Source organism: Diabrotica virgifera, chromosome 3 (genome assembly GCF_917563875.1).
Source record: "Diabrotica virgifera virgifera chromosome 3, PGI_DIABVI_V3a".
NCBI classification, from domain to species: domain Eukaryota; kingdom Metazoa; phylum Arthropoda; class Insecta; order Coleoptera; family Chrysomelidae; genus Diabrotica; species Diabrotica virgifera.
Genome location: NC_065445.1, coordinates 272,122,911 through 272,390,514, shown reverse-complemented (window position 1 = coordinate 272,390,514; position 267,604 = coordinate 272,122,911). Strand labels below are relative to the sequence as shown.

At 32.5% G+C, this 267,604-nt stretch overlaps 4 protein-coding genes, 2 long non-coding RNA genes and 1 other non-coding gene across 11 annotated transcripts; 4 read left to right on the top strand and 3 right to left on the bottom strand.

Annotated features, from left to right (window-relative positions):
* The first annotated feature begins 34,167 nt into the window (after positions 1-34,167).
* Positions 34,168-68,875, top strand: LOC114325558 (facilitated trehalose transporter Tret1). The gene is made up of 4 exons (XM_050647407.1): positions 34,168-34,509; positions 58,469-58,630; positions 60,678-60,887; positions 66,227-68,875. Exons 1-4 carry the CDS (start codon positions 34,446-34,448, stop codon positions 67,201-67,203), a joined length of 1,413 nt encoding a protein of 470 aa, XP_050503364.1. The 5' UTR covers positions 34,168-34,445; the 3' UTR covers positions 67,204-68,875.
* A 3,659-nt stretch (positions 68,876-72,534) lies between these two features.
* LOC114325560 (uncharacterized) lies at positions 72,535-73,437 on the bottom strand. Its single transcript, XR_007697351.1, has 2 exons — positions 73,054-73,437; positions 72,535-72,992 (listed from the first exon to the last, which is right to left on the bottom strand). It is a non-coding gene; the product is annotated as an uncharacterized LOC114325560 (transcript).
* A 9,593-nt stretch (positions 73,438-83,030) lies between these two features.
* On the bottom strand, positions 83,031-145,883 carry LOC114325561 (importin subunit beta-1). Of its 3 annotated transcripts, none has more exons than XM_028273641.2 (10): positions 145,495-145,883; positions 112,177-112,418; positions 107,700-108,343; positions 102,137-102,434; positions 99,074-99,332; positions 97,026-97,222; positions 95,279-95,468; positions 91,083-91,682; positions 87,009-87,186; positions 83,031-83,495 (listed from the first exon to the last, which is right to left on the bottom strand). In XM_028273641.2, coding segments are annotated over exons 1-10 (2,664 nt in total). In that variant the 5' UTR covers positions 145,550-145,883; the 3' UTR covers positions 83,031-83,494. The 3 variants fall into 3 exon arrangements, with proteins under 3 accessions (XP_028129442.1, XP_028129443.1, XP_028129441.1); XM_028273642.2 differs by having other exon boundaries at positions 95,279-95,459; XM_028273640.2 differs by lacking the exon at positions 83,031-83,495 and having other exon boundaries at positions 87,005-87,186.
* A 490-nt stretch (positions 145,884-146,373) lies between these two features.
* LOC126882447 (uncharacterized) lies at positions 146,374-148,920 on the top strand. Its single transcript, XR_007697352.1, has 3 exons — positions 146,374-146,700; positions 146,759-146,953; positions 148,740-148,920. It is a non-coding gene; the product is annotated as an uncharacterized LOC126882447 (long non-coding RNA).
* A 2,240-nt stretch (positions 148,921-151,160) lies between these two features.
* Positions 151,161-207,787, top strand: LOC114325562 (heparan sulfate glucosamine 3-O-sulfotransferase 3B1). 3 transcript variants are annotated; one of them, XM_050647408.1, is made up of 5 exons: positions 151,163-151,343; positions 151,401-151,561; positions 154,034-154,205; positions 162,552-163,172; positions 206,384-207,787. In XM_050647408.1, the coding sequence occupies exons 2-5, from the start codon at positions 151,439-151,441 to the stop codon at positions 206,422-206,424; spliced, it is 957 nt and encodes a 318-aa protein (XP_050503365.1). In that variant the 5' UTR covers positions 151,163-151,343; positions 151,401-151,438; the 3' UTR covers positions 206,425-207,787. The 3 variants fall into 3 exon arrangements, with proteins under 3 accessions (XP_028129448.1, XP_050503365.1, XP_028129446.1); XM_028273647.2 differs by lacking the exon at positions 206,384-207,787 and having other exon boundaries at positions 151,161-151,343; positions 162,552-182,892; XM_028273645.2 differs by lacking the exons at positions 151,163-151,343; positions 151,401-151,561; positions 162,552-163,172 and having other exon boundaries at positions 154,068-154,205.
* Positions 185,856-189,217, top strand: LOC126882446 (uncharacterized). Its single transcript, XR_007697350.1, has 3 exons — positions 185,856-186,322; positions 186,885-187,038; positions 188,644-189,217. It is a non-coding gene; the product is annotated as an uncharacterized LOC126882446 (long non-coding RNA).
* A 26,235-nt stretch (positions 207,788-234,022) lies between the features above and the next one.
* On the bottom strand, positions 234,023-244,679 carry LOC114325563 (uncharacterized). The gene is made up of 5 exons (XM_028273649.2): positions 244,419-244,679; positions 244,205-244,366; positions 240,985-241,132; positions 237,383-237,840; positions 234,023-234,380 (listed from the first exon to the last, which is right to left on the bottom strand). Exons 1-5 carry the CDS (start codon positions 244,442-244,444, stop codon positions 234,260-234,262), a joined length of 915 nt encoding a protein of 304 aa, XP_028129450.1. The 5' UTR covers positions 244,445-244,679; the 3' UTR covers positions 234,023-234,259.
* Between the last annotated feature and the right edge of the window lie 22,925 nt (positions 244,680-267,604).

The following is a 267,604-nucleotide window of genomic DNA, read 5'->3' as shown; positions in this document are numbered from 1 at the left end:
ATTATTGTGTAAATAAAACCACATACATGATGCTGACACATTTATTAAATATTTGAAATAAACATTTCTTATATATTTGACTTTTATGTGAGAGAAAGAGACAAAATTATTAATAGCTACTTTATATTACAATACATAAACATACCCTTGAAGTAATCTTCATTCGTAAACTGCACACTTTCATTTAAGGACTAGGCTGCTTTCCCCATTTTTAGAAGATATTTCCATACATTTCGTTTTTCAACTAAACTGTCATTTAATAGAATTCTATTTTGTTTGTCCTATTTAGGGAAAGAATGAAACGATAAATTACTATTAGGTACGCTTTATCCAAGAATCACATTGAGGCACACAACAATAATAATTCGATTTTTTTGACATAACTCCATACCACATCCATACTCCATAAAAACAAACACGATTTTAATCACGGAAATGTAAGGTTAGGTAATAATGAAAGGTTCGAAATAAATACCCGATGGCGCTGCAATCTCAAACGAGATCTTATACGTGTCTACACCTACCAAAAAGCCACGTGTTAGAGACGAATAAATTCATACGCATTAAAACCTACCAAAGAGCCACGTTTCAGAAACGAATAAATTCATAGGTATCATATACGTATTAAAATTTCGTATCAGTAACGTCATTTTTTGATAGATGTTACGTAAGAATACAAAAAAACCTAAATTTAACGTTAATGTAACGTTATCTTGCTAGCTGGGTACATATTTGGTTTTTGATTTAATTCCATTTTATTGTTTGTTTTTGTGCTTTTTTAATTTAATTTATTTTTCTATTATATTTCTTTTTAACTTCTGGAATATTTACTGCTTCTATATTATATCGTCCTTTGCTTTCTTTTCTATTGTATGTTCTTGATCTTGTGATATTCTTCATTGTGGCTATCACCATGTAGTTGTACGTTTCTGCATTACTTTCATGACCATCGTGGTCTTATTATTATCTACTTAGTTTTCCTTATTTTCAAACTGAAGAATAATTCCGCTTCAGTCTGCCCTTTTCTCCTTTTTCTCCTTTTCTCCTAGTTTTTAGAATACTGTTTCCATTTTTATAAGATGATCATCTTTTGTTTTTCTTGAGGTGTTTTTAATAAGTTTTCAACTTTCTGTAATCTTTCTTTTGTTTTATATATTTGTTTGTTTATTTCTTGCTTTTCTGTAAACTTGAATTCTGTGCATAAATCATGATCTCTGTGCAAAACCATTCTTGATCGTAATGACCTAAGGGAGCAAATGTTGGAAAGCGTGGTGAGACTTATTAATTTTAACTTAGGCATATGAAAAACAAGAAGCACGGAAAGACCTCAAAAGAGATAGGTAGATTTCATAAGAGCAGTGGCAGGCAAGCAGTTGATTAGATTGGCGCAATATAGAGAAAAATGGAAGTTATTGGGAGAGCTGTTGTTTTAGTGTGGTTTCTATAATAAATAGTTTTATATTTCAGAAAAGACATAAGGTAGGTACAATGCCAAAACTAACGAATTAATTTTGGTTGATTCCAAATCTTTTTTAATAAAAACCTGTCATAACAACTAGAAACTTAAATACTTTTCTCCGTAGTATACAGATTGGTCATTTTTTTCCTTTGTTAAATATAATGTGTATTTTACAAAACTGTTAATCATTCGCTAAATATCGAAGATTTTAATTTTTAACTAGGTATAATGAGACCATAATTATATTAGCATGTCGCTGAATTCTTATCATTTGCATTATTTAAAATGGTAGATATGGAAAACATTGTAACTTTTTATATACGTACATTGTAAATAACAAGTGAAATGCACATAAAAATCTTTGAATTTGAGCGGTAACGATTTCTCTTGATGTGATGATGATGATGATTTTTAGATAACCAATTTGCAAAAAGTTAGATATAAATTTGGTCACATAAAACAACCAAAAGATCAAAAGATAAACATAGGCCTCATAACAAACAGTCCCCTGTTTCCCTTAATCTTTCCTTTTACTATTAGTTGAGCATATTAGTTGGGCATATTGGTACTTATTATTTCTGAATATGTGGCCTATTAGGTATGATGTACTTTCACGGTGTTGAAAAGTTTTCGTTCTTTGTCTATTCTATGCAGCGCTTTTAAGGAAAAGTGCTGCATAGAATAACATTAGCAAAAGTAAGAAAAATAACATTTCAAAAATCTCCAATGTATTTACGAGTGATGTTTTAATGGTTCACGTTTCAACTGCATAGAGAAGAGTCTACCAGACATTGCCTCTTTATATCTCTTAAGCTACAATATCCATTTCATAAGGGAGGTATGAGACTTACCCGTTATTTGTTTACTATTTTTTGCTAATTTATTAGGCAAATTAAAAATGTATTGCTTCCACACCTTTACAAAAAACAATAGTTACTGCGGCTTAATACTTAAGCTACAGTAGCCAACACTCATATCTCAGGAACGAAAGTAGATAGAGGGTCGCTTCCGGCGGCATATTTTATTGCTAATTATTTGCTGAAATATTTACAAACTCACCCCCTCCAACCCCTACCGGTATTTTCATTCCCTGGATTTCACAAAAATACAAATGAAAGAAAACAACGGTAGTGGTTGGAGGGGGTGAGTTTGTAAATTCTTGTATACCCCATCTTTCAGCAACTAATTAGCAATAAAATATGCCGCCAAAAGGGACCCTCCTCTATCTACTTTCGTTCCTGAAATATGATTGTTGGCTACTGTAGCTTAAGTATTGCTGCAGTAACTAATGTTACCGCAGTAATATTTTAATTGGAACGTACACAAACATTTGGGGGGTTTAAAAGAACAAAACCCCCATAAAAATTTAATGTAAACATATTGAAAAATAAGCATCAACTCGATAAAAACTGCCTTATCGAAAAAATATTAAGAGGCAAAAAAGTTTTAATAATATTGAATTTAACTAATGGTACCACAATAATAATTTAATTGAGACGTACACAAAAGTTTGGGGGAGGGGGGGGGTTAAGGGAACAAAATCCCCATAAAATTTTTATGGGATGCACAAATTTCACTATAATTTTTCTTTAAGATGTTCCTGCCATAAGAATGCCAAATGTCCATTTTCAATAAAAAATAGTTTTCGATATATTCGAAAAAATCGATTCTCATTTTGTAACTTCAAAGGGCTGTAACTTTTTTATGTGCATATTTGTACTAAGGTAAGTTAAGTTCATTCGAACTATTTTTGGTCCCAGAATATGTGATTTAATTTATGACCTGTATTTTTGTTACACCCTGTAGAAGTAATCGTCCATTCAATCAACAGCAGATATAATAAATAAGAAAAAAAGCAATAAAGCAGTAACAAAACACTCTTCACATCAGATCGAACCTAAAAGTTTATGGAAAATATTTAGCGTATTCTCCTTTTTTAATACATATTATGTAGTATTAATAACAAACATTACAATTTCGATGCAAGGTCACTCAACATTTCTTCTCTTTCCGATAAAAATTCTTCCTGTCTATATTGCAAAGGTCAATCAAAGATTGTTCTTCAGTTAACGGTAATTTGCCAATTCAATCAAGTATAACTAAGGTCAAGAATAAAGGACGAATAGTAAATTCAAATGAACGAGGTCAGTCACATTTGCTTTGCTTATCCTTATTCAAATGTTTATATTATTTACCAATTCAATCATAAAAGTGTAAAGGTTGGTAAATATATGGTAAATCTGACAATAGGACTAAACAGGAAGAATAATAAACACAATAAAAGTGCACAGTTTTTTTAAGTATGTATATAAATCCATAAAGCTAATTGTGGGTTGTAGATGATACACATGGAGGCCACCATCTGACAATAATAACAAGATAGTCAGAAAGCAAATAAATTACATACATATTATATTATCGTTGAACTGAAAATATAGAAAGTCTATAACATTATTCAAATCTTATCCAGAAGTGGACATATCCGTCTATCATTACCCAAATATTTTGTCGGTGGGAGTGAAATTAAAGATTGTAAGAGCAGCTATTAAAACAACTAAAGATGGTAAAGCTGTAGTGCCTGACCAGTTTTATGTAGAATTCCTAAAACTTATGGATGAACAAGGGATAAAATTAGTCCTGTCGCCAGGGGGGGTACAACGGCCTCCTTTATTCAGATGGACTTACCCAAGTTTTTTTCATGTATTTTGACCCGTAGAATACGAATTTTTTGGGTAGTAACAGTTGATCCGGATGTCGATAAGATTGTTATTGACCAAGAACTTGAGGAATTACATAACCGCGATCTCTCGCGGTAACATTTTTTGGTATTTTTTGGGTCATTCTAAGCAAAACATGTTTCTACAATTTTTTTCGTAGGATGGCTAGTTTTCGAGATAACCGCGGTTGAACTTTCAAAAAATCGAAAAATTGCAATTTTTCAACCCGAATAACTTTTGATTAAAAAATAAAATAGCCAGTCTGCTTACCGCATTTTAAAGTTTAAGTCAAATTATATCGGTTTTAATTATTTGCATTGCTAAAAATTTATTTTTTTATTGTTTAACAAAGCTATAAACACATAGTGTTTCCCGTGGCTTTACATGCATTTTAACGCATGCTACGTAGAAATAGCCTCGATTGCACTAGTACCTATTCTACCTACTCGTTAGATTTTAAATGAGAAATCATAGAAAACATCACTCACGCACTAGGTGTTTGTAGCTTTGTTTAACAATAACACAATAAATTTTTAGCAATGCAAATAATCAAAACCGATATAATCTGACTTGAACTTTCAAAGGCGCTAAGCAGAATTGCTATTTTATTTTTTAATCAAAAGTTATTCGGGTTTAAAAATTGCAGTTTTTCGATTTTTTGAAAGTTCAACCGCGTTTATCTCGAAAACTGAGGGAAAACTTGTTAGAACATTTTTTACTTAAAATGACCCAAAAAATACAAAAAAATGTTTTGTTTTGTGAGAAACCTCTGTTATGTAATTCCTCAAGTTCTTGGTCAATAACAATCTTATCGACATCCGGATCAACTGTTACCCAAAAAATTCGTATTCTACGGGTCAAAATACATAAAAAAAACTTGGGTAAATCCATCTGAATAAAGGAGGCCGTTGTACCCCCCTGGCGACAGGACTAAATGGATAACAATTGTATTTAACAAAATATACGTAACTGGAAAAATACTCCAAAGCTGGTTAAAGTCAACCTTCGTAACTTTACCGAAAAAAGTAAATGCCAAAACATGTGAAGACTACAGAACAATTAGCCCACTTACTCAAAACGTTTCTGAAAGTGATACACGGCAGAATATATAAAAAATGCGAAGAACAGATGTCATGGACGCAGTTTGGATTCCGCGATGCCTTAGGCACCCGAGAGGCTCTATTCGCTGTCCAAGTGCGTATGCAAAGATGCAGGGATGTTGACTGCGACGTGTATATTTGTTTTATCGACTACAAAAAGGCGTTTGATAGAGTAAAATATGATAAACTCATAAACATCTTGAAAGAAGCGGGAGTAGATGATAGAGACTTGAAAATCATATATAATTTGTATTACAACCAAACTGCCAATATTAAAATGGATGACCAATTGACAGAGGCAGTCTCCATAGATAGAGGAGTGAGGCAAGGATGCATCCTGTCCCCGGTGCTGTTTAATATATACTCTGAATGTATCTTCGAGCAAGCGCTGGGAGAACTACAGGAAGGCGTATTAGTCAATACGAAAAAAACCAAGTACATGGTAGTCAGTAAGCTCGAAATATTAAATACACAGTTTTTGGTTAACCAACAACTAATTGACAGGGTCGACAGCTACACATACCTTGGTACCAACATAAACAGCCAGTGGGACCACTCAAGTGAAATAAAACAACTCATAGGAAAAGCGAGATCAGCGTTCATAATGATGAAGTCTCTTTTCAGAAGCAACGATTTACCGCTTGCTACCAAAATCTCTATTATCAGATGCTATGTATTTTCTACGTTATTATACGGAGTAGAGGCCTGGACACTTTCCGAGCTTCTTTGAGAAAATCTCGAGGCATTCGAGATGTGGTGTTACAGGCGCATTTTGAGAATTTCGTGGATGGATCGTGTGACTAATGTTGAGGTTCTACGTAGAATAGCCAAGGAATGCGAGATTATTAATACAATCAAAGAGCGCAAACTAGAATATCTTGGCCATGTTATGAGGAATGAACAGAGATATGGCTTATTGCAACTCATTCTTCAAGGCAAGGTATTTGGAAAGAGAGGACCAGGGAGAAGAAGAATACCTTGGCTTCAAAACCTGAGAAAGTGGTTTAATACATCGTCAACCGGACTATTCAGAATAGCAGCAAGCAAAGTTAGGATAGCCATGCTGATCGCCAACATCCGGAACGGATAGGCACAGGCACCTTAAGAAGAAGAAGAAAGAGCGCTCCAAAAAAATAATCGATACAACACGGCTCAAAAAAGACAAAACACATACAGAAACGAAATTAAGATAATGAGAAGACTCTAACGATTGACGATAAATGGGGAAAAAATCAACATGCCCTTGGGTCATCTGAAAAAAAAACCCTTAAACCATTTGCAGAAAAAAGAAGACCTTGGATGACAGTAGAAATTCTTGAACTTGGAACCATGGAATGCTACTCTGTAGTTTCGCTGTTATCTTGTATAAAACTAATGAGAATAAATGAGGACTAAGCACCGAGCCTTGGTGCAATCCTACGTTCACCTGAAATTTATCAGTCTCTCCCACACCTGTCCTAACACTAGTCGTTACTCCCTCATACATATCTCTCACAATCTTTACATATTCGCCAGGGACTCTTTTCTTATCAAGTACCCACCACAGAATCTCTCGAGGAACTCTATCATATGCTTTTTCAATATCAATGAATACCATATGAGCGTTGGTCTCTTTATTCCTGTATTTTTCCATCAGTTGCCTTACAACGAAAATTGCATCTGTTGTTGATCTGCCCTGCATAAAGCCAAATTGATTATCGGATCTTTCGGTTTCTTCACGCATCCGTCTATCAATTACTATCTCCCATATTTTCATGGTGTACTAGTTTTATAGCCCTGTAGTTTGTACATTGTTGTATGTCTCCCTTGTTTTTGTAGACAGGTACTAATATACTGCTTCTCCATTCGTCTGGCATTTGTCCAACTTCCATAATTCTATTAAATAGACCTGCTAGCCAACTTATTCCTGTCTCTCCCAATGCTCTCCATACTTCCCCAGGAATATCATCTGGTCCGACTGCTTTTCCTTCCTTTATTTTTTGAAGCGCTTGAGCCACTTCCTCGTTTGTTATTCTGGTAACCATTGGTGTTACTGTCTCCGTTAACTCCACAGGCTGTCTGTCAAATTCTTCATCTAATAAACTGTCAAAATACTTTCTCTATCTCTTTTTGACATCCTTTTCGTGAATTAGTATTTTGTTATTTTCATCTCGGATACATCTAATCTGATTCAAATCTCTTGTTTCTTTGCTTTCTGTTTGGCTATTTTATATATCTTTGCTTCGCCTTCCCTGGTATCAAGTTGATCGTATAGGTTTGAATACGCTTCTGCTTTAGCTTTTGCTACTGCTACTTTCGCTTCCTTTTTGGCGACCATATAGTTTTGAAGATCTATGTCCGATCTGGTTTCTTGCCACTTTTTATATAATTTTCCCTTCTCTTTTATTTTTACTTGTACTTCATTTGACCACCACCAAGGCTCTTTATCCTCAAACTTCTTTCCTGACGTTTTCCCAAGTATTTCAATAGCTGTCTCTCTAATAATATTGGCCATTTTTCTCCAAATTGTGTTAGGGCTTCCTTTCATTTTCCAACATATTTTTTCTACTATTATTTCCCTGAATAGACCTTCTTTCTCATCTTTTAGCATCTCCGATGTTTTTGTTTAGATCCGCTCTTTACTTTGATGTCCAGAACAAGCAGTTTATGTTGTTAGCTTACTGTCTCACTAACTATTACCTTGCAGTTCTTGCATTCACGTATGTCTTCTTTCTTTATCATGAAGTAGTATATTTGGTATTGATGTTGTCCACTTTTGTAGGTAATAAGTTGAGTTTCTCTCTTTTTAAAGAATGTGTTAACAATCGCCATATCCAATGCTGTTGCTAATTCAAGCATGTCATCTCCAGCTTCATTTCTAGTTCCAAAGCCTAATCCCCCATGTATTGTTTCATATCCTGTCTTTGCTTCGCCCACATGTGCATTTAAATTACCTCCTATTATAACTTTCTCCTCTGCTGGAATATCACTCAGTACGTCTCCTAATTGGTCATAAAAAGCTCTTCTTTCATTCTCACCCAGACCTGTTTGAGTAGCATACACACACAACATTCAATACCTCTTTATCAATTACTAATTTCACTGATATCATTCTATCACTCGCTCTTACAACTTCTACTACGTTGTCTTTCATTTCACTATCAGCAATTATACCAACTCCATTTCTAGTGTTACTACTCCCTATACATACCACAATTTATATCCTTCGCCTAGTTCTTTCGCCCTTTGTCCTTTCCACCTAGGTTCTTGAATACAAGCAATTTTAACTGCTCTTTGTTTGAGCGCATCCACTAACTCCAGACTCTTACCTGTAAGACTACCAAGATTCCAAGACTCTATCCTGATTTTTCTAACCTGTAATGGTGTTCCCCCTGAGATAGGCCTCACCCGGAGATCCGAACGGAGGCTCATTTTACTTCCGGAATATTTTACCTCGGGAGATGCCATCATTTCAGTATAAGTGTTTATTGCGATGGAGAAGGTCTTTTCATTATTATGGCCTGAAAAGATTTTGTTTGGATATTTGATGCCTGAATGCCTTTTCTATCAGCACCATACCCTGCCCTGCACGTTTAGCCAATACACCACCAATGCAACCAAAGTGCAGTATTACCCCACACTTGCCTGAATTTTTCTGTATAGGCCAGAATCCCTACTGTAAGGACTGCCCTATAATAAAGACAATGTATTGTTGCCCGCCACTAGGAGGCACGTACTTTATTCGGGATACCACATTACTACCTACATTTACATTACTATCTACATTCTACATTTTCATTATCTACATTTGGTCATCATCATTCTTTTTGCCTTATCCCTATGCGGGGTCGGCTTCCCTAATTGCATTTCTCCACACAATTCTATCTTGGGCCATATCAATGTTAATCCCCTTTACCAACATGTCCTGCCTTATCGTCTCCCCCCAGCTCTTCTTTGGTCTTCCTCTCCTACTCCTTCCAGGAATCTGCACTTCAGCTATTCTTCGTATTGGGTGGTTAACGTCTCGACGTTGAACATGACCAAACCATCTTAACCTATGCTCTCTCATTTTGGCATCAATTGGTGCCACACCTAGACTTCCCCTAATATACTCATTTCTAATTTTATCCTTCTTTGTCACTCCACTCATCCATCTAAGCATTCTCATTTCCGCCACATGCATTCGCTGTTCCTCTTTCTTTTTCACTGCCCAACATTCAGTTCCGTACATCATAGCTGGTCTTATGGCTGTTTTATAGAATTTTCCCTTCAGCTTCATTGGAATTTTTCTGTCACACAACACACCACTCGCTTCTTTCCACTTCATCCATCCAGCCCTAATTCTACTGCATGCATCTCCATCTATTTCTCCATTACTCTGTAATACCGATCCTAGGTACTTAAAACTATTGCTTTTTACAATCATTTCACCATCCAAAGATACCATTTTATTTGTAGTAGCTCCATCTTTAAATGAACATTCCAAATACTCTGTTTTTTTCCTACTAAGTTTTAAACCTTTTTCCTCCAGAGCTTGTCTCCACTGTTCCAGTTTTTGTTCTAAGTCTCTTTCACTATTTCCTACTAACACGACATCATCAGCATACATTAAGCACCATGGAATGTTACCCTGTATTTTCGCTGTTATCTGGTCCAAAACTAATGAGAATAAATACGGACTAAGCACAGACCCTTGATGCAATCCTACTTTCACATGAAATTTATCAGTCTCTCCCACACCTGTCCTAACACTAGTCGTTACTCCCTCATACATATCCCTCACAATCTTTACATATTCACCAGGGACTCCTTTCTTATTGAGTGCCCACCACAGAATCTCTCGAGGAACTCTATCATATGCTTTCTCAAGATCAATGAATACCATATGAGCGTTTGTTTCTTTACTCCTGTATTTTTCCATCAACTGCCTTATAATGAAAATTGCATCTGTTGTTGATCTACCCTGCATAAAGCCAAATTGATTCTCGGATATTTCGGTTTCTTCACGTATCCGTCTATCAATTACTCTTTCCCATATTTTCATGGTGTGGCTAAGCAGTTTTATAGCCCTGTAGTTTGTACATTGTTGTATATCTCCCTTGTTTTTGTAAACAGGTACCAGTATACTGCTTCTCCATTCGTCTGGCATTTGTCCAACTTCCATAATTCTATTAAATAGACCTGCTAGCCACCTTGTTCCTGTCTCTCCCAATGCTCTCCATACTTCCCCAGGAATATCATCTGGTCCTACCGCTTTTCCTTTCTTTATTTTTTGAAGCGCTTGAGCCACTTCCTCGTTGGTTATTTTGGTGACCATTGCTGCTACTGTCTCCGTTGACTCTACAGGCTGTCTGTCAAATTCTTCATTTAATAAGCTGTCAAAGTACTTTCTCCATCTATTTTTGACATCCCTGTCGTGAACTAGTATTTTATTATTTTCATCTCGGATACATCTAATCTGATTAAAATCTTTTGCTTTCTTTGCTCTCTGTTTGGCTATTTTATATATCTTCGTTTCGCCTTCCCTGGTATCAAGTTGATCGTATAGGTTTGAATACGCTTCTGCTTTAGCTTTTGCTACTGCTACTTTCGCTTCCTTTTTGGCGACCATATAGTTTTGAAGATCTATGTCCGATCTGGTTTCTTGCCACTTTTTATATAATTTTCTCTTCTCTTTTATGTTTCCTTGTACTTCATTTGACCACCACCAAGTCTCTTTATCTTCAAACTTCTTTCCTGACGTTTTCCCAAGTATTTCAATAGCCGTCTCTCTAATAATATTGGCCATTTTTCTCCAAATTGTGTTAGGGCTTCCTTTCATGTTCCAATATATTTTTTCTACTATTCTTTCCCTGAATAGACCTTCCTTCTCATCTTTTAGCATCCACCACTTGATTTTTTGTGGTCCTCTCCGATATTTTTGTTTAGTTTCGCTTTTTACTTCGATGTCCAGAACAAGCAGCTTATGTTGTTGGCTTACTGTCTCACTAACTATTACCTTGCAGTCCTTGCATTCACGTATGTCTTCTTTCCTTATCATGAAGTAGTCTATTTGGGATTGATGTTGTCCACTTTTGTAGGTAATAAGTTGAGTTTCTCTCTTTTTAAAGAATGTGTTAACAATCGCCATATCCAATGCTGTTGCTAATTCTAGCATGTCATCTCCAGCTTCATTTCTAGTTCCAAAGCCTAATCCCCCATGTATTGTTTCATATCCTGTCTTGGCTTGGCCCACATGTGCATTGAAATCACCTCCTATTATAACTTTCTCCTCCGCTGGAATATCACTCAGTATGTCTCCCAATTGATCATAGAAAGCTCTTCTTTCATTCTCACCCAGACCTGTTTGAGGAGCATACACACACACAACATTCAATACTTCTTTATCAATTACAAATTTCACTGACATCATTCTATCACTCGTTCTTACAACATCTACTACGTTATCTTTCATTTCACTATCAGCAATTATACCAACTCCATTTCTAGTGTTACTACTCCCTACATACCACAATTTATATCCATCACCTAGTTCTTTCGCCCTTTGTCCTTTCCACCTAGTTTCTTGAATACAAGCAATTTGAACTCTTCTTCGTTTGAGCGCATCCACTAACTCCAGACTCTTACCTGTAAGACTACCAAGATTCCAAGACCCTATCCTGATTTTTCTAACCTGCAATGGTGTTCCCCCTGAGATAGTCCTCACCCGGAGATCCGAATGGAGGCTCATTTTACTTCCGGAACATTTTACCTCAGGAGATGCCATCATTTCAGTATAAGTTTTTATTTCGTTTGGAGAAGGTCTTTTCATTATTATGGCCTGAAAAGATTTTTGGATATTTGATGCCTGAATGCCTTTTCTATCAGCACCATACCCTGCCCTGTCCTGCACGTTTAGCCAATACACCACCAATGCAACCAAAGTGCAGTATTACCCCACACCCGCCTGCATTTTTCTGTATAGGCCAGGATCCCTACTGTAAGGACTGCCCTATAAGCCAATGTATTGTTGCCCGTATCCCGCCACTAGGAGGCACGTACTTCATTCGGGATACAGCTCGTACTTCATTATCTACATTTGGTATTTAAATTAATTTTTCTTGTTTATGCTTTTAATAATTATAACAGCAAATAATTAAACCAAGAATATGGTTTTAAATTGTAAAAAAACCTTAACCTGTATTATTTGTTATACGACTATTATGACAAACTTAAATTTTTGTTACGTTGTTTTTAAAAATATTTTGAAATAAGTCGACCTATTATTATGTTTAACAATCATTAGGAGTATTATTATTGTCTGTGATGCTGTTATTTTTAATTTTAAGTCTACAAATTCTAGTAAATATTTGGTTTGTTTAAAAATTTAAAATTAACAACTGATAGGATCATTCAATGTGAATCCCATTAGTGAGGTTTTTGTTGGTTGAATACACGCCAGTGTAACAAAAATGAGAAAACTTCTGTTGGAGTGAAAGTAAAAAGAAAGATATAGGTACTCCAACAGAAGTAAGGAAAAAAAAGAATAGACTAGGTAACTAAATAGTTGTGGCTGAAAAGAAGGGAATGTGGGGTGTGTAAAGAAAAGGGTGAGGTGACTTCTACGTTGAGAAGCCGAAGTAGGAAAAATAAATAAAATACTACTAAAGTGCAGTAGTACTGAATAAAGGGGAATTAGAAGGGATAGAAGTAGAAGTGGGAAGAGACAGAGGCAAACTGAATAGAGTTGGCTAGCAAGAGATGCAAGAAAACCACTTGACACTCAAGGATGGATACGGCTCGTTTGCATGCCTGTTGAAGAACGGTAGCTCTAAGTAGATAGTAATGATGACTAAAAGGTGAAATAATAAAATAAGAATAATGTACTGAAAATGAATGAAGATGAGTAGTTGCTAAAGACGAACAAAATAAATAAAACTAACAAATCATGGGCGCCATGAAAATGATCTTCGATCATTTTCCCAGGTATCTTATACAATGTTACTGAGGTACACAGTGATATTCACAATCGAAAATTTTGTCTTCATCCCTAGGATTTGGCCTTTGTCGCCTATTCTGGCATCACACTTTGTTTCATCTTTCCACGGAACTTGCTATTTCTCGATTTTCATCCATTTTGTTTTTATGTTGTTTCCATGTTGTTCTATATCCTTTTATTTTCTCATTTGGGCAAATCAGGTTCTTCATTTTCTTGTTTATCAATTAATGTAATGCGTTTCACTCATCTGAAAAATCTCTTTCAAATACGTCAAACAGATAGGTGTGTCAATTGTCTTAAAAAGTTTATCATTGTATTGTTTTTTTATCTTGTTTTTCATTCTTCTGTGAATTGTTCTGTATATTTACTGAAACCTTTCAAAGACTAAGTTTTCAATCTAATACCACATAAAATAATATCAAAAATGTTACTCTACATTAGGGTGGTCCGAAAAAAGTCAAGTTGATAATGCCGTGTCGTTATAGTGCGGAAAAGTTGCGATTGGTAATTACAAGAAAAACAAAAAAATAATTATTCAAATCGGACTTTATCTTCCGATCCCGCAGCGGGCCTAAAGATTACGAAAAACAAATGAAATTTTACTTTTTTTTTAATTTTTATTTATCCTCCATGTACGTTTTATTTATCGCTGTAGTAAAATTTCTTTACAGTTTGTATGGTAGAGTAATAAAAAATAGTTTTAGGCATTTAACGATATTTTCCGATTCCGCAAGGTCAATCAAAATCTATAAAAATTTGAAATTTTTGATGATTTTGATAAATTAAAAAATATTTATTTATCTCATTTTTCTGTTACATTGTGCAGCTCTTCGCTTGTTTAGATATTGTATGACAATATTTAAACAACCCAGAACTCACAACGAGGAGGTGGTTGCACTTCTAGGTCCACTCACAACCTTCTCTCCAACTAACCAATGAGTGTGTGTTTTGTACAGTCTTTACCAAAATGTACATTTCTTTTTTATGTTTGTGTCCAGCTTTTAAACGCCAACTTTGTATCATGATTTGGTGGTAAAATCTGGCAGCATGTACCTTGATCTAAGTGTTGCCCTGATGAATCCATTTCTTGATTGGGACCCACGACTCACATACATACATTAGACGATGCAACCAACGTGACCAACTTTCCGCACCGCTCGACTGCTTGCGGGTGGCATGGATAGTTTTGTACATTCCAGTCTGACATGATGTAATGCAGGAACTTATATCTTCATTTGAAACTCTGCGAAGAACTAATGGATAAGATAGTTTTGCAACATTCCACTCTAATATTTCAATGTAGTTCTGTGCTTCAAAATTTAAAGTAGGAGGAATGAAATTTCTAATACTTTTGCCCTTGGCTTTAGTCTGTCCCGCTTTTAACGCTCTCCTTAGCCCTAGCTCTCTAATGCGTTTCCTTTCTCCCTACTACTTGAAATTTTGAAGCACAGGAAGAAACTAAAATAATAGACTGGAATGTTGCAAAACTATTTTCTCCACCATTTCTTAGAAGAGTTTCAGATGAAGATATAAGTTATTGCATTACATCGGGCAACATGCAAGACTGGAATGTACAAAACGTCTAATGTCTAATGTATGTGGGCCCCAATCAAGAGATGGATTCATCAGGGCAATACTTAAATCAAGATCCATGCTGCCAGATTTTACCACCAAATCACAATACAAAGTTGTCGTTTAAAAGCTGGACACAAACAGATCAAAAAGAAATGTACATATATATAATAGATTTCTACGGCTGTCGCCGCCTCTCCATACCCAGCTTCCAACTTTTTCTATCGTAACACATATCTTCATCTAATTGCCTCGAATCCATTGCCTCCTGAATATTTTCCCTCCAGCTTCTCCGTGGTCGTCCTCTTTTTCTTCTCTCCGTGGGACCTACTCTAATATTTTTCTCGGCCAGCGAGTCTCATTCATTCTTTTAACATGACCGAACCATGTCAGCTGTCTCCTTTCGATATCGTCTATTATAGTTTTTTCCACCTTCATATGTTCTCTAATTGTTTCATTTCTTACATATTCTAATCTTGAGACCTAACAACTTCTCCTCAAAAAGTCCATTTCTGTACTAAGTAGCTTCTTTTTATTTCTTGCACTTATGTCCCAAACTTCTGCACCTTAGATTGTAGCGATCTTCATTATACTTTCATATATTCTTCTCTTTGTTTCCTTCCCGATATCTTTGTCCCATAAAATTGAATTGAGGGATCTAGTGATGATTCTACCTTTATTGATTCTGTGTTGTATTTCATCTTCACTATTTCCTCGTTTGTTAAATATAGCTCCCAAATACTTGCATTGTTTCATACCAACAATATGTCATTGCTCCAATGGTAGGTTTTCAATGTCTTCGTTTCCCACTATGAAGTATTCTGACTTGTCCATATTTATTACTAATCCTGCCTGTTTTTTTTTTATATGGCCTTGGCATAGCCAATTAGCCAGTGTAGTTTGGTATTAACGACGCAATTTCACAAGTTCACAATTACAATATATTACACATTTTCATATATCATAATATAATATACAGACACATACACATATATACATTTTTATTTATTTATTATATAATATATTTTTTTTGTTTATTATTATTTTTTTTATATATTTTTTTTTATTTTTTTTATATCTATAAATATGTTTATACTAAAACTAAAGCAGGAAAATTTTAGGGAAACATGGAAGAAAACTGGGTAACATAACTTCTCGTCCAGGGGCCCGTCAGGACATTTTATAGTAGACATATCAGAATTAGGCCACGGTTAGGGGGGTAAGAAAACATTAGGTAAAAAGCAAAGGTTGTCGGGATAATACTAAAGCCTAATATTTGATGACAGGTTATAATTTAAATTTACATCTCTTGGTGTGTTCATATAAAGATTTTAAAATTTCTATATTTTTATGAAATATTATTAAATTTAGATTTATTGGAAGTAAACATTTATTTTTACATAGATCTACATATAACTGTGATGTACTATTCTCTTTCTGGTTACATTCTAAGATGATGTGATCTAGACTGCCAAGCTCTCCACATATGCAATTTGGCGATTCTATTAAACCCATTCTATGTAGGTAGAATCACGACAATTATTCAATCAAGTTATTCAAAATAGGTGGCCTAATTACCAATACTTCTTCACTGACGGATCTAAGACCAACTCTAATACAGGTTGTGCCTTCTGGGAACTAAACACTAATAAAAATCCTGCCTGTTGGTAATATTCATTTAGCTTCCGTATCATATCTTAGCATAGCTTTACATACATGTAAATAATGCCAAAAACACACCCTCATTGGTTGGTTGGAGAGAAGGGTGTAAGTGGAGCTAGAAGTGCAACCACCTCCTCGTTGTGACCTGGGTTGTTTAAATATTGTCATACAATATCTAAACAAGCGAAGAGCTTCACAATGTAACAGAAAAATGAGATATAGTATTTTTACTACAGAAACGTTATTACGTAGGTCAAAATTTTTGACGTAAGAGAACTGTCAAAACATTAGAATGTGAGTTTTCATTATTGCTATGTTTATTATAAACACGGCAATAATGAAAAGTCACATTCTAATGTTTTGACAGTTCTCTTACGTCAAAAATTTTGACCTACGTAATAACGTTTTTGTAGTAAAAATACTATAACTAAATGTTTTTTAATATATCAAAATCATCAAAAATTTAATTTTTTTATAGATTTTGGTTGACCTTGCGTGATCGGAATATATTCGTTAAATGCGTAAAACGCATTTTTTTTTATTATTCAACCTTGCAAACTGTAAAATTTTACTATAGAGACAAATAAAACGCACATGGAGGTTATATAAACATTTTGGAAAAAAGGTAAAATTTCATAATCTTTATGCGCGTTGCGGGATCGGAAGATTAAGTCCGATTTGAATAATTATTTTTTTGTTTTTCTTGTAATTACCAATCGCAACTTTTCCGCACTATAACGACACGGAATTATCAACTTGACTTTTTTCGGACCACCCTAATGTAGAGTAACATTTTTGATATTATTTTATGTGGTATTAGATTGAAAACTTAGTCTTTGGCTAGCAGTTGGCGCTAGAGCATCCTAAAATGATAATGTTCAAAACTTAACACCAACTTCCTCTAGTGTATGATCGGCAATTAGTATTTTGTTCTTATAGAGCAGTTAGCTTAGAAAAAAGAGGTCCACAAAGAAAAAGAGGCCTCAGGAAGGATAGCTGCGAGGAATAGAGCATTATACTCCCTATCATCAATATTAAGATCTAAATTGCTAAATAGAAAATCTAAATTAAGACTGTACATGTCAATTATTCGCCCAGTTGTTACATATGGAAGGGAAACATGGACTCTACATACATTATACTTCATCATTCTCTTTGCCTTATTAAACCGGGAGATATTAACAGAAGTTCAACCACGATTTTCTAAGTCCTGCCCTTTGCAATACTGGAAGGTTAGAGAAGGTACTTACAATTTGTGAAAAAATCCACGGGTTTCCTGTGACATTTTTCTGTGAAAATTAGATTTTCCATGAATAAAAAAATTGGGAGTTGCGATGAATTTTTAAGTCCTGCCATATCCATAGAATAACAGGATATTATCTATTTTATGAAGAAAATTTTTTGGGCAGGACGGTCGCAAAAGTACTTAGGGAGTATACATATATACAAATATGTAATGAAAATAATGAAATTTTCATGATTTTCTAAGTCCTGCCAACTTAATAAATTAATTATATTTATTTCAAAATGACCAAAAAAAATATTGGCATGACGTCACCTAATGTTTAACTGCACTTGTTTCTTGGAAAATTTTGTATAAAATTTTCACTCTGGTTCCGTGATTTTCTAAGTCATAAAATAAATTTTGTTACAAAATAAATAATTTCAGTATACATTATGCAAAATGGCAGGATGTTTAGTTACACCTTTTTTACTATATATAGTTAAAAAATTTGTAAGAAAATTCGTGGAAAATTACACGATTTTCTAAGTCATGCCATTTTGCACATATCTCAAGAAGGTTAATATAAATCTATTTTCAAAGAGGCAGGATGGTTGTATAGTTATTTCGTATAAAAAAATTAAATTATCTGTCTGTAAAATTATTTCAGGGTGTTATACAAACATATTCATATCACCACATTTTTCTTGAGTCATACCATGTCGAGTATGCTTAAAAAACACTAATCTAAAACCGTTTACAACTTTACAAATGTCATCAGACCATCTGGTTGGCGGACGACCTCTACTTCGATATGCTTCGTCTAGAAGAAGCATATCGATGTCTTGTAATTAGTTTCTTTAAAATAGCTGCAGAACGCTTTTATTTGGAAAAACGAAAACTGGTACACTTATTTATCTTCCAGAGGTCAATTGTCAAATGTCAATTATCAATTGTCAATTTTTAGTACCGGTCATAGGGGTCCGTTTGGGTACGGAAACGGATATATTATCGAATAACTTTTCTGTCTAACTTTTAAGCATCTCTGACACTGGATTATTGAATTCTGGGATAGTTTTGTACTAAAAGGTACTTTTGCTTTAACTCAGAAGAATACGCAGTGTTCTAGAAAAATCGATGTGAAAAATTTTTTGTTTTTTGGTTTTTTCAGTTTAAAAGAATTTAGAAAAATTATATTTAGAAAAACGAAAACTTCTACGTTTATTTCTCTTCCAGAGATGAATCGATTTTTAAATACAGCATCTATCTACTTGCAACTTTTTGCATTGTGTTCAGGATAACATCAGGAAAAGGTGTATAATATAAAAATGGGTGGAAATTGCATTTTAGTGCATAACATGCATCCAAAAGTGCATAAACCTGTCAAAATCGGTGTATGAAGGGCAAAATTTTGTTATTTGGGAGGTTTATGGAGTTACGAATACGCAAGCAGAACCGACCTCTGAATCACCTAGTGCCCAGAGTTGCTGCTAAGGCACGCCATCTGGAGTTTCGTGGGATATCGGCAATAAATTTAAAAAAACAGAATATTCGATGGTTTTTGGGATGGCCGAACACGAATATGACATTACAACTGACCCTCGGAGCACCTGGTGCCCAGGGTGACTGATCTCGAATTTAAGAGAGTTTTTGGAGGTCGATTCTGATGGCGTATTCATGTTCAGCAACCACAAAACTCTTCGAGAAATCTACTTGCATCACTTTAGTGTCTGAAAGCCTCGAAATTTAAGAATACGGCGTGTATATCAGTCACCCCGAGCACTAGGTAAAGATCTGTTCTAATGTGACATTCTTGTTCAGAAACCCCAAAAACCACCTGAGTAATCTGTCTGTATCAATTTACTGCCGAAATTAATATATAAATATGGTATAGAAAATGCTTAGCAAATAAAAAGGTACCATAAAATATCATTTTATTATAATACTAAAATACAGGGTGTCCCATTTAAGAAAACTCAAAAAATACTCATTCCGAGTTTTAAGTTTCAACCAACCCCGTATACTAAAATTAAACATTTTGGTATACTATTAATAACTGACAATAGTAGACTATATTAAAAATCGTTTAAACATAAATTAATAGAAGTTTGGATATCAAATCACTAACAATATGTATAGGGTGTGAATGTTCCTACAAAATTAAAAAAAAACGTAATTATATTTTAAACTACCTCGTATAATATTTCAAAACACTATATTTTATTAAAGAGAACATCGAGTAGAATCCAAAAATGTAAAAATATACAGGGTATTCCATTTAAAAAAACATAAATTTTTGTCACCCTGTGAAAACGGGTAGCCCTCTATATTAGAAAATACTGTTAAATTATAGTCCTATCTGTGGCACATGTTTTACCTAAATAACTTTTTTCGTATATCTTACGACAAACGAGTAATTGGACTAGCCCACACTAATGCCCCACCCTGTATACAAAATAACCATAAAACCATCCTGCCTCTTTGTATATAGACTTATATTAAGATTCTTGAAACATGTGCAAAATGGCATGACTTAGAAAATCGTTGACTTTTTCACGAATTTTCTTACAAATCTAGGACTCCTGCCGTCTTACAAGAACCGTTTAACCTTCCTGCCGAGTACCGAAAAGGTATTGATTGTATTTGAGTATTATAACTTTTTAAAGGCAGGACTTATAAAATCACGGAATCAGGGTGAGAATTTTCCGCAGAATTTTCCAAGGGACAAGTATACTTAAACATTAGGAGACGTCATGCCAATATTTTTTTGATCATTTTGAAATAAATATGTTTAGTTTATTAAGTTGGCAGGACTTAGAAAATCATGAAAATTTCATTATTTTCATTATTTTCATTACATATTTGTATATATGTATACTCCCTAAGTACTTTTGCCACCGTCCTGCCCAAAAAATTTTCTTCATAAAATCTATAGTATCCTCTCTATCTACGGATATGGCAGGACTTAGAAATTCATCGCAAAACCCTATTTTTATTTTTTGGGAAAATCTAATTTTTACAGGAAAATGTCACAGGAAATTTGTGGATGTTTCCACAGATTGTAATTACATCGTCTACCCTTCCAGTATTGCAAAAGGCAGGACTTAGAAAATCGTGGCTGAACTTCTGTATAATATCTCCCAGTCTATATCCCTATGCGGGGTCGGCTTCCCTAATTGCATTTCTCCACACAATTCTATCTTGGGTCATATCAATGTTAATCCCCTTTACCAACATGTCCTGTCTTATCATCTCCCACCAGGTCTTCTTTGGTCTTCCTCTCCTACTTCTTCCACTTCAGCGATTCTTCGTATTGGGTGATTAACGTTTCGACGTTGAACATGACCAAACCATCTTAACCTATGCTCTCTCATTTTGGCAGCAATTGGTGCCACACCTAAACTTCCCCTAATATACTCATTTCTAATTTTATCCTTCTTTGTCACTCCACTCATCCATCTAAGCATTCTCATTTCTGCCACATGCATTCGTCGTTCCTCCTTCTTTTTCACTGCTTAACATTCAGTTCCGTACATCATAGCAGGTCTTATGGCTGTTTTATAGACTTTTCCCTTCAGCATCATTGGAATTTTTCTGTCACACAACACACCAGTCGCTTCTTTCCACTTCATCCATCCAGCCCTAATTCTACTGCATGCATCTTCATCTATTTCTCTATTACTCTGTAATACCGATCCTAAGTACTTAAAACTATTGCTTTTCACAATCATTTCATCATCCAAAGATACTATTTTATTTGTAGTAACCACTGGCGAAGCGTCCGTGTAACCACTGTTACCATTGGTAACAGTTAAAAATCTTGCAATAAATATTTTATGACTGTTATGAAATAATTCCATTTATATTTTTTACCAACAGAAATATTTGTTAATAGTACCTAATTCAGTAAATAGCCAACTAGACGGACGAAAATATTGGCGAAATAAATGAATCCATTGCACTTTATTAAATGCTGTTACCAATACTGGCAGTGGTAACGCAGGAGAAACCTCGCTATCGCTCGGGACTAGCTCGTTTCTAAAAATTTTGAAAAAGCGACGGCTCTGTTCGAGCGACGAAAGACGGCGCGAGGGCACGCTGTGTATATCAGTTGTCACCATTTTGAGGATTGGTAACATTAGTTTAGTAGGTACCTATTACAGATTACAGTGTGCGTGCATTTAAACATGGAAGAGTGTTACTACGTATTTGCGTAATTGATCAACTACTTGAAAAGTTATTCTCCTTGTATATTTTATTTATATATAATTTTGAAGAAAAAAATGATATTATTGAAAATGGAAGAATTAAAATATGAACAATAGTTTTCAAAATCTATTCTTTTTCCTACTTGTTCATTTTTTTATGTTAATTTTATGGTAGAATAATACAGCGTGTGTCAGCCAAATGGAATAAATTCAATAGTTCAAATACTAATTGTTTTTTTGAAAAATGCTCAGATCTGTCGATTAGTATTTTAAATCTTAATTTTTTACATACAATAATAATGTATACAGGGTGTCCCAATTTAGAAATATGACGTCATCGTTAATTTTCTTAAATGGCAACACTGTTATTTTAATGACTATTTAAATAGAGCGTGTACAGAGGCGGCTCTAGCCCATGTAGCGCCCGTGTGCAGTCGATGCCCTGGCGCCCTTTGGTGGACGCGCAGTCAAACAAGAATAGTCGAATAAGTACCTACCTAGTACTAGTACATGGGGTATTAGGTACGCTTATTAGACAAGGCGAAAGCGGCGGGTTCGTTGGAAAAAATATTCCCATGAGATTTTTTGCATAATCACATTCGTGAGACATCCCAGAATAAGGTTCAAGAAGTCGCCCACGTAAAAAGTTGTCCAAATCTTTTTTAACAATTTTTTTTAATCTAATTTCAAAAATCAATATTTTTGGCGCGAACAAATTTTTTTAAGGTTTTTTGTACCATTCTGGACAAAAAAGGTCTCTTATAATTTTTATCTAGAGTTGATCGTTTTCGAGTTATACGCAATTTAAAATTGAAAAAAACGAAAAATGGCGATTTTCAAACCTTAATAACTCGGTTAAAAGTTATTAATATGAAAGTTAGAAAGTGACTAAATCACAGTTTAAAGTCTCCCCTACAAGATCCTGAAGAAATTTTTGTCATTATTTTATTACTAAGCTGTTATTTTTAAGTAATAATAATGAGCGCCATGCACGTATTAGGTGGCCGTCAAAGGTGAGTGCGAGAGAGATGCCATTCCGGCAGTCAATGGTGCCATCTTACTCGCACTCACATTTACAGCCGCGTCAGTACGATGTTACCGCTTATTATTAATAATTAAAAATAACAGCTTAGTAATAAATTAATGACACAAATTTCTCTAGGATCACGTAGGGGTAGCTTTAAACTTTGATTTATTCACTTTCTGACTTTCATAATAATAATTTTTAACTGAATTATTACGTCTTAAAAATGGCAATATTCGCGTTTTTCAAATTTTAAATTGCTTATAACTCGAAAACGATCAACTTTAGAGAAAAATTACAAGAGACCTTTTTGTCCAGAATGGTCCAAAAAACCTAAAAAAATTGACTGGACCAAAAATATTGATTTTTGCAATTTGATTAAAAAAAATTGTTAAAAAAAATTTGGACCACTTTTCACGTGGGCTTCTTGAACCTTATTCTGGGATGTCTCACGAATGTGATTATGCAAAAAATCTCATGGAAATATTTTTTTCAATGAACCCGCCGCTTTCGCCTTGTCTAATCAGCGTACCTAATACCCCATGTACTAGTACTAGGTAGGTACCTATTCGACTACTCCTGTTTGACTGCGCGTCCACCAAAGAGCGCCAGGGCATCGATTGGAATATTTTTTCCAACGAACCCGCCGTTTTCGCCTTGTCTATATAATGTAAACAAAAATCCAGATGCAAATATAGCAATATTAAATGATGCCGGGAGCCAATAGTTATTCACGGCGTCAGAATAACCTACCCAAATGTGTTAAAAATATTTAATTAAAAATGAACTTTTTTATCTACAAGGTAAGGTTAAAAATTGGTTGAGGAAATTTGACAGGTTTGAGTATACGAGTAAATAGTACTTTTAGGAAGGAATTGGTTAGATGAATAAAAAAGAAGAACGTTGTGATTATTTAAAAAAATAATAATTTATTAACAAATTATCACTTTTCGTGCATTGGCATTAGCAAAATCTTGAATAATATCACTTACTTCAATTTTAATTTCATGTTCAATACTTACTAGTAATTTCAATCGACTTTGAGACAATGTGACGTTAGATAATTTTTAATTCTTTTTATGTAATTTAGAAAATGATTTTTCACTGTGCACTAGGTACTGTCACTGACAATGTGAGGTAAATTCTAAGAGCAGTGAACAAATTTGGAAACAATGAAAGTAATTTATTTATATTCAAGTAATTTAAAATATCCAAAGGTGTAGTAGAATTCAATGTACTTTTTCATTAATCGTTTTAAAGCATATTTTTTGTTGAAAAACAAAGTAAATGATCCTCTCTTTGGCGCTCGGCGCCCCCAACATCCCGGCGCCCGTGTGCACCGCACACCCTGCACAATAGGTAAAGCCGCCCCTGAGCGTGTAAAGCTATACATAACTGCAAAATATCAAATTTTTATTTTTTAACATTTACAAGATAATAAAAAATAAAGTTATCTCTGTAATGTGGAATAAATTTAATAGTTCAAATAATAATTGTTTTTTTAATGCTTAGACCTGTCGATTAGTATTTGAAATCTAAATTTTTTACATACAATAATAATGTATACAGGGTGTCCCAATTTAGAGATTTAATGTTATTTTTTTATTATCTTGTAAATGGTAAGGAATAAAAATTTCATATTTTGTAGTTATGTATAACTTTACACACCCTATCAAAATAGCTATCAAAATGACAGTATTGCCATTTAAGAAAATCAATGATGACGCCATATCTCTAAATTGGGACACCCTGTATACATTATTATTGTATGAAAAAAATTTCCATTTGAAATACTAATCGACAGATTTAGTCATGTTTCAAAAAAACAATTAGTATTTGAACTATTGAATTTATTCCATTTGGCTGACACACAGTGTATGTTTAGTTTGTTTATTATTTATTGTTATACCTGTTACGTATACATAATTACATACATATAATTTGGGAATAGTGATTTGTTTAATTTTATCCCACAGGATTGAAAACAAAAACTTATATTTGGGAGGTTCAAAATAATTTTTTTTAAATAAGATTTTTTTACATCTGGTTTGGTAACACTTTAGAAAAAGTCACGCGTCGCCACTGGTAGTAACTCCATATTTAAATGAACATTCCAAATACTCTGTTTTTGTCCTACTAAGTTTTAAACCTTTTTCCTCCAGAGCTTGTCTCCACTGTTCCAGTTTTTGTTCTAAGTCTCTTTCACTATTTCCTATTAACACTACATCATCAGCATACATTAAGCACCATGGAATGCTACACTGTAGTTTCGCTGTTATCTGGTCCAAAACTAATGAGAATAAATAAGGACTAAGCACCGAGCCTTGGTGAAATCCTACTTTCACCTGAAATTTATCAGTCTATCCCACACCTGTCCTAACACTAGTCGTTACTCCCTCATACATACGAGTATCTCTCACAAGCTTTACCAATTCGCCGGCTGAGTGACCGAGCACACACGGTCTGTAGAGCGAGACACCGATTTAGATCGGTGCATTGATGTCCGGAACACATTTTTTTAGGACACAAGTCCAAAATAAAGTAAAAAATTAACTAAGTCATTAATAGGGAGAAAAGCTCTTCTAGCTACCCCTAAAATCAGGTGGCCTAACCACATCAAGTAATACAGAGGATGTCCCATTACCCAGGGCATCCAAAGTAACGTTAAGTTCAACGCCTCCCCATTCGGTATGTTCTTCGATGGGGAGGGGTGGTGGTATAGCTTGGGAGTCAGATAGGTACCACTCCATTACGGGGTGTGACCGGTTTGATCTTCGGACATGTGGGTCCCACTTTTCCATTGGAACACACATGTCCCCCGGGGCTGGGGTTGATACGAGCATGTGTGTGTGTGTGTGTGTGTGTGTGTGTGTGTGTGTGTGTGTGTGTGTGTGTGTGTGTGTGTATCCTTTCTTATTGAGTGCCCACCGCAGAATCTCTTGAGGAACTCTATCATATGCTTTCTCAAGATCAATGAATACCATATGAGCGTTGGTCTCTTTATTCCTGTATTTTTCCTGTGTTGTTTGTGATGTATGTATGGACTCTACATACATCAGCGAGAAATAAATGAACTGCTGGTATTTGAAAGGAAGGTTCTGAGAATGATATTTGACCCTCAAAGAGATGAATTGATAGAAGAACGGAGAAGGCGCCGTAATGCTGAATCGATGACTCTGTCTGTATGGTTCTGAAAACATCATCAGACCTATAAAAGCTAACCGTATAGATGGGTAGGTCATGTGGTACGATCAGAGGAAGACAGAGTGTTAAAGATAGTGAGAGACCAGACGGTAGAAGATACGCCGTCCCAGAAACAGATAGAAGCCGATTTATCTAGTATCGCGGTACAACAATGGGAAATGGAAGTGCAATATCGTAGAAGATGGAGGACTATAGTGGGTTTGGCGAAGACTCACGCCGAGTCGTAAGGCTAGTAAAGAACAAGAAGAAGCACTTAGCTTCAAACGGCACAATATAAATAATTAATCCACTGGCATGTTGAAGTCCTAAAATTTTTCAAGGACTATTGGGGATATCTGATCTTTTATTGACGTTCTAGAAGCTGTCGAAAAGTCGACATCATCTAATCCATGTTTAAATATTGCTTAAAAGTAATATTTGTTCCAAAGTTTTCCATCGATATGTTTGCTAATAACAGTGATTAAGCAGAGCCCATTGCTGGGCCGAAGTTATGTTTATAAAAATCGTTATTTATCTGAAAATAGGTATTGTCCGAAGATAAAAGTTAATAGACCCATTAATTAATGTATCATTATTATCTAATTTGACTTTCATTATTTTTAAAGTTTTATTTAACGGTACTTTTCGAAATGGAATGTTTATCTCAAAAGTTACTAAAATGGTATTTTAGGACTGGATTCCGTGTACCAAAAGAAAGTTGATTAATAGCAAGCTGAAATTTTTTAACAGCTTAACGGCGTCTAGTCGGACAAACTTTGATTTACGGGAACACTGGAACAGGGGAAGTTTTAGTTGTGGAACAGTTTAAAAATTTGGAACGTCAGATTACGAAAACGTCCCATGTATTTTGTCGGACAGAACATCCAATTGATTTGTCACCCTTTCATTAAACTCTCATGCAAAAATCAGACTGCCATTACTAACCAACATGATTCCTGTCATTTGACACGTTCTTCGTGTTCCACTCATTAAAATGCTCAGTTGGTGATAAACACCAGTCTGATTTTTACAAGAGAGTTTAATGAAAGGGCCACAAATCAATTGGAAGTTCAGTCCGACAAAATACATGGGACGTTTTCGTAGTCTGACGTTCGAAACCTGTAACCTGTTCCACAATTAAAACTTCCCCTGTTCCAGTGTTCCCGTACATCAAAGTTTGTCCGACTAGATACCGTTAAGCCAGTGATTCTTAACCGGTGTTCCGCGAATGTGTTGCAAGTGTTCCGCGAAAAATATACGTTAATCTCGCAGACCGACGTGAAATTGTGTCGCTTCAAAGAGATCGGGAAGAATGAAAAATTCTCTTGACAATCTCGTCGGCGTATGCTATGCGTGTATTTATTGTCGCGGTTACCCGGTTACCTGTTTTCTGGTGTACCTGGCAACACTGCTGGTCTCGGTCTTCGGTAGTGGTGCGAACTCCAAGCTTAAGATAGAAAATCTTATTTTCAAAGATTGTTGAACATGCAAGAAAAGCAGGTAAGAAGTTTTGAAAAAATTGTTAAAATTTTTGACAAAGCACAATTAGCTTCTTATAAAATGGCTGAATTAATAGCTATAAGGTTGAAACCGCATACTATTGCTGAATTTTTGGTATTACGAGCATGTGCAGAAATGGTAAAAATTATGTTTGGTGAGGATGCAAAAAAAGAAATTATGAAAATTCCCCATTCCGACGATACAATAAGAAATAGAATTAAAAATATGTCAAACGCTATTGAAAGTACAGTTTTTGGTATTATGACACGAGAAAATTTTACATTGCAAGTTGACGAATCCACTGACTTTAGTGGCAAAGCCTACTTAATAGGATCCATTCGTTTTATTTCTGAAAACAAAATAGTAAATCAGTTTTTATGTTGTAAGGAACTTACTGAACATACAACGGGTCAAAATATTTTTAAGTGCATTACATCATATTTTGAAGAAAATAATATATCATGGAATATGTGCGTGGGTATTTGTACATATTTGGCACCATCAATGTTAGGCTCTATTAAGGGATTTGCTACACTTGCGAAAACGAGAAACCCAAACATAATAATTACGGATTGTTTCTTGCACAGAGAATCACTAGTATGCAAAACGTTGCCACATGCTTTAAAACCTGTGCTAGATCAAGTAGTGGGATTGGTCAATTACATAAAATCAAGGCCATTAAAAACAAGCCTTTTTAAACAGCTTTGTTGTGCAATGGAAGCACAACAAGAAGTTTTGCTTTTGCATACTGAAGTTGGGTGGTTAAGCAGAGGAAAAGTTTTGAATCGAGTTTTAGAGCTTAAATGCGAATTGTTAGCATTTTTTCAAGGAGAAGGTGCAGCAACAGATAAATTTGCAATATATTTAGAAAATAATATTTGGCTTGCCAAATTAGGATATTTGACTAACATTTTTAAATTAATATTAACACGAGTGTCCAAGGAAAATCTGAAAATATTTTGTCTTGTACTGACAAATTATCAGGGTTTCAAAAGAAAATATCTCTTTGGAAAAATCGCATATTAGAAAAAGGTACATTTGATATGTTTCCCAGTATTAGCGGAAATATTGAAGAGATGAAATCCGTTATCATTGAACATTTGACGCTATTAGAAGAATAAATTGATCACTACTTTCCTTCCCTAAATACAGATAGGTAATTACGATTGGATTCGAAATCCTTTTATCTCGATTAATATGTCGAAATACCAGCTATCATTACAAGAGGAAGAAGAGTTAGTAGGCTTGTCAACGGATCGCACTCTGAAAGTAAAGTTTTCTGAAATTTCACTTGAAGAATTTTGGATTTCTGTGCAAGCTGAACACCCACTTCTTTCTACAAAGCATTAAAGGTATTATACTACAGTTTGCAACTTCATACTTGTGTGAATTAGGTTTTTCAACCTTCATAAACATAAAAACAAAGAAACGTGAAAGACTTGGGAATATTGATGAAGAAATGGGGGAAAATTTGTGTAATTTTTATGTTGTTATGTTAGTTATGTCCATACATCTAATTGTAAAATAAAATGTATTTACTAATCTACATATTTTTTGTTAATTTCTATTTTTAGAATATGTTTTTATTCTTATATTTTGTTTTTGCATGTATTTGCAGTTAAAGAACGTGTTTTATTTACATTTGTATTTACATTTGCACCCCTTATTTAGTGTTTCCTATAAAACACAACGGTGTTCCGCGACTTTTTCAAAATTTGTCAAGTGTTCCCCAGCTTTTAAAAGGTTAAGAACCACTGCGTTAAGCTATTAACAAATTTTCAGCCTGCTATTAATAAACTTTTTTTGGTGCGCGGGATCCAGGCCTATTTGTGATAATAGGTATATTTAAGAAATGTTACAGAAGTCAGTATACATAGGAAAAGAACAACATAATGTTCGAAAATTCAGGTCTACTAACGACAATTGACAATGTTTCACGTTCTAGGAATTTATGTATTTAGCCCATCTTTCGAATTCATGTATACCTACTCAAAGAACGAAATAGTTGTCAGGGAATTGTTGTATGCAATGTTACTTTTTGCTTACTAAAATAATACACTGACCTGCACAAAAAACGGCCACCCCACAAAATGGGTCATTTATGATGTCTCGAATTTCCTAAACCTCATGTCCGATTTAAGTGATTTTTTTAAATATTTTAGAGCCTTATCCTTTAGCAATATCGCTGTAATAATATTGTTGCTAGGCAGCTAAATTATCATTGTATACCGGGTGTACCAATCAAACTGTGTTTTTTTCTCAAAGTTCACTACACCCTGTGGAATATTCTGGCATTTATAAAATATTGAAATTAAAACCCAACTATAGCCTCAGATTTTCTTAACATTCTGCTTTTTAATTTATTCGCTTATGCTGGATAATAAAAAAGTTGGGTATTTTAATAACTAACCATGTTCTTCATCAATACAGGGTGTTTCTAAATAAGTGCTACAATCTTTAAGGAGTAATTCTGTATGAAAAAATAATGACTGTTTGCTTTATAAACATATGTCTGCAAATGCTTCGTTTCCGAGATACGGGATGTTGAATTTTTTTCTTACAAACTGACGATTTATTTATTGCTCTAAATCCGGTTGAGATATGCAAATTAAATTTTGTAGGTTTTAAGAGGGTTTTAATATTACCCGCATGCACTCCAATGGTAAATATAAAATTCTTAATTGTATGTCAAAAATGCGCAATAACAACCTCTTAAAACCTACCAAATTTCATTTGCATATCTCAACCGGTTTTTAGAGCAATAATTAAATCGTCAGTTTGTAAGAAAAAATTCAACATCCCGTATCTCGGAAACGAAGCATTTGCGGACATATGTTTATAAAGCAAACGGTCATTATTTTTTATGCAGAATTACCCCTTAAAGTTTGTCGCACTTATTTAAAAACAAGCTGTATTGATGAAGAACATGGCTAGTTGTTAAATATCTAACTTTTTTATTATGCAAAATAAGCGAATGAATAAAAAAACAGAATGTTAAGAAAACCTGAGGCTATAGTTGGGTTTTAATTTCAATATTTTGTAAATGCTAGAATATTCCACAAGGTGATGCGAACTTTGAGAAAAAAACACAGTTTGATTGGTACACCCGGTATACAATGATAATTTAGCTGCCTAGCAACAATATTATTACAGCGATATTGTTAACGAATAAGGCTATACCATTATAAAAAAATCATTTAGATCGGACAACAGGTTTAGGAAATTCGAGACATCAAAAATGATTCATTTTGTGGGGTGGCCAATTTTTGTGCCGGTCAGTGTAGTATAATTATAAAATCATAGAATTATTCTTCTTCTTCTGGTTCCTATTCGTTTCGGATCTCGGAAATAATATTGGAAATCATAACCTTGCTCGCTGCGGCTCGAAGCAGTTTCGGCACCATAAGTCATCACAGGCAACACACATTGGTCAAATGTTTTACGTTTTAAAGAAATTGGTATATCGCTTTTAAAGATGTCTTTGAGTTTTCCATAGGCTGCCCATGCTAGGTTTATTCTTCTTCGTAGTTCGCATGTTTGGTTGTCTCTTGTGATCTTTATTTCGTGTCCAAGGTATATGAATTTTTCCACTAGCTCTACTTCGTTGTCTCCGATATTGATATTTCCGCTAGGTACTAGGTTTGTCATGAATTTTGTTTTGGAGATGTTTATTTTAAGACCTACACTGGCACACACTAACTGAAGTTCATGTAGCATTGTACATATCTCCTTAAGGTTGTCAGAGATTAAAACTATGTCGTCTGCGAATTTCAAATTTGGTAATCTTCTACCGTCAATATTCAGGTCTCGCTCTTCCCAGTTAAGTTTTTTACAAGCATATTCTAGTACTGCGGTAAACAGTTTGGGCGATAAGGTATCGCCCTGTCGGACTCCTCTGCCGATTGGGATATGGTCCAGGGGCGTAACAGAGGCCCCCGCAGCGTGAAGCTTGCAGGGGGGCCCCAATCGATCAAGGGTTCCATCTTGTCGTCTGATATTATGTAAAAATCTGTTATAGGTATATGATTTTACTTTGTGTGTTTGAATTTAAAAACGTAAATGTATAAATAGGCATATTCGTCAAGTTAATCATCTCATATCTAGAAACTTACTCCTTTCCGGTCTCACGAACTTTTATGGTGACGACACTAAACTATAATGCTTTGTACGTGACTATTGAAAGATTTGGGAAATGCAATTTGCCTAATTTTAGAACAATATTTCTAAATCTAGAAATGGGTTTTCTCATTAATCTTTACCTACGTTTAGTATTTCGATACAATTATCCAGATACGTAACAGAGGCCCCCACGCCCTAAGCTTACCAAGCTTATGGGGGCCCCAATATGTCAAGGGCCCCATCTTGTCGTCTAATATAATATGTAAAAATGTGTTGTTATATTATTTGCATACCTACTTTTTTTAAGCAGTGCAGTATTGAAAATGAAATTTCAGTAAATGACAGTTTTGGAGTGAAATTATCAACGTCACGAAGGACGTATTTGCTGGACAATTTGGACTTAGGTTCTAGTACACTCCACTTCAAAGTTGGACCCCCAGGAGGGGGTGACACCCCTCCTTGGGGTGAAAAACGTAGGTACGTTTAGTCCGGAAATGCATAAATTGACTAGTAAAGCAACTTTTGTTCTATAGAGTTTCTTTATATGTTAATACTTTTCAAGTCATTTGCGAATGAAAATGTTAATTTTTTAACAAAAAAAACAACGTTTTCAGACGGGTTTTTCGCAAATAACTCAAAAATAAGTATCTATTGAATTAAATATTAGATATCGAAAAATATTTGTAGCAAAAATGTAGTTATAAGATACAAAAAAATGGTGTACTTATTCATGAAGTCTGTCGACACAGTAAAAGCACAGTTGAAGCTCATGAAAAATTATTCTTATTCGTCCAATTCCAAATCGAACATTTCAACGTGGAATAGCCAAACAATGAAGCACTTTTCGGGAAAAACTAATTAAAACTTTTTTAAATGTTTCAAAAAAAGCTTTGTTTTTATTTTTTATTATACGAGTTACGCTTAAATAAAGTTGACCCCTTTTTTTGGTAAAAATAATCGTGAAAATCTGCCCCTATTTCGCACCCCAAAAAAAAATTATCGTTAGCGCTTTACCATTTACTTTAAATATTTATTGTTTATTATGATCTGTAAGTTTGACCAGTTCGAAGTTCTTATTTTTGAAAAAATTTGTTTCCGTAGTAAAAAAAGTTTTTTTATTTTGGAAAAATGCCTTTTTTAAAAATAACAAAAAGTAAATATTACTGATACGAAAAATCTCAAAGAGTAAAGACATGTAGGTCTTGCTTTTATAAATATTTTGGCTTTATTTTGTTTTTCTGTAAGACAAAAATTGGTTAAGATATGGCTGTTTAAAATTAGCATATACTCGTGATTAGAGACTCGTTCAAACCCTTTCAACTAGAACCCTTTTAAAAATAAGCAATTTAAACCGGTGAAACGTACAGGTCATATAAAAAGTTAAGTAATTTGTAAGACGATAATGATTTTACCAAAAAATGGGACTAATTGTATTTTAAGCGTAACTGGCTTAGTTTTGATGCTAGAAACTTTTGTAAAAAATAAAGCTTATTTTAAACACTTTAAAAAAGTTCTAATGAGTTCCCCGAAAAGTGTTTCATTTTTTGGTTATTTCACGCTGAAATATTCGATTTGGAATTTGACGAATAAGAAAAACTTTTCGTGAGCTACAACTTTACTTTTACTGGGTCGATAGACTTCATTTTTGTTTCATTTTTTTATAAGCTAGATACATTTTTGCTAACAATATTCTGTTCGATCAAATACTTACTCTTTGAACTATTTACGAAAAATCGCATAACAACGTGGTTTTTTGTTGAACAATAAACATTTTTACTCATAAATAACTCAAAGAGTCTTGAGTTGACCACTTCGTTTCTGACATTGAAAATTACACGGTATCGCCATATTTTACGTTTATTTACTGGACTGTAACAAATATAGGTATTTGTTCACATGTTGGATTTAGTAATTTTTTAAAGGGGGCCCCATTTCCAATTCCGCGGGGGGGCCCCGACGGAGTTTGTTACGCCACTGATATGGTCCGTGTTTTATGTAGTTTCACCGACATAGTTGCGTTCTTGTATGTATTGTAAATTAACCTTGTGTATCGGTAGCCAATGCGGCATGCTTGTAGTGCTTCCAGAATTTTGTCAAATTCTATCGTGTCAAAGGCTTTATGGAAATCTCCAAAAGCCAAAACGAGTGGTTGATTGTAGTCGAATACAACAGAGTCATGAGTACACAAAAAGAAGAAGAAATCTAGTAATATACCCTACAATTTGAAAAGGTCATAAGGTATTTTAAATTTAATTGTTAAACCTACTATTATAAAAAAATGTTTGTCGTGTTTTTCGAGGCCTACAAGTTGCGTACAGCAAATAAACATATCATAAAGACCCATAAGTACTCCGAATGTAAATATCTCCTCCATCTCCACACTGATATAAAAGTAAGCTTAGTTGTTAGTTCCGATAGTTCCCCTTCCAGACCCTTCCGTACATTTATCTCTAATTACCTTGTTGTGGTTTGGTTAAGTAGATATTCGACACTTCAAAATTTTTATGAAAATGTTGCGGCACTCGATAGGTACTTTAACTCGCTTTCAATAATTCATAAAAGCAGAACGGATCATTTTTAACATTAGTATCCTTTACGGACTAGTTTTTAAAAGTAGCATTGATAAGAGTTAACTAGTGAAGTCTGAACTGCAGTTACCTTTATCATCCATTCGTTGGTCGGAACTAGTGAAATTGTAACGCGCGTTTTGACTGTTGTGACTATGAAGTTATTTGATTTTTCTAAGTTTAAATCCAGAATTTTTCAATATTTGGCGGCACTGGCAGGTGAGTTCAATTATTCTATTACCATGTACTTATTACTGACCATGAATATGTTATAAATGCCAAGGTAAGTTTGCTAATGATTGTGAATTTGCAAATAATTTGTAAGTAATTTCAAAAAAAAGTCAATTTGAAAATTCTCTATTTAATATTAGCTGTCTTATTATAAAAAGTGTTTAAATATTGCTCTATCTATTCATGGTTATCCTACGCTTCTTCTTCGTTTAGGTTTGTTTAAAGAGTGTTTTGGTTAGTTGGTAAGGAAAAGTCGCCTATGATGGCATAGTGAGTGTATTTTGGAACGCAGTCCACTTATTCTGAAAACTGATGTATTAGTATATATGCTAGATAGTCGTTTTGTAGTTTCATATAAAGTTTATGGTGCTCTGATGCTTTTTGTGAGAATAGCAAAATTATACATTTTTGTCAAGTCCCGTAGTAATATTACACAAAATTAAAATTTAGAATCCAGTAGAGTAACTAGAAGGAAAGCTTAAATAAGGCCTTGAATATATTTGTTAGACATGTTTGTTGTGTGCGTTATTTTGAAGTTATTTTTTGAGTTAAGATTTTTTGTCTTCTTTTAATAAAATGCCGATTTTTGCCTATGATAGCACATTTCAGGGTATCCAATGATGGCATAGGTATGCAATTATAGAAAGTCCAGAAGAAAAGCGTTTATAAGCATCCATTATTCACTCCAAAAATACTAATGACGAAATATATCTTCGAAATCTGAAATTAAAATGCCAAAAGCTAATGTGCGTGGACCTTCATTTGTACAAAAAATAAGGACCAGTATTGTAAAATTGTAAACCTCCTGTAAACCAGAAAATAAAAAAAGCGAAAACGTGGGAAGAACGGTATGCTCAATTCTACTCCAGACCTGATTTGAGCTTAGACAGAAATAAGAAGGAAAAGCAATTTAATAAAGAAAAAAACTGCCAAGAAGGGTCACGCAGAAAGTTTTCGTGGAAAAAATAGCAGTTAAGAAGAAGAACAAGCGAAATTCTGGAATGATCTTAAAGACGACAACCCTGATGTCGATTGTTTGTATTATAATGAACTGTACTACTCCCTATCTAAATCAAAAGAAATATGAATTCGGCGACAGACATGCCATTCATGGTGCCATGCATAATGTGCGGATGTGGAAAAAAAGTAAAACAGTTTATATTATGGGAATTGTGTTTATAAATAATGTTATTTGCTTAATATCCTTTTAATTAAGTTAGTAGAATATTACGAATTTATTTTTAATTGTTGTTTTTATTTTTCGTAATAAAACATAAAAAAATAAGTTCCTTTGTTTTAAAATAAATGGTGTGCCATCATAGGAAACGTGTGTCAATGTGTACAATATTGTATTGTACTTGTAAGTTCGAATCACTTGGCACCACAAAAATGCTTAGAAAATTTTAAATACACTTAAACATTGAGTTAAAATTAGGTATGCCATCATATGCGACTTTCCCCTATATATTTACTTGGTATGTACTATTATAGTGACACTTTCCAATCATCCGGGATATTATCAGTAGTAATTGCACAAGAGCTCTAAAATTCTATATTAATTTTAGAGATCGAGTGCAATTTGTTGAGATTATTTCATGAATAAAACTGTTCAAAACCAAAGTTTTATTGTAATTTATTTATGTAAGTACAAATTAGTACAATCCAACACACAGTTGTTATAAATATTTTACGGTTGAAAGTCATCACTTTTATAATTTTTAAAACATTAATTGGCGTTAATGTCACTGAATGTATTTTTTCGTAGCAACGAAGGGCATCTGACGTAATATACTTGACGACGGGAAATTATCAAAAATTATCGATTTAATTTAGATTTATGTAGCTTTCTATTGGTCAGAATCTCCTATGAATGAAATAATCATTTTATTCATTATTTTAGTAATATTTGTTATTAGTCTGGGCTGATTATCGGAAAATAGGCCATTTTTGGGAAAAGTTATTTACCAGCAATTTTATTGCTGGAATCGAAGTAATAATATAGATATGCAAAGTCCGCAGATAGTGAGCTACTTTTTTATAAACAAAATGGAGCCCGAAAATTGTGTTTTTTTCAATTATTGCTCTATAACTCCGAAGATTTTAACTTTATAACAAAAACACTCAAGTAAAAATTCACCACAATTAAATTCTGCATAGAGATATGAGTTCCCGATCTGCTCCGACGAAAATTTTCCTCGGAAAATGCGGGTTTTCCCAACAAAATCTTTAATTTTCAAATAAAGTTTTAGATAAGTAATTATCTACCAATAATTAAATAATTTGGTGACTTAAAAGCCTTCTTGGTTTAGATTATAGTTCCAGAAGCTGGTGAAAATTGAACTAATATTTTAGCAACAATTCAATTGTTAATTATTAATTTACGGTCGCAACAACAACCAAAATAATTATGATACACTGATCAAACTTTGAAATCTTATTTAACAATGCCTATTTAACATTTTGTCGACCAAATATAAATTTTTTATTTTTTTGCATAATCTTTAAATGTTTAAAAGCAAAAGTTATAAACAAATTAACGTTTCTCAGAAAGTTTTTATTATATTCTAATTTTAAAAAATAGTTAAAATGCATATTTCAAATATCTTGAAAATAAATGCTTTAAAACTTTTTTGCAACTATTTGCAAAAAAGTTATAAAACAGCAAAGTAAACATACGATTACTACGTTGTTTATATATTTTTTAATTCTTTCAAAGCGTAAAAGCGTGAGTTTAAAGTATAAGCTAATTATTTAAAAAAAATATCGATTATTAGTTTAATGGTTACATTTTAATTAAAGATTATAAATCTATTTTTGAAGTTATACTTCTTTACGCGCGATATGAGGGTGAATTTTTATATGTTAAAACCTACGATCCGGGCGCATGCGCATTATAACTTTGTTCTGATTGGATGTTCAAATGACATGTCAAAAATTATTCAATATGTCGGCTGTGGCAAAGCTGTGGTTTGATTATTTATGGTTGTTGCGTTTTGAAATTTGTGTGAAAAGAAACAACAAACAAAAGTTAGTTAATAGTTATACAGCCTTTTTAAATAGTTTTCATATATATTTTTGGACTTTTGGACTATTTTGGACAAGGAAAACTCATTCTAATTTGGTAAGTAGTTTTTATTATAATCATATTATAATTATACATTTGGATTAGGTTGGAATAAACTTATTTTCTCAAGAATGGGGATTTTAGAGAGAAATCCGAAATTAGGTCCGATTTTTATTTCTAAACTATGATTTTTTGGCGTAGATTTATTTATCTAGTAGGTATGTAATGCTTTGATTTACATGCTTAATTTGATTACCAACAAAAGTTCTACCAATCTTCATCTCATATATTGTTTTCTTACTGTTTTGTTATATTTTAATATTCTCTTCCACAAAAATCAATCTACATAATTTGATTTAAATTCAGAATAACTGTCAAACAGTAAAACGTTCAGTTGCCCTATTTTTCCACATGACAAATAATGAGTAATTGGATGAGTGAGTCTAGGCTTCGATTACGAATCAAAGCGTCCCCAAATTCGCGGGTTCGAATCCCGATGCAAGTTTTTATTCTTTTATTTTTTTATGCATTTTATGATTGTAAGTATATTTATTATATAATTTTTTTTTTTTCAGAAAATGCGTATTTAAAATTTTTGCCAACAATTATTATCGTTCAGAAATAATTTTTTCTTTGTGGCATTTTTCAATGTGTTTGTGTGCGTTTTATTCTTTTATTTTTTTAAATTTTTGGTATTGTCTTAATAAATATTTTTGGAAAGTAGTAAGTATTAAAATTAGTTTAATATTTAAATAAAATATAAATAAACTGTTTAAAGTACATTATATCGATTTCGTTAAAATCACATAATATGCAATAGAAGTATAACTTCTTACGTGCGTACAAAGTACACACACATTCTTTTTTTTGTAATTTACACGCGCGAAAGTAGACTAATACAGTACCGTAGCTAAAATTTTCACTCGAAGCGGCGGCCGCCGCGCGACATACACTTAATAAATAAAATTATAATATTATGTATGCTGCGTGTCAGTCGCTTCGAGTGAACATTTTAGCTCCGGCTCTGTATCAAGTCTACTTTCGCCCTAAAAATTGCAAAAAAAAAAGTATTTTTAATCTTTGATTAAAATATAACCATTGAACTAATATTTGATATTCTTTGTGAGTAATTAGAATGTACCACAGACTCACTTTTAAGCTTTGAAACAATTAAAACAAATTATAAACAACGGAGCAATCGTATATTTACTTTGCTGTTTCATAACTTTTTTGCAAATGGTTGGAAATTTTTTTAAAGCATTCATTTTTAAGACCTTTGAAATACGCATTTTAAGTATTTTTTAAAATTAGAATATAATAAACAGTTTCTGAGAAATGTTAATTTGTTTATAACTATTTTTGAAGTTATACTTCTCTACGCGCGATATGAGGGTGAATTTTTATATGTTAAAACCTACGATCCCGGCGCATGCGCATTATAACTTTGTTCTGATTGGATGTTCAAATGACATGTCAAAAATTATCCAATATGGCAGCTGTGGTTTGGACGGTTGACGGTTTGGTTATGTATGGTTGTTGCGTTTTAAAATTTGTGGGAAGAGAAACAACAAAGGTTGGTTAATAGTTATACTGCCTTTTTAAATAGCTTTCATATTATATTTTTGAAGTTATACTTCAAAATGTTTTAATTTATGTATGTATCAGTCCAGAAACGGTGTGGAAAGAATATATTAGTGTTTTTAAATATATTTTTCTACAAACGTGTTAAAAATGCAATTTTTAGGACTCCATAGGAGCGTTAAAAATGCTACTTTAAGGCACTAGTGCTTTAAAAATTTTAAGGCACTGCAGTTAAAAGTGAATTGTCAAATTGTGAAACGTCAAAATATTTATATTTCATTTATTAACATTAATATTAATAATACAACTTGCGCAATTTGAAAAAGGTGGTTTAAAAGGTTTTTTATTATAATTTTGTGTCTTTGGATTTGTCTTCCTTGGCCGTAAAATAATAAAACATCTATTTTTATATTTCACTTGTCACCGTGATGTATAATTATGTATATCTGAAATGTAAGTGCATACGGCTTGATGGCCTTGTTGGTAGAGCATTAGACCAGAGATCAAAAAATCGCGAGATTGCGGGTTGAAATCCCGGACGATTCATATTTTTTCTTTTTTTTTTTTAATATTTGGCATTGTTAAGTTTTGGTTCATTTTTGGTAATTATTGTTAATTTTTTGTATTGTAACTGTTAAGTAGGTATATTTATTTCGTTGAAATTATATTATAATAGAAGTATAACTTCTTACGTGCGTACAAAGTACACACACATTCTTTTTTTTTTAACATTTAAAGATTATGCAAAAAAATGAAAAATTTATATTTTGTCGACAAAATATTAAATAGGCATCACATCTTTATAATCTTTCTAAGTTTGATCAATGTCTCATGATTATTTTGGTTGTTATTGCGACTGTAAATTGTTAATTAACATTTGAATTGTTGAACAATTGAATTCGTTTAATTTTCACCGGCTTTTGCAGTTATAATCTATACCAAGAAAGCTTTTATTTCACCAAGTTATTTAATTATTGATAAATAATTATTTGCCCAAAAAATTTATTTGAAAATTCGAGATTATGTTGGGAAAACCTACATTTTCCGAGGAAAATTTTCGTCGGAGCAAATCAGAAAAAACCTGCCTCTATGTAGAATTAAATTGGGGTGAATTTTTATTTAAGTGTTTTTGGCGTAAAGTTAAAATCTTCGGAGTTATAGACCAATAATTGAAAAAAACACGATTTTGGGGCGCCATTTTGTTAATAAAAAAAGTAGCACACTATCTGCGGACTTTGCATACCTATATTATTAACATATAGGATCATAATATTAGATTCCAGCGATAAAATTGCTGGTAAATAACCTTTCTTTGTACTTTACTAATTAGACCAGCGTATTATTACTATTTTTTTTTTTCAAAATTTAAAGATTATGCAAAAAAACGAAAAATTTATATTTTGTCGATAAAATATTAAATATGCCTCTCATCTTTATAATCTTTATAAGTTTGATCAATGTATCATTATTATTTTGGTTATTATTGCGATAGTAAATTGTTAATTAACAATTGAATTGTTGCTAAAATATTCGTTTAATTTTCACCGGCTTCTGGAATTACAATCTACACCAAGAAAGGTTTGATGTCACTAAGTTATTTAATTATTGATTAATAATTACTTACCTAAAACTTTATTTGAAAATTAGCGTTTTTGTTGGGAAAACCCGCATTTTCCGAGGAAAATGTTCGTCGGAGCAAATCGGGAAAAACATATCTCTATGCAGAATTTAATTGCGGTGAATTTTTATTTGAGTGTTTTTGTTGTAAAGTTAAAATCTTCGGAGTTATAGAGTAATAATTATAAAAAAATACGATTTGTCGGCGCCATTTTGTTTATAAAAAAAGTAGCACACTATCTGCGGACTTTGCATACCTATATTATTAATACATAGGATCTTATAATTCGATTCCAGCAATAAAATTGCTGGTAAATAACTTTTCCATGAATTTTGCTAATTAGCCCAGAGTACCTATATCCATTTTTTTTAATTTCTGTTGTTCTATCCACTCTAGAATCTTTTCTATACTTCAACGTCTTTGTTGCTTGTTATAATCCTTTCCCGTTTACTGGTTTGTATTGTCTTGGTTTATATCAGTTAATACTCCTTCAAAATGTTGTTTTCATCTATTAAATATTTGTGTTGTTTCTGTTATTAATTCTCCATTTTTATCTTTAATGCTGTATATTTTATGTTTTTTGTGTTCTTATCGTCTTCAGGGTTCTGTAGAATAGCTTTTGGTATCTTCTTTCATTTTATCTCCGAATTGTTCCCAATTATCTCTCTTTGCTGCTGTTACCAATATTTTCACCTTTTTCTTTCATTTTTGTAGTTATTGTAATTCTCGTTTCTTTTATCTTTCAGATATTGTTTATTGTTTTCATCCTTTTCCTTCAATTTTATTTATTTTTTTCACTGTTTCTTTATTGAGTCTTTTTAACTTGTCCACATACCTACTTCCTTAGCTACCTCAAGTAGTAAATCCTTAAAGTTGTTCCATAGGTTGTTTATATCATTATTGCCTTCTGTTTCTTTTAATGTTCTCTAAGATTTCCATTTATTTCTTTCTCAAATATTTGGCCATTTCTTTGTTTCTTAACGTATACGTTTACATCGTCTCTTTTTCAGTTGGTTTTTTTCTTTTCTGTACTTGGTTTTTCGTTTCTTTTTTTTTAATTATATCCTTTACGGACTGGTTTTTAAAAGTAGCATTGATAAGAATTAACCAGTGAAGTCTGAACTGCAGCTACCTTTATCATTTGGAACGTATTTATTCATTCGTTGGTCGGAATTGGTGAAACTGTAACGCATCTTTTGATTTGATTGTTGTGACAATGAAGTTGTTAAATTTTTCTAAATTTAAATCCAGGATTTTTCAATATTTGGCGGCGCTAGCCGGTGAGCTTGGTCTTCAATTATTCTATTAGGTACTTATTAATGACCATTAATGTCAAGGAAAGTTTTCTAATGATTGTGAATTTGCAAGTAATTATTATTGTTTATGTAGACTTCACAGGTACCTATAAATTAGTCAGTCTTTTATTAACACTTAGCGATTGAATACAAAAAAGCTATTTTTATATATGAAGGGTACAGGGGGAAATGTTGAATGTCAAGAAAGCTGAATTCTAAAAAAAGTAAATTTAAAAGTTTGAAAATTTGTTATACAGTGTAAATCAAAGGCTTCGTGATTATGCTTTATTATAAAAACTTAAAAATATAGCTATATATATACATATTCATGGGTAATTCAACACTTTTTTACATTAAGTTTGTAATTTAGTATTTCTTTATGCCTTGTCCAGTCTTCCTGACTTTGCCAATCATTCTGGCAATAATTTTTCTTACTAGTCGATATTCAATATACACTGAAGATATAAAAGCGTGAAAAAGAAGACTGCCATAGGTGAACGATATTCGATTATAGTTGGGATACAGGATGCACTGGAGACATAAAAGCATAAAAGAAGTCCATCTTTAATGAGAGCTTAAAGAAAGATATAAATAAAGTATATTTAGCGTACCTATGTACTTTTAAAGAAACATTTTTTTTCTTCTGTTTTTGGTACTTATGCCCACATTATTGTATAAAAGTAGAGAAAAGAGTTAAAAATGTCTTACCGTCCTTTTCGCAGGTATAAATATTGAGAAAAACATTTTTCTTGGTGATGAAATCTTTGACGAATTTAAATCTGACATCTAAACATTCGCAATTGGCAAAAATCAATAACAATGCAGCAACCTTCATTGTAAAACTCTGACTGAACTAATTGCAATTCGACTATTCAGATTTAAATTATACTCCACGTTCAACATGTGCCGAAGGTGTCTATTGTGTTTTTTGTTTAAAATATTCTTTTGTATAGATACAGAAGAAAACGGTCGAAAATTTTAAATTATTTCTACTTTTCAAATATTCATAAGGATGTATAGGGTGGATAATTAAGGTGTGTGCCTACATATGTGAAATTATTAAAATAATTGCAGAGTTTGTGGACTGTAATGTTGAATTTCAAACCATGCCCTCCCCCCTTAAATATGTCATTATTTTTCTGCGGTTTTTCTATTTCGAGAACTTTGCTACTAAGTATACCATTTTTCTTTTGCATCCATTTTCTTTTGGTTTCTTTTGAATCGAACATGATAAGAATTGTTTTAACAGCGTAACCGGTGGGAATGAGAAGACGGGGTAGACCAAAGCTGAAGTGAATAGACGGGGTAACACAGGATACTTTGGAAAATTCAAGCAAGAGACGAAGGGGCAGCACGACGAAGCAACAGCTTGAGGAGAAGGGCGAGTCCTTTTCAGGCCTGTAGCACCGTAATTAATAAATAAGTTTGTCTAATACTTTAGATAATATTAATTTATTGAATCGGGTTTAGGTCTTAGCGTAATAAAAAAATACGTAAAAAACAAAAGAAAAAAAAACAAAAAAAACTTAATAAAAAAAATTAAAAATATAATAAAAAAATTGTTAAAAAATATAAAAAAAATAAAAAAACAAAAAACAGAGTAAAAAAGTTAGTAGTAGTAATAGTTATAAATCTAGATACTGATAGTAGAGGATCCGATATAAGGTCGATTTGCACCGATCTATTTAATGGATAAAAATTATTGGATATGTAATTAAGTATGTTAACAATTACAAAAAATAAGGGTTGCCCGATCTAATCTTGTTTTAACTATAATTAATTAATAATTAAAAAATTACATTTTTTTTATGAATTAAAAAAATCGACCCTGGCAGATATTATTTCAGATTTTTTTGATCATTTTAAACAAAAAGGGTCTTTTGTAATTTTTCTCTAAAGTTGATCGTTTTCGAGTTATAAACAATTTAAAACTGAAAAAAGAACGAAAGATGACAATTTTCAAGGCTCAAAAATGCAAGTAAAAAATATCATTTTTGTAATCATCAAGTACATAAATTCAAGTTTAAACCTTTTTCTATCAGGTTTCGATAAGAATTTTAGGCATGCTTTATTCTAAAACATATTTTTTTAATTGTTAATGAGGAAGGTTTCTTATGGGGAGACGGGCATTAACAACTAAAAAACAATGTTTCAGAATGAAATAAGCCCAAAAGACTTATCAAGAACTAATAGAATAAGGTTTAAACTTGAATTTAGATACTTGTAATTTCAAAAATGATATTTTAGGCTTATGTTTTTAAGCCTTGAAAATCGTCATATTTCGTTCTTTTTTCAGTTTTAAATTGTTTATAACTAGAAAACGATCAACTTTAGACCTTTTTTGTTTAGAATGACCTAAAAAATCTGAAATAAGATCTGCCCAGGTCGAAATTTACGCAATTTATAAAAAAAATGTCATTTTTAAATATTAATTAATTTAAGTTAGAACAAGATTGGATCGGGCAACCCTTGTTTTTTGTAATTGTTAACATGCTAAATTACATATCCAATAATTTTTATGTATTAAACAGATCGGTGCAAATCGACCTTATATCGTATCTTAGACTATAAGCATAGATTTTGTAAAAGAGAGAATTCAAAACACATTGACTGGCCAGTTGGTTGCTTAAACCAGTGCCACTAAAACACAAACACACAGATAATATTAACAATTAAATAAAACATAGAACCATAAACTAGTTATTAGAAAATTAAAAATGCATTTTTAACTAACCGTACCTAAAGTAAATAGATTTTTTAAGCAATTATATAGCTTAGGTAATAATCCTAATTAGCAGGTACCTGACCGTAAAATTACTCATTAGCTGCATGTTAGCTTGACAAAAACGTTTAAAGCATGGAACAATAATAATAACAATTATTTTAGTACGAATTATTATGAGTACTTTTTCTGAAATTAGAAGAGCAACAATGTATGTATCATAAATAATTGATAGATTGTTTGGACATATTTCATATTTGACCTTGACTGTGGAATTGTGTTTATACAATCCTTATAATAAAACATACATTTTTACCCAATTTAATATGTATTTTTGCAACATTCCAACAAATGTATATACATTTTAATAGGTGTAGTCTTGCGTAGCCAGTGTTAAATAAATAGTATATGTACAATAATATCGTATTCGGTATTTACAGAACGTAGTCTGGAGTTTATGTTTCTTCCTGACATTTCGTCTACATCTTCAGCTTCAGCAGACGTTCTCAGCAGCAGCAGCATTCATCATCTTCTTCTTTAAGTGCCGTCTGCCAATCAGAGATTGAATATCATCATCACTATCTTAGACGAAGCAACGAAGCATTAAACCTAGGAATTTTGTGCAGTAAGATGAATCGTCATGCAACTTTTTGCATTCGATTCGTGAGAGTGTCAGGCAATTTTGTGAAATAAATTGATCTCCGGCAAAAAAATTTTATGCATAAGGAAATGCAATTTAAAAGTGCATCTCGAAGAGGTGAAAATGAAAAATTTAGAATTCAAGCAATATTGATGGAAATGAGTTGAATTTTTATAATCGAGGGTTTTGGGGATTGCTGAGCACGAATTTCATATCGGCGATGGTCTCCAAAGTACCTGGTGCCCATGGTAGAACTCGTCGCTTGGAGTTTTATGTTATAATCATTCAAAATCAGACAATAACCATTACTCTGAGGATTTTGGGGGTCGCTGAACAATAATTTCATGTGTTCGATGGTCTCTAAGGTACCTGGTGCCCAAAGTGGAACTCGTCGTCTGGAGATTTATGTTATAATTATTATAAATCATTTAAAACCATTACTCGGGGAGTTTTGGGGGTCGCTGAACATGAATTTCATGACGGTGATGATCTCCAAGGTACCTGGTGCCCAGTGTGGAACTCGTCGCCTGGAGTTTTATGGTATAATCATACAAAATCAGTCAATAACCATTACTATGAAGGTTTTAGGGGTCGCTGAGCACCAATTTCATGTTGGCGATGGTCTTCAAGGTTAGTGCACGTATTCATAATCAATTTATTTGTATAATATAATGAAAAAATTAATAAAAAAGTAAAATAAAATAAAAAACTATATTTACTTACTTGAAGTCACACAAATTTCTCTCTTCCGCAATTTCGAAAACCAAAATTATAAAACAGCGCAGCTATAGACTGTAGATAATGAAAATTCTTTTAATACCAATCTTAAACGGCTTGATATTATAATATTATTATTTATTTTGTAATTAACAAAACTATTAAGTATAAAATATATGACTCTTTCAAAACACCAACATTAAAAACTTACTTTACACATAAAAACAGAACTACATAAAAGTGTACCTTGGAGGTATTCACATATATACTATGCTTTGTTTTTAAACCAGGAGCAGTAAAATAAAAAGACAGATTCACACCCAAGAGTCAATAGAAAAATCACCATACAATATACATCTTCTTTTTTGGATGATCATATCGGCCTTCGACGGTAATCCATCAACATTATATTATACTAATACGTCGCTAAAGATTTCTAAAACCACTGTTTTTTTAAATAAAAGCAGACTAGAAATCTAAAAATTAAAATATTACCGCTGAAAACACAAAAAATCGCTGATATAACTTAATTACCCTTGAAATGCAAATTATGTCAAAATTTCATAAATGTCATTAGTGTCAAAATTTAACAACTGCTTTAAAAGCGACAAAATTTTAAAATAATTTTTAAATAGCTAATTTTTTAGGATATAATATAAAAGTGTTTTAAGAAAAATTATTAATAAAAATATATTTAGCGACCCCCAAAACACCGAAGTAATGGATATTGACTGATTTTGAATGAATATAACATAAAACTGCAGGCGACGAGTTCCACCCTAGACACCAGGTACTTTGGAGACTATCGCCGACATGAAATTCGTACTCAGAGACCCCAAAAACCCCCCGAGTAATGGTTATTGACTGGTTTTGAATGGTTACAACATAAAACTCCAGGCGACGAGTTTCACCCTGGGCACCACGTAACTTAGAGACTATCGCCGACATGAAATTCGTACTAAGCTTCGTACCCCCAAAACCCCCAGATTTATGGTTTTTCACTGATTTTGAATATATATGACATAAAACTCCAGGTGACGAGTTGCACCCTGGGAACCAGGTACCTTGGAGACCCCGCCAACATTAAATTGTGCTTAGCGACTCCAAAAACCCCCCGAGTAATGGTTATTGACTGATTTTGAATGGTTATAACATAAAACGCTAGGCAACCAGTTCCAACCCTTGGCACCAGGTACATTGGGCACCATCGCCGACATGAAATTCGTACTCAGAAACCCTCAAAACCACAAGAATAATAGTTTTTGACTAATTTTGAATCATTATAACTAAAAACTCCTGGCGACGAGTTCCACTTTAGGCATCAGGTATCTTGGAGACCATCGCCGACATTAAATTCGTGGTCAGCGACCCCAAAAACCGCCGTGTAATGGATATTGACTGATTTTTAATTATTATAATATAAAACTCCAGGCGACGAGTTCCACACTGGGCACCAGGTACCTTGGAGACCGACGCCGACATGAAATTCGAACTCAGCGACCCCCAAAACCCCCAGGTTAATAGTTTTTGGCTGATTTTGGATAATTATAACTAAAAACTGTAGGCGACGAGTTCCACCCTGGGCACCAGGTATCTTAAATGCCATCGCCAACATTAAATTTGTGGCCGGCGACCCCAAAAACCCCCCGACTAATGGATATTAACTGATTTTTAGTGATTATATCATAAAACTCTAGGCGACTAGTTCCACCGTGGGCACCAGGTACCTTGGAAACCATCGCCGATATGAAATTGGTGCTCAGCGATCCCCAAAACCCCCCAGGAAAAAAATTCAACTCATTTCCGTCAATATTTCCTAAGTTCTAAATTTTTCATTTTCACCTCTTCGAGATGCACTTTTAAAATGCATTTTCTTATGCACAAAATTTTTGCCCTAGATGAATTTAGTTCACAAAGTTGCCTGACACTCTCTCTAATCGAATGCAAAAAGTTCCATGACGATTCATCTTACTGCACAAAATTCCTAGGTTTTGGGCTTTTTAGTGCTTTGTTGCTTCGTCTAGCTACAGATTTCACCCAATGACTCGTGGAAACATATTCCATATCCCGTGACGTGATATCATTTGTAATGTGAAAGTTTAAATTCAGCATTTTTAGGCATATTCCAAATGCCTCATGGTTGTTGACAAAACTCAAAATCGAAATGTCATATTATAGGTTTCGAATATTAGGCTTTAACAATGGAAATTCTATAGTGACCTGTTAAGTGATCAATTTTATTGATCTCATAAGAATCGTAAAAAATGGCAAAAATCGTGCAACGTTTATTTATTTAACAGCTTTATAGAACCTGACTTTATTTGTAGTGCAGCCGATATGTGAAACAATTGTGCATTTAATGATAGAAGTATAGCGATACGCTTTAATTACTATTTTTGCTAATTGTAATTTTAATATTTTTTCTCAAAAACAAAACAACGTTAGTCATTCAAACTGCATATTCAAATACGAAGGTTATGGCCTTACCCTGTGACATCTGTTGTTCGTCTATGCGGCAACAAACTGCACCCTCATTAATTAAGTATTTTATCAGACAGTTAATGTGTCAACAGCTAGCTATGCATTCGAAATTATTTTTCTTAAAACCGTAAAAGTAGACGCCAGACTTGATAGTGATTTATGTGATCATCTGGTCAGGGGAAAAGGAATACAAACATGATCATCGTTTGTGGTTGCTTTCTTTAGTCACTACGCAGCATGCGAACCATTCACACATACCGACGCGACCCTCTCCGAGAGACCTAAACGAACACATTTTCGTTGCAAAAATAAAATTACCGTTTGTTTTATTATATCCATTTTTAATTAAATTCCGCAACTCACCCATCGGAATAGAAGTATACAATTTGGACCACATATACTGTACATATAAAGGTTCAAATTTAGATACGAGGCCATTTCAGTTTTTGTTTCTTTTACAAAAATGGCGGGCATTCAAAATGGCGACTATACATATGTGACTAATAGCACCATAACTTTTGAACGAGATGTCAGATTTCAACCAAATTTGGTATATAAGTTCTTTTTTTGATGAGTAAGATCGAGGTCTTGAATCGGAAGAATCAATTTACCAGAAGTTGTGTTTTTACTGTTATTTTTATGTAAAAATATGTTGTTTCCTTTTCAAATTTTTTACCCTGTATATATAAATTTTTCAAAAAGATAATACCGCCATTGAAAAGAGTGTAATTTTTTTTTGGAAATATTTTGAATTTTTAGTTATGTTAATTACTATTTAATAAATGCATAACGTATGTTCACGTGTACCTATGGGCGACAGATTCATTTTGAATGCCCGCCATTTTTGTAAAAGACAAAATCTGAGATGGCCTCATATCTAAATTTGAATATGTGTATCTGTAGTATGTGTGGTCCAAATTATATGCTTCTACCATTAAACGCACAATAATTCTTATATTATCATTTGCACGAATCTGCCCCACATAGGTTCCTACATGTGAAGATCCGTTATGCATTTTTATTAAATGGTAATTAATATAAATAAAGAGTTCAAAACATCTCCTAAAAAATATTTTTACGCTCTTTTTAACGCCGGTATTACCTTTTTGAAAAGTTAATATATAGAGGGTGAAAGAATTGAAAAAATAAACAACATATTTTTACAAAAAAATCAGGAAAAACACAACTTCTGGTAAACCGACTCTTCCGGATCAAGAGCTCGATCTTATATATCAAAAAAGGACCTATATCCCAAATTTGGTTGAAATCGGACTTTTCGTTCAAATGTTATCCTGCTATTAGTCACATATGTATAGTGGCCATTTTGAATGCCCGCCTTTTTTTGTAAAAGGCAAAATCTGAGATGACCTCGTATCTAAATTTGAACGTTTATATGTGTAGTATATATGTGGTCCCAATTATATGCTTCTACCATTAAATGCACGATAATTTTTATAATATTTGCCCGAATCTGCCGCACATAGGTACATGTGAAGATAAGTTATGCATTTATTACATGGTAATTAACATAACTAAAAAGTTTAAAATATTTCCTAAAAAATATTTTTACGATCTTTTCAATGCCGGTATTACCTTTTTGAAAAATTTATATATACAGGGTGAAATATTTGAAAGAAACAACATATTTTTACATACAAAATCAGGAAAAACACAATTTTTGGTAAACCGATTCTTCCGGTTCAGGAGCTCGATCTTATACATCAAGAAAAGAACCCATATACCAAATTTGGTTGATGTCGGACCTTTAGTTTAAAAGTTATCGTGCTATTAGTCACATATGTATCGTCGCCATTTTAAATGCCCGCCATTTTTGTAAAATGTAAGATCTGAGATGGCCTCGTATCTAAATTTGAACCTTGATATGTGTAGTATATGTGGTCCAAATTATGTGCTTCTATCATTAAATGCACAATTCTTATAATATTTGCACGAATCTGCCGCACTATTGTGACATTCAAATTTCAGGCATGCACTAAATATCTTGTTTTTCTCCTATTTTATCTTAGACTTTAGACATTTCTTACTTTATAACATCTCGTACATTTAAAAAAATTGTTTATTTTTTCATAATTTAAATAATGTGCTTTATCAGATATCACTTGTTTATAATTATATTGTTTAAAAAAGTAGACTGATCACAATCGATTTTTTAATCTATTATGTTACAATCTGTTCAATCTGTTTTGCTTTGTTAGATAGTTTGCGTTATCACTATGTATGTATTTTGAAATACGAGTAACATAATATAGTATGTCGAAAAAAACAATAATTGGTACTCATCTTTAAATTGAAAACTCTGTTTTAATAAATAATCATCTTGACATAAAATGCATTCTCGAAACAAACCAAGCATATTATTTTTATTATTTTTAAACGGAAATATGCTCTCTATAACTTTGCAATAGATAAATAAAAAAAACGACTCTTGGCACTTGGGGAGTGTCGACAGAAGTGAATACTTCGTATAGCGCATTATTAATGGAATTTTATGTCTGCTTATTACTGAATTGATAACTTTTTTATAATACACATTTAAAATTGAAAAAATCTTAATTTTTTCTTTAAAAAATATTTGTCATTATTAGTACATTATTTCACGGTTTTTGCTGTAAATTTTAAAGAACCACTTGGATTGACATGAAATTTGGCAAACGCATAGCTAACAGGTCAAAGAAAGTGATATTGTGCCGATGTGTGCTTTTGCCCTGGGGGTGAGTTTCACCCCCTCTCGGGGCTGAAAAAATATATGTCCAAAATAATGTCTGGAAATGGATAAACTGACTAATTCTAAGGAACTTTTGTTCTATAAACTTTTTTCACAAAGTCAATACTTTTCGAGTTATTTGCGAGTGAACAGGTTCATTTTTCAACAAGATAACCACGTTTTTAAACGGTTTTTCGCAAATAATTCAAAAAATAAGTATTTTATCGAAAAAATGTTCTGAGGAAAAATATAGCCTGTAAAAAAGTAAAAAAAAATGGTGTATTCACGAGGTTTCTACACCTAGCAGAACCAGAGTTATAGCTAATGGAAAATAGATTCATGTTCACCAAATTCCAAATAGAGTATTTCAACTTGAAATATACAAAAAATGAAGCACTTTTTGGAGAAAACTCATTAAAACTTTTTTAAAGTGTTTAAAAAAGCTCTATTTCTGTTTTTAAAAATTTAGTTTCTAGCATCAAATGTAAGCAAGTTACGCTCAAAAGTTGGTCCCTTTTGTTTTGGCAAAAAAAAATTGTAAAGATCACCCCCTAATTAGCAACATATGAAATTAATCGTTACCGCTTCACAAGTTTCTTTACTTATAGTCCGTCCGCTATAACTTTTCCCATGCGGTACGATTCATTTTCAATCAAATTAAGTCAAAACAGAAAGTGAAACGTACGCCGATGTGTGTAGTATATAGTATACAGTATAAAAAATGTATATACACATCGACGTTCGTTTCAATTTATGTTTTGACTTAATTTGATTGAAAATGAATCGTACCGCATGGGAAAAGTTATAGCGGACGGACTATATGTTGTGTTTATATTATGATCTGACTTTATTAATTCAAAGTGTTTATTTTTGAAAACGTGCGTTGTTTCTTACGTGCGTACAATGTATGTACACACACATTCTTTTTTTTTTGTTTAAATAACATCTCAATTGATTGAGGTACAATATAGTATCATTTTTCTTTTAAATATTTTATGATTATTATAATTTTACATAATTTAATGATTTATGCACGTCTTCATACACAATTTTTTTCTGAAACTAATTATAAACATAATTCATATTTTGTATGCTATAGTTATAAATATAATGTTGAAATTTTTATTATTCTAAAACTTATTCACTTATTCTTAAAAATAAGATCTATAATTGCCCGTTTATACGATGGGTACGTATACGCACCTTTGGCCGAAACCATACTATATTTTTTTCGTTAGACGTCATTACGCTTCATTCACTATTTATAGAATTTCTGTGTGCTGTAAACGTTATATTTGTGGTGCTGTCTTGCTGACAGCATTATCAGTGCTGTCAGCAAGAAGAACAATATCGTCATCGAACCTCAAATGACTAAGTATTTCTCCGTTGACATTAATTTCTTTTTCACTCAGGTTTGCGTTCTTAAACGTATTATGCTCTAATAATGTTGTAAACAGTTTTGGCGAAATTGTGTCTCCCTGTCGCACTCTCCGTTTTATTTTAAATGCGTTGGTATTTTTGTCTGCCAGTTTCACGCTTGCTGTCGTATTCTGATAGATGTATTTTATCATGTATAAACCACTGTCTTTTAAATAACCTATTGTATTTTCAACATTCTTCTTTTCTCCTAAGGCCTCCTTTATATTCGTTGAGATGTTCTTTCTTGTAGCGTCGTATAGTTTACAATGAGTTAATGTATATTTCACGAAAAGTTGTTTTCAATTATTGTATATTGGTGGCACAGTTGAAGTAAAGAGGTGTTTATGTGTTAAGTTACCATGTTCTAGCCGCAAACGCGTTATTCTCTCTTCACTCTCTTGGTGTGTTCTGTTCGATATTGTTTGGGGCCACTGTTCCACTTCTTCTTCTTTAAGTGCCGTCTCCTAATCGGAGGTTGGATATCATCATCACTATCTTTACTCTATCCACTGCTGCTCTAAAGAGTTCTATAGAACTGCATCTAAACCAGTCCCTTAAATTCTTTAACCATGACACTCTCCTTCTTCCTATACTCCTTCCGCCTCTTATCTTTCCCTGTATTATCAGTCTTAGCATTTCATATCGCGGTCCCCTTATTACGTGTCCCGGATATTGTAACTTTCTTATTTTTATTGTATTTATTATTTCGCATTCTTTACCCATTTCTCGCAGTACTTCCGTGTTCGGTTTCCTACTGTTCCACTAATTACTGTTTAATGTCTTTTAGTTTATTTTGTAACTCACTTCATATGTTTTTCCACGCACTAACCACTTTAGATTTGATTTCATATTTCAAATCGTAAAAATAAACTTCATTAATGAGAATAGCATCGTGGCTAAAGGATGCTGAGGATGTTTAGTTTTTCAAAATGGGTATAGAGTCTATTTGAGGCCCCTAGAACGCAAGAGGTGTATGTAAGTGCCAAAAACATATTTTCAATGTTCAGAACTAACACTTCTTGGCAACTGAAATATTCAACACTGTTGGCCAAGTAGTTAAGTGATTTGCCACAAGATCTTAATGCTATTCCCTTTGCACTGTTTTCTATATGTTTGGGGGTCCATTTTTGTATTTAACCAAATTTCCTAAAAATTGTCACTTACGCCTCTTTTGTTCTAGAGACCTCATTTATATTCCATTGAAGTAGAGAAGACAATGTAATTTGGAATACTGATTTTTGCTTTTCTTTAAAAAAATGTTTATTGATTTTAGTGATTTTCTGTGCGCGATTCTGTATGTTCATTGGCGTATTTTTACATTTGTAAAATTTTGATGAATATCTCATAATATAAATATAGCAGTTAATATGCAGTATGGAATTGTGTAATTTGTCTGATTAAAAAGTCTATTAAAACTGGTTGGACGACCATGTCATTAAGAATATAGGTACGTTTAGTATTAGGCTTATCTGGTTAAATTAGTAACAATAAATACTCGAATCGGTAGATTTCGGTTTTTGTAATTCACATTGTTTAAATATATTTCTAAACTCCCAAGATAACTAGAGGACACGGTACTAATTGCTTCCAATGAAAAAGAGTTGCTATAAACAGGGTGTGTGTGTGTTCACAAAGAGGGGATGGCATTAGATAAACTTTTTGCCACAGATATTATGGTAGGGGAGCCCAAGCGGGAATTTTTGCAGTTACTCGAGCGCGTCAGATTATTACATGGGGAGAATCCTTGTACCCTGAAAATGTACCTCTACCATATATTGGCTCTTAATGCAGGGGGGTTCATTAAGGGGGAACCGAAATAAAAAACCTAGCCTTAGAAAAACTCGAAATCGTCAGATTAAGATAAGGTAAGTTAAGTACATGCAAAACAGTGTATATTTCAAAAATTTAACGATTTGAGCGGGGCGTAAGGAAATGGGTGAGTCCCAAAGTTCCACAAGAAAAAAGCGAATATTTCGCGAAATGAATGACAGATCGAAAAACTAAAAAATTCGTGCTCAATATTTTTCAAGAATCTATCGAATGATACGCAACACGACCTACCACGGAGAGGTGTGGAGGGTAAATTTAAAATTTTAAATACAAATCCCGCGATATTTCGCGAAATGAACATCAGATCGAAAAACTGAAAAATACACCTATTTAATATTTTTGAAAAATCTATCGAATGGCCCCAAACACGACCCCCACGGTGATGGGGTGGGGGTTTACTTTAAAATCTTAAATGGGAGCCCCCATTTTTTATTGCAGATTGGATTGTAAAAATTGGTAACTTTTATTCGAGAAATTTTTTCGAATTATGGATAGATGACGCTATAATCTAAAATAACGATTGTTGGAAATGGAAAATTAAATTAAAAATGGAAAGTCCCCACTAAAATGGAAAACTTTACCTAACTTTTTTTGGTTTTAGGATCTACTCTTCACAGCCCAATAGGAGGTCCCCATAACGCTCGAGTGACTGCACATTTAGCATACTTTGCTCCCCTACCATTATAAACAGGGTGGCCGAAACATGTGATGAATATGGGATATAAAACTTAATACTTCTAAGACAAAACTTATGGTTCTTAGCAAAACGCACTTACAACCAGGGAACATCAGAGCGTATGAACTAAAGTCCAACACTATCAGCTATTTGGGCGCCAACGTTAACGACAACTCTATAAACTAAAGAAAATTCTCATGAATAGAGATATTACATTCAACCTTAAAATTAGGCTAATACGCTACTACACATTATCCACGTTACTGTACGGCATTATGAGCTGGACCCTTACACAGACACTAATGAAAAAATTGGAGGCCTTTGAGATAGATGTGGACCTACCGACGAATATTGCGAATAAGTTAGGTTGGGAACAAAAAATAAAATAGTTTTACATCGAATAAAAAAGAGCACAGAAATAACAAATACAATAAAAATTCGAAAGTTACAATATTTCGGTCATGTAGTGAAACATCTAGTAGTAGGGGAGGAAAGTATGCTAAATTTGCAGTCACTCGAGCGCTTTGATGACCTATTGGGTTGTAATTATTAGGTCCTAAAACCAAAAAAAGTTAAGTAAAATTTTCCATTTTAGTGGGGACTTTCCATTTTTTAATTTAATTTTCCATTTCTTACAATCGTTTTTTTCTATTATAGCGCCATCTATCCATAATTCGAAAAAATGTTTCGAATAAAAATTGCTTATTTTTAAAAGTAAAATTTAATAAAAAAATTTCTGTCTTGGTAAAAGGTATATTAGTTTAAAAAGCCCCTATAGGGCTACAAACATGGAAACAAAACGTTTTATAGGAATTATATCCATAATTTGGAGTATGTACAGGGTGTTTGGTAAAGAATGCGCCATAGCTTAGTCTTAGATTCCTGAGCTCAAAATAGGTCGATTAAAGTTAACTTACCTTAGTACGAAAGTTGATAATAACTGAAGTACAGGGTAGGGTGCCAAAGTTAAAATTTTATTTTATTTATTCTTGAATATTTCCGGACAGGAGTGAGCTACCAACGCAAAATTTGGTAAGCTGGGGTTTTTTGGGACAAAAATTCTAAATTCGTCACTAATAATGATGTATTACCCAGAGGGCGCCACATACGTCTTTTAGCGCTCATTTAATACGGTCAATTTTTTTATACCGCACTCTGCAAACTCTTTGAATAAAATTTTTATTCTCTTTATATTTTTACTTAAAAAAAAGATATACTACATTCATCTCGCTAAACTTAACCGTTTTCGAAATAAACGCATTTTAAATCTGCGATGCAACATAATTGTTTGCATAACATCATTTTAGTTACACCCGAAATATAAACTTAAAACCATAATAATTGTGCAAGTTCTCATATTTATCTTATTGCATCTCAAATTCCATTAAAAGAAATTTGCCATACATTTTTGGAAATTATTATGGCTTTAAGTTTATATTTCGGGTGTAACTACAATGATATTATGCAAAAAATTATGTTGCATCGCAGATTTAAAATGCGTTTATTTCGAAAATGGTTAAGTTTAGCGAGATGAATGTAGTATATCTTTTTTAAGTAAAAATATAAAGAGAATAAAAATTTTGATTCAAAAAGTATGCAGCTTACCAAATTTTGCGTTGGTAGCTCATTCCTGTCAGGAAATATTCAAGAATAAATAAAATAAAATAAAAGTTTAACTTTGACACCCTGTATTTCAGTTATTATCAACTTTCGTACTAAGGTAAGTTAGCTTAATCGACCTATTCTAAGCTCAGGAATCTGAGGTTAAGCTATGGCCCATTCTTTATCAAACACCCTGTATATACAATAATATGATTAAAATCATTGACCAATGTGTAAAAATAAACTAATGTTCCTAATTAGTTACACACTTATTTTGAAAGCCCTGATTAAATAATCAATAAAAAATAGAATCTTCTAGTTTCATATGACTAAAATAGTAAGAAATGTTGAAATAAAAATACTCGCGAGATCAGAAGCCACTGTTAGTTACGCGTGACCTGTTTACGATTTAATTAGTTTAAAAACTTTGATTAAATGTAATTAAATTAAATGTCCAAAATATGGTAAACAATAAGTACAGATAAGAAGTTAAAACTCAATAAAAACTACAAACTTTTAAAATAAAAAAAAAACAAACATTAACACTTTTGTAGAAAAACATGCATACCTCATCTTACTTGTATTTTGGCGATGGAAACAGTCTATCCAATTATTATTTATTTTTTATCAAAACATACATTGGGCTTAAATATTTATAGGATATTATTCTACTAATTAAAGAACATCCTGAGAGATATGGTGGAAAATTTTATGAGAGGCCTACGTTCAGCAGTGGACAGGTACAGGCTAATAATTATTGATGATGATGAATATTCTACTTATACAGTGCGCTGGAATAAATGTTACCCCCCATATTGACTCAATTATTTTTAGCACATAAGCAAAACGCTCGGACAGCTCGAATTTTAAAATATTCATAGTATATTATGGCATCAATGTTTCGAACTTTACGCGATCCCTCTTCAGATGACAGTCATAACTTTGATTTTTTTAAATGGGAAAGTAGGTACATCATGTGTAGGCTTACCATAATTACGAAGAGCCAAACCGGGACACAGAAGGGGAAAAGGCTCATTTTCGTTTAGCTTTTCGCCTAATTTGTGTTATTCACATGAGTTGTTTAGTTGCGTGTGAAAGAAATTAGAAATTAAAAATTATAGAAAAGACGAAGTTTTCACTCTAGTGGCATATAAAACAACATAATGTTACTCTACATCCCACCAGATTGAAAACAATGGGAACCTTCTCTGGTTACACCTCCGAGACTTCTACAATTCGCAAGCCATACGGATGCTGAGTCTAAAGAAGATGATGAAATTTAACAATTTATAATTCACGTCGCATCTGCTCAGCGCGGTAAAGTTCCAACGAGAATGGTTCCCTTCGCACTCCAATCAGAGTAAACATGTAAATCAAAAATGAATAAAATGAATGGTTATTCATTTTATTATCGGAATGGTCTTCCAATATTTCGTTGGTTTATTATTTTATGTATGTATTTATTACACAAATAAATATAAAGACTAATAAATTTTTGAAGACATTTGCTTTCGCATTGTAACTGAATAAAAATGGAATTTTTATTTTATTTTTACTAATAAATTTGTTTTTTTTAGCCAATCTGGGAATGTTGTCCATAGGTCTTCATTATGGATGGCCCTCGTCTGCTATTTCAGTACTTAAAAGTGGAGAATACTCATTTAAAATGACTGAGGAAGAAATATCGTGGATGATAGCCGTAACGCCAATGGGTTCTGTGATTGGAGACGTTATAGCAGGTAATATTTAAATGTTGAATATATTTAAGTTAAATACATTTAAATGTCGAATTTTCATTATAAGTTGGACAGAAAGTACAAGTCGATAGAAATATCTGAAATCGCCAAGGTCAGGCCGATCGAAAACACTGGTTACGCGACGTTGTCAGATCAATCGAGTTTCAAAGGATTTTTCGGATTTTTATTTGTTACCTATTTCAAAATAAAATTTCCTACTGCTTCCTCCGGCGTAAATTTTAAAACATCGAGTATAATTTCATGGAATTGTGAATTTAGTGGCCTAGTTTAACGGCTCTTGTAATATTAAGGCCATCGGTACATAATTCGCAAATATTTTACGGCTATCCCTACTTTTTCTGTCTACACGGCAAATTACGTGTAGTAAAATTCACACTGGTATGGATATGTAAACACTACTAGAATGTCATTCTACTTGAAAATGTCATCACTAACTTTAGAGAGATGGCTTTTGAATGTTCTTGGATAACTGTTATTTGTATAATTACAAATTATTAATTCAGTTAATAAATGTGATAATGTTTTCACTAACTATGTATTCTGTGATTGTAATAATTTAAGGGCCGGTTGTTCGAAAGCTAATCAACAATGATCATTATCAAATATTTAATTACTGTCACCAACTGTCAATGTCAACTTTGTTTGGGTTGCTGAAAACATAATATGAAATTACTTAATCAATTATCTTAATAATTGTTATGTTAATTGATTAACTAATCTCATAATTTTAATCAATTATGTTTTCAGCAACCCAATAAAAGTTGACATTGACAGTTTTGGTGACAGTAATTAAATATTTGATAGTGATCATTGTTGATTAGCGTTCGAACAACCGGCCCTTAATGTACAACAAAAAATAATACTCAATCGAGAAAAGAGGAAAAGTGTTAAAGTGATTTTTTTAATAATATATTGTTACTATGGAACTCTTACAATTTTGAACATCTTTAACAACAAAATACTTGGATCAAAATATATCCTGATGTATTCTCTGCTTGGATCTTCCACAAATGATAAACAATAAATAACTTTTTTATTAAGTTCACGTCTTAAATCAATTATTTATCAAATACACTTTATATATCAATATTATTTAATCAAAAACTCAAAATATTCCCGACGCCATGTCAAATATTTAAAATTGTCACTGATTGTCACTGTCTGACTGACAATATGCTGACAATATTCTATTCGACTGAGTGCGTTGTAAGACAAAGACAGATTTGGAAAATATTACCACGGACATTGTGTTCTTTTTTTTTCGAATCCTGAAAAAACCAATAAATATTTTTGAAGAATTTAATCGCAGAATGAAAGACTAAATTATTACCGAGGGTCGAAGGTCCCTTAGAATAAATAAAAAGTTTATTCTAAATGAGATATTTGAAATTAAAAATCATACTAAATTTCCTCTTAGTTTTTCACCCCTGTAACTTATTAAAATCATTCTGCGTTTAAATTTTTCAAAAATACGTATTAGTTTTCTCAGGATTCTAAAAAATGAATCCCCATTTGAATAGCATTGCAGCCGAAAATACGTACCCATCCCCTTAATGTTAATAATAACGTCTTTGCGCCAACGCGTTCAACTGAAGTGCCCTCTCCTTGCTTTGCTACCTGACTGACCTTCGCGATCTCAGATATTTCTATAACATTGTACTTATATTTTACCTACAGAAGTCAATAAAGAGAATTCCATAGAGCACATGATATTTTACAGCACATGATGTGTAAAAAACAGAGATTGACATGGCTATGGCTAAGACATGTTACAGAGAGGTTCGAAGACACAAAAGTGTACTGGAAACTAACAAATAAACGAAAAAACTATAGTTGAACGATCTTGAGGATGGAATCGTATAAGAACGGAAGTAAATAGCTAAAGAGGCTAAGATTCACTTCCCGTTAAAGTCAAAAGAAGAAGTATACCTATGCCACAAAAAATTACTTATTTTTGTATTTTCCTCATCCATACATATTATAATTTAATTTTTTTTATAAAATACTATAAATTTTTTATGTATTTTAGGCTTCAGTATGAATATATTCGGCAGAAAAAAGATGATATGGTTTTCTGCTATACCCTTAACGGTATCATGGATACTTATTGCAGTTGCAAATTCTTCAGGATATTTATTCGCTGGACGCATAATAGCTGGGATTGTAGATGGATTGTTATTTACAGCAATTCCACCATATCTAGCCGAAATATCGGATCCAGAAATAAGAGGATTCTTAGGTAAGTGTAGGTAAATAAGTCGAAATGAATTTTAATAACTAAAAGTAGAGGTTTTACATGTATCGTTATTTGAAAATTTGACGCATGTCAAAATTTTCAATGTGTTTTAAATGTACCTATTCATTTTTTTCGAATCCTGAGAAAACTAATAAGTATGTTTATAAAATTTAAACGCAAAATGAAAGACTACTTTATTACCGAGGGCCGAAAGTCCCTTAGAATAAATAAAAAGTTTTTTTTTGAATGAAATATTTGCAACTAAAAATCACACTAAATTTTCTCTTTTATTTTCACCCCTGTAACTTATTAAAATAAATATTATAGAAGCTTTCAGGTATTTTCGGCCCTCGGTAATAATGTAATCTTTCATTATGCGTTTAAATGTTTCACAAATATTTAATAGTTTTCTCAGGATTCGAAAAAATGAATACATTTAAAACACATTGGAAATTTTGACATGCGTCAAAATTTTGCATTTTGCTCCGTTCCCCTTAAGACAAAGACAGAACACCTATAGCACGTGGGACTGTATCTAAAATTATCCATAAATTTGAGGAATGTGGACATATACGAAAACTCCCAAAAAGTGGTCGCCCTGGTATTCCAGAGGAAACAAAAACTGACATTTTTTTGTTGATGGTTGAAGATTTTCTAAGGCTACTAGAATAATTGCAACCGAAAATCAAATCAGTCAAACAACTGTTGGTAAATTAAAAAAAATGACTTTCCTATAAAGCTTAATAATTAGTAGGTACAGGACACAATGTTAAATGTTTGTCTCGACAAAAGATGAACATGTGGGCAGGAATTAATAATTACCATTATTGGACCTTATTTTTTGGGAATAGAAACAGGTGAAGAATACTGGGAATATTTAGAATTGCAGTTAGTTCCAAAATTAGCCAAACTCTTTTCTGATGATATAAATCCCCATCTCGTGAATAGATCAATTTGGTTTCAGCAAGATGGAGCGCGAGGCGTTCGTGAGTTTCTCAACAATACATTTCCAACTCGTTAGATGGAAGGAAGATGAGCCAGCATGGATCGAATGGCCAGCAAAATCCCCAGATTTCACATCACTAGATTATTTTTATGGGGTTATTTAAAAAGCAAAGTGTATGTAAATAGGCCACAGACTAGCCGAAAACTGAAAGACAGAATTACAGAAGAGATAGCATTTCTGTATCCAAATATAAAGTGGTCATATTGAACACTACTTAAATTTTTTTCTTTAGTTGCTTTTTTTTTAAAGCAATATTAATTATAAAAAAAAATTTCCTAATTTCTGCGTGTTAATGGACAATATTAGCCATTGACAGTTAACATATCCAGTCCAATTTAAAAATACGCATATTATCTGTATATCTCAAAAACTGTAGGTACATTTGGCAAAGTTATAAAATTTTAAATCGCTGATCCTTCTAATATACATAATAATAGTCGAGGAAATGTTCGACATCGATTTGTACAAAAATTTGAGATTAGGCTCATTACACCCTATAGTTCATTTTCTATATTGAGCCGTTGTACGCTTTTGGTTTTTTAAGGGTGAAAACTACCCCTAATTGTAAAAAATTATAAAATAACATTTTAAACTTTAATATTGTCAACATTTGCTTCTTATTAGTTGCATAATGATTGTTTTATGCTTTAAGATATACTATCATAATATTAGAACCACCCTTGTTGGAGCTATATACAAAAAAATTTACTTATCCTAAAAGAATAATTTCGGCTTGCATCGATTTCCATAAAAATTTGGGATTAGGATCATCTCAGCCTGTACTTCATATTCTATATCATGCTCAAGGGCGTTGATTATTTTTAGGGGTGTAAACTACCCCTTATTATCAAAAATTATATAAAAACATTGTAAACTTTAATATGGGTAAAATTTGGTTTTTATTGGTTAAATAATGATTGCTTTATACTTTAGGATATAAATATCATATTTCAACCCTTAAAAACCACCCTTAATAACATTACAGTTTTTATAAGTAGATATTTTAATAGATCTATACAGAAAAAAAAGTAGAATTAAAGAATTACAATAACATTTATTTACACAAAAATACGAATTTACAAATATGTACAAATACAAATACAAATAGTTTTTTAGTCATCTTCCAGTATACGAACCGGTTCTGAGGTATTATACATACATTGAAAATTATCCATAAACGGACTATCCGAATTTTTCGAAAAAAAATTCGTTTTATAAACATAGCTCCTGTATTTTTGGCGATAAAAAGTTTTTTCAAAAATAACTTTGTACAATTTTTGAAGAGTTATAAGACTGTGTTAACTAAATTGCGTAAGATCCCTTAGTTTTTAATTAGGGTGGGTTTAAAGGGCTCGAATAAGGGGGTGTTTGCTCGTAAATAGAGGTTTTAAACAGCTATATCTCGTTAACTGTTCACTGTAATGAAAATCTATGTACAAGGGAATTTTAGTTATTAAAAAAGCTACAATTTAATAGTCTATAATTTTTTTCGTTTCTCCAGTATTTTCGGAGATATTTTAAAGTAAAAGGTGAAAAATGGGAAATTCCAAAAAATTAATTTTTCTTTAAACTTCAATTTTTCTAAAATTAGGCCTTTGAAATAGGTCAAACTTCGTGGGTGTATTGATATTACAAATATAAAAGGAATTACAGAAAGGCGAAGACCAATTTTTAATTAGGAGGATAGTTAGGGGGTTGTTTTCACCGATTTTTTCATAGAGAAAAGCAGGTACCGACTTTTTTTTGATCATAAGTCGCTTAATTTTCAGACTAGAAACTTTTTATTATTATTTTTTGAAAGGCCTAACTGTATACTTCAAAAAGGATTATTTAAGTTTTGCTAGAAAAATGCAAAGTTTTCCGTTCTTTTACTTTGAATATTTCAAATTATGCATTTGACGAAAAAAGCTAACTTTTAACATGCCGTATCTCGGTTGGTATTGGTCTTAAAGATATTACAGAAAAAGAATTTGGCTTGTGTTACTAAAAGATACAATTTTGATATCCGCAGTTTTTTTTTATTAAATGCATATTTTTCGAGTTATTCTCAAAAAAACCTTCTAAAAAAGTCGATTTTTTCATCGAAAAACTGTTACTTTCAACCGCGAATAACTCGAAAAATATTAGTTTTACGAAGAAAATGTAAAGAACATTTTTTTCTTAGAATTACTTTTGACATCGATTTGCATGGTTAAAATTTAATAAAAAAAGGAATGTGTGTGTACTTTGTACGCACGTAAGAAGTTATACTTCTATTATATTATTTAAACGAAATTAATATACTTTTTATTTATATTTTGTTTAAATATTAAACTAATTTATACTTACTACTTCTCAAACATTTTTATTAGAACAGTGCCAAAAATTAAAATAATAAAAGAATAAAACACACACAAACACATTAAACAAGCCACAAATGATGTCTGAACATTAATTGTCGAAAATTTTTTTAACTAAATACGTATTTTCTGAAAATACAATTATATAATAAATATACTTACAATCATAAAATGTATTAAAAAAAACAAAAAAGAAAGTTTCTATTGGGACTCGAACCAGCGCTAATAAGAGCGGTTGGTATTGGAATTCATTCGCCTTCTCCGCTTAGCCACGGACACTATGTGTCATTATTTACGAAGATCGACTAACTAAACGGATTAAACTTGTGATATTTTGATATTTTGAAAATTGATCAAATTATTTTAATTTTGAATTGAAATGATTTAGAATTGAAAAAATACAACAAAACATAGAGTAAAAAAACAATATATTAGGTGAATATTGATAGAAATTTTGATGGTAATCAAATTATATAAATAAAAGTATTACATACTATGTATTTTGGCAGATCAAATAGGTAGGTTTATACTCATGATACATTAACAATTATTACGTACCTGTTGCTTTTAAAAACTATTTAAAAGTCACTACAATATTATAAACTTTTTTGTTTCTGTCCTCACAACAATAAAACTAATATATTATACATTTGTTTACCTTTACCTTTACCTCCAAACCACAGCTGCCATATCGGATAATTTTTGACATGTCATTTGAACATCCAATCAGTACAGTTATAATGCGCATGCGCCGGGCTGATAGGTTTTAACATATAAAAAATCACCCTCTATCGCCGGTAAAGAAGTATAACTTCAAAAATTCCCGCCCCCGAGATGGGGTGGCAACCACCCCCAAGGTTTTAGCGTACAGCGGCATGATATAGACAATGATCCTTGGACTATTCCCTACCTTCTGTGAAAATTTCAAGTAAATCGATGCTGGACGAAAAAATTGCGAGCCAAAATGCTTCATTTCCTCGACTATAACCCAACATTTTGTTACTAAATCGTACGGCCCATACGGGGTGTCACAGATATCTTTATGTTTCGCACTGTATATCTTAAAAATAATATAGCCATTATAGAATAATAGTGATAATTATATAATGGTAGGGGAGCAAAGTATGCTAAATGTGCAGTCACTCGAGCGCTTTGGGGACCTATTGGGTTGTGAAGAGTAGGTCCTAAAACCAAAAAAAGTTAAGTAAAGTTTTCCATTTTAGTGGGCGCTTGCCATTTTTTAATTTAATTTTCCATTTCCAACAATCGTTTTTTCCGATTATAACGCCACCTATCCATAATTCGAAAAAATGTTTTGAATAAAAGTTACTTATTTGTACGTAAGGAATCCAAATCTGCAATAAAAAATGAGGGCTCCTATTTAAGATTTTAAAGTAAGCCCCCACCCCACATCCATGGGGGGTCGTGTTTGGTACCATTCGATAGATTTTTCAAAAATATTGAATAAGTGTATTTTACAGTTTTTCGATCTGATGTTCATTTCGCGAAATATCGCGGGATTCGTATTTAAAATATTACATTTACCCCCCACCCCTCTCCGTGGGAAGTCGTGTTTGGTATCATTCGATAGATTTTTAAAAAATATTTGGCACATATTTTTTAGATTTTCGAACTGTCGTTCATTTCGCGAAATATTCGCTTTTTTCTTGTGAAACTTTGGGACTCACCCATTTCCTTACGCCCGGCACAAATCGTGAGATTTTTGAAATATACACTCTTTTGTACTAACTTACCTTGTCTTAATCTGACAATTTCGAATTTTTTTAAGGATAGATTTTTTTTTTCGGGCCCCCCTTAACGAACTCCCCTGTGTTAAGGGCCAATATATGGTAGAGGTACATCTGCAGGGTACCAGGTTTCTCCCATATGCTAATCTGACGCGCTCGAGTAACTGCAAAAATCCCCGCTTGGGCTCCCCTACCATAACAATTAATTATTAGAATAATAAAGCCATTATATTAACTTGTTTGTTACAGGTACGACATATTTGGTCACACTGGTTTTTGGAATGCTGATGTCCAACGTGATGCTATACTTCATATCGATTCCAGCCCAGGCTTACATTGCAGGTAGCGTTACTTTAGTAATGATGATCATTTTGCCATTCCTTCCAGAAAGTCCATATTTCTATCTATTGAGGAGTGAGGTCGCGTTGGCGAAAGAGAGTTTACAAAAGTTCAGAGGAAAAGGAGAGGTCGACGACGAAATAGGAAGAATATCCAAGGGTATTATGGAAGAGGAGAAGTACGCAAAAGGAGGTCTCAAAGAACTATTCTTAAAACCACAATACCGCAATTGCTTGTTCCTTGCGCTTTCCATGACAAGTTTACAACAACTGAGTGGTATATTAGGTATACAGTCGTACTGTCAGGAAGTATTTCAAGAAACCAGCGACATTATAGATCCAAAAGTGGCAAATTTGATTTACTATCTACTGTACTTTCTAGCAACTTTGGTTGCCTTGGTTCTTATTGATATCTCAGGAAGAAAACCTTTGGTTCTCTTCTCCTCAGTTGTAGTATGTATCACATTATTTACAATAAGTGCTTACTCTTACATTAAAAACTCAACACACATAGATTTGTCTGGATATGAGTATATTCAGATAGTAGCTATACTAGTTTATATATGCGCCTATAGCATAGGATTAAATTGTGTTCCTATATTAGTTAGTAGTGAGATATTCCCCTCTCACATCAAAAGTAAGGCCTTCTGCGTCATCAACTTGTGCTACAGCGTCGTTTCAACCAGCGTTGTTAAATATTTTAGCTGGAGTGCTAGTACTTTCAGCCTAGCGGTACCGTTCTTCACGTTTGCTATCTTCAGTTTTGCTAGTGTAATTATCCTTTCTATATTTCTACCAGAAACCAAGGGCAAAACCTTGGAAGATGTACAACTGCAGATGAGATCGAATAAATTAAAGAAACTTGAGAAAAATAATTATGTTATATAATTGAGAAATTTCAGTAGAAAGTATCTGAAATGAGGACCAAGTTGAGTGTTCAGAAGTACTTTTGATTAATACTCACATCACATCGTTAACGTATCATCATCTACATTCAGTTAGTTGCGTCCCACACACTTTTCTTTGTCTATTTTCATTTCAGTTTGTCACCTTCGCGATGATGCTTTACATCTCAATGTTATTCCATGCATAGAAATTTTTCTTTGTTCTATTTATAACTTTTTTGCATTTTTAGTAAAGTCACTACTAGATATTTTCTTCTGTGTTTTGTTCAGTTTTTGTTTGTTTCAATTTTCTGTGAGTATTTTTCGTTCTATTTTATTTCTGGTAGGTATCTAAATAAATTTTCTCTTGTCTATTTAGTTTAGGACAAGTTTTTACTGTGTACACATGTACAGTAGCACGTATACAAAACAATCCAACTGATATCGAAGTAAAGGAGTTTTTTGAAAATAGAAGTCTACCAATCTCCCATATAGGAACATATACCTGGGATTAGTTGTAATTGGTTAGGTATTAAGGTAATAAAGGACGAGCATTCTTTCTGATATAGGTACGAAGTTATTAACGTGTTTGGCATGTTTCTTGGTTTAAGATTATACCTACTCCATTTTCGTGTCTTCCATTGAGGTTATCTGAATAATATACATATATGTAATCGTCACTGATTTTACATTCACAGAGTTCGTCCATCTCATTTCACTTATTCCCACCATGTCTATTGTTAGTCTATCCATCTCCTTGATTGCAATATGAGTCTTACCTACATCGTACAATGTTTTAACATTCCATGTACAGATCGTGAGATTTTTATTTATACTAGATAGGCAAAGGATTTCGTCTGTTGGCGACAGAAAAGGCCTTGGTGTCTTGTGATTGTCCTTTACTGCCAGATATTGTTATCTGAATCAAATGATTTATGAAATATGCTTGAAGAAATAGCAAAGTGGAAAAAGTAGTTACGGAACAGTAATTCAAAACATAGAAATAGATTCAATGAAAGCAAATTATCGAAACATCAAGAGGAACGATATAAAAGCATAATTCTTGAAAAAAAAAAATCAATAACAACAATCTGTATTTTTTGTTAAATAAATCTACAAAATACAGACAAATCAAAATAAAGTGTGGAATATTGTAGGAAATTATTTATAGCGTAAACAATAAGATAACTAAGTAACGGTCATAGAGAGGAGTGATATACCAAAAAATTTTAGTCAAATTATTAAATATATTATGCAGACACGATATATTAAATAATAATTCTACAAAGATCGTTTTACACCTAAAAGTCTGGGGATATTTTTTAAGTCTGCTCGTATGGAGAAGATTTTAAACACACATGTCTACCTTTGATTTGAATTTGCCTGTAGAAATATGGTTTATATATGTATATATTATGTATAAGGTATATTGTTAATAATTGTTATTTTAGATCATTTTTATTTATCATGTTATGCATTTCAAATTTTTATCAAATGAGATTTTACATAATTTTTTTTATTTTACATTCAAAAGTTTTTCATAATATGTATTTTTTATAATTGTCCATCTTACATTTTTTTTATATTAAATTTACTGTTTAAAATAGTTTTATGGATAAAAGACTGTGAACCTGTGATTATTGAATAATGTTTGTTTAATAAAAATTTTAAACTCACCCAATGGACTTTTGAATCTTTATTTTAGCCTTGAAGTTGGTTCCATATCTATGCGAGCAGATGTAGAAACATTCGTCTATTATACTCTAATTATTTTGATAAAATCCTGGGGCAAAAAGGCGGAAACCATGGAAAACCAGCAGGAATTTTAAGAGTAGAAAAGCTGTAAGAAATGGAGAAGAGCTAAAAATACAGAAAAACCTGCCAAGAAGTAGAGGACGACCACGGAAAAGATGGATTGATGATGTAGCAGTGGCGGATCCAGCAAGATCCAGCACTGTCAAGAGGAGAGGCCGATTGGCTAAATTTCTATGAAAAATAAATGAATAAATGAATCTTTAAAATGGGGTAAACACTTCTGTTATATGTAGGCATATGAATTTATTAAAAATTCTTAAAATTTATCCACAAGGGAGTGGAAGTACAAAACGTTTTCAGTCAAACTGACCATCAGTGTAAACCTGGAAAAAAGTGAACCATTAAGATTAAAAAGCAAAAGGGTGAAATTTTGACAGTTGAAAAAATAAGAAAGTGTGTACAAGTAATTGTAACTAGCCACTTCAATAGGTGTAAAAACCTCTAAATTACATTATTGTTGCATTCTATATTAAAAAGTAGTCGACATACAGTCGATGTCTTAAGATTTTAAAGATCACATGTGAATGTATTTCATCCTTTCTCGAAAATTGCACAAGGTAATTGTGTTCTAGTGAGAGGTTAACGACCAACTGAATATTAGACAGTTTGGTGCCAGAAATGTATGACAATATGTCATCCACCTAACTTCCTTTGACATCTTGTCATACATTTCTGGCACCAAACTGTCTAATATTTAGTTGGTCGTTAACCTCTCACTAGAACACAAGTACCTTGTGCAATTTTCGAGCAAGGATGAAATACATTCACATGTGATCTTTAAAATCTTAAGACATCGACTGTATGTCGACTACTTTTTAATATAGAATGTAACAATAATGTAATTTAGAGGTTTTTACACCTATTACCCTAAAACCCATTTGCTTTTTAATCTTAGTGGTTCACTTATTTCCAGGTTTACACTGATGATGGTCAGTTTGACTGTTTTGTATTTCCACTCCCTTGTGGATAAATTTTAAGAATTTTTAATAAATTCATATGCCTACATAAAACAGAAGTGTTTACTTCATTCCACGTTGGAATAAATGAATGTTTTTATAATCTTTATATACAACTTGGTTTGAAAGGGGGGACCGATTGCCCCCAATGCCCTCCCCTGGATCCGCCACTGTGATGTAGAAGAAGACCTAAATATTCTAGGGGTCAGAAGATGGAGGGAAGTTGACAGGAATCGACAGGAGTGGCGATGAAAACCTGCCATATCCAGGTCAATGTGGCAACAGACCGATCCGGATACTAAGACCATTTTTTTTATAGTCTCTGAAACGTTTTCTCCTTCATACATTCCAGTAATCAACGCCATCAATAACTTTTGTCGATAGACGCATTTTATAGATTATATACTACATTATTTCGCCCTCTTTTAGTTCTCCTTGTTTGGGTTGAGAGGGTGCGTTGTCCAACAGCAGGACTGCCTTTCTCAGTAGATCCGGACAGCAGAACTGTCCGGATATGGCAGGTTGTACTGTACATAGAAAAATAATTGGAAAAAGAAAATTTCTCAGGAAATGAAGGAAGTATCGAAAAAATATGGCAATAAACTGAGGAGAATATAAAAAGAACATCCAGAGATGTTAACCACAGGTGGTGTGCACATACATGTAAAAATATTTTGAAAAACATTATTTTATTCATGAAAACTGAAAAAGATGATTTCTTGTCATTGAATGTACATATTTAAGGTACTAGTACACTTTAGAAGACCAAAAATAATCATTCTTTTTAAGAATTTTTTTCTCAGAACCTTTATTAAAAATTAACACAAAACTTTTTACATATTAATATCTAACTCTTAGAGAGTACAAAAAATATATCTCTTTTCATGTATGCACTTACACTAATATTGTAGAGGGCGCAAAAGTTGAGGCTTCGAAAATGATGGCTGACAGTTAATCTCAGGATTGGGATATCTGAAACAAAAAAATCGTACTGCATTTGAAAAAGGAAGGTTTCTTACGTGACAATTTACCATAATTTGACCAAAAAATAAAAAATTAATATTTTTTAACCATGAAAAACTGAAGAAAAACAGGTGATTTTTTCACAAAATTTTTTCAAATTTCCATAAAATCTTATTTTGGCAGAATTTTTCACTAACAGTGGTAAATTATCACGTAAGAAACCTTCCTTTTTCAAATGCCGTACGATTTTTTTATTTCAGAGATCCCAATCCTGAGATTAACTGTCCGCCATCAGAACTATTTTTTTTTTCGAGGCCTCGACTTTGGCGCGCTCTACAATATTAGTAAACGTGCATAAGTGAAAGAAGATATATTTTTTGTATTCTCTAAGAGTTAGATATTAATATGTAAAAGGTTTTATGTTCATTTTTAATAAAGAATATGAGAAAAAAAAATCTTGAAAAATGCTTATTTTTGGTCTTCTAAAGTGTACTAGTACACTTCGCGTCAAAAAAAAACTGATACAACTCTTATAACCGAAAATCGTGTTTTTCAAGTTGTGTAAGTTGATCTTGTCACAAGTGTTATTCTAATTTCTAGGGCAACTTTGCCAGTTCAACGAAAATATTATATCAAACTAGGTAACAACAGGGCTGTGTGACAGACCGCATTTTTTAATATACTAAAAACTAAAACAATAATAATTGGAATTTTCCGTCATCTCAATTAAGTATCCATACATTGATTTGTGTTTTATTATAATTTATGAAAATATTTCAATTCAAAAATATTGATAGATAATAAATCTTGACATGACTTTAAATTATTATGTTTAATGTCAAATCGAGAGGTGTGATTGGTTTCTAGTAAATTGTAGGACAAAACTGCATTAAGTTGTGTAGAATAAATAAAACACACTGGAAAAATTAAAAATTTAATTTGGAATTAATACAAAATGAATAACTTTTACAGTGAACAAGTGTTGAATTTAAATATATGTATTACAATTCAAAATATACATTTTAAACGTTATTTTTTCGTATTAAGATTTAGTGCTATTCCGTTATCTGTGATGGCAACAAAGACGTGATTCACGAACAATAATTGTCAGTCTGAACACAGGTTTACATTGGGAAAAAAAGTGTACTAGTTTTATATGACGTGAAGTGTACCTTAATTTCCGCTAATGGACTTATGACTAAATCATGCTTCAATTTTAAGCACTGTGGATGACAATTTGGATATATAAGGCTTTTCCTGTTAACATATTGATGTTTGTGAATTTAATGGTATTAAAACATCGAAATTGACAAAAATGGAGTTTCCCAGTATGCCCACGATATGTTTTTTATTGTCTATTCAGAGTATAAGTCTTAGGATCAGACATCCGCACACAATGTGTTAATGAAATCCCACAATAATTATCACCTTTAAAAAAAAATGTTAAAATATAATGTGATAGTATGTATAATAACGTAATAAAAAGACACAGCTCAATGGCATGCTCATTTAGTACGGTTGCTAACAAAAAATTTAAATAGAGAAGTCATTGAGAACAAGAGAAATATAAGGTAAACCAACATAATAAAAAAAACATTAAATTAGGGACTTAAAGCCTGTTATTCTCATTAGAAGATACATACAATACAAAGGTACTTATAATATTCTGTTTAAATTAAAATATATCACTAACACTTCTTACACTTAATTATTTTACCATGGTCTAACTTTGGACTGTGTTGCATGGGTAAGAATCCATGTATTCTTGGGATCTTTGGCCATCGACATCTGTTTGTGTCTCGGATGTGTTTTACAAAGGTTGTACATTCTTTGTTCCCTCATGACCATGAAACAATCTTTGCACCTTCTTTTCACTCTTCCAACTATTTTAAAGCCACACGAAGGAACTACATTTAAAGATACTGGTTTTAAAAATGTACTTTGTATTATACTTGATGCAATTGGTGTACTAAGCTGAGAAAAGGAGGCTTTTGTGAAGGAGGGTATCCTTTTAGAAAGCGTAATAACAGAGTTTACCAAAATCGGAAACATTTTATTTCTGAAATAAATAAAAAAGAAATGATGTAGTTAACTAAAATGTTTAAAGAATTTAAACGTACCTATTTAGTGTTCAAATTGTTATAAAATTAGTTTGAATTCATAACTGATTGTACATAACCACACTTTTCTATTTATTCACATCCAATTTCACATCACTGTGATGTGATGTGTCAAAATGGTTCACTTACAGATATGCAACTTGAATTACAAATTGGATCGAATATACAGGGTATTTACAAATTTTTTTTCATAAAAACTTGTAGAGCGTTTTGTTAAAATATAAGTGATCTAAAGCTTTTCTAAAAACGGTTCTCGGCTGTGAATTATAAATCAGGCTTTTTCTGCATCAGCATTACAATTTAGATGAACATTGATGTTTATTTGGGTTTATATGCCTGCGGACACTGTGTAGATGAACATTGTTAGATATTTATACAAAAGCGCATATAACTCTGATTCTACTTAACCAATCTTTGAAAATTTAGTCTTGTTAAAAAAGGTTCTTTTCCAGCAATTTTGACGAAATCTAATACGTGAAATTTACTCCAGAGGACGTCAGTTTTTGTCAAATTTTCTTTGGAAAATATTAAATGAATGTATTTAGGACCAGAAAGTTATAATAGAACTTTCCTCCATCGCAATAGTCACTACCACTACATAGTAACGGTGGTCCTGCATTTCAGCAGTATTTTCTATAATATATATTATTATAAAATTTATGAGTATTATAAAATGTACAATATTTTTCATCATATCCTTTGTTTTTATTCCCTACGATGGTTCCATCTTGCCTAATTACATTCCTGCTTAACTGTTTATTATCTTCTTCAGCCTGTTTGCATCCACTCCTGGAGTAAGGCCTCCCGATGAATTCTCCACTAGTTTTCCCCTAACTTTTGCTTTAATGTCGTCTAACGTGAAATTCACACTGGGATTGCAGTACGGTTAAGATAGGAATGCGCATTCAGTTTGCCACAGTTCCTGTGCGACGCTCTTGAGAGAGCAATCAACAACTGGTGAAGACCGACAACCCTGTGCGCTTATTCCCCATTAGAAATGTATTGCCCTATCTTAGCCGTACTGCATTCTCGGTGTGAATTTTTCAATAGTCATCGTTTTTGTGGCCTTCCTCTACTATGACTGTGTTTGCGTGGTCTCCAATGTATAATTTTTCTCGGCCACCTGTCGTTGTTTTGCCGTGCCCTACCCAGTTCCATTTCATTTACTGTTCATTATAATTTGGTCTAAATATTATTTAGATTTTTATTTATTTATTTATTTATTAACGGGATACCACCCAATTCAATATATACACAAAATATTATAATTATCTAGTGATACGATAAATATAAAGATATAGTAAATATGTATGACAAAAATTGGCGATGCAGATATATAGAAAAAACAAATATTAAAATAATACAAAGTAAATAACAAATATAAATCACATAAGATTACAAATATTTTTTTAAACACTGTCTACAAACATTTTCCGAAGCGCACAGCAACAAATCAAGGTCTATTCTATTTCTATCTAGAATGATTCTACTCAGCGGAGAATGCCTACCAAAGTTGCAGCGATGAAATTTAATTGCAAAATTTTGGGATGTTCTAGTAACTCTAGAGGGAACATTAAAGTCAATTAGAGACAGTAAATCATTGCAATTAATTTTTGAATTCAGTAGTTTATGAAGAAACAAAACATCAGCATACATCCGTCTGGAAGATAGCCTAGGAAGGTTTAGTTTATTTCTAATTTCTGAGTAGGAATGGTCACTTAAAGGTTTGTGTAATTTAAAACTTAAGTACCTAATGAATTTATTTTGGACTTTTTCAAGCTTGGCTATATGGACTTCATAAGTGGGTGACCAAACAACTGAGCAATACTCAAGAACAGATCTAACTAGGGAAATGTAAATCAGTCTGATGGAATTAATTTTATGCAAACATCTAGAAGTTCTAATTTTAAATGCCTGGTTATTCACATAATCAAAATGAGCGCAAAAATTTAGTTTGGAATCTAATTGAACACCTAGATCTCTTACAGTTGATACAGCCTTCAGTGGTTCTTCAGCTAATTTGTAATTATAAAAAAGGTTGTTAATTCTTCTATCTTCTACAGAAACTAATAAAATGACATTTTCCAACATTAATGCTCATTTGGTTCCAATTGCACCATGCCATAATTTTGTTAATATCATTTTGAAGTTTTTCACAATCTGTGACGGATTCGATAATTCTATAGATTTTTAAATCATCAGCAAATAGCAGAAATTTAGAGTGAATTTGAGATTTAATGTCATTAACAAATATATTAAAAAGGAAAGGCCCTAAGTGGCTTCCTTGTGGAACGCCAGATGTTACGGAAATTTCACTAGATTGAAAGTATTTAATTTTAACAAGTTGTATTCTGCTAGTTAGGTAACTACATAACCAGTTATACAGATTGCCCGTAAATCCAATAGCTTTAAGCTTGCTACACAACAATTTATGATTCACAGTGTCAAAAGCTTTGGAGAAATCTGTATAAATAGCATCCACCTGTAGTCTCCTTTCCAAAGCATCAGATATGTATTGCGTGAAAAGTAAAAGATTTGTAGAAGTTGATCTACCTGAAAGAAAACCATGTTGCTCTTCAATTAGTACATTGCATAAAGGTGTTTTAATAGAGTCCCATATTATACTCTCTAGAATTTTAGGAATAGTAGAAAGAATGCTATTGGTCTGTAGTTAGCTATATTACTGCTGTCACCTGATTTATGAATAGGAACAATAAAACTAGATTTCCACAAACTTGGACAAATACCTGAATCAAGTGAATGAGAAAACAGAAAATATAAGGAACGGGTTAAAGTACATCTACAATTTTTTAATAGTATAGGTGGAATTCCATCTGGTCCAGAGCCTTTAAAAATGTCTAAATTGGCTAATTTTTCAAATATGATTTCAATAGGTACATTACAAGAATTTAGACTCACTGTTTTTTCATATTCTAAGGTGGGCTGTATTAAATCATCATTTACTCTGTAAATATTTTGAAAGCATTGCGCAAAATTATTAACGATATCCGCACCATTATTAAGCAGAGTGTTTCCAAGAAACATAGTGTTTGGTAGACCATTATTTTTGCGTTTGCTGTTAACAAAATTCCAAAAGTGCTTGTATTATAATTGGGTCCACCGTCCGTTATTCATTCTGGATACATGGCCCGCTCAGTTTCACTTCAACAATGCCATGTGCTCCATGATATCTGTGACCCCTGACCTTATTTCCTCGTTCCTAATCCTGTCTCTGAGAATCAGCCCAAGTCACGGGTGTTCCATTCTTCTTTGGGCCACTCGGAGTTTGGCTAATGTGGCCTGGATTAAGAAAGTATTTTCGTCGCCGTAAGTCATGATGGAAGCGCACTTGGCTTGAAAGTCTTCTTTTTGAAAATAACTCGAGATGTTGCTCTTGAAGATGTCGGATAGACCCATATGCGGCCCATGCCAAAGTGATTCTTTCTTTGCAGTTTGGTTGTACCCATGATACTATAAATAACAAGATAATATATTGCGCATCTCGAAGAGAAGGGAGTCGTGACGAAACTGGAGACCCAAGTTCGTAATGTCCGATTAGTTTGAATTGCTCGCGGTTGTATAGTCCAGTGTGTATGGTCGCCCCCGTTAGGTAAATTATTCCGATTCGATTTTTTTGCACAAACTTACTAAAAAAAGAGTTCCTTATAACAAATACGCAGGGTGCCGCGGTCAGAAAATTGTTTAAACAACTTTTTTAAACAAATTCAAAAAATTAATTTTTTCAATTCGTTCAATTTTTTTACATAAACGCGAAAATCGCCATTTTCAAGACTTAATAACTCATTTAATAGTTATTTATGATATAAGTGTTAAAAGTACAATTTTAAGGCACGCATGTCAAGGTTTTCGCTTCGCTTCCGTGCTCCGTGTAATAGGGCTTTTCATCGATTGTCATTTGTTTCGAGCTTCTGTCATTATTAGGGAGCGGATTTTATGCTAAATGCATATTGCATGCATATTTCGCATATTTGAGAACTTTACTAAATTTTGCATATTTTTAAAGAAACATGCATATTTTGTGCCTATTTAAAAACATATAAGCCCAAAAAAAAAATTTTAATATTTTAATTCGACACAAAAAATTTCCCCGTACAAGCTGTCGTATCTATTAATTCGAGAACTATCTGAAGAGAGACGGATCATTCACTGCCTTTTCATTTTTTCTTAGAAAATACCCGATCTTTACACAAAGTACTTATAGTGCTTATGGTATGCCGTTATAAAATGATTGTAAGATGTTAAAATGATGGAGGATGGTTTACCGGGAAATCCGAATTTTATTTACTTTTATTATATTTAGTAGGTACCTATAATTCTGGTGATTCTTTTAAATCCCCTATTGTTAAGAGAATTTACACCTTTAACCATAGTTTTACAATTTTCTGACGGAAATTGAAATATTTATGCTTTAGATCAGATCCCGTAAATCAGTAAAATTATTTACCTTTAGTCGGTCAATGCGAATGTTTAATTTTTGTTTAATACTTCTGTTTGTGAATAGTGCAATATGCCGAAAGAATCTAGCCTGGTTTATTCCTGGATCAGAACCTATCCCGAGCTTCATTACAGCAATGGAAACTTATTCTGCAAAGCATGTAGTAAAATGGTGAGTTTTAAGATTGCTTTCTTCCTCTTTGTTCTTTAATACATGCCTAATATTTGGCTGCTTGCTCATTAAAGTTTACTTACTTACTTAGTCCTAAGCCTTTCTACCTTTAAGGCTGGGGGGAGTTTAATTTGGCATTGTAGCCTCCATGTTAACCGATCTTTTGTTTTTCCCCTGCACTCTCGTTTCGAACATTCGTTTTTTTAGTCTCACGTTCGACATTCTACACACGTGCCCGAACTATCTAAGTTGTCCATATACAATTTTTTCGTTGATTGGTTCTAGTTTTAGGGTTTTGTCTGATTGTTTCGTTTTGTACTTTGTCTGTCCTCTTTCTGTTTGCTATTTTCCTCAGGAATCTCATTTCCATAGCATTGACTCTGGATTTTTGTCTCCCCGTTAATGTCCATGTCTCGCTGCTATATATGATTGTTGGTCTAACTACTGATCTAAGGACTACCGTTTTTACTTTCCCCGGTATCTCTTTTTCCACAAAAATTTGGAAAAACACATTGTAGAGAATTATAATTATAAAAAAAGATATATATACTTATATTGTTGTTTTATTTTAAATAGGTAACTACTGGTATCAGTTTTTGTAAAAGATGTGAATAAATTGCATATATAAAAAAATAATGATTTTATTTGAAAGATAATAAATAAGATTGGCGCCCCTCCCTATAAAAGAACCCCCTAGAATAGAATAGAACAGAAAATTTGTGGTTTCCGAAATGCGCATCTTTTGAATTTTTGTGCATATCTTGCGCATATTTCGTAATTTTTTACTGCATATATATGCGCATATTTCCTCAAAATTGATCGCATATAAATCCGCTCCCTAGTCATTATGTTGTATAATCTGTGTATAATATTAATATACATGGATTATACTACATATGACAGAAGCTCGAAACAAATGACTGTGAATCAAAAGCCCTATTCGCTTCGCTCATTCTGCAATTCACATGAGTGCCTTAAAAATGTACTTTTAACACGTATATCATATGTACAATATTCTTTCTACAAACGTGTTAAAAATGTTTAATTTAAAGTTAAAAAAAGGTTAAATCTAGTTTAAATTAAATTTTAAAAAACCTTTAATTCATTGAAAGGAGATAGTTTTAAATTGCATCGTATATTACGGACCTTAGCAACAATTGCTGACTTAATTGTTAACGGAAGGTTTGAAGCATCTGTCAGACGTCTGTTAGTTTTTTAAAACGCGGTTGTGGATTTTTCGTTAAAATGAATGAAGAAATTGATTTTTCAAATTGCGCAAATTGTACTACGTGTTAATAAATGAAATATAAATATTTTGACGTTTGCTGTCAAAATTTGACATTTCACTTTTAACTACAGTGTCTTAAAAATTTTAAAGCACCCGGTGCTTTAAAGTGATATTTTTAAGGCTCCTATGGAGTGGTAGAAATTGCATTTTTAACACGTTTGTAGAAAACAATTGTTACTATGAAAATTATAAGTGACCAAATCAAAGTTTAAAGTCCACCCTACAAGATCCTGAAGGATTTTTGAAGTTATACTTCTTTACGGGCGTAATGACGGTGAAATTTTATATGGGGAAACCTAGCGACCGGGCGCATGCGCATTATAACTTTGTTCTGATTGGATGTTCAAATGACATGACAAAAATTATCCAATATGGCAGCTGTGGCACAGCTGTGGGACTGCGTTTGGTTATAATGTATGCTTGTTGCGTTTTAAAATTTGTAGGAAGAGAAACAACAAACAAAAAGTTAGTTAATGGTTATACTGCCTTTTTAAATAGTTTTCATATTATATTTTTGGACTTATTTACATAGAAGAGATGATTGTTTCATGCCAATGTGAAAGCTCATCAAACTGTGCCTAGTATGAGTGCCGCAGATCTCGCTTATTCAAAGCTAAAGAATCTTTCACTGGTAAGTGTTTTATAAATAGTTGATCAAATTTTGTTATGATATTTGAACATAGCCACTTTGCACGACGCAAGTGATTGCGAAATTTATTAGTCGTTATACGGGCTCCGATACCTACCTTGAACCTACCAAAATACATAAGTAGTATGTAATACTTTTATTTACATAATTTATATTTATATTTACATAATATATTGTCTTCTTACTCTATGTTTTGTTGTATTTTTTCAATTCTAAATCATTTCAATTCAAAATCAAAATAATTTAATTTACATAAGTTAAAAATGTCAAAAGGTTAATCTGTTTAGTTAGACGATCTTCGCACATAATGACAAGCTGTCTCTGTGGCGCAGTTTTAATACGAGAGAATCCCAATACAACGCAAATACCAGCCGCGTGGTAAGTTGGTTCGAATCCCAATAGAAACTTTTATTTTTTTATTTTTTTTTTATACATTTTATGATTGTAAGTATATTTATTATATAATTTTATTTTCAGAAAATACGTATTTAGTTAAAAAAATTTCCGACAATTAATGTTCAGAAATCATTTGTGGCATTTTTAGTGTGTTTGTGTGTGTTTTATTTTTTTATTATTTTAATTTTTGGCACTGTTTTAATAAAAATGTTTGAGAAGTAGTAAGTATAAATTAATTTAATATTTAAATAAAATATAAATAAAAAGTATATTAATTTCGTTTATAATCATATAATCATATAATAGAAGTATAACTTCTTACGTGCGTACAAAGTACACACACATTCTTTTTTGTCATTATTTTATTACTAAGCTGTTATTTTTAATGATTAACAATGAGGGCTAACTGCGTATAGGCGGCCGTCAATAATGAGTGCGAAAGAGATCCACCATTCCGGCCGTCTAATGGTGCATCTCACCTGTACTCACATTGACGGCGGCCTCACTTAGCGCTCATGGTTAACAATTAAAAATGACAGCTCAGTAATAAAATAATGACAAAATTTCTTCAGAATCCTGTAGTAGGGGCTTTCAACTTTGATTCAGTCACTTCTTTTCTTGACTTTCATAATAATAGTTTTTAACCGAGTTATTAAGCCTTGAAAATGGCCATTTTTGCGTTTTTCAAATTTTAAATCGAGTACATATATCTCAACAACAGTCAATTTTAGAGAAAAATTACAAGAGACCTTTTTGGCTCATAATGACCAAAAGAACCTAAAAAAATTATACAAAGTGAAAAATTGATTTTTTGAACAATTTTCCGACCGCGGCACCTCCCTGCACTTCCTGTATTTGTTATAAGGAACTCATTTTAAGTAAGTTTGTGCAAAAAAATCGAATCGGAATATGTTACCTAACGGAGGCGATGATACAGCCTGAACTATAAGCTAACAACAAGAATTCAAGTTCCGGTCTCCAGTTACGTCATGCGATGCGCGAACTCTGACGTATTTGCGCTACGGGAAGCTACTATCTTATAGTATCATGGTTGTACCTATGGTTTGTTTTTAAACCAGGAGTGATTCAAATTTCCCGCGCTGTATTGCTTGTTTGTAATTGGTCCAAACGCAGGCAAGTTTACTCCACTGTTATAAAATTTTGACATTAATCACGTTTTATCAAATGTTGACACTTTTGGCATTTCAAAGGTTAATTAAGTTATATCGGCGATTTTTTGTGTTTTCTGCGTTATTGCTTTAATTTTTAGTTTTTTAGTCTGCTTTTATATAAAAATTAATTGTTTTTAGAACTCTTTAGCGACGTATTAATATATTATTTATTGATTACCGTTGAGTGCCGACATGATCAACCAAAAAAGATTTGGTGATTTTTCTAGTGACTTTCTTGGGTGTGAATCTGTCTTTTTAGTTTACTCCTCTTGGTTAAAAAATAAACCATAGTAATTTTGATTTCATGATCTAAGTATTTATATTTATGAACTAATGCTATTTCATTCCAGTCGACTTTTGAATTTTCTCTTGGTACCAGACTTGACATGTATGGTCTTCATAAAATTTATGTTCAAACCAACTTCCTTACAGGCGGTATGCAACTCAGTAAGCATAGTTCCAATCTCTTATCTGTTGTCAGAACTACGCAAATCGTAGATGGGAGAGCATTTCGCACCACTCAAAATGTTTGAAATCATGTTCCAGTACTGCAGTAAAGAGTTTGAGAGATAACATGTCTCCTTGTTCGATTCCTCTTTTGATTTTTATAGATTTCGTATCTTTGTGTAATTTTACAATTATTTTACAAAATTAATTTGAGAAATTTTAATTTTTATTTGCATTGTATGTTTTCAAGTAGTTTGGAGTACCGAGAATCTATAAGCCTTTCATTTCCCGCTTCTACTGTCTCATTACGGTGTTAATTTCTATCCGTAACATTATTTCCTAATTTAAAAAATCTTCTGTTAAACCTTTTCATCTACAATGCCTAGTTTTTTCACAATATAGAAAGTAATGAAAAATGCTTTTTTTGCAATGTTATAAAAAACCATGACACAGTAAAAATTCCGATACTCACGACATTGTATTTACTTCCACAGACATTCGTTATACAGTGAGCACGTAAAGGTTGGAATAAATTCATTTTCTCGAGAATAGACGATTTTGGAAAAAATCCTGAAATAGGTCAATTTTCATTTTTAAATTACGACGTTTTGGCATATATCTTATACTAGTGACGTCACACATCTGGGCGTGATGACGTCATCGATGAGTTTTTTAAATGAAAATAGGGATCGTCTGATAGCTCATTTGAAAGGTAATTCAATTCTCTATTCAGTAATATAAACATTAACATAATTATTTATACAGGGTGTCCAAAAATTTTTTTTAATTAAATTTATTGACAAAAAGAAGAATGTGTGTAATTTATTTAATTCAAAATACATTTTACTGCTATCAGAAAAAATAAATATTTTTTTGATTAAATTCAATATTAAAGCAGCCACCCACAAGCCTCGTGGCAGTTTGAACATTTAATTTAAGCGTAAAGCCATGATTATTTTTCAAATAAACATTTTTTACTGTTTTCTAAGAGCAGTAAAATGTATTTTGAATTAAATAAATTACATACATTCTTCTTTTTATGTCAATAAATTTATTCCAAAAAAAATTTTTTTTGGACTCCCTCTATAAATAATTATATTAATGTTATCACACGATTAATGAGCTATCACACGACCCCTATTCTCATTTAAAAAAATCATCAATGACGTCATCACGCCCAGATGGGTGACGTCACTAGTATGATATATATGCCAAAAAGTCGCAGTTTAAAAATAAAAATTAACCTGTTTCAGGATTTTTTTCCAAAATCGTCCATTCTCGAGAACATGAATTTATTCCAACCTTTATGTGCTCACTATATAAATGATATAAATGCTTCGTTTTCTGGGGAAATAGGAAAAAAGGTAGTTCGAAGGGATTGTATGACCAATTCGTAAATAAATATAGAAAAAATTCTTTATTTTTATCATGTTACATTACTTAAAAATGATGAACTGACGCACCAAGTGATACTGAAATGCCATCACTTTTCATCAGTCTTGAGCTGAAAGGTCTGCTGACGCGCACTAGAACAGACACTATTTACAAGCGTTCATTTTGCTATTTTATATCACCAAACGGTTCCGGAGTTCCTTTATTTGCACTGCACAGATAGATGATCACTCAGTATCAGTTAATCTGAAAGTTATTATGACAAATTCTCATGTTGGATGATGATTCTTGACTTGATTTTTTAAAATATACCTGAGACCGGCCACGTATGTATGTAATATATTTTTTAATAATTAATCAAACATAATTTAAAACGAGTTTTTTTTGTAAATTTTGAATAAAAATCAACATGAAAATTTTTTTATGATGATGTAGATCTCTCTTTGGTGTTTCTAAACAGCCAAGAAGAATCTAAAACAAAAAAATTAAATTACAAACAAATTATGATGCATAATAGTCAGATATGAGGAAAGGAAATTTATATTTGCTTCCTCTTTTATTTAAACAAGGATACTGGGTTAATAACTATATTTTTTGACAAATACAAGCCGTTAGATACAACTATTACTCACATTTTTTCTTTTGGAACACCCTGTATTTTATGGAATTAAAACTTAAAAGAAGTTTACCACATCATTTATACAGGGTGAATTTTAGTGCGACGTTAGTCTATAATTCCATTATGGTACAGAATATACAAGGTGTTTAATTGGAAAACGGAAATACTTGAATGGTGAGTAGAGGTCACCGATGCGGTTCTAGATATGCTACATTTATTGTTCACCGATTTTTAAAACTGTTACTAAGAATTTTATCGATTTTGCCCATTTCTATTTGAACCCATAACTTTAAAACCACCTTGTATATTTTTTGATATTTGTTACACATATGTCTCATTTAAAAACCAAAACAACCAACCAGTAATCACAAGAAAAATCCAGGTCCGGACTAAAAAAAATTATAAATTCATTGTGACCTTGAAACAACACCCTGTATATCGAAATTTTCAAAATCCATTTGCATATTTGAAAAGAGCACAAAAAATTAAGTGTAATGGTTTGCTTAAATTTTTTGGCCAGACAATTTAATCACTTTAATTTTGAAATTCTATTGAAATTTTTAAGAATTCTGAGATAAAGCACATATTATTAACTTTTAATAATAAATTATTAAAGTTAATGAAAAAATACTCATTTCAAAAATATTCAATCCTTATTCGATATATTCCCAATATTCGATCCCTCAAAAATCCAGGTCGGGATTAACAAAAAAATATAAAGCAATTGTTACCTTGAAACAACACCCTGTGTATTGATTTTTTCAATATACGATTGCACATGTGAAGAGAGTACAAAAAACTATGTTTAATGACCTGCTTCAAATTTCGACATAATTTCAAAATTAAAGCTATTAATCTGGTAAAAAAATTGAAGCAAACCATTAAACTTAATTTTTTGAACACTTTTCAACTGTACAAACGGATTTTAAAAATTTCAATAGGTATACAGGGCGTTGTTTCAAAGTCACAATTATTGTTTTGTTAATCCGACCCTGGATTTTTGTTGTGATTTGTAATTGGGTCGTTTGAATGTCGTAACAAGTATTGATTATTTTTAAAATGAATATTTATCTAACTTTAATGATTTATTATTAAAAGTGCCTTAAAAATCTTTTATATTTTTAATTTCAGACTTCTTAAAAATGTCAATATAATTTCAAAATTAAAGTGATTATAAATTGTCTGGCCAAAAAACTGAAGTGAACCATTACACTTAATTTTTTGTACTCTTTTAAAATATGCAAACGTAATTTGAAAATTTCAATATACAGGGTGTTGTTTCAAGGTCACAATGAATTTATATTTTTTTTTTAGTCCGGACCTGGATTTTTCTTGTGGTTACTAGTTTGGTGGTTTGGTTTCTAAATGAGACACATGTGTGCCAAATATCAAAAAAATGTACAAGATGGTTCTAAAGTTATGGGGTCCAGATAGAAATGGGTAAAAAAAGATAAAATACTCAGTAACTCGGTTATAAAAATCGGTGAGAAATAAAATGTAGTATATCAAGAACCGCATCAGTGATCTCTATTCACCATTCAAGTATTTCCGTTTCCCAATGAAACGCCCTGTATAAAAAAGTTATTTGGAAAAAATATAGGCGATGATATTCTCCAAGCTTGAATATTATGCAGAATTCTACAGGGTGTTTAATAACTACGTGATAAAGTACACACGAAATTTGAGCAAGCACTTTAAAAGTAAAATTCTGATCATTTTGAAAGAACATGTTTGAGACAAGTTGAAAATATTTAGAACTACAAAAAATAACACACTTTTAAAATGATAATGTTATTTTAGATGGAATTTTTCGATAAAATTTGACAAAAGCATAAGAGAACATTTAAGGGAGACTACGTTCAGAAATAAATCGCCAGTTTTCAAAAAATTTCCTTTTCCTTTTGAAGGCTAAGTACTTATCGGACTGCCCTATTGTGCGTCCCACCTTGACTTTACAGTACAGGTTCTTATGACCAACAGTGATGCCAAATTTTATCAGAAACAGGTTTTAAGCAAACATACTTTTTTCTATAGGACAACTATTAATAACTTAGGAATTAATATTATTGACATTTTGTGGCTGTCAAGGGTTCTAAAACATATTTTTTTTCGACAAATACCTTTATGTGAACAAAATAAAAATAATTTTGTATAAAACATTTATATAATAATGTATTTAAGCGCATAAATATGTTAAACCTTAGTAAATACGTAGGTACCTACAGAAATAATTAAAATACATTTAAACGATTTATATTTTAGCTTCTTTCTATAATCCCGTCTTCCTCACTTTCACTGCCACTGTCGTAGGGTGTAAACACATTAAAATGACATTAATTTCATCTTGGAAATCAGTCATAATAACAATAAACACATTAAAATGACATTAATTTCATCTTCGATTTTAATTACATTTTAATTACATTTTAATGTGTAAACACATTAAAATGACATTAATTTCATCTTGGAAATCAGTCATAATAACAATAAAATTTTAGTAATTTTTAAGAGGTTTTTTTTTCTTTTGACTATTTTGATCTGTTTGCAATAGTAGGTATAGATAGACACTTGTTTATTTAGTATTAAGTAAATTAGAATAATATGTTTTTCTTTTTAATCATTTGTATTAGGTTTAATAGTTTTTTTGTATTAGTATTAATTATTATCAAGTTGTATCTGGCTAAATAGCTAAGTGCTAAAGTCACAAATAAAAAAAAAAAAAAAAAAAAAAAAAAAACAATAAACTGCAATTAGGATCCAAATTTTCCAAATAAGCAATGAGTTACTCAATACAATGTTATCAGTAATAATTTTAAGCTTATTTAATATTCTTTGTTATAATTTAATTTAGGTGAACTGACCATCAACAATTATACTTTATTTATTCTCAACTGTAGGACCTGGTAGGACAATATAAAACTTTATTTAAACTTGACTGACAATCTATTTTATATTTTTCTTGACATTACTTCAGAACTGTCTATACTGTCAATACATAAATTAACAACCATAGAACAACATCCACTTTTAATGTTGAATATTCTAACATTCTTAACCAAAAATAGTTATTACGCATATCGATTATAAAATTGCTGATTACTTTTCGAAAACGACTATCATTCACAAAAAAAAACAATGTAAAATATTGTTTTACTTGACTGTAACGGGTTAGTTTTAATTTACCATTTTTAGGGACCTACATTTTTAGGACTTTGGTAATGTCCGATTGAAAATTCTTTTGAAGAAAATCGGCATCGCCGCGCTAAAAACTCCCATAAGGATTGTATTGCCGTATGTTCGTGTACTGTAAAGTCAAGGTGGGACAGACAATAGTATATTGTATCTATCGTGTAAATAATACTTACCAGCTAGCAGCAGCCGCGGTGTTTACGGCCTTCAGCTTCTTTAATTCTTTAACGGCCCAATTGGCCAAAGTCTTAGTCCTATTTACTCGACTACGTCTACCTTGTGCTAACATTTCATTAATTGGGTCCAGATCTAAGAATTGAACCATTGGAGCTCCGAAAACATTACACATATCACCTAGAAATAACATAAAATAAATAGTATTGGCAATCGTGTATACTACATGTCAAAAACAATTTATTGGAAGTTTATTTCAAATCTGTTTACAGGAGTAAAATAGTGGAAACTTAATTTTATAAGCGAACCAAATTCTAAGTGGATGTAGAACCTCAAGTGTAGTGTGAAAAAAGCTAAAAATGTAGTGAAATATATTTTATTCCATTCAATAGTATATTTTGCCATTATCAATCAACGCTTATCATAAAATTCTGATTGTTCCTAAGGTAAAGGCAATTATTAAGTCATAATTCTCTACCCCTACTGCTAGGTAGCGCTGTTTTTTAAACCCTCATATACACATATAAAATATAAAATTTTAGTTTCGGGTATATGTAGATAACTGAGCGAAAGACGATTTGAATTCTTCTTTTTCTTTTATATAGGCATTTTATACTGCCTGTTTTCTTCAACTGTCTTCTTACCCTGTCCTGTAGTCTTTTTCCACCAATCCTTCTTAAGCTCCTCATTTCGTTGGTTTCCAGATGCCTTTTTTGATGTGCTTTGCTTGTATCTAGTCTTGTTTAGGGCCGTGTAAATCATAACTGGCCTAACAACTGACATATATTCGGGCCTTTGTTTCCACTCTTAGGTGTTTGATTTTCCAAAGTGTGTCGTTTAGGCATCCGGACGTTCTACTGGCTTTAACTATTTGATATTTTACCTCTTCTTCGATATTGTTGTCAGCTGATACATTAATTCCCAGGTATTTGAAAGTCATTACTTGTATAATTTGATTGTCTAACTCCAATTTGCATCTTATTGGTTCTTTGGCAATTACTAAGCTTTTTGTTTTTTGGGCTGATATTTTCATATTCATTTCTTTTGTTTTAATGTTGAATTCGTGCAGTAATCTTTGTAGGTCGTCTTCGCACTGTGCTACTAGGGTTGGCAGGTTTAAACCAAGGTTTAAACCAACTGGCTTTTTCTTAAAAAAGCCAGTTAGTTTAAATCTGGTTTTTTTGTTTTTATTTTTTTTTTACTGAGTCTCCAAACTGGTGTTTTTGTTTGAAGTTTTTACTATAGCTGCCGCAAATGAAGAACATTAAGATAAATAATTTCTATTTTTTTTTACTTTTGAACTTAGTTATTTTGAATATTATAACGTTTGATGATGTTTTTTTTTGTTATATTATTTTTTGGTGTGTGTTAATAAAAATAAAAGTTGTCGTTAATCATTTTTTTCATTGTTTATTAGTTAATTTTATAAAATAATTTATTCATTTTTAAAGTTTTTAGACTTATTATACTTTGTATCAAAAAACCTGGTTTTTTGGTTTTTTCGAAAAAACCTTGGTTTTGCGAACCCTGTATGCTACTAACACGGTGTCATCAGCGGAACAGAGTATTTTTATCTCTCTGTCGCCGATTTTGTACCCCCTTTTTTTCTTTATTTGTTTTATTATTGCATCCAACATTATGTTAAACAGTAGAGGGCTTAGTGAATCCCCTTGCTTAATTTCTGTGTTTGCTTCTATGGGTTCTGTTATTACTCCACTGACTTTCATTTCTATTTTATTTCTTACATATATGTTTTCTATCAGTTTTATGATATCCATTGGTAAATTTTTGTCATATAGTAGGTGTATCACATCTTTTAATTGTATTCTATCAAACGCTTTCTCTAGGTCTATGAAACAGAAAAAGGCTGGCTTGTTATATTCTAATGATTTCTCCGCTATTTGCCTTATCACAAAAACTGCATATCGTTACATGATCTTGCACTTCTAAATCCTTGTTGTTCTTCCACTTATAAATCACCTTTCTTAAATAATGCTACCATTTGAGTGGTTCTCCATTCTTCTGAAATTCTTCCTGTATTTATTAATTTACTTATCAGGATATTCAGATCTTTGTGAAGTCTCTCTCCTCCGTATTTTAAAAGTTCATTAGCTATTCCATCTTTCCCAGGTGCTTTTCGATTTTTCATATTTTTAAGGCTTACGTTATACGACCATTAAGGAAATTACATGAATACCAACCATATGAACAGGCAGGTTTTAGAAAAGGCTATTCAACTTCCGATCACCTGTTAACCACAAAAATATTAATAGAAAAATGTAATGAATACAAGTTTCCAGTTTTTATAGCATTTGTAGACTACGAAAAAGCTTTCGACACTATAGAACACACGGCCGTAATAAACGCAATGCAAAATTGTAGAATAGACAGCAGATATATTAACTTGGATATAATAAAGGAAACTATGAACCAAGCTACAGCTACATACTACCTAAATGAAAATGAATACACCAACCCTGTACCATTAAACAGGGGAGTCAAACAGGGAGACAGGGAGGGTTTTTAAAAACCTAAATTGGAAATATAAGGGAATAAACATCAATGGCCGCTACCTCAGTAATCTACGATTTGCGGATGACATAATCCTGATAGCTACTGATCTACAAGAACTGCAAACCATGCTTTCAGAACTACACACAGAATCTTCTAAAATAGGACTGAAAATGAATTTAAACAAAGCAAAAGTCATGCACTCCGAAGAAACGATGACAATAATAAACAACAAAGTTATAGAAAAAGTTGAAGAATATATATACTTAGGACAAAAAATAATACTAAATAGGGAAATTCAAACGCAAGAAATAAAAAGAAGAAGAAAGTTAGCGTGGGCAGCATTCGGCAAACTGAACTATATACTCAGAAATCAGCAAATTCAACTACATCTTAGATCTAAAGTTTTTGATGCATGCATCATTCCGATATTAACATATGGGGCACAAACATGGACAATCACAAAAAAGAATATGAACATACTATGAGTCATTCAACACGCGATGGAAAGAGTAATGTTTGGCATATCACGTAAGGACAGGAACACAAACACATGGATAAGATAGAAAACCAAAGTCACCGATGTGGTACAAAAACATTAAAATTGAAATGGGAATACGTTGGACATGTAGCTAGGAGCGATCTAAACAAATGACACAGAACAATTCTAACCTGGAGACCATACGAACACAAAAGACCCAGAGGCAGACCTCCTATGAGATGGACAGATGATCTGAAACGAACTGCCGGGAAAAATTGGCTACAAGTAGCGTACAACAAAAAAAGAATGTGTGTGTACTTTGTACGCACGTAAGAAGATATTCTTCTATTATATAGGTAATTTCAACGAAGTAAATATACTTAACAGGTTATTTGTATTTTATTTAAAAATTAAACTAACTTTCTTATCTACCACTTTCAAAAGATTTTTATTAAAACAACCAAAAATAAAAAAATATATGAATTGCCCAGGATTTGAACCCGCGTCATTCCAATCACGGAGCTAACGCCCTACCCATTACACCAGCGAGGTTCTTCTAATTGACATGTAAGTTTCGGATATAATTACACATTACGGCGACAAGTAGTGTAAAAATGTTATGTAGTGTAAAATAATTATTTTACTACAGAGAAACACAAATCCAAAAACACAAGAATTATAATAAATAATACATTTACTAAAAACACTAATATATTCTTTTAATGACTTATTTGCACGGATACAGATACATAAATACCTATCTTGAAAGATTAGCAAGGAACTACATACTGTCTGTGTGCGCAGGCGCGCAGATTTATGTACAATTTTACCCTCAATCGAATCACGCCTAAAGAAGAATATCTTCAAAAAACAATGGAAAGGAAGACTTGAAGAGGCTTATGTTCAGATGTGGACGTGAATGGCTAGACGAAGAAGAAGAAGAAGACGTTATACGAAGGACGATTTGAATTTATTGTAAAAATAATTAGGCACGCTCCCAAAAAATTGTTTTTGAAATTCTAGTGAGGTCATTGACAACTATTTCATACCGAATTTAATAAAATAAAAATGTCAGTGTACTCACCTACAATACCAGCTGCGGCAGCTATAATACTATCAGAATGTTCCGTATCTTGTGCTACGACAGTAATAAATTGAACGATAAATGGAATGTGGGGTTCAAGTATCAAAACGTCAGGATGTGGAGTGGGCCCGTCACCCTTAAGCCCTTGTATGATGCCGGTATAAGCTTCTAAAACTCCCTCTCTTAGGTCGTTAAGATAATCGATCATGTCGAAGTCGTTGCGGTCGACTTGCGCCTGCGAAGCCTGAGCCAAAGTGGACAGAACCACCTCGAGGTACTTCTTGAACTCGGAGCCGATGCTGAGACCGATGTCTCCGAACACGCCCAAGATCTCAGGCTTCACACTACGATGGACTGACTGATCGCGGAGATTTTCTAGTAATAAGGTCATTATTTCATCACAGTATGGTAGCGCTTTCAGTTTGAGAGCTCTGAAGATGTCGCCGGTTAAGCCCACTGCCGTAACGCACACTTGGTATTCTTGGTGGTTCTTCAATCCGAGGTAGAGGAACGGTTTGAAGGCGTCCATGTATTTTATGAAGTTTTCTCCCAGGACTTCGACCAGCGTCGAGACGGCCATAATAGCGTCTTCTTGAACACCTACCAACAGACAAGAGCTCAATTAGAACATAAAATGTACACATGCTATTTGGCGGTTACCCAGATAATCGAAAAATTGAATTAGATGATTGTTTAAGGAGAACGGAGCAAAATGCAAAATTTTGACGCATGTCAAAATTTTCAATGTGTTTTAAATGTATTTATTCATTTCTTTTTCGAATCCAGAGAAAAAATACGTATTTTTGACTATTTAGATGGGAAATAATCCACAATTAAATTGAAAAAATAATTTTATTAACGTTTAGACGCCCAAATCGGGTGCCGTTGTCAAAATACAAAATACTACTAAATTAAACAAAAATGTTGTTGCTAAGTAAAAAAAAATTCATCTAATAATTTACTTAATCTGACTCATTTATATTGGCAATTCAGACATATATTCTACATTTTAAAATAGAAGACTTTAAAATGATATTGCCAATATTTATAATCAAGTATATTCAAATGGGAAATAAGCCACAATTTTACCTAAAAATGATTTTATTAACGTTTCGACGCCCAAGTCGGGTGTCGTTGTCAAAATACAAAATAATACTAAATAAACAAAAATGTTGTTGCTTAGTAAAAAATTCTTCTAATAATTTATTTAATCTGACTCATTTATATCGGCAATTCAGACACGTATTATACATTTTAAAGTAGACGACTTTAAAATGATATTGCCAATATTGATGAGTTGCGTTCCTGGGACGACTTTATTAAAAGATAGTTCATTCGATTACATGAAATCAATCAATGGATATTCTTGAGTTGGGATTGATTTCATGTAATCGAATGAACTATCTTTTAATAAAGTCGTCCCAGGAACGCAACTCATCAATATTGGCAATATCATTTTAAAGTCGTCTACTTTAAAATGTATAATACGTGTCTGAATTGCCGATATAAATGAGTCAGATTAAATAAATTATTAGAAGAATTTTTTACTAAGCAACAACATTTTTGTTTATTTAGTATTATTTTGTATTTTGACAACGACACCCGACTTGGGTGTCGAAACGTTAATAAAATCATTTTTAGGTAAAATTGTGGCTTATTTCCCATTTGAATATACTTGATTATAAAAATGCCACAAGAAAATAGCTTCAGAACAACATCAATATTTATGAGTTGCGTTTCTGGGACGACTTTACTAAAAGATAGTTCATTCGATTACATGAAATCAATCCCAACTCAAGAATATCCGTCGCAAAAAAATCATAGCATGTGATCTGTCTTTAAAAAGACAACCAAATGCAACGATGACAGTAAAATTCTCGCGTTAGAGATTCCATAGTAAATCACGAGGGAAAACCAGGAAAAAACCTCGGTGATACTATCCCGACATCGTAAGTATTTGGTCTTACATTTAATTTGCCTTCAAAAAACTAATACCAAATTCTGACTTTAATATGTTTAAATTATAAATAATATTAATAATACATAGATATACAATAAGTAATACTAAAATATAAAATTTGTACTAACTCGATATGTTATTGACTTACTAATCGTGGTATTTTCTTTCTATTGACTTCCTCTTTCAGTATGGGTAACCACATCCTACTGCATTCTACCGAGGAATTTGCGACACAATTGGTTTCATTTAGCATAATTAGAGCCGCTTCTTTGATTTTTCTCTTTTTACTATCTGATTCTTTCAGGACTATACTTGAATCTCTCCACTGAACTGTATGTTCATTATCCCATGCGTGATGACATATTTGAGATCTATCAAATTCTCTATTTTTAATATAAGACCGATGTTCACTTATTCTAACGTTTAATGGTCTTGATGTTTCACCGAAATAAAATTGTTCGCATTCACAAGGTATTTTATAAATACAATTCTTTGTTCTTTCTTGTTCATTGGTAGGTTTAGTTTTAGATAGAATAGATCTAAATTTGTTTGTTGTTTTGAATGTTGTTGAAATGTTGAATTTATTTCCTATTGTTTTAGGTTTCTCGGATAGTCCTTTTATATATGGTATTGATATTTTCTTCATATTATTTCTTGTGAATGTTGTAGAATCCCGTTCTAAGTTGTTCTGTTCCATTCGATCCAATCTTGACAATTCCTTATTTATAAACGAAAGAGGATAATCATTTTTTAATAAAACAGATGTTAACAATTGTTTTTCTTCTGAAAATTAATTTTCGTTAGAACAAGTAATTTTGGCTCTATCATATAAGGATTTAATGATTCCCTTTTTAACGTTGATGTTGTGATTTGATTGGTAATTGAGATATCTGTTGGTGTGTGTTAGTTTTCTATACACATGAGTCTCATATCAAGTATCCTTCTTTGAGACTAAAACATCGAGGAAAGGCAAAGTGTTATTGTAGTCCTTTTCCATCGTAAATTTTATTCTCTTCTTGATCGTTTATAATATTCAGGAATGTATCCAACATCTGATCTATGAAGCTATATTGAAAACACATCATCTACATATCTCCACCATACAGTGGGTTTTAAATTTTGTGTAGAAATGATATTAGTTTCGAAATCCTCCATAAATATATTAGCCAATAATAGGGATAAAGAAGAGCCCATTGCTAGACCAAAATTTTGTTTATAGAATTCATTATTTAGTTGAAAATAGGTATTATTAGTACATAATGGCAATAACTCCATTATAGCTGATACATTTAGTCTTGTCCTAGTTGTCAATGTATTATCATTATCTAATTTCGTTTTGATTAAACATAATCAAAATTTTATCTAATGGCACATTTGTAAATAAACTGTTTATGTCAAAACTTACTAAAATATTATTTGGATTAAATTCAATAGTTGATAATTTGTTTAAAAAATGTTTTGTCTTTTTTATAAATGTGTCATCATTATTAGCAAATGGTTTTATAATGTTTAATAAAATTTTTGATAGTTCACTACAAGGAGAATTGATAGTACTACAAATGGGTCTAAGTGGTATGTTCCCTTTATGAATTTTCGGCACTCCATAAAAATGTGGTGTCTTACTGTAGTGAGGTGTCATTAATTTTCTTTGATTGTATGTTAGATCAGTTTTAAATTTGAATAAAGTTCTATATATTTTGTTTTCCAGTGTCTTCGTTGGATCCTTCGTTAATTTGGTATAAGGTCCATTTGTAATTATATCTGTAATTTTGTCCTCATATTGTATTTTATTCATTATTACAGTTGCATTGCCTTTATCCGCTGGTAGGATTGTTATGGAGTCATCATTTAAAATTTTTAAAGATTTCATTTCCTCTTTGCTGAAAGTATTTTTGAAAAATTTAAACGCAAAATGAAAGACTACTTTATTACCGAGGGCCGAAAGTCCCTTAGAATAAATAAAAAGTTTCTTTTGAATGAAATATTTGCAATTAAAAATCACACTAAATTTTCTCTTTTGTTTTCATCCCTGTAACTTATTAAAATAAATGTTACAGAAGTTTCCAGGCACTTTCGGCCCTCGGTAATAACGTAATATTTCCTTCTGCGTTTAAATTTTTTTTAAATATTTATTAGTTTTCTCAGGATTCGAAAAAAATGAATACATTTAAAACACGTTGAAAATTTTGACATGCGTCAAAATTTTGCATTTTGTTCCTTCCCTCTTAATACGTACCTCCACTCTTACATGAATTGGAATTGAACATGGTCAACATGGCGGTCATTATGGCGTCTGAGATGTGAGGCGCATCTTCTGGGGTAACTTTTCTGAGTACTGACTGAAGAGTGGCACACAAAAGGCTCTGGAGATCGTTGAATTGCGATCTATCGTTGTGGCTGCTTATGTGAGTTTCCATCTGTAAGACCTGTAGTCGTATATAACATAATATTAAGGTATGTTCGGAAAAATATAAACGACATTTAATGTCAAACAACAGACACATTTTGTTTTTTTAGGGAACTTTTACTTTTTAAGTTATAAAAAAAGTCAATTTTTAAATATTTTTAAAGAAAAAACTGTTACATTTATGGTTATAATTTTTTTACACGTTGAAGGTTTCGAGGCATACGAAAAAAAAATTATTTTGGCACTTTAGCTGTTTTTCACCACTGCAAAGCGCGTCTTCCAAAAGATGCATTTTAATTTGGGAGACACTTTTCTGTCTTCCTGTAACAACTTTTTATTTAATTCCAACAGGATTCAATTAGTGAGACCACCCCACTTTGTGGCTCAGTGGTAAGAGAGCCTAACTTTGGATCTAAGGGTTGTGAGTTCCTAATTCCAGTTGGGTAGAAAATGTTTCTTTATTAAAAATTTAATAAATAAAATAATTTCTGTCCTTACGAGACCGGTACTCACCTGAGGAATCGTAGACGTTCGGGTACAATTAACGTCTCTTTGTAAAGACAATGAAGTCATCTTTTCTAAGTAACAAGACATTTACTCACCACACGCACTATACATTAATGTACCAGGCCAATGGTCTTAGTTGTCACAAAGAAAAATCGTGAGATTTAAAACTAATAGACAAACCTTTCAAAAGATAATTTTTTTATGATTCTATCCTTTATACACTATTTTATATGTAGTTCGAAAAAACGTCTGTTTTGTGGGTGAATTTACCCATGTACTAAAAAGGTAGGGATTTTTTAAATTTTCTAGAGGTTTATTTCGTAGTAGTTTATATAAAAAATCAGAACAATTTTGGTTTACTGAGATTGTTGTAGTAGATTTTGAGAAAAACGTCTCCCAATTTTGAAAAATGTGTTTTCAAAATCTGTCCCGTAAAAGTTGTAAATAGTCAGTAAAAGGATTGTTTTATAATTCGTGGATATTTTACCACCAACTTGTTGGTTTTACCCAATTTTTGTAGACATCATTACTAATTTTTTGCCGAGGAACTGGGAATTCAGAATTATTGTTTTCTGCAGCAAACTAATTACCTTTAAATTGTCTTTTAATATTAGGTATGCTTATTTTGATGTATCCCCTTACTTCGACTGCCTTTTAGATGACCACCAGATCCAGGCATTTATTCCGATTTTCAAAACAATTTTCGATACACTTCATTAGTATAAAACAAGTTCTCGCTTTATAAGTTTTAGAACCCAACTGTCGAGCTGCAGCTACACAGGTCAGACGTCGCGCTCGTTGTATACAAACGAGTTTTAGCTCAGGTAGGTACCATTATAAATACAGCTAGAACTTCGTTTCTATTTAGAATTTCTTAATAAAAATTTGAGGACACTATTTCTATGATCTAAGGAATGTCTTTACGTAAAAAAAATCGATTTTTTTAATTCAGAAAGTAAAAGTCCCAGATAAAAAATATTAATTTTATGAAAAGCGAATTTGAACTGTGAAATATACAGCAACAAACCTTAATATCAAGTATCTTAAATGATGCTTTCTTAGGTATTACCTGATGTAATCTGTCCAAAATGACCATTGTAGTCTTTTGCACGGTGACATAGCAATCTTTGGGTGAGTTTTTCACCATTTCCATGAGGGCTTCGTAGGCTGCAGGTCGTAAATTGTGTTGGGCGCCATCGGGTCGATCCGTTGTTTCAAGCAGTCTTTGTATAATGAACTCGAAGTATTGTGACAAGACGTAAGTATCTGAAACCAACATACGAAAAGTCAGGAAAAAGGGTGGCTTTTTTAACTGAAGAATATTCACATTCTATACATAAACAACATTCTGGAGATATTTCCTCAACAATGTAAGGTCCTACTCAATATAATCAACTATAAATAAATCTTGATTAGACCAACAAGAAGTATCACAGTTTCTCTAGTACCATTATATTAAGTTTATTAATTATTATGTGGCGACACGCTTTAATTACTATTTTTGCTAATTTTAATTTTTAATAACTTTTCTCAAAACGAAATAATATGGATCATATAAAATTCATATTTAATATACAAACCAGATGCTAAGAAGGGCACGGTTTTACGAAACGAAATGTATCCCTATCCATATTAGGTCTGGATCCCGCGTATGAAAAAAAAGTTGATAAGAGCAAGCTAAAAATGTGTTAACAGCTTAAGGGTGTCAGTCGGATAAACTTTGATATACGGGAACACTGTAACAGGGCAGTTTTAATTATGGAACAGGTTAAAAATTTGGAACGGTCAGACCACGAAAACGGCACATTTATTTTGTCCGACAGAACAGACTTAAACTCTCCGAACACAGATTAAACTCTCATGCAAAAATCAGACTGCTATTTATCACCTGTCATAATTCCTGTCATTTGACATATTCTACATGTTCGACGCATTAAAACGCCCATTCGGTGATAAATAGCAGTCTGATTTTTGCATGAGAGTTTAATCTCTGTTCGGAGAGTTTAAGTCTGTTCTGTCGGACAAAATACATGTGCCGTTTTTGTGATCTGACCGTTCCAAATTTTTAACCTGTTCCACAATTAAAACTTCCCCTGTTCCAGTGTTCCCATATATCAAAGTTTGGCCGACTAGACACCCTTAAGCTATTAACAAATTTTCAGTTTGCTATTAATCAACTTTTTTTTCATACGCGGGATCCAGACCTATATGCTCTTAGTGTGTTCAGTTTAACAAACTGAATTCCCCATAAATTAATTACCTTATCAGACCTTATGTCAATAACTCACTCTGGAGATGCATTCGAAGACGTTTCATAAAACTGCAGAAATGTTTCAACTTTTAAACGGCAGATCTAAATAATTTATCGCCTTTCTGGCCAGATGGTAGAAACACAAACATATTAGCGGTTGTGGTTGTTTTCAGCCACGGCAGTCGATTCACAACCTCCCGTCGGGAGTCACACCCCAGCGGGTGTCAGGATAGGTCAACAACACACCCTTACGAGATATAAGAAAAACACGTCTTTTTACCGATTAAAATAAATATATTATTGAAAGTTTGTTGTGTTTACATTTATTTTAATTTTAGTTAATCGTTCCCAAGCCATTCGGAACAATTATATATAATTAAAAACAAAAGATTATGGTGGTGTATCACAAATAATGAAAAAAAATGGACAAAAATGATTTTGAGAAAGCTAGCATCTTATAATACTAAGTAAGAGAGAATGTCCTATGAAAAACATCTGGTAAAGGGCTTCCTAGGGACAAACAAACTTGGTGGTGGAACGATGAAATGCAACAAAAGGTTAGGAAGAAGAAATAGGTTAGAAACAGGTATGACAGGGCTAAAAGAGAAGAAGATAAAGATATATACAAGGTAGCAAGAGGGAAGCAAGGCGCCTTGTAACTATTGCTAAGGAAAGATCGTCTGCAAAGCTGTATGGAGAGTTGGAAACAACCAAGAGTATAAGGTACATATATGTATAAAGGTTATAGAGCATTACTAAAGCAAAAGATAAGTCATCAAAGAACCTGATACACGGTGCGGATGGAATATTGTTAATGGTTCAATACAAATATTTTTTTTAATTACAAAAATGCATGACAGACTTACCTGGAGTACCGGTTTCTTCATTAACGTCGGCATTTTCGTAAGCTGCCTCCACCAATCCAGAGAACGCCCAACAGACATTGGCGGCAACACGAGGTTCGGCCTTGAGGCCTGTGATCAAGCTTTCTAATAGCGGTTTGAGGAAGGTTTCGTTGATGGCCGCCTCCGGAATGATTTCGCAAATTCTGCCGAAGTTCCAGGCGGCTGTGTCTCTTACGATAACGCTATTGTCGTACATCAGATCTATCAAGGTCGGCATCGCCTGAAAAATATTTATATGGCAAATTACTCATTAACTCTTAACTAATAGAATTAGCAATGTAGGTACTTTTATTCCAAAAATGACACCTGCAGTTCATCATTTCGAATATGTTATATATACTACAAATAAATTATTAGACAAAAGAACTAAAATGACTACCTACAAAACATTGATCAGACCCGTAGTAACCTATAGTTGTGAAACCTCGATAATGACAAAAAACGATAAAATCCAACTAAGGACATCAGAGAGAAAGACACTGAGAAAAGTATATGGCCCGCTGCAAGAGGAAGACGGCACAAAGAGGATCAGGAGAAACCACGAGGTTATGAATTGTATGAAGGGTATGATATTATAAGATTTGTAAAAAGTCAAAGACTGTCATGGCTGTCAAAAGGAGGTCCAGAACGAGATGGTTGGATGACGTTGAAGACGACCTGAAAACCATGAACATAAGAGACCCAAGGAGAAGGGCACAAGAAAGATCTGAATGGAAGGATATAGCCAGACCCATCCAGTTATGATGCCAAAAGAAGAAGATATACAACAAATGTCCACTGTGATGAGGAGCTGTTTGTTATAATAGTGCTGCATTTATGAATGTTCACTAAAAGAACTTATACAGTGCTAGTCAAAAGTCCGTAACCCCCTCGTATCTTTTGAACGGTTATACCTATAATAGTGAAATTTGGAGGGAGGAAATAAACGGACGTGAGCTTCTTAACTAGTCATGACAGGTGACGTAATAATGACAGATGACGCTACAGAGCCACTGTGACCGATAATTTTAAATGGGACCTTATGGCAAGTGATACCTCGATTGAAAGGTATTCAAAATACCTATTGTCATACTAATTTTGTTTGAGTTTAAGCTAATTTTGATGATTAAATGAAATAAATATAAAATTGGAGTTTCGCATTTAATTAATAAAAATTCAAAATTCCGCATATAATTACTTGTCAAAAAAGTTGACGTTGACGTAAAAACTACTAGAGAATTGAAAAACGTCAACCTTTTTGTTCGGGAATCCTTATTTCTTTATTTTAATATTGCTATGATTCTACTATTTATTTATTTTCGGGTAGAATAAGCTTTAGACAATTTAATTATATTTAGTTATTTTGGTATGCCCCCTGTAAAATGACGCGGAATAACCTTCTTAATGTCAATTTTTAAAATTATCCACAAGCTCAAAGCTTATCGCTTTCGGTACGCATGTATAAAACTGGACATGCGTTAAGTACTTTAAGGACAAGGTACCACTACTGTGATTTCGCTTCAAGCTTTCAACGAAAAAGGTACTCCCTTTCGTGATCTTGACGGTACCGTCCCGCGTTCCACGTGCATCGCGAATTCCATGGAAGGAGTCCAGCATTGAGTCACCCATTGGATCTACAAGTTTACCATATCCTAAACATCACCGATTTCCAGGTAAGCGATATTGTGCAAACCTTGTGGAAACATAATTTTTAAATTCTATTTTTTTTACAACTCAGTTTTCATATTCAGACAAAAAAACCATAGGCGGAGAGTTGAATTTTTATTAATTAAATGCGAAACTAAAATATTATATTCATTTAATTTATTCACCAAAATTCAAATCAACTAAAACCCAAAAAAATTAGTATAACTGAATAGATATTTTGAATACGTTTCAAACGAGGTATCACTTGCCATAGGGTCCCATTTAAAATTATCGGTCACAGTGGCTCTGCAACGTCATCTGTCACTATTACGTCACCTGTCATGACTAGTTAAGAAGCTCACGTCCGTTTATTTCCTCCCTCCAAATTTCACTATTACAGTCGAACCCGCTTATTGGAATAGCCTTCGTTCTAATCAAAAGTATTCCTATATCCGGGACATTCTAATAACCGATCACTGGTTGCTATTAGAAACGTTTCGGGACCTCAAATTTCTATTCCTTAAACCGGGATATTCCTTAAAGAGGTATTCTAATAAGCGGGTTTGACTGTATAGGTATAACAGTTCAAAAGATACGAGGGGGGTACGGACTTTTGACTAGCACTGTATATTCTTTTTCTCATGAGCATCTTTCAGTGCGTCACAGTTTTTCGATTTCTTTCTAACGCATTAAATTGTACGTGACAGAAAAAAAGGCACGTCGGTGATTACAGACATTTATAACATTTATTCTAGTTGTCGATAGATGGCGCTATAATCGAAAAAAAAAAGATTTACGAATTATATAATATATCTACGAATATAATCTGTACAATTTATAACACTATACAAATAAAAGAAAATACCATTATATAAATGCAATAAACAGAATTTGTTTTTATGTCAAATTGCAAATAAAATGTGACAACTGTCAGATTTAACTAAAATGTCATGTTAGAATAAATGTTATAAATATGTATTATCACGGACCTACCTTTTTTCTCATTTTATTATTTGTGACGCACTGAAAAATGCTCATGAAAAGGACCATATCACGTGTTAGAAGTAAAACACGCGAAATAGTGTTTAATGGAACAAAAATTATACAGAGACAATTTTTAAGATAATGGTTTTTACATTATGTTCCAAAAAATAGTAATTTTAACACTGGCATTCAAAAGTGCGGGGTACGAAATTGTCTACAGAATTTTTTTAAGGCATTGGTTTTGAGATTACGTGTCACAAACATGAAAAATGTAGAGAAAACCGTCTTTTCGCATTTTGAGTAACTAGGAATCTGAAAATTTTAATTTTGTCGACCTCATTGAAAAGTAAGGAATAAAAAAATGTACTTTTTGATTAGTTTAACTTCAAAATGTTACTCTGAATCATGCCTTACCTGTTCAACAAGCGGTCTCAAAGTAGTACTCTCCAAACCACCTAAAATAGATCCGAAAGCCATCAAAGAAGCATCTCGGAATCGCCAATTATCAGACTTAATATTTTCTTTGATGAAGGGCAGAACGTGTGGAACGATTTCGTCTTCGCAACACGTGGCGAGAAGCATTAAGCAAACGCCGGCTGCTTTGCAAGGATTCCAATCGTCTTCGTCGTCCAGTTCTTCCTGTTTCGTTAATTTTTGCAGCAGAATCGGTACTATATATTGTAGGGCACCTTTGGCGTAGTGCCGTGAACATCTGAAATACATCAACATAGAATGTTATGTCTACATTTAAATTAGTATTTGTGATATGTTATTTTATAAAACCGAGACAGAACAAAGAATGCGCATATCTGCAACTTTGATAACACAGGCCGACATGATTTTTGGTGTTTTGAATTTGATACTGTCCCAAGTAGCACCGAATGGGTTTATTAATTCTTTTAAGGATGCTTTAAAACTGTAGAATAAACCTAAAATTAAAACCATTTGGTTTTTAAGTAAACCTTAAGGTTGCAATAAAACCGCTTTCAGCATAAAAGGGCCCACTCTGAAAGAGGTCAATAAAACCAAAAATAAAAACCTTCTTAAAACTTTGTTTTCTTAAGCAACTGGTTTTAAAGCTGCTGTGAAGGTGATTTTAAAACCATGTTAAAAGACACTTTAAGTGCAACTTAAAAAGGTTTCTTAAATGGAGACCTTTAAAGACAATTTACCATATTAAATGGTCCTTTAAACCCATATACTCCATATAGGCCAACACATTTTTACATGATGTGTTATGATAGGTACATACAGTCAGAAAAATGAAAGAATACCCATGAACGATCACATCAATCACTTATTTTGTATCTGCTGTCTATTTCTATAACAAACGTTTGTTATTAATAGAAAAAGATAGCAAATACAAAATAAGTGATTGATGTGATCGTTCATGGGTATTCTTTAATTTTTCCGACTGTAGGCATTTGTAATCATAAAATAATAAAATGTACTTGGTTATTTCGGACTGTCAAGGTAGAAAAACACTTGCACACCCAACTTTATTGATAATGTTAACAAAAAGAGGTCTAAATAACTCACGCGCCCTAAAATTTCTGACTTTTGGCGATTAAAAAATAAAAATAATACGAAAAATATTAATTTGAAAGAAAAATAATTTTATCTACAATTTTAATGTTTCAATGTTAAAATAAATCGAATTTATGTCTTTAAGTCGCGTATTTATAATTTTTATGTTAGCCTTATATTGTAATCTATCATGGCTTTCAGCATCTCCAGAAAGCAATATGGCCGAAATCCAAATAAAACTATTTTGTCTATCGACAGAGAATTGTTAAGATCAAATGGTTTTATTTTATACCTTGCCAAGAGCATATATCCTACATAAAAGCAAGGTTGCCTTGGAATTAAAACCGTTTAGTTTTAATGCTGCTGTCAATCATGCCACTCGGTTTTAACGTGAATCTAACATAAATCGAAGCGTCGTAGTGCTGTGTGTGTTGTATTTTTCTTTTAAAATGACCAGTTCGTTTATATTTTAAGTCCTTGTGACATATTTCTTCCATATTAACTGTACTTCCACTTTTTACAACACACTACACCACTGTTTCGCTCTAAAACAAATGGCCGACCATTTTGGACATAAAAGAAGAGGGGATGGGTTTAGTTTTATTGTTTCTAATAAGAAGCCTAGTTTAGTCTATACGATAACCAAATTGATTCAGTTAAGAGCGTTTGGTTTTAATGTAGTATACTTATTGCTTTTAAGAAAGCAACTTTAAAGACAACTAAAAAAATAATTTTAAGGCATATGTTTTACTGACATAATTGTCTTGAGATCAAGTAGTTTTAATAATAGGTTTTATTAGGCACATTAGGAGAATCTTTAAAACTGCAATACTACTAAAAGTTAACAAACGAGAGTCTAATAAAACCAAACAGTCCGGAAGTTCTTTATAAAACTGATTAGTTTTAAAGTGAACTGAGAATAAACAATTTTAAAACTACAATAAGACAAATTATCTATTAAGATTAATTAGTCTTATTTGATACTCTTATTAGATACTTTAAAACTAGTGACAGATGATTAACAGTTTTAAAGTTCTGGCAGTAACTCTACAAGGTAACTTTAAAACCATTATCTTCTTTTACCACAACAAAACCTTTATAAACCTTAAATAAAACAAATGTTTTTATTGTGCTACTTGGGGTGTTAAAGAATAATGTCGTCAAGAAAGTGTAAAAACAGTGCTGATATATTTTGATACATGTGTGTTGATTTAACGATGGCAAAGCATCAAAGAAACGACACAATTTATCAAGAAAGTTTATTAGGCTTACTTCTGTGGAGGGAAGTCTCCTATGGAATGGAGGGAACCAAAAAACCATGGGACGGCTGTTACTTTTGCTCCTGTGGTGTTAAGGTTTTCAATCCGAAAAATAAACATATAATTCCGTACCCTGATTTACCGTCTGCTAAACGACCTGTACCTCATAAACCAGGAATCCTCATTCCTCCACCTATTCTTCACACCATCCAACAGCAATCATCGGACGAAAGTTCAAAAGAAAAAACTCATGAAGACGAATTCAATCCTGCTGTAGACCAACCTCAACAGTTTATCTAAGATAAACTAAATGACTCGAGTGAGAGACTTGGTCATATCGAAAGATTCTGCACAAATCTTATGATCACGACTGAAAGATAAAAATCTGTTGTGTTTAAGAACCACATTTACGTGGTATGGGAATGGTGAAAAAGAATTCACGGAATATTTCTCTCAAGATGGTTCACTGGTTCACAATTACAAGTCCACATCATGGGAGTTATTTATCGATTCTTCTAATAGAAGTCTGAAGGGTGTCTTTTTGTACAATGGTAATACTTATTCCTCGGTACCTGTTGCTCATTGCGTGTATCTCAAAGAAACGTATAAGAATCTTAAGCTGTTGCTACATAAAATAAAGTATAGCCAATATTGCTGACAACTCTGTGGAGACCTCAAAATAACATCCATGCTTTTGGGCCAGCAGTCCAGGTTCACAAAGTATCCACGTTTTTTGTGCGAGTGGGACAGTCGAGCATGAACCATTACGTTAAGAAAGATGGCCACTCGGACGAAGACTTATACCAGGACAAAAAGAGTGCAAAGTCATACATTAGTTGACCCAACATTAGTTCTTTTGCCCCCTTCACATAAAGTTAGTATTGATGAAGCAGTTTGTCAAAGTTTTAAACAAACAAGGTGGCTGCTTTAAATACATGTGCGACAACTATCCTGCACTTTCTGAAGCAAAACCGAAAGAAAGAATTGTTGTAGGTCCTCAAATTCGAACCTTAAAATCAGATAAAATGATCCAGAATACAATGACCCAGGATGAATCTGAAGCATGGAGTTCTTTCGTAGAAGTCATACACGGTTTCCTTGGAAACAACAAATCTCCAAACTATGAAAAGAATGTAGCCAACAGGGTCCAAAAATTATAAAAAAAAACTGGGACGCAATATGAGCGTCAAACTTCATTTTCTGGATTCTCACGTTGACTATTTTCCAGAAAACCTTGAAGAGGGGAACATGAAAGGGGTTCCATCAAGACAAGAAGATATGTTACCAAGGAAGATAGGTTATTAGAATGATTGCTGATTACTGCTGGACCTTGAAGAGGTCCAAAAATCCACAAAAAGAAAAATACAAAACTCAATTTTTACGGAAAAAGAAACGAATTTGTTAAAAAATGCCAACGATTTTTTAACGTAGATTATACTGCATTGTTTCTGTTATGAACAACTCAATTTTGCAGTGTAATTTTCTATTAAATACAGAGTGTCCCGAAAAATAGTGCGTTCCTTCAAGGTATGGATAGAATATACAATTTAGAACCAAAAAGTCCTATACCATTTTTTTCCAAAGTTAACCGTTTCAAAAAAAAAAGATTACATTGTTTTCCATATACCTGTATTTTAATGTTCAGAAATTTAGATCGCCTGGCAACATCGTACGCACTACTGAATAATAACAGATAAATAGAAGTCGTTTGTGATTTCCAGTATTTAAAATAAGCCAACCTAATAGTACTTATGTATTTACTATTTGTTTACTAAAATTATTTTTTGTTAAATGTATTGAAATACCTATTCCATAATTTTAAACGAATTACACGTCTTTTAACATAAAACAAATCCTTTAACTGAACTATGGTCTGTTTTTTAACCAAGAGGAGCAATTCAAATTTACCGCGCCGTAATTCTTGTTTGTAATTGGTCCAACCTCAGGCAAACTTATTCCACTGTAACGAAATTTTGACACTAATGACATTTATAAAATTTTGACACTTCTGTCATTTTATAGGTTAATTAAGTTATATCGACGATTTCTTGTGTTTTTTTGGGTTATTCCTTTAATTTTTAGATTTTTAGTCTACTTTTATATAAAAAACAGTTGTTTTTAGAACTCTTTAGCGACGTATTAGTATAATATAATATAATATGTATGGATTATCGTCGAAAGCCGATAGATATGATCAACCAAAAAAGAAGATGTATTTGGTGATATTTCTAGTGACTTTCTTGGGTGTGAATCTGTCTTTTTAATTTACTCCTCTTGGTTTAAAAATAAACTACAGTATTATGTATTTAGTAAGCTTTAAATGTGTTGAATGGCTAGGGCGTTGAATTACATTGGAGTTTACAGTGGAAATTAAATACATCAGATAATGTTTCAGTAATTTGTTTATTTGTGAACTAAAATAATTAAATAAATTAATTACTTACTTAAAAATAATTATTATACCTAATAAATATTTAAAGTAACCCACTTTCACGAAAACACGTATTCATACGACGAGAAATAGAGGCAAAACATTTTGAAAGAAAAAATTATAGTATGCCTCTCCATTTAGTGATCTGCCATAAATAATCAATATAATAACATAATAGATAATGCACTCACGATTTGAAAACATTTTCAGCATTGACACTGACACTAAACAGGATTCTTCCAAACTATCTGTTTACTACAGATGGGATTGTCTACGTTTAAATTTTCGTACCTCACATAGTTGCCACATTTTAATTTGCATACCAAAATGTATTTTAATTTTTTCGTCAAACGGTTGCATTTAGAAAAAAAGTTATATGAGTGTTTTGTTCTATATGGTGTCCTCTACCTATACCTTAAAGGAACGCACTATTTTCCGGGACACCCTGTATAGTTTCAATAAATATTTCAGTATTTTTGTCAGTTTCTATGAAAAATTTCAAAGACACTTTCCCTGAAAACCTGACATACCGGAAAAAAGTAAGCACATATTTGTGATCAGCACAACCCCAACAGTGTAACCAGGATAATCCTAAGGGGGGGGGTACAACTACTGGAGGGTCTCTAGGGTGTATGGAATAATAATGGTGTTAAACGTATAGAGCTCAAAGTACATCCCAAAGGGGGGGGTTACAACCCCCAGACCCCCCTGGCCCTAAACAAAAAATTGTGTGTTTGTGTAATAAACAAAAAATGCTTACCTTGTAGGTGGTCGACCTGCTTCAGTGGCTTCGGTATCTTCGATGGCCAAATCAACCTCTTCATCACTAACGTTAGACCAGAATTCGATACCCTGTAGAGAAACAGCATCGTTTTCCGACTTCATGGCTTCTAGAGTGATAGGGAATAGAGCAGGAGCCATATAAGGTTCCATGTGTTGATAATACAAAGACATAATCTTAACTAGACACTGCAAAGCGGCCACTCTGATCTGTGAATCTGGAGACTGCGTGGCTTCACAGACGACTTCCATGATATAGTTCCGTTCCGTCGGTTGGTCAAAGTTGGCCTTTGTGAATTCTAGAGAGTTTAGTAGGGCCTGTGTAGCTGCTAAACGAACGTGGTTGCTCGGTTCCGAGGCTCGCATTCCATGAACTATGGCTGTTAAGATGTCGTTTGATTGAGATACTAATACGTCCGAGTCGATTTCTTGGCATATATAACCGATAGCTTCTAATGTGGCTTCCTTTTGCATTTCTGTGGAATTTGCATGGCAAACATTGTTGACCAACGTTGCTATGAGATCTGGCCATTGCCCTTGTGGTAGTTCTGTTACTGCGACGTATGCTACGCACTGAGCTGCGGATGATGGTCTGCTGGTTTCGGTTCCAAGTGCGCACACAACCTAGACAGACAGAAATGGTAAAATAACAAGAACTCTGATAAACTCTGATTGTAAGTCGTTAACAAAAGAAACTTTGGTAAACAAGAATGGTACACCAAACCTTCATTATTGAAATTTAGAATAATAAATATTGGAGATGTTGCACTGTTGATACATAAAGCGCTCTTCTATACAACGTAGTCTTGACTGTATTTACGCCATTTTTGATGGTTTAGATACTCCAAACAGTAGGAAGTAAGACTCTTCCGAATGCTTTGACCCCGCCTACAAAATTATGTGTCAAAAACCATGCAATATTCGTCAATTATGCGCCAAAAAATCGAATTTGTGACGAGTATGTGTCGAATAACGTCGGATATGCGTCAAAAGCCATTGAATATTCGCCGTTAATTAACGTTTTGACGCATCATCGACCCTTTTGACACATAACCAATTAGCCCAATAAATGACCGTTTTGGAGTGTAATTTCCAGGGGCAACTCCGAATTGCATGAAAATTTGGATTTAGGTTCTACTTACCCTCCACTTCAAAGTTGAATTTGTGCCGTTGGTTGCTTTTACTTCGGGGGTGACATTTACCCCTTCTCGGGGGTGAAAAACGCGTGTTTAAAATAAGGCCGGAAATGGATAAATTGACTTATTTTAAGCACCTTTTGTTCTATAAAGTTTTTTACGTAAGTCAATACTTTTCGAGTTATTCGCGATTTAAAATGTTGATTTTTCGCCAAAAAAACTACGTTTTCAGACCCTTTTTCCCAAATAACTCAAAAAGTAAACATTTTCTCGAAAACGATATTTTTAGCAAAAGTGTAGCCTATAAAAAAACGAAAAAAATGGTGTACTAGTAAAGTCTACAAATTGAGTACAAGCAAAGTTGTAGCTCATGAAAAATACGTTCTTATTCGTCTAATTCCAAATCGAATAATTCAAAGCCAAATCACCGAAGAAAGAAGCGTTTTTCGGGAAAACCTTATTAACATTTTTAAAGTATAGAAAAAAAGCTTATTATTTCTTTTTTACAAAAGTTTACAGCATCAAAAATAAACGAGTTACACTGAAAAAAAAGTGGGCCCCTTTTATTTAGTAAAAAAATCGTGAAAACCTCCTTCTACTTAGCACCCTAAATGAAATTAATCGTTTGGCTTTACCATCTATTTTAACTGTATGTGTATTGTTTATATGATCTGTAAGTTTGATTGGTTTGAAGTGCTTATTTTTGAAAGCATTTGGTTTTATAGTAAAAAAAAATTTTCTATAAATTTTTTAAAAATTTCATTTTTTCAAAATAACTTAAAAAGTATTAGTGATAAGAAAAATCTTAGAGTAAAAAAATGTAGGTTTTGCTATTATAAATATGCTAGTTTCATTTTGTTTCTCCGTAAGACAAAAATTGGTTAAGATATGGCTGTACAAAATTTGCATACACTCGTGATTAGTGACCCATTCAAGCTTTCTCAATTATAACCCTTTCAAAAGTAAACACTTTAAACCGGTGAGACTGACAGATCATATAAAAAATAGATAGGTAAGTAAATTGTTTGTAAAGCGGTAGCGAATAATTTCATTTGGGGAGCTAAACACGGCGAGACTTTCATGATTTTTTACAAAAAAAAGAGGGCCAACTTTATTTTGAGCGTAACCCGCTTATTTTTAATGCTAAAACTTTTGTTAACAATTCAAACAAAGCTTTTTATAAACACTTTAAAAAAAGTTTAAATGGGTTTTTCCCGAAAAGTGCTTAATTTTTCGGTGATTTCACCTTGAAATATTCGATTTGGAATTAGACGAATAAGAACGTATTTTTCATGAGCTACAACTTTGTTTTTATTTGATTTATAGACTTAACTGATACACCATTTTTTTGGGTTTTTTATAAGCTACACTTTGCTAAGGATATTTTTTTTCGATAAAATATTTACTTTTTGAGTTATTTGCGAAAAGCCGTCTGAAAACGTAGTTTTTTTTGTCGAAAATTCAACATTTTCAATGGTAAATAACTCGAAAAGTATTGACTTACGTAAAAAACTCTATAGAACAAAAGTTGCTTAGAGTCAGTCAGTTTATCAATTTTCGGTCTTATCTTGAACGTATGTTTTTTCACCCCCGAGAAGGGGTGACTGTCACCCCCCAAGTAAAAGCAACCAACGGCACAATTTCAACTTTGAAGTGGAGGGTAAGTAGAACCTAAATCCAAATTTTCATGCAATTCGGAGTTGCCCCTGAAAATTACACGGTATCACCGAATTTCCCGTTCATTTACTGGGCTAAATACTTTTTACGTGTGTTTGATACCTTTGGCGCATATTCTACGTTTTTAACGCAAAATCGACGCATTCGACGGTTTTGAAGCATTATTAACACTTTTTGGCGCATATTCGATAGTTTTCACGCATAATCGACGTATTTCAACATTTTTGACGCATAATCTACTACTTTTGACACGATATCGACGTTTTTGACGCATAATTAACACTTATTAACAAACATTCGATAGTTTTCGTGCATAATCGTCGCATATTCAACGTTTTTTAAAGTATATTTTATATTTTTGAATCAAAATCAACACGTTCGACGTTTTTGACGCATAATAAACACTTTTTGACGTATTTTTCGCGCATAATAGACGCATATTCAACATTGCTGTCGCATATAAGTTTTTGAAGCATAATAAACACTTTTTGTGATATTCAATATTTCTTTACGCCTAGTCTACGTTTTTGACGCAAACTCAACATATTCGACAGTGGCATAATTAACATTTGACGCATGTTCGATAGTTTTCGCGCATAATCGCGAATATTCAACATTTCCACGTTTTTTAAAGCATATTCTACATTCTTGAAGCAAAATCAACACATTCGATGGTTTTTACGCATAATAAACATTTTCGACATATATTCAACAGTTTTCGCGCATAATCGACGCATATTCAACGTTTTTAAGCATATTCTACATTTTTGAATCAAAATCAACACGTTCGACCTTTTTGACGCTTAATAAACACGCTTATATTTACAACCATTGTTTGGTTCTGGGGCTATTTAGCAAGTATTCGAATTCACTGATGATGGACTGATAGGTCCGAAAACGTTCTGAATTGGACATATTTTATTCAATCCATTGATATTTTTAAAATTTTTAGTAAATATGCTTAATAAACACTTTTCGACGTAGTTTTCTGACAGTTTTCACGCATAATCGCGAATATTTAACATTCTTTATGCGTTTTCACGTTTTTTAAAGCATATTCTACATTTTTGAAGCAAAATCAACACATTTGTCGGTTTTTCCGCATAATAAACACTTTTCGGCGTATATTCGATAGTTCTCGCGCATAGTAGACGCACATTCTACGTTTTTTGACGCAAAATACATTATTTGGCGCATATTTAATAGTTTTCGCGCATAATAGACGCATATTTAATATTTTTTTACGCCTAGTCTACGTTTTGGCGCAAAATCAACACATTCGACAGTGTTGACGCATAATCCTTTGGCGCATGTTCGGTAGTTTTCGCGCATAATCGACGACTATTCAACATTTTTATACATTTTCAACGCTTTTGGCGCATAATGGACCGAGCGGAGTAAAAGTATCTAAAGTGTTATATTCTTAGTCGTGTCAGGTAAGCAACATTTCTTTGGTCATTCATCGCCACTTTTTGCGACATGCGATACGTCTCTGGAGCTATATTTACAAACTAGTTAAGGTAAAAAATATAGAATGCAGAATTGACCCACTGCTGTCAAAAACTGCGCAAATAATAACCAGGAAAAAAAGGCAGAGAAGAGATAGAAGTAAATGTGATAAGAACATAATAAAGGGGCACTTACGTTATTTTTAATATACCCCCGGACGTCCTCTGGAAAAGCTAACCACCGTTGTTGGTAGGTGGTCTTTATGTTGGAGTCTTTAGAGGTGAGTTGATTTTTTAACTGCAAACCTGCGGCCATTCGGGCCACAGGGCTATTTCCGCCATGTCTTAATATATCTGATAGAGTTTTGATAAATTCTAGTAGGTTAGTCACTGCAGCTTGTTCGAGAAACGATGACGCTTGTTCCAATTCATTTTTATCTGAAAAAGAGTCAAATTAATATAGAAATTAAGTAAACCAAGATCCCTATCTTGTTCGGTTTTTTGTTTAGTATATTTGTAAAATGCTTACCGTGTGATACGTATTTAAGAAAACTGAAAAATTGTGTTTTATCTTGCAGGGGGGAATTGCCAATCGTCAAGGAAGACTGACAAATAAAAACTACAGTAGCTCAGTTCAAGAATGACTTTTTTTAATAAAATGGAAAGGCTTTTGCTGTTTAAAGCTGGGATCCAATAGAACATAACGTGGCACGCCTTGGAAAATATGTCATAGAAAAAGATAAAAACTACAAACGGAAATCAACGTAACGTGAAATAGCGTTATTTCCCTCTGAATTTGTGATTTATGGCCGGCCTAGATCGGCGCGAAGTGTTCCATCTGTTGTAGGTAAATGAGCAAGGTTCAAAGAAAATCAGAAGCAGAATTCATCTGATATTTTATATTCATTTGTTTATTGTTTATTTTATTGAGTTGTTATTTACCTCCAAGTTTTCTGCGGTATTTGCAATGACCATGTACTGCGTTTTATCATAATTCATTTCCAAACCCCAGCTTTCAAATTATTCTTACAGTTTTTTTATCGTGTAGATATCTTTGTCTTTTGCTAAAATTATTTGATCGTCGGCAAACAAAAGGCTGGGAATATAGTTGCCGCCAATTTTTATCTCCATCTTTCCACATTTCTTATTCTAGTTTTTAGTGTTTCTTCCATATAAAGTTTATATACGGTTAGTAACAGGCAGCATCCTTGTCGAAGTCGTAGCAGTAAAATGATTTTACGGCATTTATGTAGTTGTTTACTCCGTGATTTTCCATTGTTTTTAACCCTTTCGCTGCGGATGACGTCGAAAGACGTCATTAAATTTTTAAGTTACAGGCTGATGACGTCTTTTAATGCCATCGGTATGGGCAAATACTTTAATTTATCGTCAGCCTCCAGTGAGGCAGTGAATGAAGTCTTTTGAGTCATCCGCAGTGAAAGGGTTAACAGGTTGTTGACTGGGACAATAGAGCTTTCGGAGAACAGCTTTGAATGTTGTTTTTTCTACGAGCTGTTTAATAAAAAATATATTATTTATTACATGAGCATCCGAGACGAAAACCACTCTGTTTTTCTCCATCCATTATCCTTTATTTAATGATTTTCTCATACAACCTACCACAGAAGGTGTTACGCATATTCCCCTAAAATTATTGGGATCTTTTTGAAGTTATACTTCTTTACGTGCGATATGAGGGTGAATTTTTATATGTTAAAACCTACGATCCCGGCGCATGCGCATTATAACTTTGTTCTGATTGGATGTTCAAATGACATGTCAAAAATTATCCAATATGGCAACTGTAGCGCAGCTGTGGTGTGGACGGTTGACGGTTTGGTTATGTATGGTTGTTGCGTTTTAAAATTTGTGGGAAGAGAAACAACAAAGGTTAATAGTTATACTGCCTTTTTAAATAGTTTTCATATTATATTTTTGAAGTTATACTTCAAAATGTTTTAATTTATGTATGTATTAGTCCAGAAAAGGTGTGGAAAGAATATATTAGTGTTTTTAAATATAGTTTTCTACAAACGTCTTAAAAATGCAATTTTTAGGACTCCATAGGAGCGTTAAAAATGCTACTTTAAGGCACTAGTGCTTTAAAAATTTTAAGGCACTGCAGTTAAAAGTGAATTGTCAAATTGTGAAACGTCAAAATATTTATATTTCATTTATTAACATTAATATTAATAATACAACTTGCGCAATTTGAAAAAGGTGGTTTAAAAGGTTTTTAATTATAATTTTGTGTCTTTGGATTTGTCTTCCTTGGGCGTAAAATAATAAAACATCTATTTTTATATTTCACTTGTCACCATGATGTATAATTATGTATATCTGAAAGGTAAGTAGCATGCGGCTTGATGGCCTTGTTGGTAGAGCATTGGATCAGAGATCAAAAAATCGCGAGATTGCGGGTACAAATCCCGGACGATTCATATTTTTTTCTTTTTTTTTTTAATATTTGGCATTGTTAAGTTTTGGTTCATTTTTGGTAATTATTGTTAATTTTTTGTATTGTAACTGTTAAGTAGGTATATTTATTTCGTTGAAATTATATTATAATAGAAGTATAACTTTTTAGATGCGTACAAAGTACACACACATTCTTTTTGAGGGTAAAATTGTACATGAACCACGCGCCTGCGCACACTGACAGTATGTAGTTCATTGCTAATCTTTCAAGATAGGTATGTATGTATCTGTAACCGTGCAAATAAGGCATTAAAAGAATATATTAGTGGTTTTAGGAAATGTATTATTTATTATAATTCTTGTGTTTTTGGATTTGTGTTTCCCTGTAGTAAAATAATAAAATATGTAGGCATAACATTTTTACAGTTTGTCGCCGTGTTGTGTAATTATATCCGAGACTTACGTGTCAATTCAAGTGGCTCGATGGCGTAGTTGGCAGAGCGGTGGGACAGAGAACGGAAGCACACGGAAGGTCGCGGGTTCTAATCCTGGACGATTCATACTTTTTGAAGTTATACTTCTTTACCGGCGATAGAGGGTAAATTTTTATATGGGAAAACCTAGCGACCGGGCGCATGCGCATTATAACTTTGTTCTGATTGGATGTTCAAATGACATGTCAAAAATTATTCAATATGGCGGCTGTGGCACATCTGTAGTTAGATTATTTATGGTTGTTGCGTTTTAAAATTTGTGTGAAAAGAAACAACAAACAAAAGTTAGTTAATAGTTATACTGCCTTTTTAAATAGTTTTCATATACCTATATTTTGGGACTTTTGGACTATTTTGGACAAGGAAAACTCATTCTAATTTGGTAAGTAGTTTTTATTATAATCATATTGTAATTATACATTTGGATTAGGTTGAAATACATACATTTATTTTCTCAAGAATGCGGATTTTAGAGAGAAATCCCAAATTAGGTTCGATTTTTATTTTTAAATTATGATTTTTTGGCGTAGATTTATTTATCTAGTAGGTATGTAATGCTTTGATTTACATACTTAATTTGATTACCAACAAAAGTTCTACCAATCTTCATCTAATATATTGTTTTCTTACTGTTTTGTTATATTTTTATATTTTCTTCCACAAAATTTAAACTACATAATTTAATTTTCAAAACAACTGTCAAACAGTAAAACGTTCAGTTACCGTATTTTTCCACATGATAAATAATGTGGGATTGGACGAGTAAGTCTACGCTTCGATTACGAGTTAAAGCGGCACGAAATTCAAGGGTTCAATTCCCGATGCAAGTTTTACTTTTTTATTTTTTTATGCATGTTATGATTGTAAGTATATTTGTTAGATAATTTTTTTTTTCAGAAAATGCGTATTTAAAATTTTTGCCAACAATTATTATCGTTCAGAAATCATTTTTTCTTTGTGGCATTTTTCAATGTGTTTGTGTGCGTTTTATTCTTATTTTTTTAAATTTTTGGTATTGTCTTAAAAATCACATAATATGTAGTAGAAGTATAACTTCTTACGTGCGTACAAAGTACACACACACATTCTTTTTTTTTATTTTTCGTTATTTTAATAAAAAATTTTTGAAAGTGGTAGATAAGAAAGTTAGTTTAATATTTAAATAAAATACAAATAACCTGTTAAGTATATTTACTTCGTTTAAATTACCTATATAATAGAAGAATATCTTCTTACGTGCGTACAAAGTACACACACATTCTTTTTTTGTTTCCCTTTTTATGCATAGAGCTTAAATAGACCATTTTCCACTCCATCGGTATTTTTCCATCAAATCAGCATTTGTTAAATATTTGTTTTAATCCTTGTATTAAGGCTAAAGGGGTGTGTTTTAACAGTTCTGCGGGTGTCTCCAGGTGTCTGTTATTTTTCATATAATATTTAGCGCACTTCTTACTTCGTTTTCTTATTTGCAACTAGTGTTTATCTATCTCTTATTTTGTAAGTTGAGGGAGTATATAGATAGTTTTTTTCTCGTAAATACTTTACTTATTCGTCCATTTGTATTGGTTTTATCTTTACCAAACCAATAGAATTTGTAACGCTCAAATTAAATACTTTAAAGAAGGCTCTTAAAAATACCTTGGACGGATCATATTCACAATACAACCTTCAATATAAGATAGTACGATAAGAAGAAAAGAAACAATGACGTTCAAGGAATTTTATTAGTTCATATAATCAATTGATAAAATTCGGCATTCCATGTGACTTTAGTAATATCTTTTCTCTAATATCTGATTTTAAATTATTTGTTCATTTTACTGAAGTATCTTAAATTATGCAATCATTTAAGTTCTGCAATGTTTCCAATCCTAGTGTTTTATTGCAATTTTTAAGTGTTTTTGTAGTGCTCTGTACATACCTGTACATTATTTTATTTATAAAAAATTGTAACACACGTAAAACACTTCAAATATTTAGCAATATACATCACACAATCTTACTCCGTAACAACTTTTTGAATTAAGTCATTCATTTCTTTTTGGATCTTTAAGTTTCATATACATTATTGATTTTATACATTTAATCAACCAAATAAACACTTTTTAACTGAGTCTGAAAGAAAACAATGATAAATCGGGTCTATAATTAGTTTGGCACCTCTAAAACCAATTATAAAACATGGGGATAACCTTCTCGACATTGAATAAATTTATCAGTAAAATTGTGGTGATAAAAAACGTGTGTAATACAGTCGGTAAGGAATACAGTACGGGTCAACAACTTCTCCTACACTTCTTATTAAGTGATTAATGTAATACATATACATACTATATTTTGAACTGATTCAAAAGCTTAATTTTCATCAATTCATCTAAAAGTCCTCTGTTATTTGAAATCGTCTTCACGATTTGTGTGCAATGTTCAATATATTAACAGGGTTTCATGACATCTCGTAACGCGACAGTTCGTAACCGGACAACTGGTAACGGACTCGTAACTATACAAATTCGTAACGGACAATTCGTAACTTCCAAATTGAATTATTCTGTTTATTTTTGTTAACGTGGAAACTAAATGTTATTACAATTATAAATGAAATTATGTTTATCGATTTAATGAATCATTATCAGGATAAACATTTTTAAGGCATTTCATATTTCGTGTTTCAGCATATAATAAAAGTATTTAAACCAAGTATTAAAGTATTAAAAGCCATCCCTCGTATCAACTATAACCGTTTATTAAATACCCCAACGCTATTAGGACCGTGCAAGTTCGGAAAAGCGACACCTATTTCTAGGCTCTGAACTTTTATTCGCACTTTTAATTATATTGGCCAATCATATGGTCCTGGTTACTGGATAATTGTCAAGGCCATAGCCAAAAAAAATAATAAGAAGAAAAAATAAGATTTAGGTTGTGTTATTCAAACGTAAACAATTGTATGTAGTAAATAAAATTAGTTATTAAAATGCAGTATTGCAAGCAAAATACAATTAATTAAATTTACCTTTATATAATAATTGCATATCATATCAATATTGTGAAGCAATATATAATTTTTCTTCTTAAATGACAATAGGTATGAAATGTACGTCAATTTGACAATTTCAGTTGACAATATGAATTATTTAAGAAAGTTGCAATATTTCTCCGCTATTCGCGCACGATCGTTTCGCGTATCCTTTCCAAGCACTTGCACATCGCGAATAACCAATCGCAAGGTTTATTATAATAACAGGTAATTATAATATTTCCTTTGCAAACTGCTAGAAAATTGGGAATGTCTAAAGACGGTTATTGGCTTAAATATTTCACTAATTACTTCATTATTCGTTTCATAAGAGGGATAAACTTTTAAAAATATCGTTAAAAGTTTGCATGTATTTAAATATTTGTTTGTAGTCCGTTCTTTAACGGTAAAATATTGCAAAACTTCTAAATTTTAAAGAACCGCTTGGATTGACATGAAATTTGGCATACACATAGCTAACAAGTCAAAGAAAAAAAGTGATATTGTGCCGATATGTGCTTTTGCCTTGGGGGTGGTTTTCAACCCCTCTTGGGGGTGAAAAAATATTCGTCCAAAGTAAGTCGGGAAATGGATAAACTGGCTAATTTTAAGTAACTTTTATTCTATAGTCTTTTCACTAAGTCGATACTTTTCGAGTTATTTGGCAGTGAATATGTTCATTTTTTCAACAAAATAACCACGCTTTTAGACGGTTTTAAGTATTTTGTCGAAAAAACATTGTTAGCAAAAATATAGCCTGTAAAAAATTTAAAAAAATGGTGTATATATCATGTCTCTATACCTAGTAGAAGCAGAGTTATAGCTAATGAAAAATAGGTTCATATTCGTCAAATTCCAAATGGAATATTTTAACGTGAAATAACCAAAAATGAAGCACATTTCGGGGAAAACTAATTACAACTTATTTAAAGTGTTTAAAAAAAAGCTTCATTTTTGTTTTATAAAAAAAATTTCTAGCATCAAAAGTAAACAAGTTACGCTCAAAATAAAGTTAGTCCCTTTTTGTTTTGGTAAAAAAAATCGAGAAAATCACCCCCTAATTAGTATCTTAAATGAACTTAATCGTTACGACTTCACAAGTATCTTGACTCGTGTATGTATTGCTTATATGATCTGTAAGTTTCATCGGTTCAAAGTCCTTATTATTGAAAGGGCTGTAGTTAAAAGGGGTTGAACGAGTCACTGATCACGAATGTATGCAAATTTAGAAACACCAAATCTTAATCAATTTTTGTCTAACAGAAAAACAAAAATAATACATGATATTCAAAAAAGCAATGCTGACTTTTTTTGTTTTTCGAGATTTTTGGTATCTCTAACAATTTTTAAGTTATTTTGAAAAAAAGCATATTTTTCAAAATTAAAATTTTTAAAAATTTTACTTTGAAACAAATTTTTTTCAAAAATAAGCACTTTGAATCGATGAAACTTACAGATCATATAAACACAACATAACTAAAATAATTTGTGGAGCGGTAACGATTAATTTCATTTAAGTTGCTAATTAGGGGGTGGTCTTCCCGATTTTTTTTTGCCAAAACAAAAGGGACCAACTTTATTTTGAGCGTCACTAGCTTAAATTTAATGCTAGAAACTTTTTGTAAAAACAGAAATAAAGCTTTTTTGAAATACTTTAAAAAAGTTATAATGGGTTTTCTCCAAAAAGTGCTTAATTTTTTGAATATTTCACGTCGAAATATTTTATTTGAAATTTGGTGAATATGAATCTATTTTTCATTGGTTATAACTCTGGTTCTACGCCGTCTAAAAATGTGGTTATTTTGTTGAAAAATGAACATATTCACTCGCAAATAACTCGAAAAGTGTTGACTTGGCGAAAAAGCTCTATAGAACAAAAGTTACTTAAAATTAGTCAATTTACTCATTTCCGGACTTATTTTGGACATATATTTTTTACCCATAAGAGGGGGTGAAAGTCACCCCCCAGGGCAAAAGCACACATCGGCACAATATCACTTTTTTTCTTTGACATGTAAGATATAAGTATGTCAAATTTCATGTCAATCCAAGCGGTTCTTTAAAATTTAGAGCAAAAACCGTGAAAGAATGTGTTTAAAGTGTTTAAAAGATTGTGTTTAAAGACTTTTAATATATTCTGAAACACGAAACATAAAAACTGTGTTAAACATGTTTATCCCAGTACTGATTCGTTAAATTAACAAACATAATTTTAATTATAACTGTAATAACAGTTAGTTTCCACGTTAGCAAAAATAAACAGAATAATTAAATTTGGACATTACGAATTTGTATAGTTACAAACTGTCGCCGTTACGAAGTGTCGCCGTTACGAACTGTCGCTGTTACGAATTGTCCGTTACCAGTTGTCCGGTTACGAACTGTGTATAGGGCTGGTATAGTGAGTAACTTTAGCGATTTAAAATGACTCCTGCATAGTGATGTGAGTTGTAAAATTACATAACTTACGTTACATAAATTACACGTAACTTACGGTAATATTACATGATACCCGTAACTTAATGTAATTTATGTAATTTTTGGAATTTACGTAATTTATGAAATTTAACGTAACTTATGATAAATTTACATAAATTACCGTAATTTATGTAATTACTGGTAAAATTACATATATTATGGCAACTTATGCGCGCGCAATTGTCGTAAGTGCGGTGCGCCGGTGCCGGCGCGCGCGAACCAGTGGGTGCTATTACGCTCGTCGCTCGTTAGTCGTTCCTTAGTCTGAGTCAGGCAGGTTATGTTTACATTTCTGTTATTGTATGTGTAATGTGTATGTATAAGTTAGTTTTCGACTGTTCTTTCTCTATTCATTCACGCAGCGTTGGTTACTTTACATTTATTTATAAGGAAGCACAGAAACTATAAGGTAAGAAATATATTATTTCTACAAACAGCAAAACACGTGCCGGTGATGTCCATAGCAACCTTAGATTGGGAAACACAGGGGCGGGCCTATCGCATATCGACTGTACGTTAAATCTAACGCGCGTCATTTTATATGTGGCTACAGTACTTAATTCTGAATTCGGTTTACCAAGTTTTATTCGATTTTTTAGATTAGTTTACTGTACAATAACTATAAGAATGATAGGAGCAACGGGGTACTTGTGCATGTAGCATGTGTAATTGAATTACACTGACATAACTTACTAAATAAAAAATTTTGATAACGTTGAGGGCAAAATAATGTAGTTGTCCGATCCAGTATTCTGCTTATTCGAATTTCATTAAATTGTTACACAGATTCAATTTTAATCTTTCTTCTATTTAAGGATGCCTAACAATTTTTTATGCCCTCGTGCCCATCAAATACTTTGAAAAATAATGTTTTTTCCCTTCTTAATGTTTAAGTCTACCTGAATATTTTTTTTAGGTCATAAAACATGGTGAAACGTAAGACAGATATCTGGCTTTATTTTGAAGTGTTACCTGCGGGTTCTTCTAATCAAAAGACCATAAATGTGAGGTGTAAATTTTGCAAGAGTGTACATGCAAAAAATGCTACAAGAATGAAATCTCATCTTCAACAATGCACTTATGTGCCGCATATGATAAAACTTAAATTCAATATTTTAACTCCAAAGTCAAAGGGGAATCACTCTAAATTTCCATTTGAAACATCCATGAAAAAGATCACATCGGCAAAATTGGATAACGATAACACTGATGCTGCTTGTACATCATCAACGGTTTCCACAGCATCAACATCTGCTTCTGATAACATTCATGTGGAAACACCTGTTTGCACAAAAATCAACAGAATACAATCATTTTGTGATCGAATGACACACGAACAAAATAACGAATTGAATATTTTGCTTGCTAGAGCTATTTACACCAGTTCAGCACCACATTCAATTACCGAGAATGAAGATTGGAAATTGTTTTTTAAAAAAATTAGACCTTCATACACCTTACCATCGAGATATATGTTATCAAATCGTCTCCTGACCGAAGAGTACGAGCGAGTTGAAGTTCAAGTTAATGATAAAATTAAGCAAGCTGACAATTTATCATTGCAATGCGATGGTTGGTCCAACTTGCGAAATGAAAGTGTAATTAATTTCATTGTTACAACACCCGAACCGTTATTTGTCAAATCAGTACTAACAAAAGCAGAGAAGCATACCGCAGAATATATAACAAAATTAATGGTTGAAGTTCTGGAGGAGTATGGACCTAAAAAATTTTTCGCTATTGTGACTGATAACGCAAAGAATATGAGGAAGGCTGTGAGACAATGTGAAGAGATGTATCCCCATCTTGTATCATACGGCTGTTTAGCGCACACATTACATTTATTGTGCAGCGATATTTTGAAATTATCTTCAATAGAGACACATTTGTCACATATTATACATATCGTTAAAACTATTAACCAGTGTCAAGTACTGAGAGCTCAATTCACAGAAATAAGAAATGAGATGAAGTGTGGAGTGTCTCTTAGCCTACCTGTAAAAACAAGATGGGGTTCACATGTAAAATGTCTTCAAGATCTGACTAAATGCAAGTCCGTCCTACAACGTCTAGCAATATCTCCAGATAAAACAATTCAAGATAGAATACGCAGCGCAAAAGCAAATTTACTTGATGAAGGATTCTGGATAAATTCTAGCGCTCTTGTTGAATTGCTTAAGCCAATTACTGAAGCAATAACACGTCTTGAAGGAGATTCTTCGTCAATTCATTTGGTTTGTGAAACTTTCGCGAAAATCGGTAGTAACATATCTACTCATTTAGAATGCGTGAAACTAACGGATTGCGAAAAAACAGAAGCGATGGATAAATTTATATCAAGGAAGGAATACGCCCTTCAACCGATCCATTTTGCCGCAGACTTACTAAACCCTCGGTCTGTTGGTGCAAATTTATCATCAGCCGAAAGGATTGAAGCGATGAAATACATTACTACTATGTCAACCACGACCACGATAGAGATTGGTGATGAAGGAGTGTCAAAGATTACTGAGGATTTAGGAAACTATTTAGCTAAAACAGACTTTTTTGGCGAAACATTTTTATGGAACATACTCGATAATGTCTCTTTGGTTACATGGTGGAAAGGATTTTGTGGACATTCATGCCTCTCCAAAGTTGCAGTCAGGATATTGACAATGCCGTGCACTTCTGCGGCAACAGAGAGAAGCTTTAGCTCCCAGAGCAGCATTCATACGAAGAGAAGAAATCGCCTAACAACTCAAAGGGCAGCAAATTTAAATTATATACAATATAATTCAAAATTGCTGAAACGTTCACGACAACATCACATACAAAGTCAATATCCTATAGAAGAGACTGTACAGAACAACGTTTCGATAGAAGGTAGAAACTTACAGAAGGAGATAGAAGTAATTGAAAACCATATTTCCGAAGAGGAAGAATTAGACGAGGTAATTTTAAATTTAGGCATTTTTTAGATATGTGATATGTGCATGTGATATATGCAGTTTGCTTCTTTTCCGATTTTCCAATGCATTCCACCGTTTTCGAATAAAAAATTATAAATCTTATGTTTTCAGACAATATCATCATGGCATTCAAATACAACAGGAAATGGAAATTCCGACGATGATTTTAATTTTGCTGACTTTGCAATGACCGATGATGAAATTGATCAAAGAATGGAAACTAGGGAACAGAGACCAGCACGCATTTTGAGACAAAGCAAAGTGAACATTTTAGAAAACGTCTTAATGAAATCGGTAAATTAGTGTAAACACATACATATTTATTGTTTATATTCCAAAATTATCAATTTCAGGGTAAAGGCACAGAACAACCCCAAAAAAAAACGGAAGTCGAGAAGGATACTTCAGATGCCGAAAACAAGGTAGTTAGATCTGTATATATTATATTATAGTGATGTAACGAATGTCATTTTTTGAACATTCGCGAATACGAATGCGAATGCGAATATCTGCTACCAACATTCGCGAATGCGGATGCGAATGCGAATATTCAGTTTCTTTAAATTTTGTTTGTATTTTTGTAATGTTTTCTAAAGTTCTAATGAGAAGATAATTGATATTTAGTTTAAATCAATCTGAATCTTAAGCTTTATTACATACATAATAACAAATAATAAAATACCGTGAAGGCTTGATAATGTGATTATACGAGGTTAAGTTACCTTTTCTTAATAAAAAAAGATAAGATGTGAATAGATTTTGATTTTATTAACCTAATATTATCCAAAAATTATATTTTTTTCTGATGTTCATATTCGCAAAACATTCGCACAAATCTCGCGAATACGAATGCGAATGCGAACATGCAAAAATATGCGAATATTCGCGAATGCGAATGCGAATACGAATATTCGTTACATCACTATTATATTATAAACCCATTATTTTTACTCTCTATGTTTACACTTTCCTATTTAATTTCAGGATGCAGTTCTGGATTTGCCGGAGATAAAAAAAATTACACAAGGCTCATTGGAAGAGCAAACAATTGAAACTTCGACGTTTTATAACAAGAAGGTCTCCAGTTGTCTGCGAAAAAGGAAGTTGTGATTTATAAAAGCCGCTTAAAACAAAACTAAAGAACCTATGTTTTCATTTCTTTATTATTTGTATGTATTTCTTATCCACTTTTCTTTATTTCATAAGTATGTAGTTACTTTGTGTTTATTATATTCAATATGAATGCAAACAATTGATTTTTTAATACAATGAACATAAATTACATAAGTTACATAAATTACATCTGGTTTGTAATTTTTGGGTAATTTTACACGTGTAACTTACAATTTCTGAAATTACACGTAATTTCACATCGCTACTCCTGCATGATTCAGAGCATTATAATTGCTTCATGACACGTACTGCTTTTTTTTGTATTTTAAACTACTACCTCCCCATACTATGATGTTATATCGAGCTCTCGAATAAAAATTAGAAAAATAAAAAGACTTAACTACATTTTTTACAATAATTCTCAAACCATAGCAAGCTCTGCTTAGTTCTTTGCAAAGATTCTCGATATGATATTTGAAATCTAAGTTTTGGTCAATCCAAACCCCTAAGCATTTGGCATACTCAGAAAATGGCATCAGATGTTCATTTAGGTTAATATTGTCAGGTGTGTCTGGACCTCGGTTTGTTTTAAAGAATACAGCTTTAGTTTTTTCAGGATTTAAAACTAGTCTTGAATTCAAGAACCAGTTTTCTACTTCTGACATCAAAGAGTTATCTGTCAGAACTAGTTCAGGTAAATTTCGGGCAGAAACCAACAGTGTACTGTCATCTGCATAATTAATAATTAATTCCTTAGTTTTAGCAACTGGTGCCAAATCATTTAAGTAGATAATAAATATTAGCGGTCCCAGAACACTTCCCTGTGGAACACTCCTGGACACTGCCAGAGGCTCTGACCGCACATATTGCATTGTTTTGTCCTTAATTTTTAGTGCATGTGCACGTCCAGTAATGTAGCTCTTTAACCAATTTAATTCCACACCTCTAACCCCGTAGTGTTCAAGCTTCACAAATAAAACATCAAAATCAATGCAGTCAAAGACCCTGCTTAAATCCAGAAAAATCCCACATGAGACATTCCCAGCATCCAAACAATTATATATCTCATTAGTTAATTCAAATAGAGCATTCTCGATGCACCTACCTTTAAAGAAACCGTGCTGGCTATGGCTGAATAATTCTTCATTGAGGAAAAATTGAAACAGCTGATCATGAACAACCAACTCAGAAAATTTTGAAAATGAGCAAGTAGACTAATTGGTCTATAATTATCAAAAGAATCGATATCACCCTTTTTTGAGCAGGGTTTAATAATCGCAAATTTCAGATTTTCAGTTTGTTGAAAGCATTTCTTGGCTGTCCTATTCTGGCTTTAATCTCTTCTGTGTATTCATTAATTTCATTAATTATTGTACCCAGATATTTATATTTTTCAACTTTTTTAATTTGTTCTCCATGAATTGTTATGTTTTCTTGGCGCTGTTGGACTTTTATTACCTACCATAAATTATGTTTTTTGTGTTTAGGGACAGTCCGTTTTCTTCATTGATTGTACTACTCTGTCAACCATTTGTTATAAATATTCAAGACATTTTAAGTATGCGCATTGTTATATCGGGATTCAAAGTTCTATTGCAAAAAAATTGTTCCATTATTATTTGGCTTCTTGGTAAAGATTAGAAACGGTTTTATCTAAGTTCATATTTTTAAGCCATTTAACGACAATTAAAAATACCTATCATAACTTTTGATTTATCATAGGACTGTGTAGAAACATTGTGACGATATGTTTTATAAAAATTATCAAGTGGAAATAAAAACTATCAAGTGCAAATATTATCAATAAATTAATACTCAGACATTGACAATCTTTGAGGATTTAGAACTGAAGTGGTTGTTGTGGATTTGTGTAATATTAATTTCTTAATTAACTATTTTTAATGGGAAATAAGCCACAATTTTACTAAAAAATGATTTTATTAACGTTTCGACGTCCAATATTTTTTGTACTTTGACAACGGCATCCGATTTGGACGTCGAAACGTTAATAAAATATTTTTTTTTAGTAAAAGTGTTGCCTATTTCCCATTAAAAATAGTTAATTACAAAAATGCCACAAGAAAATAGCTTCAGAACAATATTATTTTCTTGGCAATATTAACTTTGTATCTGACTTTTTCTGTAACTAACTGTCTTTTTCAATGCATATTCGTATTTCTTTCATTTACGGCCCAAAAAATACAAAGTAAAAATAAACAAAGAAACCAAAAAATGTATTGACGAAAAGAAAATTCTATATATTATAAAAGTATGAATACTCAATCCTTAAAAGACCTACAGAAACACAAAGAGAAAACAAGTAAAATTATGAAGGCAGGTAAACAGAGAGAAGTGTACTTTTGAAGTGTGTAAAATAAAATTTATATATTATTTATTTTACGATACGCACGAAAAATTTACCAATGCGGACGCGCCATAAGAAACAAAAAATTAGGAGCACAAGAAGGAATCGTTAATGAACTAGTTACGTAAGTACGGAATAGAGAAACTTCACAATACAGAATCGTACACCAAATTAAGATAAAATTAATTAGTTATAAGTAGGTACTCTTGAGTACGGCGTTTGTTTTCAACGATTAGTTGACAGCTCTCCTTTATTAGTGCCTTAGTTTCGTTGTTTATTTTGTCTTCTTTAGTTCTTGTTTTGTTTGTGGCTCGGTTTCGAGGCTTTTATTTATATTTTTGTTAACGTCGTCAATTTGGTCCTGATTATGTAAAGGATCTCGAGTGAACTTACTAGCTAAGATCTTTCGGAATTGTTCTCCATTTGTTCCTTGTTTAAATCCATGTATCTGCGTTGTTTTTTTGAGGATTCTTTCCCCCCCTTCTTTCGTGTTAATATTTATTTTCGCCCTAACTATACGAGACGGTCACTACCAGTTGTGTTGTTTATTGCTGTGCTGTGACGTCTCCAAATAATGTTCTTTTGTTGTTTAGAGAAAATAGTCTATTTCATTTTTGGTAGTTCCGTTAGGTGCGGTCCATTTCCACATTCTGTTAAGTTTCTTTTTGTAAAAATAAAAGGTTGTTAAAAGGCAACGTAGAACATGAAAACAAAGATAATATGTTGCACATATTCCTTTTATGAAATGCTTTATTTTATCCAGTGGCGTAGCTGAAGATTGCGGGCCCCCCGCGACAATTTTTATGGGCCCCCGTATTATAAAATAACGACAACTAATAACAGTATAATTACTAAAATTGGTGCAAATAACAATATTCGGCCTTTCTTTAATAAGTCCTCATTAGTTAGTGTTAATAGATTTTTTGGGAATAGACATGAAAACTTATTATGTCATGTATCTTAATCCGACAAACCTATTAGTAAGTTGTTGCAATATTACATCTAAAATTACATTGAAAACATTAACTACAAAACTTTTTTTGTTAAAAGTTATTTTTTCGTCGCATCTGAGCCCATCGTAAAATTTTTTTATACGTTTTATCCGTTTATTTTTAAATTCCGGTATAATACCCCACTTTTCTGCTATTCCTGGTGCGTTTGCTAAAGTTTCGGAAAACGAATTTCTCATTTCTAGAAGATTATCACGAGATTTTTCAAAAAGTTGAAGGGCGACCGTTAACTCTGCCGTTTCAGATTGCAAAAGTGTTGATGTTAGATTAATAAAGTTAAGTATTTTAGACTGAATAGTAATGTTAACGACAAATTAACATTAACTTATAATTTTTCATCGTTTTTTAGATAGCAATGAAATTTTCTGTAAAGATTGCATTACTTGTCGGAAAGCTCGACGCAAAGCCATAACAGCATCATGTCTGGATGACCACCGGGTTTCACATAACCTTTTAAATGTTGACAAACGCGATGAATCCAAAGTCATAATAGTACATAATACATCCTATCTTTTAATACTTGCACTAAAAAAACATATATTTTTTAATTATATCCTAAAGAAACCAACTCCTGTACACCAACAACGGCATCATTCAACACTAGCTTCAGGCTATGGGATGCACAGTGAACATAGGAAGCTGTTTTTTCAATATCAGTTAATACGCCTTTGTATGCCTGAATTATACACCACTCATAACGCTTGCCCCATCATACCCCTTTCCTCTGCAGTTACCCGCTTCATTATTTCCTTCGAAATTCCCTATTTTGATGCTTATTATGAAAATATGTTTTGGTCCCCAATTTAAAGAAAGTAGAAGTATTAAGCCTGAAGGCTTTAAGGGGCCCCTCCTAACGTCGGGGCCCGCAGGGCCTATCGTAGCTGGGGCCCTGCGGGCCTTTCAGCTACGCCACTGATTTTATCTATTATGACCTTTTCTGTAAATACAATCCAGTATGAAGTTATAGTATAAGTTATACTCTAAACATTCCAAAAATCCGGCACCCTCTGGTTTTTAATAGCACAAATGAGATTATACTGTACGAAAGAACCGCGAAAAGTACGATTATTATTGTTAAACGAAATTGCGAACTCAATAAAAGCACAATTAACGTTGATAAAGTTGAACGTCCTGATTTGCATCGATTCGTTACTCTGTGGTTTATATCATTTTGTCGTACCATATCTCGTGATTAATGTAAAATACAGGTTTTTTGTGGGTCTAAATTTAAATTGATTCTTATTAATGATGTTTTCTAAACATGAAACATTCGCATGATAATCAAGAAGTGATTATTTGCAAAAATAACTTCTTACAATTTCGTTGCGTTTACATTTAAATTTATATTTACAATTTTGAACAAAAATAAACAAATTCATCTTGTATTATAGACGTTATTAGGATGACCTTTGACCGAATATTTTGAAACGTTCATTTATGAGTCAACATTAATACAGGCCTTTGTAGACATAGCGATATGACATATTTAATCGAAGATGAAAGTTAAAAATAATTATTGCTCTAGTGTTGGCATAATTGGTCAAAATAAAATGCTTTAGGAAATCATACAAAAAATACTTTTTGTCTAAATCTCATTTTATCGTAATTTTATTGATCATCCATCAGGTATTTTGAAATAAATCAGTCTCTTTATTCCTTGTTCGCCTGTAAATACTACAGTTAGTCCAGGCGGGATGTGTCCAAAAGCAGACTTCCATAATAGACCAGTAAGGATCTGCGAAAAAACGTCTATTTTTGGATGTGAGAGGTGGCATTCGGATTTTTGCAGATAAAGTTAGGTGACACCTTCAGTAATAATAATTGACTTATGCTCTTTCTCAAATATGCCCGGAACATTAATAAAAAAATTAAAATATTTAAAAATTTCGAAAAACATCGATTTTTTTCTGTTTTCTTTGCTTATAACTTTAAAACGATTCGCTTTGGAACAAAGTCGTAGAGAAATAAAATAAAGATAATTGAATTTTGTATGATATACGACTGGTAAAAAATGTCTTAAGGTATTACCTGTTCTGCAATATAGCAATAAATACAAAATAAGGGGGCAAAATAAGTCTGTTGTTATTCAATATTTTTTAACCACTTTGGTGGCACTTAGAACCTTTGAATTCTCTTAGGAAATTCTTTGTAATAGACTTAAATCGTCTACTAAATTTCATTAACATCGACCTAATAAATTTTGCATAATAAATTTGCAATCTAAATGTTTTTAAAAAATTTAAATTTTTATAAAATAGGTGCTATTAAGATAAGGTGCATATAAAGAGGTGCTCTACCTATCTAATACACTTTACAGCAGATGTTCTCAAAGTGGGTGACGCGGCACCCTGGGGTGCCTCAAGCATTTGCCAAGGGTGACGTGGAACATTTAAGAAAAGTCGAACAACCGGCCGCTGCGCCACTGTCCAATCGAAACATGTTTTTTGTACTATTTTTGTACTTATGTATTCTCATTGATTTTGCTGCCTGTGAAGAGCCGTCCGCTTCAAGCACGCCTATTAAAGCTCACCGCTGAAGATATGGGTATGGATCACTTCAATCTTTTGCTACACGCAGAGGTCCGGTGGCTATCGTGGGGAACAATTTTAGTTAGACTATTTGAACTAAAAGATCCACTGATTATCCCATTCACAGAGGAGTATTTCATCCAAGAATTAAAAGATGTCAATTGGCTGATAAAATTGGGATACCTTTCAGACATCCTCGAACTAATAAATAAAACCACCACTTCCCTTCAATGCAAAGGAGGAGCACAATTAGATACCATCAAAGCCTTGCGTAAAAAAGTTACATTTTTCAAAGCATGTGTTGAAAAGAGGAAGCTCACAAATTTCTCTCAATTGCAGGAATTTGCTATAACAAATGAAATCAATCATCAAACGAAATTCTTGAAATTGTTATTGCTCATTTGCAAGGTTTGGAAGAAAGTATTGTAAACTATTTTCCTGACATTGACTCAGATGACTTATATAGCTGAATGATGCACCTGTTTTCGTGCGACCCAAAAAATAAACCTGTTGGAATAACAAATGAAGTTTTTCAAAATCTACTTGAGATCAGCGATAACAGTTTAAAACTCAAATACCGTGAATGAAGCAAAGAAGAATTCTGGATGCAGGTATATTCAGAAAATAATGTTGTTGGCAAGGTTGCAGTGAAAAACTTACGTGTTTCACATCGACTTATCTCTGTGAGCCTTCTTTCTCCTCAAATGCTTACATTAAAAACAAATACAGAAGCAAACTTCAAGCATCAAGTGATTTGAGGGTCAAACTTACAAATATTCCCATAATTATAAAGGATATAATGAAACCATCATCGAAACAGTTTCATTCATCACATTAAGTAAGGATATTTGAATATCAAATGTACTGTATTTTATTAATCTGAAATAAAGTTTATATTGAAATCAAATGAGCCTCAGAATTATATTTTTTTCATTTTTTGTCGTTTCCCAAAACGTTTCAAGGGTTGATGTGCCTCGAAATATTTTTAGCCCTACAAGGGTGCCCCGACTAAAAAAGTTTGAGAACCGCTGCTTTACAGAATTAAAATCGGATTATTAAAGGGGCCTCAGCAATGTTTTTTTATAAACAATTTTTTGGCTTATAAACAAATAGCTTTGTTTAATAATAAAAAAATTAATTTTTAGCAATGCAAATAATTAAAACCGGTATAATTTGACTTAAACTTTCAAATGCTGCCAGCAGAATTGCTATTTTATTTTTTAATCAAACGTTATTCGCGTTCAAAAATTGCAATTCCTCGATTTTTTGAATGTTCCACCGCGTTTATCTCGAAAACTATGCATCCTACGAAAAAACTTGTAAGAACATTTTTTGCTTAGAATTACCCAATAAATACAAAAAAAAATGTTTTATTTTGCGAAAAATCGATGTTATGTAATTCCTCAAGTTCTTTGTTTATAACAATCTTATCGACATCCGGATCAACTGTTACCCAAAAAATTCGTGTTATACGGGTCAAAATACATAAAAAAACTTGGGTAAGTCCATCTAAATAAAGAATCTCCCTCCTGAACACAGCACTAATTTGTTTATAAGCCAAAAAATTGTTTATAACTTTAAAACATTGCTAAGACTGTTTAAATAATCCGATTTCAATTCTGTAAAGTGCATTAGATAGGTGGAGTACTTCTTTATATGTAAAAAAATTGACAAATCTTTGTATGTTCTAGTTTTTGTTGTGCAAGATTTTAAAAAAATTAAATTTTAAAACTTAAATTAAAGTTTAGATTGCAAAATTATTATGCAAAATCTATTAAGTCAATTTTAATGAAATTTGGTGTACGATTTTAGCACATTACAAAAATTTTCTAAGAGAATTGGGAAGGTTCCAAGTGTAACCTAAGTGATGGAAAATCATTGAATAAAGGCAGGCTTGTTTTGCCCCCTTATTTTATATTTATTGCTATTTTGAAGCAAGGGTGATAAATTAAGACATTTTTAACCAATCGCATCTGATAGAAAATTTAATTATCTTTGTTTAATTCCTATACGACTTTGTTCTAAAATGAATAGTTTTTAAGCTATAAGCAAAAAAAGTAGAAAAAAAAACGAATTTTTTGAAATTTTTAAATATTTTACTTTTTTTATTAATGTTCCGGGAATATTTGAGAAGGAGCATAATTCAATTATTATTAACGAAGTTATCACCTAACTTTATCCGCAAAAATCTGAATGCCACCTCTCACATCCACCTAAAAACAGATCCTTACTGGTCTATAATAGGAGCTAACTTTTTTGCTGGGGTCACTTCAGGATGCTCCTTGTATCAATAATCATGATATGAGCAAGTCGCAAATCTTGTGCTTAATTTTTTATTTACCAAAATCTGAAAAAATCGAAAATTGTTGCTCTTTACGCCCATATTTTTGCCTACAACTAGAGTAGGGATGTAAGAAGACAATATTCTCGTTCTAGAGAATATTCTTGACCACAAAATTCTCGATTTACAAGAACCGAAATAAAAATGAAAACTAGGTATTGATCAAATTATTATGACTTAAAAAATATGTAGGTGTATTGTTTTTGCCAATTCACCTAGCACGTATATTTTCGTGACCAGACACCTCGTAACGCGACAGTTCGTAACCGGACAGTTGGTAACGGACAATTCGTAACTATACAAATTCGTAACTATACAAATTCGTAAGGGACAATTCGTAACGTGCAAATTGAATTATTGTTTATTTTTGTTAACGTGGAAACTATGAGCCATTCCACGAACATACGCCTGTTTTGGATTACTTCGACAACGAATGTTTTACTGTGCAACATAAGAAGTACGAAAGTGAATGGCGCTAATAATTATTCCAATAAACAACAATGTAATTTGCAATTTACTTTCGTTCTTCTTATTTTGCACAGTAAAATATTCGTTGTCGAAGTAATCCAAAACAGGCGTATGTTCGTGGAATAGGGTATAGCTGTTAATACAGTTATAATTGAAATTATGTTTATCAATTTAACGAATCAGTGCGGGGATAAACATGTTTAACACATTTTATACTTCGTGTTTCAGTGTATATTAAAAGTCTTTAAACACAAACAAATATTTAAATACATACAAACTTTTAACAATATTCTTAAAAGTTTATTCCTCTTATTGTTCCTTAAATTTGCATATGCATAGACAAAGGTATAATGAAGTACTTAATTCCTGAAATCTTTAATCTGACAACCGTCTTTAGACATTCCAAACTTTTTAAATAAACATTTTGTAAAGAAAAGATTATAATTACCTGTTATTATAATAAACCTTGTGATTGGTAATAGTTTTGCATTCAATCAACGGTTATAGTTGATAAGAGGGATGGCTTGTAATACTTTAATACTTGGTTTAAATACTTTTATTATATTCTGAAACACGAAATATGAAATGCCTTAAATATGTTTATCCTGATACTGATTCGTTAAATTGATAAACATAATTCCATTTATAACTGTAATAACAGTTAGTTTCCACGTTAACAACAATAAACATATTAATTCAATTTGGACGTTACGAATTGTCCGTTACGAATTTGTATAGTTACAAACTGTCACGTTACGAGATGTCATGGAACCATATTTTTTGCATCTAAAACATTATTATTCTTGAAGCTCAAACTCTCAACACCTACTTGACGCTCCGCTCATGAAATTATTTTTTGCTTTGGCCGGCTGGGGAATCACGTAATTTTAGATAAAATCAAAGTAGCCGTGGCTGGGGAATCCCATAAACCACTAGCTAGGGTGTTTACAGTGTCAGTATTTATTGTCATTAATTTATTGTTTTGGGTGCTATTTAAGGTGACCAACAGCACTCATTTACTGAGTTTTGTACTCTTTTTTCGCAAACCGTACTCTTTTCAAATCCTGTACTCTGGAAAGTACTAGTGATGTAACGAATGTCATTTTTTGAACATTCGCGAATACGAATGCGAATGCGAATATCTGCTACCGACATTCGCGAATGCGGATGCGAATGTCCAGCTTTTTAATAATTTGATTCTATTTTTGTAATGTTTCCTAAATTTATAATGAAAAGTTAATTGGTATTTAGTGTAAATCAATCTGAATCTTAAGCTTTATTACATAATACCAAATAATAAAATAAAGTGAAAGCTGATAATGTGATTATTCGAGGTTAAGTTACCTTTTCTTAATAAAAAAAAAGTTGAGAAGTGAATAGATTTTGATTTTATTAACCTAATATTATCTGCAAATGATTTTTTTTCTGATATTCATATTCGCAAAACATTCGCACAAACTTCGCGAATGCGGATGCGAATATGCAAAAATATGCGAATATTCGCGAATGCGAATACGAATATTCGTTACATCACTAGAAAGTACTCATTTGTATAATTTTATACTCATTGTGAACCGATAGAATGGATAGTGAACTTTAGAGCATTAAATTGTTTCAAATGGACCCTTCTAAACAGTAAAATTGAATGGAAAGAATTTTCTTCAGCAGTCGAATTTGTAATGAAGGAAGTAAAAGATATTGTTATTAATGACCATTTTCTCTTTGAAGAAATTCGAAGAGTAAATTTATATTTAAATGAAGAAAAATTGAAGAAATGGAACAATGAGGAGAAAATAGAACTTGAAAAAGATGAGCAGAAATCTTTCTGCATTTTAGAGTAGAACATATCCCACATGAAAATTTAAAATTTTTAATAGAAATTTGCTTGTTGTCCAGACCCTAATAAATTAATGCTGCTGTTGAAAGGGTATTTTCACTAGGGAATGATTATTGGAGCAGTGAGAAGTCGCAACTTTCTGTAAAAACATTATCTGTCGTCTTAACAGTCAAATTTAATATGCAAAATAAAAGTTGTTCGGATGTGGCTACATTATTATAGAAACATCCTTATTTAGCAAAAAAATGCACTCCAAAGAAAAATATGTTTTTAAAAGAAAATAAAGTTTTTATCCTTTTTTCTTCTTTTTTTTTTTGTTTCGCCTATGAAATACAGTAGACTCCTTCTATAACGAGAAATGAAATGATGGCCTAATTACCCTGTTATATCAGACAACGATAATATTGATATGTTTTGATATCTCTTATGTAGTTTATTAGAGGTCGATGGTGAACAATGAGACCTCGCCATCTTAAATTGTAAATTTCCTACAATAATCAATATCGGTCGATACACAGGAAGAAGTTTATTGCAGGCGGCGAAGCATATTACAGCACTTGCCCCGATAACACAGATGTTAGGAATTTCTATACAGCCAGTTGGGGTGTTTATTTATAGCCATTACTGCCCTAAAAACAGGTAAAAAACATATTCTTCGGTTTAACTTTTCCTCGTTATAACCAAATATTCCTCGTTATAGAGGGTTATAGTTCAATAGGAATTTCATGGGAAACCTAATGTACCTCGTTATAAGCGAAACCTCGTAATATCCGTGTTCGTTATAGAGAGAGTCCACTGTACTTGCAAAGTGTACTCTTTCTGAACAAAAAATAGTTGGTCACCTTAGTGCTATATTATTAACAATTAACGTGCAAATATTTAGAAAGGTGTTCATTAAGCAGAGAAGAACACATTGAGGGAACTGAGTTTATAGATAATTTTAAAACTTTAAAATATGGTGATGACTGGGCTGAAATAATGACAGATGTGGCATTTTAGGCTTTGGCCACACGGGCGATTTTTTACGGCGCCCATTGGTTTGACTACCTCCTCCACCAATTTTAGATGAAATCATTTCATCTAAGGCTTTGACCACAGGGTGTCTCATTGTAAGCTTTGTCTATAAAATTGTTCAATTTTCAATGACAATAAAGCATATTTCTATTCTACTCTATGAAAAAGTGAATGATGAACATTATACTGAGTTGATGCTTTTATATCCTTATTTCTTGAAAAAAAAATATTTCTTGCTTTAAAAATGTATACCATTTTTATTCAGTTGCAATGCGAAGGCAAAACAATCTTACTTTTCAATTAGAATACGAAGTGCAATCCAGCTCTCTGAATCGCGATTTTCGATTCTTATTGGAATCTTATCGGAGAGAGCGCAGGCTTGGAGAACAAGCCTGCGCTCACATAAACCTAGGTGTTCTCGACATGAAGGAGTTGTGTCCATAGTTTGTGCGATGGTGTCTAACGCAAAAGGGTTGATTTAGCCTTGTTTGTCTACTGGGAACATGGAGGCTAATTTTCTCCAATAGTTGAGGACCAAAATTATTGGGAGTGTAGTATGCTATAAAACATTGTGAGATCCTTATGCATGCGTCGGATTTGGAGAGAGGTTATGTTGAGAGACTTTTCCATATCAGAATAGTTAATTTCATCAACCCTCTGGTTTTGTTTAAATGCAACAAATCTTAAGAACTTGTGCTGAACTCTCTCAATAACTTGAACATGGGTGTTATAGTGTGGAGACCAAACACATGAACAGTAATCTAGGTGAGGTCTCACAAGTGAACAATACAATATTTTTATGGATGGGATATTTAGAAAGTCTTTAGCACAACGTTTGATAAACCCTAAAAGTTACAGTGATTTTGAGACAATAGATGAGATATGGGGGATGTAGGATAAGCTGGAATCGAGCACAACACCTAGGTCTTTTATCTGAGATACAGAGTCTAAAGGACAATCTTTAATAGTATATATATATGATTTGCAGGAGTTCTATTTCGACCAAAAACCATTAAGTGACACTTTTTAACATTAAGTTCCATTCCGTTGCTATCACACCAATAGCTCAACCGATCCAAATCAGATTGTAATTTTTGATAGTCACCATCATTCTCGATTTTCAAATATAATTTTAAATCGTCAGCAAACATTAGGAAAAAAAGCAGAGTGGAAACAGGAGGCAATATCATTAACATATATATTGAATAGAAGGGGTCCCAGATGTGACTCTTGTGACACTCCTGAAGATACCTTAACTTCAAACGATTGAAAACCCTGAACACCCCTGAACACATACTATTTGTATTCTTTCAGATAGGTAGGATAACAACCATTCTAAAAGTTCACCCTGGATACCCAGACCTCTCAACTTATTGATTAAAATCTTGTGATTTACCCGGTCAAACGCCTTTGTAAAGTCTGTGTATACAGCATGAACCTGGAAGCCACCTTCAAGAGATTCCACAAGGAAGTCGGTAAATGTCAATAATGTATGTATACTTCGTCTACCGAACAGACAGAGTAATCACGTGAACAAATCACAATAATTCTTCAAAATACCCTAACTCATGCCCTTGTATACAATACCGATAACACCAATACCGAATACCTTGTTATCGGTATAGTGTACACGGGCGTGAGTTAAGGTATTTTGAAGAAAAATTGTGATTTATTCACGTCATTACTCCGTCTGTTCGATAGATGGAGTATAGATAAGGACACACCCTTAAACTTGATAAAAATAATAAACTTAAAGATAAAACCCATAACTAAATTAAAATTCATGGTGACGTTTCAATTATTACTTTAATCATCGTCAGAATAATAAGCTTCTTGAGCGGATGCTTTTAAATAATTTTAAAGGAACAAACATAATTAATGAAAACGTAAAAAATGACATTGACAATCATTGGGTTAAGTTAATAATTTCAAACACGCCATGTCTTGTTGCGTGTTTAAGGGTGGCTTCAAAAGAAATATGGATAATGCCTCCTTGATGCTGAGTTCTGTTGGAGAACTTGCATGACCAATGATTGAGAAGTCCTTACGACTAATAGGGTGGTCAGAATCAGTCATATGTTGGAATACTGCTGAATTTGGAACTGTTCTTGATCGTCTTCCTAAGTGAGGAGTGATACCTAAGTGTTCGCAACATCTGACATTAAAGTGACGTCGAGTCTTCCCGACGTACGTAGCTGCACAGCTACTACATTTGAATTGGTATATAATGTTAGATGCGAGATCACTAGGAATCATGTCTTTCACATGGAAACGAGATCCTATCCTTTCCAAAGTCGTGAAAGCAAATCTTAATTCTATAGAGGGAAATGCTTTTTTAATTATTCTACGGATGTTGCGTCGGGTTTGTAAGCTGTGGTAACCAGTATATGGAAGTTTCATATAGATCTTTTCTTTGATTTCTTCTACTTTGTTGTTTGGTTGGAATTTGTTATTGAAAAAACGTCTGATGTATCTTTCTAAGAAGTTCAACGAAAAACCATTTTTACTTAAGATCATCTTTATGTTTTCTAATTCTTCATGTAGGAATGATATTTTTCTCATCTTCAAACATACCGATCACATTCAACATTTTTTAGATTATCTCAACCAGAAACACCACAATATGAAATTTACTAGTGAAATTGAAATCAATGGAAATCTGCCCTTCTTAGGAATTAACATATTCAGATCACCTTCAGGTTTTTCCACTTCAATATACAGAAAACCAACCTTCACTGGCCTGTATATAAACGCAGATAGCTTCATTCCCAACAAATACAAAACAAGTTTAATCAATATACTTGTCCACCGCGCTTTCACTATCTGTTCAACCTGGCAATTCCTACATGAAGAATTAGAAAACATAAAGATGATCTTAAGTAAAAATGGTTTTTCGTTGAACTTCTTAGAAAGATACATCAGACGTTTTTTCAATAACAAATTCCAACCAAACAACAAAGTAGAAGAAATCAAAGAAAAGATCTATATCAAACTTCCATATACTGGTTACCACAGCTTACAAACCCGACGCAACATCCGTAGAATAATTAAAAAAGCATTTCCCTCTATAGAATTAAGATTTGCTTTCACGACTTTGGAAAGGATAGGATCTCGTTTCCATGTGAAAGACATGATTCCTAGTGATCTCGCATCTAACATTATATACCAATTCAAATGTAGTAGCTGTGCAGCTACGTACGTCGGGAAGACTCGACATCACTTTAATGTCAGATGTTGCGAACACTTAGGTATCACTCCTCACTTAGGAAGACGATCAAGAACAGTTCCAAATTCAGCAGTATTCCAACATATGACTGATTCTGACCACCCTATTAGTCGTAAGGACTTCTCAATCATTGGTCATGCAAGTTCTCCAACAGAACTCAGCATCAAGGAGGCATTATCCATATTTCTTTTGAAGCCACCCTTAAACACGCAACAAGACATGGCGTGTTTGAAATTATTAACTTAACCCAATGATTGTCAATGTCATTTTTTACGTTTTCATTAATTATGTTTGTTCCTTTAAAATTATTTAAAAGCATCCGCTCAAGAAGCTTATTATTCTGACGATGATTAAAGTAATAATTGAAACGTCACCATGAATTTTAATTTAGTTATGGGTTTTATCTTTAAGTTTATTATTTTTATCAAATGTCAATAAATTAAGTTCAGTGGAGGGGTTAGAGAGAAATCCAAATTGCTGGTCGATAAAACAGCATTTTAAACTTGCTGACAAATAGTCACAAACAAGACTCTCAAAAACTTTGGGAATACAACTCAGAATGCTAATCGGATGATAACTGTTCACTTGAGACTTATCTCCAGATTTTAGTATTGGGGTAATAAAGCTAGTTTTCCAGTAGGCTGGGAACATCCCTATCTTTAATGACAGGAAAAAATGTGAAAAAGAGGTCTAGAAAGTAAAAAAGCTTAAGTGTTTAAGAAAAGAAGGTGGAAGACCATCTGGACCTGGCCCCTTGTTGCTATCCAAGATGGAAAGTTTTTCATATATAGGCGAAATGTCACCAGAATCTAAAATATTATCCTGCAAAACACAATCTCTATCACTATAAGTTTTTGAAAAGTATTCAGCAAACAAATTAACAATTTCTGTACCACTAGAACCAGTGATATTATTATAATATTAATTATATATATTAAAATATAATAACTTCGAAGTACAAATTTAAAGTCTTCTGTATTTTAAAATAGTTCAAATGACCCGTGACATCACATAGTTTAACTATATGGTTCCGTTTATTTTTATATTTAGGTATATTCTTCTTCTTCTTTAGTTTATTGGCCTCCACCCACTTGGGTAATTGGCCAGCTCGTCGTCGCAGAATAAAGGAAAAATATTTATATTCTAATGGTATTTATGGTATGTCATTGTAATAATATATACCAGTTTGTTGAAATTGGAGTTTGATATAGTTATTGAAGGAAATTAAAGAGGTTTACTATGGAAAATAAAACCATTTTGTAAAAGTACAAATTTTCTATGAATAGTTCAAACGATCAAAAACACTTGTAACATCACATAACTGTATTTTTTACTGACGTTTATAATGTCTAATTTAAAATTATATACACTTTTGTTTACTTTGTTGGTGGAGAAGTAAACAAATAACCGGATGACGTCTAGACGCCTTTTGGGCTGCCTGGTATAATTTGAATTTTTGATTGTCTTTAGGGGCCTAACGAAAGACAAACAAAACTTTTTTATCTTTGATACATGTTTTAAATTATGTTCTGTTGTGATTTATAACATTTTTTTTAAATTTAAAATTTTATGCAAGTTCCCTATTGACTTACTAAAATTCAACTTTCTTAATGCATAATTGAAAAATTCTCAAAATTTTACTTTACTTTTATATTAATTACATCAAATTCATATTATATTAATATGAATGCTCCGCCTGACATCCGGAATATGCCATGTATTACAAGTAAGCCAGAGGGTTTCAATCAACCAAGACGAATCTGGGTGACACTACACAGAATTAGAACCAACTGTGGTAGGTGCTCTGACTCACTTTTTAGATGAGGAAAAATACCTTTTCTCCAAATTGCCATTGCGGTGCTGAAAGGCAAATGGTTAAGCATTTGGTGGAGGAATGCCCCATCAGATCGTACAGTGGCAATCGGTCCGATTTTTTAGTGGTGACCAATGAGTTGATTGAATATATTTACCAACTAGATTTTTGTTTATAAAAATTAATTATTTATAATGTATTGTTATCTTTATTTATATACAGAAACTGTGATATATAGCCATCTAAATAAAATAAATAACATATTATATTTATTCAGGAAATTATGGTTTCTGCCTTACGGCATACAATATTGATACATGTCATTTATTATTTCTAAGATAATTATTCTTAAATGAAAAAATATAGCAAATTAAAAAAATCATTGGAATCAAAGTTTTATGTTTGATTAAAAAATAATTTATATTTTTGTTTTTTTAAATAACGAATAAAACATCCTGATAATAGAAGGTAGAATGCAGATGGGATTTCGCTTTTCTATAAAATCACTGGGACGCTTGAAAAGTTCCAGCACGCCACTGTTGAAAATATATTATTTGAATAATAGGACTACACCTTCAAGCTGATACAAACATAATTAATGTCAAAAACACCATATTAAGTCCTGTTTCACAAAAAGGCCATCAAAAAATCCCCAGAAAGCCAAGATAACACCAATATCATAAACCACAACCTCTTGCTGTCAACCTGGGGCCCACGTATTATTCCCAGTATATTTATATGAAGGATATTTTAGAAAAACGACAATGCAAACCATAAACCATAGCCTAGCGATAATTTCGATACTACAATATGGACATAAAAGCTGGACATTGAAGCAAAAACACAGAAATAAGCTACAGTTATTTGAAATGTGGTGTTACAGAAGGATGCTTAGAATAGCATGGACACAGAAGAAAACAAACACAGAAGTATTGTGAGAAATGGACAAAGAATAATAAACACAATAAAAATAAGAAAGTTGGCAATACTAATTTGCTACAATTTGCTGATGACACTGCAGTGATATCATATGGAAAAAATTTAATAAAGACAATGGACTTATTGCAGACGCACTGGATGACACAATATCTTGCTCGAATAAATGGAGATTAACAATAAATCCTTCTAAAACAAAACTAATAATAATAATAATAATAAATATAGCAGTTTTAAAATACTATCTACCATTTTAATTTATTAAATTGGTGGATTCTGCATCTGAGATTCTTCAATTTGTTAAAACTAATAATATTTAACCATAGAATCCAAGATCACTCTCCAACCATAAACATATGCGACAATATTATTAAACCCTCCCAAACTGTTAAGTATTTGGGAATAGAAATAGATAACAAATTGAAGTTCAACCACCACACAGCAGTTATAAAAAGGAAAAATATAACTAGAGCAAAACACTTCAGAAGTTTAACATACAAGAATGGGGAATTACGATTGAAACAGCAGCCAATATTTATAAAATGATTTGCAGGCCTATGCTGGAGTATGGTTCTACAATTTTCTATAATTCTAAAGGTCCTGCCAAAAATAATATAAAAGTGGCTGAAACAACTAGCCTTTGACAAATCACTAGAATGCGTCATCCTGATAATCCACTTCATAATCCATCAAACAGAATGCTGTACGATAAAACCTATTGAATTGAACCTATTAATGAGAGACTCAATAAGATGTTTAAATATTTCTCTATTAATGACAATAACAAAAATTTGATTGAGCCCCACATTGTGAAGATACTAGAGGATGGCGCCCGTGGATATCCAGGAATAACTCTTTTTGAAGAAATCTGCTACACATCAAGACAATAAACAACTCTATTGTGATTACCACCACATACAAATATATATATTTTTTTAATTAGGTATTGTATTGTATTAATATTAACAAAAAACAATATACTGTATTAATGTATATTAATTGTGTAAATTGGCTGAAAGACTTTGGACGATGGCCTTTTGGTACATTGTATCAATAAAGTATGTCTCTCTCTCTCTAAGAAAGTTGGGGGACATGTAATGTGGGGACAGCGATATGAAAGCTAAGACTAATAATACATAGAAAGATAAGAGAAGGAAGGAATATAGGAAGGAGGAGAGTCATGGTTGGAAAATTTAAGCAGCTAGTTTAAACGCATTTCAATAGAACTGTTCAGAGTAGAGGTAGATAAAGTAAAGATAGTGATGTGTACACTATCTTTACTAGTGAAGGTCTCTTTTTATGCAGATTATTTTAATGCAATTTTGAAGTTGTACAGTTTGTATTTCATTCAAAAATTTCTATAACAACTATTATAATTAATATTAACTATTCATATCCAGGTATCAGTAAGAATAGAATAGAATAGAATAGAAAAAAGCTTTATTCTCAGGATTCACAAGTTACACACAAATATTAGGTTTGTTCTAGCAAACAGTTAAACTAGTCAGAAACCGTCAGCAAACAGTTGGTCAGTGAGAGAACATAATACAGTCACCAGTGCTATCCCCTCTACTCGCGCTGGTCCACTATACGCTGATGGTTTCAAACCATTTGAAACTGATGCTACAACAAACCTATAAATTGTCAATAGAGAGAATGGTGTCAATTACAATTTATAATGGTTGCTGTAACAACCTACACTTAACATAAAAGTAATATTAAAATATAATAACAATAATAATAATATAGTCTGTTCGCTAAACTCAGACGCAAATTTCTAGATATTTTAGTCGGTAATTTTGCCAATTTTAGCAAAATTGGCAAAAAATAATTTTTAAATAGTTAATAATCACTAAATATTTAGTAATTTTGCCAATTTTTGCAAAATTGGCAAAAAACAAAAAAAATATCGACTAAAATATCTAGCCAGTTGCGTCTGAGTTTAGCGAACCGACTATAACAGTGACATTTAGATTCAGATAAGAGCCCTCAGTCTCCCTGCAGGTCAGCTTGAAGGTATTCTTCCACTTTGTATGGTTCAAGGTGTATGAGCAACTGTTGAACAGACTTTCTATATTTATTCATGTCAGTTTCTATTTTGATGCTGTAAGGCAGTTTATTAAAGTATTTAATACAGGCATATTCTGTGGTTTTCTCAGATGCTGTTAGTCTATGTATTGGTATATTATAGTTTATGAGATTGTTTTGTGTATTAGTATTATGGTTTGTTATGTGTTTCAAGAATTTATGCCTACTTTTAAAAATGAAAAGTAAAGTGAGTGTTTGCAATTAGAGGTTCCCCTTGTTACATGATGTGGCTTACATAATTCTGAGTTTCACATTGAAAGGTAAATTGTTTTGAAATTAAATTTTCTCTTAGTGGTGCTTAGTTGATTTTTATAATACGTGGTGAAATTTTGCTGATTTTAAGCTGCAGTATAATAAGCAGCAAATTTTGATTTATGGATTGAAACATTTAAAATATTGTAAAATTTCTTTTTTAAGATTTTATTTGGTCTAATCGAGAAAAAAAAATATATTAAAGACGATCAATCAATATTGGTGGACATACGTTTTGGTTTAATGTGATTTTAGAAAACTACTGAATGTATTCCTACTTTTTCAAGGCAAGTAGTCTTTTTTATTGCGTTTTTTGTATATATGTGCATTTCTATATAGAATGTATCCACTGCATAAAATGAGATATTACTGTATATTCAACATTCTATTGGGAGATGGCAGGCATTTAAAGAAGTATGCTACACAACCAGTTTCAGCTATTAAAAGAGATAGTAGAAACAATAACAAAGAAGAGAATGATACATTTGCCATAAGTTGATGCTATTAAGCCTACATTTCATTAGATAAAACATGTGACTTATAAAAAAAACTATTTCATTGTAAAAACGGTCTTAAATAACTGATATTTACCTGAAGGGCTTTACTAATAAATGTAAAACAGCATATCTATGATAATTATTGACAAAAGTTGTTATTGCTCTATAAAATTTAGTAAATTGGCAAAAGTCTATGTATTCCTTTTAAGTGAACAGTTAAAACATAAAATGTAGGTACCAACCACTGGTTAAATTGTTGTAGAATACTATTTTATAATTTTAGAGAAAACTGTGCAATTAGAAATATATTATTGGAATAGGACTACAGCTTCAAGGGAATATAAACATAACTGATGTCAAAAACACCGTATTTAAGTCCTGTTTCACAAACAGTACATCAGAACCCCCCAAAAAGCTAAAATACCACTAATATCATCAACCACAACTTGTTGCTGTCAACCTGGGGCCCACCTATTATTCCAATTATATTTATATGCAAGATATTTTCGAAAAACGACAATGCAAACCATAAACCATAGCCTAACGATAATTTCTGATAGTAAATCTTGCACGATGCGTACACACAGTAAGCAATATTTGTCAAATATAATTAAACAAAAAGATTCCTAAGGGTACATCAATGGAGGAAATGGACACGGCACTTACCCGGTGAAACTGTTTTTTCTAGGACCTGGATGAGTTGTATGGCCTCCTGATGCATTTTGAAACTATTTTACGCCTTCCAAAAGCCAAGAATTGTATTTATTTGTTCTAGAAAATTAACCGGCTTCACAAAACGGTTCTACACCACATGTAATTTCACGGCAGTCTAGACAAATTTACTGCCTTCTGTCAAATCGACTTGTCAACTGTCACTTTAAAAACTATTTTGTAAATTGAAATCCTTCAAATGCATTGATTTAAATATTTAATTTGGTATTAAATTCGGAAAACATCGAAAATTCAATTGTTTTTACTAGCAAGGATACAATAAGTCGTAGAATTAACAAAAAATAGTATTTGCTTTAGCGGGAAGGTGAAATTGATGACATTATTACGTCACGAAAGAAGCTTTGTTAGTTGATTGTGCTCTGAAGCTAACATTACACCTTTGTTAGACAGTTGTTTTAAATTACTGTAAAATAAAAAATTACTTTTACTTATTTTTTACAAATATTTTATATAATTAAGTGAATCTAATGATAGTTTATATAAATTTCACAATGAAGTTTCAAATAAAAAAAATGTGAAGAAATAAAAATGCAAGTTTAGATTTTACACAATATGCTCTGTCTCTATCTCTATGTATTCTTCTTTTTTCTATCTGTAGTGGATTAGGTGGATTATTAGTGGATCGCCTGCCTGTGTAGAGGATATTTACACAAGAATCTACAGGTCGAGCAAGTCTCGTAAATTTCACGATTGCGAGCCACGCTTCACGCAACCGTGTTTGCGTACTTGTGTTTCAAGTTGCGTGGTCGTACGGAGTTATATTTACCAAATTTAAATATTATAATCCTTTTCAAAATTACATTAATATGTCAATATGGCTACTGGGTGTAAAAGATAAATCTTATTCTATCTGTTCTTAATGAGTTTTAGATAATTTTAGTTGTATTTCTTTGTAATTTTGTGTTGTACAAAGATTAATTTAACATTTTCTCTGGAAGTATTAATTTAGAAAGATAATATGCTTCATTGGTGTTGTGTTTTGAAGTGTGAAATGTGATAAAGTCAAGATAAAGTTCACTTTTAAACTGAACTAAATAAGGTATCTGAGAGACAACAATGGTTAAATGCAATACAATGTACAGGTTTTACTAGCGAAATGAAAATTTTCCTGTCCTGTCTGCTGTAATCATTTTATATCTGGTAAGTTACAATTACAACAGTAACGATTTTTGAAGATGTTAACATTTTAATCTTATAGGAAAACCAGCCGACTTAATAGATAATAACAATCTCCAGATTGGGTTCCTTCAATAAATATGGTCTATAAACACAATGAAATAAGTTCCCCAAAATCTAAAATGGAGTGGTATCAAAGGAGAATTAAAGGGAAAAATATTCATATTGAAATTATTTATAAGGCACTGGACTGTCTTAAATTCTACAATAATACTAGGTGGGTAAATGATTTTAGACATTTTTCATTAAGAGTAGATTAAGATTAAGTAGATTTTCATTCAGTAGATTTAAGACTTGTTTACACGGGTAGAGTAATGATGCAAGTACTTGATAGAGTAGAGTAACTCTACCTGTAAAAATGCTCAGCACAGTAGAATAGCTGGTAGAGTGTATAGTTGGAGTTAAAGTAGAGTGACTAGCAACCTATGGCAAAGTAACTACTCTATGACCACCACTACTGCCAAAATGTCTACTCGGCTGCACACTCTACCCATGGAACACGCTCAATTATGGCAGAATAGAGTAGGTAGGAGAGTACATGGGGGCGCTGTCATTCTGGCTGGAATTGTGTTTTGTGTAAATAGTGAAAATGAAGTTCACCGAAGATGAAACTTTAAAACTTGTAGAGCTATAATACGGCGAATACCAGTGTTTATGGAATTTAGGTAGTGTATACTACAGAAATAAAAGTTTGCAGCAAGCTGCGGATGATGAAATCGTCGAAAGAATGGCAAAGGGGGCTTTGGAGTAAACAAGCTTAAGCAAAAAATTAAGAATTTAAGGTGCACTTATAATCAGAGTGTTTAAAAATACAAAAATCAGTTTCACTATACTAGCATCAGTACTATACTTGTACTCTCCTCACGTGAATGGTATCAAGCCATTTTTGGTAGAGTACTACCACTACTCTACTCTCCTCAAAACTCTACCCATGTAAACAAGTCTTTAGAAACAGTGGAAAATGAGGTAGCTAGTAGAGTAGTAGTAGAGTAAAATATACTGGTTTAGCAAATTGCAATGTTTTAAGGTAATACAGTAGCGATAAACAGGTAGCCAAAACGTGTTCCAAGATTGTCACTGTAATTTTGAATATTTTTTCGAGGCATTTGGCACACGTATTCGTAAAATAATAAAGAATGGCGGTACAGAGCCCAATTTGAAAAATATATTAATATGTGGAAATTACTCTGTAATTATACAATATTTAAAAAACGAGCCTGTACCGCCATTAAGAAGAACAAAAAAATACACTTTCTTCAAATAAACTTTTTTATCCGATGCCTAGATTTTGTGTAATTTTGGAACTACTAATGAAATAAAAAATTTTAGTAGTTCCAAAATAACACAAAATCAGATAAAAAAGTTGTATTTGAAGAAAGTGTATTTTTTTGTTCTTCTTAATGGCGGTACAAGCTCGTTTTTTTTTATATTGTATTTAATTACAGAGTAATTTCCACATAATAATATATTTTTCAAATTGGGCTCTGTACCGCCATTCTTTATTATATTACGAATATGTGTGCCAAATATCTTGAAAAATATTCAAAATTACAGCCACAATCTTGGAACACATTTTCGCTACCTGTTGATCGATACTGTTTCCTCTTAAGATAGTTTTAATAGTTATTTATGATATAAGTATTAAAAGTACAATTTTAAGACGCGCATGTGAAAGTTAACTTGAAAAAATAATTTTATTAATGTTTTGACTTCCACATCAGATGTCATTGTCAAAATACAAAATATTTATTATTATTAGGTTTGTTCTAGCAAACAGTCAAACTAGTCAAAAACCATCAGCAAACAGTTGGTCAGTAAAAGAACATAATACAGTCACCAGTGCGATCCCCTCTACTCGCGCTGGTCCACTATTCGCTGATGGTTTCAAACTGATGCTAGAACAAACCTATTATTATTATGCATATCATTATCTGTAAATAATATTTCTTCTGATTGTTAATTGTAAAGGATAGAAAAATTACCATTTATTTCATTTTTTTTAGAATCAGCTGAGAGAAGTGGTCTACAAAAAACCAGGAAGGAAACGGAATATGTGGCTACGAAAGGCAAAAGAAATGTTTACAAAGCAAATGTGACACATTTTTTTGAAATATTTAGGAATATCAGTAAATTGCATTAAAAAAATGTATGAAAAGATTTGTTCAATAAAAATGTTTATATTTATCAAGGATGTATTATTTGGTATGGCCACATATCGTCAGTGATGTAATAATACATCCTATCTGTTTTTTCATGAGTTTTGTAAGAGAGACTAAAAACTTGTCTTAGGGTCACCTCCTGTTTTCATATGATATTTTTTGACTTGTTTTGTAGTAAATTAAACTATCTATGAACTACAAAACAAGTCAAAACTTACATATGAACACAGGAGGTGACCTTAAAACATGTTTTTCCATCTCTCATACAAAACTCATGAAAAAACAGATAGGAGGTATTGTCACATCAGCAAGGATGTACAGTGATAAGTGCCCTAATAACCGGCAAAATATGGGCAACATATTTAGTTGTGAGATAAAAAGAAATGAAACTAGTCGAGCTGGGGAATTTAGCGAAATTAACCTTTAAATTTACGTTATATTGATCCCACCTTTACACATATCGGAGGAGTATGTCAACTAAAACTGTCACTGTGACAGTGGTAGTTTCCAAACTCGTCTGATACGTCTGAAGGTGGTACACAATCAATACAATCTAAATGTATAAGTTAATATCGCTAAATTTCCCAGCTCAACTAGTTTCATGTCTTTTTATCTCACTACTTAATACATCTTTTGTGCTATTTTGCCGGTTATTAGAGCGCTCATCACTGTATTTCTGGTATATCCAGGGAATGTCTACAAAATATATTTTGAATGTCCAGAGAACATTCGTGGACATTCATGGAATGTTCCAATAAGACATTCAGGTAATGTTTAAAATGCTGACACAGGATTTTCCTGGGATGTTCAGGGAACATGTTTTCGGGGATATTCCAGGAATTTTTCAATGTCTGTGTACCTTCTATGGACCTATATGGAATATTTTGGTGTTATTACCGCCGCACTCCACTTGCGATTTGTAATCAGGAAGATTGAACACATTGTTTCAAATACAAGTCAATCCATTTGTGACTAAATAATCATGGATTGACTTCTATTTGAAAGAATGTGTTCAATCTTCACAACTACAAATCGCAAGTGGAGTCCGGCGCTTAGGGCTACTTCCTCTTCGGTATTATGTATTATACTACAGAAATCAGGAACTTTCCTTCTAAATATATGTATGCATCTTGGCCATCAAACATATTCTTCCAAACATTTTTTAAGGGGTTACATAGGTCTTGTGGGTAAAAAAAGTGACTTTTTAAAAAAATTATATCTCGAAAACTAAAATTTATTTTTATTTATAATTGGAACATGTAAAAGTATAGTACTTAAGGTAGTCTCAAAAAAAGTTTCAGCCAAAAATATTCATTTTTGTAGAGTTTAAGTTTTTTTGCGTTGGCAGCATAACTAGTCTCATCTGAAATCAAAAAGTTTCTTGTAGTTTATACCTCTGGCTAGAATATGAACGAAGGAATTAAAAAAAATTAAATTTGAAGATTTTACATAAGTTTAAACACATTTTTGACCCCAATTTTTCTCATTTTTAAAGTAGTTTTTTTTTATAAAACAAAAATGACCTCATCTAATAAAAAATCCTTTGTTCATTCACTAGCCAGAGGTATAAACTACAAGAAACTTTGATTTCAGATGAGACTGGACTTGTTATGCTGCTCACTGCAAAAAAGGGCTGTTGTGGAAAAATTGCAGTCAACTCTACATACAAAAATGAATATTTTTGGCTGAAATTTTTTTGAGAGTACTATACTTTTACATGTTTCAATTATAAATAAAAAATAATTTTTAGTTTCCAAGATATAATTTTTTTAAAAAGTCACTTTTTTTACCTGCAAGACAACAACTTAACAAATTGTTGATTTCAAATTGTAACAATTGTTTTGCAAAGTATGCTGCCTTCTTGTATTTTCTGTGTTATCTTCATCATACAATTACTTCATCTAAAAACTTTCTGCGATATATTCGCAACAACAAAAACAAACAAAACAAAAAAAAATAAAACAAAAGTTTAACCACCTTCACACCACAGAATCAAGCAATCAAGTTACACAAATTTTTAAACACCTCACCCGACACAGCGTCTCAAGTACGATTGCGCGAATTGGTAAATATAACTCCGCACGACCACGCAACTCGAAACACAAGTACGCAAACACGGTTGCGTGAAACGTGGCTCGCAATCGTGAAATTTACAAGACGTGCTCGACCTGTAGATTCTTGTGATATTTACCACAGTACATACTTTCTTAAGTTTTAGTTTTATGTCTTGGAAATCTCAAATTAATCTAAAAGAAAAGAAGAAGAAGAAATCTTATAATCTGTCAAATTTGTATATAATAAACAAATTCGAATTGCTTTAAAATGAATAATTCATTTTTAATACTCTTTAATATTTTAAAACGCATTAAAAAGAATTAATTTTACATATGTACAAACGCTCTAAAATATGTAACGTGAATTCCAGCACGTGAAGAAATACTTACCAAAGTAAATCAAATGAGTTTTATGTAATAGAGAAATATTTATTAATGAATACTTTTTCAGATGTGATTATCTATGGTCATGTTTATTAATTTAGAAAAATGGAAGTTCTGATTTCAAAGAAAATAATTTTGTCTTTGTTACTGTTAGCTACTATATCCTTGTATGTATCTTTTGTATTTAATTCCTGTGTAATATCCAGTCTATCCAAAGCAATACCTAAGGTAAGTGTACATGAATATTATGTTGATTCCTTTTATTAAGATATCTCATGAAGAGTATTTATTCAGAAATCTGATTAATGTGTGGAAATAGACAACCTCAACATTAACATTTTTGAAAAGGTGTCTTAGTGACTTACCAATTATTTCATAATTTAATTAATTCTACCAAAAGATCTCAGAGACCCTTTGGATATCACTATCGAAATATTATTTATAATAACTGGAATGTTTTACTTATTTTTACTTGTAAAATTGATCTTAGGTTAGTTTGTTAACTCATATAATTACCTATATTAAACCGGACTTATATCATTCTAGGCCTTTCCATTCCTAATCATCACTCCTTTCTATTGTGGCAATCTTCTTCTCTTATTTCTTTCACACATCGCTTTGGAGATGCCCTTTACCCATTTGGTTGCTGGTCTTCCTCGTTTTCGTTTTCTATGGGGTCCATTCTAACACTTTTTGGGCATCTTCTTTTCTCCATTCATCTTTTGTGTCCATACCATACTTTTGTGTCCATAGCTGTTGTCTTTCGATATCATTTATGATTGTTCTTTCTGTTTCCATTGGCATTCCAATCCATCTCGGTGGCTAGAGTAATTTATTGTTGTACTTTTTGGTTAATTTCCAGACTTCAGCTCCATAGTTTAATACAGGTTTTAATATTGTGTTGTAAATTGGTTTTTTATTTTTTGTTCATATATTTTTTTGCCACAATACTGAATTCAGTTTTCCTATCACCTGCCTTTCTTTTACTATCCTTTCTTTAATATCTTCTTTATCTTGCCCTGTGCTTGTTAGTTTTATTCCCAGATATACATATTCATTGCAGTTTGCAATTGTCTCCTGTTCCAGGTTCTCCGTTTGTTCCCTTCCTATGCATAGATATTGTGTTTTTTTGGTAGTGAACTCCAGACTCCACTTTCTATATTCCTCTATTAGTTTCCTTGCTGTATAATCAAGATCTTCCTTGTCCTGTACAATTACAATTTAGTCATCTGCATAGTGCAGCATGTAGAGCAGTGGTTCCCAACCTTTTATGTCTGGCGACCCACCTTCTGATGTTTTTTCATATTCGCGACCCATCCCCCACCCATATGAACGTTATTCAGCTACTGTAAGAGCCACACCGCGACCTACCTGAAATCCGCCCGCGACCCACTAGTGGGTCGCAACCTACTGGTTGGGAAACGCTGATGTAGAGTATCGTATCTCCTATCAGTAGTCTCATTCCATTATGTTTCTTTCATTGTCTCAGGGCTTCATCAATATATTGTATATCGACAGTATTGAATAATACTGCTGATACACAGCATTCTTGCCTTAGTCCTTTAGTGACCAAGAAACCTTTTGATATTTTATTTCCACTTTTAATTTTAAAAGAACTGTATATAAACTCAATATCCAAAATTAGTAGAAACTCAACATCCAAAATTAGTTTATTAATTTGTGTGTTGAATTATAATTAAACTGATGAATAAGCCTTTAAAAAGTTGTTTTTTTTATTGTTATGGTCTTTATAAGCAATTTTATGACATTCAAAAAACGCCTGTTTTGGGGGTGAATTTAGCCCTGCACTAAAAAGGTGGAGTGGTTTTTTTTACTTTTTCGTAGTCATTATCAAAAAATTTGATTTGCTGAGATTGATGTACAGTGGAACCCCGATAAGTCGGCCTCCGATAACCCGGAAGTCTGGCTAACCCGGACCGATTTTCATCAGACAAAACAAACATTTTTTCACTTTGACTGAGTTTTTTACCAAGAAATAAACAATACTGTATGTATACTACTGTACGTAATTTAGATGTACTGATGTATTTAATGTTTTTGCAATTATAATGTGTATTTGTTTATTATTTATATGTATTTTATTAATTTTTACCATATTCTCCAGCTAACCCGGATTTTCGATAACCCGGATCAGCCGTGGTCCCGATCAATCCGACTTATCGAGGATCCACTGTATTGGATTTTGAGAGAAACGTATCCTAGTTTTGAAAAACGTGTTTTCATGAAAAACACTTGTAAAGTATTTTTACTGTAAATCCACTGAATAAAATGGTCATATTTATTTTTTCACCTCTAATCAGCTATTCCTTGTGCATATTGGGTGCCCTCACTGTCCCCTATCAACTGAAAATGGTCAGTCAAACCTTTTTTCCTAATTTTTCTCTCTTTTGATGCATCTCTGTTCCTTCTGTAGGCTTCATCAATACAAATAATTCTATTTTGATAACAATTTCCAAAATGGAAATCGAAACATCAAATAAACTTAATTTGAAAGTAAAATATTGGCATATTTTCAACAAAAATAGTAAATAGTTGATATATTTGACATTATATCTATCATATTTTTGCTTATTGCTGTCCTATTTTTGTGTTGAAATTGCTCAATTACTATATGTATTTCTTGTGATTTAGTGATCAAAACTTGTTTATTAAAATTGTTAAATTGTATAAACATTTTAGTGGCAAACACATCCAGTGATAGTAAACGAAATACCCTTAGTTCATTACACTTCCTCTGTTCGTGTAGTATCTTTACTAGAAGGCAATGAAACCGACATATCTCCAAAATACAAATTTTTTAGAGAACAGGGTCTGAGACCAGAAAGACAATTACCAAGTGCTTTAATTATTGGTAAGTCTGATTATATCGCTCCATTTATAGAAGAACGTCATAACTCAGAAATCAACATTGTGTCAATATCATACTTTAAAGATTATTGGTTTTTTATATCAATTTAACTTTGCAAACAAATTAAATGCTTTTATTATGGTTTGATGACACAAAGTATGATACATATTGTTCGTCCGCTATAACTTTTCCCATGCGTCGCGATTCATTTTCAAACAAATTAAGTCAAAACATAAAGTGAAACGAACGTCGATGTGTATATACATTTTGTATACTGTATACTATATATACACACATCGGCGTACGTTTCACTTTATGTTTTGACTTAATTTGTTTGAAAATGAATCGTGATGCATGGAAAAAATTATAGCGGACGAACAATAGTTAACTGGTAGTAGAGACTTTATCTTGGATTGACAATCTTTGGAGTGAAAACTACTTTTGTATTTCTTCTTTAAAAAATATAAATTTATACAGGGTGTCCAAAAACTCAACCGACAAACGAATACAGGAGATTTCTCAGATAATTTTAAGACAATTTAACGCAATTCACTTAGTGCAAAAACGCTTCCTAAGGGAGCTATAGCTATTTGAAGATGGCGTCTGGTAATTAGTTTTTCTTAAATACCTCCAAAACGCTTCTATCCAGAAAAACAAAAATTGGTACACATATTTATCTTCCAGAGATAAATCGATTCCATCCATTGCAAATTTCTAGTACCGGTCATAGGCGTCCGTTTTGGACAGGGCAACGGTTACTTTATCGCATAACTTTTTTGTCTTTAACTTCTAAGCATTTTTGACCCTGGATTATTAAATTGTGAGGTATTCTTGTACTAAAAGGTAAAATCGATTTGAAAATTTTTAGTTTTTTAAATTTTCAAAAAAATTTTTTTTAGAAAAACGAAAACTTGTACGTGTAATTATATTCCAGAGAAATCAATTTCATTAACTGCGAATTTCTAGTATCGGTCATATGCGTCGATTTTGGGTAGGTCAACGGTTACTTTATCGCATAACATTTTGTCTTTAATTTATAAGCATTTTTGACACTAGATTATTAAATTATGAGGTATTCTAGTAGTAAAAGTTACTCTTGCTTTAAGTTGGTAAAATACACCGTTTCTTTTTGAAAAAATTTTTAAATTTTTTTAAATTCAGGATACGAAAAATTTTCAAATCTATTTTTCTAGAAAACGGTGTGTCCTACCGACTTAAATCAACAGTATCTTTTAATACTAGCATACCTCGCAATTAAATTATCCAAAGTGAAAAATGCTTAAAATTTAAAGACATAAAAGTTATGCGATAAAATAACCGTTTCCCTACCCAAAACGGACGCCTATAACCGGTACTATAAATTCACAATGGATGGAATCGATTTAACTCGGGAAGATAAATACGTGTACCAATTTTTGTTTTTCTAACTAGAAGCGTTCTAGAGATATTTAAGAAAAACTAATTAGAAGAGACCGTTTTCAAAGAGCTCTAGCTCCATTGGGAAGCATTTTCGGACTAGGTGAATTTGGTTCAATTGTCTTAAAATTACTTGAGGAATCTACTGTCTTCGTTTGTCGGTAGTGTTTCTGGACACCCTGTATAAAAATATACATTTTTTTATTATTTTGTTAAAACTTTTTCTGTTGATAATGTTCATATGTAAATGTTGTGATGATCTTGCACACAAAGATAGTTGTATTATCAACTATTTTTATATGTTATCTATAAAATAAAATTTTTTGAGTTATGCCGTTTTTCTACCCTTATTTGTTAGTACAGTGAACTTCCTCTTAACAATAACAAGCCCCTCAAATGTCCATATCGAACCAGTATAGTATATGAGAAAGTTGGTCTAGGAACACCAATTTAGTGTTGTGGACAAGAATTGCAAATTTCAAGAAGCTGTCAGCAGTGTATACCCGCTGAAGATCTCATCTCCATTCTTTGCAAGGTCCAATTTGCATAAGAACTGAAGCTTAATGACCATGCACTGTGAAGATTTTTTAGCACAATCATCTTAAGCGATGAAGCAAATTTTCACTTTGTTAATCGTCAAACTTGCCGCATTTGAGGTTCTGAGAACCCACATGTCACTGTCGAAAAAATGCATCCACAATGTGTCACTATTTGATGCCGATTTTTTGCTGGGGGCATAATTGGACCGTTTATTCATTCATTCATTAAGCATTGCAATCCTTAGGGATTATAGCTTACACCATTGCATTCAAAATCCTTTTGTTAGGTGAGGTGGATTACTTTTTATGTCATTTATAGCTTGCTGTGGGTCTTTGCTGCTGTTGTGACTCTTTTCTATTTCTTTATGTCCTTGTTCTGAACTTTGCAGTCTTTAATATTCACTGTTATTGTATCGTCTTCTATATCATCCAGCCATTTTTTTTTAGGCATTCCTCTACACCTGAGCCATAGTAGTGTCCAGTTAGTCATCCTTCTTAAAATATCTGAGTGTGGGCGGCTCTGTATATATAACAGGTAGGACATATTATGTCCTATGACATATTATGTCCTATCTGTTCTAAACGGAGATATTTTATGTATCTGACTATATTTTCTCCCTTTAATTCTTCTTCAATGTCGGCATTTGTTTTCATTATTCTTTTTCCCTTTCTTGTTTTATTGTGGCCCAGTATTGTTCTTGTTTCCATCCCAAATGTAACAATAGTTCATCTTTGTTCTATTACTTAGAGTCTTGCTTCTCAGCAGATTTATATAAATTCCATTTTTTTTTGTCTTTCAGAATTCTTTTCTCTGTTCCCTTTTTTTCGTTTTTCCCTATTGTTACTCTCAAGTAGCTAAAGGTGGATATAGTTTAAAATTTATGGTTCTGTTAGTAGATATTTCTCTGAGTTGTTGTGTCGTCTTTCCCTATCGTCATGTATTTTGTTTTGTGCTGGTTTATCTCTAGCCTTTTTCTCTTTGCTTCATTGGACCATACTTCTTTGAAAATGAGATTGGTCAGTCAAGCAATGCCTGTTACTGATGCTCGATATCACAATATGATAACAGAGTTGTTTCTGCAACAACAAGATATCACATTGGCACGAGACGATGAAACAATTCAATTTTTAGACTAAGTTTTCAATCTAATGGCACATAAAACAATACCAAAAATATTACTCTACGTCCCACCAGACCGAAAACAATGGGAACCTTCTCTGGTTACACCTCCGAGGCTTCTAAAATTTGCAAGCAATAACGGATGCTGGGACTAAAGAAGATGAGGGAATTTTACAATTTATAATTCACGTTCTCTGACGAGAATGGTTCTCTTCGTACTCCAATCAGAGTAAAACATGTAAATCAAAAATGAATAACCATTTTCAATTTCGTTGCAACACGAAACTATAGCCGCATCATATTCTAGTTCAATCAGAGAGTGTAGCAAGCATCCCTACCGGTTTCGAGACTTATTAGATTAATAATTGAAAATGGTTATTCATTTTTAATTAAATTATAGTATAAGACATTTCCTACTCGTGTGTTCTCTTGCTTATATGCTTAGAATTGGTCACCTAGGTCGTGTGATTTAACACTATTTTTACTTTTTATAGAGTTATTTGAAGTCAAAGGTCTATCTCAACAAGCCCCTACCTGTACATTGAAGAAAAAAATTCAATGCTGAATCAATCAAATTCAGCCACATTTATGTAAAATGATCGTGGAAATTCAGGTTATCGTGGAAATTAGGCCATTTGTACTGTTACAAAACTGACTTTACGCGGTTGACTTTACTATTTCATTGTTTATGTTTTTAGGCTTTAAGTTTAATTTTAGTTGACTTTATTTATTTTTAATAACTTACATCTAAACAAATGAAAGACACTTAATTTATATCTTTGTATTTTACAAACTACGATATCTAATTTATTTATTACACCAAATCCAATAATTTGTCTACATAAATACAATTACAAAAATATATCGCGCTCGATACATATCACAGTAAACCGACGTATTCAAATTCACAACTAAACTCTAATTCCAAAAATGTCCAAAATTAGTCTACTGATTTCCAGAAACATCGAAAGGTAAGTATTATTTACAGAGCAATAAAAAAGGTTTATATCGATGGCCTTCTAGATACGCCGATTGTAAACAAGTGTCGCCCACGGAAAGGGTCTCAGACAGTCCGTCGCCAGAAGCTTCTGGTGTTGATAGGGCCGGCCTGGGACCGTGACAGTACTATTCTATAAATAATCCTATCCTATGTATGTACTTCATCATTCAATAAAAAATTGTAACTTAAAAAACAGTTTTTCCTATTTGATTCAAATCTGCGTACCAAAATTTTGGGACACCCCTTAAAAGACGTTAATGCAATTTACAAGACAGAGTTCGCTGTATATATTTATACAGTGCACTGGAATAAGTGTTACCCCTCCCTATTAACTTATTTATTTTTAGCACATAAGCAAAACCCTCGGACAGGTCGATTTTTAAAATAATCATAGTGTATTATAACATCAATGTTTCGAACTTTACGCAATCCCTCTTCAGGTGACAGTCATAACTTTGATTTTTTTAAATGGGAAAGTACATCATGTGATACTTCATTTAAAAGCTTTTGAAATTCTGATTACAAAAATGTATCCTAATTAAATACTTTTTAAGAGCGTAGGCGAAAAATTTCCATTCTAATCCTTTTTAAATGCAATAATTTTTTTTTAATCCTGAGAAAACTAATTTTTGAAAAATATAAATGTAAAATGAAATATTACAGTATTATCGAGGATTGAAAGTCCCTGAGAACTTCTATAATTTTATTTTAATAAGTTACAGGGGTGAAAAAAAAAGAGAAAATTTAATGTGAGTTTTAATTTCAAATATCTCATTCTAAAGAAACTTTTTGCTTAGTCTTAGGGACTTTCGGCCCTCGGTAATAATGTAATATTATATTCTGCGTTTAAATTTTTCAAAAATACGTATTAGTTTTCTCAGGATTCGAAAAAAATTAATGCATTTAAAAATAATTCGACCAAAATTTTGCGACTACGGTGTCAAACAGGATTAAAGTATTATACATTTTTGTAATCAGTATTTCAAAAGCTTTTAAATGAGGTGTCATATGATGCACTTTCCGATTTAAAAAAATCAAAGTTATGCCTGCCACCTGAAGAGGATCGCGTAAAGTTAGAAACATTGATGCTATAATCAGAGAACAATAACCACAGAGAAACGACACGCCTTTGATCTTTCGTGGCTAAGCCGACAACAACACTTAAAGCAACCAGAGCGACCATCGAAGCAATAGTCAGTGGGCATATCACACAATATAAATTCGTAAATAAAATTAAACATTTATGTTGACTTTCAATAAATATAAAATATCTCACCGAGAAAAAAGTTGCGTACAGGGCCGGCTTTTGTTGGCATTCTTTATAATAATGGAATTATTTTTGATTTACAAAAGGTTGCAAATATATCGCACAATGCAAAGTAATGGTGAAAATCATATGGATTGGAACCATAAATGAAAATACCTTTTTGTTTATCCTGATTTTGGCATTGAAAGACCAATAATAAAATATATCTATTTATTACGGTAGGTGTGACATTCACTGCTTGTTTTTGGCTTGGGCTGATACAAGATATAATTTGTTCGTCGAGGTATTTCCTAATAAATTATATTTTTTAATATAGGTTATCGAAAAAAAACACAGCCATTGTAACGGCCACGGAAATGTCACAAACTCTGAAAGTTCCAATTCTCTTTGGGTGACAAATGTTCGTGATCGATAACAAGAAACTTTATGTTGAAATTGAATGTCAATATTGTTCTTGTCTTGGAAACCTATCAAAAGTACATTTTTCCTTTAAAGTCGAATATCGGAGCAAACGAATAAAAACCCAAGAAGTACTGTAAGAGTATATTTCTATAAATATAAATATGCGACAATCTAAACAATAAACAAAAAAGTCTTATACGAATCGTTACAATTACACTGATTTGTAACATTACATACACTACATACATTCAGTATCATTGTAAATCCAAGATGTCCACCGCTATAAAATGGCGGATTACATATTTTTTCACAACTACTTTAATATGGGTATCAAATAAAAGGGCTTGACTATTAATAAAGAGTTCATTATAGAAAATCCAAAAGGGCCGCCAAAAAAACAGAGTTTGATTCGTACAGCCGGTATACAATGAAAATTTACCTGTTTAGCAATAATATGATTACAGCGGTATTGTTTAAGAATCAAGCTACAACATATTAAGAAATCACTTAAATCGGCCAACAGGTTTAGGAAATACGAGATATCAAAAATGACCAAATTTTTAAATGGGCTGATTTCTATGCACGCAAGTTTATTTCTCCCTCGCTTTTTTGCGGCACTCCCCATCGGCTCGTGCCAACAAACTAGGTGCCAAAACACAAAATATGTGTTTTTTCTCACTTGTTGTACAATATACTATTTTTAACTGAAATGTACACAAACCTAAAACGATAATCTTTTTTGGTGGTTCTTGAATATCTTCACCGTGGTCAATTATATTGCTTATATTGCATGGAAATATTGTAGGTACTGGGTCAGGGACTAATGTTTTTCTTGTATTTCCTTTTAAAATAAGCTTGTCTTCAAAGTGCAGTTCACAAATCCTATAACTATTATATAGTGAATCCATTTTAAATAGCAAATCTTGTCTGTTACAAGCTTTTATCCATGCTTGGGCACTACAAATGTTAAACAAAGAATTTATAGATTTTTAGATAGAAAGATATTTTTAAATTTTATGGACTATATATGGACTCTGATATATCTTTGGAGCAAAAGTATGAAGCAATTTTACATTTAATTCTCTCCATGTTTCATAATTTGACAATTTTTCTTGAAGTTGAATTTTATCTCTGTAGTTTAAATAATAGTAATAATAATAGTTTTAATATTTTAAATAGCTCTAAGCAGTACAAATATTGCCGAACTTCAAGAACCTAAAGCTTGTCACGCACGGGGACCTATACTATAATATTCGGTGATAAGTGCGCTAATACCCGAAAAAATAACGCAAAAAACGGAAAACATAATACGTTGTGAAATAAAACACAAGACTACAATATAATATCGATGTATCCACCTTTGTACCTTTGCATCCACAAAAGACATGTTAAACTACAAAATCGTCTATTTTCTTTGTTTCTAAAGAAATATTACATTCAAAAAACAAAATGTTAACAAAACATATGACTACAATACGATTTAGATGTATACTCCGATCGATATATTTAATCTTTGTTATATTTAACGAATTAAAAAAGTTGGCAATATTTTTGTATACTGCACTGCAGAAGGTAGATAAGTATTTAATTTTTTCATAATTTAATGTAAGTTTGTTAATTTGCAACCGTGTTTTTGCAATTTTGAAGTCTTGTTCTGCTATAATTTTAAGATTTTTAAAATTATCGCCCCAATTATGTCTCCAACAATTTTTAGTTTGAATAGTATTTTTTTTGCGTCGTTTAAATCAGATCAGAAATTGTCGTGTATATACAACTCTTTATATATTTTTATTTCATAAAAATAGGATATCTTGGAATGCGATGACACCCGGACAACATCTGTTTTGACCTGGTTGGCCCTTTGCAGACTTGCGTCTGTTATGAAATACCATGCACTGACACCAAATTTATTAATTTTTGAAATATCCGTTGCTTGGCAGAACGAAGTTTAGTTTTTTTATGCATTACTTAGTGGTAATGTATACAAGAAAATGAATCACTTTCGTCATGATTTATTATCAATAATATTTAATCAAGTCAAATTAAGACTATTAGAAACCTAATAACTAATATGTATAAATTACAAAGCAATAACAATTACCTGTTATTATTCTTAGGAAATCTAAATAAACTTATTCCTCTTCCTGTCGCAGAGGAACATCCGTGAACCACACAAGAGTAACTAGAAATTTTAACTATTATGTATAATTATTATATAAATGCTCAAACAAACTTGTTAAGTCGAGTATTTACCATACACGCCTACGGACTATCGTAAAACAACCAGAGCGACAGAATTAGCTGGAATTAGCATGTGTTGGGAACACTTAAAGCAACCAGGTTCGCGCATGCGTCTACAAAAACAGTACACGTTTTAAGTACGGTCGTGACGCTTCTCTGTGGTTATTGTTCTCTGCTATAATATACTATGATTATTTTAAAAATCGACATGTCCGAGCGTTTTGCTTATGTGCTAAAAATAAATAAGTTAATGGGAAGGGGTAACACTTATTCCAGCGCACTGTATAATTTGGAAACACATTTATTATATTGGAACATAAATATAATGACGATTGATGTGACAATAATTTAATTTTCGATGTAGGTGTGAAGAAGGGAGGCACTCGAGCCCTTCTGGAATTCATCCGAGTCCACCCGGATGTACGAGCGGCCGGCAGCGAGGTCCACTTCTTCGACAAGAACTACGTGAGGGGCTTCCAATGGTACCGAACGCACATGCCCGCCACTCTCGAGGGACAGCTCACCATCGAGAAAACCCCATCGTACTTCATCACCAGAGAAGCCCCACATCGAGTGCAACTAATGAATCCATCCACTAAGTTACTTGTAGTCGTAAGAGATCCTGTTACCAGGGCCATATCTGATTATGCTCAAGCTATTTCGAAAAAAATTGATATGAAGCCTTTCGAGCAGTTGGTTTTCGTTAACGGATCCATAGGAAGTATCATCGATACGTCTTGGGGTCCGATCAAGCTAGGAATCTATTCGAGGTATCTGACGCGGTGGTTAAAGTTCTTCCCTCTCTCTCAGTTTCTATTCGTTAGTGGTGAAAGGCTCGTTCTGGATCCGGCCATCGAGCTGCGTCGCGTCCAGGACTTCCTGGGTCTCAAACGAGTGGTTACTGAGAAGCACTTTTATTTCAACTCCACCAAAGGTTTTCCGTGCCTATTTAAAAGCGAAGGGCATTCGGCTCCTCACTGCCTAGGTAAGACTAAAGGGCGTAGCCATCCTTACGTCAATCCCGTTGTACTACAGCGCCTCAGGGATTTCTATCGCCCGTTTAATAATCACTTTTACCAAATGACGGGAATTAATTTCGGCTGGGCTTGAAATAGGAAGATGTTATCTACTCTACTACGTTCACTCCCAAGATAAGCTCGAGATCACAGTTTCAGACACGTGTACAGGATTATATCAGCATCCAAAATAAAAGCAACTCATATTCATTTAATTTTTAAACATCTTAAAAACAAACATCGCCGGTTGTTGTAAAATAATTAGGTGACACCGATTGCCCAACATAGTGCACTAGTCTTCAAGAACTCTTTGTCAGCTATTCGATATTATTAATATTTCACGGTCGAGTCGTATCAACAATCTAAATAACAACATTTACAAGTTTATTTATAGATTCAGGAGAAGCATCGCTGATAATTCTTTTATCATTCGTTATTCGTGATTCATTATTCATCATGCACTATTTAGACCTCAAGCTCACCAGCTAGTTACTGTTGCGTTTAGAGTTGGTGAATAAATACATGTTTAACAAATAGTGTCTGCTTCATCAACCCTCATCATAGGGGGTAACTACCCCACCTAACATAGGACGTTCCTGAGGGTGGAGTACCACCATACACGTGATGGTTAGTGTGTCGTGTCGTCGCAACTTGTCATTGGTTTTTGTTATTCTAGTGTTGACTCCACTAATGAAGCTTAGCTATAACCATTGCCAATTTGTCTCTGTCTTCTGCTTTTGTTAAAATCGTCTGTGTGTTTAACCCTGTCCAGTCGCGACTGTTTTTCAGCTAGAATATATTTGTTGTCTACCAGGACCCCTTTTTCCTTCAATTTTACCCTTCATAATCAGCTGCAACAACTCGTACTTATCATTTTTAAGTATGTGCGTCAAATATGCTGTCTTTCTCCTTTTAATTTTTTTTATTTAATTTAAAAGTATTTTGCAATCTGTTGAGTGTCAACAATAAACAAAAGTAATGACATTGACTAAGGACAAGAAAGATTTTACCCACTGGCAAAATCAAAGTACAATTTTTATAAAGTTGTGTAGAAAATAATTACTTTTATAACTACATACTAACTAATTAGTTTAAAAGTTAACTCTAAATGGTAAGTCCAGTGGTTTGAACCTCTTTAACCTACGCTGTTCTTGGGAATTGTCTAGGAGGTTAAGTGCAAACTGGTTTTCATGATCCTCCAACTTGGCAATGTATGCAGCGCTACGTTTTGTGATGACTTCTTGTACCATATCCATTTTAGGGTATCGATGAATAGTTCTGTTGCTGATGTACCAAGGCGCATTAGTGATGGTTCTGAGGGTTTTTGATTGGAAGCGTTGGATGATTTCGATGTTGGAGTGACTAGCTGTTCCCCATAGTTCCAACCCATATGTCCAGATTGATATAAGTATTGCCTTATAGAGCAGCAATTTATAATCCAGAGATAGTCTTGATGAACGGCCCCTTAACCAACACATATTTTTGAATTGGAGACCTAGTTGCTTTCTCTTGGTCCAGATATGTTTTCTCCATGTGAGACTTCTGTCCAAATGAATACCAAGATATTTTACCTCGTTGGCTGATGATAATTGGTGATTGTTTAAAGTTACAGGAGGACAAGTTCCTCTTCGTGTTGTAAATGTAACATGAATAGATTTTTCTTCATTGACTTTAATTTTCCATTCCAAAAACCAATCGTGGATTCTGTCTAGATACGCTTGAAGGAGATGCGAGGCATAAATAAGGTCAGTGTGTGAGGCTAGGATTGCAATATCGTCGGCAAATGTTCCTAGCATCATTTCTTCTGTAGGTGGTCTCTCCTATAGTGGTTCCTGAAGAGTTGGAGGTATATCTGCTGTAAACAAGAGATACAAGGTAGGTCCCAGCACGCTACCCTGTGGTACGCCAGCTTTGATAGAATAGAGTTTGGAAATTGCATCTTGGTATTTAATAAAATAACACCTACCTGACAAATATGACTCAAGAAGAATGTAAAAGCTGTGCGGTAATGTCCTTTTTAGCTTGTATAGGAGGCCTTCATGCCATACCTTGTCAAATGCCTGCCTAACGTCAAGAAATGCTACTGAACAGTACCTTTTGGCCTCAAAATCAGCATTTATATGTTTTACCACTCTGTGAACTTGTTGAATTGTTGAGTGATGGGGCCGAAATTAAAACTGGTGGTCTGGAATTAGATTTTTGATCCAGGGTTCGAGTTTTTTTACTAATAGTTTTTCGAAAACTTTAGACGTGATTGGCAAGAGGCTGATTGGCCTGTACGATGTAGTTTCTTCTTGAGGTTTCCCCGGTTTTAGAATGGTTATTATCTGAGACACTTTCCATTGATCAGGAAAGTAACCTTAGTTTAATATGGCATTGAATATAAACGATATAAGTTTTATGCATTTGAGAGGTAATTCTTTCAACACTTTTCCACTGATCAAGTCGTACCCTGGAAAAAGGAGTCTCCTTTTAATGGTGGTCAAAAGTACTCTGTCTCTTCCCATTCTGTGCAACACTATTTCGTTCGTAATATGATCGATCTATGGTATTTTCAAGATTCTCCTAAAAAGCCACATCTCAAAAGCTTCCAGCTTTCTCATTAAGTCAACATTAACAGTCCAAGCGTCAGTACCATAAAGAAGGATAGGAGTGATATAACATTTTACCATCCAATATGCGATTTTCAGATTGATTTTTTTGGTTACTCAGAAATTTCCTTACCTTTGAAAAGACAGCTCTTGATTGCTCTATTGATCGAATTTCTGATTTCGGATTTCCGTAATCCAGACTTGTAAGTATTTAATTCTGTTCACTAGTTCAATATCTTCAATTTTTTATCTGGAATATTGTTATGACTTTGCCCCTCTTACTGATAACCGTGGTTTTTGTTTTTTTTTTATGGTTATTGTTACACCAAACTGTTCTCCAGTATCACAAATTGTGTTTAGTAACGTCTGCAAGTCTTTCTCACTTTCAGCAATAATGACTGTATCGTCGCCATTTTCACCATTTATCTTGATCTCTTCTGTACAAATTTCAAGTGCTTGTGTAAATAACTTGAAACAAAGAACCATAAACTACGCTCGCTAATTGAAATACCATTCGAAAATAATATTTCAACCAACCAATATAGTTATCGTTCACCCTGGCCTAGTTCAGTCTCCCAAGGTGTGTGTTCGCCTTGTCCTAATCTTAAATATGAACTATGAAAATTCAGAATGGAAGGAAACATTCTAGTAAACAAGAGATTTAAGAATGGTGTCAAGAGATCAACGACATATCCTGGTGGAGATATCGGTTCAGACCATAACCCTCTAATAGCTGACATCCAAGTGAAGCTCAAAAAAGTCGAAGAAAGCCCCAAAACACCAAAATTACATATATCAGCATCCAACAAAACGCTAATAGAAAATGACCTGAATAATCAGCTCAAGAATTCAACAAATGAAAACAATACAGAAATATGGAACACGTTTAAAGATCTTACCTGGAAAGTAATGGAAAAATATACAACAACGATGCAGAGGCACAAAAAACAACAATGGATGACTGATGAAATCCTGGAATTGATGGAGCAGAAAAGAAAACTGAAAGATAACAAAACAGAATACAAAGAAAAACAGAAACTAATTAAACAAAAAATAAAGGTAGCTAAAGAAAAATGGATGGAGGATAAATGCAAGGAATTAGAAAAGTTGAATGAAAAACATGATACGTTTAATATGTTTAAAAAAGTTAGAGAAGTAGCTGGTCTTTATCATAAAAAAACTCCACATACTATAACCGATTCATCGGGAAAAATGATAATAGACGAACACGAAATTCGAAATACCTGGTATAATTATATAAATGAACTGTATAATGATGATAGACCCGAAGAACTGGAGACTAGATGAAGGTGAAGGACCAGAAATACTAAAATCAGAAATACTACATGCTATAAAATTGGCAAAAAACAAGAAAGCCGTTGGTCCCGACAACATACCTGCAGAAATGTTAAAGCTCATAAATGAGGAAAACATTCGAACTTTTGGCAATAAATGAGGCAAACTTTTCAATGATGTTTATTCGACTAGTGATATCCCTGAAGATTGGTTAAAGTTCGAATTCATAACCCTACCAAAAAAACAAGGTCCGAAAAACTGTAGCGATTGAGGGGGTGAAAACCACCCCGGGGCAAAAGCACATATCGGCACAATATCATTGTTTTTCTTTGACTTGTTAGCTACGTGTATGCCAAATTTCATGTCAATCCAAGCGGTTCTTTAAAAGGTTTTGCAATATTTTACCGTTAAAGAACGTACTAATATACCAAAATTGGATGCAAGTGGCTCAGGACAGGAATTTGTGGGGTGAACTACGATAGGCCTACGTTCAGCAGTGGACAAGTATAGGCGGATTGATGACAGTTGCGACGTCCGCCACGCCCACCGATCGGTGTGGCCTCTAACTTATCTTGGTAATGAACGTAATATACTAACTAATTTCTTTTCTAAGAAATCGTAGAAGTATTGAGATCAGCGCCGATTCAATTCGAAAAAAGAAGTCGAATTGTTAACCTTATTGATTTACATCATCATCATTAAGGCTCTTTTTTGGGAGAGGGGACTGTTTTGTTGGACCGATAAGAGCCTACTTCGATATATGTTTTTAGTGGGTGTTATATTGTTGTTTAACTTGTTATTGCCTTTACCTCTTTAATTTAAGGGGTAAGTCCGGCAATGGTTTGTCTCATTTTAAACATTACGTCGGTTAATCAATCCCGGGCCTAACTAGTAAATCAATGGTCAAGACACTAACAATGTCTTAAGTGATTTTTTTTATTATATTTTTCACTATCAAGAACTTTCATGCATTATACCAAAATGTTCTAGTCAAAATTTTGTTGGAAGAGTTATGGTTTTTGAAATACATTGTATTATTTTTATATTCTAGTACGTCATAATTGTACAGTGAATAAGAAAGTTTCGTGAAAGTATTATTTTTTTTTTTACTCGAACAGTATCTCCAATTGATCAACTTTTGTTTAACTTATTTAAGGACAAAAAATATTAAAAAAGCGATTTTTAACGAAATTTTTCGTAGCTGTCATATTGCTGCTGATTCTAATTATTGTTAGTTTAATAGTTTTTTACATTGTTTTATTTTAGATTATTATTGAGATAATTGTGGCAACTGAGCTCTCTCGATGACAATATGGTTGTTAGCATTAAGGGGCATTAACCTGAAAATTGACAAATTATTTCAACTGACACAAATAAACGTCAAGATATGACAGTGTAGAAGCTAAATATTTTTGGGCTAAGGGAATGGGAAAACTGTTTAGTTTTGAAATTAGTTTTTAAATAAAAAAGATTTTAAAAATTAAATTAAAATTATTAACTTATTAATCATAAATTGTGTTTTTGATTTATTTTGGACAGCCTTGCTTCAAAACTCACTCATTCTGTTTGTTCTAACAGCTCTATTGTACCAAAAACTCGTACTCGAACAGAACATTCAACTAAAACAGGTTAGCGCAATTGCCACAATTCTCTCAATGTATATTCTCTATGTCCAGCTGAACGATTTACGTAGTGTATACATATTGTTCTATATACGAAATATTGTACACTTTTATGTTTGTTATACAAACTCACTCCACTTGTTTAAGTTTGTATGTGTTTCGCGTTATCTCAAAATTATTCTATAAAACGATCATTTCGATCGTTTCGAAGTCCGAAATTTTAGATCAGCTTTTTATCGGAGTTCGCAACGGTGCTCCATCTCCAGCACGCATCAATGGTGGTGGAAGCTTCTTGGTGGGAATAAGCGCGTACAAAGAGGCGGCAAGCGCTGACGATGTATATTGTTTCAATGTTCGTCTTAATGCTTCGTTGCCAATTTGTTTTTCGATATATAGTAGATTGAAATGATCGTCTAATCTAAAAGTTAGCAACTAACTCTACACGTTACCGATTTCATTGGTGATGATGCTGTAAACCATTTTTTGTGATATCTCTTATAATATCAAAAGAGTACCTACTTACCGCACTGTGTAGAATTTAGATACGGTTTAATACTAACAGTCAATTTAATAATTGTATACCTCTAGACTACAAAGAATACAGTTACGAAAGCTTTAACGAGATAGCTAGTTAGATTTACGATAATTACGCTACTTTTGAAAAGAAAGTAAATTTTGCAAAGGATGATTATGTAACCATTAGATATAGTGTTTTTTGATATCGTTTATTTGTGTGTATTAACTAAAAATCGATAGTACTTAAATATACAGTGTGCCAAAGCCAAATAGAATTAATTCATTATTTCGTTAATGAGCTATTTTGGAATAAAATCAGGAATACATTCTTCTTTTTGTGTTAATTAATTTAATTTAAAAAAAATTAGACACCCTGTATACATAATTATGTTAATGTTTATATTACTGAATAGAGATTTGCATAACCTTTCAAATAATCTAGCTAACACGACCCATATTTTCATTTAAAAAAATATCGATTACGCCATTACGCCCAGATGGATGACATCACTATGATATATAGGGTGTGCAGAAACTCTCCCGATAAATGAAGACCGGAGAGTCCTGAGCACAGATATGACACCACGCAGCTCCTGTCAAATGTCAAGTGACGTCAATACGTGACGATCCCGACATTTTTGTCATTTGTTGTTGTTTGCTTCTGCTATTTATATAACAGGTTAAACATTTGGAAAAACTGGTTGTCAGAAACGAGTTCAATTGCCTCTACAATACCTCCTTATAGAAAATAATTCTAAAAGTGACCATCATTATACAGCTATTTCTCAATTAGAACAAAATGAGATCGATACTGAAATAATCTCACAGAATGGTGAAGATGACCATAAAAGAATCGGTAGATATGGAAACAGGAAAATATAACCTAAGAAATTGTGATCAAACTAAAAAGCCTTCACACAAATTTCCACTGCAGAACAAGTTACAGATGTGATGACCAAACCTCTAACGAAAATAAGCTTCTACATTCTCTCAAAGACGGTACCATGGTACCGACCATAACACCGACGTGGTCGTTATGTATTCTTTGTCGGTACTGATGTAGATGCGAAAAACCTTTTTAATATGGGAAAGTATTGAAATTTAGTAGGTATTAATAATGTTTTTCTCATTGTATTCAGTGAATGTCATAATTACGTTAGTGTGATAATAATTTTAATGAAAACATCACTATTTTAAGTGCACATTTGCCTATTTTATCTTCAATAAATCCATAATTCACAAAAGTTTATATCCATTACTTTATCACTACGTTTTGTAAAAAGAAATTTAACATAAATAATCCGTAATTTTGTTACCAGAATGCTTCCACTCTTCATGTTATCCATAAGTTATTTCAAATTGGAGGCGCTAACTAGTCACGTATTGACGTCATGCGCAGAACCGAACGAATTTGAAACACTTTGGTGTCATATCTCATGGTCCTCAGTAAATTTAAAGATAGTTTGACAAAAGACGCTTTCCACGCATGATTTTTTGGGTATTGAAACGGATATGAGTTGCTAGGGAACGAATCTGGTGAATGCGTGATGTTCCAACAAGTTTGAGTTGATTGAAGTTTTGTGTACGGCGCAAGAGGTGACATGTGTAAAGGCAAACGGGAGATATGAGAGGAAGCAACCATATTGGTGGAATGAGAGACTTAAGCAACTGAGGACACAATGTATGGAGCGCAAGAAGTTAAGAAATGTGCATTAGGAGATTTGGAAGAGAAAGTACGGCGTTTATTAGACACCATCGCCTAAATACTGTATACAGTTACTTGTGACAATTCTGTGACAATTTACGTCGAATTGAAGTTCAAAATGTCCCAAAGGTTTAATTTTAACATTACCCTAACTGTCATAAACTATATTTTTTTAGTTAATACGCACCCTGGTTAATTATTTTTGCTCTTCAATTCGCAACAAACACAGTTTGCTCACACATTTTAATCGATTGCTTTAAAAAAAAAGTTGCGATGAAGGGTACTAAATAATTGTATTATTACCAAAGTATACTTACCAAATAGCCAAATAGAATGCATTTACAGTTTTAAATGGAAGAAGATATGTATTTGTTATTATTTACTTATCGTCTATTGAGTCTCCTCTTTATCATTTTGCTTTTAATCGATTCTGTATTATAATACAGTCTAAAAGCGTGTTGAAAAAAATTATCCCCTGTACTATAATACCTTTATTTTTATAAAATTCATAAATAGGGGAGTGCATATAGATTTTTACTTCGGAAAAAATCAAACAAGATAGAACTTTTTGTAATTTCATTAAGAAATGTTTAATAAACAACATATCAAAAAGTTCTACTCGAGAAGTGGGTGCTTCATTTTTTATTAAACAAATGAACTACGAAATTAGATGTTTTTTTAAATAACTCCGAAAATATAAATTTTAGAAAAAAACTGACTTGACCATTGAAAAATTCAGAAAATTTTACAAAAAAAACCTTATATAAAGAATTTTCTAAAATTAAATCTGTATCTTCTATAATTTCTTATTTATAACGCTAAAGTCACCCTTCTCACAAACATTGGCGCACTGTAACTAGCGTACGGCGAAGTGTACGGTTGAGTTATTTTAATGTAATTCTTTAACTGGATCAAATAAAATTTTATAAATTGAACATGAAAGAAGTATAATTAAACTATCTTATGGTTATAATAAAAAGAAATAAAATGTATGGGCATAAGTACGGTGTGGGCAGAAAATGAGCCTTACATGAATTTTGTTTAAAAATGATTTAAAAATGTGTAACTAATACAATTTTTCTTATAAAACCCTCAATTTTGCACAACTTACCTTTCAAGCATCTTACTAAATGGTGTTTTATTAAAAAAAATCTAAAAAATTTAATTCCAATGATATGACGTCTCAAAAAATGTAATTTTTGAAATCTTCGTAGTTTTATAGAATTACCACCACTTTAAGACGGTATTACTCAAGTTTGAACAAATCTATTACAGTTTTATAAGTGCTTTTTTAAAGCTTAGGATGTAATTTTTAAAATGCACTAAATTATTTTACTTTAGAGATGAAATAAACTATTTCTTTTTGAGAAAATTAATAAATATAACAAAAATGTAATACAAAAACCGAAAATTACCAGCTAAAAATATGTTTATACAAAGTGATTAAAACTTTTTTCTGTAAAACTTACCTAAAATACATTTAATAATAAGCTTCAACAATAATAAATGTTAAGCAAAAATAAATTTTTTTAGCTCTTATACAGTATGTCTGCGTAACTTGGAACCTATTGATAACTTTTTTTATTATCAGTTTTACGAAAAAAATTTATTCTTTATAAAATACTCTGCATCGTATATAATCTAAGATGCAATCATCAAATATCAAATTTAATTAATTTTATACGAGGTATGTCAAAAAATATGAATTTCACTCAAGAGTAAAGTACCGTTACATTTCACAATATCGAAAATTGTTATTAAGAAAAGTTATTTGGAATTAAAAAATTTGTTTTAGTGTTCAATTACATCCTTCTAATTAAAATATTGTGAATAATAAAGACACTTAACTCTTAAGAAAAATTCATATTTTTTACATACCTCGTATAAAATTAAAAAAGTTATCTGATGGTTGTATCTTGATTTTAGACCAGGGAGAGAATTTTATGAAGAATAACTTTTTTTCGTAAAAGTGATAATAAAATAGTTATCATAATTGTAATAAAATGATGATGAGTATCCGTAATCTGAGAAAAAATTCAAATTTTTTTTTTCGGTTAGAATGATGTAATTGTATATTTAAACATAGTTTTTAATTTCAAACAACTTTTCATAATAGCATTTTTTGATATTCTGGAATATAAAGGTACTTTACTCTATAACGAAATTCATATTTTTGACATAACTCGTATAAAATTGATAAAATTTGATATCTGATGGTTGAGTTTTAGATTTTTGACTATCCAGAGCATTTTATGAAGAATAACTGTTTTTCGTAAAATTGATAATAAAAAAGTTTTCCATGTGGTTCTTAGCTACGCAGACATACTGTATAAGAGCTTCTGTATAAGAATTTTCAAATTGCAATGCCATATTCGGATTCAGCATAATCAAAAACAAAATAGAAACATATTTGATCAAAGTAAAATGATGGATTTAACGATATTTTTAAAATTATTTAACAAAACAATTGTTATTGTTTAAACAATTAATAAACAATTAGCGGCCAAATCCGCGAGTAGAACTTTTTTACTTTAACATGTATATAAACTAACAAAAAAAGTTTTAGAAAAATATAAGCTTGTCTGAATTTTTCCGAGACAATGCATGTTTTCGTTCTAATTGCACTCCCCTAAAATCTTAATCATTTAAAACTGTGAGTGCTGCGTATAGGACGCGTTTGAGTAAATTTGGAGATATTTTATAAATATTTTTGTGTACCGTATTAGTTACTATGATTCTTGTAGTATTCTGTAAAATTTATTAATATTTATAACCAGTGGGACAGAGAAGATCAATGAAATCAGATGATCTGTTTTCACTTAAATGTTCTTCTAATTTGTTTTGTTGTTTGTTTGGGTTTATATGACTGCGGACACTAAATCCATTCGCTATTCCTCTAATTTGGTGTATATGCGCGAGTGAATGATAGTAAGGAGTACTTCAAGTACATTGCTCATCTTTGTGTTTTTTTTTTGTTAAGTGACCAGTATCATATACGTTGTTGAAAAGTGGTGTGCCTCTTGTAGCTTTAAAGTTTCACCATGCACTTCATCAGATCCTGGTGAGTTTCCATCTTTAATTCGATTAATTGCCGTAGCTACTTCTTCTTTTCTTAATTCTGGGCCGTAGGGATTGTCTATTTTAGTCGGTCTTCTTGCTATATCTTCGAATAATTTATGCATGTATTCTTTCCATCTTCCAAATTTATCTTCAATTGTAGTCAAAATCTGGCCTTCGGTGTCTACAACTATGCCTGTATTGCGTTGTTTTCTGGTATTCAGTATCTCTTTAATCTTTTTGTGCATATGGAAATCGTCATGTTTGCATTGTAGTGTTTCAATTTCCGTACATTTCTCCATCAGCCATGTTTCTTTTGCTTTTTTTATTTCCCGTGGTATATTCTTAAGCAACTTTTCCTGACATTTCTGCCTTCGCTATTCCGTCTTCAGAGATATTTCAGCTGCGATCCATTCTTGCTTCTTTTCTTTTTTTTTTTTGCTGTAAGATTTTCATGAAGAAAATATGGTAATAGATGTGTTCATTTAGTTCCACTGTTCTTATGCCGCTAGTAGTGTTTTCAACTATTTTCGCAAAATTCTTATGCTGTTTTTACTTTTTTCTGGATGTTTTTCCTCTTTTCTTTCAGTAGTTTTATATATATTTTGGGGCCTCATTTTCGTGTGGATTATTTTGAGACTTCATCTACCGTTCTAATTCCTGTGGCCACATTTTAATCTACCTTTCTCTCTTTTTTTAAGACGTCTCTTTGCTTTATCTTCATTTCTTCTCTTCACTAAAAGCAGTGGCGGCTTTTGGTGGCCGATCCACACATTTAATGACACATTATAGATTTTTTTAAATATATAAGTTAATCAGAGTTGATGATATTCGTTTCTGTGACATAAAAAAATATCTGTGAGATAATACAGACTAAATTTTATTCATTGTTTTTTAAAAGAATTCGATCGATCCGATACGTTAAGTGATCCCTGTGCGTTGTGCGTAAGAGACTTTTCAAATTAATGATCCTAGCCATACACCCGATTGCGATTGTGTGAATTCAAGGCCCGCTTCGGCAAGCCGTCCCCAGATTGACCATTTGCTTGTCCTAAGAAGCTATGGAATATTAGCCGATAGGCAACCAATTATACATTCCCTGTATTTATTTGAATGGCAAGTACGGCAGATAAACAATCTGCCGAGCGTGATCTGCAAACTGAAACAAGACACGTACCTATAGACCAGGGCGCATCTGTAAAAATATTAGTAACATTAATTTGGACGTTGAGAGGTGACTCATATTTGTATGCAGAAATTGCTTGAAAATAACTCATATAATAATATTTGAGTTATCCTCCCACTTAAAAAGGTCCCGGAACATTGTTTAAATAATCGAAATGTCAAAAAATGAAGGAAAAATTCGATTTTTTTCTTCATTTTTTGATTATAACTTTAAAAGTATTCATTTTCGAGAAAAGTTGCACTGACATAAAAGTTTTTTTTTATTAAATTTCCTACAATATAGGATTAGTTAAAATTTTTAAAAATTGTCACCCTTGTTGCAAAATAGCAATAATTGCGAAAAAATCATAAAAAACAAGTATTCGCATTTTATGTTTTTCAACCGTTTATGCTACACTAAGGACCTTCATAATTTTACCCAGAAAAAACTATATCATATAATAAAACAATTTAAGTTAATTTCATTACGATCGGTTCAATATATTTTGCAATCCAGCTTTCGCAAAAAAATTCATTTTTTCAAAATGTTGCAGAACTGAAAATAAAGCAGACAGCAAGTTGAATTTATTTTTACGTATAGAAGAATACTGTACCTTTCTTCTATATCTAAAAAAAATTCAACTTGCTATCTGCTTTATTGTCAGTACTGCAACATTTTGAAAAAATTAAATTTTTTTGCAAAAGCTGGATTGCAAAAGTATTGAATCGATCTTAATGAAATTTACAGTATGTATTGTTTTATTATATCATAAAGGTTTTCTGGTTAAAATATGAAGGTCGTAAGTGTACCATAAATGGTTGAAAAACGTAAAATGCGAATACTTATTTTTTATGTTTTTTTCGCAATTATTGCTGTTTTGCAACAAGGATGACACTTTTTAAAATTTTTAACCGATCCTATATTGTAGGAAATTTAATTACGCAACTTTTATGCCAGTGTAACTTTTCTCAGAAGTGAATACTTTGAAAGTTAAAATCAAAAAACGAAGAAAAAAATCGAAGTTTTTCTTCATTTTTTGACATTTTGATTATTTAAACAATGTTCCGGACCTTTTTGATTGGAAGGATAACTCAATTATTATTTCCAAAGAATTTTCAAAATATCTATTAGACAAGTTCATTAAAAAAAATTATCCATCATTCTTTAATCAAATAAAATAAGAAAATTGATTAACAGTTTTATATGCTGATCTATATATTTTCGGAAGGTGGAATAAGTTACAAAATATGTTTAATTTTATCTACTGCAATTCATTAGGTATAACAAACTACAAACTGTTCCCGAAATTATTAAATTATTGTGCTCAAATGTATGCATATTCTGCCTCAAATGAACGGGATTTCTCTTGTCTCAAAAGAATCAAAACGTATTGTCGAAACACCATGAAACAAGAGAGAATGTCAAGCTTGTCTCAAATGTCAACAGAAAAAAACTTTAAGAATCTCTCCAAAATAATAATAAATTTTACAATGACGTTATAACCCATTTTGCTACTTCGAAACAACATACATTGCAAAGAGTTAATTTATAAACAGGTTTAGGTTCTAAATTTATAGGAAAAAACAAAAAAAAAAAAAAACAAAAAAAAACAAAAAAAAAATTAAAAAAAAAACAAAAACCAAAAATCTATGAAATTGAAGCCTTTTAATTAGATGGCATACCTATCTGAGGAGCATACCCTGTCCCTAAAGCCACGAGCCGCCACTGACTAAAAAATTCATTGGAACACATCCATGGGACACCGTTGTTGTGAAAACAACAGTTATTTACATTAATTTGCTTTTATAAAAATATCTCTCTTGTAAATATGTTGGGACAACCTGTATTGTTAGTCCATTCTTTCACGGTTTTTGCTCTAAATTTTAAAGAACCGCTTGGATTAACATGAAATTTGGCATACGCATAGCTTACACGTCAAAGAAAAAAAGTGATATTGTGCCGATGTGTGCTTTTGCCCTGGGGGTGACTTTCACCCCCTCTTGGGGGTGAAAAAATATATGTCCAAAACAAGTCCGGAAATGGGTAAACTGACTAATTTTAAGTAACTTTTGTTCTATAGAGCTTTTTCGCCAAGTCAACACTTTTCGAGTTATTTGCGAGTGAATATGTTCATTTTTCAACAAAATAACCACATTTATACAGCGTGTCTACTTAAGTTGGAAACATATGGGAAACTTTTTTGTTATTCATTTTACGAAAAAAAGTTATTCTTTATAAAAAGTTCTGCATGCTCTAAAACCTAAGATTCAATCATCAGATATCAAATTTTGTCAATATTATACGAGGTATGTCAAAAAATATGAACTTCGTTTAAGAGTAAAGTACCTTTATTTCCCTCAATATCGAAAATTCTTATTATGAAAAGTTGTTTGGAAATAAAAACTAAGATCAATATTGCAATTACATGCTTCTTATTGGAAAAAATATTTTCCAAATTTTTGTCAAATTTATTGATGCTAACTTCGTTTTTATTTATTACACATACGATAACTCTTTTATTATTACTTTTACGAAAAAAAGATATTCTTTATAAAAAGCTCTGTATGTCCTAAGACCGAAGATGCAACCATCAGATATCACATTTTATTAATTTTATACAAGGTATGTCAAAAAATATGAATTTCACTCAAGAGTAAAGTACCTTTATTTTTCACAATATTGAAAACGGTTATTAAAAAAGTTGTTTAGAATTAAAAACTATGTTTCAATATGCAATTACATCCTTCTAATTGAAATATTGTGAAATATAAAGGTACTATAATCTTGAGCGAATTTCATATTTTTTGACACACCTCGTATAAAATTAATAAAAGTTGATATATCATGGTTGTGTCTTACATTTTAGACCATGCAAAGCTTTTTATGAAGAATAACTTTTTTTCGTAAAATGAATAATAAACGAGTTATCATATTTGTAATAATTAAAAACGATGTTGGGTATCCATAAATTTGAGAAATTTTTTTTTTTCAATTAGAAGCATATAATTGCATATCGCATCTTAGTTTTTAATTCCAAACAACTTTTTATCATAAGAATTTTCGATATTGAGAGAAATAAAGGTACTTTACCCTTGACCGAAATTCATATTTTTTTACATACCTCGTATATTATTGAGAAAATTTGATATTTGATGATTGAATCTTAGGTTTTGGGGCATGCAGAACTTTTTATAAAGAAAGCTTTTTTTCGTAAAATTAATAATAAAAAAGTTTCCCATATGTTTCCAACTTAAGTAGACACGCTGTAGACGGTTTTTCGCAAATAACTCAAAAAGTAAGTATTTTCTCGAAAAACCGTTCTTAGCAAAAATATAGCCTATAAAAAAGTAAAAAAATGGTGTACGCGTTAGGTCTCTGGATCTCGTAGAACCAGAGTTATAGCCAATGAAAAATATATTCATATTCACCAAATTTCAAATAGAATATTTCGACGTGAAATATCCAAAAAATTAAGCACTTTTTGGGGAAAGCCCAATATAACTTTTTTAAAGTATTTAAAAAAAGCTTTATTTCTGTTTTTACGAAAAGTTTCTAGCATTAAATTTAAGCAAGTTACGCTCAAGATAAAGTTGGTCCCTTTTGTTTTTGCAAAAAAAAATCGGGGAGACCACCCCCTAATTATCAAAGTGCCTATTTTTGAAAAAATTTGGTTTCAAAGTAAAATTTTTAAAAATTTAGATTTTCAAGTACAGTCGACTCTCGTTAATTCGAAACTCGAGGGACTCTTAAAATATTACAAATTATTGAGTGTTTGAAACATCACATGGTTCGAAATTTGTAAGTGAAAATAAATAAATCTTCGAATTATTAAGTGTTGACAAAAGTTTAGAGGTACTTTCGTGTACATATATGTATGTACATACTCATAATGTGAATTAATCAATCTTTCGAAAGAACTGTATTATACTGGTTTGCTTCAAAGCACATTGCTGCTGCTCCGAGTGCTCAATAATTTTTTTTAAGAGAAAAAAGTGCCTGAAATGCTTTTTCATCACTTTCATTTTGTAGACAGAAGGTTTGTAAGGTATCAAATCAGGATCTTGCTTCCTTAACTGACACCTCTGCCAAAGGTTCTTATGTATCGTACTCATCTTAAGGAACGGATCTAGAAATTCATAATAGGGGGGGTCTAGACTTACTTACTGATCGTTTGAAAATAAGAGTTGACAGAAAAAAATAATAAATAATAAAAAAATGCTTATAGAGTAAATACAATAGGGGTCCATGGACCCGTTGACCCCCTCTGTATCCGCGCATCTTCATCGTTACTTTTTTCATTCGTATCTGTCGTAGATAAAATTTCGCCATCGGTTAGTGAACCTGAGACAGCAACATCTTCATCTACTTGAACAAAGTCGGAAAAACTCACACCACTGATGTCAACTAATGGTTCTATTGCTGGTCCTTCATCATCCATAAGTATTGGAAGATTTTCCTGATCTTCTTTGAAGAAACCGGACTTTTTGAAGCAGGTACAGAAAAAGAAAGTACAGAAAACTGTACTTACCACAATCTTCCCGCATCTTTCTCTCTGCAACTTTGAATTGTCGAGCGCTGGATGCCGATGAGTTTGAATTAACGCGTCGTTTTGTTATATAGCAATGATTTTTGTCGTTCGAATTACCAAGTGCATAAAAATGTATTGATTTAGTTCGAAATATAAAGAGATTTTGTAGGGAACTCGTGATAACTTTGGATTATAGAAAGGTTCGAATTATCGCAGGTTTGAATTAACGCGAGTCGACTGTATACCGTATGTATTTACCGGTATATACCGTATGTATATACCGGTTTGTATACTGTATGTAGAGATACCAAAAATCTCGAAAAACAAAAAAAGTCAGATTTGCTTTTCTGAATATCATTTATTTTTTTTGTTTTTCTGTTAGACAAAAATTGATCAAGATTTGGTGTTTCTAAATTTGCATACATTCGTGATCAGTGACTCGTTCAACCCCTTTTAACTACAGCCCTTTCATTAATAAGGACTGTGAACCGATGAAACTTACAGATCATATGAACAATATATACACGAGTCAAGAAACTTGTGAAGTCGTTACGATTAAGTTCATTTAAGATACTAATTAGGGGGTGATTTTCTCGATTTTTTACCAAAACCAAAAGGGACTAACTTTATTTTGAGCGTAACTTGTTTAATTTTGATGCTAGAAATTTTTTTTATAAAACAAAAATGAAGCTTTTTTAAACACTTTAAATAAGTTGTAATGAGTTTTCCCCGAAATGTGCTTCAATTTTGGTTATTTCACGTTAAAGTATTCCATTTGGAATTTGACGAATATGAACCTATTTTTCATTAGCTATAACTCTGCTTCTACTAAACAAAAAGACGTGATATATACACAATTTTTTTAAATTTTTTATAGGCTATATTTTTGTTAAGAATGCTTTTTCGACAAAATACTTACTATTTGAGTTATTTGCGAAAAACCGTCTAAAAGCGTGGTTATTTTGTTGAAAAAATGAACATATTCACTGCCAAATAACTCGAAAAGTATTGACTTAGTGAAAAAACTCTATAGAACAAAAGTTACTTAAAATTAGCCAGTTTACCCATTTCCTGACTTTGTTTGGACGAATATTTTTTTACCCCCAAGAGGGGGTGAAAACCACCCCCAGGGCAAAAGCACATATCGGCACAATATCACTTTTTTTCTTTGACTTGTTAGCTGTGTGTATGCCAAATTTCATGTCAATCCAAGCGGTTCTTTAAAATATAGAGGTTTTGCAATATTTTACCGTTAATTAATGGACTATGTGTTTAAAATATTTAATTCTCTGAAAAACTTGAGGAGTGTAGCGTTGTGTGTTTCATAAAATAGACATATGGCTGCATTTTTATCGTTTCGGGGTAAGCAGGTCATTTTGCCAAAGAAGTGTAACATGTGTGTGGCCCTTTTCAGGGCGAATAATGTAAACTATCAAAGATAATAATGCAGAGATTTGAATAGAATTTCAGCAGTCTCTTTCTGCTCTCAGAGGTGAACACTTTGTTCGCTTGTGCGTCTCTTTTCGCCGTAAAAATACGCTCTCCTCAATAATTAATAGATTAAAAAGACTCTTACTTTCTCTCGTTCGCTATTAAGAATATAATTTATCGTTAAGCCGCTTATTTGTTAAACTCGTTGTTTTTTTTTTGTTAATAAATGTTTTGTTCGCTGAATAACTTTATTTCTCGCTAATACTCAACCCTACTGTCGTATTAGCACCTTTAAAACCAAGCCAAATTAAATATTAGAACCAGTTCTCCTAATAGTTCACTGTTTTGCACAATCGAAGGACAATTACATTACTTTGGCGACATGCGTATGGTCCAAAAATATTTACGTACCTATGTCCAATTAGGCAAAAGGTAAAGTTAAACCCCTTTTGCCACGGTGGGGTGAGATTCAGTAAAAACTCACACCAACCGTTCTGTAAGTAAAATATAACCTTTACAGATGCCTTTACCATATTTTTAAACGCTTTTATTTAGTTCAATAGTTTGCGTCAAATTTTTAGACGTTAATTTGACTGCCTTTTCTTCAATGCAAATGAATGAAAATTTGCAGACATATGCATTCGCGGGAACAATACACGAATAATCAATAAAACAAATGTTTTTATGCTTTTTAATTGTTTAAATAAAAAAAACGATTTTAATGGAAAATGCTTAAATTCTCCTGTTTTTTACAATGTAAAAACTTGAAAGTTTTGCGGATTGTAGCTAATGATATGAACTATACATAATTTCACTTTTTACGTTAATTTTTTACGTTATGCTTCATAAATAAACAATAAAGTTTCAAATTTTTTGCCGACTCCGACTACTTTTCATGTTAGTACATCATATGCTTTATACATATTTTAATAAACATGACGGTATATTTTAATGTTTGAAAAGTGTAAGACTAAAAAGTAAAAAATAAAAAAATATGAAAAAAAGAATTTTAAGAAACGCTTTTCTTTAGTTACGAGTTACTAAAATTAAAAATATTATACAAAATCAACTAAAAGGCAAAAAATAAAAAAAATTGAAAAAATCTAACACATTCGTTAAAGAAAAGCGTGGGGCGAAAACCATTTATTCGATGAAGATGCGCCACGCTTTTCTTTGACCTATGTGTTAGATTTTTTCAATTTTTTTTTATTTTTTGCCTTTTAGTTGATTTTTTATAATATTTTTAATTGTAGTCACTCGTAACTAAAGAAAAGCGTTTCTTAAAAATTTTTTTTTCCATATTTTTTTATTAATCTTTGTATCTGTTGTTGTGAAGTAAGTACACAATTTTAAAAGTATAAAATATCTCCAAATAAAAATTCACTTAGTGCATGTATTAAGACGGTTATACTTTTGTTATATATTATTTATTTGTTGATAAAAGCAAGAAACTAAGATCATTTTAACTGATGACAGATTTGAAAGTTTCGCCAAATATCAGTCTCATATTTGGAAAACTAATAGTAAAATCTGTCTGTTTATTTAAGCCAAAAATGTGGTGATAAATTCGTTATTTCACTGTCAGTATCAACATGTTCCAAAAATTTTCCATATTTTACAAACATTTTCATTCGATTTACTCACTAAACATGTTGATTTTGACAACAAGTACTTAAAAAGAACTCTCTTGCTGATAGTGTTGTTGTAGTTTAAGCAATATGTTGTTTTTTATGTTTATATTGAATAAAAAGTATTGAAATAAATCAACTTTTTGTAAATCTTGTTTTAATGCAACCTGTTATATTAAAAACATGTTTACTGGACTGATCATCTTAAAGTACAACTATACTTGTTTTTAAATCAGGAGTAAAAAAGATAGATTCACACCTAATAATGCCAATAGAAAAATCACCAAATACATAATTGGTTGATCATGTCGGCTTTCGACGATAATCTATAAATATTAGCTTATTTATACTAATATGTCGCTAAAGAGTCCTAAAAACAACTGTTTTTTTTTTTTATATAAAAGCAGACTAATATAGTATTTTTACTACAAAAGCGATATTACGTAGATCAAAATTTTTGACGTAAGAGAACTGTCAAAACATTAGAATGTGACTTTTCATTATTGCCTTGTTTATTATAAACATGGCAATAATGAAAAGTCACATTCTAATGTTTTGACAGTTCTTTTACGTCAAAAATTTTGGCCTACGTAAAAATCATAGAGTTATATATTAGCATAGAGAGAGTGTCATTCAGAGCGAAGTGACGACACCATCTTTTTTATTTGGATAGGGCTTTTCATCGACTGTCATTTGTTTCGAGCTTCTGTCATGTGTCACATAATAGTAATATATCTACGCCATACGTCTTTGGTTTGTATCATTGGTATATACCAATAACGTATGACGTAGATATATTAATATTATGTGACACATGACAGAAGCTCGAAACAATAAATGACTGTGAATGAAAAGCCCTATTGGTGCTGTTTCACTCTTACGCATAGTAAAGCTGCTACAGTTGTCCTCCTCTTCCGTGCCTATATTCTCATTGAATGTCATCATAGATTTTCGATACAATGTGTTAGAAAGAGATGCAGCAAACCAGTCCATGAGATCTTGTCGTCAGGAAGCGCGGAAGGTAGGCTCCCTCTATGTTAATATATACCTCTATGGTAAAAATACTATATCTAAAAATTAAAAGAATATCGCAGAAAACACAAAAAATCGCCGATATAACTTAATTAGCCTATGAAATACCAATAGTGCCAAAATTTCATAAATGTCAATAGTGTCAAAATTTCATAATGGAGTAAACTTGCCTGAGGCTGGACCAATTACAAACAAGCAATATTACGACGCGGTAAATTTGAATTACTCCTCTTAGTTTAAAAACAAAGTCTTTTATAGACATCTTCAATGTGGTTTCCGGGAACTAAAATGGAACTGTTAGTCCATTCTTTCACGGTTTTTGCTCTAAATTTTAAAGAACCGCTTGGATTGACATGAAATTTGGCATACGTATATCTTACATGTCAAAGAAAAAAAGTGATATTGTGCCGATGTGTGCTTTTGCCCTGGGGGTGACTTTCACCCCCTCTTGGGGGGTGAAAAAATATATGTCCAAAATAAGTCCGGAAATGGGTAAACTGACTAATTTTAAGTAACTTTTGTTCTATAGAGCTTTATCGCCAAGTCAACACTTTTCGATTTATTTGCAAGTGAATATGTTCATTTTTCAACAAAATAACCACATTTTTAGACGGTTTTTCGCAAATAACTCAAAAAGTAAGTATTTTGTCGAAAAAAACGTTCTTAGCAAAAATATAGCCTATAAAAAAGTAAAAAATGGTGTACGCGTTAGGTCTCTAGATCTCGTAGAACCAGAGTTATAGCCAATGAAAAATAGATTCATATTCACCAAATTTCAAATAGAATATTTCGACGTGAAATATCCAAAAAATTAAGCACTTTTTGGGGAAAATCTATTATAACTTTTTTAAAGTGTTTAAAAAAAGCTTTATTTCTGTTTTTACAGAAAGTTTCTAGCATTAAATTTAAGCAAGTTACGCTCAAAATAAAGTTGGTCCCTTTTGTTTTTGCAAAAAAAAAATCGGGAACACCACCCCCTAATTAGCAACTTAAATGAAATTAATCGTTACCGCTCCACAAATAATTTTACTTATGTTGTGTTTATATGATCTGTAAGTTTCATCGATTCAAAGTGCTTATTTTTGAAAAAATTTGGTTTCAAAGTAAAATTTATAAAAATTTAAATTTTGAAAAATATGCTTTTTTTTAAAATAACTTAAAAATTGTTAGAGATACCAAAAATCTCGAAAAACAAAAAAAGTTAGATTTGCTTTTCTGAATATCATGTATTTTTTTGTTTTTCTGTTAGACAAAAATTGATTAAGATTTGGTGTTTCTAAATTTGCATAAATTCGTGATCAGTGACTCGTTCAACCCCTTTTAACTACAGCCCTTTCTATAATAAGGACTTTGAACCGATGAAACTTACAGATCAATATAAACCATATATACATGAGTTAAGAAACTTGTGAAGTCGTAACGATTAAGTTCATTTAAGATACTAATTAGGGGGTGATTTTCTCAATTTTTTTACCAAAACCAAAAGGGACTAACTTTATTTTGAGCGTAACTTGTTTAATTTTGATGCTAGAAATTTTTTTTATAAAACAAAAATGAAGCTTTTTTTAAACACTTTAAATAAGTTGTAATAAGTTTTCCCCGAAATGTGCTTCATTTTTGGTTATTTCACATTAAAGTATTCCATTTGGAATTTGACGAATATGAACCTATTTTTCATTAGCTATAACTCTGCTTCTACTGGGTGTAGAGACGTGATATATACACCATTTTTTTAAATTTTTTACAGGCTATATTTTTGCTGAGAATGTTTTTTTTACAAAATACTTACTATTTGAGTTATTTGCGAAAAACCGTCTAAAAGCGTGGTTATTTTGTTGAAAAAATGAACATATTCACTGCCAAATAACTCGAAAAGTATTGACTTAGTGAAAAAACTCTATAGAACAAAAGTTGCTTAAAATTAGCCAGTTTATCTATTTCCTGACTTTCTTTAGACGAATATTTTTTCACCCCCAAGAGGGGGTGAAAAACACCCCCAGGGCAAAAGCACATATCGGCACAATATCACTTTTTTTCTTTGACTTGTTAGCTATGTGTATGCCAAATTTCATGTCAATCCCCTAACAACACACAACATTCCAGGAATGTACTACCAAAGTTCTATCAATATTTGAATGTCCTGGACATTTAGGGAACATTCGGTGAACATCTGATTAAATTATTCGTGGAATGTTACCATAAGACATTCTGTGAACATACTACCAATGTTCCTATATGTTCATTTTCAAATTCACGGCGCATGTATTTGTGCATGGTGCTTAGAGAGGGCATCACGTGACTAAAAACGACCAATGACCTCACTTCAGACTTCGGTGCTTCGGCCATCTTGACATGCATCTTGGCCTTGGCCACATGGCCACCTTGCCGTGCGTGATCGTTGTTTGTTTTTATTTGTGCTTTTTAAGAATATTTTTTAATTCGGATACTTTTATAATAACTTTAATAGTATTATTAATATAGTGCATAAAATCAGTTGGAGTAGCAGAAGCAATGTAGATAAAAAATCTGCAGGAATAATGTTTCAAAGGTTAGTATATTTATGCAAATATGTAAACAAAGGCATGCCCCTATTTCAGAAAATATCCATTTATTATTTTAATAATTGCGAATAAGCCACAAACTTGCTTATTCCTAACTAAAATAGTAAATAAATAGAGATAATAACAAACGGATTATTTGTAAAATTAAAATTTTTTTTGCGTTTTTGCTAATGTATGCGTTTATAAACAGGATGGTAGACCACACACTATAATAGTACCAACTAATGAATACACAGTATGAATAGTACAGTCGGTTCGCTAAACTTAGTCTCAGACACAACTGGCTAGTGATTTTAGTAAATAATTTTGACAATTTGGTAAAATTGGCAAAAAAATAACTAAATAGTTAGTAATTTTGGCAAAAATGGCCAAAAACAAAAAAATTACCTACTAAAATCACTAGCCAGTTGTGGCTAGGGAAACGACTATACTAATAAACAATTTCTAAGCTGCTTTTTATAATATTTTGTGAGTTCATTAATCATATTTTTTATTTAAAACTAAAATTTGTTAATAATGCTCAGTAATGCATGTATTTTGTATTTTTAGCTTTCCAGAAGATCCTGCGAAGAAGGCATGAAGTATTGATCAGATTTGTTAATAGAGCAGTATGTTCAAAACATTTTTTAGAAAAAGATATTGACAGAACTTCACTTTCAACCGTTTGAGAGACTGTGCTGTTCCAATAGCTTATATCACACAGGTAATATGCTTAACCCAATTAATAATATACAGTTGGAAAAATTAAAGAATAGGGCTTTTCATTTACAGTCATTTGTTTCGAGCTACTGTCATGTCGTATAATCCGTGTTATATTAATATTATACACAGATTATATAACATATGACAGAAGCTCGAAACAAATGACAATCGATGAAAAGCAATATAGGGCTTTGTTCATTGTCATTTGTTTCGAGCTTCTGTCATGTGTCACATATATTAATATATCTACGTCATACATCTTTGGTTTGTATCATTGATTATATCAATAACATATGACGTAGATATATTAATATTATGTGACACATGACAGAAGCTCGAAACAAATGACTGAATGAAAAACCCTATAACCATGAACGATCACATCAATCACTTATTTTGTATAGGGCTTTTCATTCACAGTCATTTGTTTCGAGCTTCTGTCATGTGTCACACAATATTACTATATCTACGTCATAAGTTATTGGCATATACCAATGATACAAACCAAAGACATATGACGTAGATATATTAATATTATGTGACACATGACAGAAGCTCGAAACAAATGACAGTTGATGAAAAGCCCTATTTGCTGTCTTTTTCTATAAATCACAAACGTTTGTTACCTATAGAAAAAGATCATCATCATCATTGGCTCGACAGCCCTTTCTGGGTCTTGGCCTGTTCCAGGATTCTTCTCCACTCTGATCTGTTTCGTGCTTTTTTTCTCCAGTTTTTTATTTTTAATGTTTTTATATCATTTTCTATTTGTTCTAAAATAGAAAAAGATAGCAAATACAAAATAAGTGATTGATGTGATCGTTCATGGGTATAGGGCTTTTCATTCACAGTCATTTGTTTCGAGCTTTTGTCATGTGTCACATAATATTAATATATCTACGACATACGTTATTGGTATATACAATAATAGATACAAACCAAAGACATATGACGTAGATATATTAATATTATGTGACACATGACAGAAGCTCGAAACAAATGACAATTGATGAAAAGCCCTATTCTTTCATTTTTCCAACTGTAGATACCGTTGTTCTTCATTATCTACATCAGAGATCTAAGTTGACATTGTTGCCCAATTACAAAAAATTTTTGAATTCATTTTAAGTCCAATATATCACATAATTATTGCGAAGTAGATTATACAAGAAAACAGATTAATATTGAATGCAAATAAATAAAAACATCAGAAATAGAAAACAAGAATTAAGTTATAATCTTAAGTTAAAGTAAATAATAAAAACAATAAATATAATAAAACAAAATACTTATTAGTTTGTGAAAAAGCTATTTCTTTGTGGCATTTTTGTAATTATGATAACTATTTTAATGGGGAAATAAGCCAGAATTTACTTGAAAAAATAACTTTATTATGGTTTCTACTTCCACATCGGACGTCGTTGTCAAAATACAAAATGTTTTATTATTTTCTTTATTAAATATTATTTATTATTTATTTAAATATTATTTAATTTATTATTTATTTTATTATTATTATTATATGCATATTATTACCTGTAAATATTTCTTCTGATTGTTAATTGTAAAGGATAGAAAAATTACCATTTATTTTATTTTCTTTTAGAATCAGCTGAGAGAAGTGGTCTACAAAAAACCAGGAAGGAAATGGAATATGTGGCTATGAAAGGCAAAAGAAAGGTTTACAAAGCAAATGTGACACATTTTTTTATAGGAATATCAGTAAATTACATTAAAAAAATGTATGAAAAGATTTTTTGCAATAAAAATGTTTATATTTATCAAGGATGCATTATTTGGTATGGCCACATATCGTCAGTGATGTGACAATACCTCCTATCTGTTTTTTCATGAGATTTGTAAGATAGACTAAAAAATTGTTTGGGCCACCTCCTGTTTTCATATATTTTTTGACTTGTTTTGCAGTAAATTTAACTATCTATTTACTACAAAACAAGCCAGAACTTACGTATGCAAACAGGAGGTGACCTTAAAAAATGTTTTTCGTCTCCTGCAAACCTCATGAAAAAAGATATAGGAGGTATTGTCACAGCACTGACGATATATTTCAGAGAATGTCTAAAAAATATACTGTGAATGTTCAAAGAACGTTCGTAGACATTCATGGAATGTTCCAACAAGACATTTAGTCTAAAAAATATACTGTGAATGTCCAAAGAACATTCATGGAATGTCCCAACAAGACATTCAGTCTAAAAAATATACTGTGAATGTCCAAAGAACATTCATGGAATGTTCCAACAAGACATTCAGTCTAAAACATATACTGTGAATGTCCAAAGAACATTCGTAGACATTCATGGAATGTTCCAACAGAACATTCTAAGAATATTTAAAATGCTGACACAGCACATTCCAGGGACTTTCCAGGGACATTCGTGTGCATTTGGGGACATTCCAGGAATGTTTGGAATGTCCTGTGAGTACATTCTAGGAACATTCATGGAATGTTTTGTGTTATTAGGGTCCAAGCGGTTCTTTAAAATTTAGAGGTTTTGCAATATTTTACCGTTAAAGAACGGACTATGTGTATTTAATAATCTGATCATCTATAATAATATATTATACAACGAGTGAATGATGGCCATTGTGAAGCGAGTATGAGGGATCTCATAAGTACGAGCTTTATAATCATAATTAAATGCGCAAGTTGTATACACGATTTTTCCTATGATCATTCAGAATAAAAAAATATATTCAAGTTTATTAATTTTCTAACACAAACAAATTAAGTAGTTTGACAGTTTGTTTACATATTGAGAAATGTCAAAGTGTAGGTATTTGACTCGCCATTGGTCACTGCGCGTGTGCCACCTTCATCGCGAATGCTATATCGTGATTCTGTTGGTTAACAAGCTGAAAATGCGAGCATTATCATAACGAAAACTTTGTTTATTTACATATTTTAATTCATAATATGGAAAATTTGCTATTATGAAAAGTTATTCAGAATTAAAAATTATGTTTTAATGTGCAATTATGTCATTCTAATTTAAATGTGAATTATAAAGGTACTTTACTCTTGATCGAAATTCATATTTTTTATATACCTCGTATAAAATTAATAAAATTTTATATACGATGGTTGCATCATAAATCTTAGACCATGAAGAGCTTTTTATGAAGAATAACTTTTCTTCGTCAAATTAAAAATAAAAGAGTTATAAATGAAAATGTTGGTATCCATAATTTGAGAAAAATCTTCAAATATTTTTTTCCATTAGAAGGATGTAATTGCACATAATAAGACCATTAATTTTTTATTCCAAACAACATTTCATATATTCGGTTCGCTAAACTCAGACACAACTGGCTAGTGATTTTAGTCAGTAATTTTGCCAATTCGACAAAAAAATAATTACTAAATAATTAGTAATTTTGCCAATTTCGGCAAAATTGGTAAAAAACAAAAAAATTACCTACTAAAATCACTAGCCAGTTGTGTCTGAGTTTAGCGAACCGACTATAATAACAATTTTCATTTCATAACAAATGGAACAGTCCATTTATCATTAGGTAGTCCCATTAAAGGGGAGGCCGTATACTCGTATAAACCTTTTTAAAGTTAATAAATTATTGCTTTCAACATATACTCAAATTGTATTTTTGAACATCTTATTTATTTTATTTAATAATTAAATTCACTATCAAATGTCATTGATATTTTATTAATACTTAATTTAAAATTTAGTTTGACATTCATGAAATGTCAAACTCAAATGTAAATAACCTACAGTAGGAAAAATGAAAGAATACCCATGAACGAACATATAAAACACGCTGTATTTTCCTGTCACCGTGTCACAAAAAAAAATTGGCCAGCGCAAGTACATATAATAATTGAAGACACGAGTGGATGAAGGTGCTATGTAACATTTTTCTAAAAACGGTTTTTTTGTATGGATGAAGGTGTTATGTACCTGTTTATCACGTGGCCACATTAGAATTCTAAGATTCGTAACAGAAGTCTAGGTTTTTTAAAGGATGAAGGAGTTATGTTACATTATTTTCCAGTGAATAATGGAAGAAGGTGTTATAGGCACAAAATACCTTCATCCACATTCATGTAATATTTTGTATACCTTCGTCATATGAATGATGGTGTTAAGTGACACACATAACCCCTTCATCCACTCATTGGCCATTTTGTTTTACTTGGTGAGTTGGTATTGCGCGCACGTGTTCTGTGTCATTGTTACAGTTTTTTGCAGTAATATCATAATATTAATGCTAGTTAACATTTATAATGAGTTCCAGAGGTAAACAAATGTTAAAACTAGTGCAGGAACAAATAAACTGTGAACAAAATTTGCCAAATGATGAAAATGAATTCACAGCAAGTTCTAACCTCAACATTGAAATTTCAAATGTAACAGGTAAGTGCAATCCTGTTGTTATGAAATAATTAAGTTTTATTATATTTTGGGCAATAGGTATTTAGATCATAATATTTATATAAAAGTGTAAATGAGCTGGTTGAAATACATAACCCAACTATCATCTGTTATAAATATTTACACTTGATTGCTCCGGGGATTCCCCTATCTTTTCAAAAGTAATTTTTAAACAATAATAATTAGGAAGAATTAAAATATAAGTATAAGTAAATAGCTGTTTTTATTTTCAGATTTGGAGGGGACCCAACCATTCTTGTCAGACAGCAGTGGTGATGCTGAATACTTTCCGAGTAATGAAGGAAGCAGTTCTTCAGGAACTAGTGTCACGGAGGACGAAGAAAGAGCGGACCACAGTCATGTAAAAAACCTTGTTGGAGGTACATTCATTTCTGGAGACAAAGAAGGAGCTGTAAGAAGTAAATAGCTGTTTTTATTTTCAGATTTGGAGGGGACCCAACCATTCTTGTCAGACAGCAGTGGTGATGCTGAATACTTTCCGAGTAATGAAGGAAGCAGTTCTTCAGGAACTAGTGTCACGGAGGACGAAGAAAGAGCGGACCACAGTCATGTAAAAAACCTTGTTGGAGGTACATTCATTTCTGGAGACAAAGAAGGAAGCGGGATTATTCAAAAGCCTATAATTAATCCTTCTAACGGGTCTAACGAGGTTGACCAAGAAAATGAAAAACAAAGAAAGCAAAAGATTTTTTCAACGACAGCAAAAGTTTCCAAAAAACGAAAACGAGATCCAAATACGTGGAAGAAACACAAAGCAGCTTTAGATAGAGCAAAAGGTGAAGAATATTTGTCTTACAAAAACATTCCCGTTCCAAGAAAGGAGCCAGAAAAAGGTATTCTTTGTAGACAAGGCTGTAGATTTTCTTGTAGCACTAAATTTTCAGCAGATGACAGGAAGGCATTTTTGGATGAATTTTATAGACTTGATATTAATGCAAAAAATGCTTTACTATTTAAATCAATCATTAAAAAACCAGTGTTGAGGGAAAGAAAAGATGCTGTTAAACATAAAACTGCGTCATATACGTATAACGTTACAAAAAATGGATTTACCGTAAAGGTGTGCAAAGAAGCGTTATGCGCTCTATACCAAATAGGCAGAAAAAAACTTGATGTTATAAAGAATCGTATAAATAGTAGTGTAGCAGCACCTCCTCCAGATCGCAGAGGTAAGCACTCCAATAGGCCACACAAAATAGGCCAAGATGTTAGGGATTTTGTGATAGAGCACATAAATAAATTTCCTGTCGAAGAGTCGCACTATTCCAGAAATAGAAATCCTCATAAAAAATATCTTTCTCCCCTACTAAATGTGAGCAAAATGTATGAGTTCTATCTTGAGGAATGTAATCTGGCACAACTTCCTGGAAAATTTAGAATTAAAAAATGTTCATATTCCAACATTTTTTCGCGAGAGTTTAATTTATCATTTGGGTATCCGAAAAGTGATACGTGTAGTATCTGTGATGGAGGTGAATCTAACGATGGACATAAAGAAAACTACACAGCATCAACTAAAGCGCTCAAAGTTGACAAGGAAAAAGCAAAAGATTCAGACAACTTGGTCTATATTACAATCGATATGCAACAAACAATGCCACTGCCAAAAATAACAACGTCCAAAGCATTTTACCTTAGGCAAATGTGGTTTTATAATTTTGGGGTGCATATTACTACAAAAGGCCTAGACAAAGCATGTTTTTGTACCTGGACCGAAGATCTTGCAAACAGAGGAAGTGCAGAAATATGCAGTTCTCTACTCAGATATATTGAAGTCGACGAAAGCATCACCAAAAAGGATTATCTGATCATCTGGTCCGATTCATGTGCGGGCCAGAACAAGAACTTCCACATGATTTGCCTTTATCAGTATCTTATTTTGAAGGGATACTTCCGTTGTATTGACCACAAGTTTCCTGAGGTTGGCCATACTTACTTAGATTGTGACAGAGACTTCGGAAGAATCGAGAAGGTTTTACGAAAACACGACACGGTATATGTACCAGATACGTACCGGGAAATAATTTCAAAGGCTAGCCGAAAAAAAGTCATCGACATGGCTCAACACTTTAGAAGGATTGCTGATCTACCGCAAAAACTTCATCTTACTAACAGAAAAAAGGACGAACTAAATGAAACAGTCAGATTTAGAGACGGTATTAAATGGATAAGAGTGGAAGAGTATGGTTCCTATTTGTATAAAGAATCATATGACGAAACAGTTCCTTTTAGAAAAGTAAATATTCTTCAAAATAAGAATAGAACAGCTAGTGTAGGAAACAGAGGTTGAACCTTGCAAAATGGACACAAGTCCGGTTTTATTTTTTTTCTGGCATATCAAGGGGTGCTTATTATAAGACTAACTTTTTCTGAAAAAATTTCGCCCCGGAACCCCCCTTTTCACCCCTTTAAAGGGGGTAATTTATGGTTTTTGCAGAACGTAGCCCTTCCTGTACCTTTTACAAAAAATTTCTTTTATAGAAATATGAAGCGGACTATATTTTCTACGATTTATTTCCGACAGCATCTCTCTATCATCCACCGTTTAGCAAGGGTGGCGCCCCAAATTTGACAAGTTTTTAAAAAAGATGTTTTTAAAAATATATATTTTTCCCTAACTGTAACGGAAATTAAAAAGAAATGCTGCGGAGATTATTCACAAATAGATGATTGATTTTTTGGTATAAGTTTCACTTACGGGTAATTACCATTTTTTTAATTACAGTGTGTTACATTTTAAAAAACCCCTTTTTATACCATCTGAACCGTTTATGCTAGAGTAAAAAGACTTTCAGCGATTACCCATGTACTGGTGTTATTTACAAATTTGTATAATGCACCCCCATTTTTTCCCCGGAACTACCCAAAAAAAAGAAGAATTAATAAATAAAGTGATTTTCTTGGAATCCTTTACACACAATGCCCTTCATTAATATGCTTCATATATCATTTTGTGCAAGTTATTATTACCCATGCATGGACACTAAAAGCGATTTCCTAGTGCAACCCCTGTAGCCAAAAACAATAAATAAAATGGGGGGTTGAAAATTTTTTTTTGTTTTTTGCTTTTTGATCCATATGGACATATGCTTCATCAATAGTGCTTTTCAAAAATATATATGGTTATTGCAACATCCCTGCGCAAACCACCCCTATCCTTGAAAATATACTGCAGAAACTACCACTATCCTTGGCGAGGATGTTTTTACGATTTTCTCATTACCTATTCATTTTTTTTAAACAAAACTTATACAAGGTTAAAGACCACTATTTACTCTAAAAATTAGGTCCTACTCATTTTTTTCGTTTAAGCAACCGTTACGGCACAGTGGCGCCGTAAACCTCATATATGCTTTGACGGGCTCCAGTTTTTGTTTATTTTCTCGTCATCTGTTTGTTTTATTGATAAAGTACTTATGTAAAATAAAACAACACAGTGTAACCTACAAATCATGACCTATGCACATTTTACATTCTTTGCTCCCCAAAGCTACAGTGGTGGCCCAAAATAAATTTTTTCATATTTTCGCCACCTACACGGATTTTATTGCGTTAATGCTACCTTAATAGCACAATATTCACCCCTAAGTGGTCGCTAAGCAGTGGCGGATCCAGGGAGGGGTGATGGGGGCGATCACCCCCCACCCCTCTCAAACCAAGTGATATTATATTTGAAGATTATAAAAATATTCATTTATTTTTATAGAAATACTTATATTATATTAATATTATTTTTATAAGAATGACTTTTTATGCTTTAGCGACAGTGGCGGATCCAGCATCGTTAAGAGGGGGTGCCAATTGGTTAAATTTCTATAAAAATAAATGAATATTTTTATAATCTTTGAATATAATATCACTTGGTTTGAGAGGGGGGGAGGTGATCACCCCCATCACCCCTCGCTGGATCCACCACTGCGTAGCGACCACCTAAGGGTAAATAATGTGCTGTTAAGGTAGCATTAATGCAATAAAATGCATGTAGGTGGCGAAAATATGCAAAAATTTATTTTGGGCCACCACTGTGGCTTTGGGGAGCAAAGAATGTAAAATGTGCATAAGTCATAATTTGTAGGTTACACTGTGTTGTTTTATTTTGCATAAGTACTTTATCAATAAAACGAATAGATGACGAAAAAAAAAATAAAAACTGGAGCCCGCCAAAGCATATATGAGGTTTACGGCGCCGCTGTGCCGTAACGGTTGCTTATACGAAAAAATGAATAGGACATAATTTTTAGAGTAAATAGTGGTCTTTAACCTTGTATAAGTTTTGTTTAAAAAGAATACATAGGTAATGAGAAAATCGTAAAAACATGCTCGCCAAGGGATAGGGGTAGTTTCTGCAGTATATTTTCAAGGATAGGGGTGGTTTTCGCAGAGATGTTGCAATAACCATATATATTTTTGAAAAGCACTATTGATGAAGCATATGCCAATATGGATCAAAAAGCAAAAAACAAAAAAAAATTTTCAACCCCCTAGTTTATTTATTTTTTTTTGCTACAGGGGTTGCACTAGGAAATTGCTTTTGATGTCCATGCATGGGTAATAATAACGTCCACAAAATGATATATGACGCATATTAATAAAGGGCATTGTGTGTGAAGGATTCCAAGAATCTCAATTTATTTATTAATTTCTCTTTTTTTTGGGGTGGTTCCGGGGAAAAAATGGGGGTGCATTATACAAATTTATAAATAGTACCAGTACATGGGTAATCGCTAAAAGTCTTTTTACTCTAGAATAAACGGTTCAGATGGTATAAAAAGAGGTTTTTTAAAATGTAACACCCTGTAATTAAAAAAAGGGCAATTACCCTTAAGTGAAACCTATACCAAAAAATCAGTCAATTATTTGTGAATAATTGCCGCAGGATTTCTTCTTAATTTCCGTTACAGTTACGGAAAAATATATTTCTTTTAAAAACATCTTTTTTAAAAACTTGTCAACTTTAGGGCGCCACCCCTGCTAAACGGTGGATGATAGAGAGATTGTGTTGGAAATAAATCGTAGAAAATATAGTCCTCTTCATATTTCTATAAAAGAAATTTTTTGTAAAAGTTACAGGAAGGGCTACGTTCCGCAAAAACCACAAATTACCCCCTTTAAAGGGGTGAAAAGCGAGGTTCCGGGGCGAAATTTTTTCAGAAAAAGTTAGTCTTATAATAAGCACCCCTTGATATACCAGAAAAAAAATAAAACCGGACTTGTGTCCATTTTGCAAGGTTCAACCTTTGTTTCCTACACTAAGCAGCGCCAGAGAATATTGAAATCGAAAGAATTCGGGAGAAATATGGAACTATCTCTGAAGAAAAAAGAAAAAATCTCCAAGAACAGCTTAAGTTTGTAAAACCAGAATATCGATATTTCTATGAACCAATCTTAGAAAAAAAATAATGTATTACGTTATATTACTGTTATTACCTTATATTAAGCAATAACATCTTGTTAGCTGATTAGATAAGTTTTTCTTTAATACATGATTCTTCCATAAAACAGTAGTTGTTTTAATTTCTTTAGAATTATACAGTGGATGAAGGTGTTATGTACTGTTTTTTTCAAATTTTGGTAAGACACATTTTTTTTGTTGATATTTTTTTCCGTGAATAACATATTCCATATACTAGTAACGACATAGAAAAGTTTTTACCTAATAAAAGTGAATGTGAGAAAAGTTTACAATGAAAAACTTTAACCTTAATTTTCTCAAAATCTAAATTTTGTAACATAGCACCTTCATCCACTCGTGTCTTCAATTATTATTACATGTACTTGCGCTGGGCAATTTTCTTTGTGACACGGTGATAGGAAAATACAGCGTGTTTTATATGTTCGTTCATGGGTATTCTTTCATTTTTCCGACTGTATATGCTTTGCTTAACAAATTCAGATTAAAAAGACTAGCCTACTTACTATAAACGATATCAGCTAACGTTTAGTGTGTCGGCGGAAAATAGGATTGTGACGTCACATTTTAGACTTTGAGGTCGATTATCTCGAAGACAAAACTACATAAGAATCCATCAATAAGTCTACTCTAAGTATTGCAGGAGCGGCGACGCAATAACACACAGGCGTTGCGAATTTATAAACGAAAAGTTTTCGTTGAAAACCTGTATTATAATGAAGTTTCATTATGATACAGGTAGTGAAATCATAATTGATATAATATGAGAATAGAAAAATAATGCTAACGCACGAGTTTGTTTCGGTTTATTAGATTTGTCAATTTAATTATCTTAGCAATAGACCATGCTGTATCGTCGCCACGTTAGGTAAATTATTCCGATTCGTTTTTTTTTGCACAAACTTACTCAAAATAAGGTCCTTATAACAAATTGTTTAAACAAATTCAAAAAATCAATTCTTTCACTTCGTACAATTTTTTTTAGATTCTTTGTGTCATTATGAGCAAAAAAGGTCTTTTGTGATTTTTCTCTAAAATTAATTGTTATGGAGTAATACGCGATTTAAAATTTGAAAAACGCGAAAATGGCCATTTTCAAGGCTTAATAAAATTCAGAAAGTGACTAAATCAAAGTTTAAAGCCCCGCCCCTACATGATCCTGAAGAAATATGTGTCATTAATTTATTACTAAGCTGTTATTTTTAATTATTAACAATGAGGGCTAAACGCGTATTGAGGCGGCCGTCAATGTGAGTGCGAGTAAGATGCACCATTGGACTGCCGGAATGGTGCATCTCTTTTGTCAACAATTTTGCTTATTTTCATACGTATGCCATGGATAATTTACTTCACTCAACTTTTTGATTAATTTCCTGAAGTCTCGTTCACAATCGACATTAATCTTAGCGCTCTTGTCTCCAAGTACACTTTTACCTGGAATTTAGTAGTCTGACTAATTCATGAAATTGGCTAAATTCGACAATACTCTTCACAATTATTGGAGATGGGATTTGTGTTTTTCTAGTTTTTTTTTATTTGTTGGACAAATGACTATTTTTGTGGTGGGGTCAATGATGTATCCATTTTACGTTTTTTGTAGTTTTTGATACGTATCCACTCTGTCTCCTTGGCTAATTCCTCCTCGTCAGTGTAAAATTTTTCATTTTTAGGTTTTTTCTCTTTGGACAAGTTTTTCTCTAGATCTGCAAATTTTAATTGCAAGCTTTCATTTAATTTTTGTAAGTTATCTAACTTGAGTTAGAGCTGATTTACTCTATCCGTAGCGTAATTCTTCTCCATTTTCGTCTGTTTCCATGCCGTGTACAGCACCTGTTCATTCTGGGGCCTTGCATAATTTTCCTGAAAGAGGGTACTATTTTGTTGTTTTAACAGTGCCTCGTTGGGAGTTTGCGGACCCGCATTTTGTTGGATCATTTTAGCGAGAGCCAATAATGGTAAAAGTCGCTAGGTGCCCTTCATTATTTCTAACCAAGTGACCGGACTATACCCAATTTAAAAGTAATTTGGATTTATCTTACCAGTTTTTGTCACTTATCTATTTTCGACTTAATTATCAAATAATAATTAGCAGACATAGAAACACACAACCTTAAGTCAGGTAATATTATATTGTTTTAATTGTTATGGCGTTTATAATTTCCGACAAAGTTTTAGACACATTACTGTGTAGTTTTTGCCATAAATACTTATCGATAAAACCCATAATAGTTTATCCAAATGGAGATATAGAATGTGGACGATGTTCGGTGGCTGATAAAAGAGGAGGTGTTGAATCGTTTTATGGAAAAATAGCTGAAAAATGTGTATTTAAATGTATAAACAGATTTGATGGTTGTCGAGAATTGTTAACATATTCTCAAGTTCCCGATCATGAAAAGGTATGACTATGACTTTACATAATAATATATTATGATTAGTCCATTCTTTCACGGTTTTTGCTCTAAATTTTAAAGAACCGCTTGGATTGACATGAAATTTGGCATACGTATAGCTCACATGTCAAAGAAAAAAAGTGATATTGTGCCGATGTGTGCTTTTGCCCTGGGGGTGACTTTCACCCCCTCTTGGGGGTGAAAAAATATATGTCCAAAATAAGTCCGGAAATGGGTAAACTGACTAATTTTAAGTAACTTTTGCTCTATAGAACTTTTTCGCCAAGTCAACACTTTTCGAGTTATTTGCGAGTGAAGTTCATTTTTCAAAAAAATAACCACATTTTTAGACGGTTTTTCGCAAATAACTCAAAAAGTAAGTATTTTGTCGAAAAAAACGTTCTTAGCAAAAATATAGCTTATAAAAAAGTAAAAAAAAATGGTGTACGCGTTAGGTCTCTGGATCTCGTAGAATCAGAGTTATAGCCAATGAAAAATAGATTCATATTCACTAAATTTCAAATAGAATAATTCGACGTAAATTATCCAAAAAATTAAGCACTTTTTGGGAAAAACCCATTACTACTTTTTTAAAGTGTTTAAAAAAAGCTTTATTTCTGTTTTTACAAGAAGTTTCTAGCTTTAAATTTAGCAAGTTACGCTCAAAACAAAGTTGGTCCCTTTTGTTTTTGCAAAAAAAAATCGGGAAGACCACCCCCTAATTAGCAACTTAAATGAAATTAATCGTTACCGCTCCACAAATTATTTTACTTATGTTGTGTTTATATGATCTGTAAGTTTCATCGATTTAAAGTGCTTATTTTTGAAAAAATTTGGTTTCAAAGTAAAATTTTTAAAAATTTAAATTTTGAAAAATATGCTTTTTTTCAAAATAACTTAAAAATTGTTAGAGATACCAAAAATCTCGACAAACAAAAAAAGTCAGATTTGCTTTTCTGAATATCATGTATTTTTTTGTTTTTCTGTTAGACAAAAATTGATTGAGATTTGGTGTTTCTAAATTTGCATACATTCGTGATCAGTGACTCGTTCAGCCACTTTTAACTACAGCCCTTTCAATAATAAGGACTTTGAACCGATGAAACTTACAGATCATATAAACAATTTATACACGAGTCAAGAAACTTGTGAAGTCGTAACGATTAAGTTCATTTAAGATATTAATTAGGTGATTTTCTCGATTTTTTTACCAAAACGAAAAGGAGCTAACTTTATTTTGAGCGTAACTTGTTTAATTTTGATGCTAGAATTTTTTTTATGAAACAAAAATGAAGCTTTTTTTAAACACTTTAAATAAATTGTAATGAGTTTTCCCCGAAATGTGCTTCATTTTTGGTTATTTCACGTTAAATTATTCCATTTGGAATTTGACGAATATGAACCTATTTTTCATTAGCTATAACTCTGCTTCTACTAGGTGTAGAGACGTGATATATACACAATTTTTTAAAATTTTTTACAGGCTATATTTTTGTTAAGAATGTTTTTTGACAAAATACTTACTATTTGAGTTATTTGCGAAGAACCGTCTAAAAGCGTGGTTATTTTGTTGAAAAAATGAACATATTCACTGCCAAATATCTCGAAAAGTATTGACTTGGTGAAAAAACTCTATAGAACCAAAGTTACTTAAAATTAGCCAGTTTATCGATTTCCTGACTTTCTTTGGACAAATATTTTTTTCACCCCCAAGAGGGGGTGAAAACCACCCCCAGGGCAAAAGCACATATCGGCACAATATCACTTTTTTTCTTTGACTTGTTAGCTATGTGTATGCCAAATTTCATGTCAATCTAAGCGGTTCTTTAAAATTTAGAGGTTTTGCAATATTTTACCGTTAAAGAACAGACTAAATTGGGACCGTGCAAGTTCGGCAAAGCGACCCCTATTTCTACGCTCTATACTAAAATTCGCACTTTTAATTATGTTGGCCAATTATATTAGTCCTGGTTACTGGATAATTGTCAAGGCCATAGTCCAAAAAAATAATAAGAAGAAAAAATAAGATTCAGGTTATGTTATGAAAACATCAACAATTGTATGTAGTAAATAAAATTAGTTATTAAAATGCAGTACTGCAAGCAAAATAAAATTAATTAAATTTACCTTTATATAATAATTGCATATCATATCAGTATTGTGGAGCAATATATAATTTTTCTGCTTCATTGACAGAAGGTATGAAATATACGTCAATTTGACAATTTCAATTGACAATATGAATTATTTAATATAGTTGCAATATTTCTCCGCGACTCGCGCAGGGTCGTTTCTCGTTTCCCCTTCCAAGTACTTGCACACCTCGAATAGGGAATATAGGTAGTTATATAATATTTATAAACAAAATTAAATAAATACCATTGTAGATTAGAAGATTTTTCAATCCTCTATTAGTCCTCAATGAACTGGCAATATCTCCTTATGTGACTAAAAACTTTTCAGGAGAGTTAAATAAGTATAAAATTTTAATATCTTTCAATTGTTTGTTTGTGTTTTATAATTTGTGTAAAAGGGGCATTTTTTTACTTATCATGAAAAAAGTAAAGCTGAATTTTTTCATGTAGATAATAATAATAATAGTCTCCCGTTTTATACCGCTAACGTGGCTTTGGGATTATAGCAGGGTAGTCTGCTATCTCTAGGGCCCACGGTATACAAGGAAAGTAACAGAGCCAATGCTATACTTCAATCGCCTATTATCTCTGGTTTTACCCAAGCTACTAATTTTACTCAGGCTGAGTCGACCTGGGGCCTATAGACATTTAAAAATGTCTAGATCTTCTCGCTGGCTCTGGGTTTTGAACCCCGGCCTACCTGCATGGAAGTCAGACATCCTCTACTGCCTGAGCTGTCCGTGCCCTTCATGTAGATTTATCCCTTTAAGATTTTCATACTTACTTACTAACACCCTGTATATACAAAAAATTTTTATAAAATTTTTTAAATATATACCAGTGTACATTAGAAGTAAAATACATTATAATAAAGACAAATAAACAATTATTATCCTCAATTACATTTATTAACCCTAAAAGAAAAAATCACATGGGTTTAAATTTGAAGGCTAAGGAATTTTAGAGAAACTGAAAAACTCTTGAAAATATTTTCAACATATCTAATCAACATAGTGACAGAAGGCACCGTTTTGTTGAAACCACGTTAATTTGACTGACTTTTCTTCAATGCAAATGAATGAAAATTTGCAGACATATACATTCGCGGGAACAATACACGAATAGTCAATAAACATTTTTTTGTTTATTAATTGTTTAAATAAAAAAAACTATTTTAACGGAAAATGCTTAAGTTCTCTTTTTTTTTACAATGAAGAAACTTGAAACTTTTACAGATTGTAGCTAATTATATGAACTATACATAATTTCACTTTTTACGTTAATTGTTTACATTATGCTACATAAATAAACAATAAAGTTTCAAATTTTTTGCCGATTCCGACTACTTTTCATGTTTGTACATCATATTATGTTTTATACATATTTTAATAAACATGACGATATATTTTAATGTTTGAAAAGTGTAAGACTAAAAAGTAAAAAATAGAAAAATATGAAAACAATATTTTTAAGAAACGCACACACACACACATGCTCGTATCAACCCCAGCCCCGGGGAACATGTGTGTTCCAATGGAGAAGTGGAACCCACATGTCCGAAGATCAAACCGGTCACACCCCGTAATAGAGTGGTACCTATCTGACCCCCAAGCTATACCTCCACCCCTCCCCATCGAAGGAGATACCGAATGGGGAGGCGTTGACCTTAACGTTACTTTGGATGCCCTGGGTAATGGGACATCCTTTGTATTACTTCATGTGGTTAAGCCACCTGGTTTTAGGGGTAGCTAGAAGAGCTTTTCTCCCTATTAATGACTAAATTAAGTTTTTACTTTACTTTGGACTTGTGTCCTAAAAAAAATGTGTTCCGGACATCAAGGCATCGATCTAAATCGGTGTCTCGCTGTCCAGACCGTGTGTGCTCGGTCACTCAGACGGCGAATTGACAAAATAAATTTTGTTCTCCTCGACGGCTGAGCGCCCGAAAGGTGTGGCCATCAAGCCCACGTCTGTCGGTACGTGACCTCGATGCTCACATTCCGCGGCTATGGTCCATTTGACCTACCTGAAGGGTACTTAGTGCCTGAAGGGCGACATTTGTCTTTCGATATCATGTGGCTATCTCAATTTTTCATTCTTAAGGGTTTCCTCTATATCCAGCTAACTGCTGTCTAGGCCGTCTATGTACCGTTCTTTGGTTTTCGTCGTAATTAGTCAATTCTCTTAATAATCTGCTAGGATGGTTCCTGATATTATTAAATATTTCTTGTGCTCTTTCGTCTATCATTCTCAGGACTTTCTTTTGTTGCGTATGTCCAAATACGTATCTTAATGGGACATATCTAGGTATATTCAGAGCTTCTCTGATCATGTGGTTTTGGATGGTTTGTATTTTTTTCTTGTTGGTATTACACGTGTGTCCCCATGCGGCTGAGGCGTATGTTAGTGTTGGCAAAATTATACAATTTGCCATCCTAATCTTTGTCTTAAATCTCAGTTTACTCTTTCGACCTATTAGCGATGAGAGTTGACTCCTAAGGGCTTTAGCTTTGTTGATTGTTTGTTTTACGTGTTCTGTAAAGGTCAGCCTTTTGTCCAACATTACGCTTAGGTATTTGGCTTGATTTGACCATTCAATTTGGGTATCAAATAGGGATAGTACCTCATTTGGCCTGCCTCTTCTTTTTTGGTACATGACGGCCTGTGTTTTGTCAGGATTGATAGCTATTTTCCACTGCACACACCATTCTTGTAGTCCATCAAGAGCTCTTTGTAGATGTCTTGTTGCAAAATCTGGGTGGGTACTGCTAAAAGCTATCGCTGTATCATCTGCGTATAGACTTAGCAACGATCTGGGTTCAGTTGGGGTGTCTGCCGTATATATGGTATATAGATATGGCGACAACACTGCCCCCTGTGGTACACCAGCCCCCATGTTCCCAACTTCGGACAGGGTTGGCCTTATCCGAACTCTGAACCTCCTGTTGGCTAGGTATGACGAGAGAAGACACGGCATCGCCTCACTATAACCATATTGGTTCATTTTATACAGCAGGCCGTCGTGCCAGACTCTGTCGAATGCTTTACTGACGTCTAGAAAGGCGGCCGCTGTATATTTCTTTTCGTTGAACCCTTTCGTGATATATTCTGTTAACCTCAGCACTTGAAGTTCACACGAGTGCTCGGATCTGAATCCGAACTGTGCTTCAGGTATTGTTCCGATTGCTTCAGATTCTTCTTTTAGCCTAGCTAATATGACCCGTTCTGCGATTTTGCTTACTGCTGGTAATAAGCTTATCGGTCTATAATTCTGTGGAAATGTGCCATTTTTTCCTGGTTTTTCAATCATGATTACGTGAGCCTCTTTCCATCTGTCAGGAAAATGTCTTAGTCTTAAGATGTTATTTATTATATTTGTTATGTACACTATTGCTTTTCCTGGCAGATTTTTCAGAGCTCTGTTCGTAATCTGGTCCGGTCCTGGAGCTTTTTTGGCATTAGTACGCTTGATCAGTTGTCTGACCTCTTCAGGGGAGCTGTGTGTAATACCTATAATGCCCTTTTTTCTTTTTAGAATTCTACATCTTCGTTCGACTTCTTCTGTGAAGTCTAGATCTTCATCGGGATGATAGTTTTCCCTACATTCTTTTTCTAGCGTGTGTTTCATTACTTCCGCTTTGTCTTCTTCTGTGTAGACAATTCCATTTTCACCGTGTAAAGGAGGGATTGGTTTTTTATCTTTTCTTAGTATTTTAGATAGCTTCCAGAACGCGGATTTATTTGGGTTTAGTTGCTGGATATAGTTGTCCCAGTTTTCATTTCGATGATCGTCTAATTGTTTTTTGACTTCCCTATTCAGCTCATTAGCAATTCTTTTGTCCTCTGGGTTTCTTGTTCTGTTGGCTCTTCTTCTTTTCCTGTTTTTCTCGTTTATCAGTTCTTTCAGCTCATTGCTGATTTCCCTGAATCTTCCTTTTGTTGTTGGAGTTTTTTCTTCTGTGGTGCTGGTCTCGATAGCGTTTTGTATCGTTTTTTCTAGATGTTTAACGCATTCCTCTAGTTCTTCTTTTGTATTTATTGTTGGTATTGCACCAATAGTTTCACTTAGTATTCTTTTGTAGTTTGGCCAATTTGTTCGTTTTTTCTTATAGGTTTGCAAGTTGCTTGTTTCTACTGCTCCCAGGGTCAGTATAATTGGGTTGTGATCTGAGTCACCCTCATTCATTGAATATATTTCGTATTGTTGACCTATTTAAGAAACGCTTTTCTTTAGTTACGAGTGACTAAAATTAAACATATTATAAAAAAATCAACTAAAAAGCAAAAAATAAAAAAAATTGAAAAACTAACACATTCGTCAAAGAAAAGCGTGGCACGTCTTCATCGAATAAACGGTTTTCGCACCACGCTTTTCTTTAACAAATGTGTTAGATTTTTTCAATTTTTTTATTTTTTGCTTTTTAGTTGATTTTTTTATAATATGTTTAATTTTAGTCACTCGTAACTAAATAAAAGCGTTTCTTAAAAATATATTTTTTTCATATTTTTTTATTATAAATTTCCAACACACATTTGTTTTGATCATAAAATGTGGATTCATGTCACAATTCATTCTACTAATAGTATTAACTAGAAACTGTTCCCTTTGTTGACAACTTTGACATAAATCGGTTATTTTTTAAGTTTTATTGTATATCACAACAGAATTCAAATCAACAATAATTGTCTTATGCGTGGTTGTACCAACAAATCTTAAACTCCAGGTGCTCCAGCTTAGCCCAGCTCAGCTTATTGATAGGGCCGCTTTTAAGTCTCACTGAGCTTAAGGCACACCTTAAGCTTAAAATTTGTTGGTGCAACCAGGTATTAAAGTATACATTTTTGAGACTTGTGAGAGCAATAATTGTTTTTTTTTTAATCTTTGAAACTGTATAGGTAATTTTTTATACTCATTGACATCAACTGTATCATTTTTTAAGTTTATTAAATTGAAATTGTTTATTGCTTTTAGGTATGCTTGGAAATAATTCAGAAGTGTCCAATTTGTTATGAAGAAATGACAAGTTTGCTGATGCTTCAACACTTTCACTCCAATCATAAGGATGCGATATTGGATATTCCTGCGTTTGTTTTCAACTTGAACCATTATTTAGAAATGTCTGAAATTTATATATATCAAGAAGAAGATAATCTATTTTTTCTATATATTAGCTATATTAACTCAGAAAACACAATAAAATTAGAATTGGTCTATATGGGAAGTGATAAACTAGCTTCAAAAATATACCACCAGTTTACCGTAACTAGTGAAGACAAAGAATTTGTTGTTAACTTAAACTCAAAACCTTCCTGTAATAATGAGTTTTCTATTGTGGATGTATCGAATATGTCTAATATAATAAATGTTAAATTTAAGGTAATTTATAACAACCTACGGCTGTTTTTCACTATACCGAAAAATGTTGATTTATCAAGCATTAAGAATTCTTTAGAAAAACTTAATCAAAATCTAGAGGCTCTGTCTATAACTGAAAATGTGAACTCATCCTCATCCAGCAATTCTTTAGAAAAAACGAAACCCATTCAGAGGAAAGTTAAGTTTATTTATAAAAGTCCGTTGGAGTACACAACTCAAATTGTTGAACTTCCCTCAGAATATAATCCGCAATGCCTAAATTGTAAACAAAGTTGTATTTTTTCCATTTCTGACGACTTTTGTCCAGAATATTATTACAGTCCGGCCCATAATAATTTTCTTTGTATGTGTTGTTTTGATTGGTTAACTAATAAATATAAAATTAAAGAAAATACTATATACATCCCACAATATTTTCCAATACATTTTCAGTCACGTTTTTGTAAATGGAATTGTGATCAACATTTCAAGTTTTCAGAAATAGTGTCACATGAAATATTTTGTGAAGAGAGAATTCATTATTATAATTGTCCTGTCAAAAATTGTCAAATTCGACATTTTGCTTCAGCACTAAGGGATCATTTGGAAATTGATCATGGTTGTTCGGTATTTACTTCTTTCTTTCACTTAACTGACCAGCCAATGGATAGTTTTGTATTCGTAGAAGATCAGATTATACATTTTAAACTATCTAAGCAAGATGAAGAATATAACATCGAATGTAAAATAGTAACAAACAATAAAAAAATACAATCAGAATGGAGTCCACATGTGCTCTTTTATCATGATCATAAGGATAAATATACAACATTATCAAAACTTGATCATTCAACTTCACTCTCATTGTATAAAGCAAAGATTGTTTTAATGAAGAAATATTGGTCGTGTGTCTGTTCATCACATTAAAATTTTTCTTAATTAAAATGTGATAATTTTTAGATTTTGTCTTATTAGATTTTTTATATTTAAGTGTGTGAGAATTATAAGTTTAGTATATAAGTTGTTTTTATTTTATTTACCCGCTGTTTTATGTTTAATTACATTTGAAATATACAGGGTGTTTCATCTATGATCAGAGTTTATTTCACAGTCAGTCACAGTTATGCGTGCACACCCACTGCCTTTTGCAGATATACTTACGTATCAACTTTTCCTAAATGGTGTTCCCATGAACTTTGACATGTGATAAAAGGTATGCTCACTCATTGTATAGGAAACATTATTGTACCAATGCCAACTATATTAAATTTTCTCTTTTTTGGTATATGCTATAATTAATGTGTTACAAGTAATAGATGCTGAGTTAAAAAACAATCCTAAATCATTTTGGAAATATGTTAATGATAAACGTTCTAGTCACATATTGCTAATTTGTTCAAGGACCTATTTCAATTTGCCTATATCCTTGGGGTTAATAACCTACACATTCCCAATAACCCCATCCATCATTAACAATATTAGCACAAATTTGAATATCTCTGAATCATTGATATTTTTGATTACATAAGTTCTCTTCCAAGTAAGATTACTTCTTTTAGTCAACTTCCTTTTAAAAAATTGTGTTTGCACTGCTACCATATGCCATTAGGTACATACTTTATTTTTAATATATCATTACAGTCATCTTTATTTCCTGATGTTTGAAAGGAGAGTTTTGTTGTATCGATATCCAAATGTGGTCAAAAAGAAAACATTGAAAATTATCGAAGTATGTACCTATATATATTCAGTGTGCAATAAATACCTAAATTGTTCAATAGTTTAATACCTAAACAGTTATCTTGGTTGTGTAGTTGGCTTATCTCAGAGTCTAAGCATGGTTTTTGACATTTATTGATATTGAATGAATATTCATTTGTTAATGAGATTGAAAATATAAAACAACAAGCTGAAAATGCGCATAACGAAAACTTTGTTTATTTACGTATTTTAATTCATAATATGGAAAATTGCTATTATGAAAAGTTGTTTAGAATTAAAAATTATGTTTTAATGTGTAATTATATCATTTTAATTTAAATGTTGTGAACTATAAAGGTACTTTACTCTTGATCGAAATTCATATTTTTTATATACCTCGTATAAAATTACTAAAATTTGATATATGATGGTTGCATCATAAATCTTAGACCATGAGGAGCTTTTTATGAAGAATAACTTTTCTTCGTCAAATTAAAAATAAAAGAGTTATAAATGAAAATGTTGTTGGTATCCATAATTTGAGAAAAATCTTCAAATATTTTTTTCCATTAGAAGGATGTAATTGCACATATTAGACCATAATTTTTTATTCCAAACATTTCATATAGTCGGTTCGCTAAACTCAGATACAACTGGCTAGTGATTTTAGTCAGTAATTTTACCAATTTGTCAAAAAAAAATAATTACTATATAGTTAATAATTACTAAATAATTAGTAATCTTGCCAATTTTGGCAAAATTAGCAAAAAACAAAAAAATACCTACTAAAATCACAATCCAGTTGTGTCTGAGTTTAACGAACCGACTATAATAACAATTTTTATTTCATAACAAATGGAACAGCCCATTTATCATTAGGTACTCCCATTATAGGGGAGGTCGTATACTCGTATAAACCTTTTTAAAATTGTTAATAAAGTATTGCTTTCAAAATATACTCAAATTGTATTTTTGAACATCGTATTTATTTTATATAATAATTAAATTCACTATCAAATGTCATTGATATTTTATTAATACTTTATTTAAAATTTAGTTTGACATTCACGAAGTGTCAAACTCAAATAATGTAAATAACCTATGCTTTGCTTAAAAAATTCAGATTAAAAAAAACTAGCCTACTTACTAGCAACGATTTCAGCTGACATTTAGTGTGTCGGCAGAAAATAAAAGGATTGTGACGTCACATTTTAGACTTTGAGGTCGAGTATCTCGAAGACGGTTAGAGATATCGAAATGCTCTAAGTATTGCAGGAGCGGCAACGCAATAACACAAATTTTGCGAATTTATAAACGAAAAGCTTTCGTTGAAAATTACAATATCGGCAAAAATTCACTACATATTTCAAACAATAATTGCTTAAGAGAATGGATCCAGTAATCCATAGTCATATTTTCAACTGTACACATACATGACAGATTAGGCAGATTCCATTGGAATGAATGTGAAACATACAGAGAGTCCCATACATAGAGTTCTATTGTATATACCGGACTTTCAAAGTTTACACAAGAGTAGTACGACAAACAACGAAAACAGATGATACAAAATAACAAAAGAGAAGAAAAAACTAGGTACTTTGGTAAAAGAAAAAAAACGAATGACAGTATGTACAATAGAGAGCAAATTAAAAACACAAGAAGAGCTACAACGGTAGATTTGTGCCTAACAAAGTTCAAAATTCCAAGAGTACTACAAGAACTTATTCTTGTTCTTTAATTGCCGTCTCCCAATAAAAGGTTGGATATCATCATCACTATCTTTACTCTACCTACCGCTGTTCTGAAGAGTTTAAAGCATTTAAATCAGTACCTTAAATTCTTCAACCATGACACCCTCCTCCTTCCTAAGCTCAATTCTCTCTTATTTTTCCCTATTACTAAAAGTTTTGAAATACAGAAACGTATCTCTAAAGCAAGAAGATAACAATAATCTACTGTATGTGAATAACGGACAGAATATTGAACAACTTAACATCTTCAAAAAATCCGTAGGTATAACAGAATGGACTAGCTTATAGGATGACATCGATATCATAGCAAGAAGAAAGGCTGAACTGGTCCAATCGTTCGCGGAATTGGGAGCAGCAGCAAAAAGAATGGGGCTACATGTTAATATTAGTAAAACAAAGTAGGATGAAGGTGACAAACTATAAGCAAGTAAGAGTAAACAAACAATAAGGAGTAAGAGAGTTCATATACCTATGATCACAAATCAATCAAAGTAACACCATAACTGCAGAAATCGACACACGTACATATCTAGCAAATAGAGCATACTATAGATTAAAGAAACTTTTAGCATTGAACATAGTCACCAAATGAACTAAAATATTAATATAGGTGCAGAACTCCTATCAAGCCCGTCCTCGCTTATTAGGCTATTGATTATATTCAAAATAAGATAGCTAAAAGGAACTACAACGTTAACGGGGTTTTATTATTTCATATGGTCAATGGACATCTATATATGAAAAAACCGCGGAGTGCTACCATTTAAAGGGGTGCGTTTTTGAGAAATGGGTGAATTAGTCCCTGGGCACAGGTTACATTAGGGTGAGTTCTATGCACTTTTGGTATAAACATACCTACATACAAATTGTTCCTGGTTAAATTTCCTATCTAAATATCACTTTTTAAAGTCAATGATACTTTTTTTTACAAAAATATATTCAAAAGAAAAAGCACAAAGAAACCCAAAAGAAAGAAATTTTGTTTTTTGTCCCATAACTTTTGTCCACGAGGATATAGGTATAGACATTGCTTTACAGAAAAAAATCTACATATTTCTTCTTTAAAATGTTGTGTAGTAGAGGTAATTAGGATTTATAGTTTTCGAAATATGATTTTTCAAAGTTCGCCACTCACAGCAATTTTGTGCAATTTTCCTTGTAATTTCGCAAATATTGTTCTGTAACTTTTTTCCACGTAACTTTAGGTATATGAAATGGTACACGTAATAGAAATAGAAATCAATTAGCTTTAAAATGGTCTACTGTCTAACGTTGTACGACTTTTTTTTAAAGAGATTATGGTTTTTCAAAGTTTTATACTTTTAACGATTTTTTATAATATAATATAAAAATAAAATTATATTATTATATGATATATTGTATATTATATAATATTATATTATATATAGTATATATAATATAACATTATATTATATAATATATAATACCTAATATAAAAAAAATATTATTTTTTTACATTTTTTACGATTATTTTTGAAATTTCTCATTATAACTTTTTTTCTTCTACATTTAAGTATATATTATATTATATAATAAAAAAAGCTTATTTTGTTTACTTTAAAATTTTGTATTACAAAAAATTCGGGGATTATTTTTGAATAAGATATTATTTTTCAAAATGTAATAAGTACTTGCAACAATTTTTGATTTTAGGATTATTTTTTAAATTTCTCATTATAACTTTTTTTTTCTTGTACATGAATATACTATATATTGCTGAATAAAGAGGGCTTACTTTCTGTTCTTTAAAATGGTGTATCATCTATATTTAAATAATGGAAACCGAGTGATTCTTTGATATTTTTTTACCTGTATTATTTAAAATTATTTCTTTTACAAAAATTACATAAACATTAGTCTTAGAAAACATCACTTTAGTTAAAATTATTTAAACGTTGACATTTAAAAAATTTCAAAATCAAAGTCCATCTCTTCGTTAGCATTAGCTTCAATATCTTCCTCTGACACCTCAGTTATCTTAGAGTCCCACAATTAGTACCCATGCACATGCACCCTTTGCAGAATATTGAAAAACTAATTCCTATCTTCCTACAACCGCAGTTTTTTGTACATCCTTTGGTACATTTACATGCTATTTTTTCAAGCAAAGCTTGTGGTGCAGGAGCTTTGACAGTAAATATTGGAATTAATCCATATTTTGAAGTTTGCCCGGCCGAGTCAAGTGGATCCAAAGTATTACCTATAAAAAATAAGATTCAATCATAACACACAATCACATAAAAAAGTTATAAGGAGAAATTTAAAAAATAATCCTAAAATCAAAAATCGTTGCAAGTACTTATTACATTTTGAAAAAGCATATCTTATTCAAAAATAATCCTAGAATTTTTTATAATACACCATTTTAAAGTAAACAGAATAAGCTTTCTTTTTTATTATATAATATATACCTAAATGTAGAAGAAAAAAAGTTATAATGGGAAATTTAAAAAATAATCGTAAAAAATATAAAAACTTGTTAAAAGTATAAAATCTTGAAAAAGATAACCTCTTTAAAAGAAGTCGTACAACATTATACAGTAGAACATTTTACAGGTAATTGATTTCTATTCCTCTTGCATGTACCATTGCATATGCCTAAAGTTGCGTAGAAAAAAGTTACAGAAAAATATTTGCGAAATAACAAGGAAAATTGCTCAAAATTGCTGTGAGTGGCGAACTTTGAAAAATCATATTGCGAAAACTGTAAATCCTAACGGCCTCTACTAAGCATCATTTTAAAGAGAAAATATGTAAGTTTTTTTTCCGTGAAGCAATGTCTATACCTATATCCCCGTGGACAAAAGTTATGGGACAAAAAACAAAATTTCTTTCTTTTGGGTTTCTTTGGGCTTTTTCTTTTGAATATATTTTTGTAAAAAAAGTATCTTTGACTTTAAAAAGTTATATTTAGATAGGAAATTTAACCAGGTACAATTTTTATGTAGACGTGTTTGTACCAAAAGTGCATAGAACTCACCCTAATGTAACCTGTGCCCAGGGACTAAGTCACCCATTTCTCAAAAACGCACCCCTTTAAATGGTAGCACTCCGGCGGTTTTTTCATATATAGAGATTCATTGACCATATGAAGTAATAAAACCCCGTTAACGTTGTAGTTCCTTTCTATAGTACATAATCAATAGCCTATATGCGTCAGAAACGTGGACGATGACTGACTATCGTTAGGCTGTTTTGAACGTAAAATCCTCAGACATACAAAGGCGTGCAGGAAATTGATTATATAGCGGAGACGCTATAATTTTGAGTTTTGCCACCTTTATAGTGAACCTAGTGTTGGTATATAGGTATATCAAAATAAACAGGCTGCGACGGCTGGGCCACTTAGAGAGAATGAATGAGAGGGATAGCAGCCGTCAAAACACATCTATAACTATATAAGACCAAATGGAGTTCGAAAAAGAGACAGGCCCAGAGCACGATTTAAGGACCAGGCGGTAGACGACTTGCGAGTGTTAGGACTGCAAAATTGGAAAACCAAGGCGAAGGAATGGAAGCTGATTCTGGAACAGTTCAAGACCCACCATGGGTTTTAGAGTCAATGATGATGATGATAACAGAATGGAACCAATGCAAGACAGTTAAAGAAAACCGTAGAATCTGGCAGATATTTATACGAAAGAGATACAAAATATGAAGATGGAAATAAATGGAGAGAAGAGAATAAATAATACAAACAAAACGCAGAGCGAAACAATCAAAATCAAACACAAATTGGAGATCATAGAAATATAAGATTAGATATGGATAAAAAGAATACGATTTGTACACAGAAGGATTCTATATCAAAATCAAAGATTAAACAATAATTGTTTACTATTTTACAGACACAATAAAGAACTCATATGATGTACTGGTTACCTACATCTGAAAAAAGATGAGACTATTAACTAATAATAATCAAAATATACTTTTATACTATTTACCCATCAACGCTAAAACATTTCTGTTTTAAGAAATATTAATTTTATATTCCCATTTACCTCTAATATTGCTTTAATTACGTAGTAGAATATAAAAATCAAATTAATTTCTATTATTTTGTTTTATTTTTTGAATACCTTAGAAATTTGGCGCCATCTATCGTATAATTATTTTGCGAATGTATTGACATATTAAAAATTCACTTAAATCGACATGAACATAAACAATATAAAAAATGCATCTGCAAAAAACTGTAAAAATACAAGTAAACACTGGAAAAACAAATGAACATCAATCACGTTCGATTAGCCGAAATGCACTTCGGCCGCCGAGAGATTGAACAAGAAGGCATTCGCTCATCGCCATAATGTTGCAGTTTTCTTTGCTGTGCGCGTCCTGCCGGTATTTGCTTTAAATAAATTTGCAAATTTAAAAATCAACCCGGTTTGTTTCCTTTCAAACTGCACATATAGTAAAAAACAATTAATAATGATGTGCGATTGTTTCTTAATTATGTTAAATAATGAAATAAATGAGTAAATTTGGTTGTAAATACCCGTTGAAACGAACAATGTGTGTAGTGAAGGTGCGTTACTGTTGGCGTCTTTTGATGTTCAAGCTGTTTCTGGTTTTCTAAGGTAAGTGATTGAAATATTTGATTATAGCGAACAGTTTAACATTAGATTAAATATTCTTGGTAATTGCCTTCTATATTAATACTATTTATTGTTGAAAACGTTGATAAACGCATCATACTTATCAACATAATCATTTTTCGTTCTTAATGTAATATAATTTGATTTTTATTAAATTTTATTGCAAATGTTACAGTTTTTTATAACATAGTAGCTGCAATCATTTATCAATTGTCCTATTTCTAGAAGCGATATTTGCTTGTCATAACATCATCATCATTCTCTTTGCCTTATCCCTATGCGGGGTCGGCTTTCACAATTGCATTTTTCCACACAATTCTATATTGGGTCATATCAATTGGGTTAATCCCCTTTACCAACATGTCCAGTCTTATATCGTCTCCCCCAGATCTTCCTCTCCTACTTCCAGGAATCTGCAGTTAAGCTATTCTTCGTATTGGTCGATTAACGTCTCGACGTTGAACATGACCAAACCACCTTAACCTATGGTCTCTCATTTTGGCATCAATTGGTGCCACATCTAGACTACTCCTAATATACTCATTTTTAATTTTATACTTTCTTGTCACTCCACTCATCCATCTAAGCATTCTCATCTCCGCCACATGCATTCGTTGTTCCTTTTTCTTTTTCACTGCCCAACTTTCAGTTCCGTACATCATAGCCGGTCTTATGGCTGTTTTATAGAATTTTCCTTTCAGCTTCATTGGAACTTTTCTGTCACACAACACACCACTCGCTTCTTTCCACTTCATCCATCCAGCCCTAATTCTACTGCATGCATCTCCATTACTCTGTAATACCGATCCCAGGTACTTAAAACTATTGCTTTTTACAATCAGTTCACCATCCAAAGATACCATTTTATTTGTAGTAACTCCATCTTTAAATGAACATTCCAAATACTCTGTCTTTGTCCTACTAAGTTTGAAACCTTCTTCCTACAGAGCTCGTGTCCACTCTTCCAGTTTTTGTTCTAAATCTCTTTCACTATTTCCTACTAACACGACATCATCAGTATACATTAAGCGCCATGGAATGTTATTCTGCAGTTTCGTTGTTATCTGGTCCAAAACTAATGCGAATAAATAAGGACTATAAGTACCGAGCCTTGGTACAATCTTACTTTCACATGAAATTTATCAGTCTCTCCCACACCTGTCCTAACACTAGTCGTTACTCCCTCATACATATCCCTTACAATCTTTACATATTCACCAGGGACTCCTTTCTTATTGAGTACCCACCACAGAATCTCTCGAGGAACTCTATCATATGCTTTCTCAAGATCATTGAATACCATATGAGCGTTTGTTTCTTTACTCCTGTATTTTTCCATCAACTGCCTTATAATTTGCTTGTCATAAACGTGTCCTATTAAAAAGATAGACTCTCGCTTTGGGAATGTGATTTGTGTTCAATTTTGGAGAATAAAATAGATTTTAGCAAGCTAAAAGTAAAGGAAATAAAAATAAGGCAACATGTTAAAAATTGATTTTTTAAGTTTACAGTGATATTAAAATTATTATTCAATTTATTTTAATCTCTCTCTCTCTCTCTCTATCTTCAGTCCTGATGGCCCCGTGGAGGGTAGAGTAGTAGTTATCGTTATGTCGTGTATTGTCCGTCTCAAAAGGTATCTATTTCTGGTCATTTCTTTTTACTTCATACATAGGCCTTTTGCATATTCCTGTAATTTGTTCGATTCATCTTGATGGGGATCTTCCTCGTGATCTTCGGCCTTATACCTTTCTTTGGATAACAAATCTTTCCATGTTTCTGTGTCTGATCTCATAACATATCCAAAGTACCTATTAAAATTGTTGGAGAAGCCCATGGCTTGGCTGACTATTCTTCTCCATTCGTTTCTGTCCCTTACTTTTCTTTCCCAGTTGGTCATTTTTAATCTTCTGATATCTTCCTACACTTCCGCTTTCCATCTTGTCCTTAGTCTTCCTATTCTCTTCTTTCCTCCTATTGCACTAGTTAGGAGGCACTTTGGTATCCATGTTTGAGGCATTATCTGCAAATCTCATCCATCTTAATCTGCGTGTCTTTATGATTGCTATTATGTCACATGCTCTTTGTATACTTCGTGTGTTCTGCGTGTCCATATGCTATTTATGGTTTTCTCAACACTATTTGTTCCTGTATCTGAAGTTTCAACTGTTCTGCTGCTGCTAGTGTCCATGTTTCACTCACATAGGTGACTACAGGTCTGATTACGGTTTTGTAGATTCTGATTTTGGCACCTCTAGATATGTGGATACTTCTCAGCACTATATTTAACGCATGTAGACAGCGATTCCCAGCCATGACTTTTTTGTATCTCCTCGCTGTTACCAGGTTCACACGAGAATACCGTTCCCAGGTACTCAAATTTCTTGCCTTATTTGTCCAGTGGTAGATCCACGTAATTTGTAACATTCTTTTTTAACAGAACATTTCAGTGGCATCTACCTTTCTTCTTTTCGCTTGTATTTTTAGGGTATGGTATTCATAGCCGCAGAGGAAAGTCACCTATGATGGCTTACCTAATTTTAACTCAATTTTTTAAGTGTATTTAAAATTTTCTGAGCATTTTTATGATGCCAAGTGATTCGAACTTAAGCTGCATTTTAAGTTTTGTACAATATACAGTAGCGCACCTAGAATTTTCCTCTGGGGGGGTTTGGTTTCCTCTGAGCTCGGGGGGGGGTTTGCTTGGGTACAGAATTTTTGTTGTATAGTTTGTTAAAGACAGGTTACATTTTCCTACTATCCTTTATATGCCCTGGGAGGGGTTTTAACCCCCAAAACCCCCCCTGAGTGCGCCACTGACAATATAATATTGATTTTGAACGTTTTTTGCACGCTTTTATTTTTTTTTTAATTAGCAAATATGCCATTATAGGTGATACACGTTTCCTATGATGGCACACCGTTTATTTTAAAACAAAAGAACTTAATTTTTTATATTTTATTACGAAAAATAAGAACAAAAATTAAAAAATAAATTCGTAATGTTCTACTAACTTAACTAAAAGGTTATTAAGCAAATAATATTATTTATAAACATAATTCCCATAATATAAACTGTTTTACTTTTTTTCCACATCCGCACATTGTGCATAGCACCATGAATGGCATGTCTCACACCGAATCCATATTTCTTTTGATTTAGATAGGGAGTACAGTTCATTACAATACAAACAATCGACATCAGGGTTGTCGTCTTTAAGATCATTCCAGAATTCCGCTTGTTCTTCTTCTTCTTAACTGCTATTTTTTGCACTAAAATTTTCTTCGTGACCCTTCTTGGCAGTTTTTTTCTTTATTAAATTGCTTTTCCTTCTTACTTATGTCTGAGCTCAAATCAGGTCTGGAGTAGAATTGAGCATACCGTTCTTCCCACGTTTTCGCTTTTTTTCATTTTCTGGTTTACAAGAGGTTTACACTTTTCCAATACTGGTCCCTATTTTTTGTACAAATGACGGTCCACGCACATTAGCTTTTGGCATTTTAATTTCAGATTTAGAAGATATTTCATCATTAGTATTTTTGGAGTGAATATTGGTATTGGATGCTTATAAACGTTTTTCTTCTGGACTTTCTATTATGGCATGCCTATGCCATCATTCGATACCCTGAAGTGTGCCATCATGGGCAAAAATCGGCATTTTATTAAAAGAACAGAAAAAATCTTAAATCGAAAGATAACTTCCAAATAACGCACACAACAAAAATAATATGTCTAACAAATATATTCAAAGCGTTATTTAATATTTTCTTCTATTTACTGTACTGGATTCTAAATATTAATTTTGTGTAATATTACTACGGGATTTGCCGAAAAATGTATAATTTTCCTACTCTCACAAAAAGTATCAGAGCACCATAAACTTTATATGAAACTACAAACCGACTATCTCTAGCATTCACTAATACATCAGTTTTCAGAATATGTGGACTGCGTTCCAAAATACACTGACTATGCCATCATAGGCGACTTTCCCCTATGTCAGTATTGGGATTATTAAGCAGTTCATCAACCGCATTTTTAGAGTTCAAGTATTTAACATGAATTATAGAGTCATTATCATTATTATAATCCCTCAGCATCTTGCAGCCACTGTTGGATATAGGTTTTGTCCATATTCTTTCATTGTTCTCTATCGTGTGTCTTCTGTATCAAATTTCTCACTGTTTTCTAAAGTTATCCATCCATATTTTTGGTGGTCTACCTCGGTGTCTTTTATTTTCTCTTATTCTCTTGATCTACATTCCATGAGTCTTTTGGTCCACCTATTATTATTTAAACGCGCTACGTAGCAGTGCTTCTTAAGTCAATACATTTTGATGTTATCCTTTTTTATTGTTCCCTATATTGACTTTGGCTAAATTCCATATATTTATATTCATACAGATTTAAAGATACAGAGATGTAAAACAGATGTCTCACATTAGTTTTCAAAATAAAATCTTAAAAAACCAACCGTTGATTCACTTGGTCTCCCTACTTTAAACGTTATCTTGAATCTTCTTCTATTTGTGTAGACATGACTGTTTTTCAATGTGCCTCCCCTAAGTTGTCATTTCATCGTTTTCCTTCTTTTTTGGGGAAATTAACATGTTGAGTTTTCTAGCGGTTATATTAAATTGGTGGAGCATACTTTTGTATGTAGCATAAACCATCTTCACTTTGAGAGATTAGTAATGCGTCGTCTAAATAGCAGATTATTTTAAGTTGTTTTTTTCTCATTTGGTATCCTTTTTTTGTTCTTTATTTTTTTATAATTTCATCCATAATCAGATTGAACAATAGAGGACTCAGGGAGTCTCCCTGTCTTATCCCATTGCCAGCTTCAATTGGGTCAGTTAGTTCATCTTGCACTTTTACTTTTATTGTGTTGTTGTGGTAGATGTTTTCGATCGTTTTAATTATTTCTAGAGGTACCTCTCTTGCGTACAATAAATGGATATAATGTCCTTTAAATTGACCGTATCAAATGCCTTCTTAAGATCCACGAAACATAAGTATACCGGTTTGTTGTATTCTAACGATTTCTCTTGAACTTGCCTCATCTCTCTTCAATTTCATCTTTAATCTTAATAAGTAAAGATCACCCCAATCAGTATGTCCCTGTAAGTTTTATCCATATGGAAAACTTTTTTATTATTAATTTTACGAAAAAAAGTTATTCTTCATAAAAAGCTCTGCATGGTCCAAAACCTAAGATTCAACCATCAGATATCAAACTTTATGAATATTATACCAGGTATGTCAAAAAGTTTGAATTTCACTCAAGAGTAAAGTAGCTTTATTTTTCACAATTTTGAAAATTGCTTATGAAATTATGAAAAGTTGTTTGGGATTAAAAACTATATTCTAATATGCAATTACATCCTTCTAATTAAAAAAAAAAAGAATGTGTGTGTACTTTGTACGCACGTAAGAAGATATTCTTCTATTATAGTCCGTTCGCTAAACTAAGACTCAACTGGCTAGTGATTTAAGCTAGTAATTTTGCCAATTTGATAAAATTGCAAAAAAAATAATTACTAAATAGTTAATAATTACTAAATATTTAGTAATTTTGCAAATTTTGTCAAAATTGGCAAAAAACAAAAAAGTTACGTACTAAAATCATTAGCCATTTGCGTCTGAGTTTAGCGAACCGACTATATATAGGTAATTTAAACGAAGTAAATATACTTAACAGGTTATTTGTATTTTATTTAAAAATTAAACTAACTTTCTTATCTACCACTTTCAAAAATTTTTTATTAAAATAACGAAAAATAAAAAAAGTATGAATCGTCTAGGATTAGAACCCGCGACCTTCCGTGTGCTTCCGCTCTCTGTCCGAGCGCTCTGCCAACTACGCCATCGAGCCACTTGAATTGACACGTAAGTTTCGGATATAATTACAGAACACGGCGACAAACTGTAAAAATATTATGCCTACATATTTTATTATTTTACTACAGGGAAACACAAATCCAAAAACACAAGCATTATAATAAATAATACATTTCCTAAAACCACTAATATATTCTTTTAATGACTTATTTGCGCTGATACATACATAATTTGAAAGATTAGCAATGAACTACATACTGTCAGTGTGCGCAGGCGCGTGGTTGATGTACAATTTTACCCTCAATCGATTCGCCGCTAAAGAAGATTATCTTCAAAAATTTGAAAAATTATAGATAATATCCATTATTTTCAGATATTTCGATTCTGGTAACTCTTTTATTATTAATTTTACGAAAAAAAGTGATTCTTAATAAAAAGTTCTAGATTGTCTAAAACCTAAAATACAACCATCTTATATCAAATTTTATCAATTTTATACGAGGTATGTCAAAAAAGATAAATTTAGATCTAAAGTAAAGTAGGTACCTTTATAGTTCAGAATATTTTAATTAGAAGGATGTAATTACATACTGAAACATACGTTTTTATTTGTGAATAACTTTTCATAACAATTTTCGACATTGTGAAAAGTAAAGGTATTTTACTCTTGAGCGAAATTCATATTTTTTGACATACCTCGTATAAAATTGATAAACTTTGACATGATATGTTTGTATTTTAGGTTTTAGACCATGCAAAACTTTTTATTGAGAATCACTGTTTTTCGTAAAATTAATAATAAAAGAGTTATCAAAATTAAAATAACTGAAAATAATGCAAGGTCGATAATTTTTTCAACAAAAAATTTTCAATTAGAAGTGTACAATAAATATATTATACACGGCTCACTAAAATAATTAGTTACGCCCCTGTACTACTGATTACTTAAAATTCAAGTAGTATTTATGTAACCTTTCTGGAAACTCCAGGTTATTGTTGAGACTCGCATTTGAACCCCTCGCCGGGGCAGATCGTCAAAAGCTTCCTAACGAGAATCATCTCTAATCTATCGACGCTCCCGCTATTCGTAAAAAGGCCGCATTTTACCGGCTTTTTTTGCTATCGTTTTATACCGCTCAGATAATTCAATCTGCTCAGTATTATCGACGATGATTTATTTAGCGTATTAGTGAGTGCCTTACAAATGAACCAAATGGATTATGGAATTCAATCAGAGCTCTGATGTGACACGTCATCAAGGAATAAAACTGTAAGTACTCTACATGTATGTGAACATAACTTATTAGTCGTGATACTGTATGCATTTTGAACCATATACCTCTCGTAGCAAATATTCTTTGTGCCATTTATGCAGATAATACTTTAAATTACATATGAAAAATCGTTATCTACTCTTAACCAGCTTACCTATGGGAATATACTCTATAACCGTACAATAAGTATAGGTTACTATTGTTAAGGATACTTTACGTATTGCCTAAACATTTCTGTTCCATCGAGCCGTATCATATTAATTATTTATTAATTAAATCCTCAAGGTCCTTCGTATTTGCATATTTTGATAATCTCTATTCTGAGAATAACGGTTTTTCATTTATAGTGTCTTTCTGTTGCATTTGGAAATTTCCAAGCCACGCCGCCCCGGCACAAAAATAAAATATTCCTCTCTTTCTGCACTCAAATTCTCAGTATTTAACCCAGCACGTCTCTACAATAGCTGGTAGGTTGTTAAGCCCGGTCTACACGTGCAATTTCAGAAACTACTTGCTTTGTTCAAATAAAGGAGTCGTTTTGTTTGTATGAAAAAATATTTGCATATATTACATTATTTTATTTTCGTAAATATATTTTTCTGTTTATAGTATACAAAAAGTGTACTCATTTCTTGGCTGATAGTACGGGTGTTATAATTTTAACATTGTTTGTTCAACCTTTTGATTTAAATTAAATTTATAATTTTGAATCCGATTAAGCCTGGTTCACAGGTTACAAAAATTATTAAAAATAATTTTGTTTTCTTGCATAAATTGTAAGTTTTTGCTACATTTAGCTTCGCTTAAGCTCATTTTACACTTCTAGAAAACTATAGAAAATAAATAATTGTTTTTTCCTTCAATTTAATTAATTTAAATACTTGTTAAGGGTGTCTCACACTTGCTGAAAAATACCCATTTTGGAAAATTGCATATATTTTGAAATTTTATAGTTTTGCATTTCATATACTAATCTGCGCTCATACAGGGTGATACTATTAAGCCAATCTCACACTATTAAACGTGTAATATATAATATATTGTACATATTCTCTCATTTTCGCATCGATTTATAGGTTTAGACATTTGCAAATAATCTATCTAATCTCACATTCTCGCAACATGGCTGACCGATCAAAATATAACCGACAGAGGCTCACCGCAAAACTTGATATAACCAAGTTGGCTGATTCGGTTCCCACAACTCTTAATTCTCTAAACAAATATAAAATTCGTGAAATAATTTCACAACTCAAACATTCTTACGGACTTTTCCGCGATGCTCAAAATGTGCTGGAGACGATCCCCGAGGAACCTACCCCCTCTACTGATTCCTCTGTGGTTTTTGATAAATATTTGGATACAATTTCTCTATTGGAAGAAAGGTTAGAGGTCATTGAAAGTTCTAATGTGACTGCTACCCCCTCCCTCCAATTTGACCCTAATTCTTCTCTAACCTCACAGTCTATGGCTAGGCAACGAACAGTAAACCTCCCTCGTATTCAGTTAAAACCATTTAGTGGCTTAGTTACTGAATACAATTCATTCATTGAGACCTTTGATACAATAATAGGATCTGATACTACATTAAGTGATCTGGAAAAACTCATTTACCTCAAAAGTTTTCTAACTTCCGAGCCTTTGACGCTTCTCGAGCATATCCCACTCACAGGTGACAATTACAAAATAGCCCGGGATAACCTGACACAAAGGTACGCCAACTCTAAATCGCTTATCAAAACTCTCATCTCTCAAATTCTTGATGCGCCTCCTATTTCTGGAAACGCAAATCACTCACAATTAAGAAATTTTCATACGGTCATGTCAAATAATTTCAAGGCCCTATTGAACTTGAATAGGCCCCCTTCAGATCTCTTGCATTTACTTCTCATACATATCGCTACTCAGAAACTCGACGCACCTACCATTAGGGCTCTTGAGTTCCAATCCGGTGGTAGCCAAGCTACCCCTGATTTTGTCCATTTTCTAGGGGAAATCGAGACACGCGTTGTTCATCTTGAGAATATTCAATCTCAATCAAAACCAAAATCGACTACTACTTCCAGACACTCTTTACACCTAGCCTCAGACACTTCTACCAGTAACCTTTCGCCTCGCTTAGGTCCTAAGAAATGTTCCTATTGCAACGACTCTCACTCGATCTACTCTTGTCCTCAGTTCAAGCAGTTGAATTCTAAAGAACGTTTTAGTTTTGTCAAACAAAATAAATTTTGTATTAATTGTCTTGGGTCTCACATGCTCGATCAGTGTAAATCCAAATTCTCTTGCATAGTTTGTAAATCTCGTCATCACACGTTGCTCCATTTCGACAAAACGGGTCATAGTAACCCTTCCGCGGCTGTTGGCCAACACAACTCAAATAATCATAATAAAACCGCTATCTCAAATAACTCCCATACACAGGGTAATTCACAACAGGGGCCCTCACATGTTAGAGCTCCTGAAACGGAAGTTAATCTTCAAAATTCGACTCCACATTCAATGGCTCTATCTGCAGCCTCGCTTGATAATCATTTGGTGTTATTAAGCACACTCCAGGTCTATCTTGTCGCTCCTAGCGGCAAGAGGGTCTTCGCAAAGGCACTTTTAGACTCGGCCTCACAGGTTTCATTTATTAGTGCTGACCTCGTAAAGGAACTGTCACTCACCACTAGAGATGGAAAATTACGGATCAATGGAATTAACTCCACCTCATCCTCGTCTCAATCTATTGTAGATACAACAATTTTCGCTGTCGCTAACGACGTTCCTTTTGACATCTCGTGCTCTGTACTCCCAAAGATAACAAATCCGCTTCCTCAAATTTCTATTTCGGCGAGCAAACTAAACATACCCTCAGAGATACCATTAGGTGATCCGATGTTCCATGTAACATCCCCAATTGGTATCCTGCTCGGTGCAGACCTGTATAACGATATCATTCAACCTGAAATAATTCGTTTGGGAAAAGGTCTTCCCGTTCTTCAACGCACTCTACTCGGGTACACGATATCAGGGTCAGTTCCAGACTTTGCTCTTAAGTCGAAAAATACTAAAAAGGCTTTGGAATTTTATTCAAACTCTCTCGTTACTTGTTGTTCTCATAACACTCCTTCCGCCGTAAATGAGCCGGTAGTGTCCAACGAGGAACTATCCGATCATTTACAAAAATTCTGGGAGCTGGAAGAAGCCGCTCCTCAGAACACCGATCTCATTAATGATCACCCCGCTGAAATTAATTTTGTAAAACATGTTAATGTTCTCCCCAATGGACGATATGAGTCCACACTCAATCTCAAACTCCCTATCGAAGATATAGACATGGGAAATTCGTTTCTCTCGGCAAAAAGACGTTTTCTCAGTCTCGAGAAACGTTTTCAACTCAACCCTGATTTATTGGAAAAATATCAGGACATTATATCGGAATATCTCAATAACGGACAAATAATTCAAGTGCCGTTAAAAATGCTAAATGACTCAGGTAAACCTAATTACTTTCTCCCTCACTTTCCCGTTTTCAAATCCAACTCTACTACTTCCACTCGTATAGTTTTCGATCCAAACAATAAATCGTCTACGGGAATCTCCCTCAGTGACGTCATAGACAAAGGTTATGTCGTCCAACATGAACTTTTTGACATTCTCGCTAAGTTTCGTCAGTTTAAATTCGCACTAGTAGGCGACATCAAGGCTATGTTCCTACAAATCGCCATTTGTCCCACTGAAACATTTCTGTTAAATTTTCTCTTTAGGGACAATATTCAGCAGCCTTTACGGTGCTATCAATTTCAAAGATTACCCTTCGGGCTCCCAAGTAGCCCATTTATCGCTCAAAGAGTTATCAAGCACATCGCTGACAACAACAAACATACCCACGAACTTGCTACTAGTGTTCTGCAAGAATCTATCTATATGGATGACCTGATCAGCGGTGCTGACAGTCTTCATGAATTAAGTTGTCTTTTCGAACAATTAACTTCTTTGCTAGAAACCCATGGTTTCCTCCTCCACAAGTGGAACTGCAGTTCTTCAGAATTTCTGTCTCAACACAATTTAAATCCCGTCTCTGAAGTCAGTCTTAACTTCACGGGATCTGATAAAGTCTTAGGCATATTCTGGGATTCAGAACGCGACCACTTTTCGTTTAAAACTCCTATCTTCAAATTGGCTAATGTTGTTACTAAACGTACTATTCTCTCCTACATTGCTACTTTGTATGACCCGCTAGGATGGTTATCCCCTGTCCTTGTGAACGCTAAGCTCTTGATACAGGAAATATGGTCCCAGAAATTGGACTGGGATCAACCCATTGACTCACCCATCATTATGAAAAATTGGCAAAACCTCTTATCGACATTCAAAACTATAGAAGAGGTCAAGGTACCTCGATGCTTACTTTTACAAAAGAAAGTTGTTGATGTTCAATTAATTATTTTCACCGACGCATCGGAAAAAATATACAGCACTTGTGTGTATCTCAAAGCGACATACTCAGACTTTTCTGTATCGTCGCGGCTTATCGCTTCTAAAAACAAAATTTCTCCGCTAAAAAATAAACTCACCATCCCCAAATTGGAACTTTGTGGAATAGTGTTGGGAGTCACTCTGGCTCATAGACTTTTTCACATCTTCAAGAAAAATTTGAGTATATCTTCATCTCATCTCTTTGCTGACTCTACAATTGCCTTGTCTTGGATACTTTCTAAAAAACACATTTGGAACATTTTTGTACAAAACAGAATTCAAAAGGTCAATTCCTTGTTGGAAACTTTTCCTTGTGATTTCCATTTCGTCAGAAGTCACGAAAACATCGCTGACCCCGCTTCCAGAGGGATAAATGTCTTTGATAATCCCCAGACCACCGAAGACTGGTTATGCGGACCTAGCTTTATTAGAGACAATCCCATCGATTTTTCTCTTCATCAAATTCCTCATTTTCAGGATGATCTTCCTGAATTAAGGAAGTTAGTTGTCTCAAACATAGCAACAAATCACGAACTCAACGACACCTTTGAAAATCTATTCGCTAAATCTTCTTCTTTTCGTAAAATTCAAAGAATTGTCGCTTATCTTTTTAGATTCATCAGTAATATTAAAAAGAAAATAAATAACTCTCCACGAGATACGGATATATTGACGCCACCCGAAATGGAGATCGCTGATCACGCGATCATCAGGTATATCCAAAGTATCTACTTTAAAAAAGAGATTCTTGAATTGAAAAATGCTAAACTCGTGACCAATAAAGCCATTCGTAAACTCAACCCCTTCCTACAACATAATGATGGGCTGATTCGTGTGGGAGGACGTCTCCGACACGCCCCCATATCGTATAATCAAAAACACCCCATTCTACTTCCTTCTAAATGTCGAGTTGTAGAACTAATCTTGACTCAAGCTCATCATAAGTTATTACATTCAGGCGCGCAAACAGTACTTTCGTATGTCAAAATGAAGTACTGGCCAATTGACGGATTAAGACAGATTAAACGCTTAATTCGTAAGTGTGTAAACTGTTTCCGATTCATGACACCCAATTCTGTTCAACAGATGGCAGATATGCATCCCGATCGTGTACTCCCCACTAGACCCTTCCAAGTCGTCTCAGTGGACTATGGGGGGTTCTTCTTAATTAAGTCCTCACATTTGAGGAAGGCACCGCTTTACAAAGCATACGTAGCCTATTTCATTTGCATGAGCACTAAATGTGTTCATATCGAACTCGTCACAGGATTAAGCGCAGAAGCCTATATTCTTACTCTGAAAAGGTTTATTGCCAGAAGATCCACGCCCAGTATTATTTGGAGCGACAATGCCACAAATTTCCATGGGGCAAAAAATGAAATGCGCGAATTCTATGATTTTTTCTTAAATCAAAATAATTCGGAACAGATTAAGGAATTCTGTACTCAAAACTCCATAACTTTCAAGATGGGTGTTCCCCGCAACCCCCATCAATTCGGCCTCCATGAGGTAGGAATAAAGAGTGTGAAGTATCACCTCTATCGAATTATAGGAAATTCCCACTTCACCTTTGAAGTGTTTAACACAGTATTATGCCAAATCGAGGCTATTCTAAATTCGAGACCCATCACTAGGATGTCGTCTGACGCCAATGACTTCGCTTTCCTATCTCCAGCTCACTTCTTAGTTCAAAGAAGTTTAACCGCGCCCCCTGAACCAAGTGTTTCAGAGATACCTGAAAATAGGTTGAATCTTTTTCAGCGTATTAGTAAAATTCAACAGCAATTTTGGAAATTGTGGAAAAAAGACTATCTTTGCCTCCTGCAGCAAAGAAATAAATGGACCGACCCTACTGACCCTGTCAAGATCGGGGATTTGGTTCTGTTGAAGGAGGATGGTACTCCTCCACTCTTATGGCCAACTGCCAGGGTAATAGATGTATTGCCTGGTAAGGATGGTCTAGTTCGTACTGTCAAGATTCACACTACTCACGGTGATTTTCTTCGTGGTATTACGAAAATCGCTGTGATTCCCCTGGAAGATTAAAATCTATCCCTAGGGGGAAAACTTATCGTTTTCCTCCATTTTATCGTTGTTACCCCTTGTGTATATAAACTCTAATTTCTTCAAACATTTCTTATCGTTGTGCACATCTTTGCCAATCCCCTCTCTTCGAGGTGATATAGGCCATCTCTCTCGCCTGTCGCCCCCGGCAATATGTACAATAAATATATTATACACGGCTCACTAAAATAATTAGTTACGCCCCTGTACTACTGATTACTTAAAATTCAAGTAGTATTTATGTAACCTTTCTGGAAACTCCAGGTTATTGTTGAGACTCGCATTTGAACCCCTCGCCGGGGCAGATCGTCAAAAGCTTCCTAACGAGAATCATCTCTAATCTATCGACGCTCCCGCTATTCGTAAAAAGGCCGCATTTTACCGGCTTTTTTTGCTATCGTTTTATACCGCTCAGATAATTCAATCTGCTCAGTATTATCGACGATGATTTATTTAGCGTATTAGTGAGTGCCTTACAAATGAACCAAATGGATTATGGAATTCAATCAGAGCTCTGATGTGACACGTCATCAAGGAATAAAACTGTAAGTACTCTACATGTATGTGAACATAACTTATTAGTCGTGATACTGTATGCATTTTGAACCATATACCTCTCGTAGCAAATATTCTTTGTGCCATTTATGCAGATAATACTTTAAATTACATATGAAAAATCGTTATCTACTCTTAACCAGCTTACCTATGGGAATATACTCTATAACCGTACAATAAGTATAGGTTACTATTGTTAAGGATACTTTACGTATTGCCTAAACAAGAAGGATGTAATTGCATATTAGAATATAGTTTTTAATTCCAAACAACTTTTCATAATAGCAATTTTCATTATTGTGAAAAGTAAAGCTACTTTACTCTTGAGTGAAATTCAAACTTTTTGACACACCTCGTATAATATTCATAAAATTTGATATCTGATGGTTGAATCTTAGGTTTTGGACCATGCAGAGCTCTTTATGAAGAATAACTTTTTTTCGTAAAATTAATAATAAAAAAGTTTTCCATATGGATACAACTTACAGGGACATACTGTATATAGATTTCTTCTGGGAACTCTTACATCTTTCCATATCATATTTCCCTTTGGTTTATTTTTCATCAATGTCTTTCTGTTTTCCATTTTTTGAACAATTTTTAATTGTAATTTCTTCTATGTATGATGGATGCATATTTTCAACTTTTTCAAATTTAATTAATGCAAAATATCTGTATGTACTAACGAATATTCTTTTTGTTGCAGCATCCAGTGCCGTGTCGTTAATGTCGGGTCGTTATTATCGGTAAAGGTAGGAGTATAGTTATTTCTGGTGGAGATATTAGATACATAAATATGCAAATAAATAATAGTTTATATAATTATATATTAATAATATTAATAATAGTTTACTGAAAAATATAATATAAAATGAAGTACAAAATTACTACTATAATAATTTAAGATCAAATATTGAAATATTTATTAAGGATAGGGACTCCACAGAGTAAGAGTTGAGTACGAATTTGATAACTGTTAAATGGGATCATTGACAGTTTCTAAGTGGTCAATAAACGTAACTAATCTGTGAGTCTTTCGAGGCCGGGGTAAGTTGTTCAAGGCTGATCCGGGTGCTGCCAAAAAGTTGTCGAAAAGAGAGATTTTGATATGAAGAAAGAAATGGGACAAGATGAAACGAAGAGGAGCAAGATGGAATTGCTGAAGTGTAAGAAACTTACATTAACAGCAGCGCAAGTGCTGTAAATTGAAGAGGAATGATCAAAATCTCTTCTTTAGACTTCTTGATGGCCAACTAATAGGAACTGTTTGGTGATGGTATTAATATATATGTCAGAATGAGTTGGTCGCCGCCGGGATTAGAATATGTCCGGAGCGATTCACGCGAACTCGGATTGAAAGGATGCAAAGAAACGCCAGTTTACCAGTTAATGGATGCTGATACAGACCAGCAGAATGGGAGATATACTTCTACGTAGCGATTTTGTTAAAGGTAAGTTTTAGCAGTATTTTTTAATGCGGTTAAATTTAGTAGATAATATCGTTATCTGATTTAAAAAAATTTCCATGTAGTGTCCAATATGTTCAATTTACTTCGTTTAATATTTAGAGCAGCAATTTTGACCATCAGTTTGGATCGAGTTTTGTAAATTCTAAAAGTTATCTATCAAACAGCTTACAATGCTACAAAATTAAATAGAATATCTTGTAATATTTTGCGGGTGATTTAATTATAAATAATATCAATACAAATGTTGAATGGGTTGCATGTGAGAGTTCATTTTAAATGAAGTAAAAGACAGACGTACTCTCAATCATTTATTGTAACTTCCGACGACAGGTTTCGCTCTCTAAAGTATGCAGAGCATCTTCAGGTCAACGGTTACAAGTCACTAAATGCTACAAATAAAAAACCAGAGATAGAACAATGTCTGGTTGTAAAAAATGCTAAAGATCCATAAGATCAAGCCAATGTTGAACAACATACATAAAAGTAGTGAAAATAGCAGACAAATACATATGCATGTAAAATCGGGGGAGGTAACAAACGTCCCCAAGCTTACAAACACATGCAGATGTATGCCGTCTATAATCATGCAATTATAACGTGTCGTACTTACATTCGGATACAAGGAGCTACTACCTCAGTATTCATTAACATGATGTTTTTGCTTAAGTTATACTAACGGGATATGGTGGAATAGACGGAGAATGTTGCAAAGGTAAACAAGTTTATGGGATTTGGGAATTCTTGAGGGTGAAAAGATAGTTGTTGAAAGACAACCAACAAACCTGTGCCTTTTATTATGTTTGTGAAGTAAACTACAGTGAATGTCATATATACAATTTTTTAAAATGTGATGGTTTTAAAGATTTTTATTTCTATTTATTAAAAGATTTTGTTTTTATTTATATTTACTAAAAGACTTCTATTTATTAGTGTATGTGTTAGTGTAAGATTGACAACGTTTGGATCGAATGTTTAATATTTATGTTATTGATTGTATGTATGATTGGTCATCCCTTATACGACCACTACTCCTCTCATTAAAACATCAAGAAGTACTGACCTTAACAATTTAGGTTACAGCTGCACATCCACATCTAACATACATATTAAACATTCGACCCGTTTTGATCCAAACGTTGTCAATCTTACACTAACACATACACTAATAAATGAAGTCTTTTAATAAATATAAATAGAAACAAAATATTTTAATAAATAGAAATAAAAATCTTTAAAACCATTACATTTTAAAAAATTGTATATATGACATTCACTGTAGTTTACTTCACAAACATAATAACAGGCACATATTTGTTGGTCGTCTTTCAACAACTATCTCTTCACCCCCAAGAATTCCCAAATCCCATAAACTTGTTTACCTTTGCAACATTCTCCGTCTATTCCACCATATCCCGTTGGCATAACTTAAGCAAAAACATCATGTTAATGAATACTGAGGTAGTAGCTCCTTTTATCCGAATGTAAGTACGACACGTTATAATTGCATGATTATAGACGGCATACATCTGCATGTGTTTGTAAGCTTGGGGACGTTTGTTACCGCCCCCGATTTTACATGCATAGTATTTGTCTGCTATTTTCCCTACTTTTATGTATGTTGTTCAACATTGGCTTGATCTTATGGATCTTTAGCATCTTTTACAACCAGACATTGTTCCAACTCTGGTTTTTTATTTGTAGCATTTAGTGACTTGTAACCGTTGACCTGAAGATGCTCTGCATACTTTAGAGAGTGAAACCGGTCGTCGGAAGTTACAATAAATGATTGAGAGTACGTCTGTCTTTTACTTCACTTCAAATAACAATACAGTTCCTCACTATTTTGTTGAACAAAACATATATCTAATTAAAATAGGAGTAGGTTGACTACTCGAATATATGGAGTTTATGGATATAAAAGGCAGATATCGAGCCCCTAGTTCATTAAATCTTGTCCAAATATACTTTCGCTCCTAGAGCATCGTCAGGGGCATTTCGTCAAATCAGGAAGGTATCCCAGCAGATTGTCGTAACATTTGTTTAGTAAGGGCTTGGCAAATTAACACATAACATAAAACACACACTGGACAAAGGACAAAACAGATTAAATATTAATAAATGCAATGATTGTTCCTCCATCTTCGACGTGCAAATGATGTAGTACCAGTACAGGCATTTATTAATATTTAATCTGTTTTGTCCTTTGTCCAGTGTGTGTTTTATGTTAATTTGCCAAGCCATCTCTCTTACTAAACAAATGTTACGACATTCTATTAGGATACTTTCCTGATTTGACGAAATGCCCATGATGATGCTATAGTAGCGAAATTATACTTGGGCACGATTTAATAAACTAGGTGCTCGATATCTGCCTTTCATTTTCATAAATTCCTTATCTTATCTAAAAGTAAAGAAAAGATGGTTCAGATTCGATTACAGTACAGAGCCTCTACTATGTGCTTATACGTATTTCGTAATAACCGTTTCCTCATCGGAGCACCTGGGTAGAGGCACTGAACTGAAATCAAACCTTTTCATCCTTTCCGGGTAATTATCGAAATAATTACCAAAGATGCTACTAGCCCCATCTATGAATCAAAAGTCTAATAAGCCAGGAAACAAAATTCGAAATTATTTATCCTCTGAGCTTTTTAAGTTGGAAAAATAAAGCATAACAGAGTGGCGAAATACTCGACAAGGGAAATCTAAATTGCATTTCACGTCCTGTCATTCACCGTGATAATAATTTTAGCGAACTATTTCCTCTAATATCCACCAAAGGTGAATAAAGTATAAACTAAAAAAGAAAAGAAGGTTCAGATTTGATTACAGTAGAGAGCATCTACTATCTATGTGCTTATACGTATTTCGTAATAACCGTTTCCTCATCGGAGCACCTGGGTAGAGGCACTGAACTGAAATCAAATCCTTTCCGGGTAATTATCAAAATAATTACCAAAGATGCTACTAGCACCATCTATGAATCAAAAGTCTAATAAGTAAGGAAATAAAATTCGAAATTATTGAAGCTCTGAGCTTTTTAAGTTGGAAAAATAAAGCATAACAGAGTGGCTAAATACTCGACTTAAAGACTTGAAAAGCTCAGAGCTTCAATAATTTCGAATTTTATTTCCTGACTTATTAGACTTTTGATTCATAGATGGTGCTAGTAGCATCTTTGGTAATTATTTTGATAATTACCCGGAAAGGATTTGATTTCAGTTCAGTGCCTCTACCCAGGTGCTCCGATGAGGAAACGGTTATTACGAAATACGTATAAGCACATAGTAGAGGCTCTGCACTGTAATCAAATCTAAACCATCTTTTCTTTTCTTTTAGTTTATACTTTATTCATTCACCTTTGGTGGATATTAAAGGAAATAGTTCGCTAAAATTATTATCACGGTGAATGACAGGACGTGAAATGCAATTTAGATTTCCCTTGTCGAGTATTTCGCCACTCTGTTATGCTTTATTTTTCCAACTTAAAGAGCTCAAGACTCAAGAGGATAGAAAATAATTTCGAATTTTATTTCCTGACTTACTAGACTTTTCCATATATCTAATTAATTATAATCTTTTATTAACTAAACAATATTCAAATCCAGGGAAAATGTCAGTTGGCAGTTCAGATTTCATTCCTCGGTGGCACCAAAGTGGCACTAGGAGTTATTATCCTGGATAGGCTGCGTTTCGTGTCGTCTTAGTCTTTTATATCCATAAATTTAAAACAAACATTTATTTTGTTTAAATATGTGGTAAACAAACTTGGCCCATTCTATAAAATGCTATATTGTCACCGCTGCAAATGGCATATAATTCTGGTTTGGTTGAATTTGTGTTTGTATGGTTAATAACATCTGATTCACTAAAAAGCAAGGTTGGTTTATAATTGGTAGATTCGATCGTTTCTTGATGGCAATTCGTTTTATCTACTAATAAAACACTGAAAACTTTTATTTTCAATACCTCCACAAAATTTATTACAAATTAATGTCACCACAGCTGTTTGGGCAGAGTGCCTTTCTCAAGTGATGTATTTTACTATGTGCCTGCACTTTAAAGTCTCTAACTGAATAGGTTGAGACTTGGGGAGATCTTTGTCTCAACTTGTTCATTCAGAATTATATCTGTATTTTTTAATTTGTTAATTTCCATAGACAATAGGTTCTACAATTGTTCTGTAAATTGTTAACTTTGGGTTCAGCTTCACCTTGTTAGACCATAGTAGACCATTTAAAATACGAGTTCCTTTCCGTCCTTGCTGTATCCTATGCTGTATGTCTCTTTTTGTAGTTCCTTCTTCTGATATTATGCTTCCTAAATATCTATATTCCTTACATTTCCTTATATTTCTTAACTCTAAGTCCGGATCTTCGGTTTCCTCTCCTATTCTCAAATATTCCGTTTTCTCCATGTTCATACATAGGCCCTATTTTTCATATTCCATCTGTAATTTTCTTAGCAGATAATCCATATCATGTTCATCGTTGGCAAGAGTTACTTGGTCATCAGCAAAACACAAAGTTGTTAAGCAGTTTTCTCCAATCATTATTCCCATTCCATCAACTGTTTTCCTCCATTGCTCCAGAGCTTTCTGGATGTATATTTTAAATGGTGTTGGCGATAAGCAGCACCCTTGCCTTAAACCTTTTGTACCAGGGAATGGTTTCGACATAGATTTTCCCTGTTTAATACAGCTTTTCGGATTTTGATACATATTTTGAATTGCTCGCACATATGCTTCGCTTATGCCTATCGTGGTCAAAATTTCAAAGAGTTTCTTTAAAGGTACCGTGTCGTAGGCTTTTTCCAGATCAATAAATGTTAGGTGAGTAGACAGATTCCTTGCTCTTTTTTTCTCTATTATTTGTTGCATCACGAATATGTTATCTGCGCACGATCTACCGGCGCGAAAACCAGTTTGTTCTTCCATGTCCTGAATTTCTAATTCCACCCTTTTCTTTAATACTCGGCCATACAACCTCCCCATTCCACTGGTTATACTTATACCTCTGTAGTTTTTGCACAACGTCTTGTCTCCTTTTTTGTAAATCGAGCAAATGTATGCACAATTCCAGTCTTCTGGTATTTTTTCTCCCTGCAACATGCATTTGTTGAAGAGTTCCGTCATTATTTCGTGCAGTATGTCTGGTCCATATTTGGAGTAGTCTGGTCCTTATGGAAATTAATAAATTAAAAAAGAAAGTAAAATTCTGAATATCCAACTCGAGACAAATAGCTCCCCACTCATCAACCTATTCAGTTAGGGACTTGAAAGTACAGACAAACAGTAAAATACATCACTTGCAAAAGGCAATCTATCGAAACCGCTGTAGTGACTAGTGATGTAACGAATGTCATTTTTTGAACATTCGCGAATACGAATGCGAATATCTGCTACCGACAGTCGCAAATGCGGATGCGAATATTCAGTTTTTTAAATTTCTTTCTATTTTTGTAATGTTTTCTAAATTTATAATGAGAAGTTAATTGACATCTAGTGTAAATAAATCTGATTCTTAAGGAATCTTAAGGATTAATAAAAAAGACCAAATAATAAAATAAAGTAAAGGCTGATAATGTGATTATACGAAGTTAAGTTACCTTTCCTTAATAAAAAAAAATGTGTGTGTACTTTGTACGCACGCAAGAAGTTATACTTCTATTATATGATTTAAACGAAATTAATATACTTTTTATTTATATTTTGTTTAAATATTAAACTAATTTATACTTACTACTTCTCAAACATTTTTATTAGAACAGTGCCAAAAATTAAAATAATAAAATAATAAAACACACACAAACACATTAAACAAGCCACAAATGATGTCTGAACATTAATTGTCGAAAATTTTTTTAACTAAATACGTATTTTCTGAAAATACAATTATATAATAAATATACTTACAATCATAAAATGTATTAAAAAAAAACAAAAAAGAAAGTTTCTATTGGGACTCGAACCACCGCTGATAAGAGCGGTTGGTATTGGAATTCATTCGGCTTCTCCGCTTAGCCACGGACAGTATGTGTCATTATTTACGAAGATCGACTAACTAAACCGATTAAACTTGTGATATTTTGAAAATTGATCAAATTATTTTAATTTTGAATTGAAATGATTTAGAATTGAAAAAATACAACAAAACATAGAGTAAATAAACAATATATTAGGTGAATATTGATAGAAATTTTGATGGTAATCAAATTATATAAATAAAAGTATTACATACTATGTATTTTGGCAGATCAAATAGGTAGGTTTATACCCATGATACATTAACAATTATTACGTACCTGTTGCTTTTAAAAACTATTTAAAAGTCACTACAATATTATAAACTTTTTTGTTTCTGTCCTCACAACAATAAAACTAATATATTATACATTTGTTTACCTTTACCTTTACCTCCAAACCACAGCTGCCATATCGGATAATTTTTGACATGTCATTTGAACATCCAATCAGAACAAAGTTATAATGCGCATGCGCCGGGCTGATAGGTTTTAACATATAAAAAAATCACCCTCTATCGCCGGTAAAGAAGTATAACTTCAAAAAAAGATGAGAAGTGAATATATTTTGATTTTGTTAACCTAATATTATCTTCAAATTATTTTTTTTCTGCTATTCATATTCGCAAAACATTCGCACAAATTTTGCGAATACGAATCCGAATATTCAAAAATATGCGAATATTCGCGAATGCGAACGCGAATACGAATATTCGTTACATCAATAGTAGTGACATTAACTTATAATAAATTTTGAGGACGTATTAAAAAAAGTTTTCAGTGTTGAAATTGTTAGGTTAGTTTATATTGACTAAATTCTACACAAAGAACAAAAAATATAAAACCTACCATATATACAAGTTGAAATCCCATTCAACTCTACTGTTGTTATTTTTTGTAAATACGCAATAATCTGGACAGGTCTCTAAAGTTTCTTTGGAACTATATTCCTTTGGGCAACTGCTTCTCAGTTTCTCAAATATTCTTCTAATATATTCATCTGCTCTTTCATCATTTTCGGAATCATCCGACTCTTCTGCCCTAGCCCTTTTCTCTTGTACCTGATCAGTTTCATCTTCTAATTTCCTTTTCCTGGTATCTCCACAAGTATTTGAATTTTCTTTTGGTATTTTTCCATTATTTCTTTTCCTTACAACTTCGTTATATCTTATCACCCTATTTCCTTGTAGGACAAGTTTTTTATAAGCCTGGTATTTGGTTAGGGTCATATTTGGTACATTTAGAACTATATGGAAACATTCTTGGACAGTCAGTGGGACATTGTTCACAAAAACTTCCATTTTATTCTAAAAATCAAATCATTAATTTTAATTTACAAAGATTTTTAAATAATATGGAGAATTTTAGACTAGAATATGAACTAGACTAAACTAAAACAATATGAATCAGTAAATAATCAATCAGACGTAAAATAGAAATTGATAGCATCAGCATTGAACAAGTAATGGAAATAAAATACATTAGAGTTACACTGTCCAGATGCGCTGACCTGGACAAAGAAGTGAGAAAAGTACACAAAGTAATAATAGACTGGCAGAATGCCTTAAAACCACTATATGGCGAAACCAACATCACTGAGATGAAGTCAAGAATTTATAAAGCTACTGTACGACCAATAATGTATGACCTCGCAAAAGATGGAATGGCAACCTTCCATAGAGGTATCAATCCACCAATGAACAAGCAGAATTGCTTATAAAGAGGGTCTTTTCGGGCTGTAGTGTCAAAAGTTAGAATAGCAATGATGATTGCCAACATTCGTTACGGAGATGGCACAGAAAGAAGAAGAAAAATATGCACTAGAGGAACTCCACCTCTGGTAGTTGCGCCTTGCGCACTCCCTTACGTTTTCTGTGGTTGGGAGGAACAGGAATGAAGGAATGATTGGTAAAATCGCTAGAATTGCTTGGAAAAAAACTAGGATGAATATGAGAATTTAAATATCTTGGCTCCTACATAACAGAAAATGGGATACTAGATGTAGTGGTGTTGAAAAAGTAACTATTCGTTACAAAGTACTCGTTACTTAAGAATACCGAAAGTAACGATTACTATACAGAGAGGTAAATCGTTACTTTGATTACTTTGGTTACTCTGATTACTTCGTACCAATCGTATCAAAGCAAGTACCTATTTTGATTTTGAGTATTGTATCTACTCGGTTGATATCGGTTGATGTCGGACCGGTATTCCAGGAGTGTTCAGTATCAGTACTACAGTTAACTAAAATTTTATCTATGAAGGGCGAAGGCTATGAAGAGTTTTACAGGATTACAGGGCGCTGAGAAGTAGCTGAAACAGACGCAGTTATATCATTTAACAAAGCATGCACCCAGAAACAGATGTCTATACGATTTGTCGAGGTAGATAATTCACAGAATTTCACAGATGTTAGTTCCTTTGAAAATAAAAATGCAACACATTCCATTTTAATAATAAATATACACTATTATTATCAGGCCTAGAAAAAAAATAGCTTAGATTGACCGGAAAATATGTAGAAATGATAATATTTCTAGACTATGATCATCAACTTTAATTTTACATGTAGGCATGGCATTGTTTTTATTACACCAGGGCATTTAACACCAAAAACGCAGGAATAAATCTATTTTTAAATATGTTAGGTACATAGAGACTTGCAACTTTTTGCATTGTATTTAGGATTAGGATGAGGTCTGGAAAAAGTCTACAATAAAAAAATAGGTGGAAATGCATTATTACATTTTAAAGTGTATAAAACGCATCGAAAATGTATAAACATGTTAAAATCAGTATATTAAGGGCCAGATTTTCTTGTTTCGGGGTATTTGGGGTCACTGATACACCAGGTACCAAAATTGGTTAAGATTCGGTGTATCTAAATTTGCATACACTCGTGATAAGTGACTCGTTCAAGCCCTTTTAACTACAGCTCCTTCAAAAATAAGGACTTTGAACCGATGAAACTTACAGATCATATGATCAATACATATGTGAGTAAAAAACTTGTGAAGTGGTAACAATTAGGTTCATTTGAAATGCTAATTGAGGCGCTCAGAGCAACAGTGGCCTAACCCACATCCTACAATTTGACCAAAACGCTTTTATTACGTTTAAGTTATTCCTTATTTAAGTATTTTCAGATGCAGATGATGAGTAGCTCAAACAATAGTTGCTTGAGCCACACTACATCTGAAAACACTTAAGTAATGCATTTCTTTAATATAATAAAAGAGTTTTGGTAAAATTATGGGATGTGGGTTAGGCCACTGTTGCTCTGAGCGCCTCAATTAGGGGGTGATTTTCCCGATTTCTTACCAAAAAAAAGGAACAACTTTATTTTGAGCGTAACTTTTGATGCTAAAAAATTTTATTAAAAAACAAAAATAAGCATTTTTTAAACACTTTAAAAAAGTTAAAATGAATTTTCCCCAAAAAAGTGCTTCGTATTTTGGTTATGGCACGTTAAAATATTCGATTTGGAATTTGACGAATATGAACCTATTTTTCATTAGCTATAACTCTGCTTCTACTAGGTATAGTGACCTAATATATACACCATATTTTTCACTTCTTTACGTGCTATATTTTTGATAAGAATTTTTTTTCGACCAAATACTTACTTTTTGAGTTATTTGCGAAAAACCGTCTGAAAACCGTGGTTATTTTGTAGAAAATTAACATATTCACTCGCAAATAACTCGAAAAGTATTAACTTGGTGAAAAAACGTTATAGAACAAAAGTTGCTTAGAATTAGTCATTTTATCCATTTCCGCGCTTATTTCGAACATATATTTTTCACCCCTAAAAGGGGGTGAAACTTACCCTTAGGGCAAAAGCACAATATCACTTTTTTTCTTTGACTTGTTAGCTATGTGTATGCCAAATGTTATGTCAATCCAAGCGGTTCTTTAAAATTTAGAGGTCAAAGAACGTACTACCAACTAAAACAGTAAAATGATATATGACAAAGTATTCATTTGTAAAATTTAACCAATAATTCTTCTTATTTACACGGTTTATTTACATTGTAAAGATTTTTCGTTCAACTGTGTGGCTAAACAATACCATAAATCTTTTTAACCTTTTCTCAGAAAGGTTTGCAGACCGTAATGAAAATCTTTACAAAGTGAATAAAACACATAAATCAGAAGAATTATTATTTTTATCAAGAATATGTACTTTGTCATATCAATTTATTATTTTAATTGGGAATAAACCACAAAATTAGTTTATTCCCAACTAAAATAGTAAATAAATATATATCAAAGGATTATTTTTGTAAAACTAAAATAATAATTCTTTAAATATATGCGTTTATAAACGCAACGGTAGACCGCATACTATTGTAGTACCGGAAAAACATTTTAGTAGTTGATTTAAAAAGGGCCTTTAAGATAACAATTCACAAAAACTAGCTACACTAAAAATTGTTTTCATGTCGTACCATTTCCACTAAGTATAACATTTCTTCAGGATACACATAAATTCCACTCTTGTCTTGGTAACCGAAGGTCTCTAAAAGTCCTTTCACAACTTTTTCTACTTTGGCTAGTTTAAGAGATGCAATCCACTCAGCTTTGGATCTAGCACATCTAAAACAGTACACAATAGAATAAAAAAAATTCTACTCTTATAATTAACACATTCACAGACACAACTGCATATGCTTACATATATATTTACAAAAAGACATGGCTGTGTGCATATATAGATGTGTTCGTGAATGTGTTAAGAGGGTAGGCACAAATATTTTATGGCTATTACTACTTCTTCTTTCTGTACATGGCAAATTATGTGTAGTAAAATTCTCACTGGTATGGAGATGTAACCATTAGTTACAATGACATTGTCATCATTAACCTAGAGATGGCTTTTGCATTCTTGGATAACCATTACATGTATAATCGCTTAAATTATTAATTCAGTTAATCAATATGATTATTTTTCACTAACTATGTATTCAGTATTACAATAATTTATATACATACCAATAAAAATTATTAAAGGAGAAAAAGTGATAAAGTTATTTTAATAATATATTGGTACTATGGAAGGCTTAGATAAATTTTGAATATCTTTAACAACAAAATACTTGGATCACAGAATATATCCTGGTGTATTCTGTGCTTGGATCTTCTACAAATAATAAACAATAAATACCTTTTTATTAATTTTACGTCTTAAATCAATTACTTCTCAAATACACTATCAATATTATTTAATAAACAACTCAAAATATTCCTGAAACAGTATCAAATATTTAGTAGCCTCGTTTGTCACTGTATTGTCACCACATTCTGTTCTACTGAGTGCATTGTATGACAAAGATAGTGAATGTTCGATTTGGAAAATATCACTACTGACATGTTGTTCATTTTTTTCGAATCACGGAAAAACTAATAAATATTTTTGAAAAATTTAAACGCAGAATGAAAGATTATATTATTACTGAGGGCTGAAAGTCCCTTAGAATAAACAGAAAGTTTCTTCTAAATGATATATTTGAAATTAAAAATCATACTAAATTTTCTCTTTTTTTTCACCCCTGTAACTTACCTTATTAAAATAAACATTATAGAAGCTGTCAGGGTCTTTCAGCCTCGGTAATAATGTAATCTTGCATTCTGCGTTTAAATTTTTCAAAAATATTTATATTAGTTTTGTCAGGATTCCAAAAAAATGAATGTCGAAAAAAATGTCGAAATTTTGCATCTTCCCCTTAATATTACAATAGTTGTATCGTAATTGGCCTCATTATGACATAGGGCCGGTTGTTCGAACGCTAATCAAAAATAGAATCAACTGATCATTATCAAATATTGGCGAGGAACCGCAAAGTGGGCGACGCCTGGTGGCTAATTTGAAAAGCATCAACTCAAGGAAAACATTGACTTTGCCATTAATTTGTGTACATATTTGCGATCAGTTTATGTTGTAATTAACAATAATTTCGACTTAAAAAAACTATTGCAGTGTTCCTCAGTATTCATCCCTATTATACTCTACGTAATGACCTAAATTAACCAATGCCAAATCACACATTTTGTTAATTTAACGTTTGGATTAAACGTAGTATTTTTTAATGTTTAAGCGACTGCAAAATTAAATAAATAAATAAAATGTAGTATATTATATTCTGTACATAGAATGTACATTGTTATGGAAAATATCCCGACCACCTCGTAATTTCCAGAACACAATTATTATAAAATAAATCCACCTACTTAGTTTCCAAGTTTCCAGTTTTTATTTAATTGAAAATTGTTAACTGTTGGTGTAAAATAAACTGTAGTGCACCTATTAATTAAATTAAAAACGAAATTAAAAATCCTAAGATAGATTAATAATTTTTAGAACGCTGTGTGATTATGGGGGGCCAGATTTTTTTATGAAAAAAAGGTAAAATCAAAAATCAGTAGTTACCATCAAATTTTAATGAATGCATAGAGATTAAACATAATTTTGAGTCGTCTTTAACTTATAAGATGTCTTAGTTGCAAAACTTAGTGGTTACTTTGGCAAAACACTCCTGTAAATGATTTTAATTTAACGTTTTAGAACTGTGAATTCAAATGACAAAATGAATTGTTTTCCTAGATTTGTCGTCCATCTTTGAAATTTTGAGCGCCCTCTGTTGGAATTTAATTTTGCGAATATAATTACTGTCACCAACTGTCAATGTCAACTTTGTTTGGGTTGCTGAAAATATAATTGATTACAGTTATTATGAGATTTATTAATCAATTATGTTAATAATTGTTATGTTAATTAATAATGAATAATTAATTAATCAATCAATTATGTTAATTATCATAATGATAATTAACATAATTGATTACAATCAACTGATTGACGTACGAATGAGGGGTGTTGCTATTTGATGGTTGTTAAGGGGAGTTAATTAAAATCAACTTCTTGATAAGAGTTTAAACAACCGGGCCTTAATCAATAGAACCTTGATATGACATTTTGTCATATCAAGGTTATCATATAAGATTTTGTCATAAGAGGATTAAGGATTATAGGAAGAAGAGTGTCATGGTTGAAGAATTTAAGCAACTGGTTTAAATGCAGTTCTATAGAACTTTTCAGAGCAGCGGTAGATAAAGTAAAGATAGTGATGATGATATCCAACCTCCGATTGGGAAACGGCACTCAAAGAAAAAGATATGACATTTTGTATAGAAGTTGGCACATATGCAATGATAAAGACAAGTCAAACGAGTATGCTTTGGCAGTTCACAATATTTAAATAAACCAACGGATTTCAAGATTAAATCTCTGTAAGAAAATGTCTGAAGATGATAGGGATATTAAAAATTTAACATCACCTGAAATAAATATTAATTTGTGTGTTACCAAATAAATGCATTTAGGCCCAGTCTTTTCACCTCCGCATAAGTAGTTATCAGGAGGTGAGAAGACTGGGACTTAAATATATTTTTTTGTTGAGAATGATCGCACAAAAAACATGTATACTACTAGCATTTAATTGTCATTATGATGTTCATATTATATTCTATACTACATTCACTGCTACGTGTCTTATGTTGTATCCGTATCCCTCATATTATAGCTTCATAGCGACTCTCATCAAATGCTCATTGCATAATATACTATGACATGGTTAATTACAATGAGTTTGTGATACCTTTTTTAGTTACCTTTTGTCTACTTTCTTGTGTTTTAATGCAAGTTCTAAAACCTGCAAGTTTTTGGTTACTAGTTCCTGCCTTTCTGTGGAGGTATCTTTAAAGAACTGCTTGGGACCAAGAAAATTGATTTTAGTTAAAGGGTGCTTGTGGTCATTTACTATAACTTTGGCCCTAAAAATCGTACAGTTATAAATCATTTATAAATTATACATTTACAACTTACTCTTCTTCCATATTAAGATCGCACATTATGATATATCTTTAATTTAAAGGTATTTTTCCTTGTTAGTTTAATAATATTTGATACATTAGTAATAATAATATGTGTTTGCTACATAAAATTAAAAATAAAATGTTAAAATTTAAATTTGTATTTTGTAATAACTAGGGTTATATTATGATGACATTACTTCTTCTACTTCCACTTTTTATCGATTTGCGTAATTCTGCATCTACCAGTCTCCGTACCACTCGACCAGAAGAGTGTTGCCATCGTATACGCTAAAAGCTGATTGGCTCCGCCATCTTTTGCTCAGATTTCCGGATTAATTTGGAAGGGGTAAACAGATGATCAGTTGTTTATTTTTCGTTTACTCTGGTTTAACCTCACTTAACTAGATAGATCGAGAAATATTAAATTACTATTACTATTATTCAGGTTGAAAAATGCCTTCTTCTAAGGTAAAAGGTTGCGAAGTCGATTGGGGAAAAATAATGTGAAAATGAATTCTTTCCCAAAAGAATCTGAACGACGGAAAGTGTGGATTAAAAATATAGGGTTAAAACAAGATCCAAACAAATATGCTGTTGTTTGTGAAGTAAGTTCTTCAAGTAAAATTAATTGAGTATTTGCATTTGATGCATTCTCTTTATAATATTTATATCATTAAAAAATATTGTATTCAATATTTGAAGGTTTAGGAACACTACTTCTGAAATGTGGAAAAAAGTTAGACAAGATGGCAGCAGAAAATTAAAATGCAATGCTGTACCAACAATATTTAGAGAAGAAAGCGAAAGTATTTAATTATTTATATTGGTTTTTTGTTTATTCACCAATTTAACACCTATAGATATTTGTATAACAAGAGAGCGAAGTGCACCTTTTCCTCCCAAGAATAAAGCTTACTAGTTTACTACAGTAATCATTCAAGGGAGGGAAAGGCACTTCTCCCATGTTATACATTTTTCCACCTCCCTCAAATAAGTCATTTTTCCATTTTTAAAATATTTATATAACTGTTGATTGAATACATGAATCATAATTGAATACAGGAATTTGTGTATTCAATCAACAATAGAACTAACAAAATTTATTAGAGAACTAAAACTAACAAGTAGGTACAGTATAACTATCAAATTATTAATGAAATATTTTTAAATCAAAATAACAATTTACTGTTTTTACCATTTTGCAACATCTATAAATAAAATTTAAAATGTATGGATACTTACCTAATAGAAAATAGAGTAATAGTATAGGGTGTCAATAAGTTATTTCATCTATGCTATGACATAGTATGACGTCAACATCACTTTTACTTTTACTCCCTAGGGATTAAAAGTACTTTGTTTCCCTAGGGAGAAAAAATATGACTATGCTCCCTACAATGAGGCCAGGAAATGTATACTTTGGATAGAGATAGGGGGGAAAATCTATTTTATTTAGTTATTGTGATTTGTTTCTTAGACAATCGGTTTGTTCTAGCACGAGTTTCAAACGGTCTGAAACCATTAGCGAATAGTGGACCAGCGCGAGTAGAGGGGATAGCACTCGTAACTGTATTATGTTCTCTCACTGACCAACTGTTTGCTGACTAGTTCGACTGTTTGCTAGAACAAACCTATTATTCAAACAAAATGTCCTCTACGTCAGACTGATCAGAATTTTAAAAATGTGTCATATCAATCAAATCAAAAAATTTAAAAAATTGTTCCTGTAACCATTTTTAGTGGAAATAATAACAGTACTTATATTGGATCAGAGAGCCACCCAATTCATTGTTAAAGTATGATAAACTAAAAGTTAAACAATTAGGCATGCACTTCATATTATATTTAATGAAATATAACCCACTGGTACTCATACAAACTTGACGGCAAGCAAATTCAACAAATTTTTCCTCATTTATTAGTTTTTCACTACCGTTAAGTTTGGAAACAAGCGCTGTTGCCAAATAAAAACATATACAGTCGGAAAAATGAAAGAATACCATTTTTTTCATAAATAATAAATGAGAGAGATAGATTATTAATAATCTGATAATCTGAATAATATGTGATTGATGTGATCGTTCATGGGTATTCTTTCATTTTTTCGACGGTATGTATTTACCACAGCAACTACAGGTGACACTGTTTCTCTTTGTCTTTAAGAGTGTGAAACAAAGATAACTACAGTGGGAAAAATAAAGAATACCCATGAACGATCACTTATTTTGTGTTTCCTATCTTTTTCTATAACAAACGTTTATTATTTATAGAAAAAGACAACAAACATAAATTAAGTGATTGATGTGATCGTTCATGGGTATTCTTTCATTTTTCCAACTGTATCTGTAATATACGCTGAGCTCGTAGGTAGAGGGGATAATTAAAAAATCGCGAGAGCCAGTAGTGACAAGTCTGTAAACCTTTACTGGAAATTTGACATAAATGTCAAAGTGAATAATTTAAAATTGAAATTAAAAACATTAATTAGAAAAAATATTAGTTGGTCAAAGCTGTGGTATATATTTTTATCTTAAGTATACTTACGGTTTAAATACTGAATTGTTTTTTTAATATTTTGTAATATCTAATTATAATTAGATATAAATCATCTAAGCGCCATCTACACGATAATTGTGAATGTATCTGAAGTAAGAAATTAATATTTCATTAAGAGAACGTTAAAACAGTTAGCAACATTTTTAAAAAATCGATTACAATTTAATTACTTTTTTGCGTTGTAAATATTAAGCGATAAAATTAAATAATAAATTTAAAAATTACTGGTGAAAGTTGAATTAGTAATCCGCTAGGAGCGACACCAGCGAAGCTCAGAGCGTATAAGTGGGTGCGTTTGGACGACCATAGCGGCTGACTGTCAGCAGAAATCGGCTGAGTGGTTGTATCCAGCTGTGATAGGGAAAGCTTAGTAACTCTCTCAGCGGCTGACTTCCAGCGGTGACGTCTGAGCCAGCTACTGCTGGCTCAGCTGTCCAGCCGCTGTGGTCATCCGAACGCACCCAGTGTCAGTCATGTTTTCCTACCCTAATAGCACACGACGTCCTTTGGACGTCCAAAATAGGTCCATTTTTGGTCCTAACGTCCATGGACTATAAACGGACGTCCTTTGGACGTCCCATGTTGGACGTCCTTCGGAAGGAATAAATATGGACGTCCGACGTTGGACGTCCTTCGGACGGAATAAATATGGACGTCCGACGTTGAACGTCCTTTGGACATCCATACTGGACGAAATACGGACGTTTTATGAACGCTTATATTGGACACATTATACCAATTACGGGATCAAATAGCAAAATAATTCAATAAAATATTAACTTGCGTTAACTTTACGTTAATGAAATACAGTCAAACCTGTCACTAACGGCCACTAAAATGAAAGAACTATTGGCCGATATAGAAAAGTGGTCGTTATTGCCAGTTTTTGTAGCCTAGATATACAGTACAACCTGTGTTACCGTCCACCTGTAGTAACGGCCAGTTTAAAAATTCCCCAAACCAATTATATCTAGACTACAAAAACAGGCAATACCGGTCACCTTTCTATATCGGCCAATAGCTTTTTCATTTTTAGCGGCCGTTACTGACAGGTTTTACTGTAATTAGTGTGGGGAATTTTTAAACTGGCCGTTAGTACAGGTGGCCGGTGTTGGCAGGGGGCCGGTAACACAAGTTTTACTGTAGTTTAAATCGAAAAGATTAAATCTTAATTCAAAATTGTATATTAAGGTTGATATGAACCCTTAATTAATTTGTTTCTGATCCTAGAGATGGCTTACTGTAGCATACCATTGTGGTAACATTTTCAACTTAATTGTAGATTTCTACATGATGACTCAGTAATATGTAGAAACCTGAACACTTTTTTATCGTTACACCCATCGGCTCAATTGGCTATGTTGCCAAATTGTTTAAACACTAATTTTATCAATGCCTAATAACAATGTTAATAGCAAGAAACATTTAGTCCATGTTGTGAGGCCGCTCCCGTCTGAAAGAAAATTATGTTTCGGTTTCTTTGCGGATCCCTATTCAAAAATGTCGTTAGGGGCGATTTAAAATCTGAAAAATGCGATAATACGCATTTTCGAAGCTTGAAAGCACAGATTTATATCGCACATCCCATTCAATACCGATGCAACTGCGGTTTTCTTCTTCTATAAAATAGATATTTTAAGAGAAGTAATTGAATATTAGAATATTAGTAATTCAATAGCACACGAATGGATATCTTTTTTTAAAAACAAGCAATATTTAACCGTTATAAATATTTGTAAGATATGGCGGTATTGGCAATACCGTATTGCATTATCTTTTTAAATAACTCATCAACCATAACTGCTACGATTATACAGATTAACAATGAAAAACCAGACAAAGTTATAAATGGTAGTTTATTAGATAAATTTTATAATCATAATTGTATATTATAAATCACTTACAAGAAATTAACTCAACAAATTGAAAAAAAAATGATTGCCGTACATTTGCAATAAGATTTTTTTGCATAATTCCAGTAAATGCTCTTTTGTTTTCTCTCCTACAGTAGGAGGCTTTTCGTAGGCTGGTTTTGAGTTATATTGCTCTAAAATATTATTATTATCAGAAAAACGACGAGTAGAAAGGTCAATAGTTTTATAGGTTATATAGTCAAAGTTAGTTTTGTAAAAAACTTTTGTAGGATAACATTTTCTACTTTAAGAATTTGTATATTATTCCATATTACTTTCTCGTTATCCGAATTTTTGGTGAATTTTTGCCCAAAAATTTTTGGAAGGTACTTGAAGTCAAAAAAGTCTTCAGCGTCATTTCATTCACGATAGCTAGAGAGGCTTGTTGCAATTTAATTTGCTCCTCGCATAGCAATGGCTTCGTGCCAAAAAAAAGGAGGAACCGTTTGCGATGCCACTTCGAAAATCGTAAAATTGAGGCAAGGACTTACAAAAAAATGTAGAAATATCTCCGCAATGTGTAGGTATTGCTGTTACAAAATCTCGTGAACCTAATTCATTCATTTGGTGACGTCAATATACGAACGAAACGAGTGAATTCGACTTTACTGAAAACATCAGGGTGCAGATGGGACCCTGTCGCGCAATTCACAGCAAATAAAATAGTCGTATGTTTTTAGGCTTCATTTTATTTCGGTTATACATACGCATTTTCAAGGTTCACGAGGTTTTGCACCAACTCTAATACTGCTTGCAAATCGAAGCAAGCTACTATGAGTTTATTATTTTTTATGTAGGCTTTGTAATATCTTTTGCTTTTTCTTCTCGGCTTCTTTCTTTACTACGAAAGTGACGTGTGTATTGTTCTTGGCCTTTGTATTTTTGTGTATTGTTCTTGGCCTTTGTATTTTTCTTCTTGATTGCATTGTTTATACACCTCATAAGTTGCGCACTGATCTTTCGTCGGTTTAAAAAAAGAGATATTACATTCTGTGTTAAAAAATGTTTCATATGTACATCTTTTGACAGATGGCTTTTGACAACTGCTTTTCTTCTCGTTACTCTTTGTAGTATCTACACATCTGAGCTAAGGTTAATGATCCATCAAGATCAATTCTCTACGAGTTTGAGCTCTTAAATAGTGAGACTCTACGCGCTCAAAGCTATTTATGTGTTTTCTTACGACGGTTTCCTTAAGTTTCTCGTCTATAGTTGTGCGTTTTTGATGATTTCCTCTCTGTATTATCTTTCTGAACGATGTTATAATCTTTTGACTTAGCCCAACTTGTTCGAATAAATCGATCTCCAATAATAAGGGTATTCATAAAAATATTTTGCATGTTCTTCTCCTTAATTTGTTTATAGTTAAATAAAAACATAAATTGTTTGTCCTATTACTTCCTTCTACAACTCTCCCATACTTCGGAATATTGTGCAAACGTTTCTGTAAAAGACCCCTAGAACTCGCAACATGTGGCGGTATTACATTTAAACATATTATATTCTCCGTGCAATATCCATACATGAAATAGTTACGGCGCTACAAACTACGTTTTTGAAGTTACGTCACTAATGTTCTCAGCAAGCGATGTGTATTCTCGCAATTTTCAGATTTTAAATCCCTTGTAACTCGAAAACTGTTAACTTCTCAGAAAAATGAGAAGATATCTTTTTTGTTTAGAAGGAGCCAAAAAACCTAAAAAATTACAGGGCAAAATAGGAGATTGTTGAAATAGAGCCTGCCGCATTGGCATTAAAATCGGATGGACGCGCATAATTAGCAATTAAAAAACAACGGTCTAAATTGAAGTTAGACCAGATTACTACACAGAATTTCAAAAATGAATGTTTAAACTTCAGTTTAAGAACTTGCCAACCTTAAATATAATAATTTAAATATGAGTTTTTACGCCTCGAAAATGTGTATTTTCGCATTTTTCAGATTTTAATTCACCTCGAAAACTATCAACTTTTGAGAAAAATGACAAGATATCTTTCTTGCTTAGAATGACCCAAAAACAAGAAAAAATATTTCCTGGACAAAAAATGGTAATCTTGTGAATTTGATTAGAAACATTTTTTAAACAATTTCTGTCCAAAAATTTCGACGGCACCCTTATGATTTATTTAAAGGGGACATTTTTGAATAGGAATCCGCAAAGAAACCAAATCAATTTTTTTTCACACGGGAGCGGCCTCACAACATCGACTAATTACATATTATGTTTCTCCGTAACTAAATATTCCAGTTTGTCAGGCATTCATCTTATCTCACACTGAAAGATGGTAATAAAATTTTACGACCTCTTCCATTCACTGTCGACAAATCATGTAAAAATGTATTGCATTGCACAAATTTTGTTTATACACATAAACCTTTTAACACGTTGACGGACAGTGCGTCAAAAGTATAATCAAGTGTTGTGACACTATTATGAATTTTGCAAAGTAGAATAGGGAAATTGCTAAATTTGTTTTAGCGCTTATAGTTTATGGAAACAATATGTTTTTTGTAAACATGGGGACGACGACCATGGATGTAGTATCATATTTCATAATATGCATCTGTAGATGTAATAATAGGATTTTGTTTTAAATTCAGCAAAAATGTTTAAGCAAGGCGAAAACCTCGCGTTTCTTGGGAAAAATATTCCCATGAGATCTTTTTGCGTAAGAGACCGTTCAAGTATTACGTAACGCAGGTTAGGGGGGGGTCAAAAATCTTCAAAAATTGCGTTACGCAATAGATAAACTCCCATAAGAGTGCGTTACGTAGGGGAGGGGTTAAAATCTTCAAAAATCGCGTTACGTAATACTTGAACGCACCCTAATCAGTTTCATGAGATACCGCAGAATAAGACCCGAAAGGTTATAATAAAGATATTAAAAATGACTGTTAACAGAAAAAAATACTCAAAACTATTTCACTAACACCAAAACTAGTTCGTCTCTGTCTTGCTAAGAGAACTGTCGATTTATTGCATTTCGATTTAATGTCCATGATTCAGCTCCATAGTAAAGCACACTGTGTACATAACATTTAATTAGCCTTATTCTGAGGGCCAGTATCAGATCTTTGCTGTATAAAATCTTTTTTATTTTCACGAAGTTGGCACGTGCTTTTTCAATTCTCTCTCTTATTGCTGCAGTCTAATCGTTATTTTCTGTGATTATCGTTCCCAAGTAAGTATATTTTTTACTCTCTCAGACTGCTGGCCGCCTACCGTTAATATTTCATTTGTATTGTTGTTCTTGCTATTTTTCATAAATTTGGGTTTTTTGATGTTAAGAGAGAGTCCGTATTCTCCACCACATATATCTTAATATTTTGTTCATTATTCTTTCTAAGTCTTCCAAGTTGTCTGATATTATGACTGTATCGTCGGCATGCCTAATTTTAATAATTAAATTTTCATTCACTTTTATGCCGACTGTCTCGTTTACCAAAGCTTCTTGTGTGATTTCTTCAGAATAAGCACTAAACAATAACGGCGACAGTATGTAACCTTGCCTGGCCCCTCTCCTTATCTCCATTTCTTCTGACAGTTCTCTTCCAAATTACACATTTGATCGTTGGCTGTAGTATAAATGGTATAGTTTATTACTAATGTTATTATTATGGTATGGTTTATTACTAACGAGGAAGTTATAAATGCCTTAAATCAAATGAAAAATGGAAAATATAGAGACGACGGAATAACAAAAGAGATGATTAGAGCTGGAGGTCAAACTACCTTGAAGGCAGTTAAAATCCTAATGAAGAAGTGCCTATTTGATATTGCTATTCCAACCACTTGGCAAAATGCGCAGCTACTTCTACTACAAAATAAAGGAGGCAAACACAAACTCGAAAATTCCAGACCAATAAGTTAGAATATTAAGACAATAGAATATAGAATTATTTACTCTTGCATTAGAAGATGCCTTATGTCTTAAAAGAAAAAGTTAAATTGTCACTTAAATTTTTAAGTCATCTAAGATTTTCCGATGACGTAGTGCTCATAAGCAACAATACAGAAGAACTAATCTACATACTAAAGATGCTTAAACAGGAATCTGAGAAAAGCGGTTTAAAAATAAATTTAAATAAAACAAAAGTGATGACAAATCAAAATATCAGAATGGACTTAGATGCAAGTGAGATCGAAACTGTCGAAGAGTCACACGATCAAGCTAGACAAACATAATCAAACGGCAGAGATAACTATAGTATTTTTACTACAAAAACGTTATTACGTAGGTGAAAATTTTTGACGTAAGAGAACTGTCAAAACATTAGAATGTGACTTTTCATTATTGCCGTATTTATAATAAACATAGCAATAATGAAAAGTCACATTCTAATGTTTTGACAGTTCTCTTAGTCAAAAATTTTGACCTACCTAATAACGTTTTTGTAGTAAAAATACTATAGAAGGATTTACTTGGGCAGCAGTTGCAAGACTCAGTGATGTGTTGAAAAACAAAAAGATACCAATAAATCTAGAAAAAAGGGTATTCAACAGTTGTATTCCACCAGTTATGACTGATGGATTGGATACCGTGACACTTACAGGGTTATCAGCCAATAGATTAAGAACACAGAGGGGTATCGAACGAGCTATGTTAGGAGTATCTCTGAGAGAACATATTTGAAATGGGACGTACGAAACAGAACGAAGGTGGAATATGTAATTGGAAGAATTGCGCAAATGAAATGGAACTGGATAGGACACGTGGCACGGCAAAACAACGAAAGGTGGACGAGAACATTGTACATTGGAGACCACGCGAGCATAGTAGTAGCAGAGGAAGACCACAAAAACGATGGCTAGATGACTTCAAAGCAAAAGTGGGGAGAAACTGGTACCAAATAACACAAAGCAGAGAAGAGTGGAGAACTCATGGGAGGCCTTTGTCGAGGAGTGGATGCAAACAGGCTAAAGAAGAAGTTATTGTTTTCTTTAGGGACATTCGCTTGACAAGCTACATGTTTTTATGGATTTGGCTGTCTCTAGAGGTGTATATTCTCGGGCTGAATACAGTCACTTAACTTCCACAATCTTATTATCACCTACTAACCGTCCGGGGAAGCTCATAAAAAGCGATAACCTTTTTCCAAATTCCAAGCACACAAACAATCCACACTGCTTTACTATATTTTTTGTTTTAATAGCAATTTCTGGCTTTTCTTCGTGTCTTATCAGATAAAACTAGATATCGTTATCGCGTTTCCTTTTTACTTCTTTATCGATGATTATTCTGCCGCGCCGTTTTCATTTTCTAATATTCCTTACTCTTTCTCTTCCTGCTCTCAAAGAAACTGTTTATTAGATTTTTTTCTTTCTCATCTAATTTATACCGATCCAGATTAGCTCCATATAACAGTTCTAGTTCTACTTGCATCAGACTAATCAATATGTTTATTTCTGTTGTTTTTGTACATATGTAGAAGAAATCAATATAGATGTAAGATTTTTAAAATTGATTGTTATTATTTCTTTTTTTATTTTTAATATGAAGGTGAAAATATTTTTTAACCTACCCTGAATTAATTTCAGAAGTGGTTATTTATTTACTCTTACTCCAAATCTATTTAAATATCGTCCAATTGTTTTCCTTTAAATTTAGCTCACCACAAATGCAAAAAGTAATGAACAAGGAAAATTTTAAAGATAAAATAATGGTTTAAATTAAAATCTTTAATAAACATAAGTGCGACAAAAGAGAAACACCATGGATGGTAGTTATTAGAAAAACTATTTGACAAAAGAAGACTATTTATGCTCCAATTCAAAATATGTATAGTCAAATACAAAGCTTCAGAGTTACATGAAAAAATACAAATAAAAAAGACAACTTATGTTACTTAAAAACATTAAAAAGCCAACTCGGGTTTAATCGAGACAGAAAGTACCAGCCCCAAATATATCAAAATCTAATACGGCCAAGGGGACTGGCAATATTTCAGGAACAGTAGTTAAATTAATTTCAGAAGGTCACGTTGATGCGTTATAAATAGACGTTATAGTAGTCTTATATCTATATTATATTACCTACTAACTATAATACAATAAAACATTTTGTTGTACAACGTAATTGATATGGCAACGCTGCTAGGATAAAGTTCTGTTTGACGCGATTCTAGCAGAAGGTACTGCTATCTGTCGAACATAAATATTACCGATGGTGTAGGTGGAGCCACGTCATGGCGGTACAAATTCACAGCGGCAATTCAAGATATAATTCTTGTTTAACGAGATTTTTCATATGTTTAGGAAAAGATATTGAACATTTTATTGCAAATATTTTCCACTCTTACAGTTTTATATATGTTGTTATTAAAATTTTGTCCGATTTCTTACCGGTAGCTTAATTATAAGCCAAAACATATTATTTTTTCCTATTGTGGCAAAACTGTAAGATCAAAAATTTTCAAAAAATTCATAAGTATTTCTTAGGATTATATCTTTATCCTGTAAGAAAATTAACAAAATTGTATGTTTGGTTTTCCCGTTTTATACTTGGAAAAAAAGAGTATTTTTGAGTTTTTTCGAAAACGAAAACATGAAGTTTGCTCAAAATTTGTCAAAATACTTCTAGTAATCACATACACCTTCTCAAATTTTTTCAAAATTTTTGAACTTCAAAATTTTTTTTGGGGGGGTTCAGATCAACCTTAAATTATTACAATTATAAACTATATAGTTTAATATCCAAAACATGTTTTTGATTTCATGTAATGTAATGAAAAGCTTATTTGTAAATTATTGGTTACAATGTTTAACAACAGGAAATATTCAAGAATAAATAAAATAAAAGTTTCCCCTAACAACAAAACATTCCAGGAATTCTACTATCAAAGTTCTATTCCGTGAACATCTGATTAAATTATGGCTGGAAAGTTACCACAAGATATTCTGAAAAGAGTACAATGTCCTCCTGGAGGGGTAAAATTTTCCATACTCTAAAGAGAGGCCATTTACTATTCAATTTGCGTTCATTTTCAAATTTGCCGCGCGAGTATCTATGTAGCGTCGCGTGGTCATTGGTCATCAAGTCATCAATTATTTCATTTTCATCATAAGATAACCTAAAAATTTAGTAAAAATTTTGATTGGAAAAAAATGCATCGATAAGGGGGTGAAAAATGGAAATTAGTGGCTTTTTTTGCTGTACTCAACTGTACTGTTTAGTATGCTAGTTTTGGCTCTGGCTGGATCTCTTAAACAATTATGTAAGTATTATAAAATCCGTTTTCAATTTTCTTTATGAAACGAATCATTTATGCATGTATTACCTGTAAATATTTTGATTTTTAATTGTAAAGAATAGAAAAATTACCGTTCATTTTAATTTTTTTTAGAATCAGCTGAAAGTGGTCTACAAAAAACCAGATATAACCAAAATAAAGATATAAAAAGTGTATTGGCTAATTGGAAGAAACTCAACATTGTCCATGCATAATAAGTTATTACTTTATAAACAAATATTAAGACCTAGGAATGGAACCTGGATATAATCATCAAGAAGATAGCAGGAATCCCGACAAACAACTTAAATAAGTACAAGAATATTGAGGAAATCCAGCTCCTCGATACTACTGGGCAAACTAGAAGATTGAAGAGGACAAAGCCTTTTGAACTAGTTTGAGTGATAGGTGATAGTGAAAAGCAGAGCATAGTGCGTGATGTGGCTGTGTATGTTAGAATAGTGCACGATCTTGTTAGATTAGATAAGACGCTATGGGGTAAGCTCTTCATTTTAAGAAACAGTAGTAATTTAGGTTAAATTAAAATTGCTCATTGGTCAGTTATGACCAGATTGTTTTTTTTTGTTTGGCAAAAAGGGCGTAAGTCAGAATTGCACATTGCTAATGTTTTGATGATTTCTGGACCAGCAAAAAACTGTTGCAGATGTAAACTGTATGTACCAATAAAAAGAGCCGATTTTTCTGGTCCAGAAATCATCAAAACATTATCGATGTGCATTTCTGACTTAAGCCCTTTTTTCCCAAACATCAGAGAATTGTAATGTACAAATTCTCCTATCTGATTTTTCATGAATTTTGTAGGAGACGAAAAACCATTTTTAGGATCATCTCCTGCTTTCACATGTAAATTTTGACATGTCTTGTAGTAAATAGATAGTTGAATTTACTACAAAACATGTCAAAAAATATATGAAAACAGGAGGTGACCATAAAAAAAGTTTTTAGTCTCTCTTACAAAACTCATGAAAAAACAAATCGGAGGTATGTCACATCAGTGACTATATCCAGGAAATGTCTAAAAAATATACTTTGATGTCCCAAGAACCAAATATAACCTTTATATATATATACAGGGTGTAACAAAAATACAGGTCATAAATTTAATCACATATCCTGGGACCAAAAATAGTTTGATTGGACCTAATTTAGCTTAGTACAAATGTGCACAAAAGAAAAGTTACAGCCCTTTGAAGTTATATATTAATAGCACCAAGGGCCTTAGAGGCCCATGGCTTGAAAAGTTTGTTTTTTTCTTCATTTTCACGTTTCTTTATGTACTGAGATCTTCTCTGGCTTGATATGTGATTTTTCTCCATTCCTTCTTCTTATTCATTTTTCTTTTCTGACCCTGTAACACCATTCTTTCCAAATCTTTTTCGACCTCTTGCTTCCATCTATTTTCCGGTCTTCCGGAAAGCTTCTCTTTCTTGAAGCTATAGTGTAGTTTAGTACCCTTTTCGGAGTCCTCGTTTTTGGCATCCTTTCAATGTGACCTCGTGATCTAAGTCTCTGTGCCTTTATCACTCATTTGAAGTTACAAAATGAAAAGTGATTTTTTCCAATGTATCGAAAACAATGTGCTTTTGTGCACGTTTCAATTTAATTATTATTGTAGTACCTACCATTTAAACAACGTTTTAAAAACTTTTTTGCCTCTTATTGCTTTTTCGAAAAGTCAATTTTTATCGAAATATTTTGAATATTTGTCAAATCCACCACATATTTGTATATGGTTAAGTACGATTATGGAGACTTGGTAATAATATGCAAACTTATTTATGCTTTACATTTTTAGGTATATATTGAACCATATTAAAAAAGAAGCCAGACTCGATAAAACGTGCCTTATCGAAAAAATACAAAGAGGCAAAAAAGTTTTGAAAACACTCTGTTTAACTAATGGTACCTCAGTAATAGTTTAATTGGAACATACACAAACATTTGGGGGGTTTAAAGGAACAAAACCCCCATGAAATTTTTACGTGGACATATTAAAAAAGAAGTCGCAACTCGATAAAAACTGCCTTATCTGAAAAATACTAAGAAACAAAAATATTGAATTTAACTAATGGTACCACAATAATAAAATTGAATTGGAACATACACAAAAGTTTGGGAGGATTTAAGGGATCAAAACCCCCATAAAATTTTTATGGGGTGCACAAATTTCACCATAATTTTTCTTTAAGATATTCCTGCCATAATAATGCCACATGTCCATTTTCAATAAAAAATCGCTAATAGTTTTCGATATAATCGAAAAAATCGATTTTCATTTTGTAATTTCAAAGGGCTGTAACTTTTTTTTATGTGCATATTTGTACAAGGTAAGTTAGGTTCATTTGAACTATTTTTGGTCCCAGATTATGTGATTTAATTTATGACCTGTATTTTTGTTACACCCTGTATATACAGCCCATTACGCACCACCTTAAAAATTGGGCATTTTTGATGTCTCGAATTTCCTAAACCTGTTGTTGCCTCTAAGTGATTTTTTTTATAATATTCTAGCCTAGGCCCTAGAATATGTTACCTCCTTATGCTTGTCATGCACAGGGAGCTATACTGTAATATATATTATATCACATTACTATAGAGAGCGATATGATATAATATACATATATTACAGCATAGCTCCCTGTGCATGACAAGCTTAAGGAGGTAACCTATAGCCTAGAATAATATAAAAACATCACTTAGATGGGACAACAGGTTTAGGAAATACGAGACATCAAATATACCCCATATTTAAGGTGGTGCGTTAATTTCTTGGAGAAGTGTATTGTAATTTAATGTAAATAATGTAATATCCAATAATTGTAATTTGATATAAGATGAAATATAAGTTCCTTAAAAAATATATTTTTTATTTCCCACAATACGTTCTCCACAGGTCTAAATATCGTCGCTAGACGTCCACCGAATGACCTTCCAGGACGTTAGATGGATGTTCAGCAGCAAGACATTGGACCAAACTGGGACATCCTATGAATGCCCAAATGACATCCACCGAACGTCCCCTCCGACGTTAGGTGGACCTCCATTGGACGTTTGGCCTTTGGACCAAAATTGGACGTCCTGTTAAGGTCCAATTCACGTCCCCTAGGACGTCCGATTAAGGTCCAATTTACGTCCGATTAAGGTACAATTTACGTCCGCTTAAGGTCCCATTTACGTCCGATTAAGGTCCAATTTACGTCCGATTAAGGTCCAATTTACGTCCGATTAATGTCCGATTAAGGTCCAGTTTACGTTCGATTAAGGTCCAATTTACGTCCTGTTAAGGTCCAATTTATGTCCGATTAAGGTCCAATTTACGTCCGATTAAGGTCCAATTTACGTCCGATTAAGGTCCAATTTACGTCCGATTAAGGTCCAATTTATGTCCGATTAAGGTCCAATTTACGTCCCCTAGGACGTCCGATTAAGGTCCAATTTATGTCCGATTAAGGTCCAATTTACGTCCGATTAAGGTCCAATTTACGTCCGATTAAGGTCCAATTTACGTCCCCTAGGACGGCCGATTAAGGTCCAATTTACGTCCGATTAAGTTCCAATATACGTCTCCTCGGACCTTAGATGGACGTCCAATGGACGTTCGGTAGCGCGACATTTGGACCAAAATAGGACGTATAAAGGACGTTCCTCGGACGAAAACGGACGTCCCTAAAGTCCGTGAAGGACGTCCATTGGACGTCCTTGTGCTATTAGGGTATAGTCATAGCCACCTTTACTTAACAAGCCATGAAGAGAAAAAGGCAACATCGCAATTGATGACGTCCGTAGTCCGACTTTCGGACTACCGCTTTTGAAAACACAATTTTAAAGTAGAAATTCTGGTAAAATTTATAGTATTTTTTGAGTCGAACAAGAAAATATTATTAATTAGAAGTTTGTACAAAATAAAATTAAAAGTACTTCCTTGTAAGTAACGTTTATTATACAAAAAAAAACCAATAACAAGAATATACATGGGATTAATTTTTTTCGAATCCTAAGAAAACTAATGAGTATTTTTCAAAAATTTAAACGCAGAATGAAAGATTACGTTAGGACCGAGGGCCGAAAGTCCCTGAAAACTTCTATGTTTATTTTAATAAGTTACAGGGGCGAAAAATTAAGAAAATTTAGTGTGATTTTTAGTTTCAAATATGTCATTCAAAAACAACTTTTCATTCATTCTAAGGGACTTTCGGCCCTCGGTAATAAAGTAATCTTTCATTCAGCGTTTAAATTTTTCAAAAATACTTATTAGTTTTCTCAGGATTCGAAAAAAATGATTGCATTTAAAATACACTGAAAATTTTGACAGGCGTCAAAATTTTGCATTTTGTTCCTTTCCCTTTAAAGTTTTTCGCACTTATTTAGAAACACCCTGAATTGATAAAGAACAAAAATCTAGTTGTTAAAGTAGCTAACTTTTTTTTATTATCCAACATAAACGAAATACTAAAAAAACAGAATGTTATTAAGAAAACCAGAGTCTATAGTTGGGTTTTAATATATTATTATTATTATACAAAAAAAAAAACCAATAACAAGAATATGTGTAAAATACTTTATTTTAAATAAATAATATCTTATTTTAAATTATATACAAATATCGCTAGAAATAACTATAACAACAATTTCTCACATGGTTTGATGTGAAGTGTTGGGGTTTAGAATTAATAACTGCTTAGCAACAATATTATTACAGCGTATTGTTAAAGAATCAGGCTATAACATATTAAAAAAATCACTTGAATCGGCCAACAGGTTTAGTAAATATAAGACATCAAAAATGACAAAAATTTTAAGTGGGCGCATTTCTATATGCACGTAAGTTTATATAAAAATATATTATACTATAAAATATAGTATATAAAAATATATTATATTGAACTAAAATCATCTTAATACATACCTTTTAATATTCTTTATAATTTGGAGCACGAAATATTGTAAAATGTTTGAGTTTTTCTGTAAATACAGTGAATATTATTTAAAAACATTTAAAAATAAATGAGAACTGTCAGAATTAACCGGTCTACGCTTAGATGTTGCCAAGTTTCAACTTCATGGCTTGTAAAGTAAAGGTGGCTATGGTATAGTATAGAAGGCTTAGATAGAAGGTTATGTAAGATTTTTGTTTGTTTATTTTTTCTTCTTCTTTTGTGGCCTTTGGAAGCTGTGCCCATTTAGCCAGCAACATTTCTTAAAATTAACGCTGTGTCTAGGTACACGCTAACGTGTACGCAAATAAAAAAGTTAGGTACACGCTTAAACGTCATCAAGTCAGTGACGTCATTATTTAGCGTGTACTATGACTGGGTTTTTTGGTACACGCTAATTTGAGCCGCGTGTATGCTGTGGTATTAAGTATTTGCAAGTATTGCGAGTGTCAAGAGTGTGGTTAGAATTTGTCTAATCGCGTTTTGTTTACACTTTAATATTGATTTGTAAAGAGTTTCCTTATTTTTTACTTGTTTAGTGCTTTTTTTAATTAACTATATCGAGTGTGGACAATTATTTAGTTCTTTTAATGAGTTTAACAACATTCTAAAACAGTATGAGAAAGATAAGAGACAAAAATTCGTGATTAACGGTAGCAGAAGTAATAAGATAAAATATACGGGGCGATTGATTAGTCTGATAAAGCTCAGTAGATCCGCTATAGTAATAGATAGCAATAAAAGTTAGTATCAAAAATTTTAGCAAACTTTGAGCTTCATATTACAAAATTACTAAAATTAGTTAGAATGTTACAGGGCGTTCGATAATATACTGGCGGACCAAACTTATGTTTTTTAAATGGAACACCCTATATTTTATTTTATGTTCGAAATCTTCTTAACTTCCATATCACAAAAATATAAAGGTTTATTATGTTATACAGGGTATTTACAAAGTTATAACCAATTTTCTATGAAAATCGTAAAAAGTTCAACTCCCTGTATAAATAAAAATAAACACCAATATAAACTGGTATAATTAACTTACGTATAAAAATTATTTTAGCAGTATTTTGTATATATCATGTTAACTAATATTTATTTTGCTAACCTGAATATATACTTTTATATGCATATTGTTTTATTACAATTAAGTTTGAAACATCTGAATAGTTTTGCTTCCCTTCCCCTTCCCTTAATAAAAGTATTTTCTATCAAACAAACAACAAACACTAAAAATATCAAAATAGCGTGTACCAAAATATAAAGTCACCGCGCACGCTAAATAATGACGTCACTGGCTTGATGAAGTTTAATTCGCGTGTACCTAACTTTTTTATTTGCGTACACGTTAGCGTGTACCTAGACACAGCGTAAAATTAATGCCTAACTAAACCTAAATGCTAAACCTACCATACAAGAAAACCATTACGAACCTAAACGACCAATCAAGGATACGGAAGGGAAAGTAAAGTTATTTAAAAAATAAACCGTTGTTAAAATATAAACTAAATAAATAAAATATAAATTGAAAACAATAATTTGACATTATAAATGTAACCTCCAATATTATGACAGACGTCAGTTACCATGACATCATATATTATACTCGTCACTAATTCTAGCCAATGAAATGCTTGCTGTAATAGGAATGGCATATCAAAAAAATCTGACTATTCTCTATATATTTTTTCAAATTTAGAATATGGCAACAAGGGGAAAGTTATGTGCATTCCTCATTGTTTGACTTTTCCTATATCTTTAGTATCAGGTCATCGTACAATACAAATACTTCCTGCAATGATTGGAAGTAATGCAGAACAAGAATTGAATTTGGAATCGCCGAGAAAAAGGATTGGTGTACAAAATAAGAAAGTATATAAAGGACAACAAACATCTTCCATAAGCGATCAAAATTGTATAACTGAAATTCAGGAAATAGATTCTGCTCCACCTTTAGGTATAAAAAATATTTTGACATTTTTTTTATTTAATACACAATTTAATTTACCATCTGATCATGAAGCTATAAGTAATAATGGTGTGAATGTTGAACACATGAGGGAGAAGCTGCCATGTGGCAACTCTCCTGTATAATATATTTTATATTAGTTCACATAAATAGTTAATTTATTAAGTCTGTTGGCCATGGTTTCTTCAGTCACCTTTCAAATCCAGGAGGGGTATTTAGCAGTCTTGATTCGTTACTTGGATGATCCGTTGTCCATCAAGGAAGTTTCTTGTGATTATTCTAATTTCTTCCTCTACCAAGGATGTGGCAAAGTTATCTTGTATAGGGTTTTGTTCAAGTGTAAACACTTTTTTGCGCCAGTCCAGAGCTGTCTGCCAGCGCTGTCTTGAATAGAAAGGTGGTCTATTTTTCATGCCACTGGCACCAGTTTCTGGATACATGTAAACATTACTTTATTTTATGTAAATATTATTTTCATTCTAGAATCAAAGGGAGACTTAACAGGTAAATGACGCTATCATTCTTTTTGTTCTAGAAAAACTGTAAATAGTATTTAAGGCAACGATTGTGAATGAGTGAGAAGTCTAATAAAGCCACGACGAGATACTGTATTAGAGCGTACGATTTGGAGGTATTTTTGATTAGATACATTTTGTAAAGTACAATATAAATTAGATTTGATAATGTGTAGTATTTCCTAATAAATTAAATACTATTAAGTGTTTATTGTTCTTGTAAGTTAGTGTGGTAAATAAATAATATGAAGTAAGTCTGTGTATTTAAATTAATATAAGTGTTCTTATTTAAAAATAAATAAAGTCAATTCAAAATAAATATTAATGCCTAAAAATCAAATTAGTAAAGTCGCTCACATGTCACTAGCAAAGAAACTTGTCAGCTTTTTGTTTCCGGTTGATTTGGACAGGTTAAGAATTTAAAGTGGTAACACTACATGTTAAATCAATCATTTTAAATTGTTTACAGTTTTACTTACAGTAGGAGAGATGTAACATACTTTTGTTTACCAGTATGCAAAAATTAAAAAATCTTTCATTTGATTCACCACTCAAGAACTAACAAATTGTGAAGAGCACAAATATGCCTGTACTTCGTTATCTGTCCAGGGCCGATATCAATTGATTGTCACAATATTGTATAGGTATAGAATAATTCATTTTATTACAATTAACAGTTTTTAGGTTTCCATACTTCTAAAGGAAAAACGGACCCTTATAGGCTCGCTATATACTTTACTATGGCCAAAAAGCGGTAGTGAGAAAAGAAGACATAACATCAGAAGAAACAGAAATGAAAAAAAAAGGTGTTCGACAAGGGTGTATACTTTCACCAATATTATTTAATATATAGGTACTCGGAAGACATATTAAGTAAGACAATGGATGAAATAAACATAGGCATTAGAATTAATGGCATGATCATAAATAACCTGAGATACGCTGATGATACAGTTCTTTTAGCCGAATCACATGAAAACCTACAGATACTGCTTACTTAATAAAGTGACCGCAGTAAGTGGAGAATATGGACTATCGCTTAACATAAGCTTTATTCCAGCAATGCTAAACCTACAAAAATTTTATCTGTCTCTTCCACATTAACCAAGAAGAGGTGTTGAAATTTCTGATACATTTCCAGTGGATACATTACCAGCTATTCGTGATGAATAATGAGTAATACAGACTTAAAAATTCATACAGACCTAGCAGTCATTACTTAGCTTTTGATTAAAATTGACAAATCTAAACGCACAAGTGGTCTATTACTTTTCTGTCCAAAAAACGTTTATATGTTTTTTGTCATTTTGAATTAAACACCTATAAGTTCGTTTATGCTTTATGTTTCTAGCTTGATTCTATTTTTGAAGTTATTAGGTGCGATTGGGAAAAATGTTGTGAGTTTTTTATAAAACTAACAGTATGCACTATTGTGCACACAGACAATATAAAGTTAGTTGCTAAATCTTTCAAGTTACGTATCAGTGGAAATAAAGTGTGAACAAAATATATTGGTGTTTTTAGTAAATATATGTTTTATAATTTTTTAATTTGTGCTATTCTTTTAATGAAATTTTTTGGAAAGTAGTAAGTATTAAAATTTAATTTAATATTTAAATAAATTACAAATAAACTGTTTGTTTTGAATCTATTTATTTCCTTGAAATAGTTGAAATCATATATACAGTAGACGCTCTCTTAACCGACCATGACGGGAGCTGCCCATAGGTCGGATAATCAAAAAGTTGGTTAAACCGAAAATCTTTAAAACCACCCTCAGAAAGACATTACATATGTAACTCTATTAAAAATATATATATTTTATGATCTATAAACAAAAAAGTAGTATGTACATATAGTCCGTCCTCTATTCGCGGTGTGCAAGTACTTGGAAAGGGAAACGAGAAACGACCGTGCGCGAGTCGCGGAGAAATATTGCAACTATCTTAAATAATTCATATTGTCAATTGAAATTGTCAAATTGACGTATATTTCATACCTTCTGTCATTGACTTAGAAAAATTATATATTGCTCCACAATATTGATATGATATGCAATTATTATATAAAGGTAAATTTAATTAATTGTATTTTGCTTGCAATACTGCATTTTAATAACGGATTTTATTTACTACATACAATTGTTTACGTTTGCTAAACATAACCTGCATCTTATTTTTTTCTTCTTATTATTTTTTTGGACTATGGTCTTGACAATTATCCAGCAACCAGGACTAATATAATTGGCCAATATAATTAAAAGTGCGAATAAAAGTACAGAGCGTAGAAATAGAGGTCGCTTTGCCGAACTTGCACGGTCCCAATAACTTTTCCCATGGGTCACGATTCATTTTCAAACAAATTAAGTCAAAATATAAAGTGAAACGAATGTCGATGTGTATATACATATGTAATTAACAATATCACTCACAAGACAAATTATGAAACTTGTCTGACCTCTAATCTAAAAATAGTATCATCCAAAAAGGTGTAGGGTCGGTCGGTTAAGAGGGCGTCTACTGTAAGTATAACTTACATACATAAAAGTACACACACTATTTTTTAATCCATGTTTAAACACTGGTTATGTCACTAGTATTAAAAGAGGCACCTAAACACATTTTGCAAATTATCACAAAAACTAATCTTGTAAGTAACAGACCAGTTTAGCTCCAGCATCCTCATCTGATCTTCCCCCTTTTCTAGCAACAGTTTATGCCTGGGAGAATCCACCTGCAGAATAACTGACAAATGCTTATACTTTTCATTAACAATAACCATACTAACTCCTTCCACGCTATGTGTTCTGCTTTACTATTTTGACCAGCTTCTTATCTTATTCCCAGTATCTTCCACACATCCGAACCTAAATGACTTAAACTCATACTCTCACCTTTTCTATAGAATTATCACAATACCGTTTTAGCTTTTTAAGAAGCAAATGATATTTTTACACAATCAGTGTGAAACCAATTACTGCAAGCCCCACTGCAGCCCATCCATAATGAGACCAGAATTTTGTTTACAATGATTTGGTTCAGATTCATTTAGTTTCTGTTCTGTTATGAATTAACGTCTTTTTTCTCCGAATCAATATTGCACTATCTATAGGCACTTCAGACTTTCTCAAAACAAGCAGTTCTAATAAAAGAACAACATTAATTTAATCAAAATATAATTTTGCATTTTTTCATTTTTTGCAATGTTTCTATATAACCTCAATCTTCTTTTTACAACTGACAGTTATGTAAAATTTATATTTTTGTGTGCGACTAGGGCAACCAGTGATCACTGAGGGCGGCCATATTTTGCTCTGGTTTCCGGGCTTGGCTACACTCTCCCTGGACGCACTCTGGACCAGACATGTATATTTGGCAACATGGCTAGAGGTCCTATAAAAATATCTATTTGTGATTGTTTACATAATATATTATGCATTCTGTTGGTTTTTAATACTTTTCCAACAAGAAAAAGAGCCTCTCTTAGAAAAAGTGTTGTTACAAAATTTTTTCAAAACTTCCAAAGCAGGATGCTTGCTTGACAAAGCAGGATGTTGGTGCTAAATTCGGTTTGCTCAACTGAGATTCATTTTGACAGATTAGGAAACATACAACACAAAAAATCCTACTGCACACCATTACCACCTCAAATAACTATTGCATTAAAAATAGAAGAATTATTGGAAATAGTGGGAGTGTATACTAAACTCACACAATTTTGTGGAACTTATTTCCTCAAAATATTTTAATTTTTTATCTACAATAAATAATTTTTTCATTTGTTATCAATACATTAATTATCTATACCTAATACCTTGCTTTGTTGCACCTAATCTACTACTGCTACTGTAATAATTATGTGATTTGTGATATTATGTATTTGATTTAAAATGAATTCTGGATTTTTTTTCTAATTTGGCAACAATATCTCTAAATAGACAATGGGTGCATTCAGCAGACGCAATCGCTAACTAATCGATTAGTGATTTACATGCTGAATGCCACAATTTATGTGGCATTCAGCAGAAAATCACTAATCGATTAGTTAGCGATTG

Excerpts from the sequence above, each read along its gene's own strand:
- LOC114325558 (XM_050647407.1), top strand. The coding sequence starts at position 34,446 with ATGAAGTTATTTGATTTTTCTAAGTTTAAATCCAGAATTTTTCAATAT. Across the intron at positions 34,510-58,468 it reads ATATTTGGCGGCACTGGCAG|CCAATCTGGGAATGTTGTCC; the intron begins GTGAGTTCAATT and ends TGTTTTTTTTAG. Across the intron at positions 60,888-66,226 it reads AGAAATAAGAGGATTCTTAG|GTACGACATATTTGGTCACA; the intron begins GTAAGTGTAGGT and ends TGTTTGTTACAG.
- LOC114325561 (XM_028273640.2), bottom strand. The coding sequence starts at position 145,549 with ATGCATCAGGAGGCCATACAACTCATCCAGGTCCTAGAAAAAACAGTT. Across the intron at positions 102,435-107,699 it reads GCAGGTCGACCACCTACAAG|ATGTTCACGGCACTACGCCA; the intron begins GTAAGCATTTTT and ends GATGTATTTCAG. Across the intron at positions 97,223-99,073 it reads TGAAGAAACCGGTACTCCAG|ATACTTACGTCTTGTCACAA; the intron begins GTAAGTCTGTCA and ends TGTTGGTTTCAG.
- LOC114325562 (XM_028273645.2), top strand. The coding sequence starts at position 206,429 with ATGACAAGTTTGCTGATGCTTCAACACTTTCACTCCAATCATAAGGAT.
- LOC114325563 (XM_028273649.2), bottom strand. The coding sequence starts at position 244,444 with ATGTGCGATCTTAATATGGAAGAAGA. Across the intron at positions 241,133-244,204 it reads CACAAGAAAGTAGACAAAAG|ATGTGCTAGATCCAAAGCTG; the intron begins GTAACTAAAAAA and ends GTACTGTTTTAG. Across the intron at positions 234,381-237,382 it reads GATTTCAACTTGTATATATG|TGAATCAGATGTTATTAACC; the intron begins GTAGGTTTTATA and ends CTTGCTTTTTAG.